This window comes from Schistocerca nitens, chromosome 1 (assembly GCF_023898315.1).
Source record: "Schistocerca nitens isolate TAMUIC-IGC-003100 chromosome 1, iqSchNite1.1, whole genome shotgun sequence".
NCBI lineage: Eukaryota > Metazoa > Arthropoda > Insecta > Orthoptera > Acrididae > Schistocerca > Schistocerca nitens.
Genome location: NC_064614.1, coordinates 21,240,263 through 21,528,620, shown reverse-complemented (window position 1 = coordinate 21,528,620; position 288,358 = coordinate 21,240,263).

Genomic DNA, 288,358 nt, shown 5'->3' with positions numbered 1-288,358 from the left:
CTTTCCGTAGCTTTGTTACATTTGTTATGTTCATAAGCCAGAAGTATCAAATGAGCAATTTGATTCTTCAGACGAAACCATTTATCAGATGATGCTGAATCGGATCAGTTTTCTACTTCCTTTGAACGAAGAAATAAGGAACTGTAGTTCCTTAACTAATACAAAGCTTCGCCTGTGATTGACTAGACTGTGTAGCAACAAAGATTGTACACGTAATTTCATGTAAAAGTTCTCATTCTAATATCTGACAATACCTCACAGTGACTCAATGCAATTATCTCATGTTTCTAATAGGAAGACCGGCTACTATATACAAAATTTAACTTGCACTATTACATCGTTGTTTATTTGTACAGGGTGTTCGGAAATTCCCCGTACTAACTTCTAGGTCTTGAATAAAGGGGAGTGAGTACATAACATTTCGAATAGCAACACGCGTCCTGAAACGTACAATTTCCGTTCTAAGCGGTATCAATTCAGATGTTTAATTTCTCCACTTCTGCTTGACGAACTGAAATAGGCGTGACGAGTACAATTAAGAGGTAACATTTCTAAAAGAAACGTAACGAAACGTCCATTTATGACTTATGCACACCCCTCTTTGTATTAACACTGAAACATCACGTGTTCAGTTTACATTATTCCAAAACAAAAAAGAACCCGATACAGGCGAATGTGCTTAAATGATTACTGAATGTTTCGTTATGTTTCCTTTCGAATTGTTACCTAATAACTGTACTGCGTCAAGCCTAATTCGATTCCTCATGCAGAAGTGGATGAGTTAAACCTCTGAACTGAAACTGTCATACAACGTAAATGATACATTTCTGGACATGGATTCTATTCAGAATATTATGCTCACGCTCCCGTCTTGAAGTCCTAGAAGTTTGTAATGTGAATTTCTGAATAACATGTAAACTTTCTAAGTATTTCTGCATTTGTTTAAACTAAAAAAATCAGGCATCCTGAGTCCTCTCTTACGTCATAGTGGACACCGTTTGCAATTTATATGTGCATTCAATACAATTAGGCAATTAGGTTTCGTACTGAAATGTACAGTGCAACGGCTAAAAGTACACTGCACTATCTTTTTTTTTTTTTTTGCATTTCCGTAAGCGCGTTTTTAATTTTTAGAATTCTGTAAACAGAGACTAACAAGAGCAGGAAGATCGGAGGAAGTAAAGGAATGAGATGGCAAGATATCTTCTCTTTACTTGCTATTATAAAACTTCTTCTGAAATATATATCATGATCTTTTCGTGCCCCGTGGCATTCTGCGACTACGCAATTACGTGAAAGTTATGTGCCCTGGCATGGGGTAGCAAATTGCTAACAACATGAATAATCCAGAAGCATAATCACCGTGCGGCCGTAGTGGCGTTGTAATCCCTGCGATAACGGAAAAGTAGATTCCAGGGGCCGCGGCGCAACACAGATGTACAATAACTGTACAAGCTGGACTGCAACATTATTCTAAATTTCTAGACAGATCAACAAGATTCTGATGGATCAGTTCCACCAGTGCTAAATTTATCTGGTAGTACTCTTCAGAAATGACACTTTCTTTAACTGCAACCTAAATGAAAATCATAATCTCTTTCAAGTAAAAAAGTGGTCTTATTAGGAAAATTTTCTCGATATTAAAAACTGCATAAAAAATTCCAGGTTTTCTGAAAAACATATGTAAGGGTGTACATTGATATTTACCACAGAAATCACCACCACTGCATTTGTTCATACTAATGTCCTTATTCCTTATAAATGCCTCATATAAATAAATTTTGTGATGCAGTATTGGAATGTTACGAATCCAAGGGGTCATTAGGCTTTGGAAGACAGAACATTCCTAAACTATAACATGGTCATCGTGACATTTTATAAGTTTTAAGAAACGTGACTCACAACTCCACAACTCCATGAATATATGAATCTATTCAATACAGTTATAACTTTAATGTGCACAGAATTCTACAAATAATCTCAAATACTGTCAAACATGTAGATCACGTTGAAGCAAATGATTCTTATTTCTGTTTACTTTAATGCGGTTTTATCTTGTCTGTGTCCACATGCAAAGACACAGGATGTCTTTAGTTCTTTTTCGTAATACAGTTTGACAACATGAAAAGCACTGAAAATTCAGCCATTCCCTTTATCATAAACGAGGTGATTTTAAAATAATCGTAAATGCCTATTTACATCGTAGCATAAAACTAAGTAAAATATCAAGAAATATACATTTCAGAAGTAAGTAAGCCTTTAAAAGAGTAATCTGTCTATTATAGGCGCATGCGTTAACGGGCTCAGAGGTTCTGAAAGTAGATAACGATGCAGAAAATAGTGGCTACGGGGACAACGTGTTTGGGTTCATGTTGTTAGCTCTGAAGTGGACCCATAAACGATTCCTATGCACTCCTGTATTTTGTAAAATATTCTGCCATTATTTGACGAACATATTAAATCTAATACAGGCAAAAGTCAAGGTATGCTTCATGAAACAACATCATGTGACCTCATCGCTGAAAAAAGTCGCTGGCGGAAAGTATGACGCATTAGTGATTGTTAGGTGTTGCCGTCAAGCATGATGACACCACGGAAATTATGTTGAAAGTTGTGAACAGCTATCCGTCGCAAAACTGCTGAAATATTTCAATCCCTTTAAGAAAATACTATTTTCACGGACTCAGTTGCATATCGTAAATGAAAGAGAACAAGCATCCATCATCAATAATCAATCAATAATCACCTTCAGATCTTAGTTTCAACAAACGGTGATCAGTTAAAACTTATGAGATATAAGAGGTCCGACACACCAGCCGTACAACTTCTGTGGCCGTTTCCTATTCTGCATAACATATTACAAAATCCAGTTCAGTTCACTTCAGATCTTTACGACCGTCTCTGTTAGTACACTATATATTACTGATAGCAGTTCAGTTCATCTAACTGGCTTTAGTGATTAAAAAAAACGACGATTAGCGTTCTGAGACTGGTGTAATAGAATTCCTTTGTTTTATAATTCCTAGATGAACACTTTCACCTAAGTGATTTCGTTTGATGAATGATCAGATAATAAGATGGACACTGAAACTAGTCATCGACCATATATAACATTCACTAGAGAATGTAAATTAACTTTCCTTAAAACATACCAGCTGACATACTAACGCGAATTCTTTACAGACGAATGGAGAAACTGGTAGAAGCGGACCTCGGGGAAGACCAGTTTGGATTCTGTAGAAATGTTGGAACACGTGAGGCAATACTAACCTTACGACTTACTTTAGAAGAAAGATTAAGAAAAGGCAAACCTACGTTTCTAGCATTTGTAGACTTAAAGAAAGCTTTTGACAACGTTAACTGGAATAATCTCTTTCAAATTCTTAAGGTGGCAGGGGTAAAATACAGGGAGCGAAAGGCTATTTACAATTTGTCCAGAAGCCAGATGGCAGTTATAAGAGTCGAGGGGCATGAAAGGGAGGCAGTGGTTGGGAAAGGAGTGAGACAGGGTTGTGGCATCTCCCCGATGTTATTCAGTCTGTATATTGAGCAAGCAGTAAAGGAAACAAAAGAAAAATTCGGAGTAGGTATTAAAATTCATGGAGAAGAAGTAAAAACTTTGAGGTTCGCCGATGACATTATAATTCTGTCAGAGACAGCAAAGGACTTGGAAGAGCAGTTGAACGGAATGGACAGTGTCTTGAAAGGAGGATATAAGATGAACATCAACAAAAGCAAAACGAGGATAATGGAATGTAGTCAAATTAAATCGGGTGATGCTGAGGGGATTAGATTACGAAATGAGACACTTAAAGTAGTAAAGGAGTTTTGCTATTTAGGGAGTAAAATAACTGATGATGGTCGAAGTAGAGAGGATATAAAATGTAGACTGGCAATGGCAAGGAAATCGTTTCTGAAGAAGAGAAATTTGTTAACATCGAGTATAGATTTAAGTGTCAGGAAGTCGTTTCTGAAAGTATTTGTATGAAGTGTAGCCATGTATGGAAGTGAAACATGGACGATAACCAGTTTGGACAAGAAGAGAATAGAAGCTTTCGAAATGTGGTGCTACAGAAGAATGCTGAAGATAAGGTGGGTAGATCACGTAACTAATGAGGAGGTATTGAATTGGATTGGGGAGAAGAGAAGTTTGTGGCACAACTTGACTAGAAGAAGGGATCGGTTGGTAGGACATGTTTTGAGGCATCAAGGGATCACAAATTTAGTATTGGAGGGCAGCGTGGAGGGTAAAAATCGTAGAGGGAGACCAAGAGATCAATACACTAAGCAGATTCAGGAGGATGTAGGTAGCAGTAGGTACTGGGAGATGAAGAAGCTTGCACAGGATAGAGTAGCATGGAGAGCTGCATCAAACCAGTCTCAGGACTGAAGACCACAACAACAACAACCAGCTGACATATCTTTCACGAAGGAATATGATTCATATTAAATTCATTTTATTTTTGGTTGGTACTACCTCCTTCGAACTGTCAGTTTATTTTCAGGTGACTGCAGTACATTAAGGAGGCGTATCACTCGTCTTGTGTTACATGTTGTAAGACGTGTGTATTTCTATTCTGTATTGTCAAACCCCAGTTTATGAAAGAAGTTTATATTTTATTAATAGGATTAAGTAGGAATAATTAATATTTGTCATTTTGGAAATAATTGTGGTAGCAGGCAATGTCTGCACCAAAGTATTGTTGGCAAGAGAGACCGCACATTGATATAATTTTAAAAAGGGTAGGAGAGACAGCGTATGGATACATTTTAAGAAAAGAGCGCGAAAGACCGCGCATTGATACATTTTGTAGTGGTAGCAGGGACTGTCTGCACCAGAAAGCATTGTTGGCAGGAGAGACCGCACTTTAGCGTTCGTAGGAAGTCAGTAGTAAGCGAGATGTGAAGTGAGTCGGTAGCAGGTCTGAAGCGAGAGATTGAGCGGAGCGGTGTGCCTGCCAGCCACTAGCTATGATTTACAAGAGATTATAAACGGATGTACAGAGACATCAACTAACTACACTGCTGGCCACCGTAAATGCAACACCAAGAAAGACAAGAGGTAGCACAACAAAATTTATTTTGTAGATAACTTGTTGACCAAGTATCAAATGATTACGTTTACAGACGTCTGTGACATGTGGTTCCTGCCAGAATCAGTAGCCAGAGTAGCCGCCATTGTTGGAGATCACCGCTGCCACACGTCTCGGCATTGAGTCAAAGAGACGTTGGATGTGTTCCTGGGGTACAGCAGCCCAAGAAGCTTCCACACGTTGCCAAAGATCATCTGGTGTGGCAGCTGGGGATGTAATCTGGGTCACTCGTTGAGCAACCATGGACCACATGTTTTCTATCGGAGAAATATCCGGACAGCGAGCCGGCCAGGGAAGCACTTCAATCTGGTTATTGACGAAGAACCTTTGGACAATGCGTGCCACGTGTGGTCGCGCATTATCCTGTTGAAATATGGCTGTGGCCGAGCCCTGAATGTAAGGAAGGACAACTGGCTCCAGCACCTCGGATATGTAGCGCCGGCTATTTAAAGTGCCGGCAATGCGTACTAGAGGCGTGCGAGAGTAATATCCAATACCGCCCCATACCATAATACCCGGTGCAAGACCAGTGTGGCGGTGCATAATGCAGCTGTCCAGCATCCTCTCTCCACGCTGTCTCCACACTCGAATCCGACCATCGTGGTGCTGCAGACAGAAGCGTGCCTCGTCAGTAAAGACAACGTCATTCCATTCTGCCGTCCACATCCGTCTGTCATCACACCATTGGCGACGGAGACGTCTGTTGTTCAGCGTCATTGGTAGACGAAGAAATGGACGTCTTGCGGACAGACCACTCTGCTGTAAACGGCGTCGAATGGTACGCGCAGACACTGGATGATGCGTTACAGACGCAATGTGCTGTGCTATGGTTCGGGATGTCACTGAGCGATCCGTCACTGCCATGCGCACAATTTGCCTATCAGCACGTGCAGTGGTGCACCGAGGTGAATGCGATCGACCACGTCGGTCCGTCGTACCCTCCTGCATCCAACGGTCACATATCCGCATTACAGTTGTTTGGTTTCGTCCAACACGACTAGCGATTTCTCTGTATGATAATCCACAATCTCGGTAAGCCACTAGCCTTCCTCAGTCGAACTCGGATACTTGATCAAAAGATGTTCGCCGTTGTCTACGAGGCATAACCGATCGTCTTGTGAAACAACCACAAGGTAAACACACGTGCCGAACGTACACTCGTCGAAATCGTCAAGCCTTAAATGGCGCTATGAGGTGGCGCCACAGGCGCGCGTGATGTGCGTCTGCGCTGAAATTCTAATCAGTTGCATATCTCATCGCTGCAAACCCATGGTGTAAATTTCACTTGATTCGGATGCTTCCTTCAGGGTGTTGCATTTACGGTGGCCGGCAGTGTATTATCATAAGAGCAACTAATATTTTTGAATTAATTTTTTTGAGGTACTCGAGACTACTGAAGGTATGTTTGCGCATTGCTATTTGTAAGATTATTGAAAAGAGTAAGTCCCATTTGAACGTTTGTAAAATTATTTCATTCACAATATAATTAATTTTTGGCAGCAATATTACATTACTGATTACAATCCATCCCAAAAACCATCAACGTAAAACTTTACAATATTTCATTCAAGAAAAAGTTTAACTATGAATTACGTAATTTCAGTCAAATTAATTATAGAATACCGTCAGCTTTGCTATTAAAGAATAACGCCAGCTTTGGTATTAAATACAGCCACTTATTATGAAATCCCACCAGCAGCTAATAGAGTATAGTAAAACAGAGTAAGTATATTCATGTCGCAGTTCGATGTAGGAGTCAGATGGCGATCCAGTAACAGTAAAAAAAAAGGTAAGGAACAGTTTTGGGTTATTGTAGATAACGACTGAGGGCCACGACGAGGACACATTCTATGTTTCGCCGAAATAATCAGAAAATAAATTTTAATAAGCAGCATTTAAATTTGTATGCGAAGATTGAGAAAGAGAATTAATTTCAAAGGGAAGATTTCAATTGCTATTATTAAGCAAGAGGTAGAAATCCAAAGGGAAGGTTTCATAGGATATTGTAAAAGGGAAGGTTGCGTAACAAAAGAGATATATAGAGGAGACGGGAAGTTTTCAATGTGTCAAGTACCAAGGGTTGCTGTGGAAGAAAACTAATTGGAATGTTAAAAATTTTACGTGAAAATGGCACTAATGCCTAACTAGAAGATTAAGATACCAGAATTAAAATGACTCGTGGACTTTCAGTGGAACCTTCTTAACTTTGTACTGGAAGGAACAGTAGAGGTGGCAAACACCATGGACCAAACAAGACTGTCCGCAGCTCGTGGACGTGCGGTAGCGTTCTCGCTTCCCGCGCCCGGGTTCCCGGGTTCGATTCCCGGCGGGGTCAGGGATTTTCTCTGCCTTGTGATGACTGGGTGTTGTGTGATGTCCTTAGGTTAGTTAGGTTTAAGTAGTTCTAAGTTCTAGGGGACTGATGACCATAGATGTTAAGTCCCATAGTCCTCAGAGCCATTTGAACTATTTGAACCAAACAAGACTGAAATATTCAAAGCATATTATATAGTGCGTTTGGTGTCGTAATACCGCAGAGATGAAAACAATCAGGACAATGTGTGGAAAAACGGAACAGAACGAAAAAAAAGTCAAAAGACTTAGCATTTAAAAAATATCTTTTTAGGATTCTGCTCCATTTACGAGAAATTTCTGAAGGTCATGAACTGCCGGGTACCAAGTCATAAGATTTTACTACGGGCACCTTTAATCCCACAGGATCCTCAGTGGTACTGGCCGCTATGAATGGTGGAAGCGTATCCATCATAGCTACGGACATAAATTTCAGAAAATGAAGTTAACAGTCTTGTCGCTTTCCATTATCCACGCGGAGCCGATTTGCCGAGCAACAGACAGCTGTCGATCGATGAAAGTTCCACTCCCGAAATCCTCTGCCACCATTTGTATCCTGCCTGCTAAAGAAAGAGAAACTGCTAAGTAAACCTCACAGTTTAACAGAAGCCTCTAAACTGTATCGTGAAATAGCTTGTCTGGTGTTATGGCATTACAGCCTGTGCTAGTGATTCTTCCTGTACTTATTTTAGTACCGGCTTCTCAATATTATGTGGCCGATTCGCCCTGCACCTGACCAAAATTAGCTACAGGAATATTACGTACGTTTTAGAAAAACTTACCACAGGAGTCTTAAGATACATTTTCCTGTGTATAATCCATTTTAGCTAAGCTGGTGTTTAATCTATTCTACCTTAGTAATTTGTGTCTCTGCAGACACTTCGTAACTACCCCTAACTCTGTTAATTGCCTAAACTCATTCCAGTCACAAATCACTAAAGTGGAAATCCAATTATTTTTCATAAGTCACTTACCTTACAGAAAATCTTCATAGTAACTAAAACGATTCTAACTACTAAGAGGCATATGGTTACCAAAAGGATGATTTTGTTCAAGAGCAAACAATGTATTTAGAAAAATTTACCTTCTTCATGTGACATCCAGTTCCTAAAATTATAGTTGTCAATAATTGGTTCAAATGGCTGTGAGCAGTATGGGACTTAACTGCTGAGGGCATCAGTCCCCTAGAACTTAAAACTACTTAAACCTAACTAACCTAAGGACACCACACACATCGATGCCCGAGGCAGGATTCGAACCTGCGACCGTAGCGGTCGCTCGGCTCCAGACTGTAGCGCTTAGAACCGCACGACCACTCCGGCCGGCTGTCAATAATTCCACTGCCGAAATACTGTATTATCAACCATATATCCATCCTCATACATTTCCATGCGTATTTTATTATAAACACATCATATCATCTCACTTTACAATGCATGTCCTGCCAACACAGAGTCTCCAGTAAGAAAATCGTGTCCATACACTTCCCTATTCACTCGCTAACTGCCAGTCCGTCCAACCACAGAATCTCTTGCCGAGGGCGCAGAACGCTGTCAGCGACATTAACAGTCTAAAGCGCAGCCAACATACAAACACAGTACTTACAACTTCACTGTGTCAGCTACGGGGGTCACACTGCGCATGCACGACCGTTACGAACACGTGATCAAGATGAAATTCATCTCAGTTATTCGTAAAACTTTGGGCGTGACGGTCATATATATTTTAGAAAATGCTTACTTTGCTGTATGGAATTTTACCTTTTATCCCGACAGGTTTCGCTGTTCAACTATCATCCAGGGAAAAGCACAAAATTTACGAGTTTTACGTTTCACATATCATGTTAAAGACTACTGCCGTACTGCAGGCCATATTATGATACTCATAAAACGTTACCAGTGATGTATTCCGACTCATTCAGCTTAGATACAGAGATATAGATATGTGTTTGTTGGTTCGCGTGACTGTGTCGTGAATAAGTTACTCGTAGTTTTAAAGAGGGAGCTGAAACGAAATCAGGTCATATTACACGCAGTTGCCAGCGTTCCTACATAAAAATCACATCCCTACCTGGAAAGAAACGTACAGAAATTGTCGCACAGTATCACTGTGGTTTGCTTATTTCCACGAAGGTCAGCTAAGCTCTATGGACAGCCCAAGCAGTGGAAGGCCATCAACTACAAGAATCTGTGCCTATCAAGTAACTGTTAATGACGTTTTGAGAGAGCGACCAAAAACATATGACGAAATTGCATATGAGGCCAAAATGCCCTTCACGTAACTTTATAGAATCATAATAGAGAAGTTAAAGATGAGAAAAGTTGAATCCAGATAGATTCCACACGATCTGAGTGAAGAGCAGAAAGTAGGTCACAAAATAATCCAAGAAGGATTTCTCCAACGTTATCGAAAAATTGAAATTGATGAAATGTACGATGAGATAAAAGAAATTATTCAGGTAGTGAAGGGAGACGAAAATTTAATAGTCATGGGTGACTGGAATTCGATAGTAGGAAATTGGAGAGAAGGAAACGTAGTAGGTGAATATGGATTGGGGATAAGAAATGAAAGAGGAAGCCGCCTGGTTGACTTTTGCACAGAGCATAACTTAATCATAGCCAACACTTCGATCAAGAATCATAAAAGGATGTTGTATACATGGAAAAAGCCTGGATATACTACAAGGTATCAGATAGATTATATAATGGTAAGACCCTGTAGAAAATTATTAATCGTAGAGAGAGTTTCACCGCAACGGTTTCTTTTAACTGTCGATTTTCTCGACAACGGCTGAGTAGTGCATCTTGGTGCTTTGTCACATTACACCTCTGGCCATGAGCTTTTATTATGCGCAGTATGAATCGAATCTGAATTTCACAATTGGCGGCCTCCCCTTGTTAGTGTCCAGCAGTAATCGGCTAACAATGATGCACTCCGCTTTCCCCGGTATCATATTTCAATGTCTTAAATTTGCTGGTGGATGCGTGCACCCACCTCGTCGGTTACACTATCACAGTTGTCAAGAAAGATGTCCGAGTGGGAATGTAGGAAAAGAACGTGTAGAACCCCAGTTTACTTTAGCTGTGCAGAAGATTTGCTACAAGAACGTTATAGTTTTCTGCGCTCTTATGTCCTAGAAAGTTTGTTGATTTTCGACCAATGCATCGCAAGATAACTTCTCATCACCTGTCAGGTTGGCGTTGAAATGCTTATTTTTGTGCAGTTTGCGTATGTGGCGACACAAGAAAATCCCCTCTCTTATTTTCGCATCGCTAGGAATGGAAATCTCTCGCTCAGAGGGAGCAATGCTTCACCAGTTTTCCCCTTGGCCTTAACGAAGTTATATGAAAAGTAGGGAGAATCATGTTCTTCGATTTGGCAAGTGCTCCGTGCATAACATAGTGTGATCTGATTCAAGTGATTGGCGCTTAGACCAGTCTTCCTTTTTACAATGAAGTGCTTTGGCATGACTGTTGCAGAGGCACAGGAAGCAATAGAATTTCGTATAGCCGTGTTGTATCCCATGTACAGGAATATACCTGTGACTTTTGATCCCGGAAATCTGACGTTTAAAATTGTCATATTTCAATTGCAATACTAATTATTTCATGTTGCCATATGTTTCTTTCATGTAATGTGCATACCCAATCGGAATTGATGGTAACAAATTGCCGTTATACAGTAGCACAGATTTGAGACTTAATTTGGAGGAGTAGATAAATAAGCCACGCGGATCAGTTTTACAGTCAATTTCCATAGATGCCATTATTCCCCTTGCATCACAACAAAGTACCAATTTCCAAAAACTGGAAGGAATGATATATAACGGATTCAGACTGCCGTCACATTTCCCAAGACAATTCCACTGTTGTAGCCTTGAGACCAACAGTTCACCTTCATCTTTCGGCAGTTTCAGATCTCTCACTAGGATATTAAGCTCACACAGTGGCATTTTGTGAATCTCTGTAGACTCATCGGTACACACAAAATCAAGATCTTCCGAAGAATAAGGCTTTGAAAAGGGACGTTGCAGCACTAGTTTCACTATCAAGATCTCTGTATGTTTAGGTACGTTATGGGATGTCAAGGAAGACTTTTTTTGCTGGAAATACCATGTGTTGATGGAGTAGTCATAAATAAGTAACAGATATTCACATGGTATGATGGTTCTCGCCAGATAATGGCTGTATGAAATCCCTTGGAAGAACTTTTCGTTGCACCCACGAATGAAGACTCGAGACTCAAGATATGCAACATACATGAGGATACCAGGACTTGCCCTGGTCCCCAATTTCCCATCCAAAGCACAATCTGCACGCCTTCCTATTATATGGCGTTTTTGGCCTCATTTGCGATTACAGTGTAGTCTGTCCACAAATGTAGCCAAAATTGTGAGAACTGTTACACATTTGAAAGGCATATTGAATCACAGAACTTACAATGACCATGTGCACAAACTACACTTCAGTAATATGATCTTCCAGCAGACGAACAGATCACAGCTTGTAATAGACTGCAACTACCCTTAATGAAACGTGCTCCGCTCCTATGAAACCTGCTCCGCTCCTTACTCCCCGTTCCCCTTTCGCTTGATGCTATGAGACCGTGCTAAAAATAGCGACAAAATACACATAGCTACTGCTGCATGAAACGCCATCACTCTGTCTACCATCAGTGGGGTTTCGAAGCCTAAATGGGACGGGATTGACAATGAAACTAATAAAATATAATTATAATAATTAACTGTCCCTACTCAAGTTTCAGCTAATTTAAGTTTTTCACTGTCGTTCTCATTATCAGAGTGGTTAATATAGTTAAAAGGTATTTGTTTCGTCCCACGTACATTTTTCTCTGTTGGCATGTGTTACCAGAGGTTGTAGCGGTGGTATCTTTTGAGATTCAGTGCTACTGATATAATATTTCTCTGCTGTAATTTCCCGCAGCTCATTTGCAGAACCATTGCGTTAAACACACAGTACCACTTCCCACATATTTGGATTGCCACTCTCAACGTAAAATAATCACCTGTATTGCAAACATTTCCACATCGCCCACTTTTCCCCCGTGTCGTAGAGGACGGACAGATGGCTCCGCATCTGTGTTATTTTGAATACCGTAAACCTACTTTTTTAACCACTTTTTTTTTTTTTACTTTGGCAATACAGGTGCTGAAATATCAAGTTGCGGGAATAAAGTCCTTCTCATTTTCAAGACCGTATCATCTTCCAGTCTCTCAAGTGCGCCAATATTGTAAATCGGGCTCCGCGAATTGAAAATTTGGCAGGTTCTGAATAATTACTACACTATGTAGTGATTCCATTGGAACTACTGACGGCCTTGGGAGAGCCAGTCCTGACAAAACTCTACCATTTGGTGAGCAAGATGTATGAAACAGGCGAAATACCCTCAGACTTCAAGAAGAATATAATAATTCCAATCCCAAAGAAAGCAGGTGTTGACAGATGTGAGAATTACCGAACAATCAGTTTAATAAGCCACAGCTGCAAAATACTAACACGAATTCTTTACAGACGAATGGAAAATCTAGTAGAAGCCGACCTCGGGGAAGATCAGTTTGGATTCCGTAGAAATACTGGAACACGTGAGGCAATACTGACCTTACGACTTATCTTAGAAGGAAGATTAAGGAAAGGCAAACCTACGTTTCTAGCATTTGTAGACTTAGAGAAAGCTTCTGACAATGTTGACTGGAATACTCTCTTTCAAATTCTGAAGGTGGCAGGGGTAAAATACAGGGAGCGAAAGGCTATTTACAATTTGTACAGAAACCAGATGGCAGTTATAAGAGTCGAGGGACATGAAAGGGAAGCAGTGGTTGGGAAAGGAGTAAGACAGGGTTGTAGCCTCTCCCCGATGTTATTCAATCTGTATATTGAGCATGCAGTAAAGGAAACAAAAGAAAAATTCGGAGTAGGTATTAAAATCCATGGAGAAGAAATAAAAACTTTGAGGTTCGCCGATGACATTGTAATTCTGTCAGAGACAGCAAAGGACTTGGAAGAGCAGTTGAACGGAATGGATGGTGTCTTGAAGGGAGGATATAAGATGAACATCAAGAAAAGCAAAACGAGGATAATGGAATGTAGTCAAATTAAATCGGGTGATGCTGAGGGTATTAGATTAGGAAATGAGACACTTAAAGTAGTAAAGGAGTTTTGCTATTTGGGGAGCAAAATAACTGATGATGGTCGAAGTAGAGAAGATATAAAATGTAGACTGGCAATGGCAAGGAAAGCGTTTCTGAAGAAGAGAAATTTGTTAATATCGAGTATAGATTTAAATGTCAGGAAGTCATTTCTGAAAGTATTTGTATGGAGTGTAGCCATGTATGGAAGTGAAACATGGACGGTAAATACTTTGGACAAGAAGAGAATAAAAGCTTTCGAAATGTGGTGCTACAGAAGAATGCTGAAGATTAGATGGGTAGATCACATAACTAATGAGGAGGTACTGAATAGGATTGGGGAGAAGAGGAGTTTGTGGTACAACTTGACCAGAAGAAGGGATCGGTTGGTAGGACATGTTCTGAGGCATCAAGGGATCACCAATTTAGTATTGGAGCGCAGCGTGGAGGGTAAAAATCGTAGGGGGAGACCAAGAGATCAATACACTAAGCAGATTCAGAAGGATGTAGGTTGCAGTAGGTACTGGGAGATGAAGAAGCTTGCACAGGATAGAGTAGCATGGAGAGCTGCATCAAACCAGTCTCAGGACTGAAGACCACAACAACAACAACATGTAGTGATCTGAATGAGACAGCCGTAATGATGGCTCAACAGACATCGTGCAAGCCGGATATTCGCCTTCATACAGACTGACCCGCATTTCCACTGTAAAACCTATGAGTAGCATATCAAGGGTATTAGGTGCACAAAATAAAATGACATGGCACAATGTTTGAGCAAAAATGAGTATTGTTCTCGATTGAAGGAAACTTACGTTGCTACATGCGCCTTAACGGCTTGCCGCTAGGAACAGGAAGGGTGAAGAGGAACGTAACAATGTCAGACAAAAGATGGATATCGTTATACGTCGATAACAGTTTCTAAACTGATTACTTCAGACACTACGAATTGTTACAGCAAGTCTCACATGCAAAAGCTTTTTCTTAATCAGAAATAACACATTTATTGTCAGACTATTGTATTTAGTGTAAAACGAAATATTTTTAATGTAACAAGGATACAAGGGAGAAAGTTACTGATATATTTGAATAAGTTTTGTAATGTCTTCAGCAGCTTTTTATTATTTCCAAAATCAGCTTATGCGTTTCCACATTCTCTCGTTTTCAAAGGCTATAAAATATCACACAAAACTGGCATCAGAAGCTATGACAACTTGTTACATTAGAGACATTACAATGAGTAGAATATGGCTTACCAGTGTTACGTCAATCACATAAAATTGTTCATTAGGTACTTCGTATCTCGTCAGCGTTCTCAATCACGAGAAAAGTTCAAATTAGTACCAAGGGACAAATTGGAGGCAAAGTGGACTAAGCCGCTAGGCAGCACTGGATACGTGGCACATGATGCGTTTGTTTGTTTACTTCTACATTTTCATCGTGACATCGTGTAAAACAATTTCATCAGTAAACAAATCATGTAAATCACTTTACAATCAAAGTAGTTCTTTACAAAACAATGTATAACACTATAATTTCAGTGGTCTAAAATAATACATCAGCAGTAGTCTAGCACTGGTTTTTACATGACAGCGTTTTGGTTGGAGCTTTAGTTAAATTGATGTTTGAGTGTTAAGGAGTTTCAATTAGAGAAGGCAATCTGGGATGGAGCCATATACTATTGATGGAACTGATATATAGGGTTCAAAGACTGCACCTTCCCAAATTGTTTGAATTTCCTCAACACATGCATTTTCTTCCTATCAGGTAGGACTGATAGAGGAGGTAGAGAAGATCCAACGAAGAGCGGCGCGTTTCCTCAAGGGATCGTTTAGCTGGCAAGAGAGCATTACGGAGATGCTAAACAAACCGCAAACAGAGATATTAAAGAGATGAGCTTTATTGCAGTTTCTGTGACGGAGCGAACGTATTCGAAAACTTAACACGATTGGCCGGCCGTGGTGGCCGTGCGGTTCTAGGCGCTACAGTCTGGAAGCGCGCCACCGCTACGATCGCAGGTTCAAATCCTGCCTCGGCCATCGATGTGTGTGATGTCCTTAGGTTAGTTAGGTTTAAGTAGTTCTAAGTTCTAGGGGACTGAAGACCTTAGCAGTTAAGTCCCATAGTGCTCAGAGCCATTTGAACCATTAACACGAATGGAAGTCTGAAATCCGTTGTTTATAATCTTGGATTTGCAGCCGCCGATGTAGAATGGACAAATTTGATATTTATTTGTTTAAACATATACTGCAGGAGTTCCATTATGAGACAGGTACTAAAAAAGTATCCAGACAGATTTTCATAGAATTACATTGACTCCTCTCAGTAAAAATTATTAGTTCGTATTTTGCCTTTGATACTGAACACATGTCATCATATGACAAAATTGCATTAAGCTTACCTCGCCAGGTAATGAGAAATATGCATTCTTTCAAGAAACATAAAATTAACCTGATGAAAACATCTCTTAACATCATATTCGACAAAGAGTGTACGTCGCTTAAAATAGTTCCGAAATGTGTCATAGTCAAAATTAACTGCAGAATTAAAGTTGCCAGATTTGCTAAGCAAAAATGTGAAAATTTATGGCTAAAAACAGAGATAAAAATGCAATACAAGAAAAAAGAAAAATAACATCATCTACAACTTGCATCTGCAGCTAGGACACAGCCTCTCACCTTTACAATTCTCACACATTCTACAGCACATAGACGATAAAGAAGATAAAGAACATAAGATTATCCTATCCAAACACAAAAAGGAAATAGAAGCCTTAAAATCTCTGAACAATTCAGAGTGGGATAAAAACAAACAGCTAAGCCAACACAAACTTTTTGATGGAGTTATTAATACAACTGACATCGAATTTAGCAGCAGTGAACTCACTTTATTAAGTAAAGGTCTGAATCATAATCTTGGAACAAATCTCAATAATCACAGTATTAAAAATCTCATAGCATGCACAAAACTTGCTTGTGACACAGAAAAACTAGACACATGTGAGAAAAATGCACTTGCATACAAAACAAGTAAACTGATAATGAAACAATTACAAACATATAACACCCGCAAAAACACTGAACTTAAAGATTTGAAAAGTATTAACAGCAAACTGTCTGAAAGTGAAGAACTTATAGTAAAAGCTGACAAAGGAAATTCTTTAATCGTAATGCATGAAAGTGAATATGTAGAGAAAACCTTGCAATTTTTCCATAGAACAATATTACTGAAATAAAGTCAGATCCTACAATAAAATTCCAAACTAAACTTAGAAAGCTGCTACAAAACTGTAACTCTTTACTAAACAAATATGAAATACGTAACTGCATAGCAATGAATCCCTCAGCACCAAAACAGTGTGCAAAGCCAAAGGTTCATAAAGAATATTGTCCCATTCACCCTATTGTTAACTCAAGAAACAGCCCTGCATACTTCATAAGCCGTAAACTAAAAGTCCTCATTATCAAATAGTATACATTTGAAAATAACTACAATGTACGTAACACACATAGACTCATAAGCTGAATTAAAGACATCCAAATCCCACCAACAGCAAAATTAGCATCATTAAACATTGTCAACCTATACACGAACATCCCTATCAATGAGACTTTTAACATTATAAGAAACTATCTGTTTCAATAAAGGAAAATTAATATTAAAGACATCTGTGCACTCATAGAAATACTTTCACTTATTCTAGAGCATAATTACTTTAGCTTCAACAACAAGATGGTTTGGCAACAGGAAGTAGCTTAGCTGACATTTGCATCAACAATATGGAACAAAAATTCTTCTCAGCCAACCAGACATCTCAAACAAAATAATCTACTGCAGAAGACATGTTGATGATACAATCTTGCTTTTTGATGGTACAAGCAATAAAATAGATTCATTAGCAGCAAAGTGCACAAAAATATTAAATTCACAGTGGAACATGAAATTAATAAAAGCATTAACTTTCTTGACCTGAAAATTTGTAATAGAAACAATAAACATCAATTTAGAATTTTACAGAAAATCTACAACCACAGATGTAGGTACTGACAACACATCTTGCCACCCCCACTAACAAAAAATGGCATATTTCAGACCGATGCTACACCGAATAAAAAAAGTACCAATGAGTGACACAGTCCATCAAAATGAAATCAATAAAGTTAAAACAGTTGCTCATAATAATGGATATAAACCCATAATAATAGGAAAACTCTACAACAAAATGCAGACAAAAACCACAGATCCACTTCCAGCGGTCACTCCAAGCCAAATCAGTGTGCCACAGAAGCCAAACCTAAATATGCTGCTCTCCCATACATAGGCCCACTATCATACCAAATAGCGAACTTATTTCAAAGGAAAAATATCACAATCAGCTTTTCCACAAATAATAAATTAGAACAAAAAGTAATCCATGATGTAAATACCTCCAAGAGTCCCTACCTTAAATCAGGAACACACAAACTCAAATGTGATATCTGCCCAAAATTCTACATTGGACAGATGGGCAAAAGTTTTGAAATTAGATGCAAAGAACACATTTATGCTTTAAGACGTGGTAACTTGAACAAATATGCATTTGCAGCCCATATTGCTGAAGAAAACCATTCAGTGGGAAACAATGAGAACAAATAAAAAATTTACATTTAGATGAAAAAGGAGCCACTATGAATATATTAGAAGAAATAGAAATACACACACTCCAAAACAGCGCCCCAGACTATATCCTTTATGAAAAAACAGAGTTAGCTGACACCCTTTTCCTGAAAAATTTCCAAAAATTATTTTCCAACCTCTAAAGCAAATAATAGTAGTACGCCTATCTGCAGATCAAGTAGCAAATTTATATGTTACTATAATTCTCATGATGCTAAATGTAATTAAATAATGTACTATTTTACCTATACAGTACTAGAAAAACATTATAATTAATGTAACAGTATCAACTTAAAAAATCAATGTCTCTGTACTAGTGTAAAAGGCATTTCAGCTGCATAAGTGAATATATGATCCTTTCCAAACATAGGACATCTTCAAATATCACGATATATCATAGCATCTTTGATACTCATATGTTTGTAAGTTCTTTGTATGTATCAAAACATGTTGTTCGTGGTGGAAATCTTCTCGGTGACAAATCTAAAGTGTTCAGTGAGAAAAATTTACGTGTGCAACAATAAGAATGCAATGGGAATGTATTCACATCTGTTGGACGCATGTTATGAAAACAAACACTCCAAACCGACAATTCAAGTAAGTCACATGCAACGAAAATCTGTAACGCAACCATCAGTGTATGGAGTGCTTATAATTATGTATTACTTATATTTTAGGACAAGTAATCTGTAAAAAACACACCACATGTCATAAGGAAAGCGTGTACACCGTCTGAAGATGAATCACAACGATTCGAAACCGGTAACGGTACCCTTTGAATAAAGGAACTGAAAGTAAATTTGTGGCTGGTTGCTGTCCTCACACCATCAACATTTGTCTTCAAATAACAGCCACGGTCTCTATCATGTCATCATATGACAAAATTGCACTGAACACTTTACTTGCTACTGAATGCCTGAATTGTAATCTCATATGAAGTAAAACCTGAGTAGCGATCATCGATCAGCCTGACATTTTGAAGGTCATCTTTCATCACTTTCACTTACCACTTGAACCGTCTTATTGATTTTTTGTCATTTCAATACACTAAACAGTGTTACTGTAATTAACACACTAAAACACGTAAACTGACATTAGGTAAATCAGCTGAACTCTCAAGTACTTTCTCGAATTATTTGTTGTGTGTATCAGCGAGCTTACCATTTCCCATATTTTCTCAAATCTGTTTCCACTGCAAACAAAGATATGTTGAGGTCGTTGTTGCTACCTATCCTTCACTGAATGTGAAAAGAACCTACTGGGACAGCACTTCTTCAAAAACTTGCGTATGTAAGATGCTGCCTGAAAGTTATGAGCACAAGTCGACCGCAGTCCCTTTGTAATCGTCAGAATGAATTCAACGACACTTGCGACTAATCTATTACCTACATTTGCATATACATGATTTCTCTGCAATCTACAATTAAGTGTCTGGCACAGGGTTCATCGAAGCACTTTTGACCTAATTCTCTACCGTTCCGCTGTCGGAACAACGCAAGGAAGCACGAACACTGAAATCTTTACGCGCGACCTCTGGTTTCTCTTCTTTTATTATGATGATTATATCGACCTATGTTGGTGAGCACCAAGAAAATATTGTCACATTCTGGGGAGAAAGTTGGTAATTTAATTTTCCTGCTGCCGTCAAAAACGCTTTTCTTTTGTGTTAAGTTCCTCTGGGATCAAATTGCTGAGGTGATCTGTCCTTAGCTTTACACACTACTTATTATAACTTAAACTAACTTACGCTAAGGACAACCAGACACACTCATGCCCGAGGGAGGACTCGAACCTCGGACGGGGGGAGCTGCGCGAACCGTGACAAGGCCCCTAGACCGCGTGGCTGCCCGGCGCGGCGAGCCTTTGTTTTAATGACTGCGACCCCAAATGGTGTATCATATCCGTGGGGCTCTCTCCCATATTTCGCGATAATACAAAAAGAGTTGCCCTTCTTTGAACTTTCTCGATGTCTTCCGCGAATCCTATCTGACGCGGGGAAGCGTAGTGAACACTTATAAGCCGAAACATCATGACCCCCTACTTAATAGCGTGTTTGTCCGTCTTTGGAACGAAATACATCACTGATTCTTCGTATCAGGGATCCGACAGTTTGTTGGTGGTTTTGTGGAGGTATGTGGTGTTAGATGTCTGTCTACAGACAGGTCATGTAAGTCGTGAAAATAAAGGATCGCTGATTTGCGTATGTGGTGATGGCACCAGAAAGCGACCCAGATGGCCTCCATAGCATTTACATTAGACGAATTTGGTCGCCGATATATCAACGTGAGTCCACTACGATGCTCCTCAACTACTGTCGCACGGTTCTGGCTCCGCGACATTGACAGTTATACTACTGAAATATGATATCACCGTTGTGGCAGGTATCAAGCATAAAGGGATGCAGGTGATTCGCCGCTGTCAGCATGTCTTAGATTACTATCACAGGTCCCACGCCAACGCAGGAAAAGAAAAAGTTCAAATGTGTGTGAATTCCTAAGGAACCAAACTGCTGATGTCGTCGGTCCCTAGATTTATACACAAAACTGGCTTAAACTAACTTATGCTAAGAACAACACACACACACCCATGCCCAAGGGAGAACTCGAACTTCCGGCGGAAGCGACCGCTCAATCCGTGACATGGCGCCTCAAACCTCGCGGCCACTCAGCGTGGTAAGCGCAGGAGAGTGTCTCCCGCAGGACAATACTGCTCCCTCCATCCTGCGTCCCTGGCGCGCTGCACTAATGGTATACAGTCTCGACCGAAAGCCTTGCCTTTCTTAAGTGTTTTATGCTGCTTTGCTACACCGAGGTTATCTACTTCGAAGTTACTCATGTTGGCAGTTGTTCTTGATTCGAAATGTGGAGTACTTACTTAGTCTTCTTTTGTGAAGGAATTGCAGAAAACTCTGCTTTAGTCATCAATAACATCATCATTGTAATCGAGCAGTGAAGGTATTGATTGTGTCTTGCCACTGGTGTACTTTACATATCACCAGAACTTTCGGGGTTTTCTGCGAGATTTCGAGATTGAAATTTGTCGTAGAAGCTATTAAAAGCATTTCACGTTATAAGGACAATCAGCCAACTGCAGAATCTCATATCAGTAATCGTCGTCGATGCCCATGAAGCAGATTCTTTTCTCTAACGGGGATTTTGTGCCTGCTCTTAACTCTGTTAGACTGATCAGCCTTCCCCTCCACCCCATCATCAAACTCAACTCCCCTCACCCTCCTTTCTTTCACGTTTTATGTCTCTATCTTTCTCTCTCTCTCTCACACATTCTTTTCCGTTTTCCATTTCTAGTGTCGGATCCACTGCAATATGTGTTCGCTCGAAGTCCAATCGCTACAAGACGAAGTCAAATTAAACTCCTTTCAGCCGTCAATTTTCAACTTTATTTTATGTGGCAACCAGTTTCCGCGTTTTACTGCGCCATCTTCAGGCCCCTGATCGACGTGTGGGAACAATCTACCTTGAGAATGAGATTTTCACTCTGCAGTTGAGTGTCCGCTGATATGAAACTTTCTGGCAGATTAAAACTGTGTGCCGGACCGAGACTCGACCTCGGGACCTTTGCCTTTCGCGGGCAAGTGCTCTACCAACTGAGCTACTCAAGCACGACTCACGCCCCGTCCTCACAGCTTTACTTCTGCCAGTATTTCGTCTCCTACCTTCCAGACTTTACAGAAGCTCTCCTGCTAACCTGGTAGAGCACTTGCCCGCGAAAGGCAAAGGTCCCGAGTTCGAGTCTCGGTCCGGCACACAGTTTTAATCTGCCAGAAAATTTCAAGAATCTACTTTGTTTGAGATCAAAAAAGGGGCCAGCAATACTAGTATTAGTAGATATTTGCTACAGTGATCACTTTAACCATCACCTGCCGACTGTTAGGAAAAGGCTGAAACTGGTTGCCAAATAAAATAAGGTTAAAAATCGACGCATGAAAGATATTTAATTTGACTTCCTCTATCCAACAGCCGAGTTCCGCAACCATCTCTAAAAAAAAATGGACATGCAGAGACAATCACTAAAAGGTACAGAGAGTTTCAGAAATACTTTCCCTTCCGCTTCGATTAAATTTGAAAACTAGAGTGTTTCCACTCACATAATTAAGAAAGTTTTATTTTCAAAAGCACCACCGCGTTTCACAAGGATTTTGGTTCTTTGAATTATAGCGGTTAGCATCAAAGTTTTCAATTACCTTTCACGTACGTTCCATTTGTCCTTCATCGGACGCATCCAAGACATAAACATGCTACTTAGACTCACACCCTACATTTCCAAGCGAGTCTTGAAGTACTGCATTCGCTCTTGTTGCTGTTCGGCTCTCCATTTCACCCAGAATTTTTCACGCTGGCGGAGTCTTATACTAAAACTTACTAAAACGCCACTTTCTGTGAGATCATGCGACCCTGGAGGAGAAGGCTGCAACACCAATTCCATACGCCGTTTACAGACACAAGATCCTTAAGGCACCTCATTGTTTATAAATACTTTTCCACGCATGTGTTAACGGAATGTTGCTGCGTCCTGTTGAAAAATATAAGTTTCACCATGTTCTCAGAATAGGAAAACGGGCTGAGCCCCAATGCATGCAGGTATATGACTTCAGTGCGGTCTTTTCCTCAAAAATTGGTCAGGTTCTAGTAGCAGTGGCGCGCTGAGGATTCAGTACAAACTTAATCATATATACAGGCAGTTCATCTATTCCGGGTATCGACAAGCTCTACCTTATTTGCTTGTTATCGAAACTGATGTTGGCAATATATTGGTCGCAGGGATTTCCAGATTTTCAATAATATAACTGTGTTATAAAGTCGTGCAGGAAGCTTACGACTATTATAATAATCAGTAGTTCTCCATTGAATAAGAGTGGATCACACAGGTAAAAGTCAAACATCAGGGAAGGAACGACTTCATTGCTCATATAGTGCTGACTAGTCTGCGAACAATTGTTTCACACGCAAATTGAAACGCCATACCTACGAGCAGCAATCGCTTCTGGATATCTGATGATGGGCAAATTTCGAAACTCGTCATACGAACAGTAAAATCATTCCTTGCCTTATGTCTGACTTTTACTGCCGTGACCCAGACGGCCTGAATGTAGATCTATTGACAGTTTTAATTTCAAGATTGATGTCGGATGATAAATGACGAAAGAAGTAGTTTCTTCGTGTGATATAATTACAAATTAACAACTTTCGGGTTTTTCGCTTTATTTCTACTATGAAATTTCCCTCTTGTCAAATTTCATGAATTTATGTCAACGGGAAGTACCATAGGTTTTAATATGTGAGTTTGGTAATATCAAGTATCAGAAGCTAACGTTTATTATACCGTCAAGGGACCATGGATCATAGTATGTGACATAAATTTCAACGTCATACGTAAACCTGTTGCTAAGAAAAACGGGTTTCAGCAGACTGACGACAGACAGAGAGATATGAAACGACAAGAAAAATTTCCTGTGATATATCACAAATCTTCGGTTTTCGGATTTTTCCTATGGTTGTACTGTGAAATCTTGCTTCTCGCCAAATTTCGTGATTCTAGCTCAACGGGAAGTTCCCCATAGTTTACGATGAGTGTGTTTGCTGGTGTCAGAATATGTGACGTAATAGCCATATCTTTATATTTCATTGACGAAACTACAATTTTGTACATCGTCAGGAGACCGTAGGCCTTTGTACGTGACATAAATTTCAACGTGATACGCCGACCCGTTCCTGGGGAAAGAGTTTTTAACAGTCGGTCAGACAGACAGACGGAGAAAAAAGTGACCAAATAAGGATTCCACGTTTTTCGACTGACGTACATAATCCTAAAAAGAACGCCACGTTTATCTCTTCTCAGAAAACACTGTAAAACAGCCTCTCGTGCTCGACTGCGTCACGTGGCTGATGCAGACGTCATATCCTTACGTTTAAGCAGGTCACTTGTCCACTTAATGAACACCATCGCTCAGCACTAATCGTGAAAGGAAACTGTTATCTTCCATCTCCTCAAGCAGAATTAAATAATAAAGCCCTACACAATTTCTTTTCTAGTGGGCCCGAATAGCACCTGCACAGTTGGTATAGTAGATATAATATTGTTCGCTACATCTATTTTAGTTTCTGTGTCTGCGTATGGCATATTATGCTAACGTCTTAGCGGGCGCGACGCAGTGCATATTGCATCTTCGAGGGTATGTTTCAGTTGTCTTTCAGTTATATCATGATTACATTAGTTCTACGTACTTTTATTTGCGTGATCTCGGTAAAATTTTGACGCCATTTTTGACAGCACCGGCGATATGGATGCTGCATGTTTACAACGGAAAATATTTCGCGGAATGTCAGGTATTAGGTTTAATTTTCAGACGCTATATATTGTGGTTTTACGTAAATAGTAAATGTTATGTTGTCGTAATTTACCCCGTTTTCGTTTATAGTGTCAATAAAATTTTCCAGGTATAACTTATGTATAAAATTTGTTTGTCCGTTATCGACGCTTTTTCCTCTATGAGTGTAAAATTCCACTTCCTCTGAAATATTCATTTTATGTCATTTAGATAACTTGTGTAGAATTTTTAGGCATCGTCAGTATTTTCTGCCAAGTGTTTTCGGATTTTGAAATATAAATAAAATGTTGCTCACTTGTAATATTGTAAGAAATTTTATATCGGATGAAAAGGTACGAACTTCAGAATATACTTAGGAAGCATACAGAAAACTGTGAAAGCAACATATCCTCATTTTACTTACATTTAAAAAACCAAAAACATAAGGCAAAATTATGGGAAATTGTCAACGACAAACACAAACCATTGAAAACATAGAATGAATTTTCCACTCATACTCCAGGCTGTGGCTAAGCCATGTCCCCGCAATATCCTTTCTTCCACGAGTGCTAGTTCTGCAAGGTTCGCAGGAGAGCTTCTGTGAAGTTTGGAAGATAGGAGACGAGGTACTGGCGGAATTAAAGCTGTGAGGACGGGGCGTGAGTCGTGCTTCGGTAGCAAGACATTATTTTGTGTTCTCAGTCAGTTTAGGTTAAAAAAACTTGAAATATATCTTGGGACATCATAGAATTTTCTCACTTCAGCGCCTATAGTATCATGAAATTTCGAAAGGTAATGCCGCTATTTACAGCCTTCAAAACGGAGGTGCTTTTCATACAGAGATCTATCACTGAGTCTCTTTTGACGGAAAATCAGAGCATTGCAGATATTCGTAGGTGCTAACAGACCGTCTACAGAGACCTGTCAGTGAACAAAAGCACGGTGAGTCGTTGTGCGACGTGTCTGCCTTCATCGCAGAAAAGTCACCCGCGTGTCGGACGGTGGCACGCAGCTGTGACTCATACAGTTTTGGGACGTGCGGACACTCTCTTTCGGGGTGATCGACGGATACAGTCAAACACTTCGCTTCACTTCTTTGTTGGTAGTGTTGACACACTTGTCCACAGTTTGTGGAGCTCCCAAAACTTAACTGGACTATTCTACCTCATCCACCGTACAATCCGGAACTTACACCTATCGACTTTAATCTGTTTGACACAACACATTACGAGCCTTTTCAGCAAGATTAATCCGATTTCAGAAGACTATCTTCCAATAAATGAAAAGAAAAGCTTGATGTGTGTTCTAATTTTCACACCGTACCTAGAAGTTTATCTCTTCATGGGAAGGTGGGAATAACTACGTGGATGAGAGGAGACTACAGAGTCGGCAAGTTGCCTCCAAAGTCGACCAGCAGAGCGGTACCAAGCGGGCATACAGGCCCTCACAGTAAATTAGCATAAGACCGTCGCATTCAACGAAGATTATGTTGAGAAACAATGTTTTGTAGCCAAAACACTGGGGAATAGTATAGTGTACAGGAATCCTGAATAAAAGCGACCTGCTTCCAGGAAAAAATGTATTGCATTATTTATTGAACGCCCGTCGTAACAGCTAATATTTCGGACATGTGATGATGCAGGATCCTAATAAGCTCGACCAACGCCGAGTGGTCGGCAAACAAGAAGGTGAACGAGTTGAATGTTGTGATCAGGGATGCCTACCTGCAACAACATCAACCGGCAACTGCCAACTGGAGCCGACGTAAACATCTAGGTACGGTTGCCAAACTTAGAATACACATCAAGTTTTCTTTTCATTGACTGGAAGAAGTCTTCTGAAATCGAATTAACTTTTGTAAAACTCCTCGTACTGTGTTGTGTCAGCTGTACCACATTCCAGTTCATATTTCCTTCTGTAGACTCTACTGGACACTCCATCATTGGCGGCGATGGCTATAGGGTACACTTCCTCCCCCTGAGCTCCAAAAATGAAGTCAGTTCCTAGTCTGCCTCAGTCGAAAGCGTTTACGTTCCTTCCTCATATCTTCCATCATCCTGCTGTGCTCGGCGTGATGAATGGCTCTGAGTTACAACCGTTCACGACCGGAATAACTCCGGACCGCCGTATATAAACGTAGATTTACTGTGCAGTGGCTGTAATCTCCGTCGCCGTCGTTATTGCTGCAAATAACTTGAGAATATAAACTGTAGCTACTACAGACACATAATGAGAAACGATTTGGATGAATGTAAACGTCAAGCAGTATAATGCTTCTATAGATAACTTGTCCGACGACCTAGAGAGGTAGAAAACTTAAAGAATCCTTCTCATTAACTTCATTATCATACTAATGTCATTTGGGGGGATTTCGAATTATCGAATTGTTCAAATGTGTGTGAAATCTTATGGTACTTAACTGTTAAGTACACTAGTCCCTAAGCTTACACACTACTTAAACTAAATCATCCTAAGGACAAACACACACACCCATGCCCGAGGGAGGAGTCGAACCCCCGCCAAGACCAGCCGCACAGTCCATTACTGCAGCGCCTGAAACCGCTCGGCTATTCCCGCGCGGCATCGAATTATCAGACACGCCTGTGATATTCAAGTGGTTGAAATATAGCTACTCGTCCGTGGTAGCTCTTAACCTCTTTTCTGGAGATTCCATTAAACAGTTAGTCACAGGCGAGCTGAAAAGTCTTAGTTCTCTTAGTGACAAACAGAACAGGTCAGTTTGATTCTGTTACTGTTGAGACGGAATTAGTGTCCACGATGATGTACGTGCAACATTTAATAAGTACGCATCACATTTTCTTTTTCCTCGGCTATTTTCGGTTGAAGAAATGTGACACTTGTTTGGGGACATCGCGGGACACACCAGCTGCAGTCTCCACAGTTTCATAAACTTCCAGTAGCTGGCGGCACTATATGTAGCCTCCAAAATGGCGTCTGCAACGGAACTGCGCCCAAGCAGATTGAATATCATTTGGCGCTTGGAGAATGTCTACGGAAACCTGGCAGTGAACAAAAGCACGGTGAGTCACTGGGCGAGGCGTCTGTCATTATCGCAACGATGTTGTCGCACACCTGTCCCATCTCCATTGTGTCGGCCGTGACTCCTTCAATTTTGGAGAATCTGGTCACTCTCATTCGAGTGGCCGATGGATCACAATTAAACACATCGCTGTGCAACTGTGTGTCTCTGTTTCCAGTGTTGACACACTCGTTCATAGTTGGGATACTCAAAGTTATGTGACTAATGGCTTCCTCGCCCCCTAGCAGACGATCATAAAGAGCAAGGAAGGACCATCTGTGCGGAACTGCTTGCACGTTACATGGCTGACCGTGAAATTGTTTTGTCGATCACCGTCATAAAACTTCACAGGACTTTTCTCCCTAGTCCACCCAACACCCTGTATCTCGCACCTTCCGACCTCCATCTCTTTGGCCCAATGAAGGAAGTACTCCGCGAGAAGCAGTACGTGGATGATTGGGGGGAGGGGGGGGGGGACAAGGGGTACTGACGGAGAAAGACGCTGGCTCAAATGGTTCAAATGGATCTGAGCACTATGGGACTTAACATCTGACGTCATCAGTCCCTTAGACTTAGAACTACTTAAACCTAAATTACCTAAGGACATCACACACATCCGTGCGCGATGCAGGATTCGAACCTGCGACCGTAGCAACAGCGCGGTTCCGGACTGAAGAGCCTAGAACCGCTCGGCCACAGTGGCCGGCGACGCTGGCTCCGACTTTGACTAGTAGAGAGGTGCCACGATATAGGTCCTGCCACTAATATGGCGTAAGCCCGCTGCACTGTACGGAGACTGGGTTGAAAAATAGGGTTTTGTAGTCAAAATTTTGGAGAATAATAATACGGTCTATTGGAACTGTGAATAAAACCAACCTGATTTCGTAAAACAAATACGTTGCGTTACTTATTGAACACTTCTCGTGCAATAAAACCTTGTCAACAAGCAAATTAAAACTGCAGCAAGTGAATAATGTGTAGCTAACAGTGGAACATTAACCATCATTATTCCCTTTCTCGTAATTTTGGTGTTTACGAAAACATGAACAGCAATGCGTCTTTTTTTAAATATTACCGTACATTTTTCTTCAATAATTTACTTCCTCTTTCCAACACTTGTTCATAAACGTTTCACAGCATTCCAAACACTTGAATATGAATTCACGATGGACGTCCAGCACTTAATGCCTTCCGTCCATGTCATGTTCAGCATGACTGGTGTGCTCTTTCCTTGTGTTTCCATTTGTTTAGTGTCACCTCCATCAAGCAGAAGTGTTATCCCACATACCTGCATTGTTTGCTAGAGTAGGTGAGTCAAAGCCCATTTTGCGTTAGTTTTTAACAACATCGTATTTATGTCAATGGAACACTGACGTACGTTTTGGGGCTGGTCGTCAGGAGAGGAAATGGACTATAGGCTAGCATTTTAAAAAGATAACGGACCTCTGTGCATATATTCCTAACGAACAAAGATACAAGAAAATAAATTATGCTGGTTAATTTTCTTCCTGATAGCTACACAGCATTTGTTTGATATTCTTTTTATTTTGTAGCTGGAGAAGACATCGGAGTACTCAAGATAAATGGGACTATGTACAGCATAGCTTGTGCGCGTGTCAAAAGATATATTTAAATAGTTAGGAAAATCGTGGCAATTAACAGATTTCAAATTTCCGGAGTAGTTAACATATAACAGTCATCTCTAGGGGCGAATATGTGACATTGGTACTTCACATTTGCTACACGATTGCTGTGGTCCTCCGTCTAGAGGTAGAGGAGTGCGTAAAACGTTGTTAGAACGTGTCTGTTTACTGTAGTGTAATTTTACGCCAGAAATGAGTCTCCTTCTGACATTGTTACACTGTAGCTCTGAAAATGCTTTATAGCTCACTAAGCAATATCTGACTTAACTTTTCGGAATTAAAGCATAAACAGCGGAAGAGCGTATTTGTACCGCAAACATCCTCTGATACGGATTTTGTGTGATGATAACCATTTTTTACGGGTTGATAGAATGTTTTGTAGACACTGGTTACCTACATGACTCAAGAAAAGGCCACTCGGGAGGACCAGCCTCAGCTGAAACCCTACTCAGTAAAGAGTCCACTCCATCAAAAAAGATATTCAACGTAACCGCTGAATGCAGTGATACAGAAACAGCCTTTTCGCTTATAATTTCAACTGTTGTACTTTGGAATGACAGTACTGATTAGCAAATGAGGCCTTTCAAAATGAACAGTCGTCATTGTCAGATTTAGAGATGAGACACACTTCTATCTCCAATGGGGCGTCAACGAACAGAACTGGCTCAACTGGGATACTGTGAGTCCGCAAGCTAAAGAGACTGGATATGCTGTGGAATGCTGCCCTTACAGTCCAGATCTCAACCCGTATGATTATATCTTTTGGGACTGTCTAAAGGATTGGGTCTTCCAAGATGCATTCTGCAATCCTCCAGAATCCCCATACTGCAATTTCCAGAAAGATGTTTACATTCGAAAATGGAGATATTTGGTAGTTCATCACGGAATTCGGTTCAAGACTCTGCGCACTAGTTCCTGTAGAAGTAACGCACTTTCAAAATATTTGCTACTAAATTACAGGCTGCCTGCTATATTATAAATATGGTAACAAGAATACATTACTCCACACTATGTCGCAGTAGACATAAATTATATAACATCTATTTTGCGACATTCTGTAGGTGTTCGTGCATTCTATTCATAATAAAATTGTAATAATATTAAAAAGCACGATCATGACTTACTGTCACGATTTGTTGTTGCCACACACCGTTGGGTGGCTTGCGGAGTATAAATGTAGATGCAGATGTATTAACCTGAACGAAAATAGCTCTTTCGAAGGTCTACACAACACATTGCTATTTAATCAGAAAAAGACGAACCATGCGGAAAACTGAAATTAAAATTTAAGTAAAAGATAGAAATCGAAAATAAGAGATACAATGTAGGAAGACATATGAATCAGATCCCCATCGTAGGCGCTGGAGTATTAGAGTCTGATCTATCGTTCTATATCTAGCAACTAACTGGCTACGTATTATTACCGTTTCGAGTTCTGTACGGTAGACATTGCGAGAAGCACTACCAAGTACGCAGTTACGTTGAAGAGGGATTGACTACAGCTGATAAAGGTAATGAAAGAAGCTGTAAACACAAGGCTAGGCACGAGAAAGGTCTATATTAAAGGACATCTTCTAAACACCATGAACTGCACTTGAAACTATTTAGCAAACCGATATCAGTCGTCAGAAGCATCTGATACAGCGAAACGAACAGCTGTATATACGTCAGTTTCTACAACATGACAATTCTACATTGAAAATTACAAATATAAGTCTACATACATTATATATCTTAGTAATAATGACATGAGTGCCATTTGATATTGTAGGATATGAAAAACAGTCATATCACATAGTACACATATTGTTGAATTTGTTGTAACTGTCACATCTTCGGAAGAGATAATTCTTGATTTCTGTCATCATACAGGGTAAACATGGAACTAGCAGGTCGAAAAGCCTCCATTACCACTCTTCTACTGTTTCTACGATCATATTTATATTCATTTGTGACATGCACTCATGTATGTGAAATACATTCTTTGGAAAAAGGTCATATGAAGGCAGACTATACAAAAACTATAAAACTACAAAGTATTTCAACACACCACGTCAATTTAGAAAATTTCACTTGCAGGATATGGAGAAATTGTGAAGTCCACTCAAAATACTGTTGAAATTTTGTATTTACAAATTATTTCACAACTCTGTTTGTTCTAGTATGTTGTCCAGCTGTTTCGACATGTGTGAATATATTTCAATTTGTTCTAGAGCATTTAATAACTCGTCTTTTGCTGCTTCATGAGGCATGGTTATGTTTTTCTAACTGTCGCAAGAAAATGCTTGTCTTCTCGTAAACGAGCGCTCAATGCTGAGGGATTGGCCTCACTGACATTAGTATATTCTCTAAATCTCGTTTCGAAGTTTCTGCCTATTTACGAGGCATAAAATTTAAGACATTTTTTACATATTATTTTATATACAAGGCCCCAGGAGTAGACAACATTCCATTAGAACTACTGACGGCCTTGGGGGAGCCAGTCGTTACAAAACTCTACCATCTGGTGTGCAAGATGTATGAGACAGGCGAAATACCCTCAGACTTCAAGAAGAATATAATAATTCCAATCCCAAAGAAGGCAGGTGTTGACAGATGTGAAAATTATGTATCAGTTTAATAAGTCACAGCTGCAAAATACTAACACGAATTCTCAACAGACGAATGGAAAACCTGGTAGAAGCCGACCTCGTGGAAGATCCGTTTGGATTTCAAAGAAATACTGGAACACGTGAGGCAATACTGACTTTAACGACTTATCTTAGAAGGAATATTAAGGAAAGGCAAACCTATGTTTCTAGCATTTGTAGACTTAGAGAAAGCTTTTGACAATGTTGACTGGAATATTCTCTTTCAAATTCTAATGGTGGCAGGGGTAAAATACAGCGAGCAAAAGGCTATTTACAATTTGTACAGAAACCAGATCGCAGTTACAAGAGTCGAGGGACATGAAAGGGAAGCAGCGGTTGGTAAGGGAGTGAGACAGGGTTGCATCCTCTCCCCGATGTTATTCAACCTGTTTATTGAGCAAGCAGTGAATGAAACAAAATAAAAATTCGGAGTAGTTATTAAAATCCATGGAGAACAAATAAAAAGTTTAAGGTTCACCGATGACATTGTAATTCTGTCAGAGACAGCAAAGGACTTGGAAGAGCAGTTGAACGGAATGGACAGTGTCTTGAAAGGAGGATATAAGATGAACATAAACAAAAGCAAAACGAGGATAATGGAATGTAGTCAAATTAAGTCGGGTGATGCTGAGGGAATTAGATTAGGAGTTTTGCTACTTGGGGAGCAAAATAACTGATGATGGTCGAAGTAGAGAGGATATAAAACGTAGACTGGCAATGGCAAGGAAAGCGTTTTTGAAGAAGAGAAATTTGTCAACATTGAGTATAGATTTAAGTGTCAGGAAGTCGTTTCTGAAAGTATTTGTATGGAGTGTAGCCATGTATGGAAGTGAAACATGGACGATAAATAGTTTGGACAAGAAGAGAATATAAGCTCCCGAAATGTGGTGCTACAGAAGAATGCTGAAGATTAGATGGGTAGATTACATAACTAATGATGAAGTATTGAATAGAACTGGGGAGAAGAGGAGTTTGTGGCACAACTTGAGTACAAGAATGGACCGGTTAGTAGGACATGTTCTGAGGCATCAAGGGGTCTCCAATTTAGCATTGGAGGGCTGCGTGGAGGGTAAAAATCGTAGAGGGAGACCAAGAGATGAATACACTAAGCAGATTCAGAAGGATGTAGGTTTCAGTAAGTACTGAGAGATTAAGAACCTTGCACAGGATAGGGTAGCATGGAGAGCTGCATCAAACCAGTCTCAGGACTGAAGACCACAACAACAACCCCACCTTTTTTTTGCTTTTATCTGTGCTCTGTATGAAACGTTACGTTGCACTGTCCTCTCACGTGTAAAATTATCTAATTTAGCAATTTTATACCCTCTGTATATTCATATACCAAAAGTTACAAGATTATGTTTCACATCACATCACAGATGTAATCAGAGTTCTCTGAAAAGATAGACATCCTGGGGTTGAACACCACATAACCAAAGAGGATAAGTTACATATAAAAGATTACACTGTTGCAGTTTACTCATGCTGAAAAGGAGAAATTGTTACATACATTAAGACAGAAGACAAGTTCAAAAACATTGGAACAAGTAGATTTTGTAGTGATCAGCACATAGACGTGTGTACTTGTGAATTAATGCTGAAAAATAGTTCAGTTTTAATTTTAACTGTATGTAGATCACAAATGGGAAATTTTAAACTATTTATGAGGAATATGGAATCCTTACTGTGCTTTCTGTCAGAGAGCAACAAGTAGTTAATAATCTGTGGTGACTTCAGTGTACATTTTGTAGTAGACGGTGACAGGAAAAGTGTTTTGGAAACCTTACTTGGATCGTAAAAGTTCGTCTCAGAAATTAACTTTCCCACACAGGTGGATAAAGACAGTCGGCAGTGTTCTCCTGGATTGAGTGAGAAAATAAATGTTTACACAGTAACACATGCTCTCAATGATTATGATGCACTGTTGGTTAGGATAAATGATGTAGCACCCTACAATATGGATCTCCTCAGTGGAAATCAGTTGGCACAATTCATGACACAAGAACAAATATTTATTAGAATAGTTTAAAACAGATGACAATTGATGTACTTTATAATGAATCAAATATTAATATAAAATTTAATGTACTCCATGACAAATTCATATCATTATTTGAAGGTAGCATTCCCCATAAGCTTCTCAGAAAGGACATTGAACAGCCAGGTAAAAAACTATGAATCACTAGAGTCGTTAAAGTGTCTTGTGAAAAGAACAGGGAACTGTGTATTTTGGCAAGAACAAGTAGGGATCCTTCAGTAGTTGCACACTACAAAAAATATTCAAAATTACTGAGAAAAATTACACAAAATCAAACAACATGCACATAATGTCAGAAATCAGTGCTTCCAGCAACAGACTTAAGGCAATATGGAATACAGTGAAGATAGACAGGACAATTAAAAAAAAGACAACAGCATTATTGAAATGAATGGAAGGGCTATAAACGACGAGTTACAGGTATAAAGTGCATTTAAATATCATTTCTTAACTATAACAGAAACTGTATAGACAAACAGTTCAAGAACAAAATCACAGCAGTATGCAGCAAACGTAACTTTCATAAAATTCAATCACATCACTGTGTAATCAACTTCTGATATTAAGAAAATTATAGATTTTCTCAAAAATAAAAATTTATCTGGTTTTGATGGTGTTTCTAATAGAGTACTAAAAATTTGTTCCCATATAATAAGCTCAGCAAAAGAATGCAGAAAGCTGTACTTCGTAATTCATGCAATGTAGTCCAGAGACATTGTTCTGACCAGGTAGAAATCACGTATGGGGTTCCCTAAGGTTCAATCTTCAGTCCAGTACTGTTCCTTATATATGTAATGATCTTCCATCCAGCATAGAACAAGGAGAATTAATGTTTTTTTGCACATGACTCTAGTGTTGTAAGCATACATACTAAAACAGAAGAAATTGTAAACAAATTTGTTAAAAGTATTATTGGTTTTCTTTAAATGGCCTCCACCTCAATTTCAGAAAGACCCAACATATTCAGCTCTGCACATCTTTAGACACTACACCATTGATAAATATAACACATGTTGAGCAAATAATAATTAGGGTGGGAACTTCAAAATTCTTAGGGGTCCATACTGATGAGAAATTAAATTGGAAAGAAAACACATTTTGGAACTCCTAAAAGAAAGTTCAGTCACATTTGTGCTTGCGTAAGTTGACGTATTTTGCATAATTTCATTCAATAATGTCATATGGAATAATGTTGTGGGGTAACTCATCTTCAAGAAAGAAAGTCTTCACTGTGCAAAAACGTGCTGTGAGGCTAATATGTGGTGCTCACCCACGATCATCTTGTAGCTGTCTGTTTAAGGACTTGGTCATTCTGGCTCCTGCTTCACATTATATTTATTCCCTCATGAAGTTTGTTGTAAATAATCAGCTACAGTTCAACAGTAACAATCAGGTACGCAGTTACGATACCAGAAGAAAAAATGACATTCATCACTCTACATTAAGTTTGTCTTTAGCACAAAAAGCGGTCCACAATTGTGGAACAAAAATTTTTGATTATTTATCTATTGATACAAAATGTCTGACAGACAGCAAAGTAAAATTTGATTACAAACTGAGGAAGTTTCTATTATTGTAACGCATAAAAGGTGGTACAGAGGAATTACTAACTCACATCTGTATATCGTTCTCCCTCTTTCCGCAAAAAAACAAAAAAAATCCAAATGTTCAGAATGTAACCGTATGTAGAAATTAATATGCGATGTGAATGTATAATGACTCACCCCTCATCATTATGATCTCTGGTGCAAAATGGTCCACTTTACCAACTAACTAATTAACTATAACACATGCATACACACACACACACACACACATACGCATCTCATTCCTATAGCGATACAAATTGTAAGTAGACACATATTTCTTCAACTACATATTTACAGTTGCCATGTATAAATTGATGTGTATACAGTTGTTTGTTCCTTTCTACCAATTGGCACTGACGACGAATTTAACACCAAAATATCGGTTTGGTAAATCAACGTTTCATGTGCATATCACATGACGTCCTTTAAAAAATGTATTAAGGCTGAGAAGCACCAAGCATTCAAGAGTTTAGTAAGGAACATCACTGTGAATAAGCCATGGATAACAGAAAAAATACTTCAATTGAGACGAAGCAAGGAAGTACGAAAATTTTCAGAAAAAGATGCGAATACCCAATATAAATCATTTAGGAATAAAATAAATAGGAAATGCAGCAAAGAAAATGTGTCAACATTAAAACTCCAAGAGGAGTTACACGCTAGATGTAGAGGAGAAAGCGGATAAATGGAAGCAGTAAACTGATGACGCTACGATGGGGAGGTCATTTCTCATGACATGAGAGAAGTAAGAGTCCATATGGGAGAGATAGAGGGTCTAGTGTTACTGAGTTTAACAGAGCTTTAGAAGACTCGTGACCAAATACGGCAGAACACATACATAATATTCCTTCGGAAGTCTTAAAATCTATCCCGTAAACGGCAACCAAACGACTATTCTTATTGGTGTGTTGGATCTGTGAGACTGGAGATATACCAGTAGCCTGTCTGAAAAATATCATCCACACAATCCCTAAAGTGCAAGGGCTATCGTACAGTCAGCTGAATAACTCATGAAACCAAATTGCAGACGAGAATGGTACACGGAATACTGAATAAGAAAATCGACGAAACGTTACACGAAAATTAAATTAACTTTCATTCCAATTGATCCGTAGTGAGGAGGTCCTCGAGGATACAGAACATGTCAGAGAAACAATAATACATGACAAATATTTATATATTTCTTTTTGTTCTAGTCGCAGTTCTGGAACTGTCCCGTAGGTAACGACGTACTTGAAGGATAAACCACAAAGTCCTTAACTGGAAGGTCGTCCACACTGTCGTCAGGTGGCGTGCAAAACAAGTTTGCCTTTCGGAAAAGTAAGCTCAAGAGAGAGGCACATCTCACTTATCAACTGATAAGGGAAGGAAGAGTTAAGACAGATCGGACACGTTCATAGAATTTGTCGACTTGGAAAAAGCGTTCGGAGGTGTAAAATGGGGCAAGGTGTTCAAAATTCTCAGAAGAATTGGAGTAAGTACCCAGGAAATGCTAATAATACACAATACGGACAAGAATTTGAAGGAACAATAAGAATGGAAGAACAAGAGCACCATGCACGGATTAAAAGGGGTGCGGTCTTTCGCAATTACTGTTTAATCTATACATCGAAATAAGTGAAATAACAAAAAATTGCAGCAATGGAATTTAAAGTTAATCATGAGTGGACGTCAATGATATGATTTGCTGATGATACTGCTGTCCTCAGTTAAACTGAAGAAGTTGTATAGCATCTGTTGATTGGAATGGTCTTGGCACTGAAATTGATGTAGAGTAAACTGAAGAAAGACGAATGTAATGGGGAGTACTGTATATGACATAATTCATAAACTAAAAATTTCCGAATTGGTGACCACGTAGTAGACGAAGTTAAGGAATTCCTTTATCTTGGGAGTAAGATAGCACATGATGGACTAATCAAGGAGGACATAAAAAGCAGACCAGCGCAGGCAAAGAGGCGAGTCTGTCAGCATCTAACGAAGAACGTGGTTCTCAGCATTGTTAATGGTGACAACGTAACAATAATTTTTACCTAATTCCGGTGGTACACTTTACAAACCTGGTCCCTTGAATCACGATTAGTTTTGAAGATTATATTCTGCGAATAATTGCGACATAAAGAGTGAATCCTACACATATCTTATGATATGGTCACAACGGCAAAATCAGAGAAATTCGAGATCATATGGGCTCTGGCAGACAGTAATTCCTGGGCCTCGTATAACCGACACACGACAGCTCCGTATCAGAGCTAATCTTCAGTTAACTCACTATCTGAAACACTTCTGCTTGGAGTCATCTCAGTAACGATGTCCTTAAATTTCGAATGAAAAGATAGTAAGTTAATTTATCGTTAGATAATGGCCAGTTTTAGATTTAGTTTCAATGATATGGGTTTGCAAAAAAAGGCACCATGTACGAGCTTTAATTATCAAAACATCTCATTTGTCTCGTAATTGAAATTGTAAAATTATATGTTAATGCATACTTCTGCTAGCTTTTGTAAGAATGCCATTTCTTCCGCTTTCTTTCACACCTGCAACATTTAAATGCAATTAAGTAAATATTAAGACCTCTGAGTAAGAAAATGATGAAATAGAAACACCGCTATGTACTGGACGACAATGAATGGGCGCGCATGTGTAGCTCACTAAAATCCGCTATACTACTTTTCCATCAAGCACTTTGGACAAAGAGGGACGCTTAAGTAGGAACTAGTACTTGAGACTTTCCGAAAATCCAGATAGGGATGGCTTAACTGAAGTTCCTGCCTCGCTTGGCAGGTCTGACAGTAAGAGGGATGCTGGCGAGTCATGAGAAAGTTCAGTGCAGCCCAGGAATGCCCGTTAGAAACAAACGGGTTTGTAATTGATTGGCTTCTGTCTTCGCAACCCACGAATACCAAAACACACTTGCAGCAGTGCCTAGTGAAACACAATTCCCCAGCGACACTGCAGCCAGCGTCAGGAACTGCAACAAAGAAAAACAGCGTGAGAATGAGTGAAGGAAGACAGGAAGTTTTCGCGTAGTATGAAAACTCCATAGCGTGGTTACGTATCGTCGATTGTTCACTGGAGCTGGGCTAGTTCGACAGATTGGGCACACGGAAGATATTTAAGTGCCTTGGAGGACCTAGTGACGGAAGCTTCTCATTTATTCCTTTTGAATTTACAACACGTTCGATTTTCAGGCTTTAATGTCACGCCGTCTCTTCCAGAAGTCGAGGATTATTTCTTGACTTTGCCATTGTTTATCATACAGTTTATATACAGACTAGTTCCCACTAAAGTATCAGGTATCCAGAATGAGATTTTCACTCTGCAGCGGAGTGTGCGCTGATATGGAACTTCCTGGCAGATTAAAACTGTGTGCCGGACTGAGACTCGAACTCGGGACCTTCGCCTTTCGCGGGCAAGTGCTCTACCAACTACCCAAGCATGACTCACGCCCCGTCCTCACAGCTTTACTTCTGCCAGTACCTCGTCTCCTACCTTCTAAACTTTATAGAAGCTCTCCTGCGAAACTTGCAGAACTAGCACTCCTGAAAGAAAGGATATTGCGGAGACATGGCCTAGCCACAGCCTGGGGGATGTTTCCAGGATGAGATTTTCACTCTTCAGCGGAGTGTGCGCTGATATGAAACTTCCTGGCAGATTAAAACTGTGTGCCGGACCGAGACTCGAACTCGGGACCTTTGCCTTTCGCGGGCAAGTGCTCTACCAACTCCGCAATATCCTTTCTTTCAGGAGTGCTAGTTCTGCAAGTTTCGCTGGAGAGCTTCTGTAAAGTTTGGAAGGTAGGAGACGAGGTACTGGCAGAAGTAAAGCTGTGAGAACGGGGCGTGAATCGTGCTTGGGTAGCTCAGTTGATAAAGCACTTGCCCACGAAAGGTAAAGGTCCCGAGTTCGAGTCTCGGTCCGGCACACAGTTTCAATCTGCCAGGAAGTTTCAAGTATCAGGTAATTAATGGAAGATAAATGAACTGGAAGTTAAATAACTTTGACCGTTAACAATTTAATTGTGAACAGGTTTTGAAACCAGACGTTGCTGATACGGAAATTTACTTCTGAATCAAATAAGTTTTAGAGTAACTATTATATTTACAACTGCAACTAAAAATTTTTCTTCTCTTCATATATAATTTAGTAATGGTCTTATGCGAGAGAACTTAAGCAATAGTTACTTACCATTTAGCGATCTGATTGGGTACCGAAGATATTTTCTTTATATTTTCAAGAAAAATAGAAGTACTATTTTATGTAGGATTTCAGCCATAAGGTTTACCTCAGTTTCTTGTTCCAATTAGTTTCACCGAAACCAACCTTTAAGATAAGCACGTGCAACACAACCAAACATTCATGTGTCAGTCAGCCTTGCACATGAGATTTGTTATACGTCCCTACTCCAGAACTGATCTGATGTGCGTTAGGGAGAAATGTATAATCACTAACGTAAATAAATCAAGTGTAGTAATGTAAAATTCTTCCGACGTTTCGGCCACTGTTGCAAACGGTCTTGTTCCGGATGTAAAAAAAAAAAAAAAAACAACCTGAGGAAGGCCGTCTACAACAGTGGCTGAAGTGTTAGAGGAATGTCACATATTCACAATGCGGTCACATTCCGCAAAAATTTTATGGACATCGACAACTGCGGGAAAGCCTATGTTTACAAGCGTACTAAATTTTACAAAAAGTAAGAGGGAACGTCCACTTTATAATTGTATAGGGTGTTTTGAGCTTCAAAATTTTCCCATTATGGATGTTTCTTAAGTGTGAGGTTTTATTGCACTCACTTGCTTTTGTATAAGTAATTTATGACTCTGGGTCGTGTGTGAAATCACAGTCACTGTGTTACGTGAAAGAAACTGTACAATGTAATTAAATGCTGCTCATCTCATATCAGGTTTGATAGGGCAGCATAATGACGTAGTTGCCCATATAAACTATTACGTCACTATGATCGATATGTTATCCAGTCATCCAATAATCATTAGCGAAATTTGACGTGTACAGTAAAAACAGAACTGGCAATGTACACTAGATTAACTCACAGATATACGGAGGTTTGTCTGTTAGTGTGGAATCAAACAATGCAGAAAATTTTGAGCTAATTTGTAGTGTTCTCAATACTACACTTCACGTACCGACATTACTGAACCTAAATACTCTGTTAACTTAGATTTTGAGCCAAAATATTCAACTGTACAGGAGTATGTCAAATATTTTGCTTCTTCGCACAGTCGACATGTTATATGTGATCATCTACAAATTACTGGAAATACATCGCAACGCACTCGTCAGAGGTGCTTGATAGTTAGCAGCAACTTCTCATTTCCAAAAGGACTCTCAGAACCTTTCTAAATTGTAATTTTACGCAACATTCCACAGATGTTCCTCCTGTTGAACTTACCTTCGCATTGTGAACGTTTCGTATTCGAGTAGTTGGGTGGCTTTCGACAAGTTTTAGAAAAGTCACTCAGCAGTTTCCCATTTTCAGAACGTCGTCTGCATGTTATAGTGGTACTGACAGCTTCCTGCTGGACGAGGGTGGTTCGCTGACAAATATGATCGGTTTTGAGTCCAATGTGAAAACACGTATGGCTCGTAACACGTCGACAGGGCTATCACTTATGCATTCATTTACTGATTTATCTGCACTCGGCAGTAATGTAACATCACACGCCGCTTACAAAATGTACTGTCCGCTATGACAGTTCCACTCTATGCATTAGTTATTGATGATCTGAGTGTTCCAGCAGCACGGTCCAAACGCATGCCTCTCGAACAGCTTGCTGACTGGCACAGCCCTCGCTACACACATCGTACCTGCTTCCGAGACCGAAATTTTAAACAACCCACGTAGTCACGTAACCGCCAGTTGCAGTTTACGTGTGTTCTTAATAAATTAATAATTACTGCAAGTGTTTAGATGAAACTAACAAAATTAACGCCTAAAGAAACCAACAGTTTTGTGAGGCATTGTGAGTTTATAGGCTAATTCGTTTTTTCTTTGAGTCATCAGTCTTCTGACTGGTATGACGCGGTTCCTCACGAATTCCTCTCCCGTGCCAACCTCTTCATCTCAGATTAGCATTTGCAACCAACGTCCTCAATTATCTGCTGGATGTATTCCAGTATCTTTCTTCCTCTACAGTTGTTTACCCTCTAGAGTTCCCTGTAGTATCGTAGAAGTTATTCCCTGATACCTTTACAGATGTCCTATCATCCTGTCCTTCTTGTCTCTGTTTTCCACATGCTACTTTCCACTCCTATTCTGTTCTCCTCCTCCTTATTCCTTACCTTATCAATGCACTTAAGTTTCAACATTCTTCCGTAGCACCAAATTTCAAATACTTCTACTCTCTTTTCTTCTTGTTTTCCTATAGTCCTTTCACTACCATACAATGCTATGATCCAAACGTACAGCCTCAGAAATTTCTTCCTGTAATTAAAGCTATATATTTGATATTAATAGACTTCGTTTGACCAGTAATGACCTTCCAGTCAATGCTAGTCTCCTTTTTATGTCCTCTTTGCTCTGTCCATCATTGGTTAATTTGGCGCCTAGATGGCAGGGTTCTTTAACTTCATCTACTACGTGACCACTAATCTTTATGTTAAGTTTCTTGGTAATATCATTTCTGCTACTTGTTATTACTTTCGTGTTCCTCTAAATTACTCTCAGTCCATACTATTTACTCATCAGACTGTTCATTCCATTCAGCAGCCTCTGTAATTCTTCACTTTCACTGAGGATAGCACTGTGGTCAGCGAATCTTATCACTGATATCCTGTCGACATTTTTGAACCTTCTTTTATTTCTGTCATTGATTCTTCGATGTGTAGATTGAACAGTAGGGGAGAAACATCACATTCCTGCCTTACACCTTTTTTAATTCGAGCACTTTCTTCTTGGTCTCCCACTCTTCTTGTCCCTTCTTAGTTCGTGTACATGTTGTATATTGCCCAATAGTTTTCTGAGATTTTCGAAGATCCACCACCATTTTGCAATCTCTAATGCTTTATCAAGAACGACAATTCCTATGAATATGTCGTTATTTTCCTTTAGTCTTAGTTCCATTATAGAACGTAATGTCAAAAATTCCTCTGGTGCCGGCACTTTTGCTAAAGCTAAACTGATCGTCATGTAACACATCCTCAGTTTTTCCCCCTCTTCTGTATATTATAGGCGTCTGCAAACTGGTGACATGGGCCGTTAAGCTGATTGTGAGATAATTCTCGCACTTGTCAGTCCATGCAGTCTTCGGAATGGTGTGGATGATATTTTTCCGGAAGTCAGATGGTAGATCCGCCAACTTCCTCAATTATTTTTGAAATTTTGATGGTATGCGTCTATCCCTTCAGCCTAATTTGATCTTAGCTCTTCCAAAGGCTCATTTATATTCTTATTCTAATACTGGATTCCATCTGTCTTCAATATCGGATCGGCTCCTGTTTCTTTTTCTATTACACCATCAGAGAAGTCACACCCTCATACGGGCCCTCAAGGTACTCTTTCCGCCTGTGTGCTCTGCCCTCTGCATCCAAGAAAGGATTTCCGTTGCACTCTTAATGTTACGACTCTTGATTTTACTTTCAACTAAAGTTTTTTTTTTCTTTTTTCATTTCTCTCTGCTGAGTCAGTCCAGCCGATGATCATTTCTTTTTCAATTTCTTCAGATTTTTCATGCTGGAACTTCGCTCTAGCTGTACAGCATTTCCGATTTAATTCATACCTAACTGGCTTGCATTTCTGCATTGCTGAATTTCCTGAACATTTTTTCACGTCATTCTTTCCTCTACCAACTGAACTATTTCTTCTCTTACTCACAGTTTGTTCACAGTTATCTTCTTGGTATCTGTGTTTTTCTTTCCAATTTCTCTGATTGTCCTTTTTAGAGATTCCCATTCCTCTTCAACTGAACTGCTTAATGAGCTATTCCTTATCGCAATATCTGTAGCTTTAAAGAACTTCAAGCGTATTTCTACATTCCTCAGTACTTCCGTACCCCACTTCTTTGACTATTGATTCTTCCTTATCTTATTCTCCTAGGTTGTAAACGGTGACAATGCAGTTTTTCACAGTGAAGACAATGGGGAAAAATGACAAATGGCGAAATTGATTTTGTTTAACTTTATGGTAAGTTCCTATGGGACAAAACTGCAGAGGTCATCGGTCCATCGGTCCCTAGGCTTACACACTGCTTAATCTAACTTACGCTAAGGACAACACACACAAACACACGTATGTCCGAGGGAGGACTCGAACCTCCGACGAGGGGAGCTGCGCGAACCGTGGCGAAGCACCACAGACCACGCGGCTACGCAGAGCGGAGGTGAATGTAAAGCAAGTATAATTAACGTAATGATGAAGAAAAGGAACAGAAAAACCACAGCAGGTAGTAACAAGAAAGAAAATAAATACTCACTGACGATGCTGAATTTTTAGTGAAACAAGTCTGGGTAAAGAGAGAAAAAGATAATATTTTGCTCAAGTCGGATTTCCTTCTAAAACAAAAGCAAGGTACTGGTGATAGATTATGACATTAACTTTCATCTCTGAAATCCACACATTTATAAGTATTTTATATCTTCAGTTATTAAGACTTTTTAATTATTTAAATGTGTCGGATCATCGTATTCTCAGTCCTGATACCTTCCCCTACTGCATCTTTTGCTTGATTTTGATACAAACACTGAATAGAATATAAAGAGAGAATCTATGGAGCTGGCCAATATTACTGCTTTAGATCTTTTAACTACTGTTTCTCTGTTATTCGTCGCAAGCGTACATGCGCAGAAGCCACGATTTGCTTGATTATGCTTACATTTTTTAGATATAGAACATTGTTTGGTCTGAGGAAGACCAGCGAGAAAGATCTTTCATTTAACATAAATGTCATATTTGTAACTTAACCCACCAGGTTAGCCGAGAGCGCGATTGCACTGCTATTTGGACTCGGGTAGGCGCGCCAGCCCCGAATCGAATACGCCCGGCACATTAACGACGAGGGCTGGTGTTCTGGCCAGTGGTTTTTAGGCGGTTTTCCACATCTCACTCGGTGAATACTGGGCTGGTCGCCATGTCCCGCCTCAGTTCCACGACTCGCAGACATTTGCAACACATTCGCCCTCTTTCATAATTTACACTAGCTGCAGACAGCTGGGGTACACTGATTCCATCGTGGGAGTACGGGGTGGCAGCAGGCAGGAAATCTGGCCACCCTTTCTAATTCACCATGCCAAATCCGATTATAACCATGCCGACCCTGCGAAAAACTGTGGGACAAGGCACAAGCAAAAGAAGAAGAATAATTTAATATTTGTAACTTGCATATATTTTGAATGGTAGTCCACTTAGTATATTTTAGGAAGGTTGTGCATTCTGGAGGGCAAAGTGTGAACCGGCAGTCGCTCCTGCTCATTCTATGTCTGATGGCCTGTCTGTACGTATATATCTTGAGGTAATGAGTTGGAGAGCTGATAGTGCGTTTGCAGACTATTAAAACTAGTACTTTATGGGTAGAAAGTGGCCTCGCGATCAGTCTAAAATTGCTTCGTAGTTAGAAAAGTTCCAAGCCATGTGGAACTGGAACTCTGAGATTTGCTTGAAAGTCTGACATGTGCTGATAATGTGCGTCATTGAAGTTTAAGTTATTTCGACTGTATCTTGGAAATAACACTGAATAGCCTGTGGGAATCCTCTCATGATATCCCAAGTTCTAATGCATTTATCGCCACAGTGGACTTTATCTATTTATGAGCTGTTGAATACTTAGTGTTCAGTTGCACGGAATGGGATTCTGTGTACCAGTGATGTTTAAATAGTATTTGGGGAATTTGCCACCATTGCAGCCCAGTCAGCAGTCGTGATAATCTAATATATAAGAAACTATCAGCCTCGATTGCGGTAATGAAACCAACCTTTACTTAGTTTCAGCCCAAGTAATTGAGTCTTCTTCAGAAGATATACCTGATTCGATAGTATGTCTACGAGGGGATGGTCTCGAAATAAAACTATTCAGGCTGTTTTAGTGTTATTTCTAGACCATGCCCTCGTAGAAATATTATAGAATCAGATAAAGATTGGTTTCATTATCGCAATCGAGGCTGATAGTATTTTATATACTAACTAATAAATCACATTAAAGGCATATATCTTTCAGAAACAGCTAAGTTAGCTTCAGTTTGTAGAAAACATGTACTCCACAATCGTAGTCAACGAAACAATGAAGGTAACAGAACAAGACCTAGATACTAACAGTCTGCTACGAAAGGAACGCATAAAGGAGATCATCAGACTCCCGCACATCATTTATTACCAAAATTATTGAATTCAACAACGAATTGTACCTACAAGAAGAAGAGTTGTCCATGGGATCCTCAATTTTAGGAAAGTTAGCAAATACTTTTAGGAACAAAATAAATGACTATTAAAAAGAAAATACCACCTAATGTTCCCCAAGAATATATTTACTTTGTCACCAACCAACTTTAGGCTCCTCAGGCCATCCTCAGGTGACAAATGAATTTCGCAAACACAGATAATCATGATGTGCGACTTGCACAGATACTATTCGTACAGAAAATAAAAAAGTGACAAAGTATTTGCACAGAATACACACGAAAAATGTTACAGTAATTGTATTAACTATAAAAGGAGATAAACGATGTTTATATATATATATATATATATATATATATATATATATATATATATAACAAATGATGAGAAATAAAATGAATATACAGTTTGAATCCAGTATTTGTAATGAAAACTTAACGTGAGAGAAAATGGAAACTGAGTCTGATCGTATAATACTAGGCTGACATTTTGTATTATGTGTTCGGTGATTTCCATTATTCCCAGTAGGGTCAGCTTTCCGCTTTATTTTGTCAGGATATAGAAGTCCACTTTCTACATCATATGGATGGTTCTCTGTTAAAAGATGATCAGCAAAGGTCGAAACAGCTCAAATCTCTTAATAAAAGCACGTCTTCCGGTCCAGATGGTATATCAATCAGGTTCCCTTCAGACTATGCAGACACAATAGCAATCATATACAACCGCTCACTTGACGAAAAGTCGGTTCCTAAAGACTGGAAAGTTGTACAGATCACACTAATATTCAAGAAAGGAAATAGGAGTAACCCACTGAATTACAGACCCATATCACTGACCTCAATTTCCAGTAGGTTTTGGTGCATATACTGTACTCGACCATTATGAATCACCTTGAAGAAAATGACTTCTTAATACGTAACCAACACGGATTTCGAAGAGATCACTCTTGTGCAACGTAACTAGCTCTTTGTTCCCATAAAGTAAGTAAAGTGATAAGGGATATCAGATCGATTACTTATTCCTACACTACTGGCCATTAAAATTGCTACACCTAGAAGAAATGCAGATGATGAATGTGTATTCATTGGACAAATATATTATACTAGAACTGACATGTAATTACATTTTCACGCAATTTTGTTGCATGGATCCGGAGAAATCAGTACCCAGAACAACCACCCCTGGCCTTAATAACGGCCTTGATACGCCTGGGCATTGAGTCAAACAGAGCTTGGATGACGTGTTCAGCTGCAGCGGCCCATGCAGCTTCAACACGATACCACAGTTCACCAAGAGTAGAGATTGGCTTATTGTGACGAGTCAGTTGCTCGGCCACCCTTGACCACACGTTTTCAATTGGTGAGAGGTCTGGAGAATGTGCTGGCCAGGGCAGGAGTCGTTCTGTATTCAGAAAGGCCTGTACAGGACCTGCAACATACCGTCGTGCATTATCCTGCTGAAATGTAGGGTTCAAATGGTTCAAATGGCTCTGAGCACTATGGGACTCAACATCTTAGGTCATAAGTCCCCTAGAACTTAGAACTACTTAAACCTAACTAACCTAAGGACATCACACACAACCATGCCCGAGGCAGGATTCGAACCTGCGACCGTAGCAGTCCCGCGGTTCCGGACTGCAGCGCCAGAACCGCTAGACCACCGCGGCCGGCGAAATGTAGGGTTTCGCAGGAATCGAATGAAGGGTAGAGCCTCGGGTAGTAGCACATCTGAAATGTAGTGTCCACTGTTCAAAGTGCCGTCAATGCGAACAAGAGGTGACCGAGACGTGTAAACAATGGCACCCCGTACCATCCCGCCAGGTGATACGCCAGTATGGCGATGACGAATACACACTTTCAATGTGCGTTCACCGCGATGTCACCACACTCGGATGCGACCATCATGATGCTGTAAACAGAACCTGGATTCATCCGAAAAAATGCCGTTTTGCCACTCGTGCACCCAGGTTCGTCGCTGAGTACGCCATCGCAGGCACTCCTCTCTGTGATGCAGCGTCAAGGGTAACCGCAGCCATGGTCTCCAAGCTGATAGCCCATGCTGCTGCAAACTGTTCGTGCAGATGGTTGTTGTCTTCCAAACGTCCCCATCTGTTGACTCAGGGATCGAGACGTGGCTGCACGATCCATGACAACCATGCGGATAAGATGCCTGTCATCTCGACTGCTAGTGATACGAGGCCGTTGGGATCCATCACGACATTCCGTATTACCCTCCTGAACCCACCGATTCCATATTCTGCTAATAGTCATTGGATCTCGACCAACGTGAGCTGCAATGTCGCGATACCATAAACCGCAATCGCGATAGGCTACAATCCGACCTTTATCAAAGTCGGAAACGTGATGGTACGCATTTCTCCTCCTTACACGAGGCATGGCAACAACGTTTCATCAGGCAACGCCGGTCAACTGCTGTTTGTGTATGAGAAATCGGTTGGAAACTTTCCTCATGTGGCACGTTGTAGGTGTTGCCACCGGCGCTAACCTTGTGTGAATGCTCTGAAAAGCTAATCAATTGCATATCACAGCATCTTCCTCCTGTCGGTTAAACTTTGCGTCTGTAGCACGCCACCTTCGTGGTTAGCAATTTTAATGGCCAGTAGTACAGATTTCCAGAATGCTTTTGATACCGTTCCTCACAAGTGACTATTTAAAAAATTGCGTCCATATGGGGTATCGTCTCAGTTTTGGGACTGGATTCGTGATTTCATTTCAGAGAGGTCACAGTTCGTAATGATAGATGATAAATCATCGAGTAGAACAGAAGCTATATCTGGCGTTCCGCAAGGTAATGTCATAGGCCTTCTGCTGTTCCTGATTTACATAAATGATCTAGGTGATAATCTGAGCAGCCCCCTTACATTGTTTGCAGATGACGCTGTAATTTACCGTCTAGTACAATCGTCAGACGATCAGTTCCAATTACAAAATGATCTAGAGAGAATTTCTGCATGGTGCGAGAAGTGGCAATTGGCACGAAACAAAGAAATATGCGAGGTCATCCACATGGGTACTAAAAGAAATCCAATGAATTTTGGGTATACGATAAATTGCACAAATCTAGGGCTGTCAATTCAACTAAATACCTAAGAATTACAATTACGGGCAACTTAAATTGGAAAGACCACATAGATAATATTGTGGGGAACGCTAAACAAAGACTGCGCTTTGTCGGCAGAACACTAAGAAGATGCGATAAACCCATTAAAGAGAGAGCCTACAATACACTTATCCGTCCTCTGCTGGAATATTGCTGCGCGGTGTGGGTCCTTACCAGGTAGGATTGACGGAAAAACTCGAAAAAGTGCAAAGAAGGGCAGCTCGTTTCGTGTTATTGCGCAATAGGGGTAATGGAAATAAGCGTTTGGCGTCATTGGCCGGGAGGCCCCTTGCGGGGCAGGTCCGGCCGTCTTGGTGCAGGTCTTATGACATTCGACGCCACATTGGGCGACCTGCGGGCCGGATGGGGACGAAATAATGTTGAAGACAACACAACACGCAGACTCTGAGCGAAGAAGATCTCCGACCCAGCTGGGAATCGAACCCGGGCCTGTAGGACGGCAATCCGTCACGCTGAACACTTTTTTTTGTTTTTTTTTTTCAATATAGTTCGTTGCATTTGTTCTGGGTGGACGTCACAAGACATCCGTTCAATTTAATCGTTGGTCCCTTGACTCATTATTTTTTATTTTTTTTAATTACAGAGAGGCCACTCGGCTATCGGGGTGGACGCGCAATAGGGGTGAGAGTGTCACTGATACGATACGCGAGTTGTTCAATTGCTTGCTTTTTCTTTTCTTTTTTAAAAAAGATATTTTAACCTTTTGTTTTTAATTGCTTTTGATTTCTACGCCAGGTCTTCAGCCGTTCTTGTTTTTGGTATGGTTTTGGGCCTTCAGCCCAGAAAGCATCTCAAGTTTTCTTTAACTAGGCCTTCAGCCGTATTGTTAATTGTGATCTTTAAAGCAATGTGTAAATAAGTGTTTCTTTTGTGTTTGATTGTGCAACTCACAGTAACTGTTTACGGTCCCATCCACAATCGTAACCCTATCCTGTGCGCTCTCTGAGTACCTACCAACCAGGTTTCCCATATTTCTGATAAACATATAATGTCTTTTCCCATATATCAGTGTCATTAAGTTATAATGTGCCGACATTTTTTTCAGCAAATGTTATTTTAACCGTAAGAACACGATAAAAAACAACAGCAATATTGTTCTTCATAGTATTTACGATCAGGGAACCCTTATAAAGGTGCCGGCCGAAGTGGCCGTGCGGTTAAAGGCGCTGCAGTCTGGAACCGCAAGACCGCTACGGTCGCAGGTTCGAATCTTGCCTTGGGCATGGATGTTTGTGATGTCCTTAGGTTAGTTAGGTTTAACTAGTTCTAAGTTCTAGGGGACTAATGACCTCAGCAGTTGAGTCCCATAGTGCTCAGAGCCATTTTGAACCTTATAAAGGTAGAAAAATACATTAACAGAAAGTAAATTGATAACAAAATAAAACTAAAGAAATAAAATACAATTGTTCTGTCCTGTGGTCCATACATTATGATGAACAATTTCTCTGGTATAGTTCCTAGGTATTGAAAAACAATTCGTTTCTCGTCCTTTTTCTTCTATCCTGCATGGATTGCTGTTTTCGAGACGAGAACTGGGTGCTGGTGACTATTATCAAGCGTACTGTGTAACCATGAACTACTTTCATCATCTGTGTACGTAAACAGATCCCTGACATCCTTTTCGTTTTCTCGCTTTACTGGGTTGAACGCCGCCGTTGATAGTCTCAGGTTTTTCAATTATTCATTACTGTATTTCTGTTTGCAAGGCCGTAGTGATGTATATGGACTTTTGTGTGTTAGTGAGCCTAATACTGAACCACCTGCTTTGTATTTGAGAACAAAATGCTTCTGACCGGGTCATAAGAACTCCCTACATTAAACTGAATGAGAAGTGCTGTGCGCAGCGCACATGCATCAAGGAAACGTCGCCCTGTCCTCTAGCACTGAGGTAATGAAAATCTTAGTAAAATACTTTACATAGCCGGCCGATTAATTGTAAACAATCTCCCGAAAAAAGGCACATGTACCAGTGGACATTTCTTCCAGAAAATGCTCATTTAATTGATGCTCGGAAGCATATTATTATGTATTCATCTACTGCTTGATTTCATTTTTTGATAAGTAGAGTATCTTTCAGCTCCTTTGCTTTTATCAAAATATAAGAAATTGATGATTACTGAAACGCGTCATATGTAAGGAACGCAAAATACGATCTCTGATTACAATTATGTTCTACATCGTGTTCACTGGAAACCTGGAAGCCGTACCAGTGGTGCAGTACCTGTATCATAAGCCAGTGTAGCTCCGTATTCGACGTCTCGCTCGGGATGTCGTGGCACAGTTCGTTACTGACGTGTAATTTGCCGCGTGTCCGCCTAATCACATTGGCAGCGCGGCCCGCATGCTTTTCGGCCGGACGTGCCTGTGACGTCACTGCACGCCACACAGGACTCTGCTGGTGTTCACGGCCGCATTAGCTATCGGACGACCACTGTGTCCAGACAGTCGGCTCTCCAATAAAGCTGAGCAGAACGCCTGTGCTAGCAAGTCGGCGCTACGACAGGCTGTTGCAGTAGCGTAAACAATTATCCACAGGCAGGACATAATTATATTGTTTATCGTCACGGGGATATAAAGGCCGAAGACTGGCGAAGTTTTACAGAGGCTCAAAATTTAGCACGAACTTCAATACGACAAGCCCTTAATGGTTTCCACAACCAAACTCTCTCACGAAATCTGGTTGAAAACGCAAAAAGATTCTGTCATAGGTAATCCACACCCGCGAAAAGACGAAAGTAGTTCCTTCACTGTCGCTGATGACAGTGCCACTAAAGCAGAGCTACTAAACACTACGAAATTTGTTCATAAAAGAAGAGTAGTAAGTATTCCAGAATACTAAACTAGAACAACTGCCAACCCGAGTAACTTGCAAAAAAATGGTTCAAATGGCTCTGAGCACTATGGGACTTAACATCTGAGGTCATCAGTCCTCTAGAACTTAGAACTACTTAAACCTAACTAACCTAAGACATCACACACATCCATGCCCGAGGCAGGATTCGAACCTGCGACCGTAGCAGTCGCGCGGTTCCGGACTGAAGCGCCTAGAACTGCTCGGCCACCACCTACGGCTAGAAACTTGCAAGCAGATATCCTCGCTTTAGTGACGCACCTTAAAACAATAAAGGCAAGGCCAGATTCTGTACCAATCAGGTTTTTTTCAGACTATGCTAATACAATAGCCCCATAGTTATCAGTCATATGCAACTGCTCGCTCGAGAAAAGATCCGTACCCAGAGACTCGAAAGTTGCATACCAATATCCTAGACAGGAAATACTAGCAGTCCGCTTAATTGCAGACCCCTTGAAACGGTGTAAGCAGTTATTAAAAAGGAGTATCAAGGAAGAATTTTAGTTCTGCGTTTGAATGGAACAACGCTGCAACAACCCGTAGCAAGACAGTGGAGTATGCGGCAAGAATTCACCATCACATGACAAATGGTGTAGCGCAGACGCTTTCATTGTGGTCGCATTGCATTTCGAATATGAGTATGATCGTTACTCGCTAAGCGTGGCGACTTTTCATTTACACAAATTCAAAACTCCGGTGAACCGGTACAGGGCTGCTAACATTGGTTTTGGGTGAGGCCAGTCCACATAACTTTTCAACCACCTAGTCTCCGTGGACGAGTGCCAGACCTGTTATAATTCCGAGTCAGAAGAACAAATCATGAAGTGTAAACTTGTGGATACCCACCGCCGAAAGAGGCGAAGACCCAACCATCGTTGTTCAAGACGATACAGAGAGTATCTTAGCGACACCGTCGTGTGGTACAAACATTAGGGTGGCAAGGGCGAGCTGTCACATGAGCGTTCTACTGACATCCCGTGACAAGGTTTGAGGAGGCCTTCAAGGCGAAGAGTCACAGGAAGCTGTCCAAGATTGTAGTGTTGGCAGAAGAGCCAACACCGTGTTGCTAGAGGAGGCCGAAATGCACGCTTTTAAGCTCACGCAGTTTGGCATGAGTTCTGGAACAGTTAAAGGATTTGAGTCTAGCAAATAAAGTACGTAGCTGTTGGAATACTTAACTTTAATCCATATCTCGTTACTGTACAAGCTTCACAATATTAATTATCAAATGCTAAGGCGCCTTGCTAGGTCGTAGAAAATGACGTAGCTGAAGGCTATGCTAACTATCGTCCCGGCAACTGAGAGCGTATTTGTCAGTGAACCTTTCCTAGCATAGTCGGTTGTACAACTGGGGCGAGTGCTAGTAAGTCTCTCTAGACCTGCCGTGTGGCGGCGCTCGGTCTGCAATCACTGACAGTGGTGACACGCGGGTCCGGCGTATACTAATGGACCGCAGCCGATTTAAAGGCTACCAACTAGCAAGTGTGGTGTCCGGCGGTGACACCACAAAGATGACGTGCTTGTTCCAAGAAAATACCTCAGATCATTGGGGCAATATAATTCTGACTCAGCACCGACCAACACCCTCGGTCTTTTTCTGGTATGGCACCTAGTGACTTCCTTGATCGCATGAAGAAACAATTTTGTGATAATAATTTTCACAACAGTAATGGAATGGTTTTTATGGTTGGACGTTCCGCGAACAGCCAAAACTCAGTTTTTTACTACCAAGATGATGATTAGAACATGCGTAGTGAGGGAAAACGTACCGCTTTCGAGGGTGAGTACGCACAGGAAGTCTAACACCATCACAACGTATCATTTCCGCAGCCAGATCTTTTCGTCGTGAAAATTGTTACTTTAGAGTACCCTCATAAAAGAAAGTCAGTCTCTCTTAAGGTAAGTTAGCTTGGTGCAGCTGTTGCTGCTTCAGTGCTAGACGTAACGTGAAGTACAGGAACAGCAATGTGATGAAATGCAGTTCATTGAAATCTTACATGCAAAAGAAGTTTTAGTCGAGACGTTCTGACAAAAGAACCAATTCATAAACATAGCTCAAAGAAGATTTGAAATTTAATGTTCCATCTAAATCATTTAAATGTAACTGTACGAATATTAAGTTAGCCAAGAAGTTACTGAACCATTACATGCAAAAAACAAAATAGCTTAGAATTAAATGTTAATAACTAAACAATAATTCTTATTATAATCATTAACGCTGTCGAAATTTCAATGAATATAGTATATATATATAAGAAGGAATATTCATTTTATTTTCAAGTAGATAGATATGCTACAAATGCAAAACGTTACATATGTATTATTTGAAGTCTCCTGAGTGTGTACAGCAGTTTCCATCACTTCCAACAGATAGATTAGCTGCAGGACAGTTTTAAAATGGTCTCTGCAGGTGATATACGTTGCAAGCAACATGCCGTCATTGAATTTCTCCCTGCAGAGAAAGAAACTGTGGCGGATATTCACAAACACTTGTGCAAAGTCTGTGAAGCATCTGCTGTTGACAGAAGTACAGTTAGTCACTGGGCACAGAGAGTGAGATCATTAGAAGGTGATTCGGCAGAGCTCCACGATTTGTAGCGGTCAGGGAGATCATCTGTGGCTGTCACACCTGACACAGCCCCCTCGGACTTCCACTTGTTTGGGCCACTAAAGGATGCCATTCATGGAAGACATTTTGAGGATGATGAGGAGGTAATTCACACAGTGAAGCACTGACTCAGCTACCAGGACAAGGATTGTTACCGACAGGGAATACAGGCTCTTGTTTTGCACTGGAGATAGGCCATAGAACAGGATGGTAGAGATGGGCAAAACTGTTCTTTTCAGAGATTGGATCAGAACTGTTCACTCCCTGAAATGAATTAGCTCTTTTTCATGACTCACCACTCATTTACAATAGAAAATAAATGGAAGGCACATTGCCCTTTAAACTTGGTTTATTCCAGTACTATACCTGTATTTTGATCTTATTTGATCCTATTTTGAAGTAACACAGATAATGAGTAAGAATTTTGTATTGTTTATTGAAATTTCCACGATATGACAAAGTTTTTGATTACTGATTTATTTTGCACTATTGTGGTTTTTTGAGTGATCGGAAAATGTAACTTGAGATTTACATTAACAATATATTTGGCTATAATGTATTAAAATTTCATTAACCTCATACAAATACATCGCAAGCCATATATTTTTAAAGTGAACGTTTCCTTCCGAAGACGCCTAAAATCGCAAAATCCGTACCAGAATAAGGAAAAAAATATAAATTTGACTGTAAAACGAAAGTGCTGCATATAGCCTTACGCAGAATAAAACAAGGAAAATATTGGTGTATCACATTTTGCAATACGTTTATCGGTTCGCTCGTAATTAAAGCGTAAATTCGAGTGTCCATAATAAAAATCCTATGGTAAGAAGAGTCATCAGGAACCTAATCTAATCAGTTTAAACAAATAAAAATAAAATAAAAACGATTGATGTATACATAACATAATAATGTAATATACATAGCGGTATTACTACGAAGAACAATATCCAGTGGGGACGAACTCCGATGCAGAGGCGCTGAGTCGAGCAGGTCGAGCCGCGAGCTGTATTACTGCATGAGCTGAGACCGCAAAGACCAGAGTGACACCTGAGTCGCTTTGCTCAACGCTCTGGCTAGAGTCGAGACGGTGGGGTGAGCGTTGAGCGGGCGAGTTCCGAGGGTGAGGGGAGCGGTGAACTCACCCGCTCCGAGACAAATCGTCCGTTCCCTTGCGAGCAGGTTTTTGCAAGTAGTTCCTATGTTATCCGCTAAGTGGCTCTCTGTCCTGTTGCTCGCATCAACTGCCCAGAGGGCAGGACGTGCGACTGAAACGATCGCCGACAGAGTGCGATGCGAAGTTAAGCTGCGCCAGACACTGCACACGGCAGACGACGCACAGAGACGGCACGGCATATGTGAAACACAAAATCCAATGGGGCACTGCACAATGCAGGCAGCCAAGGTAGAAGCAGGGCAGAGGCCGGCGCTGGCTGTGTTGTGTGGCGTGCACTGTGCTCTGACCAGCAGAGGCGCTGCTGATATGCTCTGTCTCTCTCTCTCTCTCTGCTGTGGGAAACGTTTGGAGCTACCGTTCTTTTTTTCTGAATCACTGATTGTTCACTCCTTTGAAAGATTCAACTCTATGAATTAGTTCAAGAGCGGATCCCCCATCTCTACAGGATGGAGATTACATGGAAAAATGGGGTGTGTAGACAAAATACCATTCCTTTTTGTGTGTAATTCTCATTATGTTCAATAAAGAATTGTTGAAGAAAAAAAAATGTGATGCAGTACTTTCTGGGCAACCCTCGTATATTTTTACTTGGGTTAGTCACTGGACACAGAGGGTGAGATCATCAGAAGTGGGTTCAGCAGAGCTCCACAATTTGTAGCGGTCAGGGAGATCATACGGGGTACAATGTATTTTTAACTGAGAAATCCAGGAAAAATCTGGGAATTTTTTGCCTTGTCCATATATAAAACCTGCAACAAAGCTTGGAAGTGGTGTAGATTGTGGCACTTGTCATGGAGAAAGATCCATCCATACAACCGTTTGGCTTACCCTGTGCTAGCAGGCCAAGTGCCTGGTGCTGATGCTGCCATCATATACTATAGTGTTCAACACCTGTTCCTCCAGGACCTGTGTATTTACTGGGCTTATTCACCTTTCATGGTTACCCATTCCTGTAAACATGCCAGCTTCACACAAATGATGAAACACTGTTGCCAGAAGTTTATTGTGCAGTTGCTATCGGCAAGGATGCATCTCGTAATCCAGCTGTAGTGCCATGCACCAATTTCCATTTGCCTGTTTGTATGTAAGGAGCATGTTGGCTTGTCTCTGGTTGGTATACCAGACCATCATCTCTTGACACTGCTCTACACGACACTTGTTCACATCGGAATGAGTTAGCAACGACAGTGAAGCAGATGTCTCTAATACTGATGTGTGAGTGCGCTACTATCGTGGACAACATTACCGTCCTCATGAGCATGGAGCACAAACATTAGTATAGACAGAACATTCACACTTGCATGGTGTGCGCTCCTGTGCGCTTTCGGTCACTGAGTATGAGTACCTCCGTTGGAACACATTTCCAGCCATTTGTCCATGTGAAATTTTTTGCTCCTTGTCCTCTCAGGAATTGTTTCCTGCAGTTTGTCCCCTTTTAGCAAAATCATCCCAGAATGCATTCCCAATATTTGTGCTTTCAAGCACCCATGGAACTGCCTCATCGTAAGTGGTGTATCATAGCTGACTACCCCATCTTAAGTGGCGTTTCATAGTTGATCAGCTTTTGTCTTGCACCCTTCTGCTACACTACAAAGTGTTGTAACCTGACTGTTTCAAAAAACCACAACATAATCCATGACAACATTAATGCTATTGATTTATGCAATCTCTTTACCTATGAGACTCATAAACAGTACAGATGGAAGTGTAGGGTCAGGAGATATACAGAAAGTTTCTCAACATGGAGCCCTAGTGTCATTAAGTTCCTAAAATCTTCTACTTGTATGTCCATGACTTCAGTTTTGCATCATATTCATTTTATAGCTCTACAAACTCTCTGGACTGAATGGATTATGTTTGCAGCAGAATTACAAAGTAAATAAAGTCTTTTCATTCATTTAATAATATCACACAGCTTATAGAAATGTTAACTGTTTGCTAAATACATTAAGATGCTGCATAAATGATAAACTCACAAATCAGGCAGTATAGCTAGGTAAACTGATATGTAATATTTATCTGTACAAAACAGAATTTCATTATACCCATTCTGGATAGTGGCAACGGCCTTGCCGCAGTGGATACACCGGTTCCCGTGAGATCACCGAAGTTAAACGCTGTCGGGCGTGGCCGGCACTTGGATGCGTGACCATCCAGCCGCCATGTGCCGTTGCCATTTTTCGGGGTGCATTCAGCCTCGTGATGCCAATTGAGGAGCTACTTGACCGAATAGTAGCGGCTCCGGTCAAAGAAAACCATCATAACGACTGGGAGAGCGGTGTGCTGACCACACGCCCCTCCTATCCGCATCCTCACTGAGGATGACACGGTGGTTGGATGGTCCCGATGGGCCACTTGTGGCCTGAAGACGGAGTGCTATTCTGAATAGTGAACTACAACTGTGATTTAAATTGTTGACTTATTTAAGTATACTGTATTATGCAACCAGTCACTTTTTTGATATAATTCTCACTTCTCTAATCATTTGTCAGGGGATTGTCAAAATAGGTCAGTACATTACAGTAAGTAGGAACTGCTAATATTAACAGAATTAATACACTGTCAGAATGAAGCATAATTATGCATTTTTAACAAATTTATCATGCTGTAAATACTTAATCTTGACTGTTGTGACCAAGTGCTGTCAATACTGAAATCTAATGGACATTTTTACTTAAGCTGGTCTAACAGTCCCTGTTAAGATATTCATCTTCAGTGCAGAAGGAACTGCCTACCAAAAAGTCTTTCAGACTTTGTTTAAACTGCAGTTTATTTGAAACCAAGTCTTTAATGGTTGCTGGCAATTTATTGAGAATGTGTGTTCCTGCATATTGGACCCCTTTTTGGACCAAGATAAGTGATTTTAATTTTTGATGTAGATGGTTCTTATTCCTAGTGCTGCTACTATGTATTGAGCTATTGGCTGGAAATAGAGACATATTATTTGCAACAAATTTCGTTGTAGAATAAATATCTGAGAAGCAGTGGTTAGAATATCCTATTCCTTGAACAGGTTCTATATGATGTTTTTGAATGTTATTACACATGAACCATGGACCTTGCCATTGGTGGGGAGGCTTGCGTGCCTCAGCGATACAGATGGCCGTACCGTAGGTGCAACCACAACGGAGGGGTATCTGTTGAGAGGCCAGACAAACATGTGGTTCCTGAAGAGGGGCAGCAGCCTTTTCAGTAGTTGCAGGGGCAACAGTCTGGATGATTGACTGATCTGGCCTTGTAACATTAACCAAAACGGCCTTGCTGTGCTGGTACTGCGAACGGCTGAAAGCAAGGGGAAACTACAGCCGTAATTTTTCCCGAGGACATGCAGCTCTACTGTATGATTAAATGATGATGGTGTCCTCTTGGGTAAAATATTCCGGAGGTAAAATAGTCCCCCATTCGGATCTCCGGGCGGGGACTACTCAAGAGGACGTCGTTATCAGGAGAAAGAAAACTGGCGTTCTACGGATCGGAGCGTGGAATGTCAGATCACTTAATCGGGCAGGTAGGTTAGAAAATTTAAAAAGGGAAATGGATAGGTTAAAGTTAGATATAGTGGGAATTAGTGAAGTTCGGTGGCAGGAGGAACAAGACTTTTGGTCAGGTGATTACAGGGTTATAAATACAAAATCAAATAGGGGTAATGCAGGAGTGGGTTTAATAATGAATAAAAAAATAGGAGTGCGGGTTAGCTACTACAAACAGCATAGTGAACGCATTATTGTGGCCAAGATAGACACAAAGCCCATGCCTACTACAGTAGTACAAGTTTATATGCCAACTAGCTCTGCAGATGTTGAAGAAATAGATGAAATGTATGACGAGATAAAAGAAATTATTCAGGTAGTGAAGGGAGACGAAAATTTAATAGTCATGGGTGACTGGAATTCGTCAGTAGGAAAAGGGAGAGAAGGAAACATAGTAGGTGAATATGGATTGGGGGGAAGGAATGAAAGAGGAAGCCGCCTTGTAGAATTTTGCACAGATCATAACTTAATCATAGCTAACACTTGGTTCAAGAATCATGAAAGGAGGCTGTATACATGGAAGAAGCCAGGAGATACTGACAGGTTTCAGATAGATTATATAATGGTAAGACAGAGATTTAGGAACCAGGTTTTAAACTGTAAGACATTTCCTGGGGCAGATGTGGATTCTGACCACAATCTATTGGTTATGAACTGCAGATTGAAACTGAAGAAACTGCAAAAAGGTGGGAATTTAAGGAGATGGGACCTGGATAAACTGAAAGAACCAGAGGTTGTAGAGAGTTTCAGGGAGAGCATAAGGGAACAATTGACAGGAATGGGGGAAAGAAATACAGTAGAAGAAGAATGGGTAGCTCTGAGGGATGAAGTGGTGAAGGCAGCAGACGATCAAGTAGGTAAAAAGACGAGGGCTAATAGAAATCCTTGGGTAACAGAAGAAATATTGAATTTAATTGATGAAAGGAGAAAATATAAAAATGCAGTAAATGAAGCAGGCAAAAAGGAATACAAACATCTCAAAAATGAGATCGACAGGAAGTGCAAAATGGCTAAGCAGGGATGGCTAGAGGACAAATGTAAGGATGTAGAGGCTTGTCTCACTAGGGGTAAGATAGATACTGCCTACAGGAAAATTAAAGAGACCTTTGGAGAGAAGAGAACCACTTGTATGAATATCAAGAGCTCAGATGGAAACCCAGTTCTAAGCAAAGAAGGGAAGGTAGAAAGGTGGAAGGAGTATATAGAGGGTTTATACAAGGGAGATGTACTTGAGGACAATATTATGGAAATGGAAGAGGATGTAGATGAAGACGAAATGGGAGATAAGATACTGCGTGAAGAGTTTGACAGAGCACTGAAAGACCTGAGTCGAAACAAGGCCCCGGGAGTAGACAACATTCCACTAGAACTACTGATGGCCTCGGGAGAGCCAGTCATGACAAAACTCTACCATCTGGTGAGCACGATGTATGAGACAGGCGAAATACCCTCAGACTTCAAGAAGAATATAATAATTCCAATCCCAAAGAAAGCAGGTGTTCACAAATGTGAAAATTACCGAACTATCAGTTTAATAAGTCACAGCTGCAAAATACTAACGCGAATTCTTTACAGACGAATGGAAAAACTGGTAGAAGCTGACCTCGGGGAAGATCAGTTTGGATTCCGTAGGAATGTTGGAACACGTGAGGCAATACTGACCCTACGACTTATCTTGGAAGAAAGATTAAGAAAAGGCAAACCTACGTTTCTAGCATTTGTAGACTTAGAGAAAGCTTTTGACAATGTTGACTGGAATACTCTCTTTCAAATTCTGAAGGTGGCAGGGGTAAAATACAGGGAGCGAAAGGCTATTTACAATTTGTACAGAAACCAGATGGCAGTTATAAGAGTCGAGGGGCATGAAAGAGAAGCAGTGGTTGGGAAAGGAGTGAGACAGGGTTGTAGCCTCTCCCCGATGTTATTCAATCTGTATATTGAGCAAGCAGTAAAGGAAACAAAAGAAAAATTCGGAGTAGGTATTAAAATTCATGGAGAAGAAGTAAAAACTTTGAGGTTCGCCGATGACATTGTAATTCTGTCAGAGACAGCAAAGGACTTGGAAGAGCAGTTGAACGGAATGGACAGTGTCTTGAAAGGAGGATATAAGATGAACATCAACAAAAGCAAAACGAGGATAATGGAATGTAGTCAAATTAAGTCGGGTGATGCTGAGGGAATTAGATTAGGAAATGAGACACTTAAAGTAGTAAAGGAGTTTTGCTATTTAGGGAGTAAAATAACCGATGATGGTCGAAGTAGAGAGGATATAAAATGTAGACTGGCAATGGCAAGGAAACCGTTTCTCAAGAAGAGAAATTTGTTAACATCGAGTATAGATTTAGGTGTCAGGAAGTCGTTTCTGAAAGTATTTGTATGGAGTGTAGCCATGTATGGAAGTGAGACATGGACGATAACTAGTTTGGACAAGAAGAGAATAGAAGCTTTCGAAATGTGGTGCTACAGAAGAATGCTGAAGATAAGGTGGGTAGATCACGTAACTAATGAGGAGGTATTGAATAGGATTGGAGAGAAGAGAAGTTTGTGGCACAACTTGACTAGAAGAAGGGATCGGTTGGTAGGACATGTTTTGAGGCATCAAGGGATCACAAATTTAGCATTGGAGGGCAGCGTGGAGGGTAAAAATCGTAGAGGGAGACCAAGAGATCAATACACTAAGCAGATTCAGAAGGATGTAGGTTGCAGTAGGTACTGGGAGATGAAGAAGCTTGCACAGGATAGAGTAGCATGGAGAGCTGCATCAAACCAGTCTCAGGACTGAAGACCACAACAACAAGATATGTTTGTTCGTTAATTACCCTTTAATTAAGGATACTGCTGACCGTTTTTCCCTCTTTTTCGGAAGGATACCTATCCAGCCCGCTGTTAGGGCAGCAACTTATTAAAAAAAAATTCCTCCTCCTTGTCAGTTCACTAAATGGCCAAGAATGTTGGCACTACAAACAAGTCGCTCCTTGCGAGCTTCTAGTGTTCTGTGCTAGGCCACGGTAACTTGCTCTCTGACGTAACTCACACGTAACCGAACTTGAGTGGGTCACTTTTTGTAGAGTTTCACGACGTATTTAGTGAACATCGTGGTTTCATGGCAGCTTGTTGCTGCTAAGGTTGGAGAGATTCACCGAAATTCAACTGTAAATGTAGCAAATATTAGAGATCAGTAACAGCTTGCAGTACTACCATGTTACGCTGTTAACTTGAATGATCGCGGCGACGTTCCTTACGAGACTACGAGAAAATCTCCGACCCATCCAGGAATCGAACCCGGGCGCCTTGGCATGGCGTTCCGTCGCGCTGAACACTGAGCCATCGAGGCGGACACGAGGAGCAATGATGAACAGAAAGCCGCCAGGGTCTCCTCGCTCAGTACACAGTGCAGAAAATGTTGAAAGAGTTCGGCAAGCCATACTCTGTAGTCCTGGTCGATATGGTAGGAGACATTCTGCTCAACTACGACTCAGTAATCGCCCAGCAAGGCGTATTTTGCGTTTTGATCTAGGACTTCATCCCTACAAAATGGCTGTGATGCAAAAATTGAAACCTAGAGATTGTATTCAGGGGCTAAATTTTGCTCAAGAAATGCAGGACATACTTGAGCAAAATGACAACATTATTTGGTTTATGAGTGACGAAATACTTTTTCATTTGAACAGCATGGTAAATCATCAGAACTGTCGTTATTGGACCAGTGAAAATGCAGAGACGATTACATGGGCCCAAGGCGATTGTCTAGTATCTTGTAACTGGTACAGATACTGGTTCATTCTTTTTCCAAGACGATAAGGGGAACACTGTGACTGTAATATCGGAACGTTATTGACAGATGACCACTGAAATATTCTTACCTGAACTAAGAAGAAAACGTATTCCTATCTGGCGAGTTTGGTTTCAGCAATACGGAGCTAGAGCTGACATAGTAAGAATGTCAATGAAACCTATGCTGAACTGTTTTTCGTGGATGAGTCATTTCCCGGTTTGGTGATATTAGTTGGCGACTTCTTTCCCCAGACTAGTCCATGTGCGACAAGTAACGTGTATGCCTACACAAACCGTGTACACTTAAAGAACTGCAGGAAGCAACTTGCCATCAACTGGGAGATTTGGTTGGCTCAAATGGCTCTGAGCACTATGGGACTCAACTGCTGAGGTTATTAGTCCCCTAGAACTTAGAAGTACTTAAACCTAACTAACCTAAGGACATCACACGCATCTATGCCCGAGGCAGCATTCGAACGTGCGACCGTAGCGGTCGCGCGGTTCCAGACTGTAGCGCCTAGAACCGCTCGGCCACTCCGGCCTGCGGAGATTTGGTTTTCAAGCATTAATTTTGTAAAATGGCAACACCATTTCAGTATTATTCAGTTAAAAAAATTTTTTTGAAGGGTAAGTAACGATATATTGTATTTTGCTTTGTTAAAGATCGCCCTTGCTTCGTGCCTCACCCGGTACTTCCTTTGTACCTTACTGTTGGAACTACACTTGATGTCTGGAAACTTTTTCCAGGCATTCGCCACACTCATACACTTTCAGTCGATTGCCAAAGGGTGTAGCGTGATTCGCCACTCTAAATCACTCGTTTCGTCATCTACTGTCCACTGTAGTTGCCCTTTACACTACTTCAAGTGTCGCCTGGCGTAGACTGCGCAAATGTGTCGCTTATGAGGAGCTGCTCGACCATTACATGCCATTACTTTCCACTCCGAAACCTGTGCCATTAAGCTAGCTAGACTGATAGTAGTACATTGGAGCTGACGAGTGATTCCTCCTCCCACTGGTTTCGTGCTCGATGGACCCTGTCGTTCAGTACACGAGACCTTCCCTGGTCTCGGCTTAGCTGTGTTTGTCCTCCGCATTTCCACCTCACAACAGTCCACCTGGGCAGCTTCAGAATCGTTGAACTGCCCTGATGGACCGGTCACTCAGGTGACATCGAGTCACCGAGCTCCCGCGGCAGACACATTCTGCTGCCACTTACTCTCTACTGGCAACACATATTTAGAGCCTCCTATTCAAATGGCGGATACGCCTCTCGTGGCTTCTAGAGGTCAGTTTCGCGGTGCTGCATTATATATGGGTGTCCGGTTTGAACAAATTATATTTTAAAAATAAATACTGCGCTCTCGGTAGGAGACGAGGACCCCTCATAATGCCTTATTAAGAGAGCATTACTCTTCTGCAGCGCTGGCCTGCAAACCCCTTGTTGAGAGGTTACAGGAGCGAAAACCGCAGTGCTCTTGGTCAGTCCGCCAATTACTCACCTAAGCTCCGACAAGCAATCAGCTAAAAGCAGTGCAGTGCAGCATCAGGATTAATGTCTGTTCGATGGCGTGGATGAATTGCAGCCCCACACTGGGTCGTTGTCTCAAATGGCGCATTCCCGTTGCCATTGTCAGCTCCTAACTGTACTTCCTGTGCAACAGAACCTTTTTGAAATATTGGTTTAACTTTGAAATTATATCTTAGACGGTGCCACGTTACGTAATGGAAAGTGCAAGCAATCATAAATTTCAATACAACATTGAACAGACATAATTACATATTCTAAAAAAACTGTAGAAAGACAGTTGTTGCTTACAGAGAAAATAATGGAGGAACAGTATTACGATGAAATTCCAAGTCAAGGAGAAAATGAACGATGTTGTCACAGCAGCTTTCTAAGGAATTTTTTCACACACACATAAAGCGGGCGTCTGAAACTCGACGTTTTCCTAGTGACTCATGATGACTTGAAGCCTTTATCTAGCCACACAATAGTTTATACGCGGGGGAAGGTACAAGGCAAGGAAACCGTATATGGTAACTATGACGGAATTTCCCATAGTTCTATTCCTCGTTTTTCCCGTTACCAAAGCACATTCGCCATCAGGTGAGAGTGCTGATGTTTTTCGTTTGCATTCCAGTCTTTTGTGATGTAGTAATATTCTGACGGCCGCGTCTCGACCAATGGGTAATTCCACCAGGTGGCATCACCCTTAAATTAGAGACTGCAGCCGCGACGCCAGCTGTGACAACCCAGTATCATCAGAAGAACATTTGAGAACGATAAGGCCAGAATGAAGACGGTCCATCACTTTATCTCTAAATGTGTTTATACTATTCTTAAATAAATTCTTGTTCTTAAAACAGAGCATTAGCTTTTTCGGTTAAATTGTCAAAAGTACGAGAATATTGTTCTCGACTATCCAACGGACTTGCCGCAGTGGTATCATAAACCGACATACGGCCGGGAGAGAGGTGTGCTGACCACATGTCCCTCCATATCAGCATCCAGTGACGCCTGTGGGCTGATGATGACACGAAGGCCGGTCGGTACCGATGAATCTTTCAAGGCATGTTCGGACCGAGGAGTTCGGAGCTTTTCAGCAAAGTAAGCAGTAAGAAGAAGAAAAATGCTGGAATGACTACTTTGAAATGGTTGAGCCGAGGGTCCTTCCGACCCAATCCTTCTTCAGTCTGACCATGTGATATATCTCTATTGACGTCTTCCGTGATCGGAAGTAAATCGTTAATCGTCCCTACCTTGCTACCGATTTTTTAAGATTTTTCATGTCAGTGTAATGAGAACAAGAAATATTACATAAATTTTGTCAAAATGTAGTATGAGTAGCCGGTTCAAATTGTTCAAATGGCTCTAAGCACTATGGGACTTAACGTCTGACGTTATCAGTCCCTAGACTTAGAACTACTTAAACCTGACTAACTTAAGGACATCACACGAATCCATGCCTGAGGCAGGATTCGAACCTGCGACCGTAGCAGCAACGTGGCCACGAGATGGGGAAATTCACAGACGTCTATTGCGCTGAATGAGGCCTAAGCAATGTAGTGTGCGAGTGAGACAGACGAGAACCTACATCATAGGGAAACCCCGTAGTAGCTGTTTGTGACCAAGGAGGCGTAGCAGTTATATACATGGCGGACCTAAGATCGGCCATAAAGGGAAACATTTATGAAAATTATTTAATTCTGTAGTAATTCACGGAATGAATCCACAGTAATTTCAGTCTAACATCCTTCATAAATTTTCATGTTCGCCCCAACGAAACTTGAATACTGATCATAAATATAATAGTTTACGATCTACTGTTAAAGTGAAATTAACAAATTTTATAACAAAACCTGAATGCTAAAATCTGAACGCTTCGGTCGATCTTAACGATCGACATTTCATGTTGAAGAGCATCATTAAAATGACAAATGTTGTAAATATCAACTCTGTAACTTTGTTTCATTAAAAGATATAGTCCTTTTAAATTATCGGTATTTTCAGTTAAGCATTAGATTATCATTTCCTCCACACAAAACACATTGAACGATGACAGCATGATACTTGATTGAATCATTAGGAAATAGAATATTTGTTGTAAGGTTTAGTGCGTAATAGTTACATTTGTTGTTTATTGATTTATCAGAAAGCACATTGGTGCAAGGGTACTGGTCGTGACATTCAAAGTTAAGAAGGAAATTGTATTGGTTCTATGTAAATGAATTTATCGCTTATTATGTTATTGATATTACTGTTACTTTATTTAAGACGTGAAAGTGGTCAACCTTGGATTATTTAGATATGTTAAAATTAAAGTAATATAGAATAAGCCGTAGCCTATCAGATGAACGGCTTCATAAAAGAGAACTGCCGTAGTCAGTTCAAAAAATGGCTCTGAGCACTATGGGACTCAACTGCTGAGGTCATTAGTCCCCTAGAACTTAGAACTAGTTAAACCTAACTAACCTAAGGACATCACAAACAACCATGCCCGAGGCAGGATTCGAACCTGCGACCGAAGCGGTCTTGCGGTTCCAGACTGCAGCGCCTTTAACCGCACGGCCACTTCGGCCGGCTCGTAGTCAGTTGAGCGAGGGTATACGGCGCGTGAGAAAAGCGGCCGGGGACGGGCAGAGGGGACAATTCTGGTGGAGACGCGAAAGCGGATGGTCAGTCTTGTCTTTAGGTAACTAGGTAGTGAACCGACTTAGAAAATTGCGCGTTGCATGGTATCGCGGGACTTGGTCTCTGAGCGGTGAGCAGCCGCGCCCCTTGTGCGAACTCTAACTTCCCGCGTAGTTACCGAGGTGGACTAATGGACTTGTAATTCGCGATGCGAGTGTGAATGATCGTACTGTGTCAAATGGATATGCGCTGGTGTGTAATAGTAATTCTAAATATGACCAATGTCGCTATTTGTTTGCTTTCTGAATAAACATTATTCTAATCAAATCGCGACTGTGTGGCCTACATCATACATGGGTCGTTAATTTAGCTCCCGATATTATTGTTACTGTTGTTATATGTTTTAATAACGTTGTATGTTTATACAATTTTGCAAACTTGCCATCAGCCAGACAATTTAACCAAAAGGTCACAAGTGTCTAATTTATGGCATGTAATGCGACACGTGCGGTTCAACCCCTAGACGAGTTTGAGCCAAGACATTTCGACGAAGAGGCACCGCATGTGAGCTTGAATACCTTTGGGATGTTAGCTCGCAGTCATCGTCTGTTAAATGAGAGAACTTATACAATCAACGTTTTCTCCCATAGCTAATAATGTTTCGGTCGTGATTTCATCAGATTACATCACCGTTTTTAAATGGTTACCTACTTTTCTAGTAAATTTATTGACATCAGTATTTCTGTTTTACGACATGTCAATACTTTCTCAACTTTGAGCGCATCTAGTTGAGGTTTTACTCTGACAAAACATTAGAGCGGTATTTTCAGAAGCTAGAACGAGTAGGATGTGGACAGAGAAATCTGCAAGGATTTTCATTTCTTGAGAGATAAACTATAACACATGTTAGAAAACCCACACAGCATCATATCACTGTCTCAATTGTTTGACGTCATGGCTTCAACATGGTAAACGCGTTGACAAACGAATAACACAAGCGTGTGGTAGCCGTTCGAGACCTCTGGCTTCACGTCCTCAATTTAGTCTGCAAACGAAACCTGCAAATTTGTACACATATTTCTTACACATCCGTTGTAACACATTTCAGGTCCGAAAGAGGAAGATTTGCTTTCCAGCCACAAATTACTTTACCCCTTGAAAATTTTCCTCACCTGTTGTACCGTACAAGGAAATCAGATCTGCTAAGTCTTCAGTAACTTCGAAGTCGTTGTTAACAGCTCGAGTACCAAGCGAACTTACATACCTTTCCTTGTAACATGGAAATTTGTGGTAGGGTCTTATGGGACCAAACTGCTGAGGTAATCCGTCCCTAAGCTTACACACTGTTTAATCTAACTTAAACTAACTTGCGCTAAGGACAACACACACACCCATGCCCGAGGGAGAACTCGAACCTCCGACGGGGGTAACCACGCGTTTCTTGTAACTCATTTGATAAATTACAAGTAATATCTTCAGTGTCCAGCGTATTTACTGTAGAAGTAACTGCTTTACATTGCTCAGTTGTAACCTCCCCCTCTCACTTATCGACCTTAATGACAGTGAAAAATTAAACCGCGTGTACCTAATGGGAATTTTGGAAAAGCAATCGTCACCGAAGTTAATCTGTCGGTAAAGAGGGAGGAAAGGGTTACATCTAAATGAAAGAAAAAATGCAAATGAAACTGGTGGAAATTAATTTTGAAAAGGGGTAAAGTTAATAAAGAAAGTAAATGTGCGGCCGTTACGTCAACAATTAACTAGCGGTAATTAGATATTTGAGATTTGGGGGAAATCACGGTCGCCAGTCCTAAGGACAAGTACTATAGTAACTGAAAAAGAAAGGTTATTACACATATAATTAGCAGTAGAAGCGTGGCAACTGAAGGTTGACACGTGTAGTGTGAAAACTGAAAGTTTGTCAGAAGTAATAAATTTCGCTACACTCTTGACTTAATTTTGCAAAAGAATTAATAAAACCGGAAAATCGAAAGCTAATTTAGTGACTGAAGTTAATAGTGAGCTTTCTTTCTGAAGCACATCGAAATCCAGCAGAATACGGTTAGTCTTGGACTACCTCAACAATCATTTCAAAAGCAACTTGACTCTACGCAATTTAGAAACAAGAGATTTAACTTTGAACTTGAATTAAATGATTCTGAATAATTAACAATAGTAAAATTTAGTACGTACCAAGCTGAGCTGCAGTCACAGGTAAGCTAAAATATGCTAACAAAGCTCGCACTCTTAATTTGTGCTTGTGTAATCTAACTATTGTAGCCAGCTATGCTTTAACTGCACTTTGAAACTAAAGTAATGAAATGCAATGACAGTACTTTAATGCTGGCGTCTGAATTCCAACGACGCTCGGTTTCATTTCGGAAAAGGAAGGGACCCTGCTTGGTAATGCAATTGGGACAATGAGCAACAAAGGTTCATGCTAAGTTGCTGTAATTTTGCGAGACAAATGGAACAATTTGAAAAGCTGAGGTCTGCCATACAGTTCTGAAACTTTACGTGCTTTTGGTCTTCCTTGTTAGTTGATTGAAGGTTTGAAGCCGTCGATCGAGGAGGTGGCGACAGTCACTCATTGTCGGCCGTCGCTGTTGCAGAAGCTGGATGTTGGCGCGCCTTCTTCTCGACACGGTCACCAAACGAAACGGGCTCTTGATGTGCGCCGGCTAATGCTTCCCGTCCGCGACACCGTGCCAGAAACTAACATAGCAAGTCGAGCGCAATTACATGCTGCTAAACCCCGAAAGCGCGGCAACTCGCGGGAGCGTCACACCACACACCTGCTCCACTCGCTACTCCAGCCAGACCCCAACTGCCCTGCCCGCGCTCCACGCGGCAGAGTTAACACTACCAAAGATCCTACACACTTTGATTCTTCACACGACCTATCGATGTAATCGTTCGATAGCAGTTTTCCCTAGGCAAGACCCAGCGTAAAAATACAAATAATATTTACGAAACAAACCAATTATACACCGACATAAATGCATACATATATATATACACACACACACACACACACACACACACACACATATATATATATATATATATATATATATATATATATATATATATATATATATATATATAGTAAACCAATTACAATATATAAAGGCACAGAAATGTCATATATTCAGGTAACAAATTAAGGAAAAAACTTACAGTACAATAGATGGAAATAGGAGGATATGCATTTCCGGCGTTACACGTGCCCCACATTGTCTGAGGATGTTCGTGTAACCTAAACAGACTCAGAAAATGTCCCAAAAAATAAACAGCGGAAATGCATATGCTCAAAACATCATCAAAATTTAGCATTCGTCTAATTAAGCATAAATCAATTTTTTAGACCATAAAATTTGAGTGGAGACAGTCCTAATCTTATTCCACTCTGTCATCTTGCACAAAATGAAACAGGTTGACGACATATTAAAATTCATAGAAAGCATAGAAAATGGTTTAGCTATCCTAAAAATCTAAATTCCTAGCAGTATCAAGAAATGGAATACTATTTACAAAATTAATCAATTTACATGGTCATAGAAAACAGGTATATCAAAATACGCAAATTAATAATTAATTACATAGAATACGTATTTTATATAAACTTTTCATAATTAATATTCTCGTCATGAGTGTGCACTTGACGCTAAACAAGAAAATAATATACAGCAGATCGACAAAAACATAAATGTTGACAACAGAATTCTTTCATATCAGCTGTCCGGGAAGAAAAACAACTCCGCCTTCCGTACTCGCAAGTACAAAGAATGCCGACAGCGGCACAAGAGCCGACAGCGACCCAAGAGCCGACAGCGGCTCCACCTTGCCAGTATTGTTGCGCCCGCCTGTGCGGCACGCTTGATCTCACTCACCTGTGTAGCGGCATTTCCAGAACGTCCGTTTCACTGAATTCTTTAGGAAAACTCACTCCCGAGTAAACTCAAGGAGTCCCTTAATACTATCACAGTGGATAACTCAACACTGTCCATCATCACACGCATGTACTAGCCTGAAACTTAAAACAGCGTCTAAGTACATCGGCAATGACTAGTAAAACACACATTCATGAAATCTGACAGCTAGTTACAAAAGCATATTTACATTCCTTAATCTACTGTGACTCAGCTGAAAACTTAAACTAGCAGCTTGGATTTTTCAATTGGTTAAAACGTCTAATCAAAAATTAATTACTTGTTAATTACAAGTTCTTTAATGACCTCTAGGTCAGGCAAAAGCATCGCAACATGGCACATCCTTAAATCTTACACTCTATATTACATACTGTACAAATTACCCATTCTGTGGTATTAATCAATCCTAGGTTGGTACAATTTCAAGTCTACAATATTCCGTATACCTAATCGTTTTCCAGAGCTTGGATACTCTAAGCAATAAGCATTTGTGTGAGGTATACCAATGACTTTATATGGTCCATTATACACAAACTTAAATTTAGAGATTTCATTGTCTATCTCGCTCGATTTCTCGTGAGCTTTTACAAGAACTAAGTCTCCGATTGCAAACTTAGCAAAACGCGCTTTAGCGTCATGACGACGTATGCGAGCATCAGCTTTTAGCTTCATTACTTCTCGCAAACGATCTTTTTTCACACCAATACTAATGTCAATCCGTGGAGGGAATTTGATTATCTCTTCCACTAAACTTTTACTTCTGTCATCCAACAGGATTTCCTCTGGAGAAAATCCCGTAGATTCACGTCTCAAGGTGTTCATAATTCTCTCAAATACTGCTACATATTTGCCCCATGCCCTATGGTTGTGATGGCAATAGGTACGGCAAAGTCGGCCTAGCTCGCGCATATACCTCTCAGCGGGATTCCCAGCCGGACAATAAGCTGAAATATGGATCACCTCGACCCCATTACTTTCCATGCCTTCATTCCACAACTTAGAAGTAAATTGTGCCCCATTGTCTGATAGAATCGCCTTGGGCTTACCAATATGAACAAAATAATCGTTCACAAGCTTGCTATAGACCGCTTTGGCTGTAGCTTTCCTAATCGGGTATAGCTTGATGAACTTGGAAAAAGCTTCTAGCACTACTAAAATGTAGGCAAAGTTTCCTGATGACTTGGGCAAAGGCCGTACAAGTCCACGCACAGTAATCCAAAGGTGTCGTTAGGCCTTATACTTTGCATAGGACCACGACTCGTACAGTTGGTAACCTTCACCTTCTGACATAAATCGCAAGTTTTCACTCTGTCAGTAACGCGTTTTAACATGTTGTTAAAATGCACTACTTCATACAGCTTTTCCGTACATTTCTTCGGTCCACAGTGACCATACGCCAAATGGTAGTAGTCTATTATTTCCGTGACGAATTTGGTGGGCCAGCATACCCGCCAAATATTACTATCTTCACCCTTACGTATGTACAAGATATGATCGTATATCTTGTAATACTTCCTTAATTTCTCTCCTTCTGGACTCCTTTCGTCATATCGGGTTTTCACCATATTTAAACAACCATCCTCGTTCTGATGACGACGTAGATTCTTACAGATGTTCACTATTAATTTGCGTCCCTCAACTTCTTTAAAATAGTATAATTTGACCACTCCATCTGACTCCTCTTTCAATACATCTTGATTAGACTCGGGCAACCGCGACAGCGCATCCGCAACGCAATTGTCGGTCCCTTTTACGTAACAGATGTCATAGTTAAATTGCTGTAAATACAGCGACCACCTAGTCAGTCTTTCGTGAAGGAGTTTACAATCCTTCAGATAAGTGAGCGCCTTATGGTCCGTATGAATAATCACCTTACGGTCCCATAGGTAACCCTTGAACTTCTTGAATCCCCACACGATAGCGAGACACTCTTTCTCAGAAATCGTGTAGTTTCGCTCACTTTTTGATAAAGTTCGACTCGCGAACGCTATCGTCCGGTGTTCCTTATCCTCTCCTTTACCAACTTCTTGGAACAGTTCTACCCCCACCCCGTAATTCGACGAATCCGTTCCCAGATGGAAGGGTAGCGATAAATCAGGATGAAATAGTATGTTAGATCTTAACAACTCGTCTTTTAATTTCTCGAAAGCGGCCTGACACCCGTCAGTCCACACAAACGGAACATTTTTGCGTAAGAGGTTATTCAAATTTTCATCATTAAACACTTGTCCTTTTACGAATTTACGGTAAAATCCTGTGAGCCCTAGAAAACTTTTTAACTGTTTCCTAGACTTGGGTGGAGGACAATTCCTTATTGCCTCTAGTTTCTCTGGGTCCTTCGTAATACCAGCAGTGGTAATTACATGCCCTAAAAATTTCAGTTCCTGCTTTACAAATTCGCATTTCTTTAGCTTTAGAGTCATTCCGCCACGGCGCAATGCTCTAAAAACTTCATCTAACAGGTCACAATGGTCATGCCAAGTGGCATTGGCCAACAATAGGTCGTCAACATATACAGTTAACCTTGAACTCAAAGCCGATCCTAGCACTTTACCTAGGGCCCTGATGAATACGGACACAGATATATTAAGTCCAAACGGCAGTACTCTATACTGATAACACCTGCCCGCAAACAAGAAGGCAGTGTATGGCCTAGATTCTTCTTCGAGTTCTATTTGCCAGTAACTAGCCGTCAGATCGAGGCTAGTCATGAACTTAACGTCATGAAAACGTTGCAAAATCTCCTCCATACTCTCTGGTCTGTCTGTTTCACGTTGAACGACCCTATTCAACGTGCGTGCGTCAATCACAATACGCACACTACCATCCCGTTTTGCTACAATGACCAAACCGTTATTGTATGGACTCGTACTTCTTTCAATCACTCCCCATTCGATCATATTATCTATCTCCCGTTGCACTGCTTCCTTTTTGGACAGCGGTATAGCATACGGTCTCACGAAGAATGGTTCGTGCGGAATTACATGCAACTTGCATTTATACCCTTCCACAAGTCCCGGTTTGTCTGAAAACACACTCTTATTCCTCATTATCACTTCATACAGGCCTCGTCTTTGTTCGTGTGTTACGTTTGATACACCGTCTACAATACTTTCCAATGCAGTTTCTACACTATTGTCAATGCCGAGATTCCTCACATTACAGTAGTTCAAATTCATACCTACATCAATACCATTCGGCCAGTTAACAATGTGTATAGGCTGGTATTGCCTATGCACACCGTCTCCTGCCTCGTCAAAGCTAACTACTATTGTTTTATCTTGTGACGTACATGTCAAAGTTTTGCTTCCGCAATTAATCACTGCACGGTACTTTAATAGCCAATCTAACCCGATAATTACTTCCGTAGTTAAGTCTGGCACGACGACAAACTCTTGCTCAAATCGTGCCCCACATATCTCGAAGTTGACAAAAATCTGTTTTGTGACCGGTTTACTGGCCTTCCCAGTAGCACCGATAATTTTCACTCCTGTTACTGGCATAACTACGATACCAGGTCTGTCTTTCAGTAACTCAAATATTTTCCCAGATACAGCACTCAATTCTGCACCGGTGTCAATTAACACGTTTAGTTGTAGGTCGTGCATATTAACAGACACTACTATCTGTCTACACTTGTCCTCGACTGTTTCTTTATTTTCCCACAGTAAATCCTCGTCTATATCCAGGTCATTCCAGAATAAACCATCCGGCTTTGATCCTAAATCCGGTTTATCTGGCGGCTTTTTCATTCTCTGTTCATATACAGTTTTAATTTCAACACGTTTGTCCTGAGGCTTAGTCTGTAGCTTCGCCTCCAATACCGAAACCTTATCCTGTAACTCGTCAACTAGTGAGTGTTGCTTTGCTATCAATTCACTAATTGTCACCTTCGTTGATTCCTCTTTAATCAGATTGATCTCATCTGCCAATCTACCTGGAGAAATGTGCCCAGTAGTATCTGCAATTACTTCCTCTAGATCTGCGCAACCCACATTGCTACCGTCTGACCGTATAACGTCAGCTCTAACCTCATACACGCTGTAATCTACGTGCTTTTCTACCAATCGTGTCCGGCTATCACTAAAATTCTCTTAATCGTTCTCCTCAATACTTTCGCAATGTTTAAACTGGAGTTTTGCGTCGGATGGGTCCGCCACTTCTAACACTATAACTTTCGGTAAAGTCTGCCGGTTAGGGCCAGAACTTTCCGTTACTACTTCAACATCTAACTCCTGCGGGACGAAACACGACGAATCTTGCTCGTGCTCCCCATTAACATCAACTATTTCTAGTAAAGTCTGCCGGTTAGGGCCAGAACTTCCTATCACTTCACAAACACTATCTACCTACGGGACGAGACGCGGCAAATCCTGCCCGCGCTCCCCATAAACGCTTCTCCCATACAGACCCCTATAATCTCTTAGTTCGTCGTATAAGCGACCGAACTGCCTTAACCAGACCTCATCCCTCTCTGCATCCCCTCGCTCGATGACGGACGTTTTATCCGACATCTGATCTTCTCTCAACACTTGCGAATCATTCTTAAACTCAATCTCCAGTTCCGCTGTGGGTATTACAGCTGCCACTTTATAATCGATTTCCGGAACACTACTTAAATTGTTCTCACTGACAGTGAATGTACTTCCCACCGCCGTGTATACAGCTGATTTACTACTTGTGGGCGCACTCCTTTCTCCTAACACTGGCACACTCTCCCGCCGTTGATTATTCCACACGGAATTTTCATAACGACGACACCTGGGTTTTCTACTGTTATTGGGCCGCCAAAATTTCTCCACGCCCGGTCGGCCCCTCACCGGCGCGGCTAATGGTTTCCCTGTCTCGTCCCAGCAGATACGCTCCCCGGATGCTGCTGAGGCGGCTGATCACACACTCTGGCGTTATTACTATTGTGCGAAGCCCGTATCACGCTAGTATGATACTGGTTTCCGTCATTCCTGTTATTATTTGCAGTGTATCGATTGTCATTACGGCCCGAAACACTATTGTTATTGCTGCCAAGATTGCGGTATGCATTATTCCCATAGTTATGATTGTTGTGGTTGCTGTGGTACCCGTTGTTGTTACCACGGCCTCTACCAGTATCGCGATTATTGCGCCAATTGTCCTCGTCCTCAACTCTTTCCAGGAAATGATTGATTGTCCTGTAATTGCTTCCTACGTAGCGTTTTGTATCATCTGGAAGCTTCTTGTAGAGTTCCCAGACTATTTCGGATTCCGTGCGGCGATCACGCAAATATTCCAACTTGCGGATCCAGCCCTCACAAAACTCCTTCATCGAGCCGCGCGAATTCGCATCGAAAGGCCTCGATACGACAAATTCGCGCCAGACACTTTGCTGTTTTTGCTCTGACCAGTATTCAGCCAGAAACAAATTTTTAAACTCGTCAAAGGTCAGGTTCGTAATGTTGAGGTTTAAGCCCCAACGCTTGGCATCACCAGCCAACACATCAATAACCGCATTAATTTTTCTCTCATTAGTCCATGATCTGGGTAAAACTCTTTCACAGTTTTTAATGAAATCCGTCGCGTGTATACCGCCTTTTTTCAAGGGGTCGAACCGCTCCTCTTTCGTCAACAATTCCGAACTATGTGCACAGATTGGCACATAGCTCTGTTTTTCTTCAAGTTTCTTTTCTAATTCCGACACTCTCGTAATCACTTGGCAAGTGGTTGTCGCAAGCGTTTCCACTTCCCTCTTTTTCTCTTCGCAGGTATTAGCCTGCTTCCTCACTTTGGTATCTACTTCGGATACTAAAACCTTTAAAGTTTCCACCTTCTGTTGATCGTCTTTTCTCACTAATTGAACTTGTTCCGTCACCTTATTCTCGATGATCGGAGCAACTGCGTCTCCTACACTTTTCTCGATTCTGCTAATTTCGGAATTAAAACGCGTATTTATGCTCGCAATTTCCGCCTGAACGCCTATCATTTCCTGTTTAAGATTACCGATTTCGGTATTAATCACAACAATATCTTCTTTGATTTTATCAACTTTTGTGTTAACAACTCCAACATTGCTGTTAACAACATCAATAGCTTTGTTCTGATTGTCTAGCTTCCTATCAATTTTTCCAGACTGAGCTTTAATTTCTGCCGATTGAGTTTCTATCTTGCTAGACTGAGCCTTGATTTCGTTAATCAAAACATTCAATAAATCAGTTAAATTCCCGGAAACTACCGGTTTTACTTCCGTAGCGGCTTCCTCTTTAATTGTCCCCCCATATTCGTCATCAAGGGATTCCGATTTGATTTTCACTTCCGATTCCGAAACATTTTCTAATGTTTGGAATTCCATTTCTGCTCTTTGTTGCCTCTCGGCGGTCGCGTCTTTCATGCTAGCCGCCTGCCCCTGAACAATGGGTACCGCGGTGCGTGTTTCCCACTGTTCGACCGATTGTTCCGTACCAAAGTCTACCAAATTTTGGTAATTGTTGCCTTCACTCATTTTAATAATTTTCAATTTTAATAACAAATCTCAAAACTAATTAGGATTCCTCAGACTAATATTCTCGCTGACGTATCGACCATTTCGTAACCAGTACTTTGTTACGAGATTTGCACAATGCAAAATTCGTGTCCAGAACAACCTCAAATTTGAAGATTGTCCTGTCACCAGGTCGCCACGTGTAACCTCCCCCTCTCACTTATCGACCTTAATGACAGTGAAAAATTAAACCGCGTGTACCTAATGGGAAATTTGGGAAAGCAATCGTCACCGAAGTTAATCTGTCGGTAAAGAGGGAGGAAAGGGTTACATCTAAATGAAAGGAAAAATGCAAATGAAACTGGTGGAAATTAATTTTGAAAAGGGGTAAAGTTAATAAAGAAAGTAAATGTGCGGCCGTTACGTCAACAATTAACTAGCGGTAATTAGATATTTGAGATTTGGGGGAAATCACGGTCGCCAGTCCTAAGGACAAGTACTATGGTAACTGAAAAAGAAAGGTTATTACACATATAATTAGCAGTAGAAGCGTGGCAACTGAAGGTTGACACGTGTAGTGTGAAAACTGAAAGTTTGTCAGAAGTAATAAATTTCGCTACACTCAGACTTAATTTTGCAAAAGAATTAATAAAACCGGAAAATCGAAAGCTAATTTAGTGACTGAAGTTAATAGTGAGCTTTCTTTCTGAAGCACATCGAAATCCAGCAGAATACGGTTAGTCTTGGACTACCTCAACAATCGTTTCAAAAGCAACTTGACTCTACGCAATTTAGAAACAGGAGATTTAACTTTGAACTTGAATTAAATGATTCTGAATAATTAACAATAATAAAATTTAGTACGTACCAAGCTGAGCTGCAGTCACAGGTAAGCTAAAATATGCTAACAAAACTCGCACTCTTAATTTGTGCTTATGTAATCTAACCATTGTACCCAGCTATGCTTTAACTGCACTTGGAAACTAAAGTAATGAAATGCAATGATAGTACTTTAATGCTGGCGTCTGAATTTCAACGACACTCGGTTTCATTTCGGAAAAGGAAGGGACCCTGCTTGGTAATGCAATTGGGACAATGAGCAACAAAGGTTCATGCTGAGTTGCTGTAATTTTGCGAGGCAAATGGAACAATTTGAAAAGCTGAGGTCTGCCATACAGTTCTGAAACTTTACGTGCTTTTAGTCTTCCTTGTTAGTTGACTGAAGTTTTGAAGCCGTCGATCGAGGAGGTGGCGACGGTCACTCATTGTCGGCCGTCGCTGTTGCAGAAGCTGGATGTTGGCGCGCCTTCTTCTCGACACGGTCACCAAACGAAACGGGCTCTTGATGTGCGCCGGCTAATGCTTCCCGTCCGCGACACCGTGCCAGAAACTAACATAGCAAGTCGAGAGCAATTACATGCTGCTAAACCCCGAAAGCCCGGCAACTCGCGGGAGCGTCACACCACACACCTGCTCCACTCGCTACTCCAGCCAGACCCCAACTGCCCTGCCCGCGCTCCACGCGGCAGAGTTAACACTACCAAAGATCCTACACACTTTGATTCTTCACACGACCTATCGATGTAATCGTTCGATAGCAGTTTTCCCTAGGCAAGACCCAGCGTAAAAATACAAATAATATTTACGAAACAAACCAATTATACACCGACATAAATGCATACATACATACATACATACATATATATATATATATATATATATATATATATATATATATATATATATATATATATAAATAGTAAACCAATTACAATATATAAAGGCACAGAAATGTCATATATTCAGGTAACAAATTAAGGAAAAAACTTACAGTACAATAGATGGAAATAGGAGGATATGCATTTCCGGCGTTACACAGTTTTGTCAGGAAGTGGTTCTTCGGCTGTATTAAATGCAGGTTTTTTTTTTTTTTTTTTTTTTTTGTAATCACTGTCAGAGAATGCCTTGTGATTTCATTGGCAGTTTGTAAATCTGCTATTGTAATGGCATCACTTTGCTAAACGGTTTTCTTAAAAATGTTTTGTCACAAGCAAAGTCCAGAATTAAATATTATGTACCTTGTTCTTGAATTTATCAAACTGTTCAAATTGCTTTTATTCGTAGTGGTGACGAATATTGTACTCCTTGAGAACAGCAATACCTTCTTTACAGATAACATATTGGTCTGTTATCTTTCTCCGAAATACTTCACGGCGCCTTGAATTGAAGACACGACACTCGCTATCTACATTTTCCTTTTTTTAATACAACGGAGATATTGCACACGTGTTCGAAAGAAATAAAACTTGAAAAACAACACAGTAAAAACAGCCAAGTAGCCACATTCAGCTGCAGGCAGAGCACTCATGCTGGCATCCCGTTATTTTTGAACAAGTGAAAGCAGTATTCCTTGCGTCCTTCTTTTTTTTTTCTTTTTTTTTGAGTTAAACTAGCAGGAAACATCGCGCCTTTCTTTAAAAAAACTTTCGCTCAAGCGCGGGCAGGATTAAATCCCTTTGTGGGCCGGATGCGGCTCGCGGGACGTATTCTGGAGACCCCTGGTATAGGGCGTTGTCAGGTGCTGGAAGTGGAGATGAAGCTCAGACATATCTTTGAACCTTCATCGTTGAACCTTCAGGCCTTCTGCTGTGGACTCTGTGACAAAGGAGGACAGCAAACCGTGCTTCTATGTTTTCTACCGACGACTGAAAAAAAATCACGAAAAATATGCCAACCACTTGCCCCGTGTTGATGATCCCCCTAGACAGTTTGAAAAGATCAGCTGTCGACATGTAGAGGGGGTACTTCCAAACTGAGGTTGGCGAGATTGACGAGGAAAAGACTTCCTTCGCACCACCTAAAGCGCGCTGTGAAGTCAGGGATTTTCTCTGCCTCGCGATGACTGGGTGTTGTGTGCTGTCCTTAGGTTAGTTCGGTTTAAGTAGTTCTAGGGGACTGATGACCATAGATGTTAGTCCCATAGTGCTCAGAGCCCTTTGAACTTTTATTGTCCGTTACTTAAACCTCACTTCAGGACAAACTAAAATTTTGAAAGCAATTTGAATTCTACCTGACTGGGCATATTCCTCGCAAACGATGAAAACTTCGCGCAGTCGCGGCAGCCCCCCCCGCCCCCCCCCTACCAAATTTGTCACTAGGCTGCCCGCAAGCCGAGCCCCATACAAGTGACTAAATTAATAGTTAGTGGCACCTCTACTAGGCGTTTGGCTTCAACATGAAGATACTGCGAAATTTATTTTTCCTTCATTTCTTCGCCAAAATCATTAATTGATATTGCACTGTTATTCTACCTTTCGCACTCATGTGTAACGGACTAGTCCACCCTCCCAGACGAGGTATGTCTTCAGATCCCTTTTTTGCATTTTACCTGTTCGGGAAAACGGAAGTCAGTTAATACAATGTTCTAGAATATTCTACTCGTCCAATAGTGTTTCCAGGTGCACACATTCAATTTACGTGGCGTCTTTCTCATCAGTCCATGTACTCCAAAGCTGCGCCTCTTACGTCTTCAAATAACACGAGTCTGAATGCTATTACAAGTTGTGGGGGAAAAATATTGTTTCCCGTGCGTCCCTCTGGGTTATGGCGCCTGGCGTATTGGCTTTAGTTATTGTGCAGACTGCTGCTTGATTTAAGACAAAAATAATTACATTCTTCATTTCCGAGAAATGTTGCCGTTTAAGTAAAAGGAAAAGTAAAGGTGTCGTCAGCCTCCCCATTGAAGCACCAGGCATTGTCGTTATTGAAGGTGATATGCCACTGACTTTCTCCAGTCAGTTAGAGGAGGTGTATAGTTCAAGTTGACTCCGAACTACGGTGCAACAGCCTCGACAGTATTGGTTCAAATGGTTCAAATCGCTCTGAGCACTATGGGCCTTAACATCTGAGGTCATAAGTCCCCTAGAACTTAGAACTACTTAAACCGAACCAACCTAAGGACATCATACACATCCATGCCCGAGGCAGGATTCGAACCTGCGACCGTAGCGGTCACGTGGTTCGAGACTGAAGCGCCTAGAACCGCACGGCCACACCGGCCGGCTCGACAGTATTCCTGGGAGCATTACGTCTTCCTACCACTTATGAGGGTGTGTGCAATCATTGTCGAACAAGATCGTTTTGATGTGGGGAGGCGTAACGTTGCAGTGTGGTATTGACTACCAGATTACTGAAGACGGTATACTCATCAGCAAATGGTATTGCGACACTGCATTCCTTCCACATGTGGATCTTTTCAGCGACGCATTCGTCTCCGTCTTCATTTTTATGGATGTCATTGAGCGACCGCATCGATCTACTCAGGCGGAGGTCTCCTGAAAGTAGAGGATAAGCGGCGAACGGACTGGCCCCTCCGTTCCCCCGGCTTAAAACCCATCGCGCGAATAGGATGCGTTGCGGGGACTGAAATGTGAAAATACGGTCTGCGAATTTGACCAGGAAGGAAAACGAGGATGGGCTAGACCAACAGGGATATGGCTTAGTTCATTCACTGGTACAGCCTACAAATTTATTTTGCATAGACTGAATTTCATGAAACCAAATTAAGAATTTAAATAAACCACAATTAATTTGAATACCCAACAAAACTCAGTGATGGCAAAAAATGTGAATTATAACTACTGTTTGTCTGACCATCATATAAAAGGCTAATGATGCAAACCTTAACCCAAATGTAAACAGATATAAAAATTATCCAAAAAAGAAAGGTCAAATGTGTGTGAAATCTTATGGGACTTAACTGCTAAGATCATCAGTCCCAAAGCTTACACACTACTTATCCTAAATTATCCTAAGGACAAACACACACACACACACACCCATGCCCGAGGGAGGACTCGAACCTCCGCCGGGACCAGTCGCACAGCCCATGACTGCAGCGCCCCAGACGGCTCGGCTAACCCCGCACGGCTAAAAATTGTGAGCACAAACGCCAATAAAAGATTCAATAAAACTGAACCGGCAACGTAATAGGCCATTGCCAAATAATTCTTATTCTAAAATTCAAAGCGCCCAAAGAAGGAGAACAAAAGGTTTAAAACCTCATAACACGGGCATGGTATCTAGGCTTACATAGTCCCTCAACAATAAATAATTAAAATTTACATTAAATAAGGATCACCATTGAGCTGTCCGCCTCCGTAGCGCAGCGCTAGCAAAAATGGCTCTGAGCACTATGGGACTCAACTGCTGAGGTCATTAGTCCCCTAGAACTTAGAACTAGTTAAACCTAACTAACCTAAGGACATCACAAACATCCATGCCCGAGGCAGGATTCGAACCTGCGACCGTAGCGGTCTCGCGGTTCCAGACTGCAGCGCCTTTAACCGCACGGCCACTTCGGCCGGCACAGCGGTAGCGTTACCCCCTTCCACGCAAGGGGGCCCGGGTTCGATTCCTGGTGGGGACGGGGTATTGTTTGTCCTTCATCATCCCTGACGTCTGCCCCGATAGCTGAGTGGTCAGCGTGACGGAGTGCCGTCCTACGGGCCCGGGTTCGATTCCCGGCTGGGTCGGGGATTTTCTCCGCTCAGGGGCTTGGTGTTGTGCTGTCCCCATCATCATTTCATCCCCATTCGGCGCGCAGGTCGCCCAATGTGGCGTCGAATGTAATAAAACCTGGGCCTAGGCGGCTGGAACTGGCCCGCAAGGGGCCTCCCGGCCAATGACGCCAAACGCTCATTTCCATTTCCATCATCATTGACACGCAAGTCGCCGAAGTGGCGTCGACTAAAAAGACTTGCAATACGACGGGAGAACCCCGAAAGGGGACATCCCGGCCAATAATTGCCATACCATCATTTCATTTACCACTGAGCTGTCAACCATTACTAAAATGTTAATACAGGGTGAAAAGTATTTAAACCGACAAACTCTGGGAGGTTGTAGGGGACATCAAAACAAATATTTTCCCTAATGTCATTTTTTCCTATGAGGGTTATTTAAACAGGTGGAGGCGGTATTACGCTCTTCAGTTGTTAGAGACCGTATTACGATGTTCAGTTGTTAGAGGGCGTATTAAGCTCTTCAGTTGTAGGCAACTGCTGTCCACCAGTGTTGTAGTGCATTGTGTCTGTTTACTAATGGAGCGATACACCTGGAGTGAGTACACTGATATGGTTGGTGCGTACTACGTAGCGCACCACAACGGACGAGCTGCACAGCGGGTTTATCAACAACAATATCCTAATCGCCGTATCCCGCATCATACGACCTCTGCTGCTGTGTACCAACGTCTACGTGAGACCGGATCATTTAGCAGAATACCTGGACAGGGACGCCGTCGCACGGTAAGAACGCTGCAATTTGAGGAAGCTGTCTTGCAGCATGTGGAGCAGGATCCTTCAATCAGCACTCGTGCAATTGCACGTAACATGGGGACGAATCAGACGAATGTAAGAAAAGTCCTTCGAGAGCAATTGTTACGTCCATTTCTCTTACAGTGTGTCCACAACCTGGAACCAGGTGATTATCTACCCAGAGCTCAGTTTTCGCAGTGGTACCTGGAACAGTGTGAAATGCATCCTACATTTCCATCCTCTATGTTGTTTACCGACGAAGCAATGTTCGGGCGTGATGGAGTCTTCAACATGCACAATTTGCACGTTTGGTGTGAGGACAGCCCATATGCCACAGTTACTAGCGCTCATCATGTGCAGTTCTTCGTTAGTGTGTGGGTCGGTGTTGCTGGGGACTGTTTAATTGGGCCGTATCTGCTACCTAGGCCATTAAATGGGCAGGCACTATTACAATTTTCTCGCCAGAGCATTGCCAGAATTGCTGCAAGACGTCCCGCTCCCTACAAGATAAAGCATGTGGTTCCAACATGACGGGGCACCGGCACGTTTCAGTCGTCGTGTGTGTCGATTCCTGGACCGACGGTTCCCAGAAACGTGGATTGGCAGAGGTGGTCCCGTACGACGGCCTGCTCCATCCCCAGACATCTCCCCTCTGCACTTTTTTGTGTGGGGAGAGTTGCGGAACCTTGTTTACGCAACTCCTGTTGCATCAGAAGAGGATCTGGTTGCCCGGATAGTAGCAGTAGCAGGAACAATTCAGGATACACTACCCCATGTCAAGCAGAACATGATCCGACGGTGTAACCTTTGTTTACCTGTCAATGGACGCATTTTTGAAAATCTACTGTAATTAAAATTGGGTTGTGTTAATGTGTTGTCTCTTGGTCATAAAAAAAATTGAAAAGTGTTTGTTGGTTTAATTAATTTGCCGCCAGAGAAATCTTCCTCTACCGGTTTAAATACCCCTCATAGGAAGAAATGACATTGGGGAAAAACATGTGTTTTGATGTCCCCTACAACCTCCTAGAGGTTGTCGGTTTAAATACTTTTCACCCTATATAAAGAAGCAATGAAGTTATGAAAAGGTAGCCTTTCTTAAGTAATAAATACAACGACTCAGAATTTCTCTAAAATTTCACCTTTAAACAGCAGCTTTAAAGGCACGGCTGCGCTTGGAAGAAATAATACTGTGGAAGACTGGCAACGAGAGCTTTCGCTCCTCAAGGCTTGTGCACAAATCGCGTAAACAGGAGGCGGCTGTGTAAGCCGACTGTGCCCTGAATGAGTGGGCCTGAAGAGGGACGGTAAACAGCACCGACGGCAGAGGACTAGCAGTCTTAACAAAATTCCCTGCAGCGCAAATAAATTCTGTTAAGTGCAAGCATAGCGAAGATTATAATAAGGGTTACGCTCACAATAATTAATGCAATTTCTTACGGAGCGGCGCTCTAAATTTAACAGTCTTGCAAGAAGTTAGCAGAAAATTTAAGATACCACTACCAGTTGCCTAAAGGCAATTTCTGAATTAAATAACTATACCAAATCCTGCAAGAACAAACGGTTAAGCCAACCGCAAAGCCAATTACCTTATATTCTACGGCTTCTAAATTCGTACACCGTCCACGCCAAGCTCAGAACGGTCAAAGTGTCCTAAATATATATATATACCACTTACATAAAATAATCACACGATATACACTCCTGGAAATTGAAATAAGAACACCGTGAATTCATTGCCCCAGGAAGGGGAAACTTTATTGACACATTCCTGGGGTCAGATACATCACATGATCACACTGACAGAACCACAGGCACATAGACACAGGCAACAGAGCATGCACAATGTCGGCACTAGTACAGTGTATATCCACCTTTCGCAGCAATGCAGGCTGCTATTCTCCCATGGAGACGATCGTAGAGATGCTGGATGTAGTCCTGTGGAACGGCTTGCCATGCCATTTCCACCTGGCGCCTCAGTTGGACCAGCGTTCGTGCTGGACGTGCAGACCGCGTGAGACGACGCTTCATCCAGTCCCAAACATGCTCAATGGGGGACAGATCCGGAGATCTTGCTGGCCAGGGTAGTTGACTTACACCTTCTAGAGCACGTTGGGTGGCACGGGATACATGCGGACGTGCATTGTCCTGTTGGAACAGCAAGTTCCCTTGCCGGTCTAGGAATGGTAGAACGATGGGTTCGATTACGGTTTGGATGTACCGTGCACTATTCAGTGTCACCAGTGGTGTACGGCCAGTGTAGGAGATCGCTCCCCACACCATGATGCCGGGTGTTGGCCCTGTGTGCCTCAGTCGTATGCAGTCCTGATTGTGGCGCTCACCTGCACGGCGCCAAATACGCATACGACCATCATTGGCACCAAGGCAGAAGCGACTCTCATCGCTGAAGACGACACGTCTCCATTCGTCCCTCCATTCACGCCTGTCGCGACACCACTGGAGGCGGGCTGCACGATGTTGGGGCGTGAGCGGAAGACGGCCTAACGGTGTGCGGGACCGTAGCCCAGCTTCATGGAGACGGTTGCGAATGGTCCTCGCCGATACCCCAGGAGCAACAGTGTCCCTAATTTGCTGGGAAGTGGCGGTGCGGTCCCCTACGGCACTGCGTAGGATCCTACGGTCTTGGCGTGCATCCATGCGTCGCTGCGGTCCGGTCCCAGGTCGACGGGCATGTGTACCTTCCGCCGACCACTGGCGACAACATCGATGTACTGTGGAGACCTCACGCCCCACGTGTTGAGCAATTCGGCGGTACGTCCACCCGGCCTCCCGCATGCCCACTATACGCCCTCGCTCAAAGTCCGTCAACTGCACATACGGTTCACGTCCACGCTGTCGCGGCATGCTACCAGTGTTAAAGACTGCGATGGAGCTCCGTATGCCACGGCAAACTGGCTGACACTGACGGCGGCGGTGCACAAATGCTGCGCAGCTAGCGCCATTCGACGGCCAACACCGCGGTTCCTGGTGTGTCCGCTGTGCCGTGCGTGTGATCATTGCTTGTACAGCCCTCTCGCAGTGTCCGGAGCAAGTATGGTGGGTCTGACACACCGGTGTCAATGTGTTCTTTTTTCCATTTCCAGGAGTGTACATAACCTGAATCAGAACAAGCAGTACGTTAGTCTCAGTGGATAAGACACAGGGGAGACATGTCCCGAAAGATGGTTAAAGTTCCGCCAAACGACAACTAGAAATAGAGCACAGCATTTACCCAAAATGGTCAAGTTAAACGTTAGTCACACTGGTCCAAACACTGACCCTGATAACATTCGCGCAGCTCGAAGTTCCACTTTCACACCAGGAGTAGACTATCTGTGGTAACATTAAACATCCACAAATACCGTACCAAGGACTAATATCAGCTGATAGTTCTTTGCGTCAAGAAATTTGAAAATTTGTGTTACCAAACTGCTGAAGTCATCGGTCCCTATGCTTACACACTACGTAACCTAACTTAAAGTAACCTACGCTAAGGACAACACAAACACCCATGCCCGAGGGAGGACTCCAACCTCCGACAGAGGGAGCCGCGCGAACCGTTACAAGGCACCTCAGACCGCGAACGGCGAGAATAATAACGAACAGAGAGAGGTATTTAAACACACATGACTACCGCACTGCAGACGAATTCACAACAGGCTTCCTTGTAGAGGCGGACACTAACATTAACCCGAATTAAAGGCTCCACGGTCACTTAAAATTGACAGATCACGCTTCCAGTAAGATGCAATGTACAAAGATCTAATAAAAATATTTACCGGACCTTCTTAACAGATAATTTCTTGCTCATATCATTCGTCCTGCAAATTTAATGGAGGCACGGACTTCAATACCAATGACTAGAACCGGGAAATCCATAAAATTCGATAAACACACTTCTGACAGCTCGGTGGATTTCTCGACACTGCAAGCCAAATACAGGCCAATATTATCCCTGCAGATCCTTCCCGGTTCACACCAATGCAGAGACAGGTGGGTGGCAACAAATGGCCTCTTTTCCGATTGATCGCTCCGCTGATCATACTAACTCTCGTATTGCACTTGCGAGTCCAGCAAGCCGGTCATCCAGGCAGCGCCAGAAGGAGTTACTTTTGCTGGGCAACATTTTACAGCCAAAAGTAAGAGCATATCTATATTAATACAGAAAACAAGCCGCCACAGCTCAGGGACGTATTGAAGCATGACCCCATGTACAACACTTGTCAACGGCCCTGATGGCGAAACGGAACGCCCTATCAAAAGGACCCCTTACCAACCATGTGCCCAACATGGGACCTCGTTACAGAGCATGGAACAGCAAAGGTCCTATAACAGTACCTTGGGGAACGCCAGAAATCACTTCTGTTGATGACTTTCCGTCAGTTACTATGAACTGTAACCTCTCTGACAGGAAATCAGGAATCCAGTCACGTAACTGAGACGATATTCCATAAGCACGCAATTTCACTACAAGCGGCTTGTGTGGTACAGTGTCAAAAGCCTTCCGGCAATCCAGAAATACGGAATATATTTCAAATCCCTTCTCAATAGCACTCAACACTTCATGCGAGTAAAGGACTAGTTGTGTTTCACAAGAACGATGTTTTCTAACTCCGTGTTGACTGTGTGTGCCAATAGACCGTTTTCTTCGCGTTAATTCGTTATGTTCGAACACAATATATGTTCCAAAATCCTGCTGCGTATCGAGGTTAATGATATGGACATGCAATTTTTTGGATTTGGGAGACAATCTGAGCAGCCGTCTTAGGTTGTTGGCAGATGACGCTGTCGTTTATCGACTGATAAAGTCATCAGAAGGTCATAACAAATTGCAAAACGATTTAGAAAAGATATCTGGTGCGAAAATTGGCAGTTGACCCTAAATACCGAAAGGTGTGAGGTCATCCACATGAGTGCTAAAAGGAATCCGTCAAAAGTCGGTTGCACGATATATCAGTCAAATATAAAGGCAGTAAATTCAACTAAATACCTAGGAATTAGAATTAAGAACAACTTAAATTGGAAGGATCATATAAACAATGTTGTGACGAAGGCTAACCAAAGACTGCGTTTTAATGGCAAGACACTTAGAAACAGTAACAGATCTACTACGGATACTTCCTGCACTACGCTTGTCCGTCCTGCTTTAGAATACTGCTGCGCGGTATGGGATCCTTAACAGATAGGATTGACGAGGTACGTCGAAAAAGTTCAAAGAAGGGCAGCACTGTTTTGTATTCTCGCGAAATAAGGGCGAAAGTGTCACTGAAATGATGAAAGGATTTGGGGTGGACATCATTAGAAAAAAAGGCGTTTTTCGTTGCAGAAGACTCTTCTCACGAAATTCCTATCACCAACTTTCTTCTCCGAATGCGAAAATATTTTGTTGACACCAACCTACATAGGGAGAAACGATCACCATGATAAGATAAGGGAAATGAGACCTCGAACGGAAAGGTATAGTTGTTCGTCTTTTTGCGCGGAATACGAAACTGGAATAATAGAGAATTTCGCAGGTGGTTCCATGAACCCTCTGCCAGGCACTTATATGTGATTTGCAGAGTGTCCATGTAGCATGCATTGCCGTCCTTAGCGATCATACTTCCTGAGCCGTGGTAAAAATTGCTGTTTTGAAGAGCGCGCCGCAGCACGTAGTGTGAAGCAGTCGCCCTCCGTTTCTGGCGGTGGTGCCGCTGTGGCAATCGCAGCTTTGGTGTCTTCCACTGGTGGGAAGGGGAAAGGTTGCCTGTTCACGTGCATTTAAGGGGCGCTATGAGCTTGACAGTCGGTCAGTCTGGGTCAGTCTCTGGTTCCCAGCCTGCTAGTCGGTCTCTTGTCCGCATTTGTGTCTGTCTGTCGTTCGGATCAACCTTTAAAGCCGACAAATGTGAGTCTTTCCACTTCGCCAGTAAGAGAACTCCGCGAGTGGTCGCCCGGTCGGGACTTAGTTCGTGCATCTGAGTCTGCGCGTTAGGCCGCCAGTCTGCTCGAGTTTGCTCAGGCAATGGTCATTGGCGGTTGGATCGATCGGTTGGTCGGTCGCGAACTGAGACACAAGATGACTTGTCCGTCTTGAGCGTCGGCGCGTATGAGGTCGCCACGTGAGTCCAGTGGGCCACGGCGTATAGCGAGGGATAGTGGCTTCGCGGTCGACACGACGGCAACAGGAGTCAACCCAAGACATCAGTCTTGCCGGTGCGAGCTGCGACGCCATGAGACGGGAGATTGGTGCGCCTTCGTGCGTTTGTTGAAGCGGATGGCAGCGGACGGTTAGGGAGAGCGATTTGGGGGTGATGCGCCAGGTCTTCTCAATAAATCGCTGTTTATTAGAAGTTAAGTGATTGGTTCAGATGGCTCTGAGCACTATGGGACTTGACTTCTGAGGTCATCAGTCCCCTAGAACTTAGAACTACTTAAAACTAACCAAGCTAAGGACATCACACACATCCATACCCGAGGCAGATTCGAACCTGGAACGCGGTTCCAGACTGTAGCGCCTAGAACCGCTCGGCCACTCCGGCCGACTAAGTGATTGGTGATATGTTGTTGATCTACTCTTGTTAAATTGTACTTGTTTTCTTGGTGAGGTTACCAGCCGTTTTGCTTTGGGGTCGTCCCACCATTCTTCTCCGTTTGCCCACCCGCGGGAAGGGGGTTGTTTATAATTTGGGTGGTCCGTTTTTCCCTAGTGGAGTAGGGGCGGGTTAGAGCAACCTGCGGATCGGGTTGTTCGGTAATCTCCCTATCAGTCTACCGTACGTTAGTAGCTGCCTCTGTCATGTTTGTCGGATTTGGTGTGTTCAAATGGTTCAAATGGCTCTGAGCACTATGGGACTCAACTGCTGAGGTCATTAGTCCCCTAGAACTCAGAACTAGTTAAACCTAACTAAATTTGGTGTGTTAACGAATTTATTGCTTGGAGTGTAACGGCCTAAGACCTGGTATATGTTTTGATCTTTGGAAACTTTGATATTATAGCCTATGATCTCGATAGGCGGTATCTTTCTACTGTAGAGCATCTTAACTATTGTTTGGACAACCTTGTAGAACTTTATATAGGATTGCATTTCATGGTCTCTTATTTAAATGATCGTTTTAGTATATAAGGTTGCCAACCTTCCACCGTAAGACTTTTCTTAGAAGTTAAAATCAAGTTGCACCTTCGGTGGCAAGGTTAATAATATTTTAACTGTTAGTGTTTTGTACCATTTCCATCCCTCCTACGGGGGGGGGGGGGGGGGAAGGGTTGGGGGTAGGGTGCATAGTTTGTGTGCTTGCGTAAATTGTTAAAAGTCTTGTGTTGCAGATTTGCACCGGTGTAGTCTTTCAGAGGCTGTTGTGAGCGGTCGTAATTACGTCCGTGTCAAAAGGGAGCGGCAAGGTTCTCTGCCAGAAAGCTCATACAGTCAAAACTTGTTTCTTTCTGCCTCTGAATAAATTTTAACTTTGGTATTTAGAGGGTGCTTTCTGATTATAATTTTAAATCTGTTTCTTTTAAAAAATGCTTTTAGGCATTATTAAAATGAACGAAATTCCCATTTGTTAAAAGGAATTTGGTTATGATTTCATCAGTTAATCCCAGGCAACTACTTCCACGCTTACATAGTGTGATTAAATGTGTTAATGTTCTTGATGAATCGCTAGTAAATAAAGTAAATTCTTACGAATATTCTTTGAAAATAAATCACGGTTCACTTCTTATTAAGAACCATGTCTGGAATGTTGTTGTATCCAGGGATGCGTCATGAATCGCAGTGACTTCAGCGTAATTATTGTCTTTGAATAAAAGCATCATTACTGTTCATCTCATTAAGTATTTCGTTCAGTTACCTGCTGTACCATACTGCAGAAGTTCTTTCTATGTATGGTTCAAGTTTCACTGAGCCATGCCACTTGTCAGTGACACATCAAGCAAGAAATACTTTCGCCCGTAAGTTTTACACAACATTCAATATGTACTGACGAGCTCATATACTAATTTTAAGATAAGAATTTATTTTGTGAACTGTGGAATGCGGCATAGGCGCGAGGATTCCACATTAGCTAAACTCATGAAATCCAATCGATTTGTCAAGCGCCGGCCTGGGTGGCCGAGCGGTTCTAGGCGCTAGAGTCTGGAACCACGCGACCACGACGGTCGCAGGTTCGAATCCTGCCTCGGGCGTGGATATGTGTGATGTCCTTAGGTTAGTTAGGATCAAGTAGTTGTAAGTTCTAGGAGACTGATGACCTCCGAAGTTAAGTCCCATAGTGCTCAGCCATTTGAACCATTTTGATTTGTCAAGCCGCAAGGAGGTAGCTGACGCTCGAAAAACGTTATGCCGGAATTGAAGCGTACATACCTTATTTGTAAGTGCTGCTTAATGTGCTTCAATAACACTAAACACCATCAACAATAGCCTGTGACAACTCTTGACCTGTTCATGCTGCGCTGTTTCAAGGCCTTCTCGACATAACAGCTGTTTGATGCGTATTCGGGCACCACGCTGGACGCTGTTCTCTTAAGATTCGTGAGATTGATAAATTTCATAAGAAGAGGAACAGTCTCCACGGGAGCATCCAACGTTACAGTCACTACATGCTGTTTTTGTAGGATGGTATGACAACATGGTTTAATGTGTTTGTGATATTTTAAGTATTTAAACGTCCCATCGTTGATGGAATCACAGCAGCACAATAGCATGATAAATTTGGTGTAAGACAGTGTTTGCCTCGAACGGAAAGTAAATGATCTCCGATTTTATTGTTACATGAATGACTTCAAGGCTGCTAGAGGCGTTTTGCATTTACCTGTACGAGGGTATGAAAATTGTACACTCCATAAGATGGAGAAAGTTTACTTGCATTCCTAGGGCACTTCTTTTTTACTCTCAATGTATATGAAGTAGTTGGGTAAGATTATGCAGTAATATTTAACTTTTAATTTTGAGGAAGATCAGCAACAACCGGTTCTACTAAGCTGTGAAAATATGAAAATGAGTGTCATTACCTGTAGAAATAGTAACTGTTAGCGTAAATCAGTGACTACTCCAATGAAAACACCGTCAGTTTTTCCTAACTAAGTACTAGTTTGGCCGTTTTGATGTTCACAGGTAGAGTTTCACCGAATACGTCGCAGACTGTGGAAATCCATGTGAAGTACTGAAAATTTGGAAAGCAAAGATTGAATTAAACATTCGTCACTGTCTGGTTGTGATAATAATAGCGCTGGGTGGCAACAGAGACCCGCGCTGTAGGCCGTAACTCCTTCTGGAAGTGCTGGAACACACGACTCCCCCCCCCCCCTCCCTCGTCCCCCACCACGTCCAGCTGGAGGCAGAACGGTCCGGCAATCTCGTATACTCCCACCGACCGCTGTTTGCTAGAGTGTGTCTGATGCGCGGAACAGTGGGTGCAACACTCCGCGTAATTGAATCCAGCCGGTGTGGTGCAGCGGCAAACAGATTTGCGTTGCCTATAGCGGTGTCCAGCTACTGTTTCACTGTGTCTCTTACGTGCCTCGGGATGGACAACACTCTCCACGCAGCGAACGTCGAACGAAGTATTTTCCGCGTATAACAAACCATTTCCAAATGTATTTTTGTGATTTTGTAATAATTTGTCTCTAATCATTTTCTTTTCCTGTCTTCATTAAGCACTCTCTCGCCGGCCGGTGTGGCCTAGCGGTTCCAGGCGCTGTGTCGCAGGTTCGAATCCTGCCTCAGGTATGGATGTGTGTGATGCCCTTAGGTTAGTTAGGTTTAAGTAGTTGTAAGTTCTAGGGGACTGATGACCTCAGAAGTTAAGTCCCATAGTGCTCAGAACCATTTGAACCAAGCACTCCGTCGGTTCGTGAAAAAATTTTAAGTGCTTCTAAGCCCGTAACCAAGACACAAAAATAGATCAAGAAAAACGTTTCGACACACACGAAAAAGAAAACGAAAGAGTTGAACCCATATTTATTAAAAAGTGCAGAAATATCAAGTGTTTTTAAGATAATAGAAATTTCTTGATTTTGTAAGACTGTTACACCGTCAATAATATTCAGTATGTGATAAGCGATTATAGACATTTCTTATGTTGTTGTCACGGCCTTCAGTCCGAAGACTGGTTTGATGCACCTCTCCAGGATAATCTGTCGTGTGAAAGTATCTTCATTTTCAACTAACTACTGCAATCTACATATCCTTTTGAACCAACTTATTCTATTCATTTGTTGGCATTCCTCTACAATTTTTGCCACCCACACTTCCCTCTTATACTAAATTGATGATCCCTTGATGGCCCAGAATGTGTCCTATGAACCAGTCCCGTCTTTTAGTCAACACAAATTTCTTTTCTCCCCAGTTTTATTCAGTATCTCTTCGTTGGTTACAACAGAGCGAGGTGGTGGAGTGGTTAGCACACTGGACTCGCCTTCGGGAGGACGGCGGTTCAATCTCGCGTCCGGCCATCCTGATTTAGGTTTCCCGTGATTTCCCTAAATCGCTCCAGGTCAGTGCCGGGATGGTTCCTTTGAAAGGGCACGGCCGCCTTCCTTCACCTTCCTTCCCTAATCCGATGAGATCGATGACCTCGCTGTCTGGTCTCTTTCCCCAAAAAACAACAACAACAACTATATTGGTTACATGATCTACCCATCCGATCTTCAGCTTTCTTCTCTTGCACTACATTTCAAAAGCTTCTATTCTCGTCTTGCCTAACTGTTTATGAGCACGTTTCAGTTCCATATAAGGTTACACTCCAGACAGAAACCTTAAGAGAACACTTCCTAACATTTACATCTACTATGGATGTTCACAACTTTCTTTATTGCAGAAACGCGTTTCTTGCCGTTGCCAACCTACATGATACATCCTCTGTGGTTTATACATCATCAGTTATTTAACTGACCAGATAGAAAAATTAATCTACTGTTTTTAGCGCATCGTTTCCTAATCTAATTACCTCAACTTTGCCTGATTTCGTTGTATTACATTCTATTACAACTGTTTTGCTCTTGTTAATGTTCCTCTTATATCCTACTTCAAGACACCGTCCAATCCGTTCATCTGCTCTTTCAAGTCCTTTGCTCTCCCTGAAACACCGAGCGAGGTGGCGCAGTGGTTAGCACACAGGACTCGCCTTCGGGAGGACGACGGTTCAATCCCACGTCCGGCCATCCTGATTTAGGTTTCCCGTGATTTCCCTAAATCACTCCAGGCAAATGCCGGGATGGTTCGTCTAAAAGGGCACGGCCGACTTCCTTCCACATCCTTCCCTAATCCGATGAGACCGATGACCTCGCTGTCTGGTCTCCTTCCCCAAACAACCCAACCCCAGCCCAACCCAACCCCTCTCCCTGACACAGTTACTATGTTGTTGGCGATCTTCAAAAGCTGTCTGATTGCCAGCCGAGTGGCAGTATTACGAAACTAAGATATTTCGACGAGTGAAATACTCTTCATCTTCTGGCGAAGTGCTTATATTTTACGAAGGCCATACTACGTATATCTGCGGTGTGCCTCCTTCCACCTGGCTCAGGGAATCAGGCGGGTAGTGTGGAGGTGGGGGGTTGAATTCGAGGTGGTGGGGGTAGTGGGCACGACGTTCGAACCTCAGTCAGAGCATTCCGGCACTGTCTCGCGAGTTGGACGGTAGTGGACGCGCTCTCTCGTGGCTGGATTCTATGCCGCACTCAGCTGATATCCTTCGTCTCTATTTAGAAAAGTCTCTTGAATCCTAATTTCGATGGACTCTTCTACGACGCTGTCTCAATAGTTGGCTGCCCAGCAGAGCAACTTGATGTTCTGGAAGTCAAACGCGTGGTCTTTCTTGATGCTGTGTTCTGCTATCGCCGATTTATCCGTCTGTCCCAGTCGCAAATGCCCGATATGTTTCTGGCAGCGTTTAGTAATACATCGCTGCGTTTCTCCAGTGTACTGTCGATTCCATGCTCAGGCGATTCTGTAAATTCCTGGTACGTTCAGTGGGTTTTTCGCAGAGCCAAGCCACCCTTTCGTCTTCGGCGGTGGTCGGAAGAGGATTTTTGGGAGCATGGCAGAAAAGCACTAGATGAGTTTATGGTCCACTTTAACAGCATCAATGAAAACATCGCCTTCACTATGGAAACAGAGAATTGCTATCTCCCATTTCTGGATATGCTAATAAGGCAGAAGGTAAATGGCACACTAGGTCATTCAGTATAGAGGAAGACGCAGACGTCCTCTTGTAAGTATCTACATTGCCGAGTGAAGGGGCATCGAACAGACGTCGTTCTGAGGTAGGTGAATTTCTAATTGGTAGCCTGAACGGAGACAATGATGGATTGCTAAGCAGCCACGCCACAATTAGTGCATCATTTTCCGGGAAAAACATTACTAAAGTTCGGGTGTGTAGGATCTTTATGAAAAGCAGCAGTGTTTAAAAGGACTCGTAAAGTATTCATATACAAGTGATAAAGGAACTATTGTGAGACGATAGACACATGTGCTAATGGACTGTAGCTGGAATGCTTCAGCAAAGAACTCGAGTGCGAAGTTACTAGTGAAGTGTACAAGGCAGCGAGAACATCTGACAGTCCGCAATAGCAGACTACGTGTTGACAGCTGAAGATCGACAGGCGTCACGTTACAGCAGCAAACCGGTGGATGGAGCAGCTGGCAGCTGTGGATGGAGTGCTGGACTGTAAACTGGTTCGGTGGAAGCAAGGCCTGGAGAACGAACCCACGGTATCACCTCGTCGTGCAGTCATCAAAAATGGTTCAAATGGCTCTGAGCACTATGGGACTCAACTGCTGAGGTCATTAGTCCCCTAGAACTTAGAACTAGTTAAACCTAACTAACCTAAGGACATCACAAACATCCATGCCCGAGGCAGGATTCGAACCTGCGACCGTAGCGGTCTTGCGGTTCCAGACTGCAGCGCCTTTAACCGCACGGCCACTTGTGCAGTCATCCAGACGAGGCAAAAGATAAGTAGTGTTCTACTTAAAGTTTTGTGTGCGTGCCAAGAAACTTTTCAGAATGGTTGAAAAGAATCAGCAAAATGTAGATGTGAAACTGAAGCTAGATTTGGGTTATGTAAATTACAAAGATGATTCAAGGACAGGTAATTTTAGTTTTGATGTATTGCAATATAATGACAGTGGATTACCTGAGTGAAGGTCATCTAACTATGGTGTAGATAATGAACTGAGTGTGGTGGAAGCCGATGCTAAACATACACTGGTTACGGTTAAAGAAATAAAAAAGGAACCAGAGTCAGTTGATTGCGAAGCAAAAGACAGTGTGTCAGGGATGTTAATGAACATTTTGACCAAGAAGAATGGGTTGGGTTCCAAAATTAAAACGTCATTCAGTTCTGATATTGACGCAAAAATAAGTAAAATGGGATTAAATATTGACGCTAAAATGAGTCATATGGATTCCAAAATTAATAAAATGGGTTCAGATATAAAAATTTCCTTAAGTTCAGAAATAATTGAGTTACACACTGAAGTAGATGAGTTAATGTTGGAGGTTAACCAAGGGTTCAACAATTTGTCAGCTGAGATGGAATCCAAAATGGAAGATAAAATTTCGAATTTGAGGGGAACTTCGAAAAATGATATGGCTTTGTTTCGTAATAATATGAAAAGTGAGGTTAATCTGGTTTGAAAAGAATGTAACACTGGTACTGTAAGAGTGATAACTGAACTTACAGATTGAGCAAGTTGCTGAGGACAACGAACAGTCAAAGCGACAGTTACATTTAGAATTAGAGAAAGTTAATGAATAGGTTCATAATGTAGAAAAGCACTGTGAGGAAAGTCACACTGTATTACCAAGTAAAATCAAAGAAGAAAAAGATGTGTGTGAAAAGATTGGCGTGCAAATGGCTAGTAAACTTACTATCACTGAAATTAATATCCAGCAATTCAGTACCAATATGAATGAGCAATTGTGTGAGCATGAGGGTAGACTAACCCAAGTAGAGTAAAATGTTAACAACCATAGTGGCTGTGTAGTAACATAGTGTAGAAGAATCATCTGAAATTGCATATGTAACTCATTGACCATTTTCGAAATTTGACCCCAACAAGAATGTTCACCCAAAGAATTCTGGAGCGACTTTGATGATGTATTACGTAAGTATGGATGACAAGCAAATAGTAAGTTTTGTTAGATCTAATTTAAGGGGAGAAGCTGGAATTTGGGGTAAGTTTGCTTCTGATAAGTATGGTAAGTAGGCAGACTTCAGACAGACCTTTTCTTTGAGAATATTGGGGAAAAAAGAAACAAATGGAGGTTTTAAATAAAATTTGGTTGGAGTAAAATATGATTCCAAGAGAGATTACATTAAAAGATTCGTACAAAAGTGGGTAACTACCTTAACTTATTTAAATACAAAAGTAGACACAGAACAGATAATCAAGGGTATTGAAAGCAAAGTGCCATTGAGCTGGCGAAATAAAATCATTTCGGAACCTAGGGATGACATTTACCGTTTTACTCATTTTCTTGAGCGCGTAGAAAACATCTTGAAAGAAGAGGAGACCTCGTGTTAGGTCAAATGACAACAACGAGAAGTCAATTTAAACAGAATAGGCATACAAAGAGGTAACATAGAGGCAGATACCGGGGGAGAGGGGCCTATGTTGGAAATAGGTTCAATGACCATGATACTTTGATTGCCGTCAGCTGCAGTCTGATGACGTAACAGGTAGGAGTGACAAGAAAGGTGACAGAAACGTCAGAGGCAATGACGTCACACAGGAGGAAAACTGTTAGCAGTCTGTAATGATACTAGCGTTTGCAGACTGAAATCACATAAGTTAAACCAGTTAGCAAACCCAAACAGTGTTTTGAATGTAATGTTAACGCAAATAGAAGGGCTAAGGAGAGTAACACTGCTAAACAATTTGTGTCTTTAGAAAAGGATGTAGCATTTTGTGACAGTGAAAGTGCAGACAGGTATCAGCAGAACCATTTTAAAGAACATTTGGAGATCAGGAGTTGGGGGTGGATCAGCACCGCAGAGCAGATGAGAGGCTACCTGGAGGTTGTTGAATAAATATTATGGAAATGCAGAAGGAAGAGGATGACAGTGTTGAGATTTTGAATAAAGTAAGTGTAGTTTTTTTTCAGAATGTGAAAGCGAGGAATCAGGAGAGGGAGAAGAAGGGGGTAATATAGATAATTCTGTCAACACCTTGGATAGGGCCGCAGAAATAGAACATATTTCAGATGGAGAGGAGGGAAAAGACAGAGGTGTTTTTCCATTATGAGTAATTTAGTGAAAGAGGCTAGTAGTAGTAGAAATAAGAGGAGCAGAGTAAATGTACAGTTAATTTCCACAGGAGGGGCAGGTTTCGACAGATGAGAGGTGCTGCACGATTTGCCAGACGAGCCTGAATCTGAATTTCTAAAAATTAATCCTAGACAACCTATAACTGAGGTAATGGTTTTTAATGATAAAGTTAAGTGTCTGGTTAACAGTGGTTCTGAAGTGTATGGAGTGTCACTGGAATTTGTGAATGCTCTCCCTGAAAGAAAATAAGTAACTATTGTGCCAGTGAGTCGGTTAAACATTATTGTGGCCACTGGTAGAAGAAAAAAGGTAGTTAAGCAAGAGTTAATAGTACCCATGTCCGCCCCGATAGCCGAGTGGTCAGCATGAGGGATTGACATCCTACGGGCCTGGGTTCAATTCCCAGTTGGTTTGGGGATTTTCTAAGCTCAGGGACTGCGTGTTGTCTTCATCATCATTTCATCCCCATCTGGCGGGCAGGTTGCCAAATGTGGCGTGGACTGTAATAAGACCTGGCGGCTGGACCCGGCCTGTAAGGGGCCTCCAGGCCAATGACGCCAAACGCTCATTCTATGCAATACTAAGTGTTTGACGAACACTAGGTACTCGAATTATTGACAATGCTCTTTCATTTTCCTTCTGTATTGCCACTCTTCCTTCATTCACACCGAGCGAGGTGGCGCAGTGGTTAGACACTGGACTCGCATTCGGGAGGACGACGGTTCAATCCCGCGTCCGGCCATCCTGATTTAGGTTTTCCGTGATTTCCCTAAATCGCTCCAGGCAAATGCCGGGATGGTTCCTTTCAAAGCGCACGGCCGATTTCCTTCCTCGTCCTTCCCTAATCCGGTGAGACCGATGACCTCGCTGTCTGGTCTCCTTCCCCAAAACAACCAACTAACCAACCTTCATTCACAACTTTGTTATCGTCTTTCCTTCTTCCCTATGAGTAAACAGAGTTTGTAGAGTTTAGTTTATAGTAGTAGAGGCAAAGTAAAGCCAGAGAGATTGTTGCACTCTATGATATGCTAGGGTTTTGACGAACACTAGGTGCTCGAGTTATTGACAAATACTATTTCCACTTCTTTTTGTGTTCTCAATCTTCCTCTTCATCATTCAGAACTAATGTCTATCATCTTTCTTTCTTCCCTATCATTGTAAATAGTGTTGGAAGAGAGTTTGTGGAGTGATACAAACTGTACAGAGAGCTAGTGTCCCAGTAGAAACTAAGAAGTTACTAATCAGATAAGAGAGAATTGCCTGTTAATGACTGAAAAGATTACTTTAAGGTGGCTTTGGTAATATGAAGAGTAATAGTTTTTGTAACCAGTAAAGATGTTGCAGCATAAGAAATGGGTTTAAGGGAAGAGGGAGCCTATTCAAGGAAGTAAGGTCTAAAATGTGATGTGTTTTGAAAGCCACACAGGTGAGCTTAAGATATCTAATTTTCCCAGAGTTTTATGTAACTGGAAGAAACGTTATTGTAAAGGTAATGTGTTCAGAGGCAAAAGAGGATTGCCTGCCTAAAGGGGAGAAAGAAGTTTTGTATTCGAGATGACTTGAAAGCCACAGAGAGGTGGACTTACGTGTATTTTATATAATTTAAGTTTTCTTGAATGTAGTGTACCATATGGGTTTGAGAGCCACAGAAGATGGCGTAAAGGATTTTCAGTCTGTTACCACAATATGGTAAATTTTGTATATAGGATAAATGTAAGGACTTTGTTAAAGCTACGGAGGATATTTATTAGAGACCTTATGAGGATTTTTTGTAGAATAGAGGTTATTTGTTAATAGTAACATGTAAGGCATGAGTAATTTCAGTGATTTTATAAAATTGTTTTTCCCTTTTTGTAAAATGTATATAGAATCAGCTGCAGGACTGAAGGAGGTGCACTGAATGATTTTCAGTGCTCAATAATTTTGTATTTTTTATGTAATGTGTAATGATGATTTTCAGAGCCACAGATGGTGGCGGAGATAATTTTGCAGTGTATCTAATGATGATGTGTTTTTTCTTGATGTATAATAGATTATTGTGTGAAGTCAGGCAGTAAATTTGTTTTTCTGAAAAAGAGTAAAGAAAGAGTGTTTTTTTATGAAGCAGCTGATTTTGTAAAGGTAACTTGCTTAATTGTTAACAGATTTTGAAAAAATTATCAGTGATGGTGCCAATTTTGGGGTGCCATTGATTTTTGTTTTGTTTTGAGGGACAGTTAATTCATTTTTTACTGAGAGGATTAGTATTAAATGTACCTACTGCAATGAAATATGAATTTGCCTGAGAAAGAATTTTTTGAGTAAAATAAGAAATAAATTGTGAAGGACAGTAAAGTTTTCCAAAAATTTTTTCATGGAGTTCTTTGCTGTTGAATTTGAGAGCAGAAATTGCTGATTAGAGTATATATGTGTGTTAGGGTAGGATGTATAGATTAAGAATGGACTCTTTGACGTATTGTATATTGCAAGTACGACAATATGACAGAACCTGATACGAGATTGAGAGAGAACCAAGTTTGAGACACAGCTGGATGCTGTATCATAATGGTGAGCCCATGATGTGACCCATATCTAAGTGCTGAATACAAGTGATCCGCACCCATTTTATTCATCGGAGGCAGTTGTCAGAACCCCAACATGTGGTCAGAGTAATGATAGGTAAAGAGACAACCACCATGTTGAAGTGCATATATTATATTGAGGATTTATTTGGACGCTGAGAGAGCTGAGTGTTAATTAATTTTTTTGCTTAAATTCATTATGAAGATTAAGAACAATTTGTTTGGAGAAGAAAGTTTATAGTTTTAGCAGCAAATATAAAATTGGTCTGATGTAAATATTTTTTGTTAATTCAAGTTTGAGAAAAAGAAGTTCAAGAATAATTTTGTGAGAAAAATGTGATTTTAGAGAAAAATAGAAGTTTTATATAAATTGATGTGATTGTATGCTATTCAGTCCTAGCTTTGATATTCGATGTAATGGTATATAATACTGTCATGTAGTTTAGATATTTAGTGAATTGAGGAAAACGAATTTTGATTAAAAGTGTTGGTGGAGCTAACGAAATCTTTACTAAAAAACTTGTCCGCAATAAGAACTATAAAAAATACTCGCGAGACATTTTTGGTTGTAGGGGGTGTGTAGCGTCACAAGTTGTTCCGAGCGAACATTTGTTTTAGGATAGCTAGCTGCATGTAATTTCGGGGGCTGACATCTGCTGGCCTAACCGGGAGGCACACGTGCATCTGTCTCTGCCTGCCATGGGAATGCTATCCATTGTCTCTTACTGGACGCGTACATTCACCACATATAAGGACCTAAATAAATGATATTAAATATTAGCCAATCATTTTCAAAATCGGTACACTCCCTTTTGACATTCAGGAGCAGATTGTATCCATATTTCAGCTTTATAACTATCATAGTCTTAGGGATGGAAAAATTTGCTAAAAAAGTCTAAAACCGACACTTAGGAAACTAAATTCATTTTGGAAATATAATAGTTTATCTATTGGTATAACTGGAGAACGTAAGCAGAACTCTCAGTGTGCAGAATTAATTGATTGAGATTTCCATATTAAAACTTTAATTATTTTTCGTTGTCATAATCTAAAAATAAGACAAAATTGTTGTAGTAAATGTGAGTGAATGAGAGTGTGGACATGGGACATTCATCAAATTGTAAGTTGCATTATATACTGTCTTAAATAACCTAGAAGAGTTATGCAAGCCTGTCGTGGGAAAATGATGATGACGTATGTCTAGGTGTGATTGCTATTGTAACACAGCAGCCAGAACGTCAGATGGAGTATTATCTGTATCTAAAGAATATTTCCAGAATTATTCTCTTTTCGTTTTCGTTTATTAAACATTACTTTAATATTTGTATGTCAGAATGACGTTAATGCATCTGTGTATAAGGATTGGTGCAGGCCAGTTTTGGCAAGAGAATTCTGATTGGCAGCGAGTATGGTTAGCCAAACAGAATTGAGACGGTTCCCACTCGTTACCTGATATTTAAACGGAGAGTGAGGCTGCAAGAATGGAGTCTCTCGCTAGCTTTGACCGCGGACAGTCATATTACTAGTGCGAATCAAAATAATGTGTAAAGTGAAGGATTATTGAGTTCTTCGCAATTTGATACGTGCCGTGAGTAACGCTGATGTACTTACAAACAGTTTTGTGACATTTGAAAGTTTTAGAACTGTATTGTTGGAATGACATTCGCGTGTTAAAATTTGGCCTTCGTAATGTCCATGTGTCATGTTTCAGTATTCACCCATTGAGCATTTTTGGCGAGCAATTTCTTTTTTTGAAATCCACCAGAAGGACTAAATGTAATAAGTCATGTTAGTGGTCGAATTAATGACTATGGAAACGTTGTTGAACTCGGGTCTGATTTGGACGCATTTCTAGCTACTGTGCATGTGAAATCAGTGTATGAATTGTGAACTTGACGATAGTAAGCAATAGTTGAAATTTGGTCTGAATAGTAGCGTTTCTTTCGTTATAAGAACAAATAAACATTTTTGTGTGCAAATTTTGGACATTATTTTCCAGAAGCCAATCCATTATCCTACCGCTGATTAATTTTTTTATTGACAGTTTTTCTACAGAACTTTATTTCATTACTAGAGTTGCGTAGCCTCAGTAACTGTAGATATTAGATGGTGTATTTTATCATCGCTGCTTTTACATCATCTTGTAAGTACGGTGCCGAGAGAAGGGACATGGGGCAGACGCTGTTCTGAGGTAGGTGGATTTCTAATTAGTAGCGTGCACAGAGACAACGACGGATTGTTGACCCCTCACGCAACAGAGGGAGATGACAAGAAACTCGCTTTTCGTCCGTATTTGGGACGCTGACAGCCAAAACGGCTTCTGGAAATATCTAATAAAACCAATACAGTCTTCCGAGCACAGTCGACGCATTTCTAAACTCTGTGAGGAACATGCAAGTCATTTGCGGCTGGTACAAAGGAAGAAATAAGTGATAACAGAAAACAACATCAAGGAAGACCACAAATTTGACTTCTCGAAGATGAAGGTGCTGCGCCTAATCGCCTCCTATTGGGACAGCGTCATAACAGAGTCCACCGAAAATCCGATTCACGAGAATCTTGTAGACAGACACGAAGGATTCTAACTGCGTGCGGCATAGAATCAAGCGATAGCGGCAATTAATCGAGGATGTGCCCACCACCGTTCTCCTCACGGAACAGAGCCAGAATGCTATGACAGAGATGCGAACGGCGCGACTGCTACCCCCACCACCGCGACTTCACCCCCTCATCCCGCCCGCCTGCATCACTGCACCCAGCGTCCCGAAGCCGGGTGCAGGAAGCACACAGCAGATATAAGCAGGATGGCAACTGCAAGAAAAATAGATAAATGTAAATTAATGCAGATGAATAGGAAAAAAAATCCTGTAATGTTTCAATACTCCATTAGTAGTGTAGTGCTTGACACAGCTTGGGAAGGCGTGGTTCATCTGTAAAGGAGACCTATTCTTCAGCTCGAGCGTTTGGGATCCCTATGAGGTCGGATTGAGGGGGCACATAGAGGCAATACAGAGTCGGGCCGCTAGATTTGTTACTGGTAGGTTTGATCATCACGCGAGTGTTACGGAAATGCTTCAGGAACTCGGGTGGGAATCTCTAGAGGAAAGGAGGCGTACTTTTCGTGAATCGCTACTGAGGAAATTTAGAGAACCAGCATTTGAGGCTCACTGCAGTACAATCTTACTGCCACCAACTTAGCCGGCCGAAGTGGCCGCGCGGTTCTGGCGCTGCAGTCTGGAACCGCGAGACCGCTACGGTCGCAGGTTCGAATCCTGCCTCGGGCATGGATGTGTGTGATGTCCTTAGGTTAGTTAGGTTTAACTAGTTCTAAGTTCTAGGGGACTAATAACCTCAGCAGTTGAGTCCCATAGTGCTCAGAGCCATTTGAACCAACCACCAACTTACGTTTCGCAGAGAGCACAAAGATAAGATAAGAGAGATTAGGGCTCGTACAGAGGCATATAGTCGGTCATTTTTCCCTCGTTCTGTTTGGGAGTGGAACAAGGAGAGAAGATGCTAGTTGTGTTACGAGGTACCCTCCGCCACGCACCGTATGGTGTATTGCGGAGTATGTATGTAGATGTAGATGTAGATGTAGAAGATCTCGGCACTTCGCCAGAAGATGATGAGTATGTCACTCTTCGAAACATCGCGGTTTCATAATACTGCCACCCGGCTGGAAACTTGGGGGATTTTCATCAACTGTATAAACCGGGAAAGTCTACATTACCAAAGGTTTTATTCATTACCCATGAATTTTAGTTCGTATTCCTAATGTTCTTTGGTTTCTTTACTGCTTGTTCAGTCACCAAACTGAATAATATCTGGTATACGCTACAGTCTTTCCTCACTCTCCCTTCAGCTACCCCTTCCTTTCATGTCCCTCCACTTTTACGACTGGGTTCTGAACAAGTTGTAAATAGCCTAATTCTCCCTGCATATAGCACTCTAGAAGGCTTTCTGTAGGTCTATAATGGTGTAAGAGGCCCATGATTAATGAATTTGTTGCTAGCGCACTCGAGCAGATGTAATTTCGATGGATTGCTCACGCGCTGCCTGCGATATGTAAGGTATAAGAGAATCTCAGACCAGAGAGCAGTGTTGTATGCAGTAGGAACTGTGTAGTAGCTGCGAGCAGTCTGGTGTATCGTGTTGGCTGGGCCGGTCGTGGGGAGCGATGGCGGAGCCTGAGCGATATAATATAAGGTAAAAGCAGCCTCGCCCATATGTAGTATTGTTATATCATGTCCCATGTAAATGTTTAAAAAAATTTCTCAATAATAATCTTTCTCATAAAAAGTAACTTTTGACAGTCATTCATTTCAATTTAAAGAATTTACTAATTTCTCCAATCCTTGGTCATCCCGATTATTGAAAGGAAAAATCAGTTGTTTCTTTTTATACATGACAAATCTATCGGGCAGCATTGCACAGAGCTGCGCCAGAAAAATTGCTTATAGGAGCAGATATATATGCGCTATCCGGCGACCTAATTGAGGTAAGATTTTTCAATTTATTCAGAATGAGCTTTCAGGGCTATGACACAGCGCTGCTGTCGTCCTAAATTTACCAGTTTAAATTCACAGTCTTTATTGAAAGGTTATAATTGAGCGACAGTTTTATTGAGAGATTAGTCACATTGTAATATTGGTAGGTTACGGAATTTACCTGTTGGTAGGTTACGCTAAATGTCAATGTTATGGTTATATTTTTTACTGTTGGGAGGTTATTATATAATTATTTTTATTGTGGGGAGGTTACACTTGTCGACAACCGGCCAGGATCGTATTTTTTGTGAATTTCTGAGAAGTAGTCAGTTATACAGGGTGAGTCACCTAACGTTACCGCTGGATATATTTCGTAAACCACATCAAATACTGACGAATCGATTCCACAGACCGAACGTGAGGAGAGGGGCTAGTGTAATTGTTTAATACAAACCATACAAAAATGCACGGAAGTATGTTTTTTAACACAAACCAACGTTTTTTTAAATGGAACCACGTTAGTTTTCTTAGCACATCTGAACATATAAACAAATACGTAATCAGTGCCGTTTATTGCATTGTAAAATGTTAATTACATCCGGAGATATTGTAACATTAAGTTGACGCTTGAGTACCACTCCTCCGCCGTTCGATCGTGTGTATCGGAGAGCACTGCAACATACATCGCGTTTCTACAGAATGATCTGCCAACGTTGCTCGAAAATGTTCCACTGGAAACGCGTCGACGTATGTGGTATCAGCATGATGGTGCACCTGCACATTCCGCAATTAACACTAGGCTGACCCTTGACAGGGTATTCGACGGGCGTTTCATAGGACGTGGAGGATGCATAAATTGGCCTGCCCTTTCTCCTGATCTTATACCTCTGGACTTCTTTCTGTTCGGTACGTTAAAGGAGAATGTGTACCGTGATGTGCCTACAACCCCAGAGGATATGAAACAACGTATTGTGCCAGCCTGCGGCGACATTACACCAGATGTACTGCGGCGTGTACGACATTCATTACGCCAGAGATTGCAATTGTGTGCAGCAAATGATGGCCACCACATTGAACATCTATTGGCTGACATGACAGGTCACATTCTATTCCACTCCGTAATTGAAAACGGAAACGGAAACCACGTGTGTACCTGTACCTCACCCCTCATGGTAATGTACATGTGCGGCAGTGAAAAAGACCAATAAAAAGGTGTTAGCATGTGGACGTAATGTGCTGTTCCAGTCTCTTCTGTACCTAAGGTCCATCACCGTTCCCTTTGGATCCCTACGTAATTCGGTGCTCTCCGATACACACGATCGAACAGCGGAGGAGTGGTACTCAAGCGTCAACTTTAGGTTGCAATATCTCCGGATGTAAACATTTTACAATGAAACAAACGGCACTGATTACGTATTTGTTTAACTTGTTTAGATGTGCTAACAAAACTAACGGGGTTTCGTTTAAAAAAACGTATGTTTGTGTTAAAAAACATACTTCCGTGCATTTTTATATGGTTTGTATTAACCAATTACATTAGCCCCTCTCCTCACGTTCGGTCTGTGGAATCGGTTCGTCAGTATTTGATGTGGTTTACGAAATATATCCAGCGGTAACGTTAGGTGACTCACCCTGTATATCTGCTCTTATTTACTTAATGTTAAATGGAGTTTGCATCTGGCGCAACGCATTTACTAACTTGTCACTCTTTCTTTCACAGATCATCGGCAATTTATTGCTCTTTGTTGTAATTGTATTTGTTCCATTTTTGCTTTGTCTTTGTTTCATTTTGTGCTTAACTTTGATTTGTGAAATTGTCACGAAAAACTGCTAACAGTACATCGCGACGTGCAATGAGTGAAAAAGCTGACTCGAATAATTTGACCAATAATACTAGCGACGCTCAGTCTCATAGTGATAATCCTCTAATTACAGATGATCAGTGCGTACCGACCACTAGTAATGACTTTAGTCCTAATGTTGAGCAAACAAATTCAATCATGTCCACACTTAATTTAACCACAATTGATGACGCGGCACGTTCCGTTACAATGAACGCTGACCGGTTTGACACGCCTGATTTGCAAAATTTACATAGTGAACAGATAAATGATTCTAACGAAGGTGAACAATGTACTCAATGTGCGTCAGATTTATTTGATTGCAGTATAGTGACGAACAGTGCTCATCCAATTAGCAAACATTTTCGTGAATCAGACAATGACCAAATGATTACACAAAACGTGACAAACGTAGATACACCATCACACAGTACAGGGAATAGAGTCGCTAATTTTGGCTTGGATCAAGTTATGGCATTATTGCTACAACTTAATGAAGATCTCAAACAGCGGAATGAAATACTAAACAACCATTTCAAACAACTTAATGAATCGTACAAACAACTTAATGAAAATCTCAAACAGTCAAATGAAAAACAAGACAACAATTTCAAACAACCTAATGAAAATCTCAGACAGTCGAATGAAAAACACGACAACAAAATCAAACAACTTAATGAAAGTTTCAAACAATCGAATGAAAAACACGACTGGTCGATCAAACAAATTAATGAGAACTTTAAACAGATTAATGAACAGATTGCAGCCGTTGATGTGCAATGTCATTGTACTAAATAACAATTATGTGAGAAAATTAAGGCTTGTGCTAGGAATAGTAGTAAATAAATCAGATCTGTTGCACAGGAATTACATAATATGCATGCAGACACAACACATTTACTTATAGATGAAATTAGTGCAGTTGCTAAACAATGTTCAGAAAACGCAACACAGTTACGCAACGAGTTTAAATTAATGTCAGCAGAACTTTCACGCACTCTGGATGCGAATGTTGATAAGAAATTTGTACAACAGAGCAGCCAAATTGACGAACGTATTAAAGTCTTTAACACGTCACAGCATATGCCACATCTTGAACATTTGTCAGACTCACACAGCCAGTGTAACTTAGGTAATTTACAGAAAGTAAGTGACTTAGATTCCGAACACACACATACAAACAGATTCTCATGCAATCGTGAACCTGCTCAGACATTCAGAGACGATAATTTTGATTACAAGCACTTTCTATCCGTTAGGAAATTTAAGGTATTCAATAATGACAGAACACAGATTCACCCCTTGGATTGGCTACAACAATTTAGTTTTGCATTTCCACCGGCTTCGCCTGTAATGCAGAAACCAAAATTTATTTGCAGCGCGTAAGTGACCTCAGGGCATTCATTACACTTCGATGAATATGTGCCGTAGCGTGCACAGGGCCCCGAGCCGTAGTAGTGCTATTTCGTCTTTAGTTTTCTGCACTGCTGTCTACTCTTTTACTATTCTTTATATCTATCAAAACAGCTCTTCAACTATCGATCTATCTAGGATTAAGAATGAGTAAAGAAAACCTGATATGACAAGTTTTACCGGAAAGAGACAGTTTTCATTAGACACTTCCGAAATGACAGTTAGCATAATTTTAATAACGAACAAAATTATCATCAGTATGTGCAAAATTATCAGCAATCGCAGACACATTTACGCAACAATAGAGGCTTTTCCGCACTACAGCAACAAAACCAGCCGGTTAGCATACCTAACCAACAATGTAGTCTGCAAGGTCAACCAAGCTTTAATGTTTCGCCACGTACACGCCGCGTCGGCCCCTCCAAATAGTAACGTACAGCAACAAGGAAATCACTACGTACAGAAAACACATCATTTCAATTCCTATCGCAATGCGCCGTACAGCAATGATTATTATGACAGATGTAAAAGTAAAGAGCACAGTTTTCAGCGTACGTTTAATAACAGTCGATCTTACCAGCAGCATAATCAACCACAACAACAGATTATCATGAATGAATCAGATAGCCGGTATCATCCCGAACTTAATACGTCACGAAGAAATAACAGAACAGTGCAAATAGTCGAAATGCCACAGCATCCTCCCGCAAATAATAGCGCGTCAGAAAGAATTTGACTAGATACAGTACAGATTGAATCTTCCAGAAACGTAAGCAATACTTTTGATACACAGACTCTTGTTCACGAACATGTTATTACTTTTGGCGACATCCGAGACACAATTTTGCATGAAAAACCAGTTATTCAGAAAACCATTTCCCACCCTGTCATTGAAGTGAAGATTGGATCATCCACATTTTCAGCAGTAATCGATTCTGGATCACCTATGTCGGTTATAAATGAAGAAACTTTCAACGAATGTAACAAAGAGAGCACCTATCCTACGTTACCATTAGGCAAAACCAAAGTAAAAGGAGCAGTATCTGGTAAAGGAGTAGATGTAAAATTACAGACACACTTATCATTTTGTATTGCAGGCCATACGTTGCACTCAAATTTTTGGATTGTTCCCTTATTGACAACAGACGTTATTTTAGGTACGAATTTTTTGGTACAACATGACGCAATTGTTGCCTTTCAAAATTGCTATTTAATGTTAAAGGATGAAAATATACACCTGGCATTCGAATTTCAGCACGCTTAATCTGCAGAAGAACAAGCAATTAATCGAACAGAGGTCATTTCGACATCGCGTAATATAGACTGTCATTCCACATTGTTCACGGATACGTACGTACACAACTACAATACACCAGACGAAGCCGACTATGACGTTATGCAAATGATTTCTGAGAAAGTAAAGCAAAGCAATGCAAATTCAGAAGACGAACGTACAGAGCTACGCAAAATTCTTTCACAGCAAGCTCCAGTTCTTGACAACATCCCTGGTACTGTGTCCGGTTTCATGTATGAATTTCAAGTTAAACAGCACGACACATTTAAAGCCAAACATTACCCTATTCCTTATATTCACAGAGAACACGTTAAGAAAGAATTACAAGCTATGCTAGATCAAGGAATTATTGAACCGGCATTTAGTCCGTACATAAACCAGCTCCATATTGTTAAGAAAAAGGATAGTTCAATTCGACTTGTACTTGATTCGCGTCACATCAACGACATTATTGTTAATGAAACAGATCGCTCACGGACACTAGAAGAACATCTACAGAAATTTCATGGTACTGCTATTTATTCCACATTAGATTTGAAATCGGGATTTTGGCAAATTCAGCTCAATCCGAACTGCAGAAAGTACACAGCATTTTTCTGTTTTGGTGACTGTTACCAGTTTTGCAAATTACCGTTCGGTTTAACAATTTCTTCAGCAGCATTTATTCGCGGTTTGAATAGTACACTTCCGACAGAACTTAAAGACAGAATCACAACGTATGTAGACGACATCCTTATTGCAGAAGCTAACTGGTCTGAACACAATTTGACTCTGGAACAACTATTTCAAACTTTTCGTGTACAAGGACTGACAGTTAATCTTAGCAAATCACACTTTGGCAAAACTTCTATAAAATTTTTTGGAAATGTAATTTCAGCAGAAGCCATTGCGCCTGACCCGGAAAAAACTTCAAGCTTTACGTGACATTACTGTTCCAACGACGAAGAAACAACTACGCAACTTTTTGGGATTAATTAAATTTTTCCGTAAATTTATTCATTACACTGCTTTAGACACCCCTAGATTATGCCAGTTGACGGGTAAAAACGCTATTTGGTCCTGGGATAGCCAAGCACAATCTGAATTTGTCAATCTGAAAGAAGCTTTGTTGAACGCACCACTTTTATCACACCCAGATCCTCCCAGAAATTTTTCCATTGGACCGACAGTTCTAACACCGCTTTAGGTGTACACGTTTTTCAGGAAATTGAAGAAATGGCACTACAGTAATTAAAAACATCGCCTTTGCAAGTCGCATTCTGTCACCTGCTGAACGCAATTATTCTGTTACAGAGCTTGAAACATTATGTGTTGTATGGGCATTTGCGAGATTCAGGCATTTTCTTTATGGAAGACATACTACCGTTTACACAGATAATAGAGATATACGGTTTTTACTTTCAGCTAAATTTACACATGACAGGTTAAGCAGATGGAAACTTTATTCACAGGAATTTAATTTTACAATTGTTCACATTCCCGGTACACAAAATGTTGTAGGAGACGCACTATCACGTTCTCTCAGCAACAATCAGCAAGACATCGCAACCAACTTCTGCCAAGCAAATTCTAGCATCCATGTATATTCAACAGGTTGCATTTGAAAATTTCATTTCATCGTCATTACGAGACATAGCGCAAGAGCAGAGTAAAGACAACGTGTGGAAAGAAATTAAACACCTTTGGCAAGATAGGAATAATGTTACCATCAGAAACCATTACACTGTACGCAATAACATTCTGTTTCGCCGCCCTCGCCCTAACAGCAACAACTGGTTATTATGCATTCCTGAAGAACTTGTTAACAAATTAATTTGGTATACTCATTTAAGTTACGCACATTATGGAGCCAGAAAATGTTTTCTTATACTGAGACAGAACTGTTATTTTGCCAACATGGAGAAACGTATTCGACAAGATTTAGCGACATGTAAAACCTGCCAGAAAGCTAAATCAGACACGACTTCGCATATTCCACCGTTACATCCCATTGTACCCGTTAAATTGAGACACATGGCCGCTGTAGACATTTTTGGTCCGATTCCCAGATCTAATAGAGGTTTTTGTTACATCTTTGTCGCTGTTGAACTCACTTCGAAATTTGTTACTTTCACTCCGTTACGCAAAGATACTGCTAAATCTGTTTCGAATGCATTTGTAAAATATTTTCTATTTCAAATAGGGCATGTATTGAAAGTAATTTCCGACAATTTTACGAGCTAGAAATATTTCTCCGATCTATATATCCAAGTATCACGTTTCTTCGAATCCTTGTGAACGACTAATGAAAGAAAATGGTAAACTATGTAGAATATACTGCCATAAAAAACATATTGATTGGGATACACACATACTCTCATTCCAGGATGTAATTAACTCCATACCAAATGAATCCACTTTGCTATCTCCGACCGATTAGTATCCTTTTCTACATCTCGTCGACTACGTCACCATGAAATAACTGACATTGCGCTGAACAACATCAAACGTGCCGCAGAGTGCCGGAGGAGACAGCAAAAACAGGTTTGTACACGCCGTGTCTTTCACATTGGACAGGAGATATTAGTACGCACGCATTATTTATCCAACAAAGGAAAGAGTAGATGCAGTAAATTTGAACTTCTATACGCAGGTCCATATAGAATACGAAGCATTCCTCCAACTAATGTAGTGCACGTCGAAACTTTGAGAACCAGAAAAAGCAAGGGCAATTACCATGTCTCCAATATTAAACCCTTTATTAAATGAACATACTTTATGATTTATCACACTGTAATGCCATTTGCGATATTTATATGGCCACTTATGGAATTATATCTATGTGACTACTTACTCATGATGATTATGTTTTTTCTTGGCAAGTGCCCCGCAAGGAAAGGTTAGCAGGTCGCTTTTCTTGTCGTTACACATCAGACCGTGCACATTTTCCATTTCTTTGTGTATGTATGATTGTTTTCCTATCGAAAGTAGAATTTTTGTCTGTACGCACTATGAAATGTTTAAGATGTAACAAACACCAGTTGACATTGACATTTTGCCCTATGATATCTCAACATCTTGACTATTCTACATTTTTTGCTACTACATTGTGATACTGTCTGTACATTTTTTGCACTTGAAAACTGTCTATGTTTTTGACATAATATGTTTTCTGTCATGCTATGCTGTATGCTTAGTCATATCTCTAGAAACAAGTTTTTATTTAATGGGTATATGATTTAAATCCAAGATATTAATCCTTATTCATCATTTTCAGAAAGCAATAACGTGTAAAAGAAATAAGTTAAACAAACCACAGTGGCTTACTATGAAATGGAAATTTCACCATCGGAATGAACGAAAGAAAATGCAATACTGTGTCATGAAGAGTAAATGGATCAAAATTAACAAGCATTAACAAGAATATACTATGCACACTGTATAACAGCAGTCTTAACTAATTATTTTCTTTCAGAATACGAGGCGATTGATGCAAGCTGTCAGACAGAACTACACATGTTAATTTTAGTGATGAAATATGCTAGAAGTAAGAAACTCTATACTATAGGACATAATGAATGATAATGAATAGTTGTATGAAGTAAATGGTAAATGAATTTGAATAATGAAGTGTCTATTTTTTGCAGTTGATAATAAATGATGATGAATAGGGTAATATGAATAATGAAGTTTTTCTTTGCAGACAATGATAATGATGAAGTTTATATATTTTCTATTAGTTAAGAAATGCTATGTAGTTATTTAAGTATTTGTTGCAGTTCCTTTTGACAGGATGTCTTATGTCGCAGAGTATAATTACTGAATGTTTTGGGAAAGACAGCTAGAGTACAAACATATTAAGTACACGTTTCAGTACCTCTTAATTCGAAGTTCACTACTTTTCAGCATAATATGCGTTTCTTCTTTCAGCTCAATAATCCACTTTGTATTTTTTCCGGGAGAAGCTTTTCATGATACTAATATGCTATAGCACTTAATTATTAAATCTGTTCTAGTACTTGCATTTTTTACCAGTTGTGTCTATCATTAATGAATGTGATCACATATACTGTACTTCTTTCATAACCTTGCTACAGCTGACTCATGACGAATGACATTATTAATCCTTATTTCCAGCAACAAGTTAAAAGCAAATATTTTTATGCCCCAGCGATTAATTATTGATCCCAACGCAATGCATTGCTAGCAAAAAAAAAAATTATTACCAGTCCCAACTATTACCGGTATACAACTAAATAATGCTACCAGTTTAAGATATATTTCTAGTCCTAAATATAATAAAATTTCTCTGTTGTACTGAATCCATTATATTTACGTATTATTGGACTACAGACCTTGAGTAATAGTTACAATGTGTTACGTTTTAAATATGTCTTATGTCACTTGCGTGATATCATATATAAATACTACAATTTGATGCTACACGCAATAACTCCTGTTTTGGATTATGACTTCTGAATAATGCATAATAAATGCCTTGTCACTGGCCAATGAATGCCAATAATTACTGTAATGAGATGTCTTATGATGCCAATGATTACTGTAACGAGATGACTTATGCATAAATGCTATGCCAATGATTACTGTAAACTGTAATGAGATGGCTTATGATGCCAATGATTACTATAATTAGATGACTTGTGCATAAATGCTATGCCAATGATTACTGTAACGAGATGACTTATGCATAAATGTTGTGTAATAATTACTGTAATGAGATGACATGTATAAATGCTATGCCAATGATTAGTGTAATGAGATGAATTATGAATGATGTTTTGTAACACTGCATAAATAAATGCCAATAATTACTGTAATGCCATGACTTATGCATAAATGCTATGCCAATGAATGCTGTAATGAGATGACTTATGAATAGTGTTTTGTGATACTCAATACTTACTACATCTTTAGTAACTAGCCAATGAGTGCCAACAATTATTCACATCAGTTGATACACTAATGTAATTCTAAATGATGACTAGCATAAGTCTTAATGTCTTTCACATTGTGACCTAATTACCACCAATTACTGCTATATCCGTATGTCCTGCCCATCCTCATGATCATGGAGCGCTATATTTGGTTTTAGCACTAATTCTACGTTGGTGAAAGAGTATGGATTCTACAAGAATGTGGTGTTGACACATCAAGCTGTGCACCAGCCTGAATGATGGAGATGTTATTATGGTCCTACTGTTTGGTGTACCTAATGTACTACCAAAATGATAACATTGAATATTAATACAACATTTCAGTGTCTTGGCTACACTGATAAATACTTCATGGAAGAGAACTTGGGAGTGGCTCACTTGGTATTGTGCTTCTGTAGAAAGATATGGACTTTCAATGAAGCTACATGCAACCTACTGTGCTACAACCATGATGCAATCCTTCCCATTCCTTTCCTAGTTCTTATAAAACGGTAAAGACTTATACAGTGCGTTTAAATTCTTGCAAAATGATAAGGACATATACAGTGCGTGTGCACTTCATTTCATTTGTTAATAAAATCAGTTGTCCTAAATATGCTATAGACTTCTACAGTGCGTGTACACATTATTTCACTCCTTGATATGTTTAATTGTTGTAAAAATGCTAAAGACTTTTACAGTGTGTGTTCACTTTATTTCGTTTCTTAATGTATTCAGTTCTTGTAAAAAATGCTAAAGACTTATACAGTGTGTGTGCACTTTATGTCATTTGTTAACATATTTTGTACTCATTCTGTATACATTTTGTCATTTAAATTGGGCACTGAGCACTATGGGACTCAACTGCTGAGGTCATTAGTCCCCTAGAACTTAGAACTAGTTAAACCTAACTAACCTAAGGACATCACAAACATCCATGCCCGAGGCAGGATTCGAACCTACGACCGTAGCGGTCTTGCGGTTCCAGACTGCAGCGCCTTTAACCGCACGACCACTTCGGCCAGCCCATTTTGTCATTTCTTAATATGTTCTGAACTCAGTGCATGTGCACTCTATTTCATTTCCTAATACGTTCTGCATTTATCAATAATGTATATACTCTGTGACTGTAGAATAAGTAACTAAATAGATTATAGAAAATTTTGTTGCTCATGGCAAGTCCAATTGACTGACCATTGCTGCCAAATTTTCGCCCCCCCCCCCCCCCCCAGTGGAGGGTTATGTAAGAGGCCCACGATTAAGGAATTTGTTGCTAGCGCACTCGAGCAGATGTAATTTCGATGGATTGCTCACGCGCTGCCTGTGATATGTAAGGTATAAGAGAATCTCAGACCAGAGAGCAGTGTTGTATGCAGTAGGAACTGTGTAGTAGTTGCGAGCAGTCTGGTGTATCGTGTTGGCTGGGCCGGTAGTGGGGAGCGATGGCGGAGCCTGAGCGATATAATATAAGGTAAAAGCAGCCTCGCCCATATGTAGTATTGTTATATCATGTCCCATGTAAATGTTTAAAAAAAATCTCTTAATAATAATGTTTCTCAAAAAAAGTAACTTTTGACAATCATTCATTTCAATTTAAAGAATTTACTAATTTCTCCAATCCTTGGTCATCCCGATTATTATACATAACAAATCTATCGGGCAGCATTGCACAGAGCTGCGCCAGAAAAATTTCTTATAGGAGCAGATATATACGCGTTAGCCGGCGACCTAATTGAGGTAAGATTTTTCAATTTATTCAGAATGAATTTTCAGAACCATGACGCAGCACTGCTGGCGTCCTAAATTTACCAGTTTAAATTCACAGTCATTATTGAAAGGTTATAATTGAGCGACAATTTTATTGAGAGGTTAGGTTTCCCCCATGAACCATGGACCTTGCCGTTGGTGGGGAGGCTTGCGTGCCTCAGCGAACAGATGGCCGTAACGTAGGTGCAACCACAACCGAGGGGTATCTGTTGAGAGGCCAGACAAACGTGTGGTTCCTGAAGAGGGGCAGCAGCCTTTTCAGTAGTTGAAGGGGCATCAGTCTGGGTGATTGACTGATCTGGTCTTGTAACATTAACCAAAACGGCCTTGCTGTGCTGGTACGACGAACGGCTGAAAGCAAAGGGAAACTACAGCCGTAATTTTTCCCGAGGGCATGCAGCTTTACTGTATGATTAAATGATGATGTCGTCCTCTTGGGTAAAATATTCCGGAGGTAACATAGTCCCCCATTCGGATCTATGGGCGGGGACTACTCAAGAGGACGTCGTTATCAGGAGAAAGAAAACTGGCGTTCTACAGATCAGAGAGTGGAATATCAGATCCCTTAGTCGGGCAGGTAGGTTAGAAAATTTAAAAAGGGAAATGGATAGGTTAAAGTTAGATATAGTGGGAATTAGTGAAATTCGGTGGCAGGAGGAACAAGACTATTGGTCAGGTGAATATAGGGTTATAAATACAAAATCAAATAGGGGTAATGCAGGAGTAGGTTTAATAATGAATAAAAAATAGGAGTGCGGGTAAGCTACTACAAACAGCAACGTGAACGCATTATTGTGGCCAAGATAGAAACAAAGCCCATGCCTACTACAGTAATACAAGTTTATATGCCAACTAGCTCTACAGATGATGAAGAAATTGATGAAATGTATGATGAGATAAAAGAAATTATTCAGGCAGTGAAGGGAGACGAAAATTTAATAGTCATGGATGACTGGAATTCGAGAGTAGGAAAAGGGAGAGAAGGAAACATAGTAGGTAAATATGGATTGGGGGGAAGAAATGAAAGACGAAGCCGAAGCCGTCTGGTAGAATTTGGCACGGAGCATAAGTTAATCATAGCTAACACTTGCTTCAAGAAGCGTAAAAGAAGTTTGTGTACATGGAAGAATCCTGGAGATACTAAAAGGTATCAGATTATATAACGGTAAAACAGAGATTTAGGAACCAGGTTTTAAATTCTAAGACATTTCCAGGGGCAGATGTTAACTCTGTCCACAATCTATTGGTTATGAGCTGTAGATTAAAACTGAAGAAACTACAAAAAGGTGCTAGTTTAAGGAAATGGAACCTGGATAAACTGACTAAACCAGAGGTTGTAGAGAGTTTCAGGGAGAGCATAAGGGAACAATTGACAGGAATTGGGGAAAGAAATACAGTAGAAGAAGAATGGGTAGCTCAGAGGGATGAAGTAGTGAAGGCAGCAGACGATCAAGTGGGTAAAAAGACGAGGGCTAATAGAAATCCTTGGGTAACAGAAGAAATATTGAATTTAATTGATGAAAGGAGAAAATATAAAATGCAGTAAATGAAGCGGGCGAAACGAATACAAACGTCTCAAAAATGAGATCGACAGGAAGTGCAAAAAAAGCAGGGATGACTAGAGGACAAATGTAAGGATGTAGAAGCTTATCTCACTAGGGGTAAGATAGATACTGCCTACAGGAAAATAAAGCGACCTTCGGAGAGAAGAGAACGACTTGTATGAATATCAAGAGCTCAGATGGAAACCCAGTTCTAAACAAAGAAGGGAAGGCAGAAAGGTGGAAGGAGTATATATACGGTTTATACAAGGGCGATGCACTTGAGGACAATATTATGGAAATGGAAGAGGATGTAGATGAAGACGAAATGGGAGATAAGATACGGCGTGAAGTGTTTGACAGAGCACTGAAAGACCTGAGTCGAAACAAGACCCAGGAGTAGACAACATTCCATTAGAACCACTGACAGCCTTGGTAGAGCCAGTCCTGACAAAACTCTAAAATCTGGTGAGCAAGATGTATGAGACAGGCGAAATACCCTCAGACTTCAAGAAGAATATAATAATTCCAATCCCAAAGAAAGCAGGCGTTGACAGATGTGAAAATTAGCGAACTATCATTTTAATAAGTCACAGCTGCAAAATACTAACGCGAATTCTTTACAGACGAATGGAAAAACTGGTAGAAGCGGACCTCGGGGAAGATCAGTTTGGATTCCGTAGAAAAGTTGAAACACGTGAGGCAATACTAACCTTACGACCTACGTTTCTAGCATTTGTAGACTTAAAGAAAGCTTTTGACAATATTAAATGGAATATTCTCTTTCAAATTCTGAATGTGGCAGGGTAAAATACAGGGATCGAAAGGCTATTTACAATTTGTACAGAAACCAGATGGCAGTTATAAGAATCGAGGGGCATGAAAGGGAAGCAGTGGTTGGGAAGGGAGTGGGACAGGGTTTTAGCCTATCCCCGATGTTATTCAATCTGTATATTGAGCAAGCAGTAAAGGAAACAAAAGAAAAATTTTGAGTAGGTATTAAAATTCATGGAGATGAAATATAAATTTTGAGGTTCGCCGATGACATTGTAATTCTGTCAGAGACAGCATAGGACTTGGTAGGGCAGTTTAACGTAATGGACAGTGTCTTGAATGGAGGATATAAGATGAACATCAACAAAAGCAAAACAAGGATAATGGAATGTAGTCGAATTAAATCGCGTGATGCTGAGGGAATCAGATTAGGAAATGAGACACTTAAAGTAGTAAAGGAGTTTTGCTATTTAGGGAGTAAAATAACTGATCAAGGTCGAAGTAGAGAGGATATAAAATGTAGACTGGCAATGGCAAGGAAAGCGTTTCTGAAGAAGAGAAATTTGTTAACATCGAGTAATGATTTAAGTGTTAGGAAGTCGTTTCTGAAAGTATTTGTATGGAGTGTAGCCATGTATGGAAGTGAAACATGGACGATAAATAGTTTCGACAAGAAGAGAATAGAAGCTTTCGAAATGTGGTGCTACAGAAGAATGCTGATGATTAGATGGGTAGATCACATAACTAATTAGGAGGTATTGAATAGAATTGGGGAGAAGAGAAGTTTGCGGCACAACTTGACAAAAAGAAGGGACCGGTTGGTAGGACATGTTTTGAGGCATCAAGGGATCACAAATTTACCATCGGAAGGCAGCGTGGAGGGTAAAAATCGTAGAGGGTGACCAAGAGACGAATACACTAAGCAGATTCAGGATGTAGGCTGCAGTAGGTACTGGGAGATGAAGAAGCTTGCACAGGATAGAGTAGCATGGAGAGCTGCATCAAACCAGTCTCAAAACTGAAGACCTCAACAACATCAGTGACACTGTATTATTTGGTAGGTTACGGAATTTATTTGTTGTTAGGTTACGCTAAATGTCAATGTTATGGTTATATTTTTTACTGTTGGGAGGTTTCGGAACTTTTACTGTTGGGCAATTACACTGAATGTGAAGTATATAATTATATTTTTTACTGTTGGGAGGTTATTATACATAATTACTTTTATTGTGGGGAGGTTACAATGGCTATAAACGTAGGTTTGCCTTTCCTTAATCTACTTTCCAAGAGAAGCCATAGAGTCGACACTGCCTCGCGTGTTCCAGCATTTCTCCGGAATCCAAACTGGCCTTTCCCGAGGTCATTCACACTCAATTTCGTCCTTATCTAACGTAACGTAAGAGATCTTACCGTTTTCGTAAATATTGTCGAAAACTTCAATTTCTATTTCTTCTCAAAATGTTAGTCTGAATGTCAACGAAGAGAAGACAGTGTGTACTGTTATAACAACGGGAGGTCATGAAAAAGCGGGAAGCGGATGGAACGCTGAAGGTATAATGCATGCTGTCTAACGCGAGGGGTTCCTTTGGATAGCTAGGAAGCTTTGTTACCTGGAATGTAGCATGGAGAAATAGGTAATGACCCGTATAAAATCTGTAGAGATGTGTGTTTGCGCTGAATGAACTATACACCACTAATCTGCTAACAATAATCTGTATTAGTAAGACACCTTCACGGCCAGTCTTAAGATATTGGCCCGAGACATGGACACTGAGCTGGAAGGTAGTGAGGAGAATTTACATATTTTTTAAACAGGTTTTTTAAGGAAAAAAGTTTGATTCAGCGCTTGAGCTTGAAGTTTCGGAAAGTGAAAAAGTTAGATTAATGAGGCAAACTCTTGTCAGTAATTAGGATCACTGAAATTTAATGACTGGCAATTTCCTGTCAGTGGATGAGTGCTAGAAGGAAATTCACAAGAAAAGAGTCCCCACGGTAGCCTAATATGGAATGGCAGTTAAGGAGTCAGCGGCCTGGGTGCCCATGAGAACATGTCAGGCGATAGAAAGCAATGGAAGAAGCAGTGACCTGGCTTCGTTTCTTGTGGCCATGTAGATAATTTCTATCTTTCAATTGAAGTCCTTCCTATCATCTATCGTCCTATGTTCTTAAAATCTGAATAATTTTTTGCCTTTTTTTCTTTTAATTTCTAATGTATTTTTAATTTATTGCCGGCCTAATTGGCCGTGCGGTTCTAGGCGCTACAGTCTGGAACCGAGCGACCGCTACGGTCGCAGGTTCGAATCCTGCCCCGGGGATGGATGCGTGTGATGTCCTTAGGTTAGTTAGTTCTAAGTAGTTCAAAGTTTATGGGACTGATGACCTCAGATGTTAAGTCCCATAATGCTTAAATCCATTTGAACCATTTTTTAAATTTATTACTACTTGTTTGTATTTGCCGAAAACACTAATTTCTGTTTGTAATATGCAATACGTTCTGTAATCTACCTGAGAACCTTAAAAATGAACGACCTGTTATAAAATGAAAGGCGACAGGTATCTAAATCAGCAATAAATCAAATGAAATCGTCTGGATATGACTAAATACGGTAGTATCCTCTTAAAGTTACCACAGGTAAAGTACGCACACTGCTGTTAGTTCATATAAACGACGTGTTACTTATATATGCTAGCAAAACTGACGTTATTATAATTACCCTTATTTTCGTTATTATTCCTATACTTAGTAAGTATCATACTCATTTACGTAATTCACTGGTATGAGATGCTTTCATAGTGAAGAAAATGATGCTCCTATTATGATATGTGCTTCTTTTCATGATTGCGTTTTGTCATTCGTACGATTTGATCTTACAGCACAGTATCTTCCTCATTAGCTTCTCGCCGCTGGCAGAAAATATTCTTGTAACACAAACCTCCCTCCATCTCTCTGACGCTAAGCTGGCTCAGTTTATCTCCTTTTAATGATTTTTTCCACTCCTTTGGGCCACTATCTGTCTTCCATTGAGTCTCTTGTCCACTGCCTTCATCTCGTGAACTTTTCTTAGGCCTATACCATTTTAATATGTTTATTGCTTGTAGGGGTTTATCACATGTTATCTCGGTGTCACTTTCATTCCTATTCGTTCCAATTTTTATTCTACCTATTCTGCTTCCCAATTACTTCTGTAAACTGTCTCGGGTCTCACATTTTTCCTTTCCTACATGACCTAGCTTTCTACAGAGCAGAACAGAAGAGGCGTATAATACTTCTGGTGTAAAATCTTCCTACTTTTCTAGGGGTCTTCCTCGTTCCGCACCATTTTTTTCACACTTCATATAAATATGTCAGATCGAGTCTCACTTTCACATCTCTCTTGTAAGTAGGCTGTTTAGGTTTTTTTATTGGTAACGTCACCTCTGTATGAAAATCACTGGCTGTGCTGTGTGCAGTCTGTGGCTGCTTTGCATTGTTGTAATACTCGCCATTGTAGTGTTAGGCAGCTGGCTGTGAACAGCGCGTAGCGTTGTGCAGTTGGAGGTGAGCCGCCAGCAGTGGTGGATGTGGGGAGAGAGATGGCGGAGTTTTGAAATTTGTCATGAACTGCTCTATATATATATATATATATATATATATATATATATATATATATATATATATATATATATATATATATATATATATGTGTGTGTGTGTGTGTGTGTGTGTGTGTGTGTGTGTGTGATGATATCAAGGTAAATACTTTGTTTGTTCTCTATTAATATCTTTCATTTGCTAACTATCCCTATCAGTAGTTAGTGCCTTCCATAGTTTGAATCTTTTATTTAGCTGGCAGTAGTGGCGCTCGCTGTATTGCAGTAGTGGGAGTAACCAAGATTTTTGTGAGGTAAGTGATTTGTGAAAAGTACAGGTTAATGTTAGTCAGGGCCATTCTTTTGTAGGGATTTTTTTTTGAAAGTCAGATTGCGTTGCGCTAAAAAAATATTGTGTGTCAGGTTAAGCACAGTCTCGCGTATAATTGTTAAAAAGGGGATGTTTCATATGTCGACCCTTAGCCGAGGATACCTCACTGGAATCTTCTGATTTTTTTCTTGTAGTTTGTGTAATTAGTGTAGCTTTTGTTTATTGCTAGTGCGTAATTGTAGAGAAAATCTCCTTTGTAGTTACAGTCTGTCATTGTTGTACAGTAAAACAGTTGTGGTATGCATGTAGATTTGCACCAAGTATTTCGCAGCTGCAATTAACTAGATATTATTTTCAGTGCTATGTTAATGTGTTCCCCTATTTTTGCTCCTCAAATTGTGTTTTTCTGTGTTGTCGTGTGAAATACTGTGACAATAATGGCGTGTGAAAAACGTAATACTAGGCTCCAAAGTAAACTGAGAAATGACAGTCAAAATGAAAGCAGTGTGTTAGCGCCACCGAGTAATGAATTAACTGATGTTCAAATTAGTAATTTGGTAATTGTGCATAGGGAAATGGAGCGTGCGGCAAACAATGGCGTGGACAGGGAAACAATTAGTGAAGAGGGAAGCATTATCGATCGATCAGTCGGCATCAGCTCGCCTCAGGAATCGGGAATGACAGAACACAATATTGCAAATACTGTAGACTTAGGTTTTGGGTCCTCACCGTTTTCTCAAATGAGTCAAGACACATTTTCTGCTTGTCAAAATGTGAATGTTGCCGGTGAAAATGCACTGCCAAAAAGCATAGAGAAACAGATTCCGGACACTAATACATTATTATTTCAATTAATGCAACAAATGGAACAAAATCAGAGACAAACACAGCAAAAGCTTGAAAAATTAGACATAATGGAACAAAATCAGAGACAAACACAGCAAAAGCTTCAAAAATTAGACACATTGGAACAAAAGCTTCAAAAGTTAGACTCAGTGGAAAATAAGCTTGAACAAACACGTGAAGATTTAACTACCGAGTTACATAACATTGAATCGAAATGTCAAAAAGTCTGTAATGATGTAAAAACACAATTTTGTGAGCATTTTCAACCTATTTTTTCGCGGCATGAAAATGCATTACAGAATCACGAAGCAGCCATAAAAGAACTGCAAATTATTGTTCATGAAAATCATGAGACCTTGCAAGCTAAAATTGACTCAGTTGCATCTACCGATTCGGTTACGCAACTTGCAAAAACCCAGGAAAACTTAAAGGACACAGTAGAAAGACACATGGAGGAAATTAGTACATTATCAGAGAAAGTAGTTGAACTTTCGGATCAGCTAAATAATTTATCTACGAAGGTAGATGATAATCTGAATGACACAAAACCGGTAGTCTTTAATGACACAGAAGAGAGCGATCAAATTAGGAAACTGAAACAAAATCTGAATCAAATTAATACGCAACACCAAGTAGAAATCCGGGAAGTACAAGATCAGCTGACACATGTAATACAAGAATTACGTATTTCAGAGGACACTCGCGCTCCAACACGGGAAGAGGGACATAGAAATACGGAACAACCACAAAATAATAACACAGGACACTTCGGAAATTATGAAAGAAATTGGCAAGGCGCATTGGATTTTGAGATGGAACCGCCGACACGACGTAACAATGACCGATATGCGACTCGCCGACACGATGATTTTGACTATATGCTGTTCATTACTACACGTAAATTCAAAATATTTAAGAATTCTGACAACGACATTCATCCACAAGCGTGGCTTCATCAATTCTCTCATTGTTTTCCTCCCAACTGGTCATTAGAGCACAGGTTAGAATTTATGTGTGGCTACTTGGAGAATGAACCAGCTGTAAGAATGCGATCGGTCATTCACGATTGTCACAGTGAAGGAGATTTTTATCATGCCTTCCTCTCAGCATATTGGCCTCAAGCTACACAAGACCGAGTAAAACATACCATCATAATGATGAAATGTTTCGAACAATCTGAATTTTCCAGTCTTGTGAAATATTTTGAAGACATGTTGCACAAGAACCAATATCTTTCAAACCCATACAGCCCTTCAGAACTCATCCGCATTTGCTTAATCAAATTACCTGAACATTTACGACATATTATTTTGGCAGGACGTTGCAAAGATGACATTGAAGCTTTTCAGGGACTGTTACAAGAACTGGAAATTGACACTGACAATCGCGGAACGCAGGAGCACAACAATTACAGATCACATCCGTCGCAATTCCGCGATGAAAGAAATAATAACTGGACGCGACAAGGCTATTCTCACAACACAAATCGTGACCGAAACAGACACCACCCCTACGACAACCGTTGGCAGAGTAGTAATAATTACAGGGAAAGATCACCTCTCCGCGGTAATGACTATCACAGAGACAATCAGAGAAACAGACAATATGGGAACCAAAATAATTATTATCAAGGGAGACAGAATAACTTCAGACGCAACAGTTCGGCGCACAGTTACGATTCCAGGAGAAATTCTCCACCACATGACAGAGAGAAAAGAAACTATGTAAACTACCGACATAACGACAGACCTGAATTGCATCAGAACTGGCGGGATTTAAACAGGGCAGGGCCTTCTCGTCAGAGTGAATTTGTAGAAGTTAAGTCTCCTAATCCCAATAACGGCGCGCGCCAACAAAGAGTCGGACAATGACTCGCACAGCAGGCAGCCGCGTGCGCCCGCTGGCTCCGAGAAAAATAACATAAGACGCTAGCCTTGTGAAAAAGATTTAGCATTCCTTACCGACGTATAAAACAGGACAATTGCTTTTCAGTTGAAAGTCTGCGTACTAGAAAGAGTAAAGGTTTACACCACATTTCACATGTAAAATCGTTTATTGAAAGATAATCTGCTTTTTAACTTTGTCTTTGCCATATAACTTTACATTACTAGTATGCTTTGTAAGACTTAAGAAGCTGTTAACATGTAACAATGTTTGAAGTTAAATATCCAGTCAAGAACCAAGAGAACTTATTTAAACAGAAATTACGAATGCATTGTTATTGTGAACAGACGACACAGTGTTATTGTGTGTGTGCATTCTTGCTTGTTTGTTGCACGATTACGTAACGACTATAAGGCTTACATACTTAGAACATTTACCAGTACTGCTAATGAGATTTTAATGCAACATTTTGGTTTATTTGAAAATACATTCTGAATTTAAAGTGCTTTCTGAGAGATACCAGATGACACAGTGGTTAGTTTATGTGACAGCTACACGATTTTATCACGACGCTACTAATGAGTGACAATTTACAATGTTGCTTTTGGAGTGTTTCTGTTTTATATCTGCACAGTTTTATGTATTATTCTGGAAAGTAAAACATATTTTAGTAGTAACTTTTGTGGTATAGCAGCAATGAGACAGCCTTTTTCGTGGCACAACAATACGTTATTGTACAGTACTTTCTTCATCACGCCAATAAGCATAATAACTACGATATCTATACTCGAAGCATTTCACTTTTGTTTATCATGAGGTAAGTACATTGACTTCTGCAGAACTTAGCTTTCGGAGGACGATAAATACGAGACTTCCACAGAGATTATCTTACAACATGATGCACAGTTTAGCGCTACAGTACACGTATTTGAGTGATTAATTTCGCACTTAAAAACATTTTTTTAAAGATATTTGAAGTCCAATGATACAAGGGTTTTCCGTGATACATTTCATTCCATTGCTGTAATCTGTAACACCTGAGGGTATAATTACATTAATCCTCAGGGGGGTACACGCCTACTTTGTGTACCATGTGTTTGGCAAGCACAAGGAGCCCTAGCTAATATGGTATTTGCTTATACAACTTTACACATCGGTACCATATTTCTCTAACACAGAATTACACAGCTATCTGATCATTTAACTGAGAGAGACAAACATTTATTTTACGTCAGTGACAGATGTTTATGTAATTACACCGTTGGATAACTTCACACTTATGAAATTGTATTTTGTCAGTACTTTGTGAACTGTTCATATTTTTTCGGAACCATTGTGATACTATGAGAGCTTTGAATAATGTATTTGGTATGGGATCATGATTTTTAAAGTACGTTTGAGGTTGATGACACTATTGAAATGAGCAGAGAATTTTTTTAGGTTTTGAAACTATTGGAGGAAGCTACGACGATTTTGAGAGTTGACTGAGGTGTTATGATGTTATTTGTACGACGACGATGTGTATTATGCTGCTGAGGTATGTTTATGGTCAAGAAGCTGATGCTATATGAGGAATTTGATTATGCTACATATTTCATATAATGAAATATTAAAGAAGTGTTGACGAATATATATATGTGTAATAAGGTAAGGAGTAATGAGTAGCGGTTAGGGACACTGACTTGTAAAAAAGGATGTTGGAAACCAAGAATCGTACTTTAAGAGGTAGGAAATGTGTGTAAATGCGTAAATGTATCACAATGCTGGCGAAATTTTTTTGGACGCTGTTATATTTATAGGATTTTGTTTCTACAGATTTGTAACCCAAATTCTTGACCTGTGAAATATTTTTATATGAGACTGTCACTGTAGCGGAAACTGGTGTCGTAAATATTTCGGTAAGAAAGTTCAGTGACCACCTGCACGTAATGCGTCGTGGGCACCCAGCTGAGCGGCCAGGTGTGTCAGACGCCTGGAGAAAATGCCATTATTGCGAGCCCTTTTCAGCGGCACAGAAAAAAAAAGGGAGGCCATTATCCTCGCTATTGACGTTCCTTTGTAGAGAGCATCGCAAAAACGACACGGTTGAACTTGAAAACATATGTTTATACTGTGGAGCTCTTAATTTATGATATTTACTAAAATGCCTAATGAAAGGATGAGAAACATTTCACGGCTATTGTCGTGCTAGTTGAGAGAAATGCCATATGGCTTGCTTTATGTATTTATAAACTCATTTTGTTTAATATCTCGTTTCTGGCTGCACTGCAGCATTGGTTAAAATAAAATTTAATAGATGTACTAATATAAATATTTTATGCCTACAGATCCAGTAAATAATTTTATGATCTATTCAAAAAAACGAAGGAGCATAAAAAGATATTTCCCTTCACAGGAATTGCATATGGAATTTTCTTTTCAACTACTGGGTAAATTTTTGGTAGAATAACTTCTTGTGGTGCACCACTTTAATTACTTAGACATTAAGATGTGATTATATATTTCCCTTATCTGCATTGTTATCTTTAGTGTACTATTTTTTTTGCTTGAGCTATGTAATGTTTAGGTATTTCATTTTCTGCTGCTGTTTGCCAGGCAAAGTGTTGCTGAATTTGAATTTGTGTTACTCTGCTAAGCCAGATTTATTTTTCTTGTTTGCTGCGCATTGCCTCATATTAGTTGTCATGTGAATTGCTTGGTAATTTAGATTTACTGTAGCTTGCTTTGCAAATTTCCATGTTTTTTTGTCACTGCTGTTTGTGTTAATTGTTTTGTGCTGCTGCATTGCCTCGTCCCTTAGTTTAATATCTGAGCTCAGTAGATTTAAGTTAGCTTAAGAGGGGGTAGACTATATAAGAACCTAACTATAGAGAATAGGGAAAGAATGCTTTGAAAGTTATATGAAAACGATTTGGGCCTAAATGAGTATTGTATAATGAGCCATATTTATTTTGAAAGAAATATGGTTAGAATACAGAAAAGAGGTACAGATAGGACTTTTTGGGAATAATGATGAACGAAGGGAGATCTCCAAGAACAAAAAATGTTTTGTTCGCAAAATACTGCAGTACCAAAATTTAAACTGAAAACGAACCCTGTCCTTTCCATTGTGTTATCCCCCTATGTGTTTGTGTACCCTTGTGTATTTGTTTTCTTCCTGTCTCTGTGTGGTTTCATAGAATTTTTTTTCTAATACTATCGCCTATGATGAGGAATACTGTTATCCTCAAATATAATTGGTTTTAATAATATGTTATGTAACTTGTAAATATGCTTAGATATTATTTATTCTGTTCTGTTTTAATGCTCATGTGTGAAGTTGATGTTTCGAAAGTTATTCTGAACTTTTATGTATCTACTTATCTCATAGTTCCTGTAACATTGATGTATATGTTTATTTCTATTCTGTTGTAAAGCCTGTACTACAAATGTTATCTGTATTGTTGTGTTCTTGAATGATGTATTTTGTACCTTGTTATTGTATTCTTATGTTATAAAATTGTAATTGACAGCAGTTCATCAAATTAAGTAACTTGTAAGTTACATTTCACTGCACACGTTTCTATTGGTCATAGTATATGGACAATATGTGAGAAGTAGGGACTGTTAGTGTTTGCACGTGTGTTAATAATTCGGCAAGGGACTGGTTAACAGCATTGCTGGTTCTCAGGACAATTCAAAAACTTTGTGAGTGCACAAGTGGTGGTTATGGACTTGCTATATTATCCGCAAGACTCTTCAATGGTGATTGTGCACCTGCACAGTCACAACAGATGGCTGCTGGCCATCTCTACAAGGACTACAGTGGGTCTGCATCTTTGATGACCCACCAGTACCATTATCTCTACAAGGACTACAGTGGGTCTACATCTTTGATGATCCATCAGTACCATTATCTCTACAAGGACTGCATTGGGTCTGCACCTCTGGTGGCCCACCAATACCGTAATCTCTACCAGGACTACAGTGGGTCTGCTCTGTGATGACCTATCCACCAATACTCTTCAAAACGTCGACTGACTCCGCTGTGGGTTTGCTCTGTTGTGGCCTATGACCTGTCTGCATGTCGAGAGTCAGCACTGTCTTTCTGTAGGAAGGACAACGCTACTTCTTCAAGATTGCATGGAAATCCACTACTTCCGTGTGCATTTTCTTTTCCTGCTCAGACTTTGAGAAAAAACACTGCGATGTGATGAATGATCAGGACTGTCTTTATGGACTGTGAGAACATTTTAGCTTTTGACCAACATTGTATCAATAAGTGTGTGCATTTGATTTCTTTGTTATTGTAATTATAAAAAAATTTTTTTCAAATCTGTATTGGCCACTGCCCAAACCAATTTGTAAAATTTTTTGTGGGGAGCATGGGGGCTATGTAAGTAGGCTGTTTACGTTTTTTTATTGGTAACGGCACCTCTGTATGAAAATCACTGGCTGTGCTGTGTGCAGTCTGTGGCTGCTTTGCACTGTTGTAATACTCGCCATTGTAGTGTTAGGCAGCTGGCTGTGAACAGCGCGCAGCATTGCGCAGTTGGAGGTGAGCCGCCAGCAGTGGTGGATGTGGGGAGAGAGATGGCGGAGTTTTGAAATTTGTCATGAACTGCTATATATATATATATATATATATATATATATATATATATATATATATATATATATATATATATATATGTTATGATATCAAGGTAAATACTTTGTTTGTTCTCTATTAATATCTTTCATTTGCTAACTATCCCTATCAGTAGTTAGTGCCTTCTATAGTTTTAATCTTTTATTTAGCTGGCAGTAGTGGCGCTAGCTGTATTGCAGTAGTGGGAGTAACCAAGATTTTTGTGAGGTAAGTGATTTGTGAAAAGTACAGGTTAATGTTAGTCAGGGCCATTCTTTTGTAGGGATTTTTTTTTGAAAGTCAGATTGCGTTGCGCTAAAAAAATATTGTGTGTCAGGTTAAGCACAGTCTCGCGTATAATTGTTAAAAAGGGGATGTTTCACTCTTTGTCACTTTTATTTTCCTGTATGTGAGGTTTTCCTTCGTAACCAACTGCTTTCCTCCCACTGCCATATTTACTCTATGCCTACAATATGTTTCCATTATGATCATAAGCTGACACGTCTTTCCATTGGATTGTACACCATAATTTTCCACAACATTTAAATGCATCTGTACTTCTTCGTCATTGTTCCTCTACATCAACAAATCAACAGCAAATAATCCACTCTTCTACTTTCGTTGCCACTTGAATAACGCAGTACAAAATTCACAGTTTGCTACGTGAACATACATCAACGTAAGTCATTGACTCTTTGTTGTTGTGGTCTTCAGTCCTGAGACTGGTTTGATGCAGCTATCCATGCTACTCTATCCTGTGCAAGCTTCTTCATCTCCCAGTACCTACTGCAACCTACACCCTTCTGAATCTGCTTAGTGTATTCATCTCGTAGCTCCCTCTACGATTTTTACCCTCCACGCTGCCCTCCAATCCTAAATTTGTGATCCCTTGATGCCTCAGAAAATGCCCTACCAACCGGTCCCTTCTTCTTGTCAAGTTGTGCCACAAACTCCTCTTCTCTGCAATTTTATTCAATACCTTCTTATTAGTTATGTGATCTACCCATCTAATCTTCAGCATTCTTCTGTAGCAACACATTTCGAAAGCTTCTACTCTCTTCTTGTCTAAACTATTTTTGGTCCATGTTTCACTTTCATACAAGGCTACACTCCATACAAATACTTTCAGATACGGCTTCCTGACACTTCAATCTACACTCGATGTTAACAAATTTCTCTTCTTCAGAAACGCTTTCCTTGCCATTGCCAGTGTACATTTTATATCTTCTCCACTTCGAACATCATCAATTATTTTGCTTCTCAAATAGCAAAACTCCTTTACTACTTTAAGTGTCTCATTTCCTAATCTAATTCCCTCAACATCCCCTGACTTAATTCGACTACATTTCATTATCCTCGTTTTGCTTTTGTTGATGTTCTTCTTATATCCTCCTTTCAAAACACTGTCCATTCCGGTCAACTGCTCTTCCAAGTCCTTTGCTGTCTCTGACAGAATTACAATGTCATCAGCGAACCTCAAAATTTTTATCTCTTCTCAATGGATTTTAATACCTACTCCGAATTTTTCTTTTTTTTCCTTTACTGCTTGATCAATATACACATTGAATAACATCGGGTAGAGTCTACAACCCTGTCTCACTCCCTTCCCAACCACTGCTTCCTTTTCTAGCCCCTCGACTGTTGTAACTGCCATATGGTTTCTGTACAAATTGTAAATAGCCTTTCGCTCCCTGTATTTTACCCCTGCCACCTTTAGAATTTGAAAGAGAGTATTCCAGTCATCATTATCAAAAGCTTTCTCTAAGTCTACAAATGCTAGAAACGTTCTGCTTCTGCCAGTTTTTCCATTCGTCTGTAAAGTATTCGTATTAGTATTTTGCAGGTGTTAAACTAATAGTTCGGTAATTTTCACATCTGCCAACACCTGCATTCCTTGGGATTAGAATTATTATATTCCTCTTGAAGTCTGAGGGTATTTCACGTGTCTCATACATCTTGCTCTTGACGCTTTAATGTCGATATAATCATATATATATATATATATATATATATATATATATATATATATACATATATGAATACTCTTGTTTTACACATATCACGACCAAGAAGTGAAGTAATTACGGCTGTAACAACGATATTTCAATTTCCTTCATTCTTCAAATTTAGCTCTCGTCCCTGTTAAATAAAACGTGCTTATTCCGATGATGTGAGCCATATTAAGGGGACTTGATTTGCCAATTGTTTAAGGGAAATAAGTAAATATAGCAAGCAAAAAGATATATAGTCTCGTGAATTTACGTAGCAGAACGATGATTCGTGTTCCACATTCGCGCTCATACGCACGCGCACACACAATTTTATTTCAACCAGTTGAGACCCAGTAGAGGAAATCGCCTTCTTCGGTCCAATATACAGCCGCCTCCGTGGTCTGAAATGAAATCCGAGAATCGTGACCGAGCACACGTGCTTCCTACTGCCCGACCCCAAGGGACTTATTTTTCCTCACAGTTCCCGCACGTTCCCCATCCATTGGAGACTATATCAGATATCTTTTTGCTGGTTTGTTCTACATTTAATTATTTTCATTGATCTATTTTAAATTCATGTCCCCTTATTACCAATTACATAATAGAAATAAGCAAGCTTTATTTCCCAAGGACGAGAGCTACTTGAGGTTAGAGCCATAAGTACTTCATTTCTTCGTCGTGGTATCACTTTTCTCTGTTGTCGTTAGTGATGAGTTAGGGAACATGTTAAAGAACAAGATGGAACACTTGTGAATCTGTTTGGAGTCATTCGTGTCTACATAGTAGAAGAAAAACTTGAAAACTTTCATCTGAAGATGTAGCAGTTCTGTGGTTTACTGGTGACCCCAAATTAGTACTACGCGTTGTTGTAATAGCTTCCTATCCCTAGCAACTTGTTCCGTTTGACAGCAATTACTACTATATGATCTGCATATTTCACTTTTTTTGTGACAGGTTAACCTGAAATCTGTAGCTTGGGTGTCTGGTGCACCGTGTGCGAACCAGCATGTGAATCTCTCTGCATGACCTCGAATGAACTGAATCCCGTCTCCGAAATCATCTCTTAAAGAGTGCAGAAAAAACATCCAGAGTGACACTCCTCGTTCGTTCTTCTTCCCCACTCTTGTCCTTTTGGGCACTGAAAACTGTCATATGGATTTTGTCTTTAGTTGACTCAATGTCCAATATGTCCCAGTTAACGTTAGATGCTGGGTAAATCTACCTCGCCTGTCTTGGGTGCAGAGTATCATATTTTTCGGTATCACTTCAAAAAATCCATGGACGGCTGTCAGCACAGAACAAGGGTCACAGTCACGTAGCCATAGAGCTCCCATGCCACTACGAGTTCCTTAACGTCTTTCACACTGGATTTTCTTGAGAGACGTCCAGATGATCTTCATCTACCGTGCTGAGTCGCAAAGCTTCTCAAGTTTTTGGGAATTTGGCCATGTCGTACAGATATTAGGTGGTATTTAAACGAGATACGCACGAAGCACAAAATCTGTGAACCACAGCTGTTCGTTGTATATGGCATTGGGGAAAGTACTACGATAACAAGCTGAGCGTTAACTGGAATCCTATTTGTCCAGACAGCTGGACCATGAAATACGCTCTAAGACAAAGAAACGAAGCACCACGAAAGATATATACAAATTGCTCACAGACTGACATTCATACAGGTATCGATGGAAAATGCAAAATTGTAAACTTTGGCGCAGAGCAAATAAGGATACTAAACATGACACGTGTCGATACCTGGGCATAAAGTCTTAGCAAATTTAGTTCCGTAGACTCATCTGCCGACGAGGCTCTGGTGGTGTCTCCATAAATGTGTGGTTGCATTTATGTGGTCGGTCCCGTGGTCATTTACTGGAAATGGTTATGTTCGCCCATTCATGGACTTCATGTTCCCAAACAACTATTGAATTGTTATGGAAGACGGAGAGACGTGCCACCGAGCCACAGATATTCGCGATTTTTTTGAAGCACATTTTGGAGAATTCGAGCGATTGATTTGGGCTCCCCTGATGGCCCGTCATGAATCCCACATACATGCAACTAGAGGCCCGTTCGTGCACAAAATCCTGTACCGGCTACGCTTTAGCAATTATGGATTACTCTAAAGGCAGCATGGCTCCATATCTCTCCATGGGATTTCCAACGACTTGTTAGGTCCTCGCCACGTCGAGTTGATGTACTACGCCGGGGAAAAGGAGGTCCGACATGAAATTAGGATGTGTGTCCCGTGACTTTTCCCACTGCGTTGTTGAATCCCCAGTAATGAAATAGATTCTTGTCATTGTGTAGCTACTTCATTTCTTTTCTCAGAAATCTAGAACCTTCAGTGAGGTCTTTCTTCTTCGAGTCCTTTTTCTCGTATATATTCTATCCGTATTTTCAAACTGCCTATTGGCTTCTGTCTCGGGTTCTTCGGCACACGTTCATCTAATGATTTTTCTCACGTTTCCCCAGCACGAGTGGCTGGCATTGTCATAGCTTCACCCTCCATTGCCGGTGGTGAACTGGAGCCGAGCTCGCGGCCGCAGACTATATGTACCTGGCGCGCCAACGTCCGAGGGCTTCTCCGCGGTCATTTCCGGTGCGGTTCTCCTCTTGCTACCTGCGACGGTCGTTCGCTGCAGTACGGGAAGCCAGGATCCGTTTACCTTAAGGCTTTCCTCTTTCTTGTTGAAACTGTTCGCGTGTTTTTGTATTTCTACAGCTTCTCTAAACAAGCGCATGTGATTGTGCTTCTCTACAGCCAGAACTTCCGTGCCGGCGAATTTTATTACGTGGTCGGTCTCATTCAGTGCGTGCTCTGCCACGGCCGATTTCTCCACCTGCCCCAACCTGCAATGTCGCTTATGCTCTTTGATCCTGGTGTTAATGGATCGTCCAGTCATTCCGACATGAACTTTTCCGCATGTGCATGGTATACGGTATATTCCCGACATCGCAAGTGGGTCTCTTTTCTCCTTCGGCGATCTAAGACACTCTTTGATCTTGCTTGTCGGTTTGAAAATCGTCTTTACGCCATGTTAGCGCAATATACGGCCGATTGTGTCCGTCACTCTGGGAATGTATGGCAGAACGGCCGTACCCGACACTTCTCCCTTAGGAAGCCACCGAGCTGTTCTTCACCATGGTGCCACACCAGGAAAGTATCATCGACGTACCTGTACCACACCTTAGGTTTGGCACTTGAACAGCCTCCATGCAAACATAACATTTACCATGGAAGTAGAAAAAGACAAGAAACTGCCATTTCTAGATGTGCTGGCCACAAGGGACGGCGAAAACCTGGGACACAGCGTGTATCGAAAACCGACACAGACGGACCGATACCTGCACAAACTGTCAAACCACCACCCGAGCCAGAAAAGAGGCATCATTAGTACGCTCATAACGAGAGCAGGACGAATGTGAGCCGCAACACCTCAAACGAGAAATGCAACACCTGGAAACTGTTCTGAGTAGCAATGGGTACTCCACAAATTACATTAGAAGTGTAACAGAGCCAAACACTCGGCGAAGTAAGGAACCAAAAAAAGAAGTGTCGGGTACGGCCGTTCTGCCATACATTCCCAGAGTGACGGACACAATCGGCCGTATATTGCGCAAACATGGCGTAAAGACGATTTTCAAACCGACAAGGAAGATCAAAGAGTGTCTTAAATAGGCGAAGGAGAAAAGAGACCCACTTGCAATGTCGGGAATATACCGTATACCATGCACATGCGGAAAAGTTCATGTCGGAATGACTGGACGATCCAATCCTGCCTCGGGCATGGCTGTTTGTGATGTCCTTAGGTTAGTTAGGTTTAACTAGTTCTAAGTTCTAGGGGACTAATGACCTCAGCAGTTGAGTCCCATAGTGCTCAGAGCCATTTGAACCATTTTGACTGGACGATCCATTAACACCAGGATCAAAGAGCATAAGCGACATTGCAGGTTGGGGCAGGTGGAGAAATCGGCCGTGGCAGAGCACGCGCTGAATGAGACCGACCACGTAATAAAATTCGCCGACACGGAAGTTCTGGCTGTAGAGAAGCACTATCACATGCGCTTGTTTAGAGAAGCTGTAGAAATACAAAAACACGCGAACAGTTTCAACAAGAAAGAGGAAAGCCTTAAGGTAAACGGATCCTGGCTTCCCGTACTGCAGCGAACGACCGTCGCAGGTAGCAAGAGGAGAACCGCATCGGAAATGACCGCGGAGAAGCTTTCGGACGTTGGCGCGCCAAGTACATATAGTCTGCGGCCGCGAGCTCGGCTCAAGTTCACCACCGGCAATGGAGGGTGAAGCTTTGACAATGCCAGCCACTCGTGCTGGGGAAACGTCAGAAAAATCTTTAGATGAACGTCGGCCGAAGAACCCGAGACAGAAGTCAATAGGCAGTTTGTCAACAAGTGGCCACGAAAGGCTTAAGAATTTTGTATTACGCCTCTATGGGGAGGAGATTTGCAGATTGGTCCGACGCCTTGACCAATGACGGAAGAAGAGAGCGCGACTGATGTCCTCTCTCGCCTTTCTGTCACGATGCCGAGATGAATGTGCTACACCGAAGTTCTTGAGATGTAAGCGCCTATTCACCACCGCCCAAGCACATCGTATCTACGACAGAATGGAACGAGCTTTTCTTCGTGAGCGAATACATACAACACGGAGAGACTTGGCAAGAACGGACCAGGAACTTCTGGACATTTTCTGTCAACTAAGTAGCAGAATGCATCGAGACGACTGGGACAAGATCGACAGCATCACTCACAGGAGCATGCAGAACGAACTCGAGCGCTGCACCGAGCGGCAGAAGAAAAAGTTTGAAAGATGCCGGAAGCAGACCGACAAGGCGATTCCCGACATGTCACACACAGTTGTCAACCTCACTGAACGACAATTGACCGAAGAGGAAGTGTCTGTTCTTCAAAAAGGAGGGAATTTCGCTATCGTCCCGGGAACTATACTTATGGAGGCATCACTGCCAACACCGAAGCAGCCATTCGGACCCTTCCTTGTGAAAGGGCAGAGGAAATACGGACTGAAACAGCCAGGATACTGCGCCGAGCAAAACCACCAGCTTGCAACCTGAAGACAGAAGAGGTACAAGCCATTAAGAATCTCAACGCCGACAAGAGTATATTGGTACTGCCTGCCAATAACGGGAATGCGACCGTCGTAATGAAGACCGAAGATTATGAGCAAAAGATCCGAGACCTATTAGATCCGACGACGTACCGAAAACTAAGTGCAGATCCGACGCAGCGTATCACTCGGAATACGAATCGATTAATCAAGGCGTATTCTCTGCCAGCGGACATACAGAGAAACCTGCGCAACACAGAAGCCCTACCACCTCGGCTGTATGGATTACCCAAGATCCATAAGAACAACGTTCCACTGAGACCGATCGTTAGCGCTCCTGGCTCACCAACGTATAAACTGGCGAAACACTTGGCCTCTCTGCTCCAGCCACACGTGGGGAAGACCGACACATACATTAAGAACTCAGGACATTTCATTGAGAAGCTGAAGGAACTGAATCTTGCACCAAACGACTTACCGGTCAGCTTTGATGTTGTTTCGTTATTTACGAAAGTGCCACTCAGTGACGCTCTGGAGCAAATCGGTTCCATGTTCCCGCAAGACATCAAAAAGCCCTTCCATTCATGTCTCACCACGAGCTATTTCACGTGGAATGGTGATTTCTACCAACAGCTGGAAGGCGTCGCCATGGGTAGTCCTCTCAGTCCAGTGGTGGCCAACTGCTTCATGGAACAATTCCAAGGACAGGAACTGGACTCGGCGACTTGCAAACTTAAGGTGTGGTACAAGTACGTCGATGATACTTTCGTGGTGTGGAGCCATGGTGAAGAACAGCTCGGTGACTTCCTAAGTCACTTGAACAGCCTCCATGCCAACATAACATTTACCATGGAAGTAGAAAAAGACAAGAAACTGCCATTTCTAGATGTGCTGGCCACAAGGGACGGCGAAAACCTGGGACACAGAGTGTATCGAAAACCGACACACACGGACCGATACCTGCACAAACTGTCAAACCACCACCCGAGCCAGAAAAGAGGCATCATTAGTACGCTCGTAACAAGAGCAGCACGAATATGTGAGCCGCAACACCTCAAACGAGAAATGCAACACCTGGAAACTGTTCTGAGTAGCAATGGGTACTCCACAAATTACATTAGAAGTGTAACAGAGCCAAACACTCGGCGAAGTAAGGAACCAAAAAATGAAGTGTCGGGTACGGCCGTTCTGCCATACATTCCCAGAGTGACGGACACAATCGGCCGTATATTGCGCAAACATGGCGTAAAGACGATTTTCAAACCGACAAGCAAGATCAAAGGGTGTCTTAAATAGGCGAAAGAGAAAAGAGACCCACTTGCAATGTCGGGAATATACCGTATACCATGCACATGCGGAAAAGTTCATGTCGGAATGACTGGACGATCAATTAACACCAGGATCAAAGAGCATAAGCGACATTGCAGGTTGGGGCAGGTGGAGAAATCGGCCGTGGCAGAGCACGCGCTGAATGAGACCGACCACGTAATAAAATTCGCCGACATGGAAGTTCTGGCTGTAGAGAAGCACTATCACATGCGCTTGTTTAGAGAAGCTGTAGAAATACAAAAACACGCGAACAGTTTCAACAAGAAAGAGGAAAGCCTTAAGGTAAACGGATCCTGGCTTCCCGTACTGCAGCGAACGACCGTCGCAGGTAGCAAGAGGAGAACCGCACCGGAAATGACCGCGGAGAAGCCCTCGGACGTTGGCGCGCCAGGTATATATAGTCTGCGGCCGCGAGCTCGGCTCAAGTTCACCACCGGCAATGGAGGGTGAAACTTTGACAATGCCAGCCACTCGTGCTGGGGAAACGTCAGAAAAATCATTAGATGAACGTCGGCCGAAGAACCCGAGACTGAAGCCAATAGGCAGTTTGTCAACAAGTGGCCACGAAAGCCTTAACAATTTTGTATCCGTATTTAGTTAAAAGCCATTAGTTACTTCGGCTACAATGATCTACCTCATCTCTCAAGATCATTACCAAAAGACTACTACTCTCTATTAATATTTGTCTGTGGAGGCCACATTCTCGGAAAAGCAATTGGACTTGAGATACATTATACTTGACTTGTAAATAATAGATTTCAGCTGTCAGTCGTCCTTTTAAAATTTTATTGGCAGATCTAGATTTCAGCTAGAAACTAGTAATTATCAGTGCACTATCATTTTTGATCAATGCATATAATGCCTGTTAGTCGGCCTTCATCCACAGTTCATTCATCAAAAATGATAGTCATTGAGAATTATTAGTTTCTAGCTGAAATCTAGATCTGCCAATAAAATTTTAAAAGGACCACTGATAGCTGAAATCTATTATTTACAAGTCAATAAAAGAGTTGCTGCGTGCAACAGCCTTCTGAATGGAAGGTAACGTGATATTATATTTGAGTTTTAAGGCCTTCTCAAAGACATTAAAGGAACGAACAAATTGCAGAAAAACTGCACAAAACTGTAAATTGAACCAACATGTCACTTATCTGATGTCTATTACTGTTGAATCAGACGAACAATACCTCTCGACTTTCTCCAGTGTACCCCCAGAGTTCCACGAAATCTCCAGCATGGTATCGTTACCCAGCAGGGCGACTCTTATCAATGCTACACGTCTAGCTTAGAACAAATATGGTGGTATGCAGAACGTTCTGGACAACATTTCGCAGTGCGTAGCAGAAGGTCAGCTTTCCTCTTACCCTGAAACAGTTCATTGGGTCACAACAATGTCACTTGTACGGGTGAAAATCACCAACCACCGGAGTTCGTGTAAGTTCTGGACCGACAGTGAGTCACCTGACTAGACTAATCTCTTCAGTGGCTGACAGCCACTCACAGAGTCGGAAATTCTACAGGTGCGCGGAGCAGCTGGCGACTTGGGGTCTGCCAACTTTTCGGTCCTCACGTGGCAGCCGCGACGGGGTGGCCGCCGCAGCTCGGCGGCGCGCATGCATAATGCAGGAGCCACGGGGGGCCACGCCGCACCGGCCCCTGAGAGTCCCAGGGCCGCTGGGACACTCACCCTGACAAAAGAGCTGCCCAGCGTTCCTGCCTGGCTCTGCTTTCCGTTGCTGCAGGTTGTATTTACTTCTCGATAATGTTCTCACCTCTAAACACGACAATAAAGAGTGGCGTGTAAACGTCAACCTTAGAGACCTTGCTGTTCCTATTGCTACCACTTCAGAGGATGAAACGTCCTGGCAGATTAATACTGTGTGCCGGACCGAGACTCGAACTCGGGATCTTTGCCTTTCGCGGGCAAGTGCTCTACCAACTGAGCTACCCAAGCACGACTCACGCCCCGTCCTCACAGCTTTACTTCTGCCAGTACCTCGTCTCCTACTTTCCAAACTTTACAGAAGCTCTCCTGCGAAACTTGCAGAACTAGCACTCCTGAAAGAAAGGATATTGCGGAGACGTGGCTTAGCCACAGTCTGGGGGATGTTTCCAGAATGAGATTTTCACTCTGCAGCGGAGTGTGCACTGATATGAAACTTCCTGGCAGGAGAGCTTCTGTAAAGTTTGGAAAGTAGGAGACGAGGCACTGGCAGAAGTAAAGCTGTGAGGACTGGGCGTGATTCGTGCTTGGGTAGCTCAGTTGGTAGAGCACTTGCCCGGGAAAGGCAAACGTCCCGAGTCCGAGTCTCGGTCCGGCACACAATTTTAATCCAGAAAAAAAAAAAAAATCAGTCAAGTCGTGGCAAGCGTCCATGCCTCATTCGTGTTGTTTTGGAGTCGAGACGTGTAGGGCAAACTTTGCACACACTTTTCTCTTCCTCAAAACATTTTGGAGAGTAACCGGAACATTTGATTTTGTGAAGTTGCCTCATTGCAATCTGTGACCCAACAACGTTCACACACTGTGGCCACACGGTGTGAGGTAACGCGCGAGTTGTGGCGCCCTGAAAATATTCTAAGTTCAGAGTTGGCCACCAGCGCTCGGGCCGCTCGGCAAGGCGGGGCGAGTCAGCAGGCCTTTGATGCCGCACAATGGCCGGACCATCGAGCACGTGGCTGGGAATTCCATGGTGACGCTGTGTCGATGAAGGAGACACGTCGGGAGTGCCAAAGATGGCCGACTTTGTGAAACCGCCACAGCAGACATTTCACAGCCAAATGAGCTATGATACCTCAAAAAGAAACATGTACATTACCATTATTTGCACGACAGTTCTGATGGCGTAATACAATTTTCAAAATATATATCAGTTTAAAGTTTAGTATCTCACTGTAAATTATACAAGTAACACCCAGTGACGTATTTCCAAAATCTAAACGGTTCATCCGATTTTGTCTATCTGCGTCTTTTTAGAAAGCAATTAGTGTAAACCTAAATTGGTATGAAGTACAGACATGTAACTTGAATAGTACATGAGTTATTGGTGGTCAAATTGGGTGATTACTATCGATCGGGTCAGGCCGTAAGTACTCCACAGGTACACGGAAAAACGGTAGCAGCATGCTTATAAATATATTTATTCCGGGATTAGCCGAGCGGTCTAGGCGCTACAGTCATGGACTGTGCGGCTGGCCCTGGCGAAGATTCGAGTCCTGCCTCGGGCATGGGTGTCTGTGTTTGTCCTTAGGATAATTTAGGTTAAGTAGTGTGTAAGCTTAGGGACTGATGGCCTAAGCAGTTAAGTCCCATAAGATTTCACACACATTTGAACACTATATTTATTCATCTATGTCTTTCTTTATATCCGACATATTCGATTCATGAAGAAATTAGTTAAATATTTACTGTTTTTTAGAAAGCACTGAGACATTAGGCTGCAGGCCTACCTTTTGTTCTACTTCTTTTGATATATGTTTATTTAATTGTTTATGTATTTAATAAGGAGTGTTAGAGCGTGTTTATAGTGCAGCCAAAGGAATATTTATTTAATTTCAAGTATTTAAATGTAAATCTAGTATTTCGAATGTGTTTCATTATGTCTGTGAGTGTGCGTTGGCTTGAAGACAGGGTGGCAATGCTCTAGCCAACCACAGCACTCGTGAATGGGGAGACTGGATGTAAGCGGGAGAAAAGTTCTGGGCAGGAGGGCAGTTCATAACGGTACGGCACATGACACGGGAGGTGCTGGACGGAGAGTCTTGGGCAGTACGGCATGACGGAGGGAGAGTCGCGAGAGAGGCTTGGAGTGTGGAGCCGTTTTGTGCGTGGTCGCGGGAGATAGAAATATTTCGTAGTGCAGACTTGTGCACTTGTGAGATTTCCGTGGCTTCAACAGTGAAGTCTTAGTGTGGGTTTAGAAGTGAATTTCTCGCGAGCTTTGTTGTTGTTCATAACTAATTACGTGCAGTAGGAATCTATTGTTTTCCTGTTATTCAAAAATAGTTCAAATGGCTCTGAGCACTATGGGACTTAACATCTGAGGTCATCAGTCCCCTAGAACTCAGAACTACTTTAACCTAACCAACCTAAGGACATCACACACATCCGTGCTCGAAGCAGGATTCGAACCCGCGACCGTAGCGGTCGCGTGGTTCCAGATTGCAGCGTCTAGAACCGCTCAGCCACACCGGTCGGCTCCTGTTATTCAACTTATATTTTATTTAATTGCTGGACCATCGACACCAATAAGTGTTTTGCAGAAATTTACAGCATTCTCAAAAGTACTTCTACTATCGTACTCATCATTTGAAGTCGTTACAATAGTGCCTGCGGATTTTGTTTAATTGCAATCTTTCATTTATAAATTTATCTCTTAAATTCATAATTCGCAATTGCCGAGTGATAGAAACCTTTGACCATTCCATTCTTGTGTGTATTCATATTGTATACTGTAGACTCAGCTTGGCTTGTAGTGCGGCAACTACGTATCCCAGCGCCTAGACAACGAAACCAGCCACAACTTTTAATATTTCAACTCTGTGTCAGAATGTAGGTGGTTGAGGGCGACACACCACTCATTTAGTTTTACTATTTTTGAAAGCCCGCAACGTCTACTACTTAAAACTGCCTACTCATAACTGACTGGTAGAAGGAACATGCAAAGAGAACTTCACTGCAAATTGAAATGTAGCCAAAGCCTTACAGATAAATTAAACGAAGTCAAAATTAGCCGTTGGAGCCCAATGCTTGAAACTTTCAACCAATACGAAATTACAACTCTAGCTAGCAACTTGACTGAAAATTCTTACTAGTTCTAGTCTCATGTTAAATCAGTAAACAGGTCGATGCGTTCTGTCCAGACCATAATGGCACTGAACCAGAGGATGACCCAGGAATGGTCGAAATCTTACACGTCCTTTTACAAGACTATTTCACAGACAAAGATCTCAATTTAGTACCCTCTTTCAGCCGCACACGAACGACAGAATGACATATATCGAAATACACAGCTCAATAGAGGAAAAGCCACTGCGTCTGACAAGATGCCAGTTTGACCCTACGCAGAGTATACGAAATAACTTGCCCCTCTTCTAGCAACAGTATACTGTAGGTCTTTTGAGGAGCGAAGCGTTCCTAGCGATTGGAGGAAAGCACAATTCGTTTACGTTTTCAAAAAGTGCTGCACAACAGATGCAGAAAACTAATGGCCTATGTCTCTGACGTCAGTATGTTGTAGGATTTTCGAACATGTCTTACTCTCCCGTACTATGCTGTTTCTGGAAATCAAAAATCTCGTCTGTAAGAATCAACATGGGTTCGGAAAGCAACTGTCTCGTCAAGCACAGCTCGCTCTGTTCATCCACGACACACAGGAAGCAGTAGGCACAGGCGCCCACGTAGATACCGTGTTCCTTGACTTCCGAAAGGCTATTGGTGCGGTTCCGAACAACCGCCTAGTGAATAAATTACGAGACTATGAAATATCAGACCAACTATGAAACAGAACAGTAGAGCTGCTAGTAAACAGAACACTGCTTGTCATTCTGAACAGAGATAAGACTTTGGAAACAAAAGTCAGTTCGGGTGTACCCCAGGGGAGTATTACAGGAGCATTACTTTTCACATTACGTATCAATTACCTTGTAGATAGCATTGGAATTTCCATGAAGCTTTTCGCAGGTGATATTGTATGTAGAGGAGTCGCGATGCTAGAAAATTATAGAAAAATGTAGGAAGACATGCAGAGGATCCATGCATGGTGCAGGGAGTGGCAAGTGACCCTCAACATAAACAAATGTAACGCATTGCGCATACAGAGGCAGGAAGACCCTTTATTGTGTGATTACAAAATTGCAGAACAATTACTGATAGCATTTGCAGCCATGAAATATGTGGTGTCACCGCCAGACCCCACACTTGCTAGGTGGTAGCCTTTAAATCGGCCGCGGTCCGTTAGTATACGTCGGACCCGCGTGTCGCCACTATCAGTGATTGCAGACCGAGCGCCGCCACACGGCAGGTCTAGAGAGACTTCCTAGCACTCGCCCCAGTTGTACAACCGACTTTGCTAGCGATGGTTCACTGACAAAATACGCTCTCATTTGCCGAGACGATAGTTGGCATAGCCTTCAGCTACGTCATTTGCTACGACCTAGCAAGGCGCCAGTACCAGTTACTATTGATACTGTAATCATGTACCGTCAAGACCGACGTTCACCATTTATGGATTAAAGTTAAGTATTCCACCAGCTACGTCCGTTTTTCTAAATTCTAATTTCCTTGTCCTGTTCCAGACCTCACGCCAGCCTGCGTGAGCTAAAACGCGTGCCTTTCGGCTTCCTCTTGTAACTCGGTGTTGGCTCTCCTGCCAACCCACAACAAAATATCTAGGACGATGTGTACGGAGCAGTCTGATGGGGAACATCGCGTAAAAGTAGTCGGCAGTAAGACAGTTGCCAGACAGATTAACTGGGAGAAACCACAGGAAATGTAGTTCATCAACAAAGGAAGTATCGTACAAAACAGTTGTTCGACCAGTACTTAAATACTGAACGGAAGTGTGGGATTCGTACCAGATAGGAGTGGCAGTGGAAACAGAGAACGTCCAAAGAAGAGCAGTATATATTGTTGCAGGGTCATTTGGTAAGTGCGAAAGCGCCACGGATATGCTCAGGCAGCTTCAGTGGCAGCTGCTGCTGAGGAGGCGTTATTTATTGTTATTTCTGAAGTTTCGAGAGCGTACATTCATAAATGAGCCAAATAATGTATTGCTTTCACCAACGTATATCTCGCATAAAGACCATGAAGAAGAAAGTAGAGAGATGCGATCCCACACGGGGACTTGCCAGCAATCGTTCTTACCGCGAACAATACATGACTCGGACAGAAGAAGAGGGAAATGACACGGATGAACAAAGGACTCTCCGCCACATACCGTAAGGTGGCTTATGGAGTATAGATGTGGATGTGGACGTACAACCATCAACAGTCACGGTGGGATTCCAAAGAAAGTAAACGCTCTGTCCAGCTAAGCCTTCACTTGAATCACATTTTAGATCCCCTCCCCTCATTGCCAAAGCACTAGTCTATTCTTGTAATGTTAGTTCCATTCATTTATTGCGAATTTAATTATGTACATGTGTAATAAACTGAGTTCGCTGAGATCATCGTCTAATTTCGTTGTCAGGTGAGATCTTTTATCATTGTTTTGATGGGTGATCATTTTCTTATATCGGCTGTATAGGCCAATTTAGGATATTTCATTATGGATTCCAATGAAAGTACACCACTCACAAGTCACAATATAGGCGTAAGTTTCCGATAGCATCTTGGAAAGAAAGAAAAAAAGTCAGCCAACCAGTTGCGTAACATTGGTTTATTACAGCCCTTGACCTAGGTTTCGATAATCATAAAATTATCTTCTCCAGAAAGAAATCGTCTGACTTACTGCATGTTGTATTGAAAAGATAAGTTATAATAAAGCCATCTGGGTCTTGTCAAGTAAATCTTCATCTCAAAAACAATAATATAACTTCTCATGGTAGTCAGATAACATCAATGTGAACTTCACGAATAAAACTTGTCACCTCGTCAACGCCATGGTATCACAGACTGTCAGTTAGAATGTGAACAAAGATACGGAGATTATTCTGCGTAAAACAACGAAAAGAATCATATTTAAATTATCTGCATGAGAAAAGTATAAAATTTCACAAGCGCCTTCCACAAGGTATGTACCAAGCGAAGTTATGTGGGATTGGAAAGACATTCCACGATTTTACAGTTGTGCTGGTAAGCTGCTCGGAAAGCGAGGATAGCTTCACCGTAAATGAGTGCTATGCCTCGTGGGTAGACGAAAACAGAAAGAACTAACTTTATGGAAAGCCTCAGGCGTTCAACGGATTCGAAAGTAAAATTCTAACCACCCATGGTCATCCCTACATTACATCATTAAAATTTTATATCCCTACGTGACAGAAAATCGCTATATTAGTGACAGTCATCTGTCTAGATATTCTATGACCCTAACAGTATTGAAACCATTAGAGACATGGCTGAAATATTAAGTACTTACCGTAATTTGAATACACTTGTTGTAGCTGGGATTCACAGTCATAAAAAATTTTTTAAGGACATCATCTTTACACCAGTGATTGTTATGGGTTTTTATTACACTACTGCAAATTCCTTCTCCCCATGAACCATGGACCTTGCCGTTGGTGGGGGCCTTGCGGGCCTCAGCGATACAGATGGCCGTACCGTAGGAGCAACCACAACGGAGGGGTATCTGTTGAGAGGCCAGACAAACGTGTGGTTCCTGAAAAGGGGCAGCAGCCTTTTCAGTAGTTGCCGGGGCAACAGTCTGGATGATTGACTGATCTGGCCTTGTAACATTACGGCCTTCGTGTGTTGGTACTGCGAATGGCTGAAACCAAGGGGAAACTACAGCCGTAATTTTACCCGAGGGCATGCAGCTTTACTGTATGATTAAATGATGATGGCGTCCTCTTGGGTAAAATATTCCGGAGGTAAAATAGTCCCCCATTCGGATCTCCGGGCGGGGACTACTCACGAGGACGTCGTTATCAGGAGAAAGAAAACTGGCGTTCTACGGATCGGAGCGTGGAATATCAGATCCCTTAATCAGGCAGGTAGGTTAGAAAATTTAAAAAGGGAAATGGATAGGTTAAAGTTAGATATAGTGGGAATTAGTGAAGTTCGGTGGCAGGAGGAACAAGACTTTTGGTAAGGTGAATACAGGGTTATAAATACAAAATCAAATAGGGGTAATGCAGGAGTAGGTTTAATAATGAATAAAAAAGTAGGGGTGCGGGTAAGCTACTACAAACAGCATAGTGAACGCATTATTGTGGCCAAGATAGACACAAAGCCCAAGCCTACTACAGTAGTACAAGTTTATATGCCAACTAGCTCTGCAGATGATGAAGAAATTGATGAAATGTATGATGAGATAAAAGAAATTATTCAGGTAGTGAAGGGAGACGATAATTTAATAGTCATGGGTGACTGGAATTCGTCAGTAGGAAAAAGGGGAGAAGGAAACATAGTAGGTGAATATGGATTGGGGGGAACAAATGAAAGACGAAGCCGCCTTTTGCACAGACCATAACTTAATCATAGCTAACACTTGGTTCAAGAATCATAAAAGAAGGTTGTATACATGGAATAATCCTGGAGATACTAAAAGGTATCAGATAGATTATATTATGGTAAGACAGAGATTTAGTAACCAGGTTTTAAATTGTAAGACATTTCCAGGGGCAGATGTGGACTCTGACCACAATCTATTGGTTATGAACTGTGGATTAATACTGAAGAAACCACAAAAGGTGCTAATTTAAGGAGATGGGACCTGGATAAACTGACTAAACCAGAGGTTGTAGAGAGTTTCAGGGAGAGCATGAGGGAACAATTGACAGGAATGGGGGAAAGAAATACAGTAGAAGAAGAATGGGCAGCTCAGAGGGATGAAGTAGTGAAGGCAGCAGACGATCAAGTAGGTAAAAGGACGAGGGCTAATAGAAATCCTTGGGTAACAGAAGAAATATTGAATTTAATTGATGAAAGGAGAAAATATAAAAATGCAGTAAATGAAGCGGGCAAAAAGGAATACAAACGTCTCAAAAATGAGATCGACAGGAAGTGCAAAAAAAGCAGGGATGGCTAGAGGACAAATGTAAGGATGTAGAGGCTTATCTCACTAGGGGTAAGACAGGTACTGCCTACAGGAAAATTAAAGAGACCTTTGGAGAGAAGAGAACCACTTGTATGAATATCAAGAACTCAGATGGAAACCCAGTTCTAAACAAAGAAGGGTAGGCAGAAAGGTGGAAGGAGTATATAGAGGGTCTATACAAGGGCGATGTACTTGAGGACAATATTATCGAAATGGAAGAGGATGTAGATGAAGACGAAATGGGAGATAAGATACTGCGTGAAGAGTTTGACAGAGCACAAAAAGACCTGAGTCGAAACATGGCCCCGGGAGTGGACAACATTCCATTAGAACTACTGACAGCGTTGGGAGACTTGGTCATGACAAAACTCTACCATCTGGTGAGCAAGATGTATGAGACAGGCGAAATACACTCAGACTTCAAGAAGAATATAATAATTCCAATCCCAAAGAAAGCAGGTGTTGACAGATGTGAAAATTACCGAACTATCAGTTTAATAAGTCACAGCTGCAAAATACTAACGCGAATTCTTAACAGACGAATGGAAAAACTGGTAGGAGCGGACCTCGGGGAAGATCAGTCTCGCTTCCGTAGAAATGTTGTAACACGTGAGGCAATACTAACCTTACGACTTATCTTTGAAGAAAGATTAAGAAAAGGCAAACCTACGTTTCTAGCATTTGTAGACTTAGAGAAAGCTTTTCATAATGTTAACTGGAATACTCTCTTTCAAATTCTGAAGGTGGCAGGGGTAAAATACAGGGAGCGAAAGGCTATTTACAATTTGTACAGTAACCAGATGGCAGTTATAAGAGTCGAGGGGTATGAAAGGGAAGCAGTGGTTGGGAAGGGAGTGAGACAGGGTTGTAGCCTCTCCCCGATGTTATTCAATCTGTATATAGAGCAAGCAGTGAATGAAACAAAAGAATAATTTTGAGTAAGTATTAAAAATCATGGAGAAGAAATAAAAACTTTGAGGTTGATGACATTGTAATTCTGTCAGAGACAGCAAAGGACTTGGAAGAGCAGTTGAACGGAATGGACAGTGTCTTGAAAGGAGTATATAAGATAAACATCAACAAAAGCAAAACGAGGATAATGGAATGTAGTCAAATTAAATCGCGTGATGCTGAGCGAATTAGATTAGGAAATGAGATACTTAAAGTAGTAAAGGAGTTTTGCTATTTAGGGAGTAAAATAACTGATGAAGGTCGAAGTAGAGAGGATATAAAATGTAGACTGGCAATGGCAAGGAAATCGTTTGTGAAGAAGAGAAATTTGTTAACATCGAGTATAGGTTTAAGTGTCAGGAAGTCGTTTCTGAAAATATTTGTATGGAGTGTGGCCATGTATGGAAGTGAAACATGGACCATAAATAGTTTGGACAAGAAGAGAATAGAAGCTTTCGAAATGTGGTGCTACAGAAGAACTCTGAAGATTATATGGGTAGATCACATAACTAATGAGGAGGTATTGAATAGAATTTGGGGAGAAGAGGAGTTTGTGGCACAACTTGACAAACAGAAGGGACCGGTTGGTAGGACATGTTTTGAGGCATCAAGGGATCACGCATTTAGCATTGGAGGGCAGCGTGGAGGGTAAAAATCTTAGAGGGAGACCAAGAGATGAATACACTAAGCAGATTCAGAAGGATGTAGGTTGCAGTAAGTACTGGGAGATGAAGAAGCTTGCACAGGGTAGAGTAGCATGGATAGCTGCATCAAACCAGTCTCAGGACTGAAGACCACAACATCAACATAGCAATTTCGGCCTTAGACCATTACCAAGTGCTGATATTATGGAGATAATATCAGCACCTGATAATGGCCTAAGGCCGAAACTGAAATAGTGTAATAAAAACGTATAATAGTCACTAGCGTAAAGATGATGTCCTTAACTTAATTTGTTTTCCTGAGGAAAATCGGCCTGTAGTTCATGACCAGAGGAAATCGCTGAAAATCTGACACAGATTGTTAAAAACCCCCATTCTGAATTGATCAGTGTATGTGAGGTCGCCGAACTATTGTATAGTGATAGAAACCATCCAGTCATTGAAACCACCTCATAATACTGTCATAGACACACAGGTGGCGTTTGTTGTTCCACTGTCTCAAATTAAATAAATTTAGGGCTTTTTTAGTCGCTACTCCGTATACGTATCAGAATTTTTTTTTTTTTTTTTTTTTTTTTTTTGCCAGAAGAGTACTACTGTAATTTGTGTTGCACTAACCGTACGTCATACGCTTTGTGTCAACACCTTCAAAGTTTGCATGAAACACTAAAGATATATTTTGCAGCAATTTAGTGTCTTTCATTAAGTTTCAAATCATCTCCATTCATTTCTGACAGCAATAGTAGAGGACCCATTTTCTTTTACAATATTGTGATCACAGCCTTACCATTTGGGAAACCACACCTGAGGGACATTGGTCGAGAGGCAGCTGAAGGACAGCAGCCTTTTCGGTTGCAGGGACACTGGCCAGGATAATTGATTGATCAGGGATTGTAACATGGGCCTACATGAACTCGCTATGTTGATATGACGAATGGATGAGATCAGTGGGGAACCAGAGCCATGATATTCCTGTTCAAAAGCACCTCAACTGCATTGTTCAGTCCTGACGGCATACTTGTGGGTAAAATATTCTAGAGACAGAACAGTCGTCCATTGAAAACTTCGGATAGGAACTACTCACGAGAGTGTTATAATCAGGAGAAATAAGAATGCATTCTATTAACAGGAGTGTACAATGTTAGATACTTTAATCGACTGGATAGGTTAAATATTTGGAAACAGTAATGGATAGGTTGAAGTTGGATCCAATAACAATCTGTGAATTGTGGAGGTAAGATGAGGAGGACTTCTGATCAAATCAGTACGGAATTATTGACACAAAAACAAGTAGATGTAATGATGGAATATGCCTAATAATGAATACGAAAACAGTAAAATATGTGCTTGCGAGTTATCAGCCAGATGGAAGTTTTGAGATGATGGCACTAATCTTATCAGGATCAGGTGTTATTGAGTAAGGATAATGACGTTACCAAGAAACTTAACCTCTTCCTTAATAGATTTAGACTTTCGAAAATAGCATGTCATTCCTACCACTAATAATTTGTGTAATGTTTTTTTTCAATTAATGGTGCCTGTTATTGCCATGTATGAGTTGCTACTGGTAAATTATCAACATGCAGTGTAACTTGGTCAAGCAGTTTAGCTCCTAACGCAGTATCTAGCGTCGTTATAACCACTCTTGAACTCACATTTAAACTAAATGGCAATACACAGAACTGATAGCTTCTTCCGCTGGAAATAAAGGCAGTGTATTTCCTAAAGTCTTTGGTAAGTCTTACCTGCCGGAATGAACTTCGTGAATCGATACTGGTGAGGAATTTAATACTAAGAAATTTCTCTAATTATTCACCCATATTCTCTGGGTGAGTTTATACAGACATGATAATTTTGTTCATTTCCCTTGCATCCAAAACTAAATGAAAATTACCACCAGGTTTTGCACAGCTAACGGAGAACTGCAATAGGACGACACAGATGGTTCTATTATATGCCACTCAAGTGCCTATCTTACTTCACTATAAGCTGCTTCTTTCCTAGGGATGGAATAGGTATCGTATCAATACATCTGATGGGAGGGGGTGAACTTCCATATGATCTGATAAGTATGATATTAGCTTTTTACTCAATACTTTAATGATAAATTTTCTAACTTAGCTCACTGTGATGACTCAGTGGTGGCATACTCAATTACTTTGACAAATATTTGGGTTTGAGTATCTTAAACATGATTACTTTGTACATATGTGCTACAGGTAGTTGCTGTCTTCATTTTAGTTAATTTTAATTTTAATGCTTGGCAGTCGTTACCATTGTCCCCTTGTTTCTTCACCATATCGATTCTGATCGTGTGGTTATCAACATGCAAATAGTATTTACTTACAGAGAAGTCTATCATTGTGTCCTTCTCTCATAAAATGTCAAGGCCCAAAATAATACGACTGTTAGGCCACCTGTGCTTAAAAATGGGCATTTTTACGACTCCACTTGCTAACCTTACTTCTGCCGGTGTGGGGATCCTGCCAATCTACTTTTTAATTCCAGTGGTGCACAGGATTCTACAGTTCTGGACAAGATACGTAGACACGCTTGTAACCTTGGGAATTTTATTGTATAAACTAACTGACATAATATCTACCATAGCACCTCCATTAATCACAACTTCAGTTGGTAGATCTCCTACCAAGACATCTTTGGTAGTCTTCTTATTGCATTTCAACTGATCTGTGTGAAACTCCTCTCCGATTTTGTTATCGTCATTATGACAAAGTATATTTATTGGAATTTTCTTCATTGCCCCTCAATCAAGCCGCAGTCAGCCTTTCAGTCCTGAGCATGGCTGTGCCTACTTCGTTGTTACCTTCAATAGTATGAGTACCCATTGGAGCTCACGCATGTTATTTCTGTTATTACGATGATGTCTTTGTTGTTGGTCATGACCTGGCATAGGTAGATCACATTAGTTGATGTCATTATTTCAGTTATCATGGTGGTTTTGCTAGTAGCAATTTATATAATATCCTGAAAGAATGTCGGTTTTCATCTTGCTTTCGTTTATTAAACACAAGTGTTCCAAGATGTATATGTGGCGAATTTGCCATGAGAGGTGCTCCTGGCTGAGTCACATCCTGTATTCTACTGTCTCTTGCGCTACTGCGGTTGTACCACTGTGCCCTCAGTGTAGAAAATTGTGCTACACTGTTACTGTTGTAACTACACTAGTGGCCATTAAAAAATTGCTACACCACGAAGATGACGTGCTACAGACACGAAATTTAACCGACAGGAAGAAGATGCTGTGATATGCAAATGATTAGCTTTCCAGAGCATTCACACAAGGTTGGCTCCGGCGGCGACATCTGCAACGTGCTGACATGAGGAAAGTTTCCAACCGGTTTCTCATACACAAACAGCAGTTGGCCGGCGTTGCCTGGTGAAACGTTGTTGTGATGCCTCGTGTAAGGAGGAGAAATTCGTACCATCACATTTCCGACTTTGATGAAGGTCACGATTGCGGTTTACCGTGTCGCGGCATTGCTGCTCGCGTTGGTCGAGATCCAATGACTGTTAGCAGAATATGGAATCGGTGGGTTCAGGAGGGTAATGCGGAACGCCGTGCTGGATCCCAACGGCCTCGTATCGCTAGCAGTCGAGATGACAGGCATCTTATCCACATGACTTTAACATATCGCGCAGCCATGTCTCGATCCCTGAGTCAACAGATGGGGACGTTTGCAAGACAAACAACAACCATCTGCACGAACAGTTCGACGACGTTTGCACTCGCATGGACTACCAGCTCGGAGACAATGGCTGCGGTTACCCTTGACGCTGCATCACAGACAGGAGCGCCTACGGTGGTGTACTCAACGACGAACCTGGGTGCACGAATGGCAAAACGTCATTTTTTCGGATGAATCCAGGTTCTGTTTACAGCATCATGATGGTTTCATCCGTTTTTGGTGACATCGCGGTGAACACACATTGGAAGCGAGTATTCGTCATCGCTATACTGGCGTATCACCCGGCTTGATGGTATGGGGTGCCATTTGTTACACGTCTCGGTCACCTGTTGTTCGCATTGACGGCACTTTGAACAGTGGACGTTACATTTCAGATGTGTTACGACCCGTGGCTCTACCCTGCATTCGACCCCTGCGAAACCCTACATTTCAGCAGGATGATGCACGACCGCATGTTGCAGATCGTGTAAGGGCCTTTCTGGATACAGAAAATGTTCGACTGCTGCCCTGGCCAGCACATTCTCCAGATCTCTCACCAACTGAAAACGTATGGTCAATGGTGACCGAGCAACTGGCTCGTCACAATACGCCAGTCACTACTCTTGATGAACTGTGGTATCGTGTTGAAGCTTTATGGGCAGCTGTACCATGTACACGCCATCCAAGCTCTGTGTGACTCAATGCCTAGGCGTATGAAAGCAGTTATTACGGCCAGAGATGGTTGTTCTGGGTACTGATTCCTCAGGATCTATGCACCCAAATTGCGTGAAAATGTAATCACATGTCAGTTCTACTATTATACATTTGTCCAATGAATACACGTTTATCATCTGCATTTCTTCTTGGTGTAGCAATTTTAATGGCTAGTAGTGTATTGTGGTATTCGAAGCCTCTTGTACGAGACGAAGAGCATTCGAGACCGACCGAAATAAACTTATTAAGGAAAGTTTCTGGTACTTGTACGAATTTATTCAGAAGTTCCATTTGTAGTTTGGTCTTCAAAATTCTGAGAACATCACGGTTAGAGACAGGCTCCTCCCTGTATGTGGTCTTGTTTATATACCTTTCGAAGTACTTGCAGGGGCTACCCTATTTGCTGTTAAAGGGCTCCACATTAAATACCTCCTTCCTGAGTCTTTCCTCCACAGATCCAGAATAGTACTTTGCTAAAACTGAGAACACAAATTGAGTATTCATCTTCATGGTTCTCAGGTGTGTCTGTGGCCTAAAGGTCGGTTCCCTTTGGATAAGCCTGTAATCTGTTGAGTTCTTTCTTTATCGCTCCATGACATGCATAGCACCTTTTTAAAATGTTCATGAACACATCAGAATGCATACCTTTTTCTTCAGATATTAATACTTGAAACTGCTTTCATTCAGAAGGACAGATGAAAATTGTCATGCTGTCCATACCATACGAAACATGGTCATGTGACATCCCATTATGATTTCCTTTATTCCCATACTCTTGCCCACAAATCATAGGACTAATATTTATGTCTGCTCTAACAATAGTGGGAGACTTATTATTGACACATTTCATAATGTTTCCGAATCTCTTTTACTTGCAATGCGAGTTTCTCTCATTATTGTGGCGAAACTTTGTCCACTGTGACCTTTAACTGTCTTAACTTTCTGTTAACAACTTCTCCTAAATTACCTCATTTTGGAACAGCTCATTGACAGATTTCTAAACGATGTGTGGCAGTTCAGAATCTAAACACTAATTTACAAATTTATTTTTAGTAGAAATTCACTCAGAGAAGTCTATCAAAATTCCCTAGTTGTGTAGCTAATTGCAGGTTAATGCTAGCTTGTTGTTCTGTAGTGAATTGTATGCCCATAGACAAGTACTTCATTTTGCCGGGAAAATCTTTGTGTACTTCAATGCAGCTTCGTCAGTGTATGAGAATGTGGTAGTTTTTTGCAAAGAAAAATTTGCTACATCGGTTGTGAGGATATTACACTGCTACGTTATCTTTGATATTTGTGTAGATAGACTTATTATTTCGGCACAAATTTCACTAAAAACTCACCATGTTTGGTGGCAACTTTCATCGAAAATTTAAAGGACAATTAATCAAATTTGTTAGACTTATCACAGCTAGTACACACTTCTTTACGTAAGGTGGATATTTCGTCACGTATTTCAGGTTACAATTGTTTCAGAATATCCCGTAAATTGGGAAACTGAGCTGTATTTGTATCTTGTATTTGACTAGTGTTTGGATTAGTTATATTGTTAATTATGGGATGAACTGCGGAATTAACCACTTTGCTTTCAGCTCTCGTATCAACTTCTGATGTTAAAGAGCTGGTGCCATTTACAACTACATCATCTGTCTCATTCCCATCAGCACCTGATTCATTATTATGTTGCGTTCGTGGCTCCATTGTGCTGCATTTTGCTATCTTTATATGTTTATAATACAATATGACTTAACCCATACATTTTATATGTAAGGTAATTCAAATAAACTCAGACTCCAAGTAATTCGTTCTATTGAGCTAGAACGTTCTTGCACTACAATATTGCTAAGGTTAAACTGTGAAACAGTACTTCAGCACTAAGTGTTCCGAACTGAGTTCAGCCGATTTGTACAAACTAATTACTGACTGTTATTAGAACATGTTACTATGGAAATTAAAAATTCTGCTGTGATAAGCAAACCTGCTGAATAAGAGCCAACTGAAAATGACACAATCAGCATTTCTTCTGACGTCATAACTTTGTCATTACTCCAATAAAACTTACTGCTGGTATTTATATTTATTGCTCTTTACAGTCTACTGTGATACTTGTTACCAGTTCTCTCCCGTAATATGCGTTGGGTATTGAACATGAAACCAATGTAGAAAAATTGCAACAATACAATAACATTTAATGAATACATAATATTAATAAAATTTATACAATGTCCTGTCATGGTCGCCAGTGTCTTTTTTATCCTGTAAAACACATCAATATAAAGATAAAATGATGCATTGTATTGTGCCTTAGAATACTAATTTGTTACGAGATTGGATAAAATCAAAAGGGCTGCAGTGGGAGTGAAAATTATCATGTTTGGTTTGTAGTTAACGTATGATTTGAACAAAATACTCGCTGAAGCTTGTCCTATGCATTGTCATCAATATTTTTCCCGTTATGACGAAACCAGGCGCAGAGATCGCTGTAGGAAAACAATAAGTTGGGTGATGGTTGACAGTGTTAAAATGCAGCACAATATGATGAAATATGGATATATAAGGTGTCATACAGCCAACCAATTGCATGTCAAAAGTTTATTCAAACCTTTGTTAGATTTTGACAGTTGTAAACCCGTCTTCCTCATAAGGCGCTTGTTAAATGTGTGAGAAGAGAAACGAAATCGTAAGGCTTTAGTCGACAGTTAAATAAATCATATAAATGCTTATGGCATAGCCATAAGGCTTAGTAAATAGTAAAAATGATCCGTGTAAAATCTAAGACAGAGGTGCATCACACAAACAGACAACTCAAAAGCATCGAACTTTTGCCAGACATCGGTCTACCTCTAACGGTGCAGAGAAGCAGCATTATACCCTGTACCACATGATTTTCGTCTTCCACCCTCCACAGTCTCACAACACAGATTCGTTAGAGGACATTTGATTTCTGCAATTGGTCATCTCGCAATGTCGGTGCTCCTTCACAACAATGTGATTGTGCAGCCAAATTCTGTACTGAGATGATAGTACAGTACGGTTCAGTGAGAGAGAACGAATCGTCGAGTATGAAGCGGCCACAACGCCACTGTCCTCAGGCTCGTCATATTCGCGAAACTACAGCGCGAACCAGAGATGTCACTACAGCACTGACGTCAACAGTGGCATCTCGATTTCTACAATATGCAACCCGGAACATTAATTTCATACTCGCCCCGCTTCTGATCTCTTCTGCTAGATGGCGTACGTTCTGACAATAGTCGGGAAACGTTTTACATCTTTCCGACCAAGAATTAGAGCACATGCGAAGACTTAACGGCAATATTATTCGCAAACACTCTTTAGTAATGGAACAGGGAACGTGTAAGCTCCCCCTCCCTTATCGACCTTAATGACAGTGATAAATTAAACCGCGTGTACCTAATGGAAATTTGGGAAAGCAACCGTCGCCGAAGTTAATCCGTCGGTAAAGAGGGAGGAACGGTTACATCTGAATGAAAGGGAAAATGCAAATGAAATTGGTGGAAATTAATTTTGAAAAAGGGTAAAGTTAATAAAGAAAGTAAATGTGCGGTCGTTACGTTAACAATTAACTGGCGTTAATTAGATATTTGAGATTTGTGGAAAATTACGGTCGCCAGTCCTACGGACAACTACTATAATAACCGAAAAAGAAAGGTTAATGCGCATATAATGAGCACTAAAAGCGTGACAACTGTTCTGTGAAAACTGAATGTTTGTCAGTAGTAATCAATTTCGCTACACTCTGACTTAATTTAGCAAAAGAATTAATAAAACCGGAAATTTGAAAGTTAATTTAGTGACTGAAATTAATAGTGAACTTTTTTGTTCTGAAGCACTAAGAAATAAAATAAGGCTAGTCTTGGGCTACCGCAACAATCATCTCAAAAGCAACTTGAATCTACGCAATTTAGAAATAAGAGATTTAACTTTGAACTTGAATTAAATGATTCTGAACAATTAACAATAGTAAAACTTAGTACTTACCAAGCTGAGCTGCAGTCACAGGTAAGCTAAAACATGGTAACAAAACTCGCACTCGTAATTTGTGCTTGTGTAATCTAAATATAGTTCTGTTTGTTTATTGTAGCCAGCTATGAATATTTTAACTGAACTTTGAAATTAAAGCAGTGAAATGGAATGATATTACTTTAATGCTGGCGTTTGAATTTCAACGACACTCGGGTTCATTTCGGAAAAGGACGGGATCCTGCTTGGTAATGCAATTGGGACAATGAGCGACACAGGTTCATGCTAAGTTGCTGTATTTTAGTGATGCAAATGGAACAGTTTGAAAAGCTGAGGTCTGCCATACAGTTCTAAAACTTTACGTGCTTTGAGTCTTCCTTTTTGGTTGACTGAATGTTTGAAGTCGTCGATCGAGGAAGTAGCGACAATCACTTATTGTCGGCCGTCGCTGTTGCAGAAGCTGGATGTTGGCGCGCCTTCTTTTCGATACGGTCACCAGGCGAAACGGGCTCTTGATGTGTGCCAGCTAATGTTTCCCGTCCGCGACACCGTGTCAGAAACTATCATAGCAAGTCAGCGCAATTAAATGCCGCCAAACCCCGAAAGCGCCGCAACTCACAGGAGCGTCACTCAACACACCTGCTCCAGCCAGACTCCGCTCTGCCCGCGCTCCACCCGGCAGAGCCAACACTACCCAAGATCTTAAATACTTTGGTTCTCCACACGACCTATCGATGTAATCGTTCTATAGCATAGTTTTCCCTAGGCAAGACCCAGCGTAAAAATACAAATAATATTTACAAAACAAACTAATTATACATCGATATACAGGGTGATTCAAAAAGAATACCACAACTTTAAAAATGTGTATTTAATGAAAGAAACATAATATAACCTTCTGTTATACATCATTACAAAGAGTATTTAAAAAGGTATTTTTCACTCAAAAACAAGTTCAGAGATGTTCAATATGGCCCCCTCCAGACACTCGAGCAATATCAACCCGATACTCCAACTCGTTCCACACTCTCTGTAGCATATCAGGCGTAACAGTTTGGATAGCTGCTGTTATTTCTCGTTTCAAATCATCAATGGTGGCTGGGAGAGGTGGCCGAAACACCATACCCTTAACATACCCCCATAAGAGGGGTAAGATCAGGGCTTCTTGGAGGCCAGTGATGAAGTGCTCTGTCACGGCCTGCCTGGTGGCCGATCCATCGCCTCGGGTAGTTGACGTTCAGGTAGTTACGGACAGATAAGTGCCAATGTGGTGGCGCTCCATCCTGCTGAAATATGAATTGTTGTGCTTCTTGTTCGAGCTGAGGGAACAGCCAATTCTCTAACATCTACAGATACTGTAGTCCAGTTACTGCTTGCTGGATGCGTGCTACATTTTCATCACTCGTTCTCGGCCGTCCAGAACTTTTCCCTTTGCACAAACACCCATTCTCTGTAAACTGTTTATACCAACGTTTAATACACTACCTATCAGGAGGTTTAACACCATACTTCGTTCGAAATGCACGCTGAACAACTGTCGTCGATTCACTTCTGCCGTACTCAATAACACAAAAAGCTTTCTGTTGAGCGGTCGCCATCTTAGCATCAACTGACGCTGACGCCTAGTCAACAGCGTCTCAAGCGAACAAATGTACAACCAAATGAAACTTTATAGCTCCCTTAATTCGCCGACAGATAGTGCTTAGCTCTGCCTTTTGTCGTTGCAGAGTTTTAAATTCCTAAAGTTGTGGTATTCTTTTTGAATCACCCTGTATATAAAAACAATTACAGTATATAAAACACAGAAATTTCATACCTTCAGGTAACAATTTAGTACAATAGATGGAAATAGGAGGAGGATATGCATTTCCGGCGTTACAAACTGAGGAAGACATGGAGCTTGCGAAGTGTAGGTGTAGACGCTGGTAATGGGGATTTTGGGAATTAGATGGAGGGATGAGTTGAAAGAAGTTGCTTGGATCACACATGTGGAGAGCCGTGAGTATTGTTTTCCAGCGGTGGAAACTGTATGGCGAAGGGCGAAACTTGCTCAAAAAGAAGAGTCGGATTTTATTTGTATTATTTCGGATTAAATGTGAGGTACGCGCATGTAATTGATATAAACTTACTGTAGAAAGCGGTATGAGTACTTAACAACAGCAATTTGCGCTCTGACCAATTTATTTGAGCCGTCAGTCTTTATTTCAATTACTGCAAAATAGCAGCTATAAGTACATTTCGTGTAAGGTACCAAATGATCTAATCTATTTTTTTCTCATAAAAATAGGCTGACGCAGAAAAACGTGAACTTTTGAAATACGCGGTGGCAGACATAAACAGTTGGCAGCACTGCGAACAGGGAACTTGAACTCTAAACGATCCTGTCATTTAGTAACCACGCATCAGATAAACGCTCAACAGCGTGCTTCTGCCATAAAAATGTTTTACAAAACACATGACAATTTGGAAGAATTTCTGAGATGGATTTCCGACGTTTTCTCAACACAGGGCGTCGAGACACGAGATAAAAACTTGGATTAAAATTTTAAGGAGATTGGCTCTGTTCTAAAAAAAGAGGTAGTGAGATAGAGAATTTCTCGTATTCAACGGAATATCCAAGCTGTAGGTGTTTCAGCTTACTGACCCCATGGCATTCAGTTGGTAAGCAAGCAGCTGCTAGCGCAGTGTACCGAGAGAGTGTTCTCTGAATTCTCCAACATCTGAAGAAGAACGAACACCAGTTGCAGTTAGAATTCTGTTAGCAAGTTACGACAAGCGTGAAAGAGGACAATGGAATTCTGGAAGAGTTTTGCATGCCAGGTGCGGCCCATTTTGACCTGTCAGGTTAAGTGATGAGCAGAACTACCATTCCGAGCAGGCAGAAACTGTAATTAAGTTCACTAACGACCTTTATACATCAACAAGGTGACGGTGTGGGGCACAGTTTCGTCACAGGGGTCATCGGACAATACGTTTTCAAAAATGAAGACCGAATCTCAGTGACTGTCACTTCGGATCAATATGTTGATATGTTGCGATCTTCTTTTGTCCTGCATTTACCAGTATTCCACAACTTCACGAAACCCGGTTTCGACAGGCTGGTGCGAGGTAGTGAATGTCAGATGTCCGACCGTTATTTTGTAACCGTGTCATCTTCAATTTCGATGGTATTCCCCGCCCCAAACATTGTGATTTATTCTTGTGGGGCTACATTAAGAGTCGGGTCTATTTCATTCGGCGAAGAACACTGAATTATTTGAATCGAAGAATTCGTGATAGCCCAGTTGAGATGTCGCAGAAATCAATGAGAAACCTCAAGAACAGATAGGATTAATGTATACATACAGAACGCCATCCTCTACAGGACGTAATTTTCTAAAATTAAAAATTTGGATTATTGTCTCTTAAAAAGCAAGTTGGTGGTTTAACCGCCGCCAGAAAAGTTTTTTGTTGGATTTTTTCTGTTTTTTGGGTGTTTCAAAAGTTTCCATTTTCTTGTATAAATGTTTCTTTTTTACTATACCAACAACTAGAATGTTGAATATATTTAGTTGTATGAAAGACGAAATAATTATTTCTAAATTTAGTATGTGTTTCTGCGATCTGAGCATCAGACTTTGAAGAACAAACAAGAAATTGTGAGATTCGACTGGCCAGTTTTTCTCATTTCATATTGTCCAATAGTATAGTACACCAGTTTATTTTGCCATTTTAACCGTGTTTGTATTTTAAAGGTGAAGCAGACATTGCTTACCACAGATACGTTTAACTGAGGTGAGCCACTTAGCCATGGAGTACCCTGGTGCCTACATTTCGATAAATTCTCTTACGAGTAGTCACTTCAGTGAGGTTTTACTTTGGCACAGTGTTTGTTGAATACTTTTCACTATCTCATGTTTCTTATGTGCATCAAAATGAATACTAGAAGTAAATAATTCCAGATTAGTCTTTGAAGATCGTGTAGAGCTAACTGTGTGAGAGACGTGGTCCTTGCAGCTTGTGGGGGCACCGTGTGTACACCGCAAAGGGGTTCCGTTCCACAAGGCATGATTTGTTGACGCCACAAACAAGGGCGAAATTGCTGTTTATCTCGACCGCCAATCACGCACTGTAACCACCGTAGCTTGTGTAATTGACATTCTCGTAGAAAGTAGAATTTTCCTATTGATACGTTTAGACAGAATACGGAACGAGAGTCGCTTGAAGAAGCCTTTTGTGACTCATCTAAGGGCTGAAATACACACGTAGAGTTCGTAAAGAAATAGAAAAATGGAATGATTTAAGATACGAGAACGTGAATCAATGGGAACCGAGAAAGAGGCAATGGAATGTGACGCATGAAAATTGCAGAAGGCCTCTATTTTACATCTCAAGCATGCTCGATCACTGTTGCACGATTGATGAAAATAAATATAATTCACACAGAAAATTGATTTACCGAAGCCTAACATTTGCGATGAACGACGGAAGGCTTGCAATTTAAAGTACAGTGATGTGCTGACAGGCATAGGCGTAAGAAAGCTGAAGGCTAATACACACATTTAACTCAGAAATGTCCAAAACATAAACATTAACCACAAATGGTTCGGTAAAAATTCTACTAGGCAACGCAGTAAGTTCATCGCATGAACATTCACAACGGATCCTCATTCTTAGAATACCACGTTTGTTTTGAAGGCACTCTTAATCTTGGAATGCCTACACCTAGATAAGGACCAAGGTAGATATTTCACTATGCAACAAGCCAACGCCTCGATAGTGGTATTCTGAACAACTTTGAATATCCGAATGAAGGCTACAGATGCCACCTGCTGCTGATCCCACTCGAAAACGGCTCGTTTGGCATTATCTATCAGCTCACGCTGTAGTAAATTCCCGCCAACTGCATTGCAACTGTGTCAAATCTGAATGGAAATGATTCACAGGAGGAAAGATTTTCACTCGTGAAAAAAGCTCGAGATGCACTATCCTTCATGGAACTCAGAGATGCTCCAGCTCCCTGAAAGGAGCCCTCACTTCTCCAAAGCAACTCTGATAGTGACAGAAAGAGGTTGAATGAGAATGAAAGAGAGAGAGAGAGACATGAAAGCAGTGATCTGGGAAAACATGAATTACCGCCATGTGTTTTGTCTGCTACAAGGTTAATGACACGATGGAAGGACGCGGATACAGCTTTAGAATAGTAGTTGAAGACGATTGTGCATTTTAAACTGTGCTCTTTCGAGCTTTCTGTATTTTATGAGTGTACTGAAAATCAAAACATCTTTAAAACATAAATAATCTGACGCCCGTTCAGTTGCTAAAGATGGTTGTATGAAAATATTCTAGCAACGAATTCATTTTGATTTAAGTATCACTACAGTAAACATTGTCAAATGTTTCTAGTAACCTGCAATTTAATCTGTTTAATCTTTAAAGCCGTCCTAGTCTGAGTCTGCTTCTTACTGTTGCTGCAACTCACCGTGTTTCATACAGGGAACATTAGATGCCAGTTAGCACTTTTCCCTATTCTATCCCAAACTTCCTTCGTTAACAATTCCAAGAGCTTTTGCTCACCCTGCGTAGGAAGACTACACAAACTCCAAACTGACAGTCAGTAACACAATGATTTACGAGTAACATTTTCATGTAGTTTATTAAGGAGCTGTAATTTTAATATCGTTAAGGTAGGCAGCCAATACTTTACAGTACCATAATCTATCGTCATAAACCCGACAAGCCATGCTTGGCTGAAATTCATAGCTGAAATGTATAGCGCAGCACAAAGTCAACCGCCAGTTCAGAAAAAATCTTGCAAAGATTTATAAGTACTGTTACAATGACATTCAGTTCTTCTGCACAGGAAATAAGAGTGAATTCATATGTGTATGGTACACGGTGAACGAAAAGGCAAGTTCTTAAATCTGATCAACTTTACTTCTTAGCCTAAACGTATGTGTGCTTACCGTATCGATAGCTTATGCAGCTAATCTAAATAAAACATTCAACAGTATATATTGTTACTGCGCAAAACAAGGAAATATTCGTAAACAGCGATATGAAACAGATGACAAATGATTTTATATTTCCATCATAACACAAGTGTTCCTCTCTGTACGCATGATGTCCATTTTTAATTAATATTAATTAACTTCGCCAAGAAATTGAAGTAGATGCAGTTGGTCTTGTAAGTTTCTTAACAAAACAATGTGCTCATAAAGGTATAGTGCACGTTGCTGCGCTTATAACACTACTGCCTAGCGAAGCACTTTCTTATTTTCGAACTACTTAATTGCACATTTCTCGTAAACCACCAAACCAATTCATTTAGCAGCATATTCTGACCAGTTCATTTGTGAGTCAAGCCTTCCGTCTGCTGCCAAGAAACGAACACGCTAATCTCAACAAATACAAAAAAATGCGAGGTACTTCTTATCCGCAAAATTCCAGCACCTTAAGACGCTTAACAACCAAGTTAATCAGAATCAATACACGATCATCCAAAGAAATCTGAATGCAGAAAACAAAACAAATTAAGCGGGTGCAGGTATTTCTGCTCTTCTAGCAGATTTGTATCTCTCAGACTATGAAACCCAGCTATGTTGAAAGATTTAAATATTGAGATTAACAACTACAAGTGACAGTTGAAAACTCCTTGTCTGCCTGTTACTGCAAACATGTGGTACACAGTAGTTACGCTATTTCATAAACTTAAAGATACGACTATTGTGGTGTTAATATAGAAAATTCATTCAGTACCCAAAGAGACAGTAAAAAATAAAAAAAATGAAACAAGCTCTTGTACCTAAATTACTAAATGAAACCGATACTATCTCTTTTCATTGTTCTCCAGACCTAATTGCTTCAACATACACACTAGAACCAAATAAACTCTTAAATTAAATGGCTTAATATTTTCTGAAATACATCTAATTCATACCATTTTACTCTTCATCAGTAAAAAGTGTCAGAATAATGAGAAGATCAAGATCTTGTGATGTGGGCACCACATCACAAGATTAGCACAATGTCGCACCACAGCCTGTGCGAGAACTACACTTTTCACATAAAGAAGCTGTGAATATGAATTACGACAACTGTAGTGTTGCTGATTGCTGTGGTTGATGTGAAATGAAATGGTGCACGGTTATGACAGAAATGAAGCGTTGGCTCGTTGCCACTAGGATAAACAATGGAATCATTTGTCGAAGTCCTGTAAGGCGTATCATAATTTGGTAATTTGGCCTCAGAAACTCAGTGTTGTTTTCTCGTCTGTGAGAAAGTCTACAGCTCGAAGCACTACTAACACCCAGTATTGTCGGTTGTGTTTAAGTCTGTAGTTTTTATCCTCTACAGCTACTTTCAGTACCACAATAGCTTTTCCGCAATGTCTCAGTACAGGCTGATAAACTGTTTACCACACTTTTTTTTTTCATTTCCTACCCTCTCAGTCCACTTGACTTCAGCATGCTTCGGTAATACTAGATCTCACACGCCTCGAGTCTCTTTTCGGTTTTCGCACGGTCCATGGTCAACTTCAAGAAGAAGCCATTGTCGATACTACAGTCTCTTGAATTTGTCTCCAAGTACCGTGTTGATACTGAAAGATTTATTCTGGGAAGGAATTATCTCTTTCCCTGTGATAGGTTACTTCTTATACCCTTCTTATTCGTCCATCATCCATTATCTTGTATCCAGGATAGCAAGATTTACTCACTTCGTCTAATACATGGTCCCCCATTTTGATGCTAAGTTTGCTGGAAATATCACTAATTCTGATATTCAATCTTCTGTTCCTTCTTTGTTTTACTCTTAATCTATATTCTGGTCTTAATACGCCATCTATTTCAACAGGTGAACCATAATAATGACATCATTTCTTTCCTATTTTAAGGCCACTTCTGAACCTCAGCCTTCCAATAATTATAATCTCAGCGCTTCTTCCTTGGTCGTCCATTCTAAAACTTTCCTCTTGGTTCCTGTACGTATTGTATATTATTCCTTATCATTAAGACTTATAACTATGTTGCTGATGCATTAAAATATCTTGCACCATTTCTGGATCGCTTTTGCTATGGTGATAAAACCCACGAAAGTATCTTACATTAGGACTACGAGGACACTGACGAATTAGGAAAGATAAAAATTAGGACTCGATGGCTGTATGTGCTTTGTCCGTAACCGGGAATGCTTATGTGTTTCCGCGGTTGAAACCAGTTCGCTGTGCGTCCTGTCACGCAATTGTTCACCAACTCTGGAAGACCACAGGCAACAGTCCCGGGCGATCCGCTCAGCTGCTTTTTACAATAGTAACCGACGCACAGTGGCGGCCATTCAGCGGCCAGAGATTTATAGCTACAGAACAAGCACGAGACAATGTGTGGGTTAGCACTCTTCGTGCAAACTGAAAAAGTGTCACAAAGGGGAAAAATTCGGATAGTAATTTACTCCACATGAGCTATACACATTGATATCTCACGTTTCCGAGTATATTTGGTGACGTATGAAAAAAATGGAACAGAGGTGGAACATAAATAAAGCACGGTGCTTTTTGCGGTATTGGTATTGAAATAATGTGTGCGGCCGTGGATTTTTATACTCTGTGAGAACAATAGAGGGAATAAAAGCGGAGGTCTGCGTGAATCAGTGCTCTGCGTCGATGTCGATCTCATGTGAAAGGAACGCGCTGGTAAAATGGATAGGTACGGATGCAGGGTGGCTGATCCACTGTGTGGGAAGCAATGTTCGTCTGACTTAACTTTACAGCTCAGTAGCGGAGCTGCTGCCGTTTCTCGACTTAGAGGTCGCGTAACCGCTGTACAACGGGTGATGCTAGTTTGAAAACATTTTGTCGTTATAAACAAACAGGAGCTCTGCTTTACGAAACTTTACGAACAGTGGCGGATTTACATATGGGCCCACTAGACACGGGCCTAGGGCGGCACCTTAAAGGGATCGGCATTTCTCTCTCTCTACTCATATTAACCTTTTACGTTTTAAAGTAACTGCGTTTCCAAACGACAAAAATTTTTAAAAATATTGAACAACTTTCTAGTTTAAATAAGTCTTAAGAACGAAATTCGACTATATAAGCTTGGAAATATACAGGGTGGCGCACGAAATGTGTTACCAATTTCTTCTCTCACAATTTACGACGCACATTAGATATCCCGCTGGGATCTCTGCAGCAGTACCAGCAGAGCTTGGAAAAACAAATGAGTCACGAAATGGCGTGTAATTCACGATACTGCCGCTAGGAGACTAGTAAGTAGCAATGGCTGACAATGGAAGACTGACGACACAGTAACGATTGACAATTGTGTTACTTTTTCATGAAACGAAAAGCCTTGTTGTGACTCAGAGGCGTTTTCGACAACAGTTTAACACACGATGGGTCCCTTGCAAGAAAACCATCCACAGGTTGTACGATAAATTTGTACAGGAAGAAACAGCATTGGAAGCGAAGCGACCTCGGTCTAAGCCTGTTTGTTCGCCGGAAAATGTTGAAGCGGTACGAGTTGCTGTACAGAGAGGTCCCGGGAAATCGTGTAGAAAGGCAGCGGTGCAACTGGGAATATCCAGACGCTCCGTTCAACGCATTCTTAAAAATTACCTCCATATCTACCCATACAAGATGACCTGTTCACAGAAGCTCATTGAAGAACGCACGCAGCAGAGGCTATTGTTTGCTCAGTGGGCGGAGGATAGGGAAGAAACTCTCAACAACGTTTGGTTTTCAGACGAGGCGCATTTTCATTTAGACGGTGTGGTTAACAAACAAAATGTACGCTTTTGGGCCACTGAAAACCCACAAGTGCTTCATGAACGACAACATTATGCTTCGAGGATTACAGCGTGGGCAGCAGTTTCCAGTCACGGATTTACTGGACCCTTTTTCTTTGAAGAAACTGTGAACAGCGAGCGTTATTCGAGCATGCTTCGCAATAGCTTCATTCCACAGCTTCTTGCTACTGCCTTGCCCTTCAACACGCAGTGGTTCATGCAAGATGGAGAAAGGCCACATTCTCCAAACACTGTGTTGGAGGTTTTACACGAGCATTTCGACATGCGGATCATTTCAGTCAGGTTTCCACGTCACTTCAATGACGGACAAAATTGGCCCCGCAATAGTTCAGACCTCAATCCATGTGACTTTTTTCTTTGGGGGTACGTAAAGGAAAAAATTTTCCCGAAACGTCCACGTGATTTACTGGAGCTCAGAAGACTTATTCTTCAAGCTTGCAGTGAAATTACGGGAGACATGTGCCGTAGGGTAATCACTAACTTCAGTGTTCGTTTGAGGGAAGTTAGGAAACGGAATAGTGGACATATTGAGTATGTGTTGAGTTAGAACAAATCTCCATGGACAGCTCTTGTTTGTAGTATATGTTCCTTTCAGATTCTATTGACAGTAAAGTTTATATTAAAAAACAAAGTGGTAACACATTTCGTGCGCCACCCTGTACATAGTTTACTTGGTGACTGAATGGAAATGTAATATTGGGTTTCTGTATGGGATCATCTTCATCATCACTGTTCAAAACATTTTCAAGTAAGCTGTCAGGACGGCAATCTACAATACAATGTTTGAAACTCTGTTATTGCGAGAAAGTTGTCAGCTTCTACTTAACCCTGCCATGTTTCCCCCCTGAAAATACCGGGACTCCTGAAAAACTGCGTTAAGCTAATCAGCTGTTTCTTAAATACTGTAACATGTTTGGGCCTCAGTATGTAAAACCCGACTCTGCTTAAATTTCTTGTAGAAATTACAGGGAAGTATGAAGCCCTCTGTGGCTGTAACTAATGTGAAAGCTCTATGGTCTTCAATAGCTGAGCTTTGATTTCATAACAACCGTTCAACAAACATGTTGATACTGGAATGTTTTACATTTTTAAACACTTATTTATATGAAAAAAACATAAGCAGAATATCTAATAATATGTGTGATACACAACAATCTAAAATTTTTATTTACTTATTTATTTAGTTACTTTTCTTGGCGAAAAAAAGAAGAAACCAACTTTCATTTGTCTCATTTATCGTGTTGCAGCCTGCACGATAGCAAAGTTCCCACTCTGTGCAATCGAATAGTACGCGGCATTGCAAATTTTATATTAATCTTCTTAACTAAGCTTTTTTTCTTCGAGAAAAGGCTATTTTTATTTTATGTTGGAACAAATGGGGCATTTGCGTGTAGACATAACAGCAGTGTTCACAAAAATGACAACAGACCACATAAACTGTCAACGAGACTAGTTAAACTTTGTAGTCTGTCTTCTCTGCCCACAGAAACCGCTAAAATGTCACAAGAATAAGCGGACTAAGAGTCGGCCCAGCACACCTCACTGCAAGAAACTGCAAAAATTATTGGTTTTTTAAATTAGAAAGACAGTGTCAAGAATATACAGAATATATTTGCGTGTCAGTTTAAATTCCGTTGACGGGGGAAACAGAAGCCAAAAACGGTGCTGTCTCGTTTTCTTTACGAGACGAATTCCAGCCGGCAGGTGTGCTTCTACTCTTCACTGACAACAGAAAAACAGGCGAAAGTGAAATAAAATTATTCTGCATTGTCGTTCTTTCATAGCACAGTTACGTCGAGTAATCCGAGTTGGTCAGTTCAACGCTCCATGTTTAAAGGAACAATTTTTGTGCTCGTGTGCCGTGTTTAAAGTAAAAAGCTTTGTGCTCATGTGCAGTGTAGTACGATTGGAACTGAATACAGTCTTTCTTTCTTTCCTTTTATAATTTTATTTCTTTTGTTTTGTCTGTTGGTTGACAGTTTTCTAAGTGCCTTAACATGAATAACAGTGAAAAAAGCAAACGTGCAAAATTTAGGCAGCATTTCGGAAATTATCGAAGGAAAGGCAGAACGAGAACTCAATGTTCTGAAAACGCTTGGCAGAGTAGATAACCTTTTCGCAAGAAATGTTGCTGCTTCGACTTCGAGTTCAAGTAGTACGGATGATATTTCTGGCAATGCAGCTGTAGTAAAAGAAGTAACTACAGACGAAACAACAGTTAAAAATGAAGAAAAGCTAATTGTTATTTATTTTGATTGTCACGAAAAATTAAGTGTTGTGTCAGACATTACAAAAAGAAATAATCTCGTTAGAGATGATCCTGCAGAATGGTGTGTCAATGAACCAACAATCGACATTCTCTTTCAACGTGACATTAATCGAAGTTGTAACTGTGATTTTTCTAATTCAAGCAGATTAATAGACGGTAAAACCAGGTATTTGAAGAAAAACGTATTTTATCGTAAATGGTGAATCAACTCTGGGTGATATTCTAGTATACTCTTATGGCATCGGTGTTGTTTCTTGTGCTCCATATAAATTGTTCGTCCGCAGCTCGTGGTCGTGCGGTAGCGTTCTCGCTTCCCACGCCCGGGTTCCCGGGTTCGATTCCCGGCGGGGTCAGGGATTTTCTCTGCCTCGTGATGACTGGGTGTTGTGTGATGTCCTTAGGTTAGTTAGGTTTAAGTAGTTCTAAGTTCTAGGGGACTGATGACCATAGCTGTTAAGTCCCATAGTGCTCAGAGCCATAAATTGTTCGGAGGTAAGGCCGCGATTGCTACTAATGGTACTGCAGATTCGAAAAATATTACTAATATTTTATCTCATCATGAGAATTCACTTGAACGCAAAAATTCTGAGTTATCAGTCTTAACAAGAAAAAAGTCACTTGGAACAATAGATAACCATTTCGAGTCATCTGTTGAGACAGAAAAAATTTACTGGTGCAATGTGTTGAAAAGGGTGTTTGCAGAAGTGAAGAAGCTAACAAGTCGTGGGCTTCCCTACGTGGACACATTGAAAGATTCCATTTACTACATAATAGTCAATTTATGATGTCTCTTGAACTTATAGCCGAGTTTGATCCTTTTCTCGCGGAGCACATTGAACGATACGGAAATCCAGGGCAGGGACACGCAAGTTATCTTTCTTCAACAATCTGTGCTATAATAATAGAGCTTCTTTCTGAACGAATAAAAAGAATTATCATAAGTGAAATGAAACAGGCGAAATATTTCTTTATAATAGTAGATTCTACTGCGGACACTTCACATATTGATCAGTTATCATTGATATTAAGGTATGTGAACTAGAATCGTGAATCTGTTGAAAGCTTCATTCTGTTTTTACCACACCCGGGACACCAGTCCGAAAACTTAGCTGAAGCTGTACTAAAAGTCCATTGATATTACTGACGTAGAGGCCAGTCATATGACAACGCAAACAATATGAAAACGCTAACAATATGTCAGGAACCTACACTGGTTTGCACGCACACATTAACGAATGAAATCCGAAAGCGGATTATGTGCCTTGTACAGCACATTCTTTACATTTTGTCGGCACTAGTACTGCAAGCTGCTGTCGGGAAGCACGTTAATTTTTCAATGTAGTGCAAAAGCTTTATAATTTTTTCTCCACTTCTACACAGCAGTTGGATAAACTTCTTTTTTTTCAAGAAACCATGAAGCAAAACAGTAAAAAGTTTATCAAAAACACTTTGGTCAGCAAGAGAGTAAGGGTGTGTAAGTCTGTATGGAAACTGGGAAGGCGTTATCAATGCACTCACACATATTGCCAATAATGCGTTTGGCAACCACTTGTACGAAATGAGGCTTCAGCTTTATTGAATCAACTCAGTATACTAGAAATACTATTCATGATGACAGTTTGCCGGCCGATGTGGCCTTGCGGTTCTAGGCGCTTCAGTCTGGAACCGCGTGACCGCTATGGTCGCAGGTTCGAATCCTGCCTCGGGCATGGATGTGTGTGATGTCCTTAGATTAGTTAGGTTTAAGTAGATCTAAGTTCTAGGTGACTGATGGCCGTAGATGTTAAGTCCCATAGTGCTCAGAGCCATTTGAACCATTTTTTTAATGACTGTTTGTATAGACATACTCCAAAGATTCAATACTGTAAATCTGAATGGCTAAGTGTAAATATTTATACTAAATTCGTGGTATGTTGGGCTATTATGAAAATAAATCCATGGAGATTGTGACTGATATAGACTATGAATTCACCTACAAAAGATCACGAAAACGCAAACTTCATGTTGATGAAGCGGATTCTGAAGAAGTTTTTCTGACTGTAAGGGAAAACTTCAGAGTCGATACATTTCTCCCTGTACTCGACAGCTTTTATACCGAATTAGTGAGGAGGAAGGAAAGCTATAGAACACTTCTGTACTCCTTCACAGTTTTCAGTAACCTTAATAACAGTTCACCTGACGATATTGCTGAACGTGCAGGAAAACTCCAACCATCATGTGACACAGATCTAGAGCCTTCCTTCCCTAGTGAATGTGTACATTTCGCGGAACTTTTGAAATCTTCTGAGACTAGTGATGTACCAGTCGAAATGAGTAAATGTTTACGAAAAGAGAGGTTACAGTCCTTGTCTCCGAATGTTGACATTGCCCCTAGAATATTTCTATGTATGGCACTTAAAAACTGTTCAGCAGAACACTCGTTTCCGGCTCTTAAAACACTGAAATCGTACCTATGTTCTACGTTGTCTGAGGAGAGAGTGAACCCATTGTCCGTTCCCCACATCGAAGCCGACCTGTTAACTGATAACCATCTGAACTATGAAGATATGATCAACGAGTTCTCTGCCATCGAAGCCAGATGCAAACTTTTCTGACTGGTGATTTTGTTTATTTATTCATATTAGTTATAAGAACTTAAGATTATATTCTGATTTTTATTATAACTTGGAGCACATTCATTGGATTTACAAACTACGTATTACCTGTTTACAACTGCCGATGGCAGAACGCGGAACTAAACCTCATTTACGTGCAAATGTGACCGAAGGCGCCCGACAATACCGGAATGACCCAGGCCGCTCTGCGCTGTACAGTCAAGTCATACTGATACTGTAGTATATTACAACTGATGCGTATTCTTGGCGTCTGCTGAAATGTATAGGTTTTGAGGAAAAGGACGCACAGATGATAAAGTGTTGACAAACAACGTAGTTCAGTTCTATCGATAAATACGTGAAAGCTTTTCTAATGCCGTTAGAAAAAGCTATGGTGAGAGCAGTAGATGCAGTACAAAACTGTTCAGCCCTTACATGGATTAAGGGTATTGTGTACACTTATTATGCAGCATCTATCTACACATACCCTAATACTTTACACGTTAACTATTGGATTACAAAACAAATTTGATTTTTCCACACTAGTGAGCAATGTTATGTAATAGCAAATCCAGTTATGTTTTGTTCGTCTGTATTTAGTTACTACACTACTGTTCATTAAAATTGCTACACCACGGAGATGACGTCCTACAGACGCGATATTTAACCGACAGGAAGTAGATGCTGTGATATGCAAATGATTAGCTTTTCAGAGCATTCACACAAGGTTGGCAACGGTGGCAACAGCTACAACGTGCTCAAATGAGGAAAGTTTCCAACCGATTTCTCATACACAAACAGTAGTTGACCGGCGTTGCCTGGTGAAACGTTGTTGTGATGCCTCGTGTAAGGAGGAGAAATGCGTACCATCATTTTTCCGACTTTGATAACGGTCGGATTGTAGCCTATCGCGATTGCGGTTTAGCGTATCGCGACCTTGCTGCTCGCGTTGGTCGAGATCCAACGACTGTTAGTAGAATGTGGAATCGGTGGTTTCAGGAGGGTAATACGGAACGCCGTGCTGGATCCCAACGGCCTCGTATCACTAGCAGTCGAGATGAAGGGCATCTTATTCGCATGGCTGTAACGGATCGTGCAGCCACGTCTCGATCCCTGAGTCAACAGATGGGGACGTTTGCAGGAAACAACCATCTGCACGAACAGTTCGACGACGTTTGCAGCAGCATGGACTATCAGCTCGGAGACTATGGCTGCGGTTACCCTTGACGCTGCATTACAGACAAGAGGGCCTGCGATGGTGAACTCAACGACGAACCTGAGTGCACGAATGGCAAAACGTCATTTTTTCGGATGAATCCAGGTTCCGTTTATAGCATCATGATGGTCGCATCCGTGTTTGGCGACATCGCGGTGAACGCACATTGGAAGCGTGTATTCGTCATCGCCATACTGGCGTATCACACGGCGTGATGGTATGGGGTGCCACTGGTTACACGTCTCGGTCACCTCTTGTTCGCATTGACGGCACTTTGAACAGTGGACGTTACATTTCAGATGTATTACGACCCGTGGCTCTACCCTTCATTCGATCCCTGCGAAACCCTACATTTCAGCAGGATAATGCACGACCTCATGTTGCAGGTCCTGTACGGGCCTTTCTGGATACAGAAGATGTTCGACTGCTGCCCTGGCCAGCATATTCTCCAGATATCTCACCAATTGAAAACGTCTGGTCAATGGTGGCCGAGCAACTGGCTCGTCACAATACGCCAGTCACTACTCTTGATGAACTGTGGTATCGTGTTTTGTTTTTGTTTTGTTTTGGTTTTTTAGGGCGCAAAACTGCTATGGTCATTAGCGCCTGGTCCGTGACTTAGGAAACAGTAAAAAACCGAAAATGGAGACCAGCAGCAATGGGAGCGAAACTCAAAAAATTGGAGAAACTAAAAGCAGAAGGAAGGCTTAATAATCCACTACAGAAAGGGGTTGGTTGTCCCCAAAAAAAGCTTCAAATGACTGACGTCATTTCACTGTCACTAATAAACTCGAGAACGCGATCGACCGAGCGCGTGTCATCTGCTAAAAATTGACGATATATCAGGCGACAGCTGTAGACGGGCGCGTAACGGAGTAAAATAGGGGCACTCAATTAAAATGTGTCTTACCGTCCACAGCTGAGAGCAGTGGGGACGGAGTGGGGGAGGATCACCGCTTAAAAGATGTCGATGGCTAAAAAGACAGTGCCCTATCCGGAGGCGCGTTAAAATTACCTCCTCCCGACGACGCGTTCGGGAGGAAGAGGTCCAAGCACAAGGAAGAGCTTTCACGTCCCGCAATTTATTATGAGGAAGTGTCGACCAATGTGCGTGCAATAAAAGAACAACACGACGGCATAAAACGCTCCGTAGATCGGCGAAGGGAATCGATTGAATAGCTGACCGAGGAAGAGAGACTGCAGCCTTGGCCGCTATATCGGCCGCCTCATTTCCACATATACCAACGTGTCCCGGGAGCCAGAGGAACGCCACCGAGACGCCCCCCAGGTGGAGCAAGCGCAGACAGTCCCGAATCCGGTGGACCAGAGGGCGGACAGGGTAAAGAGCTTGGAGACTGAGGAGAGAGCTGAGAGAATCGGAGCAGATAACATACTGTATCCGCTGATGGCGGCGGGTGTAGTGGACAGCCTGGAGAACAGCGTAAAGCTCCGCAGTATAAACCGAACACTGGTCGGGAAGCCGAAATTGATTTGGGGTGTCGCCAACAATATAGGCACTCCCTACACCAAACGATGTTTTTGAGCCATCAGTGTAAATAAATGTGGCTTCCGTCATTTGTGCACATAGAGCAGAAAATGCCCGACGATAAACAAGTGAAGGGGTACCATCCTTGGGAAACTGACAAAGGTCACGGACCAGGCAGATCCGGGGACGGAGCCAAGGCGGTGTTGTACCCCAAGCTGTCAAGAAGGTTTTAGGAAAGCGGAAGGAAAGAGAATGGAGCAGTTGACGGAAGCGGACTCCCGGTGGTAGTAGGGAGGAGGGGCGGCCTGCATACCCTACATCAAAGGAGGCGTCGAAAAAAATGTCATGGGCTGGATTAGCAGGCATGGAAGACAGATGGCTAGCATAACGACTCAGAAGGACTGCTCGCCGATTGGACAGAGGAGGTTCAGCAGTCTCAGCATAAAGGCTTTCCACAGGGCTGGTGTAAAAAGCTCCAGACACTAAACGTAATCCACGGTGGTGGATAGAGTCGAGACGACGAAGAATAGACGGCCGAGCAGAGGAGTAAACTATGCTTCCGTAGTCCAATTTCGAGCGCACTAAGGCGCGATAGAGGCGGAGAAGGACCACTCGGTCCGCTCCCCAGGAGGTACCATTCAGGACACCGAGGGTGTTGAGGGATCGCAGACAGCGAGCCGAAAGATTGGAAACGTGGGAGGACTAGCACAGTTTTCTATCAAACATAAGACCCAAGAATTTAGCGACGTCCGAAAACGGAAGATTGACAGATCCTAGATGTAATGAGGGTGGAAGAAACTCCTTACGTCGCCAAAAATTAACACAGACGGTCTTACTGGGAGAAAAATGGAAGCCGGTTTCGATGCTCCAAAAGTGGAGGCGATCGAGATATCCTTGAAGACGTCGTTCAACAAGGCTGGTCCGTTGAGAGCTGTAGTAGATCGCAAAATCGTCCACAAAGAGGGAGCCCGAGACATCAGGAAGGAGACAATCCATAATTAGATTTTTAGCAATGGCAAACTGTACAACACTCAGCACGGAGCACTGGGGTACCCCGTTTTCTTGGGAGAAAGTACGTGAGAGAGTAGTGTTCACCCGCATTCTGAATGTGCGCTCTGCCATAAATTCGCGAAGAAAAAGGGGCAGCCGACCTCGAAAGCCCCAAGAGAACAGTGTGCGGAGGATGCCTGTCCTCCAACAGGTATCGTCTGCTCTCTCCAGATCAAACAATATTCCTCCTGTTTGGCTTTTCCGGAGAAAATTGTTCATGATATAAGTGGAGAGAGCAACAAGATGGTCAACTGCAGAACGATGCTTTCGGAATCCGCATTGGGCAGGTGTTAAAAGACTTCGGGACTCCAGCCACCAAGCTAAACGGCAATTCACCATACGCTCCAAAACCTTACATACACTACTCGTGAGAGAAATGGGGCGATAGCTAGAGGGGAGATGTTTGTCCTTTCCAGGTTTCGGAACAGGAACGACGATAGCTTCCCACCATCGTCTGGGAAAAGTACTGTCGGTCCAAATTCGATTATAAAGGCGAAGGAGGTAACGCAGACTATGGGTTGGTAAATGCAGCAACATTTGGACGTGGATACCATCCAGTCCTGGGGCGGAGGAGCGAGAAGAAGAGAGTGCATGTTGGAGTTCCCGCATGGAGAAAACAGTATTGTAGCTTTCGCGATTTTGAGAGGAGAAAGCAAGAGGTCGCACTTCCGCTGCACGTTTCTTTGGGAGAAACGCTGGCGGGTAATTTGAAGAGCTCGAAATCTCAGCAAAGTGTTGACCCAATGAGTTAGAAATTGCGACGGGGTCCACTAATGTATCATGCGCGACAGTGAGCCCAGAGACCGGGGAGAAACTAGGCGCGCCTGATAACCGCTGAAGCCGACTCCAAACTTCCGAGGAGGGAGTGAAGGTGTTAAATGAGCTAATGAAGAATTTCCAGCTTGCCTTCGTGCTATCGCGGATGACGCGACGGCATCGCGCACGGAACTGCTTATAGCGGATACAGTTGGCCAAAGTAGGATGGTGGCGGAAAACGCGAAGAGCACGTCGCCGCTCACGTATTGCGTCACGGCACGCCTCGTTCCACCAAGGAACTGGGGGGCGCCGGGGCAATTCGGAGGTGCGTGGTATTGAACGTTCCGCAGCTGTAAGAATAACGTTGGTAATATGTGTGACCTCATCGTCGACGCTGGGAAAGTGATGGTCATCAAATGTCGCTAGAGACGAAAAAAGTGTCCAATCGGCTTGGGCAAACTTCCAGCGTCGCGGGCGCATACATGGCAGTTGAGGCTGCAGTCTAAGGACACATGGAAAGTGGTCACTCGAGTGTGTATCGTCAAGGGCGAACCATTCGAAGCGCCGAGCTAGCGGAACAGTACCGACCGAAAGGTCCAAGTGAGATAAATCTGTCGTGGAGGCAGACAAAAATGTAGGGACCCCAGTGTTGACGCAAACTAGATCCGCTTGGTGGAAGACGTCTAGCAATAGTGAGCCACGTGGACAAGGATGTAGAGATCCCCAAAGCGGGTGGTGGGCATTGAAGTCCCCAACCAGCAAATAGGGGGGTGGAAGCTGACCAAGAAGATGAAGGAGATCAGCTCGTGCCATTGGTGTGGACGATGGAATGTATACAGTACAAAGAGAAAAGCTACATCCCGAAAGGGAAAGACGGACAGCGACAGCTTGGAAGGAAGTGTTTAAGTGGATTGGGTGATAATGGAGAGTATCATGGAGAAGAATCATGAGTCCTCCATGGGCTGGAGTGCCTTCAACAGAAGGGAGATCAAATCGGACGGACTGAAAATGGGGGAGAAAAAAGCGGTCATGGGGACGCAGCTTTGTTTTCTGAAGACAGAAGATGACCGGCGAGTAGGATCGTAAGAGGATCAACAATTCATCCCGATTGGCTCGAATGACGCGGATATTCCAGTGGATAATGGACATAGGGTGAACAGAAAATGGAGGAATGTGACCAAGGTTGCTGTCAACTCATCGACTGCTCAGAGCTTGCGACCGACAGCATGGAATGGCATTCAGCCGAAGGCAGAAGATCCTGACCCATAGGTTGTTCAGGAGCAGCTCCTGCCACCAGCGACCGGCCGGTTGATCGGCCGCCAGCAGTGCGCCTCGGCGACACAGAAGACGGCCGAGGGCGACTTCCGCCAGGTGGTGCTGTAGATGTGACACGCCTTGGCGGAGGAGGAGAGGAACTGGGTATCCTTGTAGCCTTCTTGGAAGTATGATGTATAGATGGAGGAGGAACCGATGATTGCGAAGTTGGGGTACGTGAAAAATCTTCATGAGTGTGCTCTTTTTTGGAAGTCCGGGTGTCTGACTTTTGGGCTCGAGATTTAGCAGAACCCGATGAAGGGTGAGCCATAGAGTGGGCAGGCGAAAGTGGTGAGGTTGAACGGGCGATCTTTGTACTGGCCTATCTGACGATCGTGGCACTAAAGGTGAGGTCGCAAGTCTGTGTGGCCGCCTCCTTTGTTGGCCGAGGAGAAGCAAGGACAGTGCTCTATTTTCCTGTCTGAGGCACGGTGGGCTGGCGACTGGCGAATAATTTTCGAGCAGCAAAGGTCGACACCTTTCCCTTCACTCTGATTTCCTGGATGAGCTTTTCGTCTTTAAAAACGGGGTAATCTCGAGAGGAAGCAGCGTGGTCACCCATACAGTTGATGCAGCGAGGGGATGGAGGTGGACAAGCACCCTCATGGGCATCCTTGCCACACGTAACACATTTGGCCGGATTGGAACAGGACTGGTTGGTGTGATTGAACCACTGACACCGATAGCAACGCGTAGGGTTTGGGACGTAAGGGCGAACGGAAATTATCTCATAGCCTGCTTTGATTTTCGATGGGAGTTGAACTTTGTCAAATGTCAAGAAGACAGTGCGGGTTGGAATGATGTTCGTGTCAACCCTTTTCATAACTCTATGAACAGCCGTTACGCCCTGGTCAGATAGGTAGTGCTGAATTTCTTCGTCAGACAATCCATCGAGGGAGCGTGTATAAACGACTCCACGCAAGGAATTTAAAGTGCGGTGCGCTTCGACCCGAACAGGGAAGGTGTGGAGCAGTGAAGTACGCAGCAATTTTTGTGCCTGGAGGGCACTGACTGTTTCTAACAACAAGGTGCCATTCCGTAATCTGGAACAAGACTTTACAGGACCTGCAATTGCGTCGACACCTTTCTGAATAACGAAAGGGTTGACCGTGGAGAAGTCGTGACCTTCGTCAGACCGAGAAACAACAAGGAACTGTGGCAACGATGGAAGAACTGTCTGTGGCTGAGACTCAGTGAACTTACGCTTGTGAGCAGACATAGTGGAAGGTGAGGAAACCATTGCGGAAGAATCCCCCATGATTACCGGCGTCTCCGATGACGCGCTCCTCCCTTGTGGGGGCCCTCTCTGAGGGCACTCCCGCCTTAGGTGATTGTTCACACCTCAGGTCACACCTCCCGAAAAACGGACAGAAGGACCAATCGGCACTTTCGGAAGGTATCAGCTCGGGTAATCACCCCTCCCTGGGCCTGGCCGTTACCAGGGGGTACGTACGTGTCCTACCTGTCTACCCGGGGCGGGGAATTACGCGTCACCGGCTACGCACGAAAATGCATGGGTCGGCCTTCAGACACGCACAGGGAGGAAGAAAGAGAAAGGGAAAAACAAGGAAAGCGAAAGGAAAGAAGAGAGGTCTCAAACGCCACAGCGGAGAAAAGGGTAAAGAGAAGAGGTAAGGAAAAGAGAAGGACAAAGGAAGGATGAAGACATACAAGCATGGAAGGCGAAGAATGCGTTAAATTTACGAGCGTCCGTCTCCGGACGTAGGCACAAACCATACTCCCAGAGGGGGACAAAGGGAAGGAAAGAGTCAGAGGTGAGGAGAGGGGGGCCGAAGATGGGGGATAGGGAAGGTATGCAGCCCAGAAAGGAAGGAGGGCCACATTAGCTCGGGGTCCCATACTCGCTACGCACGTATTCACAAAAGAGTTGTGGACCCCCTGGTGGGTGGTATCATGTTGAAGCTGCATGGGCAGCTGTTCCTGCACACACCACTCGAGCTCTGTTTGACTCAATGCCCAGGCATATCAAGGCCGTTATTACGGCCAGAGGTGGTTGTTCTGCGTACTGACTTCTCAGGATCCGTGAACCCAAATTGCGTGAAACTGTAATCACATGCCAATTGTAGCATAATAAAATGATTAATACCCGTTTATCATCCGCATTTCTTCTCGGTGTAGCAATTTTAATGGCCAGTAGTGTAATTCGTGCCCCGAAATCTGTATTTCATTTTCCTATAGATTCACGTATTAATATAAAGTGTTTTTTTTTATCTGCTTCACATTCAAGTTATTAGATCGTAAAACGACAGTTTAAATTTAATTTTGAAGCATCTCTATAAACGTACGTATTTATTTCTAATGTATGACACGTCCGCATCAATTTTTAGATCGTAATACAACTTTTTTTTATTTTAATTTTCAACGGTTTCGTGTAAAAGAACGTATTAAAAGTGAATGCATAACAAAAATCCGTTGTCTCCTACACGCTTCGCTGAATTTTTAGGCCATAAATGACAACTTATTTTTCTTGTGTTCGTTTCTGTTGTCTTTCGACAGAAGAATGTATTAACACAATGCAGTTTTAAGTCTGTTTCATCCGCTGCTGTACACCAAGTACAGTTCAGGAACCATATTACATTTTGATTGAGCGTGACTAGACCGCCTTCAGATCAACGAAGAGTACGGAAACACCTCACAGCCCTCAGACCCAAAACGGCAATTGTGAAGTGATCGGGTAGTAGTTATTATTTGAAACGTGCTTTTCTTTGGGGGGGGGGGGCATATAATATGTTGTGCCTAGGGGCGCAAAATCTTTAAATTCGCCACTGTTCAGGAACACATACTGCATATCGCATTCCTGTAAGTCATAACAAGAAATGCCAAGAGTACCTTAACCTGAAAACTTCCTTCTGTACTGAGTCCTGTTTTCAAATCTTGAGTCCTTGAAATTATGCTTGATCAGGTATGATAGTTATCTATATCCACTGTAAATGTCCATTGCACATTTTTGCATATCCAGAAATGGTATTTTAGACTTTGTTATGATGATTTGAAAATGGGTCTGGGCCAAAAACTAGTCATCGAATGAATAAACAGTGGAAATCTGCAACTTTGACTGGTTTTTCGTTCTACTGATATATAGAAACTACTGATCCAAGCTACTCCAGCATGCAGGAAGTTCATAACAAACTCTGCTGTCGTGTTGATAGAAGTGTCTGCCGATGAGCTGAGCCAATGTCTTTGCGAGGAGATATCACATCCAACATGTATTACAAACTTTTAACTTCCCAATGCATCACAGCAAGACGATTCCAGTATTGCTGAGACGCCCTGTTAAACCAGCAGTACAGGACAAGTAGTTTAAATTGTGGGAATGGACCAAAATAAGCGGCTGTTCAAAGGGCTTGGAGCACTATGGGACTTAACATCTTAGGTCATCAGTCCCCTAGAACTTAGAACTACTTAAACTTAACCAACCTAAGGACATCACACACATCCATGTCCGAGGCAGGATTCGAACCTGCGACCGTAGCAGTCCCGCGGCTCCGGACTGCAACGCCTAGAACCGCACGGCCACCGCGGCCGCCTTAAGCGGCTGTCAGTTGTACTCGAACATACGAGTTTATTTATTTGGCTAAACATTAGAAGGGCCAACAAAATATAAAAAAAGACAGCATTAACTTTAAGAACTTAATAACTGGCTGAATACGCCATAAAATCTCATGCCTTAAGGGCAAGACCAGTTTAATTGAAAGCGGCTGAAAGCCAGTAACTTAAGACTCAAACCAAAATCAGAAATTTTCAAAGGCAAAGGCATTATCTCAATACATTTCTTTAATTATGCTGAAGACGCAAACAATCTGACACTTTAAGAGCAAAACAACTTTAATTCAAAATCGGCTTAAGGCCCATCACTTAAGACTCAACGAAATTAAATTTTGAAAAAGGCCAAAGGCCTTACGTAAAACAGTTCTTCAAATTAGGCTGAAGGACCAAACAATATTACAGCGAAGGGCAAAACAATCTTAATTTAAAAATCGGCTGGAAGCCTTACGAATACAAACAACAAGAACAAATAAGAAAAAGCAGTACACCGAATGGCGCTAAGAAGTCCCAAGGGTCAGCCTGGAATTCTAACACTAACGCTCGCTTAGGTGAGACTAGCAGAAAGCCCACCATTTTCGATCCGACGACAACCCAAACGACAGACAGACAACGGACCCACCGACGAGATAACTTCTGCTCCACCCGACCAGCACACAACAGGGAGTTCAATGGAATGGAAGAACGCAGGAGGTATCGGCGCCCACAACGAATTACACATTCAGCTGTCAAGCTACACGCCATGCTGGACAGCCACAACACGATGAGGAAAATACACTGCCTGAATTTACGTCAACGGTCAGGGCAGGTAACCAGAACGCTAACGGCCACAAGGCAGAAGATTCCGCTGGTGCTCTTCAATTCCAAATAACCAAGTACAGTTAAACTCCACCGGAGGGTGGCCAAAATTTGCCTGCTTGAAAGCACACATTGTTGCTCGCGGGAATGTGCCAACAGCTGACAACGAACTCTAAACGACACACTGTGAACAGCCGTGACTTGCTAGGAGATTAAGTCATAACTCATCTTTCGTGTTCAGTATCGGTGAGCCACGGACCTCGTAGCAATGGCAACAGCACCACACACTGCAACTGTGTGTAGACGCCGCCAGCGGCCCCGGCCAAACCACGCGCCACGGAGATTTCCTCGCTGCTCCACTCCAACCGGCCAACTGGTCGCATACAGCACAGACGAAAACTATAAGTGCCAGGCCAAAGATAGTACAAGGTGCGAATAACGATACACACAGCTGCTGCTACTTGCGGAGGGAGAGGATAATAGCATAATAGCGATAACTGCGGGAGACTAAACACAGAATAGCAGCCAAGGTTTAATCCAAAGCATAACATGAGCCAGCTATAGCTCAATTACGATTGCAATATTTCTTTACAATATTACCATGGTTTGAGCATGCTTTAGGCCAGACTCAAATTCGTATTTTTATGCAGCTTTGGGTCAATCCCTTCAAATATTACAATGAAGGGTTGTAGATATTCCTGACGCTACACTTTGTCTGATTATATTCCAAAATATTTCAATTCGTCTTATATTTCAGTGTTGCAGACACGTTTCACCAAATGGAAATGGTACCCACATTGTACAGGGTCTCATATTAATTGCGCTAACGATATCAAAGAGGCCGGCCGGTGTGGCCGTGCGGTTAAGGGCGCTTCAGTCTGGAACCGCATGACCGCTACGCTCGCAGGTTCGAATCCTGCCTCGGGCATGGATGTGTGTGATGTCCTTAGGCTAGTTAGGTTTAATTAGTTCTAAGTTCTAGGCGACTGATGACCTCAGAAGTTAAGTCGCATAGTGCTCAGAGCCATTTGAACCATTTTGATATCAAAGAGTTGAAATCTTACGCGCTTCTTCTTCCATGGACTTTGCAGTATTGAGCATTGCCAAGTGCAACAACCAATTTATACGAGAGATTTGGTATCTGTCGTCCGTGCAACCACGTAACATTGTTTGTACCTATCACCTAACAACTTTTCTCTACAGGTGTAGTGAATCCTCTCTGTTTCCATTCTGTTTTCTGCTCTGACATCCCATTACTTGCAGATGATATAATTTCCGTTCTACGGCGTTGCTGCAGCGTGTAAGCATCGTAGTGCGAATCTGATGCGGGTATATAACCACAGACGTGTAGCCGAAGGATTACTGTAGCAATACTATTTTTTGGACGTGCGTGCGGCAAATGCGCAAATGTGAATTATGGTCCGTTTTCACCAAATGCGTCCCAACAGGGTCAACGTGCTGCTATAACTCTCTTGGCTAACAAAAGACATACAAACGTGGACATCCACGGGAGAATGAGGAATGTGTATGGGGCAGCATGTGTGTCGAAAACCATCGTTGTGGAATGGGCTGCGAAGTTCCATGCTGGCAGCGATTCGACACAATTTGCCGGTTGAAATGGGAGACCAGCCTCATCCATTATATCATCTTACATAGCCCAAAACATTAGCGGACTACTGTTTACGACTGATTCTTCTTCTTGTGTGCGCAATAACTGTTTTGATTACTAAAAATTACATTACTTACATGAATAATATAGTGACAGGAATTCAATATCGAACGCTTTTCTTTTCCTGAATGCGTATTTGCTTTAGTAATACGACTCATTTGGTCTGGTTAATAAAGCTTGTTTTTGTTGGTACATTTCGAATAATCAAGACGAGAAGGAAGTGATGTGTGAATATCATGGTTTCGTAATTCATTTAATTGCACGTTTACTACATTTGTATCAATACAAACGAAGCTGTAACATCGAAACCAATGCTTGTTTGCTTACTATTACTGCTTCTTGTTCGTTACTTTCCAACTTTAAATTCGTATGCACAACATTTTTAATGTTCAAGTTTGCAGAAAACCTATATACGAGTTCTATGCTAGCTCATGAATGTGTCCAATGAGAAAAGAAGCAAGGCACGCTATTGTATCTTGTGCGTATCAAGTAACAGGAAGATTCCTGAAATGTCGAAAAAACAGAGCTGCATGGAGGTGTACCTCCATTCAGAAAAGCGTTCTTGTTTCATTAGATTGCCAGTGTATTAGTTTCACTGTGGTTAACAACCATTATCACTTTGAAACCTTACCTACGATGCTTCATTCAGTGTCAGACGAATAAAAACAATCTGCAGGGCAAATAAACATGTATTTTTTTTTTTAAAAAAAAACATCATTTATAGCATTGTGCCGTAATATAAATGTTATTAAGGGAAATGTCTCAAACGCTTCGACACCGTACAATGGATACTTTGCTTTTTCCTACCTTCGCAACAGTAGCCTACTTGCTTCTTTTTTCGGAATGTTTCTCGCCAATAACTCCAGCAGTTTTTCAGGAATAGCCAAACATATCACTAGTGTAATGTACGTCTACTATGATCGTCTGATTCATTTTTCTTTTTAATTTCATTTTCAGTTTCACAAATATGTATTCCATGTTTTGAGACCCTCCAATAGTAAGTTAGTTAGTTAGCCAGTTTCATGTTTTATGTACTCGTATCATTTGCACGAGATATCGTAATCATGTGGAACGAGTCATTTTATATTAACATCAACTTTTGTAAATAGGCCTCAATGCTGACCGTTTACTGGTTGTTTTCTTTTTTAATTAAAAACAGACAGATCTTAGTCAGTAGATTCCGCCCATCACCATCTGAACATTACATAGATTATCTTCTGTGGAATAGGAGGAGTTGTAAAGAGAGAGTAAAATGAAGCCTTTCGACACCAACCGCTGCTAGCTAGGAGGTAAGGAGCAGAATATGTAAAGAAACACTGTAAATACCTTGCAGGCAAACATTAAAAAGAAAACGCTTTTTTTAACCCAAACAAGCAAAAATGTACAAACGTATGTATCCAATTTACAGAACAACCACGGAGGATGTTTTATAAATAAAAGCGACAAGCGACTATTTGTGAGTTAGCGACCGTTTCGCTCTCAGTTCAATATATGGCCGAAAGAGTCAGCCCTCAGGAATTGTGGAACGAACCCTGTCGTCCAGGACCGTGTGCCACAAAGAGCGCGGATTCGCCACGAGATGGGGAAACTCACAGGCGTCTATAGTGCTGGATGAGGCCTAAGTGTTGTAGCGTGCAAGTGAAACAGACGAGAACCTACGTCATAGGGTAGACCTTTAGAAGCTGTGACCAAGGAGGCGTAGCAGTGTTAAATATGGCGGACCTAAGATCAGCCGTAAGGGGAAACATTTATGAAAACTATTTAATGAAGTAGTAATTCAGGGAATGAAACCACAGTAATTTCAATCTATCATGCTTCATAGATTTTTCATGGTGATGCCAATAAAACTTGTATATTGATCATATCTATAATAGTTTAGGATTTACTGTTAAAGTTAAATTAACATGTTTTGTAACAAGGAGCTAAATGCTATAATCTGAACACTTTGGTCGATGTTAAAGATCGTCATGTCATATAGAAGCACATCATTAAGATGACAAATGTTGTAAATATCAACTGTGTAACTCCATTTGTTTAAAAGATATAGTGAATTTAAATTATCAGTATTTTCAGTTAAGCATCAGATCATCATTTCCTCCACACAAAACACGTTGAAAGATGGCAGCATGACACCTTACTGAATCATTAGGTAATAGAATATTTGTTGTGAAGTTTAGTGCATAATAGTTACTTTTGTTCTTTATTTATTTATCAGAGAGCACATTGGTGCAAGGCTACTGGCCGTGGCATTCAAATCTAAGAAGGAAATTGTACTGGTTTCATGTAATAGAATTTAACGTTTATTATTTAATGAACATTATTGTTACTTTGTTTAGAACGTCAAAGTGGTCAAGCTTTGATTATTTAAATATGTTAAAATATAATGTGGATAAGCTGTAGCCAATCAGAAGGATGGCTTCAGGAAAGTGAACTGCCCTAGTCAATTGAGGGAGGATATTCGGCATGCGGGAAATGTGGCTGGGGAGGGGCAGAGGGAGTGCTGGAGACACCAAAGGGCACAAATCAGATTGAGACGCGAAAGCGGACAGTCGGTCTTTAGATAGTTAGGAAGTGAAACGACTTAGAAACTTTCGCCTTGCGTGGTATCGCGGAGCTTAGTCTCTGAGCGGTCAGCAGCCGCACGCCTGGTGTGAACTCAAACTTTTCGCGTAAATAACTTGGACTTGTATTTCGCTATGAGATTGTGAATGATCGAACTGTGTCAAAGGTATATGCGCTCGAGTGTAACAGTAAATCTAAATATCAGCACTTTCGCTATTAGTGTGTTATCTGAATAAACATTATTCTAAATAACCGCAACTGTGTGGCCTACATCATTTATGGGTCGTTAATTTAGCTCCCGATATTATTATTACTGTGGTTACATGTTATATTAACTTTGAATAGTTCATAAAATTTCGAAATAATATTATCTTGGAACTCTTCCATTTGGTCCGTGTTTGCATAGAAAAACAGTAATATCAGAAATTGAGTCCGCCTTGCCGGCCGGAGCGGCCGATCGGTTCTAGGCGCTACTCTATAAAACCGCTCGACCGCTACGGTCGCAGGTTCGAATCCTGCATCGGGCATGGATGTGTGTGATGTCCTTAGGTTAGTTAGCTTTAAGTAGTTCTAAGATCTAAGGGACTGATGACCACAGCAGTTAAGTCCCATAGTGCTCAGAGCCATTTGAACCATTTTTGAGCCCGCGTTGATGCAAAACAACTTGTTATTCGTTTATTTCTTTATTATCCCAGACTAGTTTCGGCGGCAAATATGAACATAATAAGTGGGGTTTATTAATCTGAAACATCCAGAAAATGGCATTGTTGTACAAACACAGCAAAACATTATTACATGTTTACAATTCGTCTTTTGAAATACAGTTTTCTATTGATACTTTCATACTACTTTATTTATTGTGTGTTACAGCATGTTTTAAGCAATTATTGGCCTTGTTTGCGACATATTTTCTGTGCTCTTTCTCTTCTGTTGCCGTCTTTTTACTTAGCGAACATCGTGTCATCTGCAACCATGTGGGCGGCTGTTAGTAAAAAAATACTAAAAGGTGAACTTCGTATGTCAGCAGTATATGCTTGGGGTTGTGGTAGCGTTGTGGAAACCAGTTATTTGGTGAGCAACAGCTCAGTACGTATTTTGACGTTCCAACTGCTTCACGCTGTTTGCAGAAAGAAACTGCCATTATACCTACCCTTTACGCTAAAGTTGATTAATGATTTACTTGTTTGATGGTAAAATAGTAACATCATTGGATAGTACCAACAATATGAAAGACAAAACGATGCTTTAATTATAATAGATTATGTTCGCACATACCATCCTGCCAAGCGCTGTCATTTTTAAAGGCAGGTCGAAATTCCAATATTAGCTTCCCCCTGGGTCGTGACATCTGTTGCTACGAAGCAGCAGTTCATCGAAGAGCTTCCAAACGCATCTTATAGCAGCTTTGCAAGACACTATGTATTTCATTCTACTGTTCTTCCAAGTCCTTTGACGTAACCGATAAATTACACTATCATCTGCTTGAACTTTAACTGCCTATCCAAATCTGTCCTTGGTTTCCTTCACTGCTTTCTCAATGAACGGTTTTAATAACATTGCGGATGGGCTACGACATCTTAGCCACTACTTCTGTTTCATGCCCCCTTCGATTTTTATAATCGCAGATGATCTTTTGCTTCGTATACTTCATCCTTGATACCCTGAAAACTGCAAAGAGTCTGGTTTAGTCAACTCATCGAGGGTTTTCTCTAAACCTGCAAGTTCTATAAACAAATATTTGTCTTTTTCAACATTTCTAGAAGAAAGATTAGCCGTAGTGACAGCATTGCCTCACGTGTTTGTACATTTTTCTGGAGCCCAAACTGATATTCACCAACGCCGGTTTCTACCAGTTTTTTTCCGTAATTCTGTAATTCGTGTTCATATATTGCAGCCAAAACTTATTAAACTGATAATTCGCCAGTATTTCACTTGGGTCAATAACTGACTCCTTTGGAACTGGAATGAGTACAACCTTCTTCAAATAAACGTAGGATAATGAGATCTGAACAGAGTGGGGAATAGACGAATGAAACCTGTTAGAAAACTATTGCCCGAAATATCTTTGAGGACTAAATACTCAAGGAAGTTTAAACTGTCTGATGAACCGGGTTTCGAACTCTGAGCCTTGTACTTGAAAGGAAATGCTATTAGCGACTCAGTTGTTCACGGTCCGCCCTCACAGCTTTCCAAAGCTCTCACACGTTTTCCAGCATACTCTGCTGGACTAAGAGTCCTGGAAGGTCGCAAAGCAACCGATTAGTTACAGCAAAGGGATTTAATCGGTCCTGAAGTTTCAAAGCAGCGCACACAACACTACGGAGTGCAACTTCCATTCTTGTCCCATCGTACTGTTTGGTACAAAAGTTTGGGAGAAAACCTGAGCGATCTACCTTGGCACTAACCCAGCACATGACCTGACCCAAAAGCACGCAGTGACCTGAAGTGGTTATCACATTTCAGGGAGGTTTATTCTCAAAATTTCGAGAGATCTATTTATTACACTGTAGCGTGCTACCTATGATTTCAGCGCAGGTTGCACTCTTTCTAACGGTATCAACAGCATCTCTCTAATATACATCGAGAGCTAATTACACAGTAAGCATTATAACATCTAACACAACACTACTTCTCGTCACCACAGCTGTGTCTACATTTAATGAAGCCCATACACACTGCCATACCTAGGAATTTCTACCATTATTATTACCCCCAAATACACTACTGGCCATTAAAATTGTTACACCAGGAAGATGACGTGCTACAGACGCGAAATATAACCGACTGGAAGAAGATGCTGTGATATGCAAATGATTAGCTTTTCACAGCATTCACACAACGTTGGCGCCGATGGCAACACCTACAACGTGCTGGCATGAGGAAAGTTTCCAACCGATGTCTCATTCACAAACAGCAGCTGACCGTCGGTGCCTGGTGAAACGTTGTTGTGTTGCCTCGTGTAAGGAGAAGAAATGCGTCCCATCACGTTTCTGGCTTTGATAAAGGTCGGATTCTTGCCTATCGCAATTGCTGTTTATCGTATCGCGACATTGCTGCTCGCGTTGATCGAGATCCAATGACTGTTAGCAGAATATGGAATCGCTGGGTTCAGGAGAGTAGTACGGAACGCCGTGCTGGATCCCAACGGCTTTGTATCACTAGCAGTCAGATGACAGGCATCTTACCTGCATGGCTGTAACGGATCGTGCAGCCACGTCTAGATCCCTGAGTCTACAGATAGGGACATTTGCAAGACAACAACCTTCTGCACGAACAGTTCGACGACGTTTGCAATAGCATGAACTATCAGCTCGGAGACCACGGCTGCGGTTACCCTTGACGCTGCGTCACAGACAGGAGCGATGGTATACTCAACGACGAACCTGGGTTCACGAATGGCAAAATGTCATTTTCCGGATGAATCCAGGTTCCGTTTACAGCATCATGATGGTCGCATCCGTGTTTGGCGACATCGCGGTGAACGCACATTGGAAGCGTGTATTCGTCATCGACATACTGGCGTATCACCCGGCGTGATCGTATGGGGTCCCATTGGTTACACGTCTCGGCCACCTTTTGTTCACATTGACGGCACTTTGAACAGTGGACGTTATATTTCAGATGTGTTACGACCCGTGGCTCCACCCTTCATTCGATCCCTGCGAAACCCTACATTTCAGCAGGATAATGCACTATCGCATGTTGCAGTTCCTGTACGGGCCTTTCTGGATACAGAAAATGTTCGACTGCTGCCCTGGCTGCCCGCATCTCGTGGTCGTGCGGTAGCGTTCTCGCTTCCCACGCCCGGGTTCCCGGGTTCGATTCCCGGCGGGGTCAGGGATTTTCTCTGCCTCGTGATGGCTGGGTGTTGTGTGATGTCCTTAGGTTAGTTAGGTTTAAGTAGTTCTAAGTTCTAGGGGACTGATGACCATAGCTGTTAAGTCCCATAGTGCTCAGAGCCAGCCAGCCCTGGCTGGCACATTCTCCAGATCTCTCACCAACTGAAAACGTCTGGTCAATGGTGGCTCGTCACCATACGCCAGGCACTACTCTCGATGAACTGTGGTATCGTGTTGAAGCTGCATGGACAGCTGTACCTGTACATGCCATCCAAGATCTTTTTGACTCAATGCCCAGGCGTATCAAGGCCGTTATTACGGCCAGAGGTGGTTGTTCTGGGTACTGATTTCTCAGGCCGGCCTGAGTGGCCGAGTGGCCGAGCGGTTCTAGGCGCTATAGTCTGGAACCGCGCTGCTGCAGCGGTCGCAGGTTCGAATGCTGCCTTGGGCATGGATGTGTGTGACGTCCTTAGGTTAGTTCGGTTTAAGTAGTTCTAAGTTCTAGGGAACTGATGATCTCATAAGTTAAGTCACATAGTGCTCAGAGCCATTTGATCCAGCCATTTTTTCTCAGGATTTATGCACCCAACTTGCGTGTAAATGTAATCAAATGTCAGTTCTAGTATAGTATATTTGTCCAATGAATACCCGTTTATCATCTGCATTTTTTCTTAGTGTAGCAATTTTAATGGCCAGTTGTGTAGTTTCCCTCCTATTTACCATTAGCATAACACTTGTTTTTGTCTGCCACATTCCACAATGCACTCCATCGTTCCCCTTATGTACTATCCGTCCTATTTCTGGACACTGAGGGGGGTATTGTGATTGCATATGACTCTCGCCGTCTCTTGGCTTTTTGGCTACAAAAGACGACTGCACTGTTCCGAGGGAGGAGCGCTGCTGCCAGTAGAGTCCTAATTCTCGTGTACATCTCGTTTAATGAAGGTTCCTTTTAATGTATAGGAAGTCCGAGGTGGAGATGGAGCGACTATCCCCCTTTCCGTACACCATCTGCAGATGGTAAAAACGGTAAAAGAAAACGTATGTAGCTAACGAATACTTTACATATACATAGACATGATGAGCGGAAAGGAATCGGAGCTGGAATTTCCTGAAAGATGAGCCGAGCATCTTTCCCCTGTTCCAAAGCACTCAACGCAGCAGAGATCACGTCACATTTTCGCCCTCCGAGGTAATTTGAAAGCGAGGCCTGCTGCGCTTCCGGAATCCGCTCCCTCCGTGAATGCGGATCGTGTAAAGGCCGCTCGGACGAAAAGACATTCCACGAGGCACGTCGCATGGCGGACCCGTTATTCAAGGCGGGCTGCCTTTCAGATCGTCAGGTTTCCGCCGAAAGGGAAGGAATGCAGGAGCCGATTCAAACGGCGGCCTTTTGATCCGGCCGTTCGGAGTAGCCCCGTGTTACCGCCGCAGCGGAATCTCTCTCGTATTGAAAGTACCCTGGCTCAAAGCTGTCTCCGATTAATCGAAGATTAAGGCTAGGATTCGATGCGTAGCTCAACTGCCGAGGAGGTGTATCAAGAGAAACGTAGCTGAGAATCAAGACTAGTACTGTAATTACCGGAAACATATTCTTCCTGTTTAGGGCCCACATCAATTATTCACTATCATCGGTCATTAGACGTTCGTGTTGAGTAGGAGCTTTTTTCTATATTAATCATTTCTTTCCCCCTATGACTGTTTAAGTGTATATTTTTATTTTTATAATTATATATTTTATAATTTTTGTTGGGGTGGCTTTAAATATTGTGGGGTAGCACGGGACTTTTAATTAACTTATACCGCGATAACACTCGTACGGACATCGGCTGCCCCAAAGTACGTAGGATATAATATTTTTTAAACACAGCGCGCGACTCACCGCCTTCTAATAAATAGTTTGCGTGAGCGCTGCTATTTAGTAAGGAAAATCTGCGTATTCTTACGTAAACTGTAATTATTAATATGGGTCTCAGGGGCTACTGGTTATTTATGTACCAAATTACATAAAGATTAAATGAGATTTTGCGGAACGTAATAATTTTCAGTATTTCTTGTTCATTATTTGCAAGGGAAAACTGGAGAGAATCGCGTCTGCCGTTAGGCGGCCAAAATGAAACATACTAAACTCATTAGTGCTGTGAATTTTGGTAACTGAAATTAATTTTAACTTCGAAATTAATGAAAGATCAAAACTGAGAAGTCTCTCGCATTTACATTTAATAACATGAATCGTCAGCATAATGGCCGACTAAATCCTGTTAGGGGAGATGAGCTCCCTGCACTACGAAGTACTGTAAAGACTTTGTTAATTACAATTAATTGTTGCAATCATGAGAGGTGACAACTAAGTCAATAATACACACTTTCTAATGACAATTTCTATTATATTTTTCAAAAATACAGATAAAACTTAACGTTAATTATTAGACAGCACTACAATGGCGGCCTACCGCTAGACGAAACAAAACAGGAGAGTTAGTTCAAACAAAGCATTGTCTCTGATCTTCGTTGGCTATGTTACACAGAGATTAAACGAAAAAAACTGTGTCTTGTTAATTACATCGATATTTGTGTTTTGATAATAATAACTTACGTTCTTTACTATTTGTTATACATCGCGCACACGTGCACAGTCTTGAAATAATTTATAATTCACACGTCTCATAACAAAAACTTCCCTTCCCTTTTTCCAAATGTCCATTTATGTGACGTACCGTCACACCCGATGTGGGGGACGTATCAGCAACCATATTGCTCTTCTTCAGCAACATGACGTAATATATCTACATACAGATTTTAAGTAAAATTTTTAAGATAACAGAATTAAAACACAATAAAAATTATTCCTTTTGATGATACACTATAAAACACAGATGGAGGTGGTGCGGTTGCTAAGACGGAGGCAATGACGATAACGGTGAGGAACCCAACGTATGTCTTTCAGTCAACTTGTGACACTGCAGCACATCACGGGACACTAGCTTACAGCATACTAATGAAATACAAACTTTCTTTCGGAAATATGACTTTTTTATTTCTTTATTATTTATTGTCAGTTCCACTACAGTGTATACATTGTAAACCAAATATGAGAAACGCACATACTCTAAATGAAATATAAACTGATGGTGGACTTGACCTTTTGGAATGATGAAAAGTGAGTTAGATGCCTATATCGATTCACTAGAGGCACTGACTCATATTGGGGAAGACAAGAAACTTACTAAATACCTTCACTAAAAGAAGGGATCGAATGACGGAAAGCGTCGTGAGGCATCAAGGAATCGTCAGTTTAGTAATATATGGGTTAAAATGGTAGTTTTGCTGAAATGAGGAGGCTCACATGCTATGACGGAATCTGGCGAATTAAGTTAATAAATTTCACACTAGCACCGTTTTAAGTATTGATTTATATAATTTTTGTTCAACTGAAAGTAGTCGATACTTACAGCAATATCTTTCTGCAAATGTACCTGTAAGGCACTTGTATTTTGAAACGCAGTGTAACCTGATCAGAAAAGGTCATCATGATAAAAAGCTGAGATAATCTTCTACGCCTATTATTTACTTAATCTTACCAGCACATAGCGCAATCGTTGTGTATCGGTCTCTGTGTCCTTGATCTAAATTGTTGTTATGTAGCATTATATAGGTCGTTAATAATAGGTGGAAAACCGCTGAGCAACAAGTATAGGACTTAAAAAGATGCAAAATAAGTTCGTCTGTACGCCGTAGATATGGTCAATGGATATTTTTTTTTTATTTTCTTAACTACAGGCATTTTTCTGTTGCTACATGTTTAGATCTTTCTGTGTTATGTCTTACAAATATCCAGCTCGGTCTTACAGATATTTCTTTTCAAATGCTGTTTTCTGATACTAAATGAAATGCTCAAAATTTCTTCCATTATCTCTAACACAAACTTCCAAACGCAGCATCATAAATTTCCTTTCTCGATGCCATATTCAAGGTATTTGCTATATCTCCTGAAATCCTTTTTGAACACACTGGGAGAAAGTTTCAGCATTCGCAGTAGATCTTGAATCAATTATGTTCCTTAAATTAACCCAAAAACAAAATTACATTGGACTGACATCTTTATCTGCTCTGTCTCCTGATATGAATAAATCAAACATGTAAAATCAAAAAAAAAGTTTGTAACTAAAAGAAAGTGTAAAAAATATAATACATACTATCATACCCAAAAGTATCCGAACGACTTTAATTGCGTATCGCCTGATTTACACGCATCCCATAAAATGTACCTGTCTTGCAGGTCCTCTAATGTCGTTTGGCTATATGAAGTGGAAACTGCAAGAGATCGATGGCGAACACTGTTCTTTAAGGCAACCAGTCCAAATGTGAAGGCCGCGCGGGGTAGTTTCGCGGTCTGAGGCGTCTTGTCATGGTCCGAACCGTTGCCCCTGTGGGACGTTCGAGTCCTCCCTCGGGCATGGGTGCGTGTGTCGTCCTTAGCGTAAATTAGTTTAAGTTACATTAAGTAGTGTGTAAGCTTAGGGACCGACGACCTCAGCAATTTGGTCCCATAAGACTTCACCACAAATTTCCAAAAATTTCCAAATGTGAATTAACACCACAATATTGCAAATACTAGGAGATGCGTCATTAGAGATGAGACAGGCCTTAACGTTTGTAAACGCAATTTTATTACAGTAACTGGCATTTCAAAATCATCACACTCCACTCATCTGAACTTGAGTTACCTAACTCCGTCACATGAGTCGTTCCAGCATTCTTGAGGCAAATTTAAATATTTTTATGAACAAGGGATTTTGAAACAATATCTGTATTCGTAAAGTTCTATGACAGTTCGAAGTACTTTTGTTCTTTAAAATCTTTTCACACACCTGTGAAACGTATTTTCTGATACGAGCGGTTGGTCATAATATAGATGTTGAACTAACCAGTTAAAAGCAGCGCCCGTGACAGCGGCATGCGCTCTATTCAAAATTAACATCGTATCACCAGTAATTTCTCTGTACTAATGACTGAACAAATGCTTATCCACATTCGTGAATTTCAAACGACAGAGGAACCGCTTTGTTCTGGGCCTAGGCTAAAACGAAACACCTACAGCCATTGTAACTAACCAAAGTTTTCATGCCTGACCGAGGCTCGATGATAGCATAGTTTGTCATTGGTGACTACTCGGCATAAAGAGTCAAGAAATACCGAAATGTTCACCATATCGTTTAGCAAATTCGAACTGAAAAATTTTTGTTCTCTGCCTGGAATCCTGTCACGGATCTTATATCTTTGTTAACTAATCACGAAAGACGTTTAAGTCACAAAGATTGCTCGTTTTTAAAACGACATGTGATAATACACAGTATTGTGACAGGAACTCGAACACAGCACATAATCAGAATGTTAACAAAGTAAAATCATATGTTAGATGTCGAATGTTTTCATCAACAGAGAGATGTTTGAATTTGAAATTACGATACAATATCTTTGCCTAACTGGGAATCGGACCCGCCACCTACCACCGTTGTTTTCTATCCATGAGTTGTTTGTCCAGCAGTAGTGAGATGTGTGCGTGCTTGACTGTAAATAAAGGTACCTATCGACGTTATTGACGACGAATGAAGATACATTATAAATGAAAATTATTTGTCACTAGTAGTTCGGTGTGCATATGCTAGGGCTTGAAATGAAACCATTAATAATTTAGCGCTGGTCCAGTATTCGAACCCACGTGCCTCTCGTGGAGACGTAGGGGACTTAAACAATCTAGGAGGACACAACGAAGTGACCGAACTATATCGTTCTGTGTGGATCAGATAGGACGATAGAGGAGATCAAAGTTCAAATTCTAGTCCGGCACCAAATTTTTCAGCGTGAAGCAAAATAAAAGCCCTGTAATTTAATCTGACCATTGGCTCGCCAAATAAGACAAAGTTTGTGAAGTAAGGAAGTTCGCTGGGGACAGAGTTTCTGTTTGCCGCGACTTCCGCCTTTGTTATGGCCCAACCTAAACCGGCCCTGCCCCAGTACGTAGCGAAGGGACATGATATGTATAATGAGGATTATGAATTATCGTGTAACTTGATGTTCTTCCCTTGGCATCACTAGCGATGAAGGAGTTGTGGGAATCGAACCAAAACTTAGCAGCTAAGAAACTAGAGTCAATCCACTAGACATATGCTACAGTAATCGTTGTGTCACGATGTGTGATACCTTCAGGTTAAAAATTAGACACGGTGAAAAAATTCGGTTCTCGACTAACTGGTATTATCAGCCACCTTCTCACACGGAAATAATGCTAGTCTCAATTCATCGGGATGTAAAGAAACTTTTAGTCATCATAGTCTCGATTAAAAGGCATTTTCAACTGTTCAGCATTTCACGAAATTTCTTAAATCGAGAAATACCATTGCAGAATAGAAAGTTACAGAATAGATTATTACTGCCACTATCGCTATTAACTTCTTCATTTTGCTGCTGCCGCAGGTATGCTTGAAGGAAGCGATTATTGCTTCTCAGTAATTTTTTAGAAGCAGTTGCCCAAAAGCAGGAGATTTAGTTTCGCAGCAAATAGTTGCTGCGTTTTGTGGCGACTGGGATGTTAATAGTAGTTGTTTAGTTCTTTACAAGCTAGGGAATGCTCTTCTAGTTAAAATCGGACATCCCCAATTATCCGTAGATTACATTAAAAGTAAATTAGCTCATGAAGGCATTGCTTCATAAAGGAAATACTGTTGCATCACCTCACATACCGAGTACCTGTAATTAATCCCTACTTAACAGGTTATAATACGAAAAATAATTACCCTACTAATATTTGATAGCATTAATATCAAGGACATGGAAAACAGAAATAATATAGACTCCATATAATTGACACAATTTAATGTGCTGCTACGGTAGGTCATACCATTACTGCTGCAAAAGGGACTCGATATGGCGCCCATCAATTTGCAGATGAGTAGGAAAGCGCAGGACTGCATTCCGCACAGCAGAAAGAAGCATGTCAGTAGGTATGCTGGCTAGCTCTCTTAATATGCTGCACTACATATCAGCATACGTGTGAATGTTCCCCCGGTAAGCTGTGTCCTTCAGATAGCGCCACAACCAGAAATCAAAGAGATTGAGATGATGTGATCGTGCCGGCCAAGTATTTGGAAACTATCGGCTGATAATTCGATCGTTTCCAAATGTGTTTCGGAGAAGCAGGTGAACTTCACGAGCGATGTCCAATGGGGCCCCATCTTTCTTGAAAACTGTTGAGTTCTATGCGTCTCTCCCCTGTAGGGCGGGTGTGTCACGCTGGAGAAGCATATCGCATTAACGATGGCCAGTCACATTGCACGTCTTTAGTCCTTGAGTGCCATCTTGTTCAAAAAGAAGCTGCCAATAATGAATGTAGCTGTGAAGCCACAACATACGGTGACACGTTCACCTTACAGAGGAACTTCGTAAACAGTCGTTGCAGTTGAAGATCTCCACACTCGCCAATTGTATGTGTTCACCTCACCCGTCAGAGAAAAACGTCTGTCTGTATTACGGTGCAGGGCCAGGCCTCGTCAACTTCAGTCCTTGCGAGAAAGTGGAGAGCGAAGTCAACCCGCCATTGTGCGTCCTGTGGTGCAAACTGCTTTCTGTACGGATATCATTTGAGAATTATTCCAAGAACCTTCCGTACAGTTGACCCAGGAATGTTCAACTGTCGTGACACAGCACGCGCACTCCCTGACGATCTATAACTGCGCGCATCGTTGTCTACCATAGCAACAGCGATTTCATCAACCACCTGAGGTGCAACCGGTCGTCAATCTCTTCCCGGAGCGCCGCCCAGTTCTCCAGTTGATTTGAACTTCTTCATCACGCTCAGCACAGCATGTGGGGAAAGGGGGACTTTCCGTGATTCTTTCAGCTGGAGATATTCTTGAAGTGCAGCTGCAGCATTACGATTCTTTTGATAATATAACTTCACCATTAATGCCCTGCTCCTTTTGTCCAAGCTCATGTTGACACGTCAACAAGTGCACTGTGACTGGTCAGGTGAGTGAGACAATGATTCACGATGACTGATCACGACACCTGGTAGCCGTAGTTGGAACTGGACGGTGGCGCTATGACGCGTGGAATTCGTGCATCCCATGCTCTGGACATTGACACTACCAAGTTTTATACTCGTACTGTAATTAGTTGTTCGTGTTAAATAGGGAAAGTATAATTATAACCACCCAGTATGTGCACTTAGAACCGACTAAATACTAAAACTTTTGGGTAAACGCCACTTTCAAAGCTGGAGAATGTCTTTTGTTAAATATCATGGTCATTGTCTCCTGACGAAATGGTCGACTTCGCCTGTTTCAAGTAGAACAAGTCCAGAAATGCATAAGGTCGACATTTTCTGCAACAGTAAACTCATTCTATCCAGCCTAAGTCCACACTGTCGCGGAATTAGTCAACAGTGTTAAACAATATTTCAACGTTTCAAAACTGATATTCGACTCAGAAATCTTAGACTTGGTCACCAATCAGGAATTCCTATTCTATGGGACACCAGTTCCAGTTAACAGATTTTTCTCACCAAAAAATATGCAGTTGACTTATTGGGGTCTATAAATATAGTGCAACAGTAATTTCGTGAGCAAGCAATGCAAACTAAATGAGGAAGTTAAGAGTGGCGTGGCTTCCAGCTCCGTATATTCCTGACCTAATCTGGATCTGCATCATTTCAGGCCGCACGTACTGCAACGTCATACTGACGCCGACACCGTGGTCGTACTGCAAACTTCGTTCTTCGTTCCACTTGATTTTGTAATCAGTGACATAAGAGTCTGGGAGATTAGCATCTGATGAACACGGTTTTTCCTTTCTAACCAGCGAAATGCGACAAAATGAGGCAAGTATTCGCTTCAAAAACCGATATTTGGTGCTGCTAATAAGATTTATTTTAACGATATCGTAGGCAAAGAAATTTGGTTTAATCATTAAACATCTTAAGCAGCAACGTTCACAATTTCGCCGGATAGGAAGAGATAACTGTCCATGAAGGAAGAGGTTCATAAAAAAAAGCCTGAATAGTCTGGGCCAGATCGATCATTTCGTCCGACAGCTCAGCATTGTGGTTTGTCTAAGAGGTATCACACGTTGTGTTCCTGTAGCTGTTTGTTGAAACCGAGTGTAACTTCTGACGGTATGGTACTGCTAATAATATGAAACGATTAACAACAGAGGGGTGAAATCATCCACAAACTAAGGTGTATTTATAATAGGGAAATCAGGGGAGACTGTGCACACTTACCTCCCTCCAACGAGCATTCGAAGCCGTATAGGCAAATATTTATAATAATACGATTAATTTGAACGTTCCAACTGGCATTGTCCTTTGCTTACAACGGATTAGCATTTGTCGAAGCGGAGGGATTCGAACCCGAAACAAGAGTAGACAAACTCATCGGTTTACCTGCTCTACTACCCTACTACTCTCATGAAGTGCTGTAACAGGAGACTGTGGTGTGATATGTGGGGTAACAGAGGTGACTAAAGTACTGTAGTCGTAGTAACATGACCAGCATCAGAATGTGAATCTAAATTTTAAATTTAATATACTACTGGACATTAAAATTGCTACACAACGAAGATTACGTGCTACAGACGTGAAATTTAACCGACAGGAAGAAGATGCTGTGATATGCAAATGATTAGTTTTACAGATCATTCACACAAGGTTGGCGCCGGTGGCGACACCTACAACGTGCTGACATGAGGAAAGTTTCCAACCGGTTTATCGTACCCAAACAGCAGTTGATCGGCGTTGCCTGGTGAAACGTTATTGTGATGCCTCGTGTAAGGACGAGAAATGCGTACCATCACGTTTCCGACCCTGATAAAGGTCTGATTGTAGCCTATCGCGATTGCGGTTCATCGTATCGCAACATTGCTGCTCGTGCTGGTCGAGATCCAGTGACAGTTAGCAGAATATGGAATCGGTGGGTTCAGGAGGGTAATACGGAACGCCGTGCTATATCCAAACGGCCTTGTATCACTAGCAGTCGAGATGACAGGCATCTTATCCGCATGCCTGTATTGGATCGTGCAGCAACGTCTCGATCCCTGAGTCAAGAGATGGGGACGTTTGGAAGACAACAACCATCTGCACGAACAGTCCGACGACGTTTACTGCAGCATGGACTATCAGCTCGGAGACCATGGCTGCGGTTACCCATGACACTGCATCACAGACAGGAGCGCCTGCGAAGGTGTACTCAACGACGAACCTGGGTGCACGAACAGCAAAACGTCGTTTTTTCGGATGAATCCAGGTTCTGTTTACAGCATCATGATAGTCGCATCCGTGTTTGGCGACATCGCGGTGAACGCACATTGGAACCGTGTATTCGTCATCGCCATACTGGCGTATCACCAGCGTGATGGTATGGGGTGCCATTGGTTACAAGTCTCGGTCACCTCTTGTTCGCATTGACGGCTACATTTCAGATGTGTTACGACCCGTGGCTCTACCCTTTATTCGATCCCTGCGAAACCCTACATTTCAGCAGAACAATGCACGAACGCATGTTGCAGGTCCTGTACGGGCCTTTGTGGATACATAAAATGTTCGACTGCTGCCATGGCCAGCACATTCCCCAGATCTCTCAACAATTGAAAACGTCTGGTCAATGGTGGCCGAGCAACTGGCTCGTCACAATACGCCAGTCACTACTCTTGATGAACTGTGGTATCGTGTTGAAGCTGCATGGACTGTACCTGTACACGCCATCCAAGCTCTGTTTGACTCAATGCCCAGGCGTATCAAGGCCGTTGTTACGGCCAGAGGTGGTTGTTTTGGGTACTGATTTCTCAGGATCTATGCATCCAAATTGCGTGTAAATGTAATCCTATGTCAGTTCTAGTATAGTATATTTGTCCAATGAATACCCGTTTATCATCTCCATTTCTTCTTGGTGTAGTAATTTTAATGGCCAGTAGTGTATTCGAAAACAGTGTCAGTATTATTTCCATGACGTTTAGAGACAAAATACAACAACGTGCAGCTCATTGTAAACATGTCGACCATTCGTCGTCATCTCAAAGAGAAAAGAAGGTATGGGCGAAAATTGGCGGTTAATGAAAGGAACGACATAGGTATGTCAAATTATACCTAGCATTGGTGTACAGAAGGAAATCGCTTTCATATGGGAAACAAGTCATATTTACGGACGAGAAGGTCTTTTCTGATTCACTAAATACTTCAGTTAACGTGTGTCGACTAAGTGGAGCGAGATTCGACCGAAAATCTGTTCACAAGAGGCAAAGACATGGCCGAACTGTTGTCACAGTTTGGGGATGGATATCTCTAAGTAATTACGGTGTTGTGTGCCGACTGGACCGTCCGTTTTCTAGTCACTACTGCTGCGAAATACTAGGAAACGTAATGCTTCCTTATGTTCGTCGAGATTTTCGAGAGGCAGAATAATCTTTCTTCTTCACCGTTCTCCTGACCACACAGAGAACTCTGCAAAGAAACGGACCTCAAATGAACGGTGACGTTCAGCTGTTGGTCTGCCCTCCACGAAATTGTTCACCTCAGCCCCATACAACACGAGATGGAGAAAATTATCAGGTGTAGAAGACCAGCACCGACAAAAAAGCGAGCACTGTTTGAAGCAGTTCATGAATCATGGGAGGAGCTGTCTATAACAGATTCTTCCTCAAACTTGTGGCCTTTACTCTCCGGCGGCTAAATGGAGTTCTAGAGGAGAACAGTAGCTGTACATGGTGCTGAATTATTGTTTTGTTAGGGAGGAAATTGTGTTATGTCAAATGAATATTTTCTATATCTACATACACGATCTACATGGATACTCTGCAAATCACATTTAAGTGCCTGACAGAGGGTTCATCGAACCACCTTCACAATTCTCTATTATTGACTGGAAGAATCTCTTTCAAATTCTGAAGGTGGCAGGGGTCAAATACAGGGAGCGACAGGCTGTTTACAATTTGAACAGAAACCAGATGGAAGTTGTAAGAGTCGAGGGGCATGAAAGAGCAGCAGCGGTTGGGAAGGGAGTGATACAGATTTGTAGTTTGTCCCTGATGTTATTCAATCTGTATACTGAGTAACTAGTAAAGGAAACAAAATAAAACTTTCGACTAGGAATTAATATCCATGGAGAAGAAATAAAAACATTGAGGTTGTCGATGACATTGCAATTCTGTCAAAGACAGCAAAGGACCTGGAAGAGTGGTTGAACGGAATGGACAGTGTCTTGAAAGGAGGGTATAAGATGAACATGAACAAAAGCAAAGCGAGGATAATGGGCTATAGTTGAATTAAATCAGGTGATGCTGAGGGAATTAGATTAGGAAATGAGACACTTAAAGTAGTAAAGGAGTTTTGCTATTTGTGGAGCAAAATAACTGATGATGGTCGAAGTAGAGAGGATATAAAATATAGACTGGCAATGGCAAGGAAAGCGTTTCTTAAGAAGAGAAATTTGTTAACACCGAGTATAGATTTAAGTGTGAGGAAGTCTTTTCTGAAAGTATTTGTATGGAGTGTAGCCATGTATGGAAGTGAAATGTGGATGATAAATAGGTTGGACCAAAAGAGAATAGAAGCTTCCGAAATGTGGTGCTACAGCAGGATGCTGAAGATTAGATGGGTAGATCACGTAACTAATTAGGAGTGAACCGTGAATTTACTTTCAAAATCTTTTCTTAAAGAATTTACTTTATTTACTAGCTATTCATCAAGAACATTAACACATTTAATCACATTATTTGAGCGTGAAAGTAGTTGCAAGTGGGTAACTGATGAAAACAAATTTCTTTCAACAAATGGAAATTTTATTCCTCAAAACCGTTTAACTTTTTTTTTAAAGACAGATTTAAAAATTATAGTCAGAAAGCACCCTCTAAATATCAAGTTACAATTTATTCAGAGGCATAAATAACAATTTTTTTTTTTTTTTTGTTGACAGTATGAGCTTTCGGGCTGAGAACCTTGCCGCTCCCTTTTAACACGGCCGTAGTCACGACCGCTCACAACAAACTCTGAAAGACTACACTGATGCAAATCTGCGACACACCAGATTACTTTAAACTAAAAATTTTAACAACTCACACAAACACATAAACTATGCACCCCGTAGGAGGGATGGAAATGGTACAAAACCCATTAATAAAAATTACTTGCCACCGAAAGTGCAACTTGTTTTTAAAAGAAAACCCTTACGGTGGAAGGGTGACAACTTTATATACTAAAATGACCATTTAAATAAAAACCCATGAAATGCAGTCTTACGTAAAATATACAAACATGCTCTACATTACACATATACCGCCTCTCAAGATGATAGGCAAGATGAAAACATATTTCAGGAATTCGACCGTTACACTTCAAGGAATAAATTCGTTAACACCGAATGGGACAAACATGACAGAGGCAGCTATTAACGTACGGCAAACCGACAGACAGACACTAACTGCCTTACAAATGCGGACGGGAGACAGATGATCAGGCTGGGGACGAGAGACTGACCAACAAAAGTAGAATTTAACAAGTAAATGAAACAACATATCAGGAATCACTTACCTTATGATAAACTGCGATGTTTGGCGAAGACCTGGCGCAGCATCCCCAAAACGCTCTCCCGAATCGTCTGCTGCCAGCCGCTTCAACGGACGCAGGAAGGCGCGCCGATCTCCCGTCTCACGGCGTCGCACCTCGCGCCGGCCAGACCGATGTCGTGGGTTGACTCCTGTTGCTCTCGTGTCACCCGCGAAGCCACTACTCCTCGCTATACGGCGCGGCCTACTGGATTCACGAGGCGACCTCACATGCGCCGACGCTCAAGGCGGACAAGTCATCTTGTATCTCAGTGCGCGACCCTCCAACCGATCGATCCAACCGCCAATGACCACTGCCTAAACAAACTCGAGCAGACTGGCGGCCTAACACATACTAGCGCTCCGGACGACCGACAGACACTGACTGCCCCTCACTGACCCGGCTGACCAACTGACCAGACTCGTCGACTCAGACTCACTCCGACTGACTAACTCCCTGACGAGCTCATAGCGCCCCTTAAATGCACGTGAACAGGCAACCTTTCCCCTTTCCCACCAGAGGGAGACACCAAAGCTGCGATTGCCACAGCGGCGCCACCGCCAGAAACGGAGGGCGACTGCTTCACACTACGCGCTGCGGCGCGCTCTTCAAAGCAGCAATTTTTACCACGGCTCAAGGAGGTATTGAATAGAATTGGGGAGAAGGGACATTTGTGGCACAACTTGACTAGAAGGAGGGATCGGTTGGTACGACATATTCTGAGGTACTGGAGGGTAACGCAGAGGGTAAAAATTGACGAGGGAGACCAAGAGATCAATACACTAAACATACACTCCTGGAAATTGAAATAAGAACACCGTGAATTCATTGTCCCAGGAAGGGGAAACTTTATTGACACATTCCTGGGGTCAGATACATCACATGATCACACTGACAGAACCACAGGCACATAGACACAGGCAACAGATCATGCACAATGTCGGCACTAGTACAGTGTATATCCACCTTTCGCAGCAATGCAGGCTGCTATTCTCCCATGGAGACGATCGTAGAGATGCTGGATGTAGTCCTGTGGAACGGCTTGCCATGCCATTTCCACCTGGCGCCTCAGTTGGACCAGCGTTCATGCTGGACGTGCAGACCGCGTGAGACGACGCTTCATCCAGTCCCAAACATGCTCAATGGGGGACAGATCCGGAGATCTTGCTGGCCAGGGTAGTTGACTTACACCTTCTAGAGCACGTTGGGTGGCACGGGATACATGCGGACGTGCATTGTCCTGTTGGAACAGCAAGTTCCCTTGCCGGTCTAGGAATGGTAGAACGATGGGTTCGATGACGGTTTGGATGTACCGTGCACTATTCAGTGTCCCCTCGACGATCACCAGTGGTGTACGGCCAGTGTAGGAGATCGCTCCCCACACCATGATGCCGGGTGTTGGCCCTGTGTGCCTCGGTCGTATGCGGTCCTGATTGTGGCGCTCACCTGCACGGCGCCAAACACGCATACGACCATCATTGGCACCAAGGCAGAAGCGACTCTCATCGCTGAAGACGACACGTCTCCATTCGTCCCTCCATTCACGCCTGTCGCGACACCACTGGAGGCGGGCTGCACGATGTTGGGGCGTGAGCGGAAGACGGCCTAATGGTGTGCGGGACCGTAGCCCAGCTTCATGGAGACGGTTGCGAATGGTCCTCGCCGATACCCCAGGAGCAACAGTGTCCCTAATTTGCTGGGAAGTGGCGGTGCGGTCCCCTACGGCACTGCGTAGGATCCTACGGTCTTGGCGTGCATCCGTGCGTCGCTGCGGTCCGGTCCCAGGTCGACGGGCACGTGCACCTTCCGCCGACCACTGGCGACAACATCGATGTACTGTGGAGACCTCACGCACCACGTGTTGAGCAATTCGGCGGTACGTCCACCTGGCCTCCCGCATGCCCACTATACGCCCTCGCTCAAAGCCGTCAACTGCACATACGGTTCACGTCCACGCTGTCGCGGCATGCTACCAGTGTTAAAGACTGCGATGGAGCTCCGTATGCCACGGCAAACTGGCTGACACTGACGGCGGCGGTGCACAAATGCTGCGCAGCTAGCGCCATTCGACGGCCAACACCGCGGGTCCTGGTGTGTCCGCTGTGCCGTGCGTGTGATCATTGCTTGTACAGCCCTCTCGCAGTGTCCGGAGCAAGTATGGTGGGTCTGACTCACCGGTGTCAATGTGTTCTTTTTTCCATTTCCAGGAGTGTATTTAGAAGGATGCAGGTTGCAGTAGGTACTGGGAGATGAAGAAGCTTACACAGGATAGAGTAGCACGGAGAGCTGCATCAAACCAATCTCTGGACTGAAGACCACAACAATAACAACCAATCTCGTATAACGCACGGAGAGAACGAACACCTATATCTTTCCCTACGAGTTCTGATTTCCCTTATTTTATCGTGGTGATAGTTTTCCCCTCTGTAGGTCAGTGTCAACAAAATATTTTCGTATTCGGAGGAGAAAGTTGGTGATTGGAATTTCGTGAGAAGATTTCGTCGCAACGAAAAAGTTTTTCCTTTAACGATTTCCAGCCCAAATCCTGTATCATTTCTGACACTCTCTCCCATATTTCGCGATAATACAAAACGTGCTGCCTTTCTTTGAACGCAGGCTGGGGTGGGCGAGCGGTTCTATGCGCTACAGTCTGGAACCGCGCGACCGCTACGGTCGCAGGTTCGAATCCTGCCTCGGGCATCGATGTGTGTGATGTCCTTAGGTTAGTTAGGTTTAAGTAGTTCTAAGTTCTAGGGGACTGAGGACCTATCTGGTAAGCATTCCATACCGTGCAGCAGTATTCTAAGAGAGGACGGACAAGCGTAGTGTAGGCAGTCTCCTTGGTGGGTCTGTTACATGTTCTAAGTGTCCTGGAAATAAAACGCAGTCTTTGGTTAGCCTTCCCCACAACATTTTCTATGTGTTCCTTCCAATTCAAGTTGTTCGTAATTGTAATACGTAGGCATTTAGTTGAATTTACAGCTTTTAGACTGATTTATCGTGTAACCGAAGTTCAACGAGTTAGTTTTAGCGCTCATGTGGATGACCCCACACTTTTCGTTATTTAGGGTCAACTGCCACTTTTCGCACCATTCAGATATTTTTTCTAAATCGTTCTTCAGGTTGTTTTGATCTTCTGATGACATTATTAGTCGATAAACGACAGCGTCATCTGCAAACAACCGAAGACGGCTGCTCAGATTGTCTCCCAAATCGTTTACATAGATAAGAAGCAGCAAAGGGCATATAACACCACCTTGGGGAACGCCAGAAATCACTTCTGTTTTAATCGATTAGTTTACGTCAGTTACTACGAACTGTGACCTCTCTGACAAGAAATCCCAAATCCAGTCACATAACTGAGACGATATTCCATAAGCACGCAATTTCACTACGAGCCGCTTGTGTGGTACAGTGTGGTATAGTTTGTTTTCCCTCGAAGTGGAGGAAATTTGTTTTGCCTTATCCCTTTAAAAAAAAAAGAGGAGTACATGATACATAAGAAGTCGTCTATTTCACTCTGTTCATCTGCCTTAGGTTCACTACCTGTAACAAGTACACCTACATAAAATGGGTTAGTCTGAAACACAGTATTACGGGCACCACATTCCTCCTTATTACTAGTCCAAGATGTTACTTTATTCAGTGGGATAGATTTCTCTGGACTACTATATGTAACAAAACGATATGAATTTTTACCAGTATACAGTTTGAAATAGTTTCACGACCACTGATCTGAAAAGTTGAGACAAATAGAAACTGATTGTTTCTGGTCACATGGCGCATGACGTCATTGCCGATGAAGGCATCAAAGAGAAAGTATTTAGTTTTTTTTTTACCCCAGGAAAAGCTACATATTGGTTGTGGTCTCTTTATTTACATGCAAACAGGACACCAATACCGACGAAAGCCCAAAGAATACGCAATTTTCCTCCAATCAAAATCAGAAATCACAATACATGAAAAGAGAAATAGTGGTGCAGGGCCAGGGCGTAGACGTGAAGTCAAGCGTTTGAGTCCACTAAACCCTCAGTTATTTACTTCTGAATACTTTAAAATTATGAAAATTTAATAACTCTCGTTGCCCTCCTAAACTAATAACTCTTAGCAGGAATTAAAATTCGTGGATGTCACAGGATTCGAGTCCCCTACCTGCAGATTAGAAACTGGCCCGTGTTACGCATCCTGGAAAGCCCAATAAAAATTCAACTAAACCTATACCAGGCGTGTAAATGTGAAGTAAAAAAAAGGTACAAAACTGAGTGTATTTCTGTCGATAAAACCGTAGCTAATACGACAAAACCTACAATTCGTCAATAGATATTTTTGTGTTAAATATGTAAATGAAATATATGTTTTAGTTTCAGATAGTAACTATACTATGTAAAGACATTCTTCGTAACCATGGATATCTTATTTCATTAAGCTTAAAAAAGATTTGGTTCAAAAATCGACGACTACCTTTTGCCTCTGCGGTTGAAGAATTACGTCGCTTAGCTGTTCCGACGCACTAAGTATTTGGAGTAAGCATTTCATTTTATAATAGACGGTAAAAAGTGGATTTCTCCTGTTCTTATTCAAAAGCTTCAGCTGCCTTTGGAAACATTTAAGCGCAAAATAATTTCTTAAACTGAGTTGTGTAGTAGACTGGTAAAAATAATTATTTAATATGAGTTGTGTAGAAGGTTGCCCATCTGGCATTATTCTGTCGTACTGGAGCACTGCTAGTCATTACGTAGTGTTTCATTAAATGCTCAATATCCGGATTCACCCTCAACTTAACATTATAAATACTTTGAATACTGATAGTAATTTTCAAGCTATTTATATTTCCAAGTTCATTTTATCAGAATGTTTACTGTATTGCATGGATATATTTAACTGCAGTGGGGAACCAGGCTCAGATTAGTCTTACGACATCCTTGAGTTTGCAATTAAGTTTATTTCCGTCAAGGAAATTATTAAGCTAAAATTAAGCTCACTTGCTCTCAATAAAAATTATTTGTCGTGAGGAAAAATCCTTACGCTACGTAATTGCTTATATCGTCTCTCTCTTCTCAACAATTGATTGGTTCAAATGGCTCTGAGCACTATGGGACTTAACTTCTGAGGTCATCAGTCCCCTAAAACTTAGAACTACTTAAACCTAACTAATCTAAGGACATCACACACATCCATATCCGAGGCAAGATTCGAACCTGCGACCGTAGCGGTGGCGCGGTTCCAGACTGTAGCGCGCAGAACAATTAATTTAACGGGCAATGACAATAATAGTTTCATGCTACGTGTGATTCTGTTTGATCTGGCTGCAAGATTAAATGAAGTAAATAAACCATTGCAAGTTAAACTGTATCCGCTTTTACTAATATTTGTGCCTGCGTAGCAACCTTGATTATCGTCGGCATATATGTAAACCGCAATGACGAACGTGCAGAATATACGCTACGCCGACAGTAAATTAAACATCCTTTACCTTTTTTCCAGCAATCCTGACCGCATGCTACATTAAAAAAATTAAAGCATTTTCATATGAAAAAGGAAGAGAGAGCGAGAGAAAGAGAGAGAGAGAAATAGAAAGAGAGAGAGAGAGAGAGAGATATGATACACCCCTTAATCATTACGCCATTCTGCCAACTGCTGAAGTTACGATGTGAGTCTTCAGGTTTTCGCGGCGCAATGACTGCTCCATTAAGTTTCGGGAATGCAGCCGCATGTATTCTGCTTCTTCTTCTAATATTTCGGCTGTATACCTTTCAGCCATCTTCAGAGAGAGCCGTACGACTGACGCTCCAGCGCTCGCTCCATCCTTTTAAACTCGCGGACCGCGCCACTGCGCATGCGGCCACAGATAAACAAGGCGCCAGTGATGTTGATTGGCGGCAAAGACGTACAATATGCATGAGTTACGTCTGTGACTGCGCATTCGATCCATGCTGGGAGGTCGATATATTACTGGGAGCTGAACTGTAGCGACGTCTTTGTAAGTTCAATATTGAAAGTGCCGGATTCCATGATTTATCTAATGTGAAACCGCTGTCTCTATTAATTAAATTCTTTGTCAAGCGGATTTCAATGGCCTCTTTTACTACGGAGTCCCAGAAAACTCTATGGTATATGAAAATGTCGAAATTCTGGCTTCTGTTTCATCTTTCTGGGACTCCGTAGTAAAAGAGGCCATTGAAATCCGCTTGACAAAGAATTTAATTAATAGAGACAGCGGTTTCACATTAGATAAATCATGGAATCCGGCACTTTCAATATTGAACTTACAAAGACGTCGCTACAGTTCAGCTCCCAGTAATATATCGACCTCCCAGCATGGATCGAATGCGCAGTCACAGACGTAACTCATGCATATTGTACGTCTTTGCCGCCAATCAACATCACTGGCGCCTTGTTTATCTGTGGCCGCATGCGCAGTGGCGCGGTCCGCGAGTTTAAAAGGATGGAGCGAGCGCTGGAGCGTCAGTCGTACGGCTCTCTCTGAAGATGGCTGAAAGGTATACAGCCGAAATATTAGAAGAAGAAGCAGAATACATGCGGCTGCATTCCCGAAACTTAATGGAGCTGCTGAAGTTACATTTACGAAATGATGTGATATGGTCTGTGATGTGAGACCTTTTCCATCAAAAAGAAATCCTACACCGAGTGGAAGCGGGATATTGTGTCTTCGACGTAAATGCAGACACTCTTTCTGATTTTTACTTCCATCAACGCAGTTATGAAAAACGTTGCTTATTGAAAGTGACACAGTAGATATTCGGTTAACTTTCTTCAGATCTGCTTGTTCTGGAGAAGCCGTGAGAGAACATGTTGCTAACACAAGTGTCATAAAATTTCGACATAGTGATGGCGAAGTTACTCTTGTGGCTATTGCTCGTGTAGGGAACCACAACCGAAAATGTGAGTATAGGCGAGTACCTACAATATGTAATGGAAGAGCATCATAACACAAAAGAAGCTTTGATTGAAAAACTTCTACTTCATATTTCACCGTAAAGAAAAGGTAATTTATGGTTGGCGCACTTGAGTCAATAGAGCTGCTACGCTGTGTGCGACATTTTAATTAATGTGGCACAAAAAATGATGTTTTTGCCAAGTAATATTGCCTCAGGAGTATTCTGATTTCGGCAGAAGCCACAACACGGAAGAGTAAAAACAATTTCAAAAATAAATAAAAAAAATTCCAAGAAGTGTTTGAGTTAATCTGTGTAACGGATATTAGATTCTTTGTTAGGAAAAAAATTAATTTATATATGTTTGTACTTACAATTTCAAGAGTGAAGAATGTAACCTATCATTTTACGGTCCGAGAGAAGAGCTCTAAAGTCAATGAAGTCAGGCGACCGCAAGGACGGGATGAAGGAGAGGTAGCAGTCTCGACAGCAAAAAGAACAAAAAGTGATAAGCTTCGTACTCTCTAAACACGAAGTTGTGCCTTCGAGTCCGACCCTATTCCGATGTTCCCTTAAGTCGCATATGAAATTATCAATCTGATGGAACTTCGGATATAGTACGTTTCAAACGGATATAGTACGTTTCATTTCCCAATCGACATGTAATAGTAAAATGTTCCACAAAAATTTCCGCTAAGTATCTGGTAGCCGTTTCAAGATCATAATAGTTGACTCTGGAGAGTTTCCTGGCCCCTCAGCTGCAACAACCCATACGCCGCCCCCCACCAACGTCAGACGCCACCGACCAGGTGAATGTGTCACGACGCTATGAGTAAATCGTCATTTTCTTATTTGATTTTTTCGTATTCCTTCGTAGTGACGAATTGAGCTTGTTCGAGTGTGATAAAATATAGTCTAAACTGGGAATGGGTCTAACATTTGCGACATATTGTTCGCTGTAGGTTTAGGCGAGGGGGTGAACACTACAGAGGCAGCTCTGAACTCTTCAGTTGTATGTGCGAGGAGTGATTTAAGTCAGAACACGTCAGTAAGATGTTTTTTTGCTTCAAGAAGGATGGTTCTGGCATTAATGATTTTGCGCATTTAGGAAGCCCGTGCAATTGCTTTCAATAGGCAAGGTTCAAAAGTCGGGTGTAGTAGTACTGAAAATTCTAATTTAAAAGAACAAAAATTGAAGAGGTGACTATTAACACATTTCTACTTGATCGTCATTAGTTGGCTCATTGAAAATTCCAGTGCAATATTCCTGGTGGTGACTAGTTATACCTTCTTAAGGAGAATTAATATCTGAGACCTAACAAAAGACATATACACGAGTAAAGGGCAGTGCGAACATAATGTTTTGCATTCAGAACAATTAACAATAGTAAAATTTAGTACGTACCAAGCTGAGCTGCAGTCACAGGTAAGCTAAACTATGCTAACAAAACTCGCACTCTTAATTTGTGCTCGTGTAATCTAAATATTGTAGCCAGCTATGAATACTTTAACTGAACTTTGAAATTAAAGCAGTGAAATCGAGTTATATTATTTTAATGCTGGCGTTTGAATTTCAACGACACTCGGGTTCATTTCGGAAAAGGAAGGGACCCTGCTTGGCAATGCAATTGGGACAATGAGCAACAAAGGTTCATGCTAAGTTGCTGTAATTTTGTGATGCAACAATTTTAAAAGCTGAGGTCTGCCATACAGTTCTGAAGCTTTACGTGCTTTTAGTCTTCCTTGTTGGTTGATTGAAGGTTTGAAGTCGTCGATCGAGGAGGTGGCGACAGTCATTCATTGTCGGCCGTCGCTGTTGCAGAAGCTGGATGTTGGCGCGCCTTCTTCTCGACACGGTCACCAGGCGAAACGGGCTCTTGATGTGCGCCAGCTAATGCTTCCCGTCCGCGACACCGTGTCAGAAACTATCATAGAAAGTCGAGCGCAATTACATGCTGCCAAACCCCGAATGCGCGGCAACTCGCGGGAGCGTCACACAACACACCTGCTCCACTCACTACTCCCTCGCCAGACTCCCTCTGCCCGCGCTCCACGCGACAGAGTTCACACTACCAAAGATCCTAAACACTTTCGTTCTTCACACGACCTATCGATGTATTCGTTCGATAGCATAGTTTTCCCTAGGCAAGACCCAGCGTAAAATACAAATAATATTTACAAAACAAACCAATTATACATCGACATAAATGCATAAATATATATATACAAATAGTAAAACAATTACAATATATGAAGACACAGAAATGTCATATCTTCGGGTAACAAAATAAGGAAAAATCTATAGTACAATAGATGGAAATAGAAAGATATGCATTTCCGATGTTACACGTGCCCCACATTGTCTGAGGATGTTCGTGTAACGTAAACAGACTCAGAAAATATCCCAAAAAAGAAACAGCGGAAATGCATATGCTCAAAACATCAACCAAATTTAGCATTCGTCTAATTAACCATAAATCAATTTTTAGACCATAATAATTGAGTGGAGACACTCCTAATCTTATTCCACTCTGTCATCTTGCACAAAAGAAAACAGGTTGACAATATATTAAAATTCATAGAAAACATAGAAAGTGGTTTAGCTATCCAAAATCATCAAAATTCCTAACAGTATCAAGAAATGGAATTCTGTTTACAAAATTAACCAGAGTACATGGTCATAAAAAACAGGTATATCAAAAAACGCAAATTAATAATTAATTACATAGAATACACATTTTATATAACCTTTTCATAATTAATATTCTCGTCATGAGAGTCCACTTAAGGCTAATCAAGAAAATAATGTACAGCAAAAACATAACTATTGACCGCAGAATTATTCCACACCAGCTGTCCGGGAAGAAAAACTACTCCACCTTCCGTACTCGCAAGTACAAAGAATGCCGACAGCGGCACAAGAGCCGACAGCGGCACAAGAGCCGACAGCGGCTCCGCCTCGCCAGTATTGTTGTGCCCGCCAGTGCGGCACGCTTGATCTCACTCGCCCTTGTAACGGCACTTCCAGAACGTCCGTTTCACTGAATTCTTTCGGAAAAACTCACTCCCGAGTAATCTCAAGGAGTCCATTAACACTATCACAGTAGATAACTCAACACTGTCCATCATCACACGCATGTACTAGCCTGAAACTTAAAACAGCGTCTAAGTACATTGGCAATGACTAGTAAACCTCATATTTATGACATCTTACAGCTAGTTAAAAAATCATATTCACACTGCTTAATCAACCGTGACTCAGCTGAAAACTTAAACTAGCAGCTTGGATTTTTCAATTGATAAATAATCACTCTCTCTTAAATCATTTAGTAAAACTTAATTACTTATTAATTACAACTTCTTTAATGTTCTCTTGGTCAGCCAAAAGAATGGCAATCTAGCAAACCTTAAATCTTACACTCTATAATTTCGTACTGTAGAAATTACCCATACTGTGGTATTAATCAATCATTGGTTGGTACAATTTCAAGTCTACAATGTTCCGTATACCCAATCGTTTTCCAGAGCTTGGATACTGTAAGCAATAAGCATTTGTGTGCGGTATACTAACGACTTTATATGGTCCATTATTAACAAACTTAAATTTAGAGATTTCATTGTCTATCTCGCTCGATTTCTCATGAGCTTTTACAAGTACTAAGCCTCCGATTGCAAACTTAGCAAAACGCACTTTAGCGTCATGACGACGTATGCGAGCATCGGCGTTTAGCTTCATTACTTCTCGCAAACGATCTTTTTTTCACACCAATACTAATGACAATCCGTGGAGGGAATTTGATTATCTCTTCCAATTCACTTTCTACACTTTTGTCAATCCCGAGATTCCTCACATTACGGCAGTTCAAATTCATTCCTACGTCAATGTCATCCGGCCAGTTAACAAATGTGTATAGGCTGGTATTGCCTATGCACACCGTCTCCTGCCTCGTCAAAACTAACTACTATTGCTTTAACTTGTGACGTAGATGTCAAAGTTTTGCTTTCGCAATTAATCACTGCACGGTACTTTAATAGCCAATCTAACCCGATAATTACTTCCGTAGTTAAGTCTGGCACGACGACAAACTCTTGTTCGTATCGTGCCCCACATATCTCGAAGTTGACAAAAATCTGTTTTGTGACCGGTTTACTGGCCTTCCCAGTAGCACCGATAATTTTCACTCCTGTTACTGGCATAACTACGATGCCAGGTCTGTCTTTCAGTAAATCAAATATTTTCCCAGATACAGCACTCAATTCTCCACCGGTGTCAATCAACACGTTTAGTTGTAGGTCGTGCATATTAACAGACGCTACTATCTGTCTACACTTGTCCTCGACTGTTTCTTTATTTTCCCACAGTTAATCCTCGTCTATATCCAGGTCATTCCAGAAAAAACCATCCGGCCTTGACCCTAAATCCGGCTTATCTGGCGGCTTTTTCAGCCTCTGTTCACATACAGTTTTAATTTCAAGACGTTTGTCCTGAGGCTTAGTCTGTAGCTTCGCCTCCAATACCGAAACCTTTTCCTGTAACTCGTCAACTAGTGAGTGTTGCTTTGCTATCAATTCATAAATTGTCACCTTCGTTGATTCCTCTTTGGCCAGATTGATCTCATTTGCCAATCTACCTGGAGGAATGTACCCAGTAGTATCTGCAATTACTTCCTCTGGATCTGCGCAAACCACACTGCTACCGTCTGACCGTATAACGTCAGCTGTCACCTCATACACGCTGTAATCTACACTCCTGGAAATTGAAATAAGAACACCGTGAATTCATTGTCCCAGGAAGGGGAAACTTTATTGACACATTCCTGGGGTCAGATACATCACATGATCACACTGACAGAACCACAGGCACATAGACACAGGCAACAGAGCATGCACAATGTCGGCACTAGTACAGTGTATATCCACCTTTCGCAGCAATGCAGGCTGCTATTCTCCCATGGAGACGATCGTAGAGATGCTGGATGTAGTCCTGTGGAACGGCTTGCCATGCCATTTCCACCTGGCGCCTCAGTTGGACCAGCGTTCGTGCTGGACGTGCAGACCGCGTGAGACGACGCTTCATCCAGTCCCAAACATGCTCAATGGGGGACAGATCCGGAGATCTTGCTGGCCAGGGTAGTTGACTTACACCTTCTAGAGCACGTTGGGTGGCACGGGATACATGCGGACGTGCATTGTCCTGTTGGAACAGCAAGTTCCCTTGCCGGTCTAGGAATGGTAGAACGATGGGTTCGATGACGGTTTGGATGTACCGTGCACTATTCAGTGTCCCCTCGACGATCACCAGTGGTGTACGGCCAGTGTAGGAGATCACTCCCCACACCATGATGCCGGGTGTTGGCCCTGTGTGCCTCGGTCGTATGCAGTCCTGATTGTGGCGCTCACCTGCACGGCGCCAAACACGCATACGACCATCATTGGCACCAAGGCAGAAGCGACTCTCATCGCTAAAGACGACACGTATCCATTCGTCCCTCCATTCACGCCTGTCGCGACACCACTGGAGGCGGGCTGCACGATGTTGGGGCGTGAGAGGAAGACGGTCTAACGGTGTGCGGGACCGTAGCCCAGCTTCATGGAGACGGTTGCGAATGGTCCTCGCCGATACCCCAGGAGCAACAGTGTCCCTAATTTGCTGGGAAGTGGCGGTGCGGTCCCCTACGGCACTGCGTAGGATCCTACGGTCTTGGCGTGCATCCGTGCGTCGCTGCGGTCCGGTCCCAGGTCAACGGGCACGTGCACCTTCCGCCGACCACTGGCGACAACATCGATGTACTGTGGAGACCTCACGCCCCACGTGTTGAGCAATTCGGCGGTACGTCCACCCGGCCTCCCGCATGCCCACTATACGCCCTCGCTCAAAGTCCGTCAACTGCACATACGGTTCACGTCCACGCTGTCGCGGAATGCTACCAGTGTTAAAGACTGCGATGGAGCTCCGTATGCCACGGCAAACTGGCTGACACTGACGGCGGCGGTGCACAAATGCTGCGCAGCTAGCGCCATTCGACGGCCAACACCGCGGTTTCTGGTGTGTCCGCTGTGCCGTGCGTGTGATCATTGCTTGTACAGCCCTCTCGCAGTGTCCGGAGCAATTATGGTGGGTCTGACACACCGGTGTCAATGTGTTCTTTTTTCCATTTCCAGGAGTGTATGTGCTTTTCTACCAATCGTGTCCGGCTATCACTAAAATTTTGTAACATTTCTCCTTAATACTCTCGCAATGCTTAAACTGGAGGTTTGCGTCGGATGGATCGGCTACTTCTACCACTATAACTTTCGATAAAGTCTGCCGGTTAGGGCCAGAACTTTCCGTTACTACTTCAACATCAAACTCTTGCGGGACGAAACACGACGAATCTTGCTCGTGCTCCCCATTAACAACAACTGTTTCTAGTAAAGTCTGCCGGTTAGGGCCAGAACTTTCTATCACTTCACAAATACTATCTTCCTGTGGGACGAGACGCGGCAAATCCTGCCCGCGCTCCCCATAAACACTTCTCCCGCGCCGGCCGAAGTGGCCGCGCGGTTCTGGCGCTGCAGTCTGGTGCCGCGAGACCGCTACGGTCGCAGGTTCGAATCCTGCCTCGGGCATGGATGTGTGTGATGTCCTTAGGTTAGTTAGGTTTAACTAGTTCTAAGTTCTAGGGGACTAATGACCTCAGCAGTTGAGTCCCAAAGTGCTCAGAGCCATTTGAACCACTTCTCCCGTAGAGGCCCCTATAATATCTTAGTTCGTCGTATAAGCGACCGAACTGCCTTAACCAGACCTCATCCCTCTCTGCATCGCCTCGCTCGATGACGGACGTTTTATCCGACATCTGATCTTCTGTCAACAATTGCGAATCATTCTTAAACTCAATCTCCATTTCCACTGTGGGTGTTACAGCTGCCACTTTATAATCGATTTCCGGAACACTACTTAAATTGTTCTCACTGACAGTGAATGTATTTTCTACTGCCGTGTCTACAGCTGATCTACTACTTGTGGTCGCACTCCTTTCTCCTAACACTGGCACACTCTCCCGCCGTTGATTATTCCACACGAAATTTTCATAACGACGACACCTCGGTTTTCTCCTGTTATTGGGCCGCCAAAATTTCTCCACGCCCGGTCGGCCCCTCACCAGCGCGGCTAATGGTTTCTCTGTCTCGTCCCAGCAGTTACGCTCCCCGGTTGCTACTGAGGCGGCTGATCACACCCTCTGGCGTTATTACTATCCTGTGAAGCCCGTATCACGTTAGTATGATACTGGTTTCCGTCATTCCTGTTATTATTTGCATTGTACCGATTGTTATTACGGTCCGAACCATTATTGTTATTACTGCCATGGTTGCGGTATGCATTATTCCCATGGTTATCGTTGTTGTGGTTGCTGTGGTACCCGTTGATGTTACCACAACCTCTACCACTGTCCTCAACTCTTTCCAGGAAATCATTGATTATCCTGTAATTGCTTCCTATGTAGCGTTTTGTATCATCTGGAAGCTTCTTATAGAGTTCCCAGACTATTTCGGATTCCGTGCGGCGATCACGCAAATATTCCAACTTGCGGATCCAGCCCTCACAAAACTGCTTCATCGAACCGCGCGAATTCGCATCAAAAGGTCTCGATACGACAAATTCGCGCCAGAAACTTTGCTGTTTTTGCTCTGACCAGTATTCAGCCAGAAACAAATTTTTAAACTCGTCAAAAGTCAGGTTCGTAATGTTCAAGTTTAAGCCCCAACGCTTGGCATCACCAGCCAACACATCAATAACCACATTAATTTTTCTCTTGAAACGTCCCCTTTAAACAATTTTTACAGGACTGATGAAACGTCCCCTTTAAACAATTTTACACGACTGTGCTTAAACTGACACACAATATTTTTTTAGCGCAACGCAGTCTGACTTTAAATAATCTCTACAATAGAATGGCCCTGACTAACATTAACCTGTACTTTTCACAAATCACTTACCTCACAAAAATCTTCGCTGCTCAAGCTACTGCAATACAGCGAGCACCACTACTGCCAGCTAAATAAAAGATTCAAACTATGGAAGGCACTAACTACTGATAGGGATAGTTAGCAAATGAAAGATATTAATAGAGAACAAACAATGTATTTACCTTGATATCATCATATATATAGCAGTTCATGACAAATTACAAAGCTCCGCCATCTCTCTCCCCACATCCACCACTGCTGGCGGCTCACCTCCAACTGTGCAACGCTACGCGCTGTTCACAGCCAGCTGCCTAACACTACAATGGCGAGTATTACAACAATGAAAAGCAGCCACAGACTGCACACAGCACAGCCAGTGATTTTCATACAGAGGTGGCGTTATCAATAAAAAAACCTAAACAGCCTACTTACATAGCCCCCATGCTCCCCACAAAAAATTTTACAAATTGGTTTGGGCAGTGGCCAATACAGATTTGAAAATATTTTTCATAATTACAATAACAAAGAAATCAAATGCACACACTTATTGATACAATGTTGGTCAAAAGCTAAAATTTTTTCACAGTCCATAAAGACAGTCCTGATCATTCATCACATTGCAGTGTTTTTCTCAAAGTCTGAGCAGTAAAAGAAAATGTATACAGAAGTAGTGGATTTCCATACAGTCTTGAAGAAGTAGTGTTGTCCTTCCAACGGAAAGACAGTGCTGACTCTTGACATGCTGACAGGTAATGGGCCACAACAGAGCAAACCCACAGCGGAGTCAGTCGAAGTTTTGAAGAGTATTGGTGGGTAGGTCATCACAGAGCAGACCCACTGTAGTCCTGGTAGAGATTACAGTATTGGTGGGCCACCAGAGGTGCAGACCCACTGCAGTCCTTGTAGAAATAATGGTATTGATGGATCATCAAAGATGCAGACCCACTTTAGTCCTTGTAGAGATGGCGAGCAGCCATCTGTTGTGACTATGCAGGTGCACAATCACCATTGAAGAGTCTTGCGGACAATATAGCAAGTCCATAACCACCACTTGTGCACTCACAAAGTTTTTGGAATTGTCCTTAGAACCAGCAATGCTGTTATCCAGTCCCTTGCTGAATTATTAACACACGTGCAAAGACTAACAGTCCCTACTTCTCACATATTGTCCATATACTATGACCAACAGAAACGTGTGCAGTGAAATGTAACTTACAAGTTAATAATATGATGAACTGGTGACAAGTACAATTTTATAACATAAGAACACAATAACAAAGGTACAAAACACATCAGTAAAGAACATAACAATACAAATAACATTTGCGGTAATAGGGGCTTTACAAAAGAATAGAAATAAACATATACATCAATGTTACAGGAATTATAAGTACCTACATAAAAGATCAGAATAACTTTCGAAACATCAACTTCACACATGAGCATTCAAACAAAATAGAATAAATAAAGTCTAAGCATATTTACAAGTTAAATAACATATTATTAATGCCAATTATATTTGAGGATAACAGTATTCCTCATCATAGTGAATGTAGCTTAGTATTAGAAAAATTCTGCAACATAAGTCTTATCAGATAAACATATAAATACAGGAAAAACATAAATACACAAGGGAACACAAACACATAGTGGGATAACACAAGGAAAGGACAGGGTTTCTTTAACTGCAGTATTTTGCAAACAAAACTTTCTTTACTTCTCGGAGATCTCCCTTCGTTCCTCACCATTTCCAAAAAGTCCTATCTATACCTGTTTTCAGTATTCTAACCATATTGCTTTCAAAATAATTATGGCTCATTGTACAATACTCATTTTGGCCTACATCGTTTTCATATAACTTTCAATGCATTCTTTCCCTATTCTCCATAGTTAGGTTCTTATATAGTCTACCCCCTCTTAAGCTAACTTAAATCTACTGAGCTCAGATGCTAAACTAAGGGACGAGGCAATGCAGTAGCACAAAACAATTAATACAAACAGCAATGATCAAAAATACAAATGGCGAAGCAAGCAACATAAATTACAACTAACATAAGGCAATGAGCAGCAAACAAGAAAAATAAATCTGGCTTAGCAGAGTAACACAAATTAAAATTCAGTAGCACTATGCCTGGCAAACAGCAGCAGCAAAAAAAAAACAAACTTATCTCTAAACATGACATAGCTCAAGCAGAAAAAATATTACACTAAAAATGGCCATGTCTAATACCTATGTCACATCTTAACACTAGAGTGATGCATCACGATAACTTACTCTACCAAAAAAACTACCAAGTAGTTGAAAAGAAAATTATGTATGCAGTTCCTGTTACTAGTCCCTTCTTATTGTTCTTTCCATTCCAAGAGCTCCTTTTTCGAAGAATGTGGATCATAAAGTAATTATTTAATAGATCTGTTGACAGGAAGTGTTCACATTAGCAAATACATTTAATTTTATTTTATGAAACCAATGCTGCAAGACAGCTGTAAACCAGATATCAAATGAAATAAGCAATTACGCAAACCAAGGCATAAAAATATCATTCAATAGTCATGTGACATTTCACAAGTTAGTAGAAATTCTCTCAACTCTCGTAGAAAGACACTTGTCCTAATCAGGTGTGCAGTTGTAAGAATGTTTCCAAGTTATTATTAGCGTGTCGTATTTACGATGCTTTCTACAAAGGAATGTCAATAGCGAGGATAATGGCCTCCCTTTTTTTTTCTACCACCTAATGGCCTTTTCTCAAGGTGGCTGGCACACCTGGCCGCTCACAACGAATTACGTCACGGTCGCTTACCTTTCATACCTAAATATTTACGACAGCAGTTTTCGCTACAGTGACAGTCTCATATAAAAAATTCACAGGTCGAAAATTTGCGTTACAAATGTGTAGAAACAAAATCCTATAAATATAAGTGTCCAAAAAAAATATTCGTCAGCATTGTGATACATTCACACATTTACACACATTTCATAATTCTAAAAGTACGATTCTCGGTTTCCAACATACGTCTTCACAAGGCAGAGTTCCTAACCGCTACTCATTACTCCTTACCTTATTACACATATATATATTCGTCGACGCTTCTTTAATAATTCATCATATGAAATACGTAGCATAATCAAATTCCTCATATAGCATCAGCTTCTTGACCATAAACATACCTCAGCAGCATAATACACATCGTCGTCGTAAAAATATCATAACATCTCAGTCAATTCTCAAAATCGTCGTAGCTTCCTCCAATAATTTCAAAACCTAAAAAAATTCTCTGCTCATTTCAATAGTGTCATCTACCTCAAACGTACTTTAAAAATTATGATCCCATACCAAATACATCATTCACCGCTCTCATAGTATCACAATGGTTCCGAAAAAATATGAGCATTTCACAAAGTACAGACAAAATACAATTTCATAAGTGTGAAGGTATCCAACTGCGTAATTGCGTAAACATCTGTCATTGACGTGGTAAAATAAATGTTTGTTTCTTTGTTAAATAATCGGATAGCTGTGTAATTTGTGTGTTAGAGAAATATGGTACCGATGTGTAAAGTTGTATAAGCAAATACCATATTAGCTAGGGCTCCTTGTGCTCGCCAAACACATGGTACACAAAGTAAGCGTGTACCCCCCTGAGGATAAATGTAATTATACCCTCAGGTGTTACAAATTACAGCAATGGAATGAAATGTATCACGGAAACTTTCTTTGTAATTAAGTGTTTTAAGTATAAGATTAATCACTCAAATACGTGTCCTGTAGCGCTAAATGTGCGTCTTCTTGTAAGATAATTCTGTGGAAGTGTCGTAGTTATCGTCCTCCAAAAGCTAAGTTCTGCAGAAGTCAATGTACTTACCTCATGATACACAAAAGTGAAATGCTTTGCGTATAGATATCTTAGTTATTACGTACCTTACCATGATCAGGAAAGTACTGTACTGTAACGTATTGTTGTGCTACGAAAAAGGCTGTCTCATTGTTGCTATACCACAAAAGTTACTACTAAAACATGTTTTACTTTTCAGAACAATACAGAAAAACTGTGCAGGTATAAAACAGAAACACTGCAACAGCAACATTGTAAACTGTCACTCATTAGTAGCGTCGTGATAAAAATCGTGTAGCTGTCACATAAACTAACCACTGTGTCCTCTGGTATCTCACAGAAAGTACTTTAAATCCAGAATGTATTTTCAAATAAACCAAAATGTTGCATTTAAATCTCATTAGCAGTACTGGTAAATGTTCTAAGTATGTGAGCCTTATAGTCGTTACGTAATCGTGCAACAAACAAGCAAGAATGTACAAATACAACACTGTGTCGTCTGTTCACTATAACAATACATTCGTAATTTCTGTTTAAAAATGTTCCCTAGGTTCTGGACTGGATGTGTAACTTCAAACATTGTTGCATGTTAACAGTTTCTTAAGTCTGACAAAGCATACTAGAAATGTGAAGTGAAAAATTTTATGGCAAAGACTAAGTTTAAAAGCAGATTATCTTTCAATAAGCGGTTTTATATGTGAAGTGTGGTGAAATCCTTTACTCTTCATAGTACTCAGAGTTTGAACTTGAATGCAATTGTCATGCGGTATACGTCGGTAAGGAACACTGGAATTTTTCTCAAGGTTAGCGTCTATGTTATTTATCTCGGAGCCAGCCGGCGTACGCAGCTGCCTGCAGTGCGAGTCATTGTCTGTCCCTTTGTTGGCGCGCGTCGTTATTGGGATTAGGAGACCTAACTTCTACAAATTCACGTTGCCCAGAGGGCCCAGCCCTGTTTAAATCCCGCCAGTTCTGATGAAATTCAGGTCTGTCGGTAGATTTCATAATTTCTTCCTTGTCCGTCACGTGGTGGAGAATTTTTCCCTGAATCGTAACTGTCCGCCGAACTGTTGCGTCAGAAGTTATTCTGCCTCCCTTTTTTTTTTTTTTTTTGAACAGCTTATAGTCAAGATCATCGTGTCGGCGAGTCGCATGTCGGTCATTGTTACGTCGTTTCGGCGGTTTCATCTCAAAATTCGCTGTACCTTGCCAATTTCTTTCATAATTTCCGAAGTGCCCTGTGTTATTATTTTGCGTCTTTTCTGTATTTCTAAGTCCCTCTTCCCGTGTTGGAGCGCGAGTGTCTTCTGAAATTTGTAATTTTTGTATTACTTGTGCCAACTGATCTTGTACTTCCCGGATTTCTCTTTGGTGTTGCGTATTAATTTGATTCAGATTTTGTTTCAGTTTCCTAATTTGTTCGCACTCTTCTGTGTCATTAAAGACTACCGGTTTTGTGTCGTTCAGATTATCATCTACCTTCGTATATAAGTTAGTGAACTGATCCGAAAGTTCGGCTACTTTCTCCGATAGTGAACACATTTCCTCAGTGTGTTTTTCTGAACCAAGTTTCAGAGTGTCCATTTGTGTTGAAATCGAATCTACTGTGTCCTTTAAGTTTTCTTGAGTTTTTGCAAGTTGCGTAACCGAATCGGTAGATGCAACTGAGTCAATTTTAGCCGACAAGGTCTCATGGTTTTCATGAACAATGGTTTGCAGTTCTTTTATGGCTGCTTCGTGATTCTGTAATGCATTTTCATGCCGCGAAAAAATAGGTTGAAAATGCTCACAAATTTGTGTTTTTACGTCATTACAGACTTTTTGCCATTTCGATTCGATGTTATGTAACTCAGTAGTTAAATCTTCACGTGTTTGTTCAAGCGTGGTGTGAAGATTTTGTTCCATTGCGTCTAACTGTTGCTGTGTTTGTCTCTGGTGTTGTTCCATTGTGTCTAACTTTTGAAGATTTTGTCCCATTCTGTCTAACTGTTGCTGTATTTGTCTCTCATTTTGTTCCATTGTGTCTAACTTTTGAAGATTTTGTTCCATTATGTCTAACTTTTGAAGCTTTTGTCCCATTTGTTGCATTAATTGTAATAACAGTGCACTGGTGTCTGAAACATGTTCCTCAGTGCTATTCGGCAATGAAGTTGCACCGGCAACATTCACATTTTGACAAGCAGAAAATGTGTCTTGACTCATTTGAGAAAACGGTGAGGACCCAAAACCTGAGTCTACAATATTTGAAAAATTGTGTCCTGTCATTTCGGATTCCTGAGGTGAGCTGTTGCCGACCGACCTATCGATAATGCTTTCCTGCTCACTGATTGTTTCACTGTCTACGCCATTGTTTGCCACCCGCTCCATTTCCCTATGCACAATTACCAAATTACTACTTTGAACATTTGTTAATTCATTACACAGTGGTGCTGGCAAGCTACGCTCGTCGTCACTATTATTTCTCAGTTTGCTTTGGAGCCTAGTGTTACGTTTTTCACACGCCATTATTGTCACAATATTTCACACGACAACACAGAAAAACACAATTTGAAGAGCAAAAATAATAGAACACATTAACACAACACTGAAAATAATATCTAGTTAATTGCAGCTGCGAAATACTTGGTGCAAATCTATATGCATGCCACAACTGTTTTACTGTACAACAATGAAAAACTAGAACTACAATGGAGATTCTCTCTACAATTACGCGCTAGCAATAAACAAAATCTACACTAATTACACAAACTACAAGAAAAAAAAAATCAGTAGATTCCAGGTTCGAATCCTGGCAGGGTCGCCATATGAAACGTCCCCTTTAAACAATTTTTACAGGACTGATGAAACGTCCCCTTTAAACAATTTTACACGACTGTGCTTAAACTGATGCACAATATTTTTTTAGCGCAACACAATCTGACTTTAAATAATCTCTACAATAGAATGGCCCTGACTAACATTAACCTGTACTTTTCACAAATCACTTACCTCACAAAAATCTTCGCTGCTCAAGCTACTGCAATACAGCGAGCACCACTACTGCCAGCTAAATAAAAGATTCAAACTATGGAAGGCACTAACTACTGATAGGGATAGTTAGCAAATGAAAGATATTAATAGAGAACAAACAATGTATTTTCCTTGATATCATCATATATATAGCAGTTCATGACAAATTACAAAGCTCCGCCATCTCTCTCCCCACATCCACCACTGCTGGCGGCTCACCTCCAACTGCGCAACGCTACGCGCTGTTCACAGCCAGCTGCCTAACACTACAATGGCGAGTATTACAACAAAGAAAAGCAGCCACAGACTGCAAACAGCACAGCCAGTGATTTTCATACAGAGGTGGCGTTATCAATCAAAAAACCTAAACAGCCTACTTACACTCTCATTAGTCCATGATCTGGGTAAAACTCTTTCACAATTTTTAATGAAATCCGTCGGGTGTATACCGCCTTTTTTCAAGGGGTCGAACCGCTCCTCTTTCGTCAACAATGCCGAACTATGTGCACAGATTGGCACATAGCTCTGTTTTTCGTCAAGTTTCTTTTCTTATTCAGAAACTCTCGTAATTACTTGGCAAGTGGTTGTCGCAAGCGTTTCTGCTTCCCTTTTTTTCTCTTCGCAGGTATTAGCCTGCTTCGTCACTTTAGCATCAACCTCGGACACTAACGCCTTTAAAGTTTCCACCTTCTGTTGATCCTCTTTTTTCACTAATTGAATTTGTTCCGTCACCTTATTCTCGATGACCCGAGCAACTGCTTCTCCTACAATTTTCTCGATACTGCTAATTTCGGAATTAAAACGAGTATTTATGCTCGCAACTTCCGCCTGAACGCTTATCATTTCCTGTTTAAGATTACCGATTTCGGTATTAATTACAACAATATCTTCTTTCATTTTATCAACTTTTGTGTTAACAACTCCAACATTGTTGTTAACAACATTAATAGCTTTGTTCTGATTGTCTAGCTTCTGTCCAATTTTTTCATACTGAGCTTCTTGCTTGGCAGCCTGAGCTTTAATTTCTGCCGATTGACTCTTGATTTCATTAATCAAAACATTCAATAAATCAGTTAAATTCCCGGAAACTACCGGTTTTACTTCCGTAGCGGCTTCCTCTTTAATTGTCCCCCCGTATTCGTCATCAAGGGGTTCAGATTTGATATTCACTTCCGATTACGAAACATTTTCTAAAGCTTGGAATTCCATTTCTGCTCTTTGTTGCGTTTCGGCGGTCGCGTCTTTCATGCTAGCCGCCTGCCCCTGAACAATGGGTACCGCGGTGAGCGTTTCCCACTGTTCGACCGATTGTTCCATATCCTAGTCCACCAAATTTTGGTAATTTTTGCCTTCACTCATTTTAATAATTTTCAATATAAATAACAAATCTCAAATCTAATTAGGATTCCTCCCACTACTTAATCTCGCTGACGTAACTATCTGTTCGTAACCAATACTTTGTTACGACATTTGCACCATACAAAATTCGTGTCCAGAACAACCTCAAATCTGAAGATTGTCCTGTCACCAGGTCGCCACGTGTAACCTCCCCCTCACTTATCGACCTTAATGACAGTGAAAAATTAAACCGCGTGCACCTAATGGAAATTTGGGAAAAGCAATCGTCACCGAAGTTAATTTGTCGGTAAAGAGGGAGGAAAGGGTTATATCTTAATGAAAGGAAAAATGCAAATGAAACTAGTGGAAATTAATTTTGAAAATGGGTAAAGTTAATAAAGAAAGTAAATGTGCGGCCGTTACGTCAACAATTAACTAGCGGTAATTAGATATTTGAGATTTGGGGGAAATTACGGTCGCCAGGCTTAAGGACAGTTACTATAGTAACTGAAAAAGAAAGGTTATTACACATATAATTAGCACTAGAAGCGTGGCAACTGAAGGTTGACACGTGTAGTGTGAAAACTGAAAGTTTGTCAGAAGTAATAAATTTCGCTACACTCTGACTTAATTTAGCAAAAGAATTAATAAAACCGGAAAATTGAAAGTTAATTTAGCGACTGAGATTAATAGTGAACTTTGATTCTGAAGCATATCGATATTAAGTAAAATACAGTTAGTCTTGGGCTACCTCAACAATCATTTCAAAAGCTACTTGAATCTATGCAATTTAGAAATAAGAGATTTAATTTTGAACTCGAATTAAATGATTCTGAACAATTAACAATAGTAAAATTGAGTACGTACCAAGCTGAGCTGCAGTCACAGGTATGCTAAACTATGCTAACAAAACTCGCACTCTTAATTTGTGCTCGTGTAATCTAAATATTGTAGCCAGCTATGAATACCTTAACAGAACTTCGAAATTAAAGCAGTGAAATGGAATGATATTACTTTAATGCTGGCGTTCGAATTTCAACGACACTCGGGTTCATTTCGGAAAAGGAAGGGACCCTGCTTGGCAATGCAATTGGGACAATGAGCAACAAAGGTTCATGCTAAGTTGCTGTAATTTTGTGATGCAACAATTTTAAAAGCTGAGGTCTGCCATACAGTTCTGAAACTTTACATGCTTTTAGTCTTCCTTGTTGGTTGATTGGTTTGAAGTCGTCGATCGAGGAGGTGGCGACAGTCATTCATTGTCGGCCGTCTCTGTTGCAGAAGCTGGATGTTGGCGCGCCTTCTTCTCGACGCGGTCACCAGGCGAAACGGGCTCTTGATGTGCGCCAGCTAATGCTTCCTGTCCGTGACGCCGTGTCAGAAACTAACATAGCAAGTCGAGCGCAATTACACGCTGCCAAACCCCGAATGCGCGGCAACTCGCGGGAGCGTCACACCACACACCTGCTCCACAGCACTACTCCCTCGCCAGACTCCCTCTGCCCGCGCTCCACGCGGCAGAGTTCACACTACCAAAGATCCTAAACACTTTGGTTCTCCACACGACCTATCGATGTATTCGTTCGATAGCATAGTTTTCCCTAGGCAAGACCCAGCGTAAAATACAAATAATATTTACAAAACAAACCAATTATACATCGACATAAATGCATAAATATATATATACAAATAGTAAAACAATTACAATACATGAAGACACAGAAATGTCATATCTTCGGGTAACAAAATAAGGAAAAATCTATAGTACAATAGATGGAAAAAGAAGGATATGCATTTCCGGCGTTACAAGTAAACTACTTAAGCTTTGTTGACACACTGTTTTACTTTAATGCGAGTGAATATAAAGTTGACGATTAATTTCTCTCTGGTGTTTACTGTTATGTTCAATAAAATAATGGAAAACGTAATTAAAATATTTTCTGTAATAAATCAAATGGAATTCAAACTACCACGATAATCTTATGACGGATGTCTATACTAATAAAACATAAAGTATTTGTAACAGGAGCACGAATTAGTAAGATGTCACTCGTTCTTGACTTTGAACCCATCTGTTTACTTCTAGTCCTGCGTCACAACGAGGTAGTATGAAAATGTGGCATTCACTAAATAGAATAAATAAGGCTTCCTTATTAATTTGCGATCTGACTGCTCACAGATCTGTCATGAAATGTCTGAAAATCTATCATTCAGCGAGACTGGAAGAGTGAAACGAAGCAGCCTCAACTGTACTGGAGAACACGTCACCTTACAGCAGGCGGAATCTTGCAGCGTTGTGTTCACCCTTACTGCAACATTGCTGGCTATGTCATATAACCACACAACGAAAAACACAGATTAAGTGCAATTTCCACGACAAATTACTTTACTTTATTCCAAACCACAAATTGTTAACCGTATTTCACATCTTGCGTGAAAATCACTTGGATTACTAAATGGAAACTATACGAATGTTTGTAGGCTGATTCTCTGTCGTCCAGGAAGCAACTCCTCTGTCGCAGGGTTGCCAGACGTATCCCGCATTGTTGCCCAGTTTCAGTTACACTTCTGGCAGGGAGGTTACTACCCTTGAGCGATCTAGGAATAAACTTCAGTTCGTGCCTCATAGACATCGCGCCGAAATACCGAAAGTATATGTCAGTGAGTCTTATTTGCGTTTGTGTAACTGGGTTTAGGGACTAGGTTGTCGTCACTAATAATACTCAGATGCACCGACTGCAAACTAAACAACACAAATCGTTATCAGTCACAATGAATTATTCTGTCTTATGCGTATTGAAACTAAAATACTCATCGCCAGACATGGTTCACACGTTTAGAACATCTCCGGTAGTTATACTGAAAACGTTATGAGTAAGCAACAAATTCTTTTAATAATAAAAGCTTTGAAAATACTTTTCTTGAGATCGATGTCAGCGGTACTATCCGTGAAAGACAAGCACACAAATGATAACACGACAACACAGCATCGATTGCAAATGCGTCATGCACAGCTTTGGACAACGCTGGCTTGTTTGTCGGTGCTGGTCTTCTACACCTAAGTGTTTTCTCCGTCTCGTGCTGTATGGGACTGAGGTGAGCAACTTCTTAGAGGGCAGTCCAAGAGCTCAGTATCTTCGTTCATAATATATCAGTTTCTTACAGAGTTCTCTGTGTGGACAGATCATTATGGAAGGTTTATCTGTATCCCGAAAAACTCTGAAGAACAGAAGGTAGCATTACATTCTCCAATATTTCGCAGTAATAGTGGCTAGAAAAAAAAAAAGACGGTCCAGTTTGCTCGTAATACAGCAACCATTTGACGACATTCATACCCAAACTGTGACAGCAGTTCGGCCTAGTCTTTGCCTCTACTGGGCAAATTTTCTGTTGAATATCGCTCGACTTAGTCGAAATACATAGATTGAAGTAAGTAAAATTTAGAATCACGTTGAGGTGCTTGTCATGTTACTCCCGCAACAGTATTTTAGTCAGCTGTGGACCCCACATATCACACCACAGCAGTCTGTACCAGCGCTTCAAGCACTTGGTTGGATAGTGAAGAAGTTAAAGCAATGAGTTTGTACTCTCCTTATGTCGTGTTCGAATCTTGCCGCTCCTGCAAAGCTTAAATCTTGTTTTTTTTTTTAAAAAAAAAAAAGATCTGTTAGTTTAGGAGAACTACGTCAGCTGTAACCTTCACATTAATCATCCTATTGTAAATATTCGTGGATGCTCGTTGGATGAAGCCAATGATGAATAATCCCCCCTGGTTTCCTTAATAAAAATCGCATCAGGTTGAGGATTAACTCAGCCCTGCTCTTAATAGTTTTGTACAATTAGCAGTACCATACCATCAGATTTTAAACTCTGTTTCAACTAATAATTTCCACAGCTACAGGAATACAACTTGTTATGCCTCTTAGGTGAACCATAATGCAGTGCTTTAAGAGGAAAAGATCATGCTGGCCGAGTCTGCACAGACTTTGTTTTAAACCATTTCCTACCTGGACAGTAATCTTTTCCTATACGTTGAAATTATGAACGTTGCTGCTTAAGATGTTTCAAGATTAAACTAAATTCCTTTGCCTACGGTATCGTTAAAGGAAACCTTTTTAACAGCAGTAAATAGCGGTTTGTAATGCAAATACTTTTACCTGCATTTTGCCGCATTTCTCGCATTATAAGGGGATAAGCGTACTGACCTGAGGCTAGTCTCCCAGAAGGAAAGGATGAACAAAATGAAAACTTTATAGTGTTGAGAGGTCATGTGGCTTCTATTTCGGTGATTACAAAGTTAAGTGGAACGATGAATAAAACTGGCAGTACAAGCACACTGTTAGTGTCAGTATGACGTTGCAGTAGCGGGAGACTGAGATGTGGAGCCAGTTTACGTCAGGAGTTTATAGAGGTGGAAGTCACGGCACTGTTAAATTCTTCATTTAGTATGCTTTGCTTCTTCGTGAAATTACTGTTGCAGTACAGTACAGAGCCCAATACGTAAATTGCGCGGTTTTCAGATAGAAATTGCAGTGGTATTTGGAAATTTGTGGCAGTGTCTTATGGGTGCAAACTGCACAGGTCATCGGTCCCTAAGCTTACGCACTACTTAATCTGACTTAAACCAACCTACGCTAAGAACAACACACACACCCATGCCCGAGGGAGGACTCGAACCTCTGACAGGGGGAGCCGCGTGACAAGGATCCCAAGACCGCGCGGCTACCCCGCGCGGCAAATTGCAGTGGTAAACAGCCTTCCTCACACCAGATTATTGAAACTGGTGTTCCACAGGGGTAGAATTTCTGTTATGCGACTAAGTGTTATGCCTCTGAGTCGGCCGGCCGCTGGTGGCCTAGCGGTTCTAGGCGCTTCAGTCTGGAACTGCGCGATCGCTACTGTTGCAGGTTCGAATCCTGCCTCGGGCATGGTTGTGTGTGATATCCTTAGGTTAGTTAGGTTTAAGTAGTTCTAAGTTCTAGGGGACTGATGACCTGAGATGTTAAGTCCCATAGTCCTCAGAGCCATTTGAACCATTTTTGAACCTCTGAGTCGGATGTGAGTTTTGCAAGGTTGAAATATTTTCCTACATTGTTAAAGATGATGATGTAGTTCAATTCTGCGAAAATGCTACTTGAAATAGGCGACATCAACCAAGTCATCAGGAGAAAATGATCGTGCTATTAAACAGAAGACATTAACATCCTCTGGATTTTAAAGTTGAGGCTACAGCCAGTTTTAGCATTTTACAAGCGTCGTTTCCTAGCGCAACTATCGAAGTAATGCAACACAATTTCTGTGATGAAATAACGTCTTCATCCTTTAATTTAGTTTTAATATAATCTGCAAATAATTTTAGATGTCCGATATTAATATTTGCTGAGAACTAAATATTTACCTGTTTTCGGGCAACTACTTCTAAAAATATCCAAGAAGCAATAAATTCTTACTTGAAGAACGCCTGTAGCAGCATCAGAATGAAAAAGTTCATAACGATAATTACCGTCATGGTGGAAGTATCTGGCAAGTTCATATTGTGCAACGTTATTTTTCGATCTAAGATATTTCTTGAAGTTGTAAAAATTTCAAAATGTCTCCGAATAGAGCCTATGATGGCTAAAAGCGTCTTTAAATCCCGATCAAAGAGACTAGCATACTTCCCTTTTCAGAAGCTTGCTGATCACTATCCAATTAATGGAGCACCGAATTTTTTTCATCGTGTCCAATTTGTAACCTAAGCGTATCATACGTTGCGATACAATGATAAATGTACGACGGCTGCCCAGAAGGTAATGCACCGCACTTTTTTCTCAGTCGAAAACAATGCTACGAATGCAAAACATTACGTACGTTTTATTTGAAGTCTCCTGACTGCGCGCGCTAAGTTTCCATCACTTCCGACAGATCTAGCGGCAGGGCAGTTTCAAAATGGCGTCTCTAGGTGACGTACGTTACAAGCAACGTGCCGTCGATGAATTTCTCACTGCGGAGAAAGAAACTGGGGAATATCCACAAACGCTTGTGAAAAGTCTGTGGCGCATCTGCTGTCGACAGAAGTACAATTAGTCGCTGGGCACGGGGGGCTGAGGTCATCGTAACGCGATGCGGCGGAGCTCCACGATTTGCACCGGTCGGGGAGACCATCCATGGCTGTCACACTTGACATTTTGCAGCGGGCTGATATTGTCATCGAGAGTTTGGACCATTAAAGGATGCCTTCGTGGAAGACATTTTGAGGACAATGAAGGTGTGATTCGGACAGCCACCGTGACAAGGAAGGGCATGGAGATAGATTAGGTGAAAAATAGGGTGTGTAGATAAAATACCATTCTTTCGTGTGTGTAATTCTCATGATGTTCAATAAAGAATTGTTGAAGAAAAACGTGCAGTGCTTTGCTTTCTGGGCAACCCTCGTAGTATATGGGAAATTCAGTGGTCTCGTGCATTGGCCCTAGTTTTCTAAATGCTAAGTTTTGGCCCGAATCCCACTTTAGGCATGTATTTTAAACAGATACTAACATATGAAACTTCCTGGCAGATTAAAACTGTGTGCCCGACCGAGACTCGAACTCGGGACCTTTGCCTTTCGCGGGCAAGTGCTCTACCATCTGAGCTGCCGAAGCACGACTCACGCCCGGTACTCACAGCTTTACTTCTGCCAGTATCATATCAGCGCACACTCCGCTGCACGGTTCTAGGCGCTCAGTCCGGAACAGCGCGACTGCTGCGGCCGCAGGTTCGAATCCTGCCTCGGGCATGGATGTGTGTGATGTCCTTAGGTTGGTTAGGTTTAAGTAGTTCTAAGTTATAGGGGACTGATGACCACAGATGTTAAGTCCCATAGTGCTCAGAGCCATTTGAACCATTTGAACTCCGCTGCAGAGTGAAAATCTCATTCTGGAAACCTCCCCCAGGCTGTGGCTAAGCCATGTCTCCGCAGTATCCTTTCCTTCAGAAGTGCTAGTTCTGCAAGGTTCGCAGGAGAGCTTCTTTAAAGTTTGGAAGGTAGGAGACGAGATACTGGCAGAAGTAAAGCTGTGAGTACCGGGCGTGAGTCGTGCTTCGGTAGCTCAGATGGTAGAGCACTTGCCCGCGAAAGGCGAAGGTCCCCATTTCGAGTCTCGGTCGGGCACACAGTTTTAATCTGCCAGGAAGTTTCATATCAGCGCACACTCCGCTGCAGAGTGAAAATCTAATTCTAAATACTAACATAGTTCCTTTACCTCTAGTGATGCCAAATGAACAAAATCAGGTTGCACCGTAGTTCAGAATCCGCATTATAAACATCATATCACTTCGCTATCAACTGTGGCAGTCCCGGCTTATGTTGGGTCATGGCAGAGGCAGAAGTTGCGGCGAACAGAATCTCTGCCACCACTGAGCTTTCTTACACTACAAACTTTAGTTTCTTTGTCGATCCTATAGTTATTTAAGGTCACAGGGCTCTTATGTTACTTAACTTCAGAAGTTGAAAAATTTGGTGCTAGACTAGGATTTTAATTCGGATCTTGCCTTTTGTGGTACCTGATCCTTGCAGAACGATATTGTTCGATCATTGGGATCGAATCTAGCCTTGCACAAAAGTATTAATGGTTTCATTTCAAGCCCTAGAACTTCCATACCGAATTTCTAGTGATAAATAATTTTCAGTTTTAATGTCCTTTCATATGTTGTCAGCAATATCGCTAGGTGCCGTTATTTCTAGTCGAACATGTACACATCTCACCACTTGTGAGCAAACAGTTCGTGAACTGAAATCAACGGCTACAGATGCCGTGTTTGATTCCCGGTCCGGTAAAGAAATTGTATTCTCCTTTCAAAATCAAACAGCTCACTGCTGGCGAAAAAATTCGATATTTAGCATCTGATTTTGCTTAACAATCCGATTCCGTTCTGGGTACGAGACTGCGAGTCCGCATAACAAAAACTTACATCATGACTTCATTTTAAATGCGTGGAAACTTCGTTACGTAACATTACATTAACATTATTCGTGGTTAGTTAACAGGGAGATAAGGATATTGACAAGATTCCAGATAGAGCACAAAAATTGTCAGGTTCAGATTTGCTAACTGACATGGTGGACACTTCGATATTCCTCGACTCCTTACGCCTAGTCACCAGTGACGAACGTTTGGTATGATCGAGTGTCAGTCAGGCACGAAAACTTTGGTTGATAGCTGTTTGGTTCCTATACAGATGGAGAATGAAATAGTTCGTCATTTAAAGATCGAAAATTTCCACGAAGAGTTGTTCAGTCATGAATACAGATAAATTACTGGTGGTACGATGTTAGTTTTGAGGTTTCCGTACAGTGTTGCATTTGACTGGTTAGTTCAACATCCATATTATGATCAACCATTCATATCATGTGCGGGAAAACCTTTTAACGAGCAAAAGTACGTCGAATTGACATAGAGTTTTACGAGTCCACATATTGCTTCAAACTATCTTGTTCACAAAAGTGTTTCATTTTGCCTGAAAATTTGCTAGAATGACTCATGTGACGGAGTTTGTTAACTAAAACTCGATTGAGTGTGGTGATTTTGAAATGTCACTTGTTGTTGTTGTTGTGGTCTTCAGTCCTGAGACTGGTTTGATGCAGCTCTCCATGCTACTCTATCCTGTGCAAGCTTCTTCATCTCCCAGTACCTACTGCAACCTACATCCTTCTGAATCTGCTTAGTGTATTGATCTCTTGGTCTCCCTCTACGATTTTTACCCTCCACGCTGCCCTCCAATGCTAAATTTGTGATCCCTTGATGCCTCAGAACATGTCCTACCAACCGATCCCCTCTTCTAGTCAAGCTGTGCCACAAATTTCTCTTCTCCCCAATCGTATTCAATACCTCATCATTAGTTATATGATCCACCCATCTAATCTTCAGCATTCTTCTGTAGCACCACATTTCGAAAGCTTCTATTCTCTTCTTGTCCAAACTATTTATCGTCCATGTTTCACTTCCATACAAATACTTTCAGAAACGACTTCCTGACACTTAAATCTATACTCGATGTTAACAAATTTCTCTTCTTCAGAAACGATTTCCTTGCCATTGCCAGTCTACATTTTATATCCTCTCTACTTCGACCATCATCAGTTATTTTACTCCCTAAATAGTCACTTACTGTATTAGTCACTTACTGTATTAAAATTGCATTTACGAGCGTTAAGGGCTGTCTCATTTCCAATTATGCGTTTCGTGGTATTTGCAGTATTGTGGTGTTGACCTACATGTGGACAGATTGCCTTAAAGAACAGTTTTCTCTACACATCTCTTCTGGTATCCATTTACTGTTGTCAAACGGTTGTGCTAAATAGACGTTAGTTAGAGGACCTGCAAGACAGCTATGTTATGTAGTGTGCATCCAAATAATTCGAAACGTAATTCAGGTCGTTTGGATACTTTTGGGTATGTTAGTATATACGAAAATTTTTTGCTTCTTTTAAGTTCTTAATCCCCCAGCGGTTTCCCACATATCAGTTAACACCTTTCATAAAATCATCTTGCAAATATAGTGTACTCTACTAGAAAAAACATTTCCCTATCAAGAGAAGTTAAAGTCAGAAACAAGTTTCCATGAGCTATTGTGATGATTTACACCGTTAACGTTTAATGTAAAGAAGATACCAAAAGTTAAGTTTCAGTATAGTGTACCACATTTACCTCACAGAAAGGAAGCATAACATTGATTTCCTGTAGCATTTCTCAGGCGGTATTCAGCGTGCAGCACAGTTTCTCCTGAGTTCTTCTTTTCAGTGAAAGAACTGCTACGCCTGAAACATAGCCGAAGCGCGGTAAACGCACCAAAGACAGCGAGAGAGTGCAGCCAGGGCGCTTTATAATTACGCGACCGCTCGGCCTCTTCGCCCTGCAGTTTACCACTGCCTTATTACCGAGACAGCTGGCGGAAAGGAGTCTTGTAAGCGGAAACTTCTGTGGCGAACACAAACACAACCGCTTTAAGTCAAAGCCGCTGACTCCCGGCCTGCCAATCCTCCCTCTTTTATTGCCGCGAACGTCCTTAGAAGTACCGTCGGGACTGCCATGCAGCCAACTGTTTGTGGTAAAGGGAAAAAAGAGCAGCAAAACTTGCGAGAGAGGCTGGAAAATAATCCAGTATTGATTGAGCGCTTCTACAAACAGGAGGCTGTGGTTTACTCGCTTTAGCTGAGAACTGGCTTTTCTCGCTTTTTCTTGCCCTTTTCGCGTGCTAGAGCACTTCTAAATTTATTTTTATGTCCTCAGTCTCTCGACCAGTTTAATACTGTCCATGTTTATCTGTCTTGTGCTAACCCTATTTATACTACTGGCCATTAAAACTGCTACACCAAGACGAAATGCAGATGATAAACGGGTATTCATTGTACAAATATATTATACCAGAACTGACATAGGATTACATTTACACGCAATTTGGATGTATAGATCCTGAGAAATCAGTACCCAAAACAACCACCTCTGGCCGTAATAACGGCCTTGACACGCCTGGGCATTCAGTCAAACAGAGCTTGGATGGCGTGTATATATACAGCTGCCCATGCAGCTTCAACACGATACCACAGTGCAGCAAGAGTAGTGACTGGCGTATTGTGACGAGCCAGTTAATCGGCCACCATTGACCAGACGTTTTCAATTGGTGAGAGATCTGGAGAATGTGCTGGCCAGGGCAGCAGTCGAACATTTTCTGTATCAAGAAAGGCCCGTACAGGACCTGCAACATGCGATCGTGCACTATCCTGCTGAAATGTAGGTTTTCGCAGGGATCGAATGAAGGGTAGAGCCACGGGTCGTAGCACATCTGAAACGTAACGTCCACCGTTCAAAGTACCGTCAATGTGAAAAAGAGGTGACCGAGACGTGTAACCAATGACACGCCATACCATCACGCCGAGTGATACTCCAGTATGGCGATGACGAATACACGCTTCCAATGTGCGTTCACCGCGATGTCGCCAAACACGGATGCGACCATCATGATGCTGTAAACAGAACCTGGATTCATCCGAAAAAATGACGTTTTGCCATTCGCGCACCCAGGTTCGTCGTTGAGTACACCATCGCAGGTGCTCCTGTCTGTCATGCAGCGTCAAGGGTAACTGCAGTCATGGTCTCAGAGCTAATAGCCCATGCTGCTGCAAACGACGTCGAACTGTTCGTGAAGATGGTTGTTGTCTTGCCAACGTCCCCATCTGTTGACTCAGAGATCGAGACGTGGCTGCACGATCCGTTACAGCCATGCGGATAAGATGCCTGCCATCTCGACTGCTAGTGATTGATACGAGGCCGTTGGGATCCAGTACGGCGTTCCGTATTACTCTCCTGAACCCACCGATTGCATGTTCTGCTAACAGTCATTGGATCTCGACCAATGCGAGTAGCAATGTCGCGATACGATAAACCGCAATCGCGATAGGCTACAATCCGACCTTTATCAAAGTCGGAAACGTGATGCTACGCATTTGTCCTCCTTACACGAGGCATCACAACAACATTTCACAAGGCAACGCCGGTCAACTGCTGTTTGTGTATGAGAAATCGGTTGGAAACTTTCCTCATGTCAGCATGTTGTAGGTGTCGTCCCCGGCGCGAACCATGTGTGAATGGTCTGAAAAGCTAATCATTTGCATATCACAGCATCTTCTTCCTGTCCGTTAAATTTCACGTGTGTAGCACGTCATCTTCGTGGTGTAGCAATTTTAATGACTAGTAGTGTACATTTCGCGTAGGGACCACGAAGATAAGATACGAGAAACTGATGCTCGTAGGGAGGCATATAGATAGTCATTTTCGCCTGTCTCTATCAGCGCGGATAGAAAACAACTAGATGATGTACAGGGTACCATCTGCCACGCACAGTGTAGTTGCTCGCGGAGTATCTATGTAGATGTAGATGTAGAAAGAGACCTCGTTGTGGGTCTCGACTTGGCTGGCTTGTCGAATCGTTCAGAATCAAGATTTGTGGGGCAGCCTGATGTTGGCCAGCGTATGAACCTGAGGGTGTGCATACTCGTCATCAAGGTACAGGTCGACAACATCTGAGCACCTCAAGGGGTGATGATGATGATGATGTTTGGTTTGTGGGGCGCTCAACTGCGCGGCTATCGTTGCCCGTACAAATTCCCAACCTCTGCTCAGTCCAAGCTCGCCACTTTCATGAATGATGATGAAATGATGAGGACAACACGAACACCCAGTCAGACGCAGGTGAAAATCCCTGACTCCGCCGGGAATCGAACCCGACCTCAAGGGAGGATCGCTGTAATGAGCAAGAAACACGTTGTGATCCCCATATATCAGTGCCTTCCATTTAGTAACAAGTGACGGATTCCACGCAGCATACTGTGTCTTCACACACGATTGGCCTGAGACTGGCGGCACACTGAGTACGTAATTGTCGTTCCTATGCGCAGGATGCCGTCAACGTCACAAAACAAACGGCTGTGTTTGGGGTAGAGCCGTGACGGGGAAACATGGGCTGCTGATGAGTGGAGTCTGTGACGACATTACATTCCCCGAAAGTCGATACTATTTTTTTTCTTTTGTGCATTACCTTGTCATAGTACGTATGTATCATCTATTTCAACTATTCTTTATTTGTTAATACGCCACATTGTTTTGTGGCCGTGCTGTTCTAAGCGCTTCAGTTTGGAACTGCGTGTCCGCTACGGTCGCAGGTTCGAATCCTGCCTCGGGCATGGATGTGTGTGATGTCCTTAGGTTAGTTAGGTTTAAGTAGTTCTAAGTTCTAGGGGACTGATGACCTCAGAAGTTAAGTCCCATAGTGCTCAGAGCCATTTGAACCGTCACATTGTTTCTTCATTCATTTTACTACTGTTTTATATTTTATATTGTACGAATATGAATGCTCTGGTTTTATATGCTTTGTAAATCTTTGGTTAGGCTAGGGGAAGTACTGTGTAAGAGAGAGAGAGAGAGAGAGAGAGAGCGACTATCGATAGAGAGCGCGCGAGTTGTTCTGGTACCGTGGCCGGTTGGCGGGTGGAAAACGTTGCTAATTTCGGTGTGAAAGACGGTGATACACGGAGGAACAATTAATTACAGTGCGTCCGCTGTGTTAATAGGAGATCGTGCATTATTAAGTGACCAGTAAAACCTGAAAAGTATATCGAGTGTTTGCGGTCACGATTTTACGTAACGTGTGAACTTGTGACAATCAGCTGTGAACCAGACACCATTGTAGTTTGGAGACACTAACTGTTAGAATTGCGCGAAAGTGGAACAAACCAAAATGTTAAGTAAAAGAACAGTGCTGTGATTTGATAAAGAAACGTTTATTATATCATCCAAACTGTCTTAAAGACGACGACGTAAATTGAACTGATGTTTAACGGACTATTATAGTGATAAACATCTGTGACTGTTTTCCTGTGGCAACACGGTTAAAGAACTGTGCGAAGTATTGGCATTAACCGGCTATATATCGTAAATACTAAAGACATTCCATAATTCCGACCCACCCGCACCGAGTGATTAAACAACTTTTAATAATAAAACGTCGCGCGCGTAACGACAACGCACACACTGGTACTATTATTATCGCGCCAGTGCTGCCAGCTGATGCGATTACAACGGAGACGTGGACCACCACCGTAAGTGGAATACCAATTAAACAGGAGGTTCCGTCATTATTTTCACTCCACGAACCGGAATTAACTTCACACATCGCCCGCGCGGACCACCGCTGACGTCATCGCATTGGCTGCAGCAACAGTTAAGACATTAAAAGAAAATTATTACGCTCTCCCTCACTTCAAAATGAAAGACAATTGCGGTTAAATTATCTATTTTAAAAATACTGTCATTTTGTTTAGTTCCAATAAATATTCTTTCCATTATTTCGTCTTGTTGACAGTGTTGAAAATCCGCCAAATTAAAGTTCAATTAATAATTTTCTTTCAAAATTCTTCTCAGACATTTTGCTGCTCATCATGATTTTATTTTAATGTTTAGTGCGTAACTCCTTTTGGATGGAGTACATATTTTATTTTGTGTGCAGTAAAATTAGCTACCATAAAATTACGTAAATTACCAGCTGATGCTGTCCGCCATTATTGGTTGAAAACTGACCAGTTGTATTTTGCACCTTTTTTCCCATTGGCTGTCAGCTTCAAACAGAATTACGTATTTCGTGGGCATCTAGCAGATGCGCGATGTCTATGTAGACCCCTACAATAATTTTGTTTTACTTTTGCAGGTTTACTGGAATTATATTGACTTTAACTGTTCATTTGGGCCCCGTTCAAGTGATGTATCGCATCTATATAATAATTGTACTGAATTACCTAATTTATTTTCTTATTACGTAAACATTGGCATACCGCCGACCGGGGTGGGCGAGCGGTTCTAGGCGCTACAGTCTGGAACCGCGCGACCGCTACGGTCGCAGGTTCGAATCCTGCCTCCGGCATGGATGTGTGTGATGTCTTTAGGTTAGTTAGGTTTAAGTAGTTCTAAGTTCTAGGGGACTGATGACCTCAGAAGTTAAGTCCCATAGTGCTCAGAGCCATTTGAGCCATTGGCATACCACATTTAGATTAAAATTGACGTCTTACTGGCCCCACATAAGATTCTGCACGTTCTGACAAAGACAGCCAATTTTTTTTTTCTTCCATGACTAACAGGGGTAGTAAGATTCCTAGTATAGGTCATGTTTTATTATTTAAAATGTCTTTTTTTTCAGAAGTAGAGAACCAGTTTCTTTATAATTCACGTTGTGTTCAACGATAAATTGTGTTTCCGCCTTAGCCCGGTTGACTATTCTGGGCAACCAGTGACAGGTTCCAATCATCTAAAGTTTTGGAGACGCACAGCGACGTTCCTCCTTGCGTCACTGTGTGTAGAATCAGCTGGTATTTGTTTATTTACTTAGTCCTTTGTTCATGTGTAGTACAAATAAACATCGTGTATCTGTTCAGGTCATGGCCGGTAGTAACTGAGGGAACTCGGCTGTCACAACGCCACGTCGCGGACATCTGGCGTTCTCACGTGTTACCTCTCATGCGACAGTGTCGCAGTGCCATTTTTCAACTGGGCAGTGCTGGTTCATAAATGACACGTGTCTTTCTGAACCGTCTAGATGGTGCCGGGGTACTCCTGTGACCAGCAAGATCACCAGATTTGTCTCCAATCGAACATGGGTGAGTAACTCTGATATAATCTCCATTCCAGTGCCAGCATCCAGGACACGTTAATGTAAATTCCTCTTACATGTCTTCATTTAAACAACTATTACATTGCTTTCATCTATGAGAAGTTCATGAATTTCGCAAACATGCTTGACAAGCGCAACCTCATGCTGTAATACATTGAAGTTTTTTTTTTCTTTTTTCAGTATATCGTTATTTGCTACACGATATTCCATCACTACTATGCTCACCCAACAGAAGTGCGTGTATGTGGAGGATAAGCTCTAAGCCGCCATCTTGCAGATAGGGAACATCCATCTCTGCAGAATGGCGCTGGCAGAGCGGCACAAGCACTTACAACGCCACCGGGAAATAGCGCGACGAAGCTCTGAGGCACTCATAGGAAATTTCCTACAGCTAAAAACCTTGTGGCAGCCATAAATGGAAATTCCGATCATGAAATTTTTCGTGGGAGTTTATTTCTCAGGTGAGAAAAGTCGTACCACGGTAATCTAATGCAGTCTACAAGTTTTTAAGGTACACCCATTGGCAGGATCATCTGTTGCTGACGAAGCAATGAATGAATACCCTGTGAACAAAAGAACAGTGTATGAGGAAAGCTCTGTGGGAGTGTTCTGTTCCACTGGAGTCTTGGAGAAGAATACACAGTGCTGTTCCGCATGAGTTATCGAGGAGTCACGATGCCTCACTAGCCACTGCTGCACTGAAATTGTAGCTTTGCCAAGGTCCACTGCAACCTTGTCCCCCCTGTGTCGCTCATGGCATCGTAGATCCTTCTTCCAATGGAGATCTCGATGAGCTGCCTCTGTCAATGCGTCATGGACCTATCTCAACAATGGTGCTAACCCTTAGCCTTTTCGGAAGCTCGTATACGTCTGCAGAGTTGTCCAGGGCAAAATTACGCGAGTGAGCACCTTCCTCCCTGAGAAGACAGTCAATATTTATCTTTCTGAATGAGTAATTGGTTACAGAGATTTGATCATATCCTTCATGCCTAATTCTAGTGTTATATTACATATAGAGGCAATGGATAAAAGAAATGGAAACACCGCGAGAAGTGCATACTTGAACATAAATGCCGGATGCTAGCCAAACCTGCGATTTGCGCAGTTGTATTTCACCACGGAAGGCACCTGTCCAATGTGCTCAATACGTTGCAAGTGTCAGTCGGTATCAGAACGATGTTCCTTGTGGTTGTGAGTGCTGTGTATTGTAGATCAGTGCATTCAAACGTGATCAATCTGTTGGTGCCCGTATAGTGGATACTTCAGTAACAAAGGCAGCCGAAGTGTTTAGTATTTCAAGGGACACCACATCGCAGATTTACACCGCAAACGTCACCCGCTGTTCACGAGGTGGACGAAAGTGTGCGTTGAGTGATCGAAACTGGCGGTCATATGAGGACTGTAACCAAAAACTACACTAGGGCAGCTGTAAAAGTAGCTTCGGAACTGAATGTCGCACTCGCGAACACTGTCAGCACCAAAACAGCAGGAAGGGAGCACCATAACCGGCGAATTATATGGCGAGCTGGAATTCCAAGCCACTCGTCAGTGACTCAGATGCACGTAACAGGAAGACGTAGTGCCGAAGCCATAACACCAGGCCTATGGAGCAGTGGAAGGAAGTTATTTGGTTGAGTGAGTCTTGTTTCACACTGTTCCCAACTACTGGGCGAGCTTACGTCAGAAGTGTGAAATATGGCTGGAGTTCCGTGATGGTTTGGGCAGCCGCACTGGGGTATTCCATGCGCCGCATGGTTACTCTGCAAGGTCGCATTACTCTCAAGACCTAAGTGACCATTTTGGCTGATCAGGTTCATCCAATGGTACAATGATTGTTTCTCAATAAAGACACTGTGATCCAAGACGAGAAGGGCCTTGTTAACAAAGCTCGCATCGTCCAAGGTTGGTTTCGCCATCACGAGAACGATTTGTCGCATCTTCCCTGGTCACCTGGCCTCAGTATTATTCAGCCTTCATGGTCTGCTCTGTAGGGAGGCGAAGAGTGATCGTTTCCACCTCCATCATCGTTATCTGAACTTGCCACTAATCTGCAGAAATAATGGCTTGACATTCCCTCGAAAACCGCACAGGACCTGCATTTACCCATTCTGAGACTACTGGAAGCTATTTTGAATGCCAACGGTTTTCCTACACCCTATTATTCAAGGCAATGAAATCTGTTTTTAGTGTTTCCATATTGTTGGATACCCTATACTTTACAACGATAATACTCCATTTTCCAATATCTTTTATTCCACTGTCTGATTTCTGGTATATTCTGTTTTAGAACTGTACACTATAACATATTGTAATAAGCTTGTAGCATACAACTTTGCTCCCAGATCAGTGAACTAATACAACCCCTTAACCATATGTAACTTCATGCATAGTAATTATGCGGCAAATTCAAGCCTTATGTGCATTTAAGATGCAGAACTTTTGTGTCCATTAGAGGATAGGTCACGGTATTTTGGCTTCCTGTATGGTGTTGAGAAAATAATATCCTGAACTGGAACGTAAGGTGAAACATAACAATGTCAAATCAACACCTTTAATTGTTAACTGTGTTCGTTTTGTTCCTGTTTTTTTAGTGAAAATAAATGTGTTATTAGATTTACCTGTTCTGTACCACATCATATTCGAACTAGTAGATATACTTAATAGCTGAAAATATTACGCACTAATCATGGTAACTGCGCAGTCTAATATACACAGTCGCGACACTCACTGTTGTAAAAGTTGTTACCATTTGACAGTTCAAGTGACACTAGCGCCCCTAGCGGCCAGAAAGCTTGCCTTCCTCTGACGGCAGATGCGACGTAAAAATAATGTTTGTTTTTGATTCGTTTTGTGCGTAATTTACAAAATAGTCAGTATCTTTTTGCGTCACAAGTGTTAGGAGAACAGCGAGAGACATAAATGATCGTGAAATATAAGTAAAAAGAGCACGAACTATTGAATGAAGCGACATAATCTGCAATATATTCTTGAAGAAATAATTAAAGAGTAGCATACAATCGCACTTATTCCACTGAACGTAAGAGAATACACAATGTATAACCCATATATGAAGTACAAAGATGCTCTTCCTTGAGTAAAAATGAAGCGACAAATCACTTTTCATTACGTTCTGCTTTGCAGGAAGCCTGTTTCCAAAAATACAATTTCCATCTTATTCTTTGTGGTATCAGGTTATCTCAATGAATAGCATGACTGTCTTAAAACTTTATTATATCCCATTGATACATTTAACGAAAATAAAATTAAATGAATGAGTCAGTCCTAACACTTTAGCAACCCAAATGTGCCAGCTTCATAACTTTTTTCTCTCTTCTCTTGCTCCTACTGACTAAGTCTTGAATCCTGAATTTAATAGTGTAAAAGAGCCTCACTTTCACAAACAGTCTTATTAACAGTAGCTTGGTTTCAGCAGAGCACCCAGGTAGAAAGCTGGGGATGTCCATCAACATGTTCACAAAGAAAGCACCACAATTACTTATGTGAGTATATTCATCAAAAGTAGAAGTCATCTTAGTCTCACAATGAGTTAAGAATTCTTTGACATCCTCTGTACAAATAAATAGGCTTCCAAAGTTGCCTTCATAACTTTTAAAATGACAAAAACTTTGTCATTTGCATTTAAGTATTGGCTTTATTCTTACAATGGGCACTTTCCTTATCACGTAGCAATTTTGTACGAAGTCTAATGATTTGCACGTTTTTATATTTCACACGAGTTTCCAACACGCGAATAATTTCACGTAATCTAAGCATTTCGTCTTCAAAAGATGTCTGTGAAGCAGATTCCGTTGTTAATGATTTTATATATGTCTCTCGTGTAGGAACACTTGTGGTAGCTGTTCCTTTTGTGTCAGGAGACCGTTTTATTGTATTTGCAGTAACACTTTCATGTTTGTATGGCAATTTTCTCTTCATCGTCACTAGTTATGGCTTTATTCGGCACGTCAAATAACGTAGGAACTGCATTCCATACCAATGTCTTTTTTTCGACGCTCATGAACTAGTTTGACTCGAAATGTAATGCACAAAACTTCACGTTATTGTGCAAATAAACGACATCTTTTTGCAGCAGGTCCTGTCTTCTACTATTTATTAACCATTTCTTACTCCTACATAAGAAAAACAAATACAGTAATTCAATACAGTTTAGAAAAAAAAATCGTAAATAATGAGCGCTCTACTGTGATGTTTCACACTTCTCAGGGTTCTTAGGAAACCCTAAGAATGACAAATGTGGTGTCTTCTTCCTATAACTGCAATTGATTACGCTACATACGCTGCCTTTCGTAAAAACCATGTTAAAAATGAATATAAACGATACTGTTTACATTTACTGAATACCGTATTCAGCAGCGCAGCTTCTCCACCGCTTGGGGCGCTGTTGTCGCGGTGTATAACAAAAATCAGCCAGACTGTCGCGACTGTATATATTAGACTGTGGTAACTGTTCGAATCCCGATGGATGTAAAGCCGTAGATCCGACAGAGCGCACTGTCTGCTGGGACACCAGCGCCGCGCTGCGTCCATCCCGCACAGGAAGCGGAAGCAGCGGCGGCCATGCATAATGCAGGGCTGCCAACGGCGCGCGCACAACGGTCGGACGCTCTCTGACGCCTCCCGCGTCCCTCCCTCCCTGGGCAGCAGCGTTCAATTACTCCACCGGCGCGTAAAGGCCGGAGGGCGGTAGACTGAATGATGGCACGCTGGCGCCCTACCATTGTTCCTTTTCGCCCTTTTGTCCAGGTCAGTGGGCAGTTGCGTTCCTAAAACATTGCATGTTCTGACTCACAGATCGGACGCCCTAGCATAAAAGGACTGCTGAAGAGGAAGTTTAAAATTTGAAAGGCCTCAAAGGTGATACACAGGCTGCTATGAATACTGACTACAGTACAGGAGAGAGAAAGTACACTATAGAACAAAGTATCCAGTTGCCCATACATGAATGCCAGCTAAATGAATACAGCTAAATGTACATGTGAAATGCCATACTGCAAAATGATTAAAAACGTATAGTTCGGCCGATACATATTCACATTATGGATCTCTTGCAGCTATGCACGTATGATTGAAAATAACAACGAGCCTAATATATGGGACACGAAGCTTATAATCCTCAAAACATTCGCAATGGGCAATCATTAGTAATCGCAAACACACGCTTGTACTTCACAAAGATTTATTACACAAATCCCCAAAAACAGTTTTACCAAATCTTTTGCAAAACCAGCCATGCAATAGCCACCAATAACAAACATAATTAAAATGTTTATACAGTCTTACAAAAGTATATGGAATGAAATAGTTGAACAAAGATCCTTCCTTTTAACTAAATAACAAATAGCCCCAGATAAATATAGATGACAAGCATAATTGCCTATAAATGTAACAGGAATTTACCGGGACCGAATCCCAATTGGTGAAACAAGCAGCACTACAGAATATTAAATAACAAATTTTAAGTAAAAGAGCAAATTCCCAAAGGGAACCTTAGACCAATAAACAGATCATAGAACAACGGAATTCGACGAACTATATAGTGACTTAGTCCTCTGAACTCACTCGTGAAATTCCTTTCAAGTATAACAACAATATCTAGGCAGAAAAGATAGATATCTCAATAGTCAGTTTAAGTTCCATGAAACAGTGGGCACACCCCAACGGATGACCAATCCTAATACAAGAGTGAGCAAACTACTAGGAGCAGGGGACGCACCTTGGCACAGCCTCAGCGCATTAACGAGAGGAATCTCCAATTATTACGAGATAAAATACTCAACTTCTGTCAACTACTGGGGAGACTCTGACATATGTCCTCCCTCATTTAAATTTAATACCCTTAACACATGCAACACCTCAAACAAATTATTCACTTCTTACAGCTCATAATTCTTTACTCTTACAGGCAGACCCCAGTAACAAGCGTAAAGCCTGGAGCAGTTAACGGCCTGCCGAACCAAGAGCACAAAAAGCCATAATACAAGACATCAAAGACACTGCCCCTTCAAACGGAGACCACATAAGACACTCAAGTAACGTTACAAGCACACTGTCTTAACAGTGAGCAGAAAACCAAGAGAGCAGAGCCAGAAGCGCCTTGCTTAAATAGCAGCCAGAAGAGGAAAACCAAAGAGAAAACGATGCCAGAAATAAGAGGATTACTGCCCCTACTAGATAAGAGAATCTCTGGCACCAGTGACTCCCCCGCGGCTCAGTTACCTTAAGGTTTATAATTTATATAAAAAACAGCTACCAGACACATGTATGGTTTAAAAAAGGTTTATTACCTTCAGACCATGACCGGTTTCGGATTTTTCTTTACAAATCCATCTTCAGATGGAAGATTACAAGCATTCTTAGTTGGACCTAGTTTTGTTTGTGTTATTCGTTTGCTGCAGAGCTGTGTAGTTCTGCCTGCTCTGCAGCAAACGAATAACACAAACAAAACTAGCTCCAACTAAGAATGCTTGTAATCTTCCATCTGAAGATGGATTTGTAAAGAAAAATCCGAAACCGGTCATGGTCTGAAGATAATAAACCTTTTTTAAACCATACATGTGGCTGGTAGCTGTTTTTTATATAAATTATAAACCTTAAGTACAACAGCCACATTTCTCAACATGTCGACTTTCGACAACATACCAGTTACCTTATTTGGACCAAGCAGTACAAAGCGAATGATGGCGTCCATCGGAACGAAAATGTACTTGTTGCCACTGCTCGTGTGACGAAGTGACCCTAGATAGTCCATGAACAATTTGTCCATCAGCCTCTGGTCCCGATTAGAGCGCCACAAACTATGAAGAGTGTGTGGGGTTTGGCTTCGCTGACTTACATTCCTAACACTGCTGGACCAGTTTCCTAGCATCTGAACTGAGTAATAGCTACGTCGAGTATTATTCAATTTTCAGGATGGATTTAAAGTTCCCTAAACGACTCCATACAGGGAGTGATAAAAGGAAGTTGAACACGTCTGGGACTAACTCTTTAGGAATGCGTATTTTTTATTTTCGATTGCAGTGATCGCTACAAAATATGAGGCCTTTGACAACTTGATACCCAGCTGCCTTCTTTGCAGCCGATATTTAAGTTCCTTAAGCATCGTATCACATTCCCGCTGTTCCTCCAGATCCCAGAAAGGATCTCAGTTAGTATAACTTCACTACATTGGTAATTACCATCTAACTTCGTAACTTAAGTCTCCGATCTTTGGTAAACATACGGCTGAGCACGTTGTTCAACTGATTGCCCAAAACTTTTGTATGCTTTACCAAAAGCACAACACTGAAACCTGACTGCCCACATTGCTATCCTGGAAGTCTTATGCCACCTAGTTAGCACCCAGTATAGTCCCTAATGGTCATTTTGCAAAAGAAATCTTATGTTACAAATACAAGTCAAAATTCTCTTCCGTACATACAACCGTCAATGACTCCAACTCGTATAAGCAGTATTCCACTTCTGCTGCTGACAAAGCACCAGAGGCGTCTGTGATCGTCGTCAAATTCTGATAGTGGGACAGCAGTGACTCCAGAATTGGAGGCATGAGGCTGGACGATAAAGTGGTTCAAGAATTCAGGAATGGCTAGCATGGGGTTGGTACTGAGAACTTGTTTCAATACATTAAAATCTGACCTCTCAAGTTGATTCCGTGTTTCTAGAATTCCCGAAAGCTTTTGACACTGTTCCTCACAAGCGACTTCTAATCAAGCTGCGGGCCTATGGGGTATCGTCTCAGTTGTGCGACTGGATTCGTGATTTCCTGTCAGGAAGGTCGCAGTTCGTAGTAATAGACGGCAAATCATCGAGTATAACTGAACTGATATCAGGTGTTCCCCACGGAAGCGTCCTGGGACCTCTGCTGTTCCTGATCTATATAAATGACCTGGGTGACAATCTGAGCAGTTCTCTTAGGTTGTTCGCAGATGATGCTGTAATTTACCGTCTAGTAAGGTCATCCGAAGACCAGTATCAGTTGCGAAGCGATTTAGAAAAGATTGCTGTATGGTGTGGCAGGTGGCAGTTGACGCTAAATAACGAAAAGTGTGAGGTGATCCACATGAGTTCCAAAAGAACTCCGTTGGAATCCGATTACTCGATAAATAGTACAATTCTCAAGGCTGTCTATTCAACTAAGTACTTGGGTGAAAAAATTACCAACAATTTCAGTTGGAAAGACCACATAGATAATATTGTGGGGAAGGCGAGCCACGGCTGCGTTTCATTGGCAGGACACTTAGAAGATGCAACAAGTCCACTAAAGAGACAGCTTACACTACACGCATTCGTCCTCTGTTAGAATATTGCTGCGCGGTGTGGGATCCTTACCAGGTGGGATTGACGGAGGACATCGAAAGGGTGCAAAAAAGGGCAGCTCGTTTTGTATTATCACGTAATAGGGGAGAGAGTGTGGCAGATATGACACGCGAGTTGGGATGGAAGTCATGTATTTACGAAATCTCAACTGGTTCAACTGGCTCTGAGCACTATGGGACTAAACATCTGTGGTCATCAGTGCCCTAGAACTTAGAACTACTTAAACCTAACTAACCTAAGGACATCACACACATCCATGCCCGAGGCAGGATTCGAACCTGCGACCGTAGCAGTCGCGCGGTTCCGGACTGAGCGCCTAGAACCGCTAGACCACCGCGGCCGGCACGAAATTTCAGTCACCAACTTTCTCTTCCGAATGCGAAAATATTTTGTTGAGCCCAACCTACATAGGTAGGAATGATCAACAAAATAAAATAATAGAAATCAGAGCTCGAACACAAAGGTTTAGGTGTTCGTTTTTCCCGCGCGCTGTTCGGGAGTGGAATGGTAGGGAGATAGTATGATTGTGGTTCGATGAACCCTCTGCCAAGCACTTAAATGTGAATTGCAGAGTAATCATGTAGATGTAGATGTAGATGTAGACCTGATTGCCTCTCCGTCATGGTTCTAAGGAGCAACTAGTTCACAACTTTCTGCAAGAGTTCACCATGTCAACCAAGCATGTAATTTACATCTTATTGCGATTATATGGAAAATTATGAATACACTTGGTGGATAATTATCGATATTAATGCCCTGGCGGAGAAAAGGTGACCTAGGAAAGAAATCTCAGCAGAGGCTTCGATTCCCCCACTACAGGTACCTGGTAGCAAACCTGATTCAGATCAGAAACCGTAAAAGAGAGGAACCCGGCTGTTCGGGTGGAGCACGTGTGAAAATCAGGCAAGAGCACCGCGGACAACATTTCCATCTGATTTAAGACTCTGTAGTCGACCATGGGCCTATACCCTTCACCACTGCCTTTGCTAACCAAAAAGATACAAGCCCTATTCACTCACTAGCAACTTTTCGACATGCTTCCTTAACTCTTGTGTCTTTGGTTGTCACAAAAAGTAAAAGGAATGGCGCATTGGAACCTGATCAGTGAATTGGATCTGATACGCATTTTTATCGGTTACATCCACCTGTCCTCTCATGTTGTTGTTGTGGTCTTCAGTCCTGAGACTGGTTTGATGCAGCTCTCCATGCTACTCTATCCTGTGAAAGCTTCTTCATCTCCCAGTACTTACTGCAACCTACATCCTTCTGAATCTGCTTAGTGTATTCATCTCTTGGTCTCCCTCTACGATTTTTACCCTCCACTCTGCCGTCCAATGCTAAATTTGTGATTCCTTGATGCCTCAAAACATGTCCTACCAACCGATCCCTTCTTCTAGTCAAGTTGCGCCTCAAACTTCTCCTCTCCCCAATCCTATTTCTCCTGATAACGACGTCCTCCTGAGTAGTCCCCGCCCGGAGATCCGAATGGGGGACTATTTTACCTCCGGAATATTTTACTCAAGAGGACGCCATCATCATTTAATCATACAGTAAAGCTGCATGTCCTCGGGAAAAAATACGGCTGTAGTTTCCCCTTGCTTTCAGCCGTTCACACTACCAGCACAGCAAGGCCGTTTTGGTTAATGTTACAAGGCCAGATCAGTCAATCATCCAGACTGTTGCCCCTGCAACTACTGAAAAGGCTGCTGCCCCTCTTCAGGAACCACATGTTTACAAAATTGTTAAGGCTTTCGTGGCCACTTGTTGACAAACTGCCTATTGGCTTATGTCTCGGGTTCTTCGGCCGACGTTCATCTAATGATTTTTCTGACGTTTCGCCAGCACGAGTGGCTGGCATTGTCAAAGCTTCACCCTCCATTGCCGGTGGTGAACTGGAGCCGAGCTCGCGGGCGCAGACTATATGTACCTGGCGCGCCAACGTCCGAGGGCTTCTCCGCGGTCATTTCCGGTGCGGTTCTCCTCTTGCTACCTGCGACGGTCGTTCGCTGCTGTACAGGAAGCCAGGATCCGTTTACCTAAAGGCTTTCCTCTTTCTTGTTGCAACTGTTCGCGTGTTTTTGGATTTCTACAGCTTCTCTGAACAAGCGCGTGTGATAGTGCTTCTCTACAGCCAGAACTTCCGTGTCGGCGACTTTTATTACGTGGTCGGTCTCATTCAGTGCGTGTTCTGCCACGTCCGATTTCTCCACCTGCCCCAACCTGCAATGTCGCTTATGCTCTTTGATCCTGGTGTTAATGGATCGTCCAGTCATTCCGACATAAACTTTTCCGCATGTGCAAGGTATACGGTATATTCCCGACATTGCAAGTGGGTCTCTTTTCTCCTTCGCCGATCTAAGACACTCTTTGATCTTCCTTGTCGGTTTGAAAATCGTCTTTACGCCGTGTTTGCGTGATATACGGCCGATTCTGTCCGTCACTCTGAGAATGTATGGAAGAAAGGCCGTACCCGACATTTCTTTTTCTGGTTCCTTACTTCGCCGAGTGTTTAGCTCTGTTACACTTCTAATGTAATTTGTGGAGTACCCATTGCTCCTCAGAACAGTTTCCAGGTGTTGCATTTCTCGTTTGAGGTGTTGAGGCTCACATATTCGTCCTGCTCTCGTTACGAGCGTACTAATCATGCCTCTTTTCTGGCTCGGGTGGTGGTTTGACAGTTTGTGCAGGTATCGGTCCGTGTGTGTCGGTTTTCGATACATGCTGTGTCCCAGGTTTTCGCCGTCCCTTGTGACCAGCACATCTAGAAATGGCAGTTTCCTATCCTTTTCTACCTCCATGGTAAATGTTATGTTGGCATGGAGGCTGTTCAAGTGTCTCAGGAATTCACCGAGCTGTTCTTCACCATGGCTCCACACCACGAGAGTATCATCGACGTACCTGTACCACACCTTAGGTTTGCAAGTCGCCGAGTCCAGTGCCTGTGCTTCGAATTGTTCCATGAAGAAGTTGGCCACCACTGGACTGAGAGGACTACCCATGGCGACGCCTTCCAGCTGTTCGTAGAAATCGCCATTCCACGTGAAATAGCTCGTGGTGAGACATGCATGGAAGAGCTTTTTGATGTCTTGCGGGAACATGGAGCCGATGTGCTCCAGAGCGTCGCTGAGTGGCACTTTCGTAAATAACGAAACAACACCAAAACTGACCAGAATGTCGTTTGGCGCAAGTTTTGAAACGTCCCCTTTTGAACAATTATACTCGACTGTGCTTAAACTGACGAACAATATTTTTTTAGCGCAACGCAATCTGACTTTCAAAAATCTCTACAAAAGAATAGCCCTGACTAACATTAAACTATACCTTTCACAAATCACTAAATCACTTACCTCACAATAATCTTCGTTTCTCCCACTACTGCAATACAGCAAGCGCCACTACTGCCAGCTAAATAAAAGATTCAAACTATGGAACGCAATAACTACTGATACGGATAGTTAGCAAATGAAAGATATTAATAGAGAACAAACAATGTATTTACCTTGACATCATCATATATAAATATAGCAGTTCATGACAAATTTCAGAACTCCGCCATCTCTCTCCCCACATCCACCACTGCTGGCGGCTCACCTCCAACTGCGCAACGCTACACGCTGTTAACAGCCAACAGCCCAACACTACAATGGCGAGTATTACAACAATGCAAAGCAGCCACAGACTGCACACAGCACAGCCAGTGTTTTTCATACAGAGGTGGCGTTACCAATAAAAAACCTAAACAGCCTACTTACATAGCCCCCATGCTCCCCACAAAAAATTTTACAAATTTTTTTGGGCACTGGCCAATACATATTTGTTAAAATTTTTTTTCACAATTACAATAACAAAGAAATCAAATGCACACACTTATTGATACAATGTTGGTCAAAAGCTAAAATTTTCTCACAGTGCATAAAGACAGTCCTGGTCATTCATCACATTGCAGTGTTTTTCTCAAAGTCTGAGCAGTAAAAGAAAATGCACACGGAAGTAGTGGATTTCCATGCAGTCTTGAAGAAGTAGCATTGTCCTTCCAACGGAAAGACAGTGCTGACTCTTGACATGCTGACAGGTAATGGGCCACAACAGAGCAAACCCACAGTGGAGTCAGTCGAAGTTTTGAAGAGTATTGGTGGGTAGGTCATCACAGAGCAGACCTACTGTAGTCCTGGTAGAGATTACGGTATTGGTGGGCCACCAGAGGTGGAGACCCACTGCAGTCCTTGTAGAAATAATGGTACTGGTGAGTCAGCAAAGACGCAGTCCCACTGTAGTCCTTGTAGAGATAATGGTACTGGTGAGTCAGCAAAGACGCAGACCCACTGTAGTCCTTGTAGAGATAATGGTACTGGTGGGCCACCAGAGGTGCAGACCCACTGCAGTCCTTGTAGAAATGGCCAGCAGCCATCTGTTGTGACTGTGCAGGTGCACAATCACCATTGAAAAGTCTTGCAGATAATAGAGCAAGTCCATAACCACCACTTGTGCATTCACAAAGTTTTTGAATTGTCCTGAGAACCAGCAATGCTGTTAACCAGTCCCTTGCTGAATTATTAACACATGCGCAAACACTAACAGTCCCTACTTCTCACATATTGTCCATGTACTATGACCAACAGAAACGTGTGCAGTGAAATGTAACTTTAGCATTACTTAATTTGATGAACTGGTGTCAATTACAACTTTATAACATAAGAATACAATTACAAAGGTACAAAATACATCATTAAAGAACATAACAATACATATAACATTTGTAGTAATATGGGCTTTACAAAAGAATAGAAATAACATATACATCAGTGTCACAGGAATTATGACGTAAGTACATACATGAAAGATCAGAATAACTTTTGGAATATCAACTTCACACATGAGCCTTAAAACAAAACCGAATAAATAATGTCGAAACATCTTTACAAAGAAAATAACAAATTATTAATGCAAATTATATTTGAGGATAACAGTATTCCTCATCATAGTGAATGTAGCTTAGTATTAGAAGAGAAAAAATTCAATGAAACTACACAGAGACAGGAAGAAAACAAATACACAAGGATACACAAACACATAGTGGGATAACACAAAAGGAAAGGACAGGGTTTGTTTTCAGTGTAACATTTGGTACTGCAGTCCAACCCAAAACTTCATTCCATAGATGTTTCGTCTTATTTCAACCTTTGCTTCCACCAAAAAAAATCCTATCCAAGCATGCTTTCTGTACTTATTTCACATATTTCTTACATCATTATTTATTTCCAAGAAAATCCTACCTATACCTGCTTTCTGTACTTTTTTCGTATGACTTCTCAATGCATTTCTACCAATTCATAGCAACTCATTCTCTTATATAGTCTGCCCCCTCTTAAGCTAACTTAAATTTACTGAGCTCAGATGCTAAACTAAGGAACAAGGCAATGCAGCAGCACAAAACAATTAACACAAACAGCAATGATCAAAAATACAAATGGCGTAGCAAGCAGCATAAATTATAACTAATGTAAGGCAATGAGCAGCAAACAAGAAAAATAAATCAGTAGTAAAACTGGCTTAACAGAGTACCACAAATTAAAATTCAGTAGCACTATGCCTGGCAAACAGCAGCAGCAAAAAAAAAAAAAAAAAAAAAAAAAAAAAAAAAAAAACTTATCTCTAAACATGACATAGCTCAAGCAGAAAAAATATTACACTAAAAATGGCCATGTCTAATACCTATGTCACATCTTAACACTAGAGTGATGCATCACGATAACTTACTCTACCAAAAAAATTACCAAGTAGTTGAAAAGAAAATTATGTATGCAGTTCCTGTTACTAGTCCCTTCTTATTGTTCTTTCCATTCCAAGAGCTCCTTTTTCGAAGAATGTGGATCATAAAGTAATTATTTAATAGATCTGTTGACAGAAAGTGTTCACATTAGCAAATGCATTCAATTTTATTTTATGAAACCAATGCTGCAAGACAGCTGGAAACCAGATATCAAATGAAATAAGCAATTACGCAAACCAAAGCATAAAAGCATCATTCAATAGTCATGTGACATTTCATAAGTTAGTAGAAATTCTCTCAACTCTCGTAGAAAGACACTTGTCCTAATCAGGTGTGCAGTTGTAAGAATGTTTCCAAGTTATTATTAGCGTGTCGTATTTACGATGCTTTCTACAAAGGAATGTCAATAGCAAGGATAATGGCCTCCCTTTATTTTTTTCTACCACCTAATGGCTTTTTCTCAAGGCGGTTGGCACACCTGGCCGCTCACAACGAATTACGTCACGGTCACTTACCTTTCATACCGAAATATTTACGACAGCAGTTTTCGCTACAGTGACAGTCTCATATAAAAAATTCACAGGTCGAAAATTTGCGTTACAAATGTGTAGAAACAAAATCCTATAAATATAACAGTGTCCAAAAATGTTTCGCCGGCATTGTGATACATTCACGCATTTACACACATTTCCTACCTCTTAAAGTACGATTCTTGGTTTCCAACATCCTTTTTCACAAGTCAGTGTCCCTAACCACTACTCATTACTCCTTACCTTATTACACATATATATATTCGTCGACGCTTCTTTAATATTTCATTATATGAAATATGTAGCATAGTCAAATTCCTCATATAGCATCAGCTTCTTGACCATAAACATACCTCAGCAGCATAATACACACCGTCGTCGTAAAAATAACATCATATCACCTCAGTCAACTCTCAAAATCGTCGTAGCTTCCTCCAATAGTTTCAAAACCTAAACAAATTCTCTGCTCATTTCAATAGTGTCATCAACCTCAAACGTACTTTAAAAATCATGATCCCATACCAAATACATCATTCAAAGCTCTCATAGTACCACAATGGCTCCGAAAAAATATGAACAGTTCACAAAGTACTGACAAAATACAATTTCATAAGTGTGAAGTTATCCAACGGTTGTTGTTGTTTGTTGTTGTGGTCTTCAGTCCTGAGACTGGTTTGATGCAGCTCTCCATGCTACTCTATCCTGTGCAAGCTTCTTCATCTCCCAGTACCTACTGCAACCTACATCCTTCTGAATCTGCTTAGTGTATGCATCTCTTGGTCTCCCCCTACGATTTTTACCCTCCACGCTGCCCTCCAATACTAAATTGGTGATCCCTTGATGCCTCAGAACATGTCCTACCAACCGATCCCTTCTTCTGGTCAAGTTGTGCCACAAACTCCTCTTCTCCCCAATCCGATTCAGTACCTCCTCATTAGTTATGTGATCTACCCATCTAATCTTCAGCATTCTTCTGTAGCACCACATTTCGAAAGCTTCTATTCTCTTCTTGTCCAAACTATTTATCGTCCATGTTTCACTTCCATACATGGCTACACTCCATACAAATACTTTCAGAAAAGACTTCCTGACACTTAAATCTATACTCGATGTTAACAAATTTCTCTTCTTCAGAAACGCTTTCCTTGCCATTGCCAGTCTACATTTTATATCCTCTCTACTTCGACCATCATCGGTTATTTTGCTCCCCAAATAGCAAAACTCCTTTACTACTTTAAGTGTCTCATTTCCTAATCTAATACCCTCAACATCACCCGACTTACTTCGACTACATTCCATTATCCTCGTTTTGCTTTTGTTGATGTTCATCTTATATCCTCCCTTCAAGACACCATCCATTCCGTTCAACTGCTCTTCCAAGTCCTTTGCTGTCTCTGACAGAATTACAATGTCATCGGCGAACCTCAAAGTTTTTATTTCTTCTCCATGGATTTTAATACCTACTCCGAATTTTTCTTTTGTTTCCTTCACTGCTTGCTCAATATACAGATTGAATAACATCGGGGAGAGGCTACAACCCTGTCTTACTCCCTTCCCAACCACTGCTTCCCTTTCGTGTCCCTCGACTCTTATAACTGCCATCTGGTTTCTGTACAAATTGTAAATAGCCTTTCGCTCCCTGTATTTTACCCCTGCCACCTTTAGAATTTGAAAGAGAGTATTCCAGTCAACATTGTCAAAAGCTTTCTCTAAGTCTACAAATGCTAGAAACGTAGGTTTGCCTTTCCTTAATCTTTCTTCTAAGATAAGTCGTAAGGTCAGTATTGCCTCACGTGTTCCAGTATTTCTACGGAATCCAAACTGATCTTCCCCGAGGTCGGCTTCTACCAGTTTTTCCATTCGTCTGTAAAGAATTCGTGTTAGTATTTTGCAGCTGTGGCTTATTAAACTGATTGTTCGGTAATTCTCACATCTGTCAACACCTGCTTTCTTTGGGATTGGAATTATTATATTCTTCTTGAAGTCTGAGGGTATTTCGCCTGTTTCATACATCTTGCTCACCAGATGGTAGAGTTTTGTCAGGACTGGCTCTCCCAAGGCCGTCAGTAGTTCCAATGGAATGTTGTCTACTCCGGGGGCCTTGTTTCGACTCAGGTCTTTCAGTGCTCTGTCAAACTCTTCACGCAGTATCGTATCTCCCATTTCATCTTCATCTACATCCTCTTCCATTTCCATAATATTGTCCTCAAGTACATCGCCCTTGTATAGACCCTCTATATACTCCTTCCACCTTTCTGCTTTCCCTTCTTTGCTTAGAACTGGGTTTCCATCTGAGCTCTTGATGTTCATACAAGTGGTTCTCTTATCTCCAAAGGTCTCTTTAATTTTCCTGTAGGCAGTATCTATCTTACCCCTAGTGAGATAAGCCTCTACATCCTTACATTTGTCCTCTAGCCATCCCTGCTTAGCCACTTTGCACCTCCTGTCAATCTCATTTTTGAGACGTTTGTATTCCTTTTTGCCTGCTTCATTTACTGCATTTTTATATTTTCTCCTTTCATCAATTAGACTCAATATTTCTTCTGTTACCCAAGGATTTCTACTAGCCCTCGTCTTTTTACCTACTTTATCCTCTGCTGCCTTCACTACTTCATCCCTCAAAGCTACCCATTCTTCTTCTACTGTATTTCTTTCCCCCATTCCTGTCAATTGTTCCCTTATGCTCTCCCTGAAACTCTGTACAACCTCTGGTTCTTTCAGTTTATCCAGGTCCCATCTCATTAAATTCCCACCTTTTTGCAGTTTCTTCAGTTTTAATCTACATGTCATAACCAATAGATTGTGGTCAGAGTCCACATCTGCCCCTGGAAATGTCTTACAATTTAAAACCTGGTTCCTAAATCTCTGTCTTACCATTATATAATCTATCTGATACCTTTTAGTATCTCCAGGGTTCTTCCATGTATACAACCTTCTATCATGATTCTTAAACCAAGTGTTAGCTATGATTAAGTTGTGCTCTGTGCAAAATTCTACCAGGCGGCTTCCTCTTTCATTTCTTAGCCCCAATCCATATTCACCTACTACGTTTCCTTCTCTCCCTTTTCCTACACTCGAATTCCAGTCACCCATGACTATTAAATTTTCGTCTCCCTTCACTATCTGAATAATTTCTTTTATTTCATCATACATTTCTTCAATTTCTTCGTCATCTGCAGAGCTAGTTGGCATATAAACTTGTACTACTGTAGTAGGTGTGGGCTTCGTATCTATCTTGGCCACAATAATGCGTTCACTAAGCTGTTTGTAGTAGCTTACCCGCGTTGCTATTTTCCTATTCATTATTAAACCTACTCCTGCATTACCCCTATTTGACTTTGTGTTTATAACCCTGTAGTCTCCTGACCAGAAGTCTTGTTCCTCCCGCCACCGAACTTCACTAATTCCCACTATATCTAACTTTAACCTATCCATTTCCCTTTTCAAATTTTCTAACCTACCTGCCCGATTAAGGGACCTGACATTCCACGCTCCGATCCATAGAACGCCAGTTTTCTTTCTCCTGATAACGACATCCTCTTGAGTAGTCCCCGCCCGGAGATCCGAATGGGGGACTATTTTACCTCCGGAATATTTTACCCAAGAGGACGCCATCATCATTTAATCATACAGTAAAGCTGCATGCCCTCGGGAAAAATTACGGCCGTAGTTTCCCCTTGCTTTCAGCCGTTCGCAGTACCAGCACAGCAAGGCCGTTTTGGTTATTGTTACAAGGCCAGATCAGTCAATCATCCAGACTGTTGCCCTTGCAACTACTGAAAAGGCTGCTGCCCCTCTTCAGGAACCACACGTTTGTCTGGCCTCTCAACAGATACCCCTCCGTTGTGGTTGTACCTACGGTACGGCTATCTGTATCGCTGAGGCACGCAAGCCTCCCCACCAACGGCAAGGTCCATGGTTCATGGGGGTGTAATTACGTAAACGTCTGTCACTGATGTAGTAAAATAAATGTTTGTCTCTCTCAGGTAAATAATCAGATAGCTGTGTAATTCTGTGTTAGAGAAATAAGGTACCGATGTGTAAAGTTGTATAAGCAAATACCATATTAGCTAGGGCTCCTTGTGCTCGCCAAACACATGGTACACAAAGTAAGCGTGTACCCCCCTGAGGATTAATGTAATTATACCCGCAGGTGTTACAGATTATTGCAATGGAATGAAATGTATCAGGGAAAACTTTTTTTGTAATTCAAAAATCTTGAAAAATAAATGGTTTAAGTACAAAATTAATCACTCAAATGCGTGTCCTGTAGTGCTAAATGTGCGTCTTGCTGTAAGATAATTCTGTAGAACTGTCGTAGTTATCGTCCTCTGTAAGCAAAGTTCTGCTGAAGTCAATGTACTTACCTCATCATAAACGAAAGTGAAATGCTTTGCTTATAGATATCGTAGTTATTACGTACCTTACCGTGATCAAGAAAGTACTATAATGTAACGTATTGTTGTGCTACAGAAAAGGCTGTCTCATTGTAGCTATACCACAAAAGTTACTACTAAAACATGTTTTACTTTCCAGAACAATACAGAAAAACTGTGCAGGTAAATTGTCACTCATTAGTAGTGTCGTGATAAAATCGTGTAGCTGTCACATAAACTAACCACTGTGTCATCTGGTATCTCACTGAAAGTACTTTAAATCCTGAATGTATTTTCAAGTAAACCAAAATGTTGCATTAAAATCTCATTAGCAGTACTGGTAAATGTTCTAAGTATGTGAGCCTTATAGTCGTTACGTAATCATGCAACTAACAAACAAGAATGTACAAATAACAACACTGTGTCGTCTCTTCACTATAACAATGCATTCGTAATTTCTGTTGAAATAAATTCTCTTGGTTCTTAGCGCAACGCAATCTGACTTTCAAAAATCTCTACAAAAGAATAGCCCTGACTAACATTAAACTATACCTTTCACAAATCACTAAATCACTTACCTCACAATAATCTTCGTTTCTCCCACTACTGCAATACAGCAAGCGCCACTACTGCCAGCTAAATAAAAGATTCAAACTATGGAACGCAATAACTACTGATACGGATAGTTAGCAAATGAAAGATATTAATAGAGAACAAACAATGTATTTACCTTGACATCATCATATATAAATATAGCAGTTCATGACAAATTTCAGAACTCCGCCATCTCTCTCCCCACATCCACCACTGCTGGCGGCTCACCTCCAACTGCGCAACGCTACGCGCTGTTAACAGCCAACAGCCCAACACTACAATGGCGAGTATTACAACAATGCAAAGCAGCCACAGACTGCACACAGCACAGCCAGTGATTTTCATACAGAGGTGGCGTTACCAATAAAAAACCTAAACAGCCTACTTACAGTTTCAGTTTCTTCAGCTTCTCAATGAAATGTCCTGAGTCCTTAATGTATGTGTCGGTCTTTCCCACGTGTGGCTGGAGCAGAGAGGCCAAGTGTTTCGCCAGTTTATACGTTGGTGAGCCAGGAGCGCTTAACGATCGGTCTCAGTGGAACGTTGTTCTTATGGATCTTGGGTAATCCATACAGCCGAGGTGGTAGGGCTTCTGTGTTGCGCAGGTTTCTCTGTATGTCCGCCGGCAGAGAAGACGCCTTGATTAATCGATTCGTATTCCGAGTGATACGCTGCGTCGGATCTGCGCTTAGTTTTCGGTACGTCGTCGGATCTGATAGGTCTCGGATCTTTTGCTCATAATCTTCGGTCTTCATTACGACGGTCGGATTCCCCTTATCGGCAGGCAGTACCAGTATACTCTTGTCGGCGTTGAGATTCTTAATGGCTTGTACCTATTAGATCCGACGACGTACCAAAAACTAAGCGCAGATCCGACGCAGCGTATCACTCGGAATACGAATCGATTAATCAAGGCGTCTTCTCTGCCGGCGGACATACAGAGAAACCTGCGCAACACAGAAGCCCTACCACCTCGGCTGTATGGATTACCTAAGATCCATAAGAACAACGTTCCACTGAGACCGATCGTTAGCGCACCGGGCTCACCAACGTATAAACTGGCGAAACACTTGGCCTCTCTGCTCCAGCCACACGTGGGAAAGACCGACACATACATTAAGGACTCAGGACATTTCATTGAGAAGCTGAAGAAACTGAAACTTGCGCCAAACGACATCCTGGTCAGCTTTGATGTTGTTTCGTTATTTACGAAAGTGCCACTCAGCGACGCTCTGGAGCACATCGGTTCCATGTTCCCGCAAGACATCAAAAAGCTCTTCCATGCATGTCTCACCACGAGCTATTTCACGTGGAATGGCGATTTCTACGAACAGCTGGAAGGCGTCGCCATGGGTAGTCCTCTCAGTCCAGTGGTGGCCAACTTCTTCATGGAACAATTCGAAGCACAGGCACTGGACTCGGCGACTTGCAAACCTAAGGTGTGGTACAGGTACGTCGATGATACTCTCGTGGTGTGGAGCCATGGTGAAGAACAGCTCGGTGAATTCCTGAGACACTTGAATAGCCTCCATGCCAACGTAACATTTACCATGGAGGTAGAAAAGGATAGGAAACTGCCATTTCTAGATGTGCTGGTCACAAGGGACGGCGAAAACCTGGGACACAGCGTGTATCGAAAACCGACACACACGGACCGATACCTGCACAAACTGTCAAACCACCACCCGAGCCAGAAAAGAGGCATGATTAGTACGCTCGTAACGAGAGCAGGACGAATATGTGAGCCTCAACACCTCAAACGAGAAATGCAACACCTGGAAACTGTTCTGAGGAGCAATGGGTACTCCACAAATTACATTAGAAGTGTAACAGAGCTAAACACTCGGCGAAGTAAGGAACCAGAAAAAGAAATGTCGGGTACGGCCTTTCTGCCATACATTCCCAGAGTGACGGACAGAATCGGCTGTATATTGCGCAAACACGGCGTAAAGACGATTTTCAAACCGACAAGGAAGATCAAAGAGTGTCTTAGATCGGCGAAGGAGAAAAGAGACCCACTTGCAATGTCGGGAATATACCGTATACCTTGCACATGCGGAAAAGTTTATGTCGGAATGACTGGACGATCCATTAACACCAGGATCAAAGAGCATAAGCGACATTGCAGGTTGGGGCAGGTGGAGAAATCGGCCGTGGCAGAGCACGCACTGAATGAGACCGACCACGTAATAAAATTCGCCGACACGGAAGTTCTGGCTGTAGAGAAGCACTATCACACGCGCTTGTTCAGAGAAGCTGTAGAAATCCAAAAACACGCGAACAGTTTCAACAAGAAAGAGGAAAGCCTTAAGGTAAACGGATACTGGCTTCCCGTACTGCAGCGAACGACCGTCGCAGGTAGCAAGAGGAGAACCGCACCGGAAATGACCGCGGAGAAGCCCTCGGACGTTGGCGCGCCAGGTACATATAGTCTGCGGCCGCGAGCTCGCCTCCAGTTCACCACCGGCAATGGAGGGTGAAGCTTTGACAATGCCAGCCACTCGTGCTGGCGAAACGTCAGAAAAATCATTAGATGAACGTCGGCCGAAGAACCCGAGACAGATGCCAATAGGCATTTTGTCAACCACATGTTTGTCTGGCCTCTCAACAGATACCGCTCCGTTGTGGTTGCACCTACGGTACGGCCATCTGTATCGCTGAGGCACGCAAGCCTCCCCACCAACGGCAAGGTCCTCTCATAACATCAGGTAATTGGCCTAACAAAGTTAGTAACTGCTGGTTTCATGTTCGCGCAAATGATCGACATCAAATGTGAAATACCTTGCATTAGCATTACTAACAGCAAGAAGTTGGCCATGACTACATAATGGATAATGCTAATTCAGATGAAACTTAAATGTAAACTCATTTACCGCGCAGTCTGTAACAAAGCGACAGACAAATCTACGGTCAATATGATTTAACAGACAATGAGAATTGCTGAATATTTAAATTAGCGCATACTTCGCCTCAAAAGGATTTAGACTGGACATAACATTACGAACCTTTTCTTCCAGTGGCTCTGAAACTGAAATTTACAAATATGCATGTTACTGAATTACAAAGAATAACTGAGCAAAGAAATATTATTGTGAGACTCCAGCAATCCACAGACTGGTTCATTGTTAAGGTAGACACAGATACAAGGGGAGAGGACTTAGCTTGCTCCATACCGCAGATGACCAACCTGCTAGTCTTCCCCAACCCCATTTACATAAATGTTATCTGCCATTGCTCTCTCTGCAGCCTACTGGATTCCCGAACGAAATGTCCTGCCATTTTACACGTAAAACTTCATCCGCTAGCTCGTCAAGTTTGGCGACTCCCGTGAAATTGGAGGGAAGAGATAACCAGCAATCAATTTTCTTGGGCAGCAACCCTTCTTTTCAGATCAGCAAAACTAATACACTCTGTTTCTCGCACTATTGAGCCAAATCAAAGAAACTAATAGGTCTATTACCAAAATCCGTTCATGTACAGTATTCCATCCGCACTCCTTCAGTTTATTACCGACAAACTTAGTTTTCTGGCACAAAACACACAATATTAACTGAGGACACCTGATACTGTCAACGTAATTCACGAAGTTTCTCGTTGACTCTGTACCCGAAAACAATGTTTGTTAATTAACTCTTTTCTCAGTCTATCTCACAAACCACGGTTAACAAACAATTCTGCTGCGCAGCAAACTCAATGCAGCCCTTTTTCGAATAACCTGATCAACAACATCAGCCAACCTGCCCCTGATAAGAGGGTAAATGAACTGAAGAACCACAAGTTCAGGACCTCAAAGACAGTAGCGTCCTACTGTAACTTAACCGACAAATAAAAAATTCTACAATTTGTTCACGAGTCTCCACTGACAACTTCGTAATCCTTTTTATAATAGACATAATACACTTAGAATCCTGATTATCCTCTACCCTTATCTGTCTGTCGTTAGAATTCTCCTTCCACTGCTATAGGTTAACGCTTTGTTGGAGTTCTCTACTCTTTGAGGCATGTCTTCAGTTTCTGCTTCCTGCTTGATATCGGTATTACTCTTACGTAAACAGTGTGCTCGATTACGCAAATGATCAAGACGTGCATGCACCTGGAATAACTGAGACGGCGAAGGAAAACCATCCTAAAGAACTCGATGTTATTCTGCACATCGGCTAACGACTCCAGACGAAGCGTGGCTAGGCCTGTCCTGCCAGGAATAGCGAGTGCATCAGACAGCCGACCGGGCCCCGGAGGCGCTAGAACAACGCGTTACCTGCCTTCCAGCTGCTCCCCGTGAATCTTTAACGCATGGAATAGACATTCGTTCTCAAAATGTCCAAGCGCATCCATGGCCTCCATTCTTGCAAACGAAATCATCTGCGTAGTGAAAACAGTCGAACAGTATACATAAGCAAAAACACAAAACGCAAAGAACTTTACAACAATAAATTTAATCACTTATGTCTTTTCTGGTATTACAATTCAGACATCTCATAACCATTTTCTGCATCCACTGAAACATCGTAGCTAGCGAGGAGCCTGAAGTAGTTTAGTGTCGGGTAAATAGTCAAATAACTCTTGTACTAGGATAAACATTTATTTATAATCATCAAATACGAACTCTATTGTATTAGCACACCCACAACAAGTATGAGAGCTTTAATACGTACAATCAGGTAGATAATAAAGTCTTGCACCTTTAAATTGTACAGTTCAACGTCAGGTGATTTTAAACTCACACTTGGCCCTGACATAGCCTCTATTGGGCTAGCCCTATGCACTGCAAAAAAGAGGAAAGCATCTTCAGTAGTGAATAACCTCCTAATGAAGCTAATACAAATGGACGTTTGGTCATCGGCTGAGACCACACATGGAGTCACAGTTCCCAATACTATAAGGACAGAGGCAATGATTAAAACTAATAACAGTAAAATTCGCAACACAGCGCCTAATTATTTTAGTAACAACTCATAGACACTAACAATTAACTTTAAACGAAAGAGAAGTGAACAAAGGTAAAATATATACATGTGCGCACTTAGAACTAACTTGAACCAGAGCGCCCACTTAAACGTCCAACTGGTTTCACTGGCAAGTAATTAGCAACTGCAATTAATCTGAACTAAACCCCACGAAGTTCCAATTAACAGAGAACAGTATTAAATAAACTGCGTAGGTATAAGAGACATATCAATAAATGCAAAACACCCAACTGCCTTCCACCTATTCTAGGCGCTCAGTCCGGAACCGCGCGACTGCTACGGTCGCCTGTTCGAATCCTGCCTCTGGCATGGATGTTTGTGATTAGGTTAGTTAGGTTTAAGTAGTTCTGAGTTATAGGGGACTGATGACTACAGATGTTAAGTCCCATAGTGCTCAGAGCCAGAGCCTTCCACCTAACCGAATATTTGTAACATAAACAAATAAGACAGTAACGTATGCCAAATGCGCTCTTGACAATATAATAAAGATATATAACACAATTAATATCAGACCGCCATAATGGGCTCCATTGACGGTTTGAGTCCTAACCACATAAAAAAGTAATTTTAAAAATTTTACCTAATTTGACCATTATCATCACAATAATCAACGAACACAAGAAGGAGTTGGCAAAAAGTAAGCAATCAGTCGTTTTAACAGTGTACTTTCACTTTGGAGCCAATGGGTTCAAAAATGGTTCAAATGTCTCTGAGCACTATGCTACTTAACTTCTGAGGTCATGAGTCCCCTAGAACTTAGAACTACTTAAACCTAACTAACCTAAGGATATCACACCCATCTACGCTCGAGGCAGGATTCGAACCTGCGACCGTAGCGGTCGCGCGGTTCCAGACTGTAGCGCCTAGAACCGCTCGGCCACACCGGCCGGCAGATAATGGGGCAATAGCCACTAATCATTTCATTAGATATGTTTGAAAGAAATTTCGCGTGTTTCTTTGACACAATCCCACATCTCGGAACGTCCAGTGTAGTGAAATATACATCAGTGGAAACTTTACATTAAGTAGTTTTACTTGAGACGCTAACTGAAAGAGCCAATGGACGCACATGAAAGAAATCAAAGCAAGTTTCAAGCTACTTACTGGAAGTGCAACTAATTTAAATAACGAGTTAACCTTAAATAAGTGCTATGAAACACTGCATACATAAACTGATGCGAATCGAAACGAAACCTTCATTGTAATATTAGCTGAATTATAATAATCACATCTGTAGACCATAGAGGATATGACACGTTAGGTTAAAAGCAATAATAAAATTCGCTAGCAAACGACCAGTTATAAGTACTCTTATCAACGAGACAAACCATTTTACGTTGATTACTAAGAAGATTCGAAGGAACTTCCCGCTTTTACAATGTCGTCATTTAGATAGCCGTGTTCCAGCTCCAATATTGCTCCTCTTCATTTTTATGTGACACACGAAATGACTTTAATTATGTAGATCACCGAATCATATTTCTCTTCCTTTGATCACCGTACGGAGGAAAAGAAACATAAGTTTTCTAGAAATTTCTCAGCTGATATATGGAGGCGGACTCGCAACATTTTTTTGGCTTAATACTTCCGGAGCGAGTTAAATGGCCAGTAAAACGCAGCAAATGTCTCGGAAAAGTAGCGAGAGCGGAGCAGCACGCGAGATAAATTAGGTTTATCTGTCACGTGACGGCTTCACCGAGGCCTGTGGCACCGACAAACGAGATATGTGAGCCTGCTGCCAGCCGCAGACAGTGCATGACACTCTACTGGGGTCGGATAGGTGGCTACCACCAAGCCGCGCAAACGTCTGCTTGGTGTGAACGGAGGTTCCAACATCACAGCCTGGATTCCACGCAGCGAGGATGTAATACTTATTGCCGAGTTCCTTTATTACGAACACCATTTTTCTGTGTTACTTATACGCCCGAATCTCAATCGCCAAAGACGGTATCAAGTGGTTGGCACAGGTCTCCGAACTCGTCACAATAAAAAGCAAAAAATCCAAGTACCAAATGCACAGCTTCAAAATAATTTCTAAATCTGCAGTTGTTTGATTCCACTAATCTGTTCCACATCGACAGAAATTAGTAGTACAAACATAATGAAGAGACAGGGATACATATATAAGAAAACAGCGACATTTGAAGCGTTGGAGGGTTCCTGTTAGACAGTAACTTTGAAACCTAAATCTACTTTTAACATAAGAAATGAGGCTGCTCTGCAGAATTGGAAAAGTAAGGGAAAATGTGGAAAGAGCTAACCACAGAAATGGACATTGTAATAGGACAGGTGTTAAAACATCAGGGAATAACTTCTATGGTTCCATAGGAAGCCGCGAAGGGCAGAAATTGTCGGAGAAGGCATAGATTTGAATACGTACAACGAACAGTTGACGACGTTCGATGGACGAACAACTGTTAGATGAAGAGGTTGGCGTAGGAAACGAAATTGTCGTAGGCTGCATATGCATATTTCAAAAACTCCATGGCTAAAATATTCCCAAACCACTGAGGTGTATTAATGGGTGGAAACTCATATCACAGGGTGTAACAGCTCTCTCTTATGTGTACATTGCTATGTTATTAAGGGTATTTTGCTATACTGACCCGCATGAAGACTTTTTATTACTAACACGCCCGTTTCCACTGTATGTTAAACAACGCCAAAATATCGGAACACCAAAAAGTAATTAATGTAGAGTAATGAAATTCTGGGAATACATCTGTCTAGATGAAGTGATTAACATTGCAAGATCACACAGAATGATAAGTTATTAAAATTTTGAAATTGTGGCACATTAATAACCGGTGTCACCCAAGAATGTTGAATACCAGCATGTAAACGTGCACGAATGTTGTTGTAGATGTGTCAAATGTCAGTTTGTGGGAGGGATTTCCATGCCTGTTGCATTTCTTCGGTCAATAAGTCGACTGTTAATGCTGTTTGAGGATGATGCTGAAACTGTCCGATGATTTCCCATGTATTCTCAATTGGAGACTGATGTGATGACCGACCAGTCTAAGGCAACATGTCGACACTCCGTAGAGCATGTTGGGTTACAACACCGGTTGTATGAGCGAGTGGTATCCTGTTGGAAAACACCCCCTGGAATGCTGTTCACGAATGACATTGAAAGAAGTCGAATCACCAAATTTACTTACAAATTTGCAGCCAGGGTGCACGGGATAACTATGAGACTGCTCCTGCTGTCACAAGAAATTCACTGCTGACCATAACTCCACGTGTAACTTCAATGTTTTTGGGCCCTCAATGGGCCTCCAACACACCGCCATCATTGGCACCAAGGCAGAACCAGCTTTCAGCAGAAAACACAACATACCTCCACCCTGCCTCCAATGAGCTCTTCCTTGACACCACGAAGGTCGCAAACGGTGATGGTATAGAGTCAATGGAATGCACGTTACAGGGCATCAGGCTCGGAGATGTCCTTGAAGTAACCGATTCATAAAAGTTCGTTGTGTCACAGTGGTGCCAAATACAACACAGATTGCCGCTGCAAATCCGGTACTATGCGTTAGAGCCATACACCAAAATTGATGATCTTCCCTCTCGGTAGTGCCACGTGGGCGTCCGGAGTACAGTGTTCTTCGACTCGTACATTCCCGTGACCACCGCTGGCAGCAATCGTGTACAGTGACTACATTCCTGCCACGTCTTTCTGCAGTATTGCAGAAGGAACATCCAGCTCATCGTAGCCACACTACACGAGCTCGTTGCATAACAGTGAGCTTTTGATAATGGTGTTATAGGGAAGCAGCCTACTAACGCTATAGTAAATTCACATCAGTCTTTCCATTGTGTGCCAGCCAGTCCGCTGTAACTAGCTCTGACGTCATAAAGGTTGCGCAATACTTTAAAAATCAAGCAAATAACCTAAAACATTTCTAGCATGTCAGGAGTAATACTAAATTAATATGTGTTGAATATCAGTTCGATAACTTTAACCATTTTCGAAATTTGGACGTTTTTCTGTATAAATCATTGGCGCAACAGAAAAGAGCTAGAAACTTCAAAATTGATAATTAGATTCCTTTTTCATAATAATTTAATAAAAACAGTACTTTGGATTTCACAAATTAAAATTTTTGTGGAAATTCATGATTTTCTGGTTTTTGTATTTAAAATTAAGGAAGCAAGGTAGATTAAGTAGGCTAATAAATAAGGCTAGGATGTTTATATTTAAGTAGTTTGGAGTTCCGCTATAACTATGAAGATGTGAGAAGTTTCATTTGAATACCTATAAAACTATAGCGATAGCGTATCTCCAAAGGGCCAGTTCAGAGCTCGTCTACTGCGTGCAGTGTAATTAAATTAATTCTCTCGCCCAAAATATTTAACTTAGCCACGTCAAAATTTTATTATCAATACTTACCTGCGTGCTGAATGCACATATAAATTGAGAGCTTCATTTGCCATCAGCAAAAGAAGCTATGATTTATTCAATAACTTAATGTGGTGCATTACTAGCCCAGCGGCTAGTCGGGAGAGCCGATTTGATCAGGCGTTCCCTTAGCCGTCCGCACCGCGGCCATATATGTAAGAAGGCTGCGCGAGGAAGCAGGTCCCCAGTTCTCTCCAGACGCTGAATAGCACGTCATCTGTGTCGGGAGTCGCGTCGCGTCGATATCATTGCTACAAATAGCCTCGGATGCCGTATTAAGTTACTCGGAATACGCGTAACCATGAAATAATTTTCGAGTGAATGTTAATTCTGGGATAACTTTAATTATCGATCTTCAGTTTGCGTATTGTCGTATTTTCACGTGCCGCCGCGGGACAAACATTCTACCATTATTTTGCGTGGCGTTTGATGAAACTAATCATCAAATTATGGAGAGCATTCATTTAAACATTTAATTTGGACATTTACAGTTGCATCAGCGCATTAGACTCTGAACTGCTCTGTTAGTTAGATGGTGTGGATTCTTTTGTTTTCATCTGTGACTTTCAGAATACAGAACGTTTTTTTTTTTTTTTCAAGACCGTTTTTTATTATAAATCCCTGACAATCTCCTAATTCCTCAGAGCTATAAGCTGTAACTATAAGTGTATTCTCAGATGAAGTGGGCACTAGGAATTCTAATTACAGGCTTCACGTTTTGCTAATCACTTTCTGGTTGCCAATATTGTAGTTAGAAGGCCAGTGTTGAGAACGGCGAAAGACAGCATAAATAACATTCTAAATAATAGGAACATTTTAAATAATTAATTCTATCAGCCGCCCCACATATGGTGCATCGGCCGGGAAATGCAATGTTTCTACATTCTACAGAATTTTTATACAGCAATCATAATTCTATCCGCCGCTCCACAGTGTCTTTGTCGTCTTAAAGGTATTCTTGACTAACATCAGCTCACCATGTCGAATCTCAAAGGTAACTAACGCTCACCACCATTGCACCATGTATTTGAAGCAAACCTGATTTGCATCCTCATAGTACCACTCTTATGCGACTGCGTGAAATCTGAATAGGCATCATCTTTCAGCTGCATAAACACTCCTAACAATTTTCGTTCACGTTGCACAACTGCTGCTTTGTGTTGTGATTATTTTCCATAGGGTGCATGATAGTTTGGTGGCTTTCAGTCATTTTGTCTGAGTTTTGTTATCATGTGTTATTTTATTTTGTGCACACTCAAGGAAACTGAGAACTATTCATATACAAGTTGTTGACGTTCATTAGATGTATCTATTGATGTAACGTTTCAAAATAACGCTTTACATGTGACTTTGCGAAGCATGCCATTTACGCGTTAGCCAGCTAAAGTACTCTGTGGATACGGATAGTATTGATTTCACAGTTAATGAAGACCTGAATTGTGTGCTTCATTTACTGCATCAGCTGTCCATAATGTGCTTCATATTGCAAAGCTTTAGACCGAGTTAACCGTGTACTGTAAATACAACTTCAAACTCGAGAAGAGGGTATCATATTCGAAGATTTCCAACTCAGTGAAATGCTGCAGCCGTTTATCGAAGCTCTTGCAATCTTTTAGACACTTCTTATCTTTGTTTCACTCACAGACATTCTGATACTGGAGGCAATACACGTAGCACTACATTTTCCACCTGAGAACTGTATCTTATTTGAATACTAACAAAATCATTCTCCTCAGTCAAAGAAGAGAGTATTAATACCATAGTGAGAGCAAGAGGAGAGGATTTAACGCTAGCCCAAGCAGTAGATCGAGCAAGAACAGAAGCATCCATGACCTCTCGTAAAGAAACGTTCGGTGTATCCAGTCGCCCGAGAGATTACTTGCTTTAGGTGTAAAAGGAGGCCATCATGCATGGAAGTGCAGTATGGAGAGATATATCAAGAAAAAAGCCGCCATGCTGCCGAGTTGCTGTGGATCAGAGAAACGGGCATCCCTTCTTCCACCACCGCCGAGAAGGATAGAGGAAACTCGATGCAGAGGTCATCACAGGGAATTTGCAAGCATAAAACCGACGGTGTATAGTCAACGCGATCTTCAAGGCCATCCAGGGCCACGTTATAAAGTGAGACCCGTCATATATTACGTTTGTAAACAACCAGGACGCTTAGTCTGACAGTGTAATACTGATGCTACGCTAGCTATTACGAAACTCAGAAGCAGGGAACCGAAAGGACGAACGAGTATGCAGTTCACCTGTGCCCCAAAATACTCAGTCGACTGTCAGGGGATGAATGATTTCGTTGGTATACGATACGCGGAGGGAAATGCAGGAAGCACAAGTTTCTCAGGTCAGAGTAATAAAGGAATCAGCATTGAAGAATACGCTGGGCAGTAATCTTGACAAAATATTGAAACTTAGAGGGATCAATAAAGAGCTACTAGGGAAGCCTGGAGCTGTGTTGTTAATGCTGAGGACACCCGACAATGTATGTATGTGTGGAACAGAAGTTTCATACAGTGGAGGACTGTTAGATGCCCCGTCTGGTGGATTCTTAGGCAGAGGCATCTGCGGAAGTTTAAAAGCATTTTTGGATTATGCAACAAATCTACTGGTCAAGGGCGGACCAGTACGGTTACAGATGGAACAGGTGCCAAACGGTCGAACCAGCAGACGAGGAGAGACTCTTGAGGAGAGGAGTAGTTTCCCCGTCGAGCCAACGCTGGGCAGCCGATGGAGAGGAGCTGCGAGGGCAACTGCGGCGCTAGAGGTATCAGTAGGTGTCCAGGTTGGATTGGAAAGCGATCCGATAGAGAAGAGAGACGTCTGGAGTGAGGAGCCTGTAGTGATCCAGCCACACACAGATAACAAAATTAATACCTAATCTGCTATTCTACCTAGTTCAGTTATGAATCAAGCCAAACGTAGTGACGGTGACTCAGCCCCGCCACTAAATTTTCACCAAACCATCACAAGAAACAGAGTAAATCCTGCTCTTTTCAAATCTGATGTGGAAAAAACACTCTCTGATTTCTACTAACAAAAATTTGACCGTTTTGCCTCACATTTATCTCAGCATACACAGTTAGGTACGGTAGAACTGCATGCATATACGGTTATGATGATGTGGCAATAGGACACTTACTTCTAAGTGAACACAGAGTGCTCTGTCTGACATTTGTTATTACGTTTACTTGAATCTGCGTTTATTGCACCAACTGGATGAAAGCAGCTCTATTGTCATTGGCTGTTGCATTCAGCCTAATGGTGGACACCAAAATTCGAACAAATACAATGCTTCAATAATTGCACAATAAATTCGTTCACAGAAATTACGGTGCACACATATCTCACACTCACCAAAAGGTATTTAAAATAGTAGGCAGTGGCAGCAGCGCTAAAATTATGAACGAAAGAAATAGGCATACGTTTGGAAACAACTACACTAATATAGGTCAACAATGTCTACATTAATAACAAAATTTCCTAACATGACTTTTAATTTAAAGAAGAAGCAAATTAAAGACTAGTTTCTTTGATCAAGTTCCAAATAGAAAGTTTAAAATTTTAGTAGTTGTTTTAGCCTTTGACGAGAGCTACAGCATCTACTCTTATCTGTTACAATGAAGGCGGTGAGGTGCAATGTCATTGGCAGCTTATCGTCGCAGACGCGGTGTTGAAATCAGCTCCGTCGAGAGTATATGCTGCAGAAGGATTATCTCAACTTGGCATTCTATTTTCCACTCGGCGACGATTTCATCAGTGGAGTATTATAGGCCACTGGATAGTTGGACGTTGTTACTATTGTTGCCAACACTCAGCTTTACACGAGCGATTTATGATGTCTCTCATGCACAACGATGAAGAAACTCTGTTCATTAGAGGGTTTTCAAGTTATTTCGGTCGCTGAATTAGTCTGTTAATTCACCATGCGATTAACGCAACCACGAACTCGCCACTATTGGTGGTAACATGCACACACATAATAAACAGTTTTGCCGGCCGTTGTGGCCGAACGGTTCTAGGCGCTTCAGTCAGGAACCGAGCTGCTGCTACGGTCGCAGGTTCGAATCCTGTCTCGGGCACGGACGTGTGTGATGTCCTTTGGTTAGTTAGGTTTAAGTAGTTCTAAGTTCTAGGGGCTGATGACCTCAGATGTTAAGTCCCATAGTGATCAGAGCCATTTTTTGAAACACTTTCGCGCCAGTCGCATATTAGTGGAGTTAGTAGTGCCACTATGAGCCCGTAATCACACGCATGTCAATCACACCGCGATTACGGGCAGCATGGGGTTCACGCCTGAGCCTCAGGACGTGCGCTAGCAGCGCTTGTCGGGTGTTTCAAGCGTCAACTTCGCGTCTTAATGTCTCGGGATGTAATGGGAATATTGCGATGCAATCAACGCCATTGTGTATGTGCTTTGTCATGCTATGGATTGCTGAAGAACATATAGGAGGTCCATTTAAAAAAACATGTTTGTTTTAAAAAACACATATGTTTTCGTTTTAGAATGTTTGCAAATTCGTACATTCATGGGCCCCAGCCCTACATTGATACCGGTGAAAGTCGTTTTCCAATAGCTTTTATTGTTCCAGAGATATTTTGGGTGGACAAGATAGCTGGAACACCATATATATATATATATATATATATATAGGGCCATCATTTTTCTGACTGGTTTTATGCGGCTGCCATGTATTCCTCTCCCCCTCTTCTTCATCTCACAGTAGCACGTTCAACCTATGCCCTCAATAACTTGTAGGACGTATTCCAATCCCTGTCTTCCTGTACAGTTTTTGCCCTCTACTGCTCCGTCTGGTACCATGGAAGTCGTTCCCTGCTGTCTTAGGAGATATAGAATCATCCTGCCCCTGCTCCTTGTCAGTGTTTTCCTTTCCTCTCCAATTCTGCGCAGAATCTCCTCATTCCTCACATTAACAGTTCGAATAATTTAAACATTCGTCTGTATCACCACATCTCAAATACTTCGTTTCTCTTCTGTTTCGGTTTTCCCACAGTCCGTTTTTCACTACCATAGAATAGTGTGCTCCAAACGTACATTCTCAGGAAATTCTTCCTCGAATTAAGGAATATGCTTGATACTAGTAGACTTCTCTTCGTCAGGTGTGTGCTTTTGCCAGTGCTAGTTTACTTTTGATGTTCTCCTTGCTCAGTCCGTCATTGATTATTTTGGCGTCTAGGTAGCAGAATTCTTTAACTTCAGCTACTTCATGACCATCAGTCCTGATGTTAAGTTTCACGATGTTCTTATTTCTGATACTTCTCATTACTTTCGTCTTTCTTCGTATTCCCTCAGTTCATATTCTGTGCTCATTACATTGTTCATTCCATCCAACAGATTATGTAATTCTTCTTCACTGTCACTCAGGATAGCACCGTTATCAAAGAATCGTTTCATTGATATACTTTCACCCAAAACTTTAATTCCACTCCTAAATCTTCCAATAGCTTACCCCTATTTTCCCAAATATTTCGAACAATTTGCACCATTTTACGTTGTTGAATCCTTTTTCCAGGTTGACAAATCCTATGAACTTATCTTGATTTTTTTGGTCTTGCTTCCTTTATCAACAGAAACGTCAGAATTGCCTCTCTGGTAGCTTTACCTTTATTAAAGCCAAACTGATCGTCATCTAACACATCCTCAATTTTCTTCTCCATTCATTTGTATATTATTCTTCTCAGCAATCTGGATGCATCAACTGTTAATATGATCGTGCGATAAATCTCGCGCTTGTCAGCTGCTGCAGTCTTCGCAATTGTATGGATGATATGTTCCCGAATGTCAGATGGTATGTCGCTAGATTCAAGTATTCTGCACAGCAATTTGAATAATCTCTAACATTCTGCGTGGTGTCTGCTTGTTCTATATCGTGTCTCCCTACCACTTTCGCGCAACGACGCACTGAGCGTGTTTTTAGGGAATTGACTAGTTTGAACCTGGGACCTGTTGCTGGTAAGGAGACGGCAGACCACACATGACATGTAGAGTTCAGAAGAGTTCAGTGAGACTAGCGATGATATAACCAAATACTTAATGATTTCAGCATCAGCTCCACTGCACTCCCTGTGAAAGAATCTTAATACTAACTAAATTTAGTGGAAGGGGTTCAGGGCTTTCCTATTTTTCGTTAGCTGGTAAAATAACGTCGAAAAAGCAGTTAAGTTTACCATTGGAAATTGTATTCTACTCACAAAACATTGTTTATAAATTGCACTATTGATAGAAAGAAATGTTTTAATACAGGATGGTAAAAACCAACTGCGTTCAACGAAAATGTGAACGAATATTCCCTGAATGGGTTTCCAACTTCTACAATGGATCGAAGGATGACCTATGCCATATCACATCTATAATCTAGGTTTAAATTAAGTTTCACAAAAGAGAAAACTATCAAAATGGTGTACAGTGACCCTCAATTATCTTTAATTACTTATCTAACTTGTCGTAAATTACAGTGGCTGATGTGGCTTCTCAATAACTATATAACAGAAAAATCATCGCATTTCAGATTTTTACTTCAAGTGGCAAATGTGAACACCGTGAGCTTTAATTGACGATCGACACTAGTATTTCGCAAAAAGGGGGTGTAATAGATGAGACTTCTGCAGTTCTGAGTGAAGCTTTATGCGCTGTTATGCAGCGTCGCGTGCGTTCATTACCTTGTCGATGTTCGTCAGGGGGCGGCGGAAAGCACAGCTCCGCTCACCTCGCCGTCTCGGAAGCAACTCTCGTGCTAACTTCCCCTTACTACAATTTACCGAAGTTGGTTTAAAAAAAAACTATCTGGCTGTGTTTTCATCTGACCAATCAGGGTCTCAATGTTAACCTTAAGCTCCGCCTACAAAAATTCTGTCCATCCAATGAGAAACGTTATACTTTTCGTGGCGGGGCAATGTTTTGAAGTTTGCAACGTAACAGAGACGCGAAAAAGTCTCACGCTAAAACTTGCAGCTGGTGTGGCCCTTTTAGCGTTATCGTAATATCTATACTGTTCTTCTGGAGGGCTCTATCTTTTAACATGGGCTGGGGGTGGTCCTGACGTAACATAGACTCGAAAAAGTCTCACGCTAAAACTTGCAGCTGGGGTAGCCCTTTTTGTTTAACACGGTTCTGCTCTCGGCTTCTGTTCTCGTTTCTCCCCTCCGAACTGCGTCTGTCTCACGGTGGGAAGGTATGACATGCATTTAGGCATTCTTGTGTTAGTCTGTGGTATTACATTTGCTCACTCGTTACTCGTATTACTTTGGTTAATTTAATGTCACGATTTATTCGGAGCTATGTGACATACTACTGGATTTGCTTGTCATGTCAGGGTTTTCATGGAAGGTGTTGGATTTGCCTGACACCTTACAAATCATTTTGCTTCCTCTTCCCCCCATGATTGTAGAAATTCTGATGGATTGTTACCTATCTCTTCTGCCTTAATTTTATCTTAAGTCCAAAGACCTTCTAAATTCTTATTCTAATACTGGTTCCCATATCTCTTCTGAGTCGACTCCTCTGTTTCTTCTTGTATCACATCAGGCAAATATTTCGTCATAGCGGCCTTCAGTGTACTCTTTCCATCTACCTCTCTCTCCTCTGAGGTTTAGCAGTGGAATTCCCGTTGCACTTTTTATGTTACCACCCTTGCATTTAATTTCATCGAAGATTGTTTTGACTGTCCTATATGCTCTGTGAGTCCTTCCAACAATCATTTCTCTTTCTGTTTCTTTACGTTGTTCATGCAGCGATTTCGTCTCAGCTTGGCTGCACTTCCTATTTAGCGACTTGTATTTCTATATTTCTGAATTTCCCTGAACATATTTGTATATCCCTTGTATTTCTTCTGTTACCTATGCTTTCATCGCAGTTACCTTCTGTGAACCTATGGCTTTCTTTCCATCTTCTGTGACTGTGCACCTTTTTACAGATGTCAGTTCGCCTTCAACTGTGCTCTCTACTGAGCTATTCCGAATTTCTGTATTTGTAGTCTTAGTGAACTTGAAGCGTATCTTGTCATTCCTTAGTACTTCCATATCCCACTTCATTGCGTATTGATTCTTCCTGACTAATCTCTTGAAGTTTAGCGTACTCTTCATCACTACTAAATTGTGACCTGAGTATTTACCTGCTCCTGGGTACGCCTTAGAATCCAGTATCTTATTTCGGAATCTCCGTCTCACCATGATGTAGTCTAACTGAAATCTTCCCGTATCACCGGGCCTTTTCCATGTACACGTCCTTCTATTGTGATTTTTAAATAGAGTATTCGCTGTTACTATCTGAAATTTATTACGGAACTGGACTTTCTCCCCTCTCATTCCTTGTCCCAAGCCCATTTCTCCTGTAAACATTTGTTCTGCTCTTCCCCTACAACTGTATTCCAGTCCCCCATAAGTATTATACACTCCTGGAAATGGAAAAAAGAACACATTGACACCGGTGTGTCAGACCCACCATACTTGCTCCGGACACTGCGAGAGGGCTGTACAAGCAATGATCACACGCACGGCACAGCGGACACACCAGGAACCGCGGTGTTGGCCGTCGAATGGCGCCAGCTGCGCAGCATTTGTGCACCGCCGCCGTCAGTGTCAGCCAGTTTGCCGTGGCATACGGAGCTCCATCGCAGTCTTTAACACTGGTAGCATGCCGCGACAGCGTGGACGTGAACTGTATGTGCAGTTGACGGACTTTGAGCGAGGGTGTATAGTGGGCATGCGGGAGGCCGGGTGGACGTACCGCCGAATTGCTCAACACGTGGGGCGTGAGGTCTCCACAGTACATCGATGTTGTCGCCAGTGGTCGGCGGAAGGTGCACGTGCCCGTCGACCTAAGACCGGACCGCAGCGACGCACGGATGCACGCCAAGACCGTAGGATCCTACGCAGTGCCGTAGGGGACCGCACCGCCACTTCCCAGCAAATTAGAGACACTGTTGCTCCTGGGGTATCGGCGAGGACCATTCGCAACCGTCTCCATGAAGCTGGGCTACGGTCCCGCACACCGTTAGGCCGTCTTCCGCTCACGCCCCAACATCGTGCAGCCCGCCTCCAGTGGTGTCGCGACAGGCGTGAATGGAGGGACGAATGGAGACGTGTCGTCTTCAGCGATGAGAGTCGCTTCTGCCTTGGTGCCAATGATGGTCGTATGCGTGTTTGGCGCCGTGCAGGTGAGCGCCACAATCAGGACTGCATACGACCGAGGCACACAGGGCCAACACCCGGCATCATGGTGTGGGGAGCGATCTCCTACACTGGCCGTACACCACTGGTGTTCGTCGAGGGGACACTGAATAGTGCACGGTACATCCAAACCGTCATCGAACCCATCGTTCTACCATTCCTAGACCGGCAAGGGAACTTGCTGTTCCAACAGGACAATGCACGTCCGCATGTATCCCGTGCCACCCAACGTGCTCTAGAAGGTGTAAGTCAACTACCCTGGCCAGCAAGATCTCCGGATCTGTCCCCCATTGAGCATGTTTGGGACTGGATGAAGCGTCGTCTCACGCGGTCTGCACGTCCAGCACGAACGCTGGTCCAACTGAGGCGCCAGGTGGAAATGGCATGGCAAGCCGTTCCACGGGACTACATCCAGCATCTCTACGATCGTCTCCATGGGAGAATAGCAGCCTGCATTGCTGCGAAAGGTGGATATACACTGTACTAGTGCCGACATTGTGCATGCTCTGTTGCCTGTGTCTATGTGCCTGTGGTTCTGTCAGTGTGATCATGTGATGTATCTGACCCCAGGAATGTGTCAATAAAGTTTCCCCTTCCTGGGACAATTCACGGTGTTCTTATTTCAATTTCCAGGAGTGTATTTTCATCTTCCTTTACTTACGGTATTACCCTATCAGTATCCTCATATACTTTCTCCATCTTCAGCTTGCGACGTCGGCATGCATGCCTGAGCTATCGTTGTTCATGCTGGTTTGGTGTCGCTTCAGATAAGAACAACAATATCACTGAACTGTTCATAGTAACACACTATCTGTCGTACCTCTCTATTCATAACGAATCCTACTCCCGTTATACCATTTTCTCCTGCTGTCGATATTACCACATACTCATCTGACTGGAAATCCTTGTCTTCTTTCCATTTCACTTCAATGACCCCTACTGTATTTACATAGAGGCTTTGCGTTTCCCTTTTCAGATTTTCTAGCTTCCCCACATCATTAGAGTTTTTGACATTCCACCTCTGACTCGTAGAACATCATACTTTCGTTAGTTAATCAAATATTTTCTCATGGTCACCTCCCCGTTGCCAGTCCCGTCCCAGAAGTCAGAATGGGGACTGTTCCGGAATTTTTTGCCAGTGGGGAGATCATCTTGAGAGTTTTTCAATTACAGACCATTTGTCCTGTGACTACACGTTAGGGGTATGTCTTTAATGCAGTGGTTTCCATTGCCTTCTACATGCTCTTGCCGTTGATCATTACTGATTCTTCCGCCTTTAGGGGCAGTTTCCCACCTGAAGGGCAGGAGAGTGCCCTGAACCTCTGTCCGCTCCGCCGTCCTCTTTGACAAGGCCGTTGGCAGAATGAGGGTGACTTCTTATGCCGGAAGTCTTCGGCTACGAAAGTTGATTATTAATCGAAAATTAAGCGGTGGCAGTCTGGAACATGGGGCCGAGGATGTTCTGATTACTAATCAAAGACGCTACCCGTAGACCACGGGTCTCTATCAGAGACAAAATTCCGCGACATTTTGATGTGGGAGTGAGCTTTTGAGTACGTAGCGATGCATTTCGGGTTACGATATGATTTCTAAAATGCTCCATTAATGTCGCTGACATCTATGAGTGAGGTCTGGAACTTTATATGTTGTCTCCATAACGTAATGGACAGAAATGGTTCCATAAATCTAGTTCTGAAAATGGTAGACAGGTTTTACTGCATCCTGTACATTACTGTACATCTAATTCTCTCGGTTGCTTTTTCTGGGGAGGGGACAAAACACCAAACAACATGAGTACGGTCCCCATTGGATAGGGAAGCAAATCGGCCGTGCCCTTTCAAAGGAAACATCCCAGCATTTGCCTAGAATGATTTGGAGAAATCACGGAAAAGCTAAATGAGACTGGCCCGACGCAGGTTTGAACCGTCGACCTCCTGCATGAGAGTCCAGTGTGCTGCCACTGTGCCACCTCACTCGGTTGAGTACTCCTCTTGCATTGATGTACTGCTATGTCGGTTCTCTGTAGAATATATTATATGTAACGAATGAAACACACGCAACGCTTATATTTTACGATACTGTAGAATATTAAATCAGTGCTCTGTTTCCTTTAGTTATACTTCTGATATCATTATCACTGACCGAGCGAGGTGGCGCAGTGGCTAGCACCCTGCATTGGTATTCGGGAGAACTACGGTTCAATAACGCGTCCGGCCATCCTGATTTAGGTTTTCCGTGATTTCCCTAAATCGCTCCAGGCAAATGCCGGGATGGTTCCTTTGAAAGGGCACGGCTGACTTCCTTCCCCGTCCTTCCCTAATCCGATGAGACCGATGACCTCGCTGTCTGGTCTCCTCCTCCCCCAAACAACCCAACCAACCCTTGGTGATGATCATTATCACTCCACGTACATCTACATCTACATGACTAGTATACAATTCACAATTAAGTTCTTGACAGAGGGTTCATCGATCAGCCTTCAAGTTATTGCTCTATCCCTCACTCTCGAACAGCGCGGGAAAAGCGAGCAGTTAAGTCTTTCCGTCGAGCTCTGATTTCTTTCATTTTATGACAATCATCATAACTCCTCATGTAGGTTGGTGCCAGAAGAATATTTTCCCATTTGGAGGAGGAAGTTTGTGACTGAAATATCATGAGAATATCCCCCTGCAACTCAAAATGGCTTTGTTTTTCTGTTTGCCACCACAATACTGTGATATTCTCTCCCCTGTTTCGCACTTATACAAAACTATCTGCCCTTCTTTGGACTTTTTCGATGTCCGTTATCAATCCTACCTAATACGTACCCCACATCGTGTAACAACAGTTCAGATGAAAAAGGACAAGCGTAGTGTAGGCAGTCTCTTTAGTAGCTCTGTGTATCATCCATCATGTTCTACCAATAAACATTAGGTTCACATTTTCCAGAATGTTATCTATGTGATCGTCCCAATGTACCAGGATATAAAGATTTTCTACAACGAAGATATGATTTAAAATAAATGTAAAGTATTTATAAGGCCATACAGAATACATCATCTATAACATTAAGGAAAAATTAGTACAAAATTTTTGGACATTTCTCGTAATTAGTACTGAATGTAGGCAAGCACAGCTAAGGTTGTAGCTATAGGAAGCTACAATGTAACTTTGTTGCTTCTCGTCTCACCTTACATTTTCCCATGACACTCTTATAAATTTTGGGCAGGAAAGTAAACAGCCGATCACCCACAAATGAGGGTCACAAATTCTAGGCATATCAGATGGTCACCTTTCCTTTTTCGTAATGGCTCCGATGTTTTGTAATGTAATAGCACAGGATACAGTGCGGTCGAAAATGCTCGCCATTCATCTCAGTCAGAGCAGTAATGCGGCTTCTCTGTCACTGTCACAGGACTGACATCGACCAGCAGAGGTGAGTCCCCGCAGTACGTGAGCCGGCAAAACTCCTCGCTCACTCCCCAGTCCAAACACGTGGGTCCGCGTGCAGAAATACCTTCTTCCCACTGCACAATGGCGATACTTGGTGGAAGTATAAGGCAGGAAGTAGACTCTGGCAGAAATGGTGTCCAACAACGTTCAGGAAAATAGCAACATCATGAAGATGCCCCAAAATGAAATAAAGTTTACAGAACTGATACGTGAGTAACTGTGCATATTTGATTAAGATTACAGGACTCAATAAGACATCTCGCCTGGGGTATTTAGTATTAAATAATAACATTATTAATCATGATCATCATCATTATCATTATGTGTTGTATATCGACTGCTCGACAAAGTCTTCCCCTACACTTCACCACTTGTTACGGTGTTGAGCCATAAACAATCATTTAGATTATTCATGGTTTCTGCTCTCTATCTCTCACGCATTGGGCACACTTTCCTTAGAATTTTGTTGGAATACAAAAATATAATGACTTCTGTAGTACACGATCGCTGAAGTTAATTTTCCTTAGAATAGAAATTATGACTTCCACCCCAGTCTTTGTTAATCCTTTCGCTTGTTTTCCTGTGCCTCCCGGCAACTCCACACATGCATCTCTCCATTGCTCCCAAAGAAATCATCAGGTTTTGAATGTTCTCGCATAAAAAGTCAATGTATCAAAGACATAAAAAAGACGTTATATTTCCAGAATGAGATTTTCACTCTGCAGCGGAGTGTGCGCTGATATGAAACTTCCTGGCAGATTAAAACTGTGTGCTGGACGGAGACTCGAACTCGGGAAGTTTGCCTTTCGCGGGTAAGTGCTCTACCATCTGAGCTACCTAAGCACGACTCACGGCCCGTCCTCACAGCTTTACTTCCACCAGTACCTCGTCTCCTACCTTCTAGACTATACAGAAGCTCTCCTGCGAACCTTGCAGAACTAGCACTCCTGAAAGAAAGTATATTGCGGAGACATGGCTTAGCCACAGCCTGGGGGATGTTTCCAGGATGAGATTTTCACTCTCCTTTCTTTCAAGAGTGCTAGTTCTGCAAGGTTCGCAGGAGAGCTTCTGTAAAGTTTGGAAGGTAGGAGACGAGGTGCTGGCAGAAGTAAAGCTGTGAGGACGGGGCGTGAGTCGTGCTTGGGTAGCTCAGATGGTAGAGCACTTGCCCGCGAAAGGCAAAGGTCCCGAGTTCTAGTCTCGGTCCGGCACACAGTTTTAATCTGCCAGGAAGTTTCGACGCTATATTTGTTGTAAACTTGCTGTTTCAGACATATTAGAGCGTTCTGTAAGTTTCCCGAAGTCTTTCACACCATTATTAATCTTCAGTATGACGTTGTTCATCTGTTTTTCATCTGTTCATCCAGTCGTAGCATTCAACTACCTAACATGCGAAAACTGAACAACTTCCTCTGTGACTTCATTATTAATTTCTATAATTTCCTTTCAGTTTCTAGTGCAAATTATTTTAAATTTATTGTGATTGTTTAGAAAGTCTATCTTTATACAAACAGGGTGTAACAAAACAGTTCCTTTCAACTTCTAGGGATTAGAGAGCAGGGGTATCCTACCTTTCCCTCTGACAGAAAGAGAATCCACAATTCACTGATGGAAAAAGTTATCTAACTTGACGGTTAGTAAAAAGTTTTAAAAAATGAGAGAAACTTCTTTTATTCAGTGGTTACTTCAATTTCAAAACGTAGTTTATAAGTGGAAATCGTTATAAAACTTAAAAAATTAATTAGTAGCGGGAAAATGTAGGAAAAAGCGCCAGACACCACACTTGTTAGGTGGTAGCTTTTAAATCGGCAGCGGTCCGGTAGTATACGTCGGACCCGCGTGTCGCCACTGTCAGTGATTGCAGACCGAGCGTCGCCACACGACAGGTCTAGAGAGACTTCCTAGCACTCGCCCCAGTTGAACAGCCGACTTTGCTAGTGATGGTTCACTGACAAATTACGCTCTCATTTGCCGAGACGATACTTAGCAAAGCCTTCAGCTACGTCATTTGCTACGACCTAGCAAGGCGCCATTATCATTTGCTAGTTATCTTGTGATGCATGTACCGTCAGACCGATGTTCACCAACTATGAATTAAAGTTAAGTATTCCAGCAGCTACGTACTTTTTTTACTAGACTCAACTCCTTTAACTGTTCCAGACGTCACGCCAGCCTGCGTGAGCTTAAACGCGTGCCTTTCGGCTTCCTCCCATAGTTAGTGGCTTGGCTGTCTTGCCAAGTCAGAACAACATATTGTTGTTGCGAAAGGCGTATCCGCTGATGAATGGCGTCAGGATCATTGCCAGAGGTCTCGCTTGCCATCAGTTGGCATACAAGTTCAAGTTACATACCATAAGGATGGCTTGGCCGGCCGGAGTGGCCGAGCGGTTCTAGGCGCTACGGTCGCAGGTTCGAATTCAATTAATGCAATAATTGACCGTGATCGTGAATGCCTAATGAATTTGATTTTGGACAAGACTATTGTCTCCGAAAAATATTTGACAAGCCAGTGGAGAAAAGTGTGCAAGTTATTCTAGTGAGCAGCCTATTATACCGCAAAACTTTCTACTAATATGAATTTCGTACAGTATTTAAAACAGTGTCGTCACTCACGTGAAGTACGAAACAAAAGTAGGTACCACATAAGTCAAAGAGTCCACAGCAAATCTAGTTGAAATAATGCAGAAATTAATTAATACGGTCTCCATCCCGTTTGTGTGGTGTGTCTCATCAATATGTAAGCGATAATGCGGACAGCCGTGAAAACGAAACTGTTTAACAGAATGTGTGGCGACAAAAGGTTGACATACTTTTTTGACAAGCACAACATCTTACGAACTAATAACGAACAAAAAAGACAAGTGTCTTAGGTCGTTAATATTCAGAGTTACATTGACTATATTTCTGGATATTGCAAGCTACGTACTTTGAGTGGATCGGAATTTCTATTAACATTTACTGGCGTGAACAAGCAAATGGTGGCTTTCAACAGATTCGCAACGCCGAAATACGACCCGAGTCAGTACACAACAATATTATTACAACAGACACAGAGATGAAATCTATCAACTTATTCTTTTCTTCAGTTTGAGATTGTCAGAATTACTTTAGTGGCTTTATC